General features: G+C 38.6%; 9 protein-coding genes across 21 annotated transcripts; 8 read left to right on the top strand and 1 right to left on the bottom strand.

The window, feature by feature from the left end:
• The first annotated feature begins 19,650 nt into the window (after positions 1-19,650).
• On the top strand, positions 19,651-39,746 carry LOC127413216 (transforming growth factor-beta-induced protein ig-h3-like). 2 transcript variants are annotated; one of them, XM_051650156.1, is made up of 19 exons: positions 19,651-19,802; positions 19,977-20,089; positions 26,178-26,328; positions 26,586-26,684; positions 31,098-31,162; positions 31,281-31,438; positions 31,602-31,766; positions 31,983-32,129; positions 32,238-32,379; positions 33,614-33,826; positions 33,922-34,059; positions 34,148-34,293; positions 34,761-34,897; positions 35,647-35,777; positions 35,943-36,067; positions 37,854-37,956; positions 38,039-38,103; positions 38,282-38,306; positions 38,461-39,746. In XM_051650156.1, exons 2-19 carry the CDS (start codon positions 20,002-20,004, stop codon positions 38,520-38,522), a joined length of 2,160 nt encoding a protein of 719 aa, XP_051506116.1. In that variant the 5' UTR covers positions 19,651-19,802; positions 19,977-20,001; the 3' UTR covers positions 38,523-39,746. The 2 variants fall into 2 exon arrangements, with proteins under 2 accessions (XP_051506116.1, XP_051506117.1); XM_051650157.1 differs by lacking the exons at positions 19,651-19,802; positions 19,977-20,089 and adding an exon at positions 23,928-23,999.
• Positions 39,747-53,444: 13,698 nt separating this feature from the next.
• Positions 53,445-82,916, top strand: LOC127413448 (mothers against decapentaplegic homolog 5). Of its 3 annotated transcripts, none has more exons than XM_051650610.1 (7): positions 53,445-53,577; positions 69,491-70,291; positions 71,614-71,871; positions 76,689-76,796; positions 79,484-79,705; positions 81,358-81,614; positions 81,930-82,916. In XM_051650610.1, exons 2-7 carry the CDS (start codon positions 69,889-69,891, stop codon positions 82,071-82,073), a joined length of 1,392 nt encoding a protein of 463 aa, XP_051506570.1. In that variant the 5' UTR covers positions 53,445-53,577; positions 69,491-69,888; the 3' UTR covers positions 82,074-82,916. The 3 variants fall into 3 exon arrangements, with proteins under 3 accessions (XP_051506570.1, XP_051506568.1, XP_051506569.1); XM_051650608.1 differs by having other exon boundaries at positions 76,689-76,799; XM_051650609.1 differs by having other exon boundaries at positions 53,454-53,577; positions 69,494-70,291; positions 76,689-76,799.
• Positions 82,917-86,209: 3,293 nt separating this feature from the next.
• On the top strand, positions 86,210-96,414 carry LOC127413446 (E3 ubiquitin-protein ligase synoviolin). The gene is made up of 16 exons (XM_051650604.1): positions 86,210-86,399; positions 87,014-87,151; positions 87,254-87,346; positions 87,456-87,608; positions 87,715-87,763; positions 88,010-88,113; positions 90,065-90,191; positions 90,290-90,389; positions 90,492-90,557; positions 90,923-91,039; positions 91,140-91,291; positions 91,747-91,899; positions 91,980-92,120; positions 92,207-92,390; positions 92,488-92,600; positions 95,678-96,414. The coding sequence occupies exons 2-16, from the start codon at positions 87,020-87,022 to the stop codon at positions 95,845-95,847; spliced, it is 1,854 nt and encodes a 617-aa protein (XP_051506564.1). The 5' UTR covers positions 86,210-86,399; positions 87,014-87,019; the 3' UTR covers positions 95,848-96,414.
• Positions 96,415-98,191: 1,777 nt separating this feature from the next.
• Positions 98,192-104,503, bottom strand: LOC127413451 (integral membrane protein GPR137-like). 2 transcript variants are annotated; one of them, XM_051650619.1, is made up of 8 exons: positions 104,363-104,503; positions 103,200-103,874; positions 103,027-103,076; positions 102,648-102,888; positions 101,503-101,646; positions 99,963-100,091; positions 99,162-99,280; positions 98,192-99,062 (listed from the first exon to the last, which is right to left on the bottom strand). In XM_051650619.1, the coding sequence occupies exons 2-8, from the start codon at positions 103,542-103,544 to the stop codon at positions 98,969-98,971; spliced, it is 1,122 nt and encodes a 373-aa protein (XP_051506579.1). In that variant the 5' UTR covers positions 103,545-103,874; positions 104,363-104,503; the 3' UTR covers positions 98,192-98,968. The 2 variants fall into 2 exon arrangements, with proteins under 2 accessions (XP_051506579.1, XP_051506580.1); XM_051650620.1 differs by lacking the exon at positions 104,363-104,503 and adding an exon at positions 104,095-104,284.
• A 2,087-nt stretch (positions 104,504-106,590) lies between these two features.
• Positions 106,591-114,824, top strand: LOC127413445 (5'-3' exonuclease PLD3-like). Of its 2 annotated transcripts, none has more exons than XM_051650603.1 (11): positions 106,591-106,857; positions 107,226-108,140; positions 108,905-109,092; positions 109,184-109,367; positions 109,498-109,612; positions 109,763-109,890; positions 110,018-110,221; positions 113,352-113,491; positions 113,652-113,817; positions 113,910-114,109; positions 114,204-114,364. In XM_051650603.1, the coding sequence occupies exons 1-11, from the start codon at positions 106,855-106,857 to the stop codon at positions 114,220-114,222; spliced, it is 2,262 nt and encodes a 753-aa protein (XP_051506563.1). In that variant the 5' UTR covers positions 106,591-106,854; the 3' UTR covers positions 114,223-114,364. The 2 variants fall into 2 exon arrangements, with proteins under 2 accessions (XP_051506563.1, XP_051506562.1); XM_051650602.1 differs by having other exon boundaries at positions 106,597-106,857; positions 113,910-114,009; positions 114,204-114,824.
• A 727-nt stretch (positions 114,825-115,551) lies between these two features.
• LOC127413452 (vesicular integral-membrane protein VIP36-like) lies at positions 115,552-121,857 on the top strand. Of its 2 annotated transcripts, none has more exons than XM_051650622.1 (8): positions 115,552-115,760; positions 116,329-116,447; positions 116,547-116,664; positions 118,831-118,910; positions 119,678-119,839; positions 119,941-120,055; positions 120,141-120,260; positions 120,404-121,857. In XM_051650622.1, exons 1-8 carry the CDS (start codon positions 115,577-115,579, stop codon positions 120,562-120,564), a joined length of 1,059 nt encoding a protein of 352 aa, XP_051506582.1. In that variant the 5' UTR covers positions 115,552-115,576; the 3' UTR covers positions 120,565-121,857. The 2 variants fall into 2 exon arrangements, with proteins under 2 accessions (XP_051506582.1, XP_051506581.1); XM_051650621.1 differs by lacking the exon at positions 118,831-118,910 and adding an exon at positions 118,709-118,791.
• Positions 121,858-123,928: 2,071 nt separating this feature from the next.
• On the top strand, positions 123,929-126,778 carry LOC127413454 (transmembrane emp24 domain-containing protein 9-like). Its single transcript, XM_051650624.1, has 5 exons — positions 123,929-124,227; positions 124,739-124,839; positions 124,931-125,056; positions 125,205-125,351; positions 125,818-126,778. The coding sequence occupies exons 1-5, from the start codon at positions 123,957-123,959 to the stop codon at positions 125,965-125,967; spliced, it is 795 nt and encodes a 264-aa protein (XP_051506584.1). The 5' UTR covers positions 123,929-123,956; the 3' UTR covers positions 125,968-126,778.
• Positions 126,779-132,887: 6,109 nt separating this feature from the next.
• LOC127413449 (beta-1,4-galactosyltransferase 7-like) lies at positions 132,888-145,599 on the top strand. 7 transcript variants are annotated; one of them, XM_051650611.1, is made up of 8 exons: positions 132,989-133,489; positions 134,618-134,710; positions 134,873-134,941; positions 135,539-135,871; positions 140,384-140,609; positions 140,891-140,974; positions 141,339-141,443; positions 144,843-145,599. In XM_051650611.1, exons 1-8 carry the CDS (start codon positions 133,437-133,439, stop codon positions 144,996-144,998), a joined length of 1,119 nt encoding a protein of 372 aa, XP_051506571.1. In that variant the 5' UTR covers positions 132,989-133,436; the 3' UTR covers positions 144,999-145,599. The 7 variants fall into 7 exon arrangements, with proteins under 7 accessions (XP_051506573.1, XP_051506571.1, XP_051506572.1 ...); XM_051650618.1 differs by lacking the exon at positions 134,618-134,710 and adding an exon at positions 135,387-135,418 and having other exon boundaries at positions 133,456-133,489; XM_051650612.1 differs by lacking the exon at positions 134,618-134,710.
• A 16,519-nt stretch (positions 145,600-162,118) lies between these two features.
• Positions 162,119-171,780, top strand: LOC127413455 (homeobox protein EMX1-like). Its single transcript, XM_051650625.1, has 3 exons — positions 162,119-163,101; positions 168,957-169,141; positions 170,534-171,780. The coding sequence occupies exons 1-3, from the start codon at positions 162,753-162,755 to the stop codon at positions 170,699-170,701; spliced, it is 702 nt and encodes a 233-aa protein (XP_051506585.1). The 5' UTR covers positions 162,119-162,752; the 3' UTR covers positions 170,702-171,780.
• The last annotated feature ends 68,985 nt before the right edge of the window (positions 171,781-240,765 follow it).

Genomic DNA, 240,765 nt, shown 5'->3' with positions numbered 1-240,765 from the left:
CCAGCATCTACTGTTTCGTGGCAAGTGTCTGGTCTTATGGGCCGTCACACCGAACGGGTATTTGTGTCCGTCCATACTGTTTTTCAGTTGTTGTCTTGCTGTTTTTTCAGCGTCTCGCAAATTAGCGCCGTGTCAAATTAAAAAGGACTTCGGGTCCATTCACACTGAACTCGTTTTTTCAATAGAGCGCAACAGTCTCGTTCCGGAATTAAAAATCCCATTTTTTTCCATAGACTAATTGATTTTCAACAGTAACTTGTAAACTTTTAAAGACCGTGAGCTCTGAGGTTGTTCATCGATAGTATATGCTTTCATTGAAGCCATCAGTATGTGTATTTCAACTTTGTGTTTTTTTATTTTTTTTATTTTTTTTATTATTATTTATTTTCTTTTTTTTATAGATGAACATTTTTAATTGATTCATATATTAACAAATAAAAGCAAGAACATTTACAAACAGAATCAATATTTAACCCTCTCTATTACTACCCCACACACATAACATCTACATCAACACCTCTCTCTCCACTGTCCCTCCCCGAGAGCCCTCCAAAAATGCCAGATATTTGCCCCACTTTCCCATAAACAAGTCCAAATTACCCAATCCTCTAGATATCCCATCGTCAAAAGCTGCCACCCTTCCCATCTCCGCACACCACTCTGGAAATGATGGCGCTCCCTCCGACTTCCAACCCCTTAAAATGACTTGTCTGCCAATCATAACACTTGTCAGAACCCAATTTTCTATAAATTTGTCCCCCATCGCCCAAAACACAAAGTCTGGGGCAAAATAAAACCCGAGTGCCCAAAACGTCACACAAGTAACTCTGAACCTTCAACCAAAAATCTTGAATTTTAACACACCCCTAAAAGACGAGTTGTGTCTCCAACTTCTGATTGGCAACGCCAGCAGGTGGATGTGTCTTTAAGACCAAGCCTATATAATCTAGAGGGGGTCCAGTAAAATCTATGTAAAATCTTAATTTGCATAAGGCGAAATCTTGCATCTCTAGATACAGACTTGACATTTTTCAGAATCTTAGTCCACACTCCTTCCTCCAATACCAAATTCAAATCTTTCTCCCATAATCTCTTGATAGAAGTTAAAGCTACATCCCCCAGACTCTGAATTAGCAGGGAGTAATACACTGAAGCCTAATGACCTTTTCCAAAAGCAGTAATGACCTCTCCCAAAGCATCTGCTGCCTTAGGGGGGATACAGAGCATGTGGCGTAGCTGTAAATACCTATAAAACTGAGATCTGGGAATCTCAAAATGATGACACAAATTCTCAAAAGATCTCAACACTCCACTCTCATACAGGTTACAGAGTGTAGTAACCCCCCTCACAATCCACTCTGACCAACAGAAAGGGGACTTATTGATACATAATTTGGGGTTCAGCCATATACTTGAGGCAACATTTAAATAAATGTCCGAATTAAATACTGTGGCCACTCTTGTCCAAATCACATGCAAATGTGAAATAACGGGGTGTGACTTAACTTCTCCGGTTAGTTTGATCGAAAGGCTTTGCAGTAGTGAAATAGGGGCAAGGACTCCCTGTTCAATAAGAAACCAGGGAGGGGCTCTCTCAGGTGGAAGCGACCAATGAGCCAAATGTCAAAGACCGAACGCATAATAATAAAACAAAATCTTGGGTAGGCCTAGCCCACCCTTGTCAATCGGCCTATGTAACTTATTGAAATGTAACCTGGGACATTTTCCATTCCAAATAAAGGACTTCGCTATGCTATCAAATTGTTTGAAATAAGAGAGGGAGAAATCTACAGGGAGAGACTGTAGCAGGTAGTTGAATTTTGGAATACAATTCATTATAATAACATTAACCTTCCCAATCATAGATAAATGTAATGAAGCCCACATCGCTCAAAAACCTTTTAATTAAAGGGTCAAAATTAACTCTAACTAAATCACATAAATTAGCTGGGAATAAAATGCCCAAATACTTAATGCCCTGTTTGGGCCAATGAAAGGTGCCCGGTTGAAAAGTCGTTACTGGGCAGTACGCTGTCAAAGCCAAAGCTTTGGATTTAGACCAATTAAGTCTGTATCCCGAAAATTTTGAAAAGGAATTAATAATTCTGTGGAGGCAAGGCATAGATCTAGTAGGGTCTGAGACGAATAATAAAATATCATCTGTGTAAAGCAGAAGCTTATGTGCCACATCTCCTGCCACCACCCCTGGAAAATCACCATCCTTTCTTATCGCGGCTGCTAATGGTTCCAGGGCAAGACAGAACAATAATGGGGAAAGAAGGCAACCCTGCTGGGTGCCCCTATCCAGAGTAAAATAATCTGAAATTAATCCATTTGTTTGTACCGCCGCTACAGGGTGTCTATAAAGTAACTTAATCCATCCAATAAAAGTATTCCCGAACCCATATATTTCCAAAATCTTAAAAAGATAATCCCATTCTACCATATCAAACGCCTTTTCGGCGTGAGATGGCAGTGACCGGAGTCTGATCATTCGCTACTGACCACATGATATTGATTAGACGCCTGATGTTATCAGAAGAGCTGCGCCCCGAATAAACCCCATCTGATCTATATGTATAAGAGATGTCATAACTTAATCGGTTAGCCAGAATTTTTGAAAAAATTTTTACATCTAGCTGGATCATGGAAATTGGACGGTAACTCTTACACTCGCTTGGATCTTTGTCCTTTTTAAGAATCAGACTGATCCGGGCTTGTGTCATGGTCGGGGGAAGCTTTCCATTCTTTAATGATTCTGTATAAACTTCTAGCATAAGTGGAGCCAGTTCTGTAGCATAAGATCTAAAAAATTCAGCGGCAAAGCCATCTGGCCCCGGAGCCTTGCCTGTAGGCCTTAATTACCTCGTCAATCTCCTCCAAGGTTATCTCAGAATCAAGAGAATTCTTCAAGGGAGTTCTAATGGTTCCACAAAGTTCCTAATATCTTCGTCAGTGGATGAAGATGTGTAACTATAGAGATCAAGATAGAATTCTTTAAAAGCATTATTAATATCAGTGGCTGAGTTAAATATTTCACCACCAGCAAATTTAACTGAGGGAATGGTAGAAAAAGACTCTCTCTGCTTTATATATCTAGGCAAAAGTTTTCCTGCTTTGTCCCCCGACTCAAAATATGACTGTCTTGCCCTGAATAACCAAAACTCCACCTTCTGCGAAAAATAGTGTTATATCTGTATTTCAAATGGGTCAGTTCTCTGAGGCCATTAGAAGACATTCGCCGCTTCAGCTCTTCCTCGACACTTTTAATATTCTCTTCCAATTCCACAAGTTCTCGTGCTTTGGATTTTTTGATGAATGAGGCATACTGTATGATCCGACCCCTAAGAACCGCCTTAAGTGCCTCCCAAGCCACGCCTACAGAGGATACTGAGGACCAGTTGGTCTCCATATAGACATTGATTTCAGTCTTTAACATTTGTTGAAAATCAGGATTTTGCAAAAGGGATACATTAAAGTGCCAACTATATGATTACTTGTTCTCCTTATGTGGCAACACCTCTGGGCGTGCTCTGAGACTAAGATATTTCCAATTGAGCAATCAACAACAGATAAAATGAGGGATTTAGATATAAAAAATTAAAAAAAATCTATTCTAGAATATATCTTATGGACTGATGAATAAAATTTATAGTCCCTCCCAGATGGGTTCAAAAGTCTCCAAATATCTGTAAGACCAAGATTTTTACACATTCTGTGAAGTGTCAATGTTGCTCTAGGGGGCTTGCACACTTTTGCTTCACAATGATCATGGACTGAGTCCAACAATAGATTAAAATCTCCTCCCAATATTATATCATGAGGGGTGTCAGCGGCTTGCAACATCCCTTCAAGATCTATAAAAAAGCCCTGATCATCAGTGTTAGGTGCGTAAATATTAGCCAAAATCAAACTTTGCCCCTGAATTTCTGCTAAAACAATAATGACTCTTCCTGATTTATCTTTAATCTGTTTGAGAAATTTGAATTGTAGATGTTTATTTATCAGTCTAATGACCCCCCCGCTCTTACTTGACCCAGCGCTAAAGAAAACATGTCCACCCCATATCTTCCCAAATTTTTCAGCTTCCTGCGGGGAAAGATGTGTTTCTTGAAGAAACACTATATCATATTTCTTACGTTTAAGAAAAGAAATAACCTTCCTTCTTTTTATGGGGTGCCCCAACCCATTGACATTCCATGTGGAGAGAGACAATCCACTCATATTAACATTTGACATTTTGATATAATAGAAAAAATAAATCGTGTGTCAAAAACAAGATTATACAGACCACATTCCAACATTATTACAACAATCAATCCCTGAACTTCCCCCCGAACAAAACAAATAGAAAAAAGAAAAACGTGTGCATTAACCCTGCACACGACAGCGCCAACCGGCGTCAATCCCTCTAAACTCAAAGAGTCCATGTACACATATGAGACCCCCGTGACAACTTTGCCATCAGGTTGCTCAAGTTCGGTGCTTCTGCACAAATTTTGTGAGGCAAAATTACATAACGGAAAATACTTTGTAAAACAGACCCCAGCCAATAGGCAGAATAAACACAAAGAACATGTAGATTCATTCACAGAACTGTCTCAAAGGTGTGTTCCTCCACAAAACAAATTCCAGCTGATATAAAGCTGTTCATTTTCCTTGGACAGATAAACAATTGTTCAGTGAGCCAGCTGTTACGAGTGCAGCAGATGACGTAATCATTTTAATGTCCCTTAAAAATACTCCACAAAAATAAACTCCAGCCAACAGGAGGCATAAGCACAACAAACAAACAGATTCATCCATAACTGCCCCGAAAGAGTGTTATTCCACAAAACAAGCTCCAGCCACCAGGCGGAACCAACACAAAAAAAAAAACGACACAAAAAACAAAACAGATGCCCCGGTTTCTCGAATGGTCATGTATGTATTGAGCGAGTCAAATTCACTCAAAGGCTGCATAAAAAAATAATAATAATAATACACCATGACTTACTCAGTCCGTCAACTTTATAAAAGACATCCTTTGTGTAGGCATTAAGATATTTTGCAGTCATTCTTAGTGTCCATTCTCAATCTGGTCAGGAACTTCAGTGTAAAAGTGATCATCCGTCCATGCAAAAGTTTCTTGAAGCAATAATTCCACAAAACGAACTCCAGCCACTAGACGGAGCCAGAGCAAAAAGAAAAAAAAATGGCACCCAGCTTCCTCAGACAGCCAGAGTAAGTACAGCGAGTTAATCCACTCTGGAGCTACACGAAAAATCCCAAATGGCTCATTCAACCATTGTTTTAATTAAAGACAGTGCTTGCTTTGGACACATGAATACCCTGCAACCATCCTTCGTTTCTATTCTCAGTTTGGCCGGAAACATCAGTGCAAAAGCAAACTTACGTTGATGTAAGAGTTTCTTACATTCCTTGAATCTATCGCGTTTCTCTCGTCGCATTCGCAAAGTCCGGGAACAAGAAAATATTGTGATTCTTCCAAGAAAGCTTTCCTTTGCTCCTTGCCTGGCGCAACACGTGATCTTTATCGGATGATCTCAGAAATTTGGCCAGAATTAATTAGGGCCTGTCTCCCTCAGCAGATCTGCGAGCCGGGGCTCTGTGAGCTCGCTCGATTTCCAGTTTATGGCCTATTATGTCGAGCAGACTCGGGAAGAGCTCCTCCAAGAATTTCACCATATCTCTGCCTTCTTCATGCTCAGGAATCAGATAACTGCAGCCAATAAGGCCCACGAAAGCAGCCTAGCAGTGATCGCCCACATCAGTGATGCACTGTGAATGTCAGTCTCCCTTAACCCTTAAACTACTTTTATTTGTACATATCGGAATATTTTGCAAAAAACATATTAATATATTGTTTATATACTTATAATCAACCACCTAAAATCAATAGCTTTATATATTTCCATCGTTTTTTATTCAATTTTGACTTTCGTAATGCTTCATGGGATTGTAGTTTGTGTCCTTGTGAAAGACGGTAAGTACACGGTCTTGTTCCTTTGTCTTTTTGTCCGATTTCCAAATACTTTTTTGCCTCAAAACAATGTTTTTAATGTTGTCATTCACCTCGGAGCTGGTTGGTTTGGTTCATGGCTTAAGTCTTTTATGGAGGACTTGAGACACCTATGCAAAAAAATAGTGGGAAAAATACATCCGAAACCCAGACGGCTGAAAAAGTGGACGGGCACTGTTGCGCTCCATTATTTTCTGTGTAAACGTGCTAAACTAACGTGTTTGTCTCGCTGTTTTTTCAGAGTCTCGTGCAGGAGCACCACGTTCATTGTGTAAAGTGAAAAAGAACTTAAAAGTTTCTTGATACACAGCGTTCTGTTCTATTCGTTGTGCTGTGTCTCGATTTTTCAGTCACATGAACGTGTTCGGTCTGAACGGCCCCTTCAACTGTTAAAAACGCATCTCGAGCACTGATATCAGTGGTATCGAGTTCCCTACAATTTGTTTTATTCTTTGATCTTCATCTTGCTTTTTTAGCGCAAGGACACGTTCGGTGTGAACGGCCTCTATCAGTTTATCACCTTCCCTCAGCCTCATTCCTTCCTTTCATATGGTGCTGTTGGGTAAAATTAAAACTCTGCTTTGTAGACATTAGTTGAGGGTTTGAAACAACATGAATCAAATGAGGTCTCAGCTATTTTTGTGTTCTTTGGAAAGCTGATTCCTTTCCAATCCTGTAAAAATGCTTTGTCAGCTATCTGGGAGCCCAGAAACTTAATCGTAAAGCAGCCATTGTCTACCACAAATCTCAAGAAATATTGACATTTAGATGTCAGTTCAACTGTAAAAGTCAGCCTGAAACCTCCCTTTGACAAACCAAAATCGATAGAGTGTTGTTTGGGTGTTAAATGAATGTTAATAAAAAATAGGATATATTTTTATTTGAAATTTGGGAATTACCTTTGTGAACTCTTTGTAGAAAATTGCTATTTCAGGCCACCTGAAATAGCAATTTTCTAGCTGCATAATGAAATAAAATGATATATTTGGTGGTTTATCGTCACTTGAGTACTTGAATCATCCTTATGAAGCACCGCTGGACCTCAATTAAAGGAATATTTAGGGTTCAATAAAGGTTAAGCTAAATCTACAGCATTTTGGCTTGTCCCTCCATTTCTTTAAAAAAATTAAATAAAAATATACCTGGGTTAAAAGGAGGCACTTACAATGGAAGTAAATGGGGGCCTGTAATGAACTGGCCATGGAGACCATGTGCTGGAAGTTTATTATGAACACAAGCTAAAAATCCAAATCGGCAGGCAAATAGAGGTAGTCGTATAGCAAGCGGTATAATCCAATAAACCAAAAAGACAGTCCAACAAGGCAAACAAAACAAAGGGGTATCCAAAAGGCAGTAAATCCAGGAAAACAGGCAATGGTCATAACATGAAAACAGTCAGCAAAGGCAATGGAAAAACGCTTGGTAAGGCAGGGTAAACTGACAATACTTTGCAAAATCAGAATGAAACAGCATGGTATTTATATAGTTCAAACAGGAAGTCACCAACGAAGAAACGGTACAGAGTTAGTATTCGGGAGAGGGCTCCCTCTGGTGGTTGGTAGGAGGGGTAACAACCTCGGCTGTTACAGAACCCCCCCACGAACAACTCCTGGTGTTCTACTGGGATGTCCCCTTGGTCATGGTGCTGGACGATTAGGATGGGCATGATGAAATTCTTGGATCAGGGACGGGTCCAATATGTCCTTGGTGGCTACCCACAATCTCTCCTCTGGTCCGTAGCCCTCCCAGTCCACCAAGTATTGCACCTGGCTCCCTCGTCGTCTTGAGTCCATGATCTCTCTGACATAATACGCTGGGGCTCCATCTACCTCCAATGGAGGTGGAGGCTCAGAATCCGTGGTTCCAGAGCCAGACACCGGGTGGACGGGTTTCAGCAAGAACACATGGAAGGAAGGAGAGATGCGGTAATTAGCAGGAAGCTCTAAATGGTAAGTAACTGGGTTTATTTGATGGATAATTCTGAAAGGACCCACATACCTTGGACTAAGCTTCCTGCAGGGTAGCCGCAACTTGAGATCCCTTGTGGACAACCAGACCCTCTGTCCTGGCTGATAGTTGGGATGGGGGCACCTCCGTCAGTCATCCTGGAAGCATTGTGCTCTGACCGCTCGCTGTAGCCGGACATGTGCGCTGTCCCACACCCTCTCGCTTCGCTTAATCCAATTGTCCACTGCTGGCACCGTAGAAGGTTCTCCTGACTAAGGAAACATTGGGGGTTGGTAGCCCAGCATGCATTGGAAGGGGGTTATACCCGTAGAGGTATGAGTGAGGGAATTCTGTGCATATTCGGCCCAGGGCAGGAAATCGCTCCACTTCTCCTGTTCACAGCTACAATAACTCTGAAGATATCTGCCTATCACTTGGTTTAGACGTTCCACCTGTCTGTTGGCCTGTGGGTGGTAACCAGAGGTGAGACTCACATTGATATCCAGTTGTTTGCAGAAAGCCTGCCAAACTCAGGATGTGAACTGTGGACCTCTGTCAGACATGATGTCCTCTGGTATTCCATAGACCCTAAAGACTTGGTGGAACAAAGCATTAACGGTTTCCATGGCAGTGGGTAAACCCTTGAGAGGGACAAGTCTACACGATTTAGAAAATCGCTCTATTATTACCAGAATGGTAGTGTTACCATTGGAGTTTGGCAGGTCTGTGACAAAGTCAATGGACAAGTGGGACCATGGTCTTTGTGGTATTGGCAGTGGTTGAAGAAACCCCGTGGGCAGCTCTCTGGGGGTCTTGGATTGGGCACACACCTGACAAGACTTTACATAGCTAGTTACATCATAAATCAAAGTTGGCCACCAGAAGGAATTATGCACCAGGGTAACAGTTCTTCACATGGAAGTGTGGACCCATTGGATAGTCCTCTGATGTAGAGCTTGGGGTACGTAGTGCTTGGTCGGGGGGCAGTTAGGAGGTGACGGTTCATGCTGTTGTGCTCGTTGCATCTCCTCCATGATGTCCCAACTAATCGGTGCTATGATAACAGATGGTGGCAGAATGGACCCAGGGTGAGGTTGGAGGTGGGGTGGATCATGTCTGCGTGAAAGTGCATCTGCCTTGCTGTTCTTGCTGCCAGGGCAGTAAGTGACTGCAAAATCGAATCTGGTGAAAAACAATGACCATCGGGCTTGACGTGGGTTCAATGCCTTGATATATTCAAGATTTTTGTGATCGGTGATAACCTGGAAAGGGTGGACTGCCCCCTCTAACCGGTGATGCCATTCTTCGAGGGCTGCTTTCATGGAAAGTAATTCCTTATTTCCCACATCATAGTTACATTCTGCAGAGTTACATTTTCTGGAGAAAAAGGCACAAGCGTAAAGCTTGCCTGGTGTTCCGTGACATTGTGACAGGACCGCTGTAATCCCACAATCTGAAGAGTCTACCTCAACGACGAAGGGAAGATTGGGGTCAGGATGTTTCAGTATCAGAGCCGTCATGAAGCTTGACTTGAGGGAGATGAAGGCCTGGTATGCGGCATCATTCCAAGGCAATTTGTTGGGCTTCCCTTGAGCAACGATGTGAGTGGGGCTGCAATGATGCTGTAATTCCTGATGAAACGGCGATAGAAGTTGGCGAAGCCCAGAAACCTCTGTAGTTCCTTGATTTTTGAAGGTCGAGGCCATTCGGTGACTGCTGTTATCTTAGAGACATCCATTTCTACACCTTGATGGCGGATATTGTAGCCTAGGAAAGTGGTACGGGAGGTATGGAACTCACATTTTTCTGCCTTGACAAATAGTTGGTGTTCCTGGAGACATGATAGAACTGTCTTGACCTGCTGGATATGTTGTTCCATGTCTTGTGAGTAGATGAGGATGTCGTCAATGTAAGCCACCACACAATGATTCAGTAAGTCTCTGAATATCTCATTGATAAAAGACTGGAAAACCGAGGGGGCGTTAGCAAGTCCATAAGGCATGACCAAATATTTATAGTGCCCCCTGGTGGTGATGAAAGCAATTTTCCACTCATCCCCTTCTCAGATTCTAACAAGGTTATAAGCACTTCTCAGATCAAGTTTGGTATAGATCTTTGCCTCACGGAGTTGTTCAAGGGCTGAGGGGATAAGCAGTAATGGGTAACGGTACTTTATGGTGACAGAGTTCAGGCCTCGATAGTCAATACAGTAGATTGTTGGGCCTCATGTATTCAGATAGAAGACAAAGGCAGGCCTAACACAGTCATAAAACCTAACTGAGGCCCACACACTCTGTCATTAATCTTACTAATAAAAACTGCGCCAAAATCAAACAAAGGGAGTCCAAAACAGACTACAAATCCCATGAAGCCTTGCTCATTAAAGGATCAAACTCTCAACTCCTACTGGATGAGGCACATGACAGAACGCCCCTCAACCATGACATCATCGAGTAGAAATACCTCTGAGATGCTTCTGGGATTTGCTTCCAGCAACTTTGCATCGCTGCTCTCAGGTATAGCCTCGTGGCACAAGGAAGTAACGTCCGACTTGAAACTGTGGCCATACAATCTCCATCTCGCTGCATGAGTTGAGATTACTCTGTGTTCCACTGAACACTCTAACAGATCTGAAGGAGACCGCTGAGCAATCTGCATCTTCATCCGTTTGCCTGCAGAAGTGAAGAGATAAAAGATTTCTCTTCCATCTTCAATCAAGTCGATGTTGCTGATTTCTCCGCCAGCCCGCCGAGAATCAGCAGCCGTACCGCCCACTGACAGAGCAAGGAAATGGCCTCCTGTCATCACCCGAGCCTTAAAGGACGGATAAACACACATTCGTCTGCGTCCTCATACAATTCAAGTAAGAGGTTTATGTCTGGGCAGAGATAGAATATTATAGTGTGTTGTGTATCAAGGTTATTGCTTGTACAGTTTACAGACCGCCGAGTCTGCTCATTGCTGCTAATAATACTCAAGGTATTACTGTAATGTACTGTTATCATGAATGAGATCTGCTGTGTTGTAGTCCAACCACATTGTGTATTTCCGCCATCGCGGGTGAGACCGGCACACTGAGTTTATCCATTAAATAATCAAAGACCGCGGGACGGTTTACGAGCCGTCCACCACGTCTCTGAGTGATAAACTAACAGCTGCTTTCTCTCCCATGATTGCTAAACCGGCTTTGGTGCCACCACTTTATTTTCTCTCTCTCGTACTAACCACACACACACGCGACCCCTCACAAACAATCTCGCACACACTTTTGGCTAATAGATAGCTTTGTGATAAAGCTCAGCTTTGTCCCTCAGTTATCGTACAAGCGGAGACACGCGGGAAACAGGCAGATGCCATTTACCCCACATTCATATTCTCTGGCCGGAAATCGATATTCTTCGGATGTCAATTTTCCGAAGAGAACAAACTAATATTGAGACTGTTATACTATCTGGTTATTAGTCCCTGATTCCAGGGTGGTGCCCCAGCGATATTAATCCTTATTAATATTCTACTGATTTTTGATAATTGATAATTATCTTTGATGATTGTTGAATTTGAAGGATCAATAAGCTAGTGTTAATTTTAATCAATGTTTCGATGTTAATAATCAGTGATTATCTTTGATTATTGTTGATTTAAAGGATTAAAAAAGCTAACATTGATTCTCATCAATGTTCTGTTGATTTTAATAATTAATAATTATCTTTGATAATTATTAATTATTGCTAATAATCAAACCTGCTCCTGAACGTAGCACACTACATTTACTGGTACCCCGTATGAGGTTTTTAATGAGTTAGATTCTATTATTTAATTTGAATATTAATTAATAACTAAAGAAATAATTATTAATTATTTCTGATAGTAACACTGATCAAAACAACCAGTAAAGCCCTACATAGACCTCCATCATTTCTCTATGAAAAAGAACCCTGCAGCAGCTGGGGAAGTAGAGTGATGGATGTAACCAGAGGCAAGGGCTTCCTCAATGTAATTCTCCATGCTGAGGGTCTCGGGGCATGACAACGCATATGCTTTGCTTCTCGCTGGGGGCTGTATTGGACAGAAGTTCAATGGCGCAGTCCCATGGACGATGAGGAGGAAGTTGTGTAGCTTTGATTTTGCTAAACACTTCACTGAACTCTGCATACTCCTTGGGGATCATGGGCTCCTTCTGTGATTTGGGGCTCTCAATACTGGTGATAAGACGAGGCATGGAAACAGTAACATGGAGACAATGATTATGACAAAAACTTGACCATTGCGTGAGCTCACCTTGGTTCCAAGATATTGATGGGTCATGGATGGCCAGCCAGGGATGACCCAGGATAAGAGCATGCTTGGGTGAGTTGATGACATATAGTGAGACTTTTTTCTACATGAAAGTCCAACCTTGATGGTTATCGGAACAATCTGTTGGGTTATGCCAGTACCAATAGGAGTGTTGTCAACAGTGGTGATGTTAATCATTGGGGCGCATTGAATGGTGGGTATGTTGAGTTCTTGTACAATCTCCTGATTAATGAGATTAACAGCAGCACCAGAATCCACTAAAGCTGTAAAACACTTTACATGATCACCACTGGAGACCTCTACAGGTAACAGAAAATTATGTGAAACGTGTGATACAATGTTTTGCATTGACTCAGGAGAACTTGATTTCTTGTATGGGCATGCAGCGTTGAGATGACCTGGTAAGCCACAATAAAAGCAAAAGGTTTTCATTGCGTCGACGTTCCTCCATGGAAACACGAGCGCAAGCAACTTGCATGGGTTCGGGTGATACAGTGGATGTCTGGGCCTGTACTGAGACTGTAGAATTCGAGGTGAAGCGAAACTGAGGCCGTGAAGCATTCTGAAGCGGGTTATCAATCTTGATGGCCATAGTTATATATTCAGAAAGATTCGTACCTTCACCCTTGCAGGTCAGTTCTGTCCTGAGTTTCAGGTTAAGCCCTCTGCGGAAAACAGTCTTCAGAGCGACATCATTCCACCCACTCTGAGCCGCTAGTGTCCTGAACAGAACTGCATAATCCGCTGCTGATCGATGACCCTGGCATAGATGAAGTAGCTGAACAGAGATATCTTGGCCGCCTGCTGGACACTCGAAGACTTTGTGGATTTGTTGAATGAAGTAATCAAATGAAACCTGGATTTAAGTATCTTTATCCCAAACAGTGGCGGCTCAATCGAGAGCTTTGCCGGTAAGCAGTGACATCAAAAAAGAACATTTCCTGGCATCTTGATCAAATGATTCAGGCTGATTTGAGAAAAATACCTTGCATTGTCGTAAAAACCCCCGGCATTTTTCAGCAGAACCATCAAACTTATCAGGTAGAGCAAAGCTTACCAGTTTAGCATGGGGAGCTGGCAGTGAGTGAATGTATTGTGTCAAACATTTGTTGGCAGCTTGTAGGTTGTTCAGCTGGTTTTGGTAACCCCTTAATACCTCGCACTGGTGCATGAATGCGGCCTGGAGCTGTGAAACTTTCCACTGGATCCATGTTAGGCGAAGTATTCTGTAATGAACTGGCCATGGAGATCCATTGTGTTGGAAGTTTATTATGAACACAAGCTAACAATCCAAATCAGCAGGCAAATAAAGATAGTCGTAAAGCAAGCAGTATAATCCAATAAACCAAAAAGACAGTCCAACAAGGTAAACAAAACAAAGGGGTATCCAAAAGGCAGTAAATCCAGGAAAACAGGCAATGGTCATAACATGAAAACAATCAGCAAAGGCAATGGAAAACTTTCAAAGTAAGGCAGAGTAAACTAGCAATACTTCACAAAATCAAAATGGAATTGCATGGTATTTATATAGTTCAAACAGGAAGTCACCAACGAAGAAACGGTACAGAGTTAGTATTCGGAAGAAGGCTCCCTCTGGTGGTTGGTAGGAGGGGTAACAACATTGGATGTTAAAGGGCCAATCCTAAATGTTAAAATACTCACTTTTACAAAAAAATATAGCCACAAGACTATATATGTTAACATGATTTTAGTGTGATAAAATTGCTTTCTAACCTTTTCTGTGTAAAGTTATATTCAATTTTACAACTTTGTTGCCATGACGACGAAACGATGTAAACCCCAAAACCTTAAAACGACCGTAAAAATGACAATTGAAACAGCTTTACAGCTCAAATAATACACAAGTTTTAACAGAAAATTAATGAAAGTGCTTTTATACATTTATAAATTTCACATTTCAACCTTTAAATCTTCCAAAAATTGGCCTCATTCACTTCCATTGCAGTGCCTCACTGTAACCTCCATTTCTGCCATTTCTTTTTTAATTAAGTTAAAATTAATTTTTGTGGTACATTATGCCACAAATGCTGTTGATTGATCATACTTGTATTGAACCCGGAATTTTCCTTTAACCACATGCAAGTATCAGTCACAAGGGAAAGACCATAGTCAGTCTTTTTTTTTTTTCTCCCCAATTTGGAATGCCCAGTTCCCGATGCGCTCCAAGTCCTCATGGTGGCGTAGTGACTCGCCTCATTCCGGGTGGCGGAGGACAAATCTCAGTTGCCTCCGCATCTGAGACTGTCAGTCCGCGCATCTTATCACGTGGCTTGTTGAGCACGTTACCGCAGAGATGTAGCACCCACACTATTCTCCACGGCATCCATGCACAAATTACCATGCGCCCCACCAAGAGCGAGAACCACACATTATAGCGACCACGAGGAGGTTACCCCATGTGACTCTACCCTCCCTAGCAACCAGGCCAATTTGGTTGCTTAGGAGACCTGGCTGGAGTCACTCAGCACGCCCTGGATTTGAACTCACTACTCCAGGGGTGGTAGTCAGCGTCAATACTCGCTGAGCTACCCAGGCCCCCGACCATAGTCAGTCTTAAAGAATCCCTTGCATGTGCCAAGACAGTATTCTGCTTTTTTGGTCCTCAACTTCAAGGAAAATCCTCCACCCTTATTAATTTGAAAAACACAACAAACTAAATGCATTTCTATAACCATTATAGTGCCTCTGCCATATTTTGTGTTTTTCTATGGTTTACAACAGTGGTTCTCAACTGATTTTACTTCTGGATCCAGATTTTGCATTGGGCATCAAGTTGCACACTAACACAGTACCAAAATTGTTCCATTTAATCATACAAAAAAACAAACATGCCCTCGGTGAAACATAGAAATTTATAACGTTCACAGTTTACAACCTGTCCATTTTGGCATCTGCCTAATTTGGTTAGCTTCTACCAAGTGAGAGAGGATTTTGCACCAAAATACCAAAGAGTTTGATTGTTAGGCCATTGATGTCTACAACAAAAGATATGGGAAGTGATTTCTGCTCTGTTTTAAAAGTGAATAAGCCTTTTAATTTTGCTATACTAACTATGCATGATTACATGGTTAGTTGCATTTTATAATTTACATTAGTTGTTTTTTTTTTCCCCTGCTGTCTGTGACCTTTTCAGAACAGACTTGCGACCCATTTTTGGTTGAGAACTATTGGTTAAGAGCACAGGTAAAAGATGCAGTTGCAGATTGTTTTTTGTTTGTTTGTTTTGTAGTGAACTGTCTGCAGCTCATATATTGCTTAATATTCCTCAATATGGGCCTTAGTGGTTGTTTTGCTTAAATACAAATTTTTTTGATATCAGAACGGCAAGGAGTTACAAACACAAGGAGTGTTCATGTAACCATAACAGGGCACTCATGAACCCCATAGGATAGAAAAATAAAATAAACCTATGTAAAATGCTTTCTGCACCAATGCAAATATTCTAGTGTAGCTGTGCTCTGCACTGCTGTATTTGCATTGAGGTGATGCCACATTAAGGGGGTATTTATACTTGATCAAGCATTTTTGCTGATTGGATAGCTATACGATCATCAAAGACCAAGTGTAAATGCCTGCCAAGACACATTCGAGGCTGATAGCAATCCAATCACTCAAACCTCAGGAGGTAGTGTGAGACACATGCAAGATGCAACCCAACTAACTGTAAATGCATCTGGTTGTTCAGGCCACATACGTAAACTTTACTCCCCTCAAACAAAACTACATCAGTGCATAAAAGTTTGAAAGTATTTTTTATTATTATATTTGCATACACACAGTGATAGTAGATTCGATTAAGATCTTTTTGCAGTCACATTTATGTGGCCAATTGTTAATAACCAGTGGTCACCTCCACATTCATCCCCTTTAGTCTTGTAGTATGTGCTGTCTGTCTAGGACTTAAAGGTTTTGCTGTGTGTGTTGCTGGAATGTCTGAAGGGGCATAAGATCATGCAGTCGCTCCTCATTGCCTGTCCTGTGATGTGGCCTAGCAACACAAGCATTCACTGTAAACTGATTCATACTAATATGGTTAAACCAGGCTGTTCCATGATGTATGCATATGACTCATCTCACACTGGTCTAAACATTGCTGCCACTGCAAATATATTGTGGTTTAAGTTAAAGTGGTTATGAAGTTCATTAAGCAGTGAGAGGCTCCACTGATTTTTTTCTTCTAGTTTTGATATTATGACTCTTTTGAACTTTTCAATACCACTAGTACCAACCCATATTATGGAAATCCTAAGATTGAAGGCCCACAAGAGCACTTTATGTTAACCATTTCCCCCTACAAAAGTGGCACCAACACAGTCACTCAAATTATTTAATTGAGACATTCCATATTTTTTTGTCAGTGATTTTTCCCCCTGCTATAGCTGATGTTTCTAATGTTATGGGATGTTTTGTGGTATTATTTGGTTTGTCTCACTCTAAAACATTCTATTCTGTTCTATACAATTACAGAAATTGGTCTGATATTCTCAAAACTAACATTTTTCCTTTCCATTTTGTAAATAATCAAGTTTGAATTAATAAAGTTAAAGGGATAGTTCCCTAAAAATGAAAATTCTCTCATCATTTACTCACCCTCATGCCATCCCAGATGTGTATGACCTTCTTTCTTCAGCAGAACACAAACTAAGATTTTTAGAAGAATATCTCAACTTTGTAGGTCCATACAATGCAAGTTTATGGTGATCAGGCTGTTGAACCTCTAAAAAGCATATAAAGTCAGCATAAACATAATACATCAGACTCCAGTGTTTTAATCAATGTCTTCCGAAGTGATCCAGTTGGTTCAATAAAACGCAAGATGTACAGTGAAAAAGTAGTTATATTTTGGTCTATTCTCACCCAAAACCAACTAGATCGCTTCAGAAGACATTGACTAAACCACTGGAATCATATGGATTACTATTTATGCTGACCTTATCTCCTTTATGGAGCTTCAAAGGCCTGGCCACAATTCACTTGCACTGTATGGACCAACAGAGCTGAGATATTCTTCTAATAATCTTTGTTTGTGTTCAGCAGAAGAAAGAAAGTCATACACATCCGGGATGGCATGAGGGTAAGTAAATGATAAAATAATTTTCATTTTTGGGTGAACTATCCCTTTAAAGGGAACTTGACCAGAGCATATTTCTGAATGGTATTCCTTAATATAGAAAAACTTCTTTCAGTTACAACAAAGGCATATTCATTTTTTAATTTTTTTTATTTTATTTTTTTAATTACAGAGCAAAAAAAGTACTGCATAACAAGAATGACTCCTGTTTTATACTATGCCCATCACATTTTTATTTTTATAAAGAGTTGAACGGACAGTCCCTCCATCTAAACAAAAGTGAGTAATAATAATGGTATGTGCATTTCTGGAAGTTTTACTCACCAAAAAATTTCCACTTGATGTATTTAGACTTATAATGGATGTGATTAAGAGCCATAGTTCTCCAAAACTGACATAAACACAGACAATGCAGGATGATGCAAACCAAGACAATATGCCACAATAAAATAACTTTTGCTTGAGGACATTGGGGCACAAACTAATGTATTGTTTGAATAACTGTATCCGATTTCTGACCAGCTGACTTCTTCAGGCAATTAATCGACTGGACCGGAAGGATCCTCTTAGGTTGTATATTGCATGGATTGTACTCAAGTTCTGGGGTAACCATGTGAATTTATTGTTCTACACAAACCTGATCCAGTCACGCAGTGAGTTCATGTCCGTTTCTTGAACATTGCTTAACATTTCATGCCTTTGTCTTTTTATTTTTAGATTATTAAGACATGGGAAAAAACATGTCCCACAACATTACCTGCTATTAGTTTTTAAAATAGCAGCATTTCCACTTGAAATTTAAATTTAAATTTGTTTTGAAAAACTCCGAATTTTTTCTCTTTATTTCAAAGTCTGCCTTCATCCTAATTTCTGTCTTTGACAAGGTCACAATTTTTTGTTTTGTGTAAGGTAATTTAGCTTCTTCTGAGTCACAGCCATAATATGTTAACTACACAAATTATTTGGAATTTTTAGATAATTTCCCTCATTTTAAGTAGGTCATATTAGCAATATTAGAACAAAATGCCTACTGCATTTAATACATGTGTAATACTGTTTTTTCTCAATACTGTAAGCTGTCAGCCCCACAATATTTTCAGTATGATGGTGGTGACAGTCTAATAGATGGAGCTGAAATCAGTTTAAACCATCCTCAATTCATTAATTCATTAAAGTGAATGCCAGCTTTTCAATTTTAATAATAAACTGTAAAAATGTGACATCTTAGTGTTGAGCCATATTGAGTGACTGGCAAGGAAAAACACTGGAAATGGAAGAAGAGGTTGCACTCAAATATAGGTGAGTACCTCTGAACTTTTTCAATTCTGTTGCCAGTTAAGTCCCATGTCAGGAATCAGTGCAGGGTCAACAATGTTTCCTTGCTTAATTGTTTTCTGGCTTCAGTAACCTGAGCGTGGAGGCAGGAAGTAATGTTAAGGAGACCACTGGTACCCCAAGGAGAGTGGAAAAACAGACTTAATTGTTTCCCTTTAAGTTAACCCATTCCCTAATCCCCAAGGCTTGATATGGAAAAGCTGCAGTGATACATGATGCTGCATAGGCATTTCAATCCATTAAAAGACACAGGACTATTGGATTAATAATGGAAATAACTAATAATTCAAAAAGGAAAGTTAAAGTGTGATAAACACAGAAAAATGTGAGTCTTTCAAAGGGGTGGTCTTATGGTTCACACAAAATTAGAAAGGCAGGCTGAAAAACAAAAAGGAATTCATATCAAATGTCTTAATGTGGAATGCAAAAATTCCACTTTCATTCATTGTTGCTTACTGGGCATCAGATGCATTGACAGGCTAAAAAGGTATCAAAATTCAATGGACAAATGGGTTTTCCTTCTCCCTTTGGAGGTTAAAGTGCAAAGGAATGTGCACTTCCCTGACCGTAGCTGAGCTAAACATTAAACACTGGGCCCCATGGCAACTCCTGGACATGGCCGTAAAAAAGTAATAGAAGAAACAGACCTCAGCAAGGGAATGTGCCATATTTCATCTCTGACATGAAATAACAAATAAGATATATTGCATGTGTTAGCAGATTAGATTGTCAATCAGTGCTGAGCCTTGTTTACAGAAGATATCCTTTAGTAGCTAGCCTTTGACATTTGGAGTTTTTTTTTTTTTTTTTTTTTCTTATCGTTTGTGCTGGGAAAATAGAGTGTATTAAACAGACGTTGTTCACTGAATTGAAAATCTATTTACATCAAAGGGAGACTGGATTTTATTCCATACATCAAAACATAAGTGTAAACATATGAAAGATTTACAGTTATTATGTATGAGAAAACAGATTAGCACGTTTATGGGCAAAACGTCAGTTTGACAAATTCAAATGGTTCTCCAGAGAATGTCTATATAATGGAAATTATATTTTTCCCTTTGAACTTGGAATACAGGAACGATTGAGACATACTCGTTGACATACCAGGTAAGCAATTTACATTTTAAACATTTAATTGGAAACACCTGAATCATTACATTATATTAACAGCAAAGCTTCTGTATAATTACTATCTGGAAAAGTACAAAGTGAACTGAAGCTTTTAGGACCAGTGTCCTAAAGCTAGATTTGAAAAATGGTGGTTTTTCTTTGTCCAAACAGTTTTATGTTTGCAAGGCTGTAAGATATGATAATTGACGTGGCAGACGTCTACTTTATAGTGGTCTACTGCAACATACAGTACAGTATCCTGGATCCCTGCTGCTTTATACAAGGTAAGAAAATCAAGATCGGAAAATAACCCCATTAAGGTTTAAGTAACTGAAGTCGATGTTGCTGTTATTCAACAAACTTCAAAAAACAAAGTTGAAATATAAAAGTAAGGCTTTAAGTCACATGCAGTGCAAAAAGGGAAAATCCCTTAACTCAGAAGGAATCACCTCAGGTAAATACCACACAGCTAATAGACCACTGGGGAGGATATGAAGATAAGTCAATAACCACTGCTACTAGATTTATATTGTAACTCCAAAGCTAAACTTAAAGGGAAAGTTCACTCAAAAATTAAAATTCTGTCCTCATTTACAGTATTTGCCCCAGTTTCTTTGTAAGACTTTTTTAGTTCATGTATTAGTTTGCAATAGTGGATTGCAAAATGGGGGCTGTAAAAAACTACACTGCATCCACACTAGATGCTTTAAGTTGTAAAGTACACACTAGAAGCCTTTAAGAAGTAGGTTGTATTATGTATGTGAAATATCAAGAGTTTATCTGATCCAACTGGATTGGAAACTTGAACTCTTTATTGTGCAATTGCTCATTGGAAACACATTTTAAATGAATGCATTGCATGAATGCACACAGCAATGCAATGCAAAATATTTGTCAATTAAATATGATTATGCAATAATTTGCAGGGACAAAAAAGTCCTTATTTTGCTTTTGGATTGCTTTTTGGATTTCATATTGTAAAAAAAAAAAAAAAAAAAAAAAAAAAGACAATTTGATTTGCAAATAAAATTTGAAACTGCAGCTGTGGGGGAGATACTATATGAAAGAAAGTTAAGAGTTATTGATCTGTTAAAGAAATTGAATTGCAATATATAAAAAATAAAGCCTGAAAATGTCCCAAACAATCTGTTGCATGCACATACCTCAAGCAAAACTGATAACTGCTTTATTCTTTTGAGAGTAATGGAGTGGTTGTCCCAGATATTTTGACAAAGGGACATTTTTGACTGAAAGGATTTTGGTGTTCCAAGAATATGATGAAGCATGTTGGAAGACATTTGCTGAGGTTGATCAGGAAGCATTGCAGTCATTTATCACATAATAAAATAAATGTACTGCTCAGTATGCTGACAACACATAGCTGGGAAGGTAATTGCTCTGCAGTGTATTTTAGGCATTGATGGAGAGGCACAAGGTCAGTACAGAGCAACAAAATAACAATCTCCCTTAGGACCTTTTTACTTACCATGTGACAGAACTGACCAAACTGCTAACACTTATTTGAAGTATAAAGGATTGTAAAAGATTTCATGACACTCATGACTAATTCATCACTGAGCTCCACTAGAATAATTTGTGGTGATCCTTGAGCTTGTAATTCACTGCACTGTACATGAAACATTTAACAACATAAGTGCATTTGCGCATAGACTGTTTGCATTTGAAGTATGACAAAGAGCACTGAAAATCAATCTGATGAAACAAAAAATAAAAGATACTAAAAACACATGCATGTGTATACAGTATGTCTGTATGTGTCTGTGCTTGTGACTATGTGCACATGCATGTACAGTGTAAGTTAGTTTGCATGTGTACAATCTGTGGGCATACATGGCCTTTTCTGTTTATGTTTTACTATGGTTTTAGGATGAAGGTCCAAAATTTGAACTTTTTAACAAAGTTACATTCTGATCTTGACTACAATATGAATATAATTTTGAGATTATTGTTGATTGTTCCACAAAACAGTTTGAAAACGATATATATATATATATATATATATATATATATATATATATATATATATATATATATATATATATATATTATTATTATTATTATTATTATTTTTTTTTTTTTTTTTTTTTTTTTTTTTTTTTGCAATTTCATTTGGTGTTGAATGCTACTGGGTACAAATGCATTATGGTAAATTAAGGTATTCTTTTGTATGATGTATATAGTATATAGTGACTTTAAAGGGTTAATTCACTCAACAATAAAATTATGTTGTAATTTATATAGTTGGCGATGTCACTTTGTAAAGAAACAGCAAAGAATGTAAAGCATTCTTCCACAGAGCGATGAATACAAACAATGAAGATGCGATCGCTGGTTGTAGTAGCAGTAAATCTACACTTCGCTGGAGAAGTGTCAATAAACTCAAAATCTTGAGCAGCACAAACACAGTCCTGTAGTCCGCCATTGTAGTTTTGAATGTCTCGCGCGTTGTTTTGAAGTACTCGCGCGCATGCCTATAGACTGAACTCTCAAGATTATTCAATAAACTCTGCTCATTTTTACCATCTCCTGACTCTTCTGTATTCCCCCTGCTGACTCTTGGGCTGGTAGGAGAGTAAGTTAACATAAAGCTGTTGATGTTGACTGGTTTTGGATATCAGACAGAACTCTGATATATGGATATCTTCTGACAGAGAGAGAGGTCTTGTGTACACTGGATCTAACATGCATTTTCACTGCCTCATGTTTTCATATTCTAAACATATCACTGAATATGGTACATGGCATCACATCTCTGTCTATAGGCTATATAAGCGGCGAATGAATGAATTGCAGGGTAAAGGTACATCAAATTAAATTAAGTAAATAAATAAAATTTAAAATACAAATACATTTTCCCCATCTGAATCCATACATTTATTTCAAGATTTTCAAATTGCAGGTTCTGCCTACTGTACAATGTTCACACTCCATACAAAACACTCCAAATGAATAAATTGTTGATTATTGTTATTTGCACAATATTGTATTCATATTGATAATTATACATCTCAAATTGATGCCTATCAATCCATAATTCTTTATATAACACGTAATACGCGTGCGCATGACGGCATCGTTTTCAAAAACTTGCATTCTGTAACCCGTTTTCAAAAGTTTGCGTTTTCAGGCCCCAAAACGCCGTTGTCGTGTAAATGAACAGCTAAAACGCACAAAAAGATTTCCGTTTTTAGTTGAAAAAGTTGTCGTGCAAACGGCCTCTCAGTCACCATTCAGTTTCATTGCATCTTTTTTCCATACAGTGAAAGTGAATAGTGATCCATCTGGATATGAATATCAGTTTTCAATAAATATACGAGAAATGAAAAATATCATAAAAGGCTTACTAGTTACAATCACATTACAGATATCTGAAATTAACAGATTGCCACTAGTGAAAACCAAATAACAGATATAAAAAAAATGTGCATTTGCAACTGTTGGAATGGACATTTGCATTAGTAACAATGTAATCAGGTATCATTTTACTAGTAGCCTACGTTGTCACAACAAAACCTCCCTGCAATGTTCTGGGAAGGTTCGTTTATGGTTTTTAAAAATAAAACCTAAAATAACAATTAGGGGACGTTCTGAGTATGTACTTATTAAGCCTGGTTTATATTTTGGAAGAAGCCGAACTTTTTTCTCCTAGACGAACAAAGCTGCCATTTATACTATGCGCGACGTTGTTTTAAAATGAGTTCATTGAGGGTGATGTCACTGTGTTTAACGTAGTGTTCCAGCCACAAGTAAAGCCAGTAATGTAGGGTTTTCTCTCCGTGGACTGCTGCTTTTAGTGCTGTGCCGCTTCTTTGTTTATTAAACTTGTAACGGCCCATTTCACTTTTAAAAACTCAAATCTCTCTCCACTAATTTGTCGTGGCCATGCTGTCTTTGTAGAGTTTGTGTTTCAAATCATGTAAAAAAGTATACTTCCATACAATCTCGGGTCGGTCTTCAAAGTATTCAATTTTAACAACAGTAGGTAACAACTCCTCAACTGGCACATACGTTTGTAAATAAAAAGCGTCACGTAAACCACACCCACGAATAGTTTTAACCAATCATCAACGCTCTTCGACCAGCCGAGTTCTCTTGGGTCAAGAAGTGTGCAAACAGGAGAAATCTCAACAAACGAGCAGCTTGGCAGAACAAAAACGTCAGCCTTTTCGCCAAGTAAGTATAAATGAGCCTTTAGGTTGTCCCTTAAACGTTCTGGGAATGTTAGTTTATGGTTACAAAAAACAGAACCTAAAGCGAATGTTCCTAGAACGTTAGAAATTGGTTCCCAAAAAAATAAACAAACAGGAACCAAATGCTAACGTTAAGAGAACGTTGGAGTTGGAGACACTGTAGGGTAGGCTATGTTCTGAAGGGGCATGTTTGCATATAGTAGCAATAGCATTTTTCTTTGCATGCCCTGTTTAGAACACTTGATTTATATAATCAAAATATACATTGAAGTGAGGGTAAAAATATCAATGAATATGGTCAATGTTGAAATGGGGTGGCACAGTGGCTCAGTGGTTAGTAATGTCTCATAGCAAGAAGGTCCTGGGTTCAAGTCCCAGCTCAGCTGGGCCCAAATGTGTGGAGTTTGCATGTTCTCCCTGTTTTTGCATGGGTTTCCTCCATGTGCTCCAGTTTCCCCCACAAGTCCAAAAACATGCAAGTTAAGTGAACTGGAGATTCTAGAATTGCCATGTGAGTAAGAGTCCCCCAGCCACTGGGGATTGCATCAAGAAGGGCATCCAGCATAAAACCTGTGCCAATTCAAATATGTGGCTCATGGATTGTCTGCTGTGGCAACCTCTAAGAGGAGCAGCCAGAAGAAGAAGATGGTCAGTGATGAAAGATACAACAGCTACCCATAAGGATTCAGTGATTGGTATTTCATCAGAGGTCATTGTAGAACCAAGCCATTTTAACTGTAGAATCCTGTGGAGAAATAAAAATTAAAGGTGCACTCAGTAATTTTTTCCTCATTAAAAAAGTTTCCTGAAGACATGAATTGAAATTTTGCAATATATGTAGGAACTCATGACCACTCACATTAAAATGAAGATTCCAGTCATGTCAGTAACCTTATAAAAGCTGTTTTAGTCTACATGGAGAGGGTCCACACATGGGGGTTGTCATGTTAGAATCACATGACCAGCCGAATACTACTCACTTAGTTGATTAAAGTAATCATGGCTGACTGTGAATACTACATTTCTACAATGGCATCTGAAACTGAAACCAATTGATTTTAAATGATGTTGCATCCAAGCCGCTAGGTGTCAGTGTAAGTCCAAGGTGACACAAAGACAAAAGTTACTGAGTTCACCTTTAAAACTGTCGGTGTAGATTTTTGCCTATAATGATTTGCAACTATTGGCACGATTAATCGGTAAAACTGATATATTGGTCTACCTCTAATGTAGATATCTATAATTCATATCTTGTACGTGATTAAATGTCAAAAGGGCTTGCACTAGATGACGGAATTTTAATTTTTGGGTGAACTATCCCTTTAAGAACAGGTCATTCAACCTTTTTTTAACACCATTTTTAAAATAAAAGTTTTGGTCACGTTTTACATGGCAGTTTTCATGTTTCTGTACAGCTCTTATAAATAAGCACTGAGTAATATTACTGTATTACATTACTATATTTAATACAGCCTTAATTACACGTTTTTGCTATTTCTAGTAGGCCTACCATGTAATATGTAAAACATGGACACTCTAATGTAGGTCAAAACAAAGTCTTTCTAGCAAGTCAGTCCACTGTCGGCCATCTTTGGAACGCTCTCTGGGGGCTATTTCCAGTCATGTCAGTGCAGCTCCCATCTACTTGAATGGAGAAAGACCATATTTCAAATCAGCAATTAAATCTGACAATACTGGTATCATAAATTGTGATTCTTTACCTCATATTATGCTAAAAACTAAATTTTCCTCGCTTGTATAGCTAATACACATACATGCTCTAGAGTTGATTGACAGGTGATGTCTGTATCTAAAAGGTGATTGGCTCTTTTAACTGTAAGGTGGGACTTCCTTTCTACATCCGTTGAAAGTTGGGTGCTGGATCTTCTTGGTTGGGCATTCCAATTTCTCCCATTCATTTTAATAGAAGTGGCCCATCTCTGCTAAATAATCTCTGGTCTAAAGTGTTACCAAATGTTTTTACAATGAGCCATTCTATTGAGGGTTATAATCCAATAGCATGCATCAGTGGTTTATCAGGGTATAAACAGCTACTTTTATGATCTTTATTCACCAAAGTGTCATGTTGCTGGCCCTCCCAAGCCCCTCCCAGACCAAAAGGGATCTGCTCAGTATTTAACCCAGGCTTTGCTGCATGCAGCCCCGGTGTGTGGAGTGTGCTTGGAGGGGCTCGAGATGAAACGCTCAACTTTGTTTGCTCTGGCCATCACTTTAATCACGACAGTTTTCGCCACGAAATCCCCGTACCAAGCCGTTCTTCAGCACAGCAGAATAAGAGGAAGACCTCATGGGTAAGGACTATTGATTCCTACACTTGGGTCATTCATTCTTTTTTAATTTTCTGGGATTGGAGCATAAACATAAATTTTCTGCTAAATTGTATGCAGTTCTCCCTGATTATTTGAGCTTATTTGATTGTATTTTACAAACATGAACCCTCACTGAAAAGTTTTACTTTTTCTTTAGTCATGCAGAATGCAGTAAGTCCAAAAATGTGAATTTATGGGACATTAAAATGTGGATGTTTACATTGATTTTTGTGTTACAGCCCAAATGTTTGTGCTATGCAGAAGATTCGAGGCACGGATAAGAAGTACTTCACCAACTGCAAGCAATGGTATCACCGCAAAATATGTGGCAAACCAACGTGAGTTATTCAGACACATTAATGCATTCTTAACTTCAATGCTATCTATCTATCTGTCTATCTATCTATCTATCTGTCTGTCTGTCTGTCTGTCTGTCTGTCTATCTATCTATCTATCTATCTATCTATCTATTTATGTCTGGTGTGTCACTGTAGATGGCATCGGTTAAGTATTTTCGAAATAACAGCCTTTTGGAGAGCTGAAAATGTGTAGTTAAAGTGTTAATGAGCTTAAGCTAGAGTGTTTCTAAAAACTTAGGCATGTTTTCCACTGTAGAAAACCTTCACATTTTTATTTATATAGCTACCACCAGCTGTGTGGCTTGCAAAGTTATGTTTTACAGACTTGCATTCAAAATTGAACAGAATTGACACATGAAGCAGTCAGAGGCAAAAACCGTACTTTTATAAATGCAAGTCGACAACATATAAAGACTAACTTTTGCCTTGCAAACTAGTTTATCTGCAATCTGTGCACCTGGATAGTGATATTTTAGTTTCAATAACAAATTTGAAACTTTTGGACATTTATTATAAAGACTGCTTTTCTTCAACAGCTATGTAATACAACAGCTAAAAAGGTATTTGAGTTCAACTTGACAGTAGATATAGAAGAACATTGTGTAGTAATGGCTACCATATGTCTCTTTGTAATTGCCTTCAGTCTTCGTGGGGTTAAATTGCCTAACATCCTGAGCAGTGCATTAATGGTAGGCTGACAAATCTGATTGCCTTTCTGATTGAAAGTTCTCCAATGCGCCTGGGAAACACAATGACAAATTGTATAGAGGTGCTTTTTGACTGACATACACTTAATGCTCCCACAAGGGGAAAAAAATTCCAATGGTTACTTGAACATTCCATGGACAAATAAGTTGAGGAGGAACCGCATGTTCAGGATTTAGAATATGGGATTCAAATGAAACTTTTATGGTTATAATTAATATAAATCACAGATTGAAAAACGGGATTTGTGAAGTTGCCATTTTGGGACTATAAACCCCAAAGAGATTGTAAAATGGTAATAAACCAAATATTTATAGAAGGCTAAGTGTATGATTTAAGCACCACCAGTATCACCAAACAGAACTGCAAAAATATCCTTAACACTTCCCCGTCTTCCATTTGACGGCCAAAACAGATGGTCCTGCACCACTGGTTGAGCCAATGTTGTTTTTGTCAGGCTGGTCAGGATGCTGAAACAAACAGAACAATGTTTTGATAGTTGCACAGAGCCACAATGTGTTCACTCTTTTGGAGGAAATCAACCTTACTTATAATTACTTATAATCTTCCCTGCATATTAAAAATATAACAGAACAGAATAGAATAGAATAGAATAGATGTTTAAGTCCCTTTACAAGGAATCTGATATCTCGGAGGTCAAAGATGGTCATGGTGTATAATGATAGAGTCTGCAGTCTGGAATCTGGAATTGTGTCTAGAATGGTTCTGAGAAATGGTTGTGTCAAAAACAGACAAATGTTTAAAAAAATGTTTTTTTTACAGATTTAGGTTGCTTACATAAGGTGTCCAGGTAGGCAGGTTGGTAGACCAAGCTAAGCAACATCAAAGGTGTTTAAAGGAGTGTTTAATGTGCAGAAGATTTTAAATAACTCCATTTGAAAAGCTACATCCTGTGTTGACGATTAGTGGATAATGCTATGCTGATCTGGTTCTATGTTAGTATTACACATTGCGTTTACTACGCTAGGTTTCAGGCATATATACAGTACACCCAGTAATCAGTGTTAAGAGAAGCCTTTTTCTGATTTTGTAATTGTAAGGGTGTAAGCATAGATAAAGCAGATATAAATAAAGACGTATATAAATATTGGATTTCTATTTTTTAGGAGTTAGGTTGTACATTATTTGTCATTTTTGATTTATTCATCTACTTAATGTATTGAACATACAGTATGTTTTGAATGAAAACATTTTCTTGGTTCAGTTTTCAAATGCTATAAAGGTGTCATTTGGGAAACTAATCAGGAATGAGATCTATATTGAAAGTGTAGAGTAAAGCAATATCTTGAAACAGAGAAGAACTTGTTTTATTCATCTTTCAATTTTTAAACAGTGTTTCTTTCATAGCAATTTTCAAGAAAGCAAGTAGGAAGTGAGTGTTGCACTGGGTGCTTGGATGTTTTTGGGAAATTACTTCAATCAGGAGTCCTAGTTGAGGGTCTAATATCCCCAAACACACACAAATCATTCACCAGTTACCAAGGAGTTTTCCATTTGTCCAATGTCTGCAGGAAAAAATCAGTGTATGGATGTAACTTACTCGTGAAATCACAAGTTTGGTTTCTATCAGATTGAAGTTGTCTTGATTTACAGAAATTTTCTTTGGGGTTTCAAAGTTTGGGGTCGGAGGAATTTTGTGGGAACAGTTGCACTCTTTGTATGGTTGGTTCATAAAGGTCAGTGCAGTGGAACAGGGTGTTTCCAGGTCACTTAAGGAGAGACCAATAACTCCCTAGTTATTATTAAATTGTCAGTGGAGATGAATGCTCTCTTCTGTTGGTGAATTTATTTCCTGTTTAAGAAATTATATGTAAATGTCTTCACAGGAATTATGATGCCTTTTTTGACATCCTGTATATTTTGTGAAGTGAGTTTTCTGAAGACGCTAAATTATGAATACGTTTTTATCATAGTGTCGGTTAATACAACTTTCACAATACCTCTTGAGGACATCTTACCACACCACTTGAAAGTCCAGTGTGCACAATACATAAATTATGCTGCTTAGCTGTTTATTTTGTCAGAAATCCATGGCTACCATCTTTGTTTATGTTGGCAGAGTATAAACAGGAGTTAAGTTACCATCTGTTTTGATAATCAGTTCAGTCTGCTTCAAGTTTCATGTGTTTTACAAGTCTATACCCCATCCCTAAATGTCAGGATTGTTGTCTTTGTTTAGATTTACCTCCTAGATTTTCTTTCACATTGTAAGATGCTGTGGGGTGCTCAAACTAAAATGCAGATTTGTTGGAATATGTATATGAATGACCTTAAAAAAAAGGAATTGTCTAACATCTAAAAGCACATATCATGGAATATATTGTATACAGTATGTATAGTTTATTTGGTCCCACTTTATATTGAACTACATATAACATTAATATTCCTAAATCACAATGTATTTATTGTGTAATTGCATGTTCTTTGGCAAAATTCTCACAAGATTCATGTTTGCTACTACTTGGGTTGAGGTACTGTACAGGTAGGTTTAGGGTTAGGGGTTGGGGTTTAGGGTAAGGGTTAGGGTTATGTTTAGGGATATGGTTAACAGTGTAACTACAGATGAAATTAAATGCAGGTACTTTAAATGTAAGTACTATGTAACAACACGTATGTACATAATAATTACATTGTATCAAATGCTTAAGTGCATAGTAGTTAAAGACACCTAATATAAAGTGGGTCCAGTACATTTCTCTTTTGTAAGCACTTTAGTTACACATTCATATTTTTGTGTGGCATTTTTTTTAAACTGTTTCTTTCTTTAAACAACAACAAAAAACAGATAAGAGACTTTTGCCTTACTTTTTGTTAGTAGCGAGTTGTACCTGCCAAAAAATAATAGCCTATATTATAATGTATAACAAAAATGAAACGTCCAAGTAAAAGCTATGTGTCAATCTCCAGTATCCCAATTATTTCACCTTTGCTTGGTGGTTCCTTGGAATTTCCCATTGTTTATATTGGCAGGACAACTGGTCTTAGAGTTCCCTCTCAGGAGTTTCCTCTGGCCAGTATACTGTGTCTCTGGATTCCTCTGCTGCCAAAGGAAATTAGATTTTATGACCCTCAAAGAGCAACTCAAGCGCATACCCTATTTATAATGGAAATACCTGGCAAGAAATAAAATGAAGAAGTACAGTATAGTTTAAGCAATGCACATTAAAGGCAGTGAGATGTGTGTTGTTCCCACTGCAGCCCACATTACAGTAATAAAGAAATAAATATAGACCTGATTTTCAGCAAATGTTCCTGAAGAACTCCCATTTCCGATGGGATCTTCACAGAATCGTCTGTAGAACAAAATGAAGCATACAGTGAAAGCAATGGGTTTATTTATATTGTTCAGTCTTAAAGAAATAGTTCACCAAAAACAAAAAGTATGTAATCCTCATGTTGTTCCATACCTATATGACATTGTTTCTTCCATGGAACACAACAGGAGATGTGAGGTAGAACGTTAGCCTCAGTCACCATTCACTTTCATTTCATCTTTTTTCTTTATAATGGAAGTGAAGAGTGACTGAAGCAAATATTCCGCCGAACATCTCCTTTTGTGTTCCACGAAAGAAAAAAGTAATATGAGTTTGGAACAACATGTTTAGGAAGTGTAAATGATTAATTATCCCTTTAAAATCTTTTTATTTTAATTTTATTTTTTTATAGGGTGATCAGCTACGAGTGCTGCCCTGGCTATGAGAAGGTTATTGGAGAAAAGGGTTGTCCAGCAGGTAGGAACAATTGAGCTCTACTCTATAAATGTAAGAATGTAGCTGACATTTAATGATGTGATTAAAGGTTTGTCAAATACTAGTAAAACATATTCCAAAACCGAACTTTTTTCCAAAGCTTTACCTTTGGTGAACATCTATAAAACCCTGGGTATGGTTGGAGCCACTACTACTAAGATGTACTCAGAGAGAGCTAATTTACAGGAGGAGATTGAAGGACCTGGCAGCTTCACATTCTTTGCCCCCAGCAATGAGGCTTGGGCTGCACTGCCTGCTGTGAGTTCCCACCAATTCATCTCACAAAAGATCATGCAGAACAAATAAAGAGAGTTTTTCATAATTCTCAGACAAGTTTAAAAAAAAAAAACATTGTGCATTTCCATTTCCTTTACCAAATGAGCTCAATGTGATAAAGTTCAATGTTTAAAATGTTATGTAGGAAATTCTGGATGCCCTGGTGAGCAATGTCAACATTGAACTCCTCAATGCTCTGCACTACCACATGATCAACAAACGATTGACTTCTGATGACCTTAAGCATGGCGCTGCCTTTCCCTCCATGTATCAAGACTTTGATGTTCATATCCACCATTATTCTAATGGAGTAAGTAAACTTTGGTCCATCAGTTTGCTGTGTTAATCAACAAGACACAAGAACTGTCAGCCTTTGTTTAGGTTTTCCCACTGAAATATGTTGTTTAATTTATCTGTGTTAAGTTAGGAGTATTGTGTTGTCTAGTGTTTGTTCCAGATGATTTGTGAAGCAAACGATTTGTTTCCTAATTGGCTGTACGTCATCAAACCATATGTTTTGTTTCAGATTGTGACAGTGAATTGTGCAAGGCTGGTGAAAACAGACCAGCATGCTACCAATGGTATCGTGCATGTCGTTGACAGAGTAATCACTGCCATTACAAACAACGTCAACTCTTTTATTGACACTAATGATGACCTGGAAACTCTACGGGTAGATCTCTTTTCTGTGCTGGGGGAATTGTTGGTTTAATAGGCTTTTAAACTTTTATTCTCCATGTATGGTACAAAGTACCAAAGTACTTCTTCCCTTCTGATTTAGACTGCAGTAGCTGCTGCTGGTCTTACCACTATGTTGGAGAATGAGGGCTCCTACACAATCTTTGCTCCAACCAATGAAGCCTTTGAGAAGATTCCTCCAGAAACACTGAACAGAATTTTGGGAGACCCTGTTGCTCTTAAAGGTACCTTTGCTCATAAAGTAAAAACAAAACGCTTTTTGCAACTAGTTTTACTTCTGTGAAACAGAACGGAAACAGAAAAGATTACTGGGCAGGACTTGGAATTATCCATCAGAAATATATTGCACCATGAAAAGTCTGTGTTAAATACTAAAATGGTGCTAAGAATGAGCAATAAAGGAAAAGTTCACCCCAAAATGATAATTCTTTCATCATTTACTCACCCTCGTGCCGTTTCAAACTCGTATGACTTTCTTCTACAGAACACAAAGATTTTTTTGAGAGAATTATCATTTTTGGGCGAACTATTCCTGGGGACATTCAGACCGAAAATGTTCCTGCACTAAAAAAAAGCCAAGTAGGTATAGCTGCATGCTAGAGATCTCCAAATGGGGGTGAAGTCTCCAATAAAGGGCAGCGTTATTCCAGAAGGGGCGAGGTTACTCCAAAAGGGGGTTGCGCCAACTCCAAAAGGGGCTCACTTCCACTCACAGTTAGGGTTAGGGAAAGGGATAGGTTAGGGGCTTTCACCACTTTTTGGAGCCCTGCCTGCAGCTATATCCTTCTCAAAAAAGTTAAATGCAGCACAACGAATAGAACAGGTGTTTCGAGACGCGTTTTTAAACGTTCTAGTTCTTTTAATTTGAAACTGAGTCAAGGTGCCGAAAAAACAACTAGATGTGGCCCAACGGTCAAAAATGTCTGTGTAGCGCATGTTTACATTAAAAAAAAAAAACATTTTAAAACAGCCATTTTTAAACAGCACCAATTCTACTAGATACACTTGGACACCGTTTTTCTTGGTTGTTGGCAGATAGGATGTTCCAAGCTTCTTGGAGAATTCACCACAGTTCTTCTATCTGTTAAGGCTGTCTCAGTTGCTTCTGTTTCTTCATGTAATCCCAGACTGACTCTATGTTCAGTGGGGGGCTCTGTGGGGGCCACACCATTTGTTGCAGGGCTTCCTGTTCTTCTGTTCTATTCTATTTGCAAAAGGAATGTTTGGGAGTCCAAAATTTATATTTTCACACTATAGCTGAAGATATAAATAACCATCTTAAGACAAATGTTTTTGTGAAACATTTGTGAAAGACTTTTGCACAGTACTGTATATGCTTATTTGTATACTCATATACTTCCACAATAGTTGTTATGCTTCATCTTTCTCAATAGTAAAGTTGTACTGATGTTGTGTATTGAGTTCTGATTATAATTGCACTTACCAAATCCACATTAGATCTGCTGAATTACCACATTCTTAAGAACCTGCACTGCTCTGAGTCCATTGTGGCCGGAACACCTCTGGAGACCTTACAGGGCACCGTGCTGGAAGTTGGCTGTGATGGTGAAGAAATGACCATCAATGGTAAAGCAATCATCAAGGAAAAAGATAAACTTGGAACCAATGGAGTTGTTCACTTCATCAATGAACTTCTCATCCCTGACTCAGGTGCAGTCTTCAAAAGACATATTGTCAAAATGGACAATTAACAATATTTGATCTATGCCATGCTTAATGCTTTAATGTACTTTTTTGTCTTTTAGCCAAGACCCTCCTGGAGCTTGCAGAGGGATCAGTTGTTACTACAGCCACAAAACTTTTTATTGATGCTGGTCTCAGGGATCATCTCACTGGTTCTGAGGCTGTGACTTTGTTAGGCCCCCTAAATGATGCTTTCAAAGGTTGGGTCTCTTCATTTCCATTACTCTAGCAATTGAGGTTTGTGCTGAATTAAGATCCTTATTCTTCTATTGTTTTGTTTGTCTGCAGATAAGAGCATGACCATGACAACTGAAATGAAGAAACTGCTAAGGAACCACATTCTGAAGGGAAAGCTTTCCTCCAAAAGCCTTTACCATGGACAGGAGTTGGAGACACTTGGTGGATTGAAACTTAGAGTGTTTGTGTACAGAAATGTCAGTCTTCAAATATGCATCTGGGAAAAGTTAAACAGAAACTGATAAACCCAGCAGCCATTCCTAAATAAAACATTGCTATCTGTACCAAACAAAATCCTTTAACAATAGAATATAAGTTTCATTTTCATGACAATGGTAAGGGCTATAAATCACTGTTGTCTAGATCTTGCGTCATGAGACTCCTAATTTTCCATTCCAATCTATCAAACACACATAACAGTCACATTTTTATTTCCAACCATGTTATAGCTGGCAGTGAGGTTGGTATAGTTCTTTCTATGCTCTCACATTTCTGCTTTGTAATGGAATTCACAGACCACCGGAAACATCTCCTTTGGATCACTTTACCTTTTTCCACAGCCCACTTTATGCACCATCAGTCTTGTGAGAAAAGACTCTTGAAAAAATTGTGCTGATCTGTACAACCAGTTACCTTAACCATTTCATTTGCCTGGACTTTGCAGAACCTGTGCATTGAAAATGCCTGTATTGCTGCCCATGACAAAAATGGACGCTTTGCAACAATGTTCATCGTTGATAAGCTTCTGACGCCCCCCATGGGAACTGTTATGGATGTCCTGAAGGCAGATAATCGGTTCAGGTGAGAAGAAATAAGCTTAGTCAAATGACAAAAAAACAAAAACATAAATGCATCATAAATGTGTATAAGTCCATACAACCTATCGGTAAATAACGGAATCAGTTTTGGTGTGTTACTCACACAATGCTATCAAATGGATTTAGAAGACTTTGAATATAGTGACAGAATATATAGACAGAATATTATTAAATATAGAATATATTTGAATAATGTATGGACTACTTTGTTACGCTTTCATGATGCATTTTAGTGATTTTAGAGCTTCACAGACCCAAACCCTATTCACTTTCATTATATGGAAAGGTGTGGGCAGGATGTTCTTAAAAAAATTCAAGAGAGAAAGTCATACGGGTTTGAAACGATTAAATCGTTTAGACGATCTTGAGGGAATGAGACAGTACAGAGTATAAAAGAATATTCTGTAATTCCCATTGGTTGTGCTTTACCCAAAATTCCCCATAAAAAACCTAGAAGAAAAATTCCCACCAAAAAGGGTGTAATAGTTTTCACAGACGTATTGAAAGGGAATTTGCAGCTGCTTTGTTTCTCACCCACATTCAAAGACCTCAGTCTCTCAAAACATTTTATTTCATAATGATTGTGCACTCACATGTTCTAACTTGAGGCTGAGAGTTCATCAGATACATTATAATCTTCGTGGAATTTAACCTTTAGTCCAACTGCCTTTTATAGCCTGAGGATATACCCCTAATAACGTGCATTACTGTAATGAACTTTCATCTATACAGCACCTTGGTTGGCGCCATTCAGAGAGCAGGCCTGACAGAGCTCTTGAACAAAAAAGGAACCTACACCTTCTTTGCTCCCACTAATGATGCTTTCAGTGCAATGCCCACCGCCGACCGCACCAAACTCATGAGTACTGTTTTTCAAGTCTTTTCTCCTCTGTCACCATAAATGCATGATTAGGCTCAAACTGGTTGAATTTGTTGCTATAGGAATCGTGTAAACTGGATGCTGTAAACAAGCGTTCCAGAATGTGCAACATATGCTTACATCTGTTGTATCGCTGCAATGTACATAGGAGATCCTAAGGAGCTGGCCAGTGTTCTGAAATACCACATTGGTGACGAGTTTCTGGTCAGCGGTGCAGTTACTTCACATACCAGGATCAAGCCCCTTGCAGGAGAGAAACTGGAGTTAGGCATGGTCAGAACTCAACTCTGGCATCAATCTTGTTTTATTAACAGGCCCACACAATTTTGAACGCCCCTCATCCCCATCCATTGCATTTTCATTAATTTAGCATTTTGGCTAATTTGATAATACTTTTTAGTTTATCAGTAATAAATGTGTAATAATGTTAGTGGTGTTTAACATACTGTATTTTAGCATGTTTAATTTAATTCTACAAAATGTTGCACATTTTCTTCTAAATCAATGCAGAAAATAGAAAACGTCAGCTTATAAGTGAAAAGCATAATTGATAATAAAATAAGCGAAAAAGAAAATGTTAAAATTATGTGCAGCGCGAGACTGCATAGCTTCTAGATCTACATTTTAGAGGTATATGCCCAATAGGAGTTCAATATACACTCATTGAGCACTTTATTAAGGAATCCATGATCTTAATAAACTGCCCGACGTGGTCTTCTGCTGTTCTAGCCCATCCGCCTCAAGGTTCGATGTGTTGTGCATTCTGAGATGCTATTCTGCTCACTTCAATTGTACAGAGTGGTTATCTGAGTTACCTTAGCCTTTCTGTCAGCTCAAACCAGTCTGGCCATTCTCTGTTGACCTCTCTCATCAACAAGGCGTTTCGTCCATAGAACTGCCGCTCACTGGATGTTTTTGTTTTTGGCACCATTCTGAGTAATCTCTAAGGACTGTTGCGCATGAAAATCCCAGTAGATCAGCAGTTACTGATCATGCCACTGTCGAAATCACTGAGATCACATTTTTTCCCCATTTTGATGGTTGATATGAACATGAACTGAAGCTGTTGACCCGTATCTGCATTATTTTATGTATTACACTGCTGCCACACAATTGGCTGATTAAATCATCGCATGAATAAGTAGTTGTACAGGTGTTCCTAATAAAGTGCTTAGTGAGTGTATTTTGCTACCTGGCCTTATAGAATCACATTACTATACCTACATTTTTGCAAAATAATTTTTACGTGGCTCATAGAACTTATCGTGGCAGTTTCCTGGTGAAATAAACACCAGAGCCGTTACAACAAAGATGGCTTGTTTTCACTTTCACACAAATCAAAGAAAAATTACAGATTATCATTTTATAAACTCTTACTTTTCACCCTGATCTAAAACAGTGCTATCCTAGGATATCAAAAGACTTTAACTGTAGTGTCTGACTTACAAGGCAATACATTTGAATGTTTGCATTACATTACCAACTACATTTACAAGCTTGTTTGAGTGCAATCAAATTGCAAGGGTAGCTTAACTGATTCAGCGAAGCACTTGCAATGCAAAGGGCCGGGATGCGACTCCTGAAGAGCACATGATTCGTAAGTATCATAGAATCACCACAAAATGTCATGTTTGCTTTTATGACACTATCAGTCAGGTTTAGGTTTAAGGTTTAGGGTAGGGAGGTCGGTTTTGTTCATTTAAAATGCCATTGAGCATTAACCCCAAAAAAATCTCATCTGTTTTGCATCTCTCATTTGCTTTTAATGACACTGTCAGGTAGCTCTAGGGTTTAGGTTAGGGAAGTAGGTTTGGTTGATTTAAACCTAAACAGAGCATTAACCTATAAAACCTCATCTCATTGGGAGAGCATTTAACTCACAGTGCCACAGAGTGGACATTTTATCTCAAAGCTGCTGCGAGACATGTAATGAACCATGTTATATTATTTTGCAAAAATGTAATTTTCATTAGATCAGGCTGATATTTTAGTATATTTATATGCCCTTGAACCGGCTTCAACTGAATTCTTAAGTTTTTATTTTTTGCCCCACTTTCAGCGCAACTCCACCATTTTCGTGAACAGGGTGCCTGTCGTCGAGGGTGATATGATGGCCACTAATGGAGTTGTACATGCTGTTGATGTCATCATAAAGCCGCTGCGTAAGCCCAATTTTTCTTCACATTTTGCCAATAACAATGGATTATTTTAGAGCTTCATAACAGTGTGATTTTTTCTTTTTAGCTCCTAAAACTGTGAGTGACCAGGCTGAAGGGTCTTTGACAATCAGGCGCACCTCTGCTGTTAGGGTTAGTAATGTGAAAGACAACTTTTTCCTGACAGATCAATGCTAAGATTTAATTTAGCTTGCCTTTATATTGCTATTTTGTTTGTTTCTTCGTTCATATTATTTATTGTTTATTTTATGCATTTGAATTGTCAAACACAGTATAACTAAACAAAGTATAACTTCTGTTTCTATCCTAGGCTGGCTCTGAGATTATGAAAAATGGTACGTATTGTTCATTAAAAGCAAAAAAAAAAAAAAAAAAGGAAAAAAAAGTCTCTAATATTTAGTTTTATCGTTTGCTTTTAATTAAAAAAGAATGCATTTAACTGTTAAAAAAATGAGGCCTAAATCAAAATATTTTTTTTCCACATTACAGATGATCTATTTCAGAAGGTTCTGAGAAGTCAGAGCAGCAGAACAATGTCTCGAATCCAGTAAATGTAGTTCTGTGGAGTAAAACTGTAGTTCATTTTGCGCTCCACCACTTTAAGAGGATGAAAACATACAGTTCATTATCTTATTTTGAGCAGTGGAGAAATAATTAGAAGACTAAGGAAATCCAGTAAAAAAATTAATGCTCAAGATGGAACCAATAAACATTTCAGAATTTTGCAGAAGTTTGCAGCTTTTTCAAATGACAAAGGCCTACATTTGGAATAATGACAGCAGTTTTTTATGGCACTTCATATTTTTGGAATACTCATTCGACAAGGTTTTGGAATTAACAGTGCATTAACGTTTTGGGGGTTTTTTTGTTACATTTTTTGCTTTACATTTTTTTTTATTTTTATTTTTTATTTGATATACCTGTAGCATGTTTTGCATGGTTTAAGCTGGAAAAAATGCTATTTGGCCACATAACAAATGCAGATCAAGTTTATGTCTTCAGTTCCGTTGGTCAAAAATGACTTTTTTTACATACTGTACCAAAACATTTGTGTGAAACCAAAGATCCCGATCTGCACATTTCATAATAAAATGGCCATATTTTTGACACAGAATTATAGTGTACATACACTACTGATCAAAAGTTTTGAAACACTTGACTGAAATGTTTCTCATGATCTTAAAAATCTTTTGATCTGAAGGCGTATGCTTAAATGTTTGAAATTAGTTTTGTAGACAAAAATATAATTGTGCCACCATATTGATTTATTTCATTATAAAACTAAAATTTAATTTAAAAAAAACTTTTTTGAAATTGATGACTTGGACCAAATAATAAAGAAAAGCAGCCAATAAGTGCCCAACATAGATGGGAACTCCTTTAATACTGTTTAAAAATCATCCCAGGGTGATACATCAAGAAGTTGGTTGAGAAAATGTCAAGAGTACATGTCTGCAAATTCTAGGCAAAGGGTGACTACTTTGAAGATGCTAAAATACACAGTTTTGATTTATTTTGGATTTTGTTTGGTCACAACATAATTCCCATAGTTCCATTTATGTTATTCCATAGTTTTGATGACTTTACTATTATTCTAAAATGTGAAGGAAAAAAAAAATATAATAAAGAATAAGTGTTTCAAAACTTTTGAACGGTAGTGTATAACTAATTAGTGCCCTTGAACATAGTTTGCTGATGTTGCAGTGTGGTGGATTGTCATAATGTGGTCATTAATGTGTGGCAATTAAAAGTCTCACCCTGATGATAATTTAAAAGTGTGCTTGCTCAATTACTTTATTACTCATGATTAAATAATTTCTCTACAGTTCATCTTTCTTACTCAAAGACACATTTTATATCAAAACAATAGCCGTAAAAATACCAGCAGTAACTGAATATGGTTTTGGTTTAAAACAAAAGATAATCTTAAATTATATTTGTTGCATTTTATTATTTGTGTAACCGGCCCTGGTCACCCTGCTCCGAACGGAACTCGAACCGGCGTGGGAGGCGGGTGCGCTACCAAGGAGGCTAAAGGCTACTGGCTCTAGCGTCAGTTGCTAGCGCACCTCTTGAGGTCAGGAGAGTGAGGTTTACACACTGCACAGCTATCTACCAGCTGGCTCCCATTACACTCACCCCCCTGAACCTCACTCCCATCCGGGTCACGGCACCATTGTAAGTGGCCCTGGTCACCCTGCTCCGTACGGGACTTGAACCGGCGTGGGAGGCGGGTGCACTAACTAGGAGGCTAAAGGCTACTGCCTCTAGTGTCAGTCGCTAGCGCACCTCTTGAGGTCAGGAGAGAGAGGTTTACACACTGCACAGCTATCTATCAGCTGCCTCCCGTTACACTTGCATTAAGCATTTTTTTCCCCAGACACCTGTGACCCTTTGAACAGATCAATGACCCATTTTTGGGTTGTGATCTGCAAGATGAGAACCACTGATGCTCTAAAAATGGGCCTGCTATTAAGAGCTTCCGTAATGAATTTACATGGAAAGATGCCTGTTGCTTAAACCTGTCATTTCATTTTACTTTGCTCGTTATATTACCGCAGTTACACTGTGGAAACAGTTGAGGATGGTAAATAGAGCTTCTGTATCCTACAGCAGTCCCGGGGGATGGGATGTCTCAAGATGCCACAGTAGAAAACATATGTGCACAGTACCCTTCTCTCAGCTGGCAGTCCAAAAGGAAGACTGAATGAAACATTCCAACAGTGTTTTGCTCCCAGACTAGAGCGAGACACTGGCAGACTATTTTGTGTTGCAGAGGGCAGTGAGGTTAAAAAGTACTACTGGAGCCTGCTGACAGACTGCCAAACACAATCTGTTAGTCTAGTTATTACAGGATACATTATGTAGCAACCAAAGGTAAATGTGCTAGAAGAAATTGAGAATGCCCTCCTCTATGAAACAGAGAATATTTTTTTATCTACAAAGTTAAAGAATCATTAGACTGATGCACTTGTATTTATTATCTTTAGGAGACATTTAAAGATACTTTGTCTGGCTTCATTAAGTATCAAAGCAGGCAGAATAATCACACCTGTATTAATATAAAGAATACACCTGGTTCAAAACAAGTTAAGTTCAGTCTATAGCAAATGTTAATGATCACAAAAATTAACTTCAACAGATCCCATTTCTTCTTTAAAACAAACAAAAACCAAGGTTATAGTGAGGCATTTACAATGGGAGTGAATGGGGCAAATTTTTGGATAGTTTAAAGGCAGAAATGTGAAGCTTACAATAATATAAAAGCATTTAGACATATTATGATTATAATGAATAGGTCTAATTTAAGTGATTACACTAACAATCATAGGTTTGGACATACCTACTCATTCTTTATTACTACTATTTTTCACATTTTAGGATGAAAGTAATCAAAACTATAAAATAAGACAAATGGATGTATGGTGTAATCATAATCCGTTATAAAAATAATTCATTAATTATTTTGTTTTGTAAAAAAATTTATATGTAGACACTTTGTATTTTTCAATAAATGTAATATCAAGCATATGAGCGTATGCTTTTTGTGTTTCCAAACTTAGTGTTTATATTGCATTTTATTAAAAAAGAAGTGTCCAGTACACCTCATGGCTATTCTAAGATATCTTTTTGTGTGAAGCACCTTCTAATGCGAAACACATGTGCAGCCATTAACGACCCAATATAATGTGGGTTTTCACTCTCTATATATCAAAAACCCACAACTGTCATTTTAGTTTATATAGATCTCTAGGAATCACTATCCAACAGAGAGCAGACGCTAAGGAGTAAGTCTGAAGATATGAGACAATGATGAATGTTTGGGAACTTGAATATTGCTTTAAAAATGTGCAATAAAGACAGAGTTTTCATTTGGACATTTACTGAATTTAGGACAGTAATTTCATGCAAGTCATACGGTTCAAATTAAATCTGTATATTGCATGCAGCTGTTCTGTTTTAGCCTGAACCTAAAGGTTTACAGTAACAGAAACCAGCACATAGTCTTAGCTCAAGAAAGTAGTGACATAAATGAGACAAACTGTTCAGATCTGTGAAACAGAAAAGAATAAGTCCTTCTTCTGTCTTTACAGACAGACACAGATGTTTTGGGCTCATGGTGGATGACCTGCTCTACATATGTTGCCCTCTGATTTGGCCTTTTGCTGTGTGGGTTTGACCCACAATAGCTCCCTTATATCACACGCAGGACACCCAGTGAGAACAGATTGTAGAGCCAGGTTTCCAGTATCCATAAACCTCACAGCTTGTGAAATGAGGGCCTGTCATGTGTGGGACAAAAAGACCAAATATTTAATGTAATAATGTTAAATTGCACAAAAGCATTTTGCTTCATTTAAGAAGAGTAATGGTTTAGTTAATGGTACTACCCACTGCAATAAACTAAATGGCCACTGTTACTCTTGTTTGTTGCTTCAAGTGACTTCAGTCTTTCATACAATATTGTCCAAGGTGAAATGCGAAAAACTGTATTTTATCCTGTATGCAATTCTGTTTTCTGTCAAAGCATAGATTTCAGGACATTTTCAGGACAATTATAAGGCTAAACATAAGTTTCATAAATCAAACTTGGATATTTAAAGAGAAAGACTGACCCCTGGTGATTACTTCAGGATGTGCATGCATGTTTCATTCAACCAGAGAAGTTTGCCTTGTAGGAGATCATTGATAATAATGATGAAGGAGTTATGTTGATGGAAGCTAACAGAGGATAGACAGACAGATAGATAGCAATACAGACAGACAGACAGACAGACTGTCACGGTCCTGTCACTCTGTCAGTCCGGGTTTTTGTCTGACAGGACCGTGGCTTTATCATCCCATATACAGGTGCATCTCAATAAATTAGAATGTCATGGAAAAGTTCATTTATTTCAGTAATTCAACTCAAACTGTGAAACTCGTGTATTAAATAAATTCAATGCACACAGACTGAAGTAGTTTAAGTCTTTGGTTCTTTTAATTGTGATGATTTTGGCTCACATTTAACAAAAACCCACCAATTCACTATCTCAAAAAATTAGAATATGGTGACATGCCAATCAGCTAATCAACTCAAAACACCTGCAAAGTTTTCCTGAGCCTTCAAAATGGTCTCTCAGTTTGGTTCACTAGGCTACACAATCATGGGGAAGACTGCTGATCTGACAGTTGTCCAGAAGATAATCATTGACACACTTCACAAGAAGGGTAAGCCACAAACATTCATTGCCAAAGAAGCTGGCTGTTCACAGAGTGCTGTATCCAAGCATGTTAACAGAAAGTTGAGTGGAAGGAAAAAGTGTGGAAGAAAAAGATGCACAACCAACCATGAGAACCGCAGCCTTATGATTGTCAAGCAAAATCGATTCAAGAATTTGGGTGAACTTCACAAGGAATGGACTGAGGCTGGGGTCAAGGCATCAAGAGCCACCACACACAGACATGTCAAGGAATTTGGCTACAGTTGTCGTATTCCTCTTGTTAAGCCACTCCTGAATCACAGACAACGTCAGAGGCGTCTTACCTGGGCTAAGGAGAAGAAGAACTGGACTGTTGCCCAGTGGTCCAAAGTCCTCTTTTCAGATTAGAGCAAGTTTTGTATTTCATTTGGAAACCAAGGTCCTAGAGTCTGGAGGAAGGGTGGAGAAGCTCATAGCCCAAGTTGCTTGAAGTCCAGTGTTAAGTTTCCACAGTCTGTGATGATTTGGGGTGCAATGTCATCTGCTGGTGTTGGTCCATTGTGTTTTTTGAAAACCAAAGTCACTGCACCCGTTTACCAAGAAATTTTGGAGCACTTCAGGCTTCCTTCTGCTGACCAGCTTTTTAAAGATGCTGATTTCATTTTCCAGCAGGATTTGGCACCTGCCCACACTGCCTAAAGCACCAAAAGTTGGTTAAATGATGATGGTGTTGGTGTGCTTGACTGGCCAGCAAACTCACCAGACCTGAACCCCATAGAGAATCTATGGGGTATTGTCAAGAGGAAAATGAGAAACAAGAGACCAAAAAATGCAGATGAGCTGAAGGCCACTGTCAAAGAAACCTGGGCTTCCATACCACCTCAGCAGTGCCACAAACTGATCACCTCCATGCCACGCCGAATTGAGGCAGTAATTAAAGCAAAAGGAGCCCCTACCAAGTATTGTGTACATATACAGTAAATGAACATACTTTCCAGAAGGCCAACAATTCACTAAAAATGTTTTTTTTATTGGTCTTATGATGTATTCTAATTTTTTGAGATAGTGAATTGGTGAGTTTTTGTTAAATGTGAGCCAAAATCATCACAATTAAAAGAACCAAAGACTTAAACTACTTCAGTCTGTGTGCATTGAATTTATTTAATACACGAGTTTCACAATTTGAGTTGAATTACTGAAATAAATGAACTTTTCCACGACATTCTAATTTATTGAGATGCACCTGTATGTCTTCTCTTTCGTTGTCTGTCTTTTTGTGGGTGCACGGTTTTGGTTGTATTCCCTGCCGTGCGCTCTTCGGCCTGTCTTGAGTATTGACTTGACTCGTGTCAATTGTTTATGTCTGTCTCTAATGAACACGGGTGCGCCTGGCGTTGCGCTCAAGTCGCGATCCGTCTTCACGTTGTGCTCGGTCACCTCGGTCTGAGATTTCGGGTTTGTGTGTGGCCGAACTCTTCCACAGGTGTCCTGTCTTGTTTTTGTCGCCCGTTGCATGCATCATGTGGCATTTGCGTTTTCCCCCTTTTATGTTGAGTTTTATGTTGGATTTGTGTTTTTTTATTATTATTATTATTATTATTAAATAAACCTTTATTTTTCACTCTGCATTTGGGTCCTGAGCCTCTTATTCCTGACATTACAAACTGGCCAAAATGGACCCAGCAGAGATTTATTTTTTGACTGGTTCCCCTGCTCGTCAGTGTGCAGAGCATGCCAAGAGGCTGCGCGGGGTAAGGCAGGAGGACAAGTCCGTGTGGGTATATGCCCTAGAATTTTTCACTGTCCTTGGGTCTGGGATACAATCAGACCTGCCTAACTGACATTTTTTGGGCAGGTCTGAATGAACCTAGGCTATGTTCAGACTGCCACTAAAAATCGGACGCTCTGGCTGCTCAAATCGGATTTCAAATGGTCTTTTGCATCACTCTTAACGCGACACACAACGATGATGTCAAAAATCGGTGACTGCAGCACAGAACATCACAATATTTACCAGTCTCCTCCATCGCTGAGTTTTTCTTCTGCGACGGAGGAGTTCTGCACCGTGACTGGACAGGGCGCTTATTTGGAGAGCGAGATGATGCACCTCCATTTTTCCCGCATCTGTTTTGAAAGCATCATCACGTGGGTATGCCTACGTCGTTACCAAAGCAACCCATGCAGATAGGTTGGTTATGTCTGAACGCGCAAATCTGATTTGATCACTTGCAATTAATAGTGCAGACAGTCTGCATGAAAATATCTGATTTGAGAAAAAAATCTGAGTTGCCTGCAGTCTGAATATAGCCCTATTAGATCCTGTGTCCCAGAACGGGTGAGGATGAGTACTTTCTCCAGGCAGTCAGGCAAGCCCTTAAATGGGAGTAATTTATCACAGCCGGTGCCTCGGGAGACTTCCTATCCTCACCCCAACCCAAGAACGAGGGCACTCCCCACACGGAGGTTGATGCCTCGGTCATTGCCCCCGCACCTCAAAGGAGGAAGCGGACAAGGGAGCCCAGCCCATTGGCCGAGTCCACCACTGCTGACCGCCAGGAGGTGGCGGTCGTTACCGCTACTGTCCGCCAGGAGGTGGCGGCTGCTACAGCAACAGTGCTCCTCAGTGCCCGGAAGAGGGGGAGGAGGAGGAGGAGAGGGGCATCTACTCCCCTGCCGCTGCCAGCGTCCACAGCCACGGAGGCCGTTTCCCTACCGCTGCCAGCGTCCACGGCCATGGAGGTCGTTCCCCTGCTGCTGCCAGCGCTCACAGCCACAGAGGCCATTCCCCAGTCGCTGTCAGTGCCCACGGCCACGGAGGCCACACCCCAGTCGCTGCCAGCGCATGGAGGCTGCACCCCAGTTGCTGCCAGCACATAGAGGCGCTGCTTCACAGTCCTCTGACCACTGTCCAGCAGCCACCGCCTAGTCCTCTGACCCCTTTGCCCTGAGGCCGCCTCCCAGATCTTGCCTTTGCCCTGAGGCTGCCTCCCAGGCCGCCAGACCCCACCTCTGCCATTAGGCCTCTTCCCAGGCCTCCAGACCCTGCCTCTGTCCTGAGGCCTCCACCCAGGCTGCCGAACCCCGCCCCTTTCCTTAAGTTCCCTCCCTGGTTTCCCTCCCTCTCTTTTGGGTTTTATGTTTTATGTTAGTGCTCATTTTTGTCTGTCTTGTGTATTGTTTGATGTTCCCGTTTTGGGACGCTGGGATGTGTCCCTTTGGGGGTGGTACTGTCATGGTCCTGTCACTCTGTCAGTCTGGCAGGACCATGGCATTATCGACCCATGTCTGTCTTGTATTTCGTTGTCTGTCTTTGTGTGGGCGCACGGTTTCGGTTGTATTCCCTGCCGTGCGCTCTTCATTCTGTCTTGTTTCATGTCTGGACTGTGGTGTCTGAGTCCTTACTTCCTGTCTGGTTTGGTTTTGGTCTCTGTCGGGATCCGGACACTCGTGCTCCATGTCTGTTTGTTACTGACGTGGGTGCATCACGCTTATGTCATCTTGGGAGCATGCACTCGCGTCAATAGTTTGTCTGTCGCTCTCGAACACGGGTGCGCGTCGCGTTGCGCACGCGTTGCACTGCGCGCCAGTCGCGAGCTGGCTTCACGTTGTGCTGAGGTTTGGTCTGCGTTTGCCTCGTGATGTACGCTCAGGTTTCGTTTTGTGTGAGAATGCGTGGCATCGCTCTTGTTTGTCGGTTGGCATGGGCATATATTGCCTTGTTGTCTTGGCGATGTGCACTCATGCCATTCAGGTGTTTTGTCTTGTGAGAGCATGTGGCTTTGTTTTGTTTCTGTATCACAGTGTGTCTCTCTGTCTTACATCATACCCCGCCTCCTTGCTTGCTTATTTGTTCATTTGTCTCACCTGTCCCCTGTTAACCCGTTTGATTTCTCTCCCTATTTTAATATCCTCGTGTGTGCTGTCCAGTACCAGTAAGTCTTGTTCTCTAGTCGGCCTTGTCTGTATGTTTGTGGTGTTTAATCGGTCCTGTTTCATCACTGTCACTGTTACTGTTCTCGGTCATTTCTGTTCATCGTAACCTCTGCCCCAGCCTGAATTTATTACTTTACGTTTTCTCCTACGGGCAAGTGTTTGTTTTTTTCCCCTTGTGGGAGATTTATGTTGAATTGTTTTGTTTTTGTATTAAAGTAACCTTTATTTTTCACTCTGCATTTGTGTCCTGAGCCTCTTATTCCTGACGAAGACAGACAGACTGACAAATAGATGGCAAGAAAGACAGACAGATTTGTTTCAGACATAGTTAGACAGACAGACAGACAGACAGACAGACATATAGATAAGTTTGGGAACAAAAGACGTTTAAAAGGTCTGAATTTACAGACATGCTCTGGCACACATTTTTGTGAAGGACATGCTTAATGCATTCCTGAGAGGAATTTAAAAAATATATCATTTTCAAAATAAAAGTCCCTAAACATTATTATTATGGCAAGGGACTATTAAGTATATATAGAGTCGGTAAAGGGATGGAATTCCAGACTAAAAACGTATTATATCAGAAAAAAAGGGGTAAGGTTAAAATTAGCCAAAAGTCTTACCAAAATCATTTTAGAACTATATTCTATTAATATCTTTGGTTTAAACCTTTTGGATGTATTGTTCTTTTTTTGTGATTAACATTTATTGCTTCATATATCAAACAAAGAAAAGCAAAGCATATACAAACAGATTCAACCCCACCCCGACCCCCAAGAACACCCAGGTGTTTTGTGTATATATATATATATATTAATCACAGACATAACAACTACACATCTCTTTCCACTGCCCCTCACTGAGAGCCCTCCAAAAACACCAGATATTTGCCCCACTTCCCCACAAACAAGTCCAAATTCCCCAGTCTTCTAGATGACCCTTCTTCAAAAGCCGCCACCCTCCCCATCTCCGAGCACCACTCCTGAAATTGAGGCGCGGTTGTATTGTTCTTAATTTCCAGTAAACCTCCTTTCGCTGTTGGATAAACCACATTCGATTACTTTCTAGTAAGGGTCTCAAAACATCGTGTTTGTCCTGTGACTGCTGAAAATGGGACTTCACAACAGAATTCAATTTCACAGCCATTGGTGAAAATAAACTAATCAATGTAATCAAAGATGTTCCTTATTCATATAATTTCTGTCTACATTAAACTCTCTACAAACCTCCATTTTAATACCCCTCAGAAATCTCTTGCTATAACCTCTAGGTCTGAGGGCTTTAAAAAGAACAAATGTTGCCTCTTCAACATCTGGTTGGGAACATATTCTATGAAATCAGATCAATTGAGATTTAACAATCCCCTTAAACGTATGTTTAGGGTGAAAACTCTTTTTGTGCAGAAGTGCATGTGTCAGTAGACTTATAAAACACCTTACCCAAACCTTTCATTCTCCCAACCCCACCTTTAAAAAAAACCTGGGTGTCTAAAAATCCCAGTCTTTCTTTTTGGAGGTTGTACTTGATAGTGATACTGGGATGATGTGTATTTAAAATTTCTACAAATGTATATAAGTCCCCCTCTGAATGAGTCCAAAGCCCAAATATGTCATTCAAATATCTACAGTACATGACAGGTAAAACAGGGCATTTCTGAAAGACAGTTTGCTCCCAGTCTGCCATATAAATATTCACATAAGCTGGGGCAAATTTCTTTCCCATAGCTGTGCCATGTATTTGTAAATAGTGTTTAGAATTAAATACAAAATCATTTCTAGTTAGACCCATTTCCAGCAGTGACAGAATGATCTCATCACATCTTCTTGGATCCGGATATCTCAAAAATATGTTCTTTATGAGTGTGAGTCCCAAGGCTGTATCAATATTTGTATAGAGGCTATCAATATCAATAGAAAACAAATTTTTTTTTTCAGTAACTACAATATTTCTAAGCCACTGCACAAAATTATATGTATCCGTTATGTAACTGTGATGCATCTGTGATAGAGGATTTTAAAATAATCTATATATTCTGCCACCCGACATGACTCCTAGCAATACTATGGGTCGACCACACGGAACTTCAAAGGGAACTGTCCATGTTGTTGGATCCTTATGTATTTTTGGTAAGAGTTAAAACTGATGCACACACGGATTATATGGGCCTATAAGGTACATAAATTGCTTTTTATTAATATATTTTTTTCTCATACTTGTCTTATGCATTTCTGAGTCTCTACCTTTATTGAAATTGAAAGAGGCATATAATGTTTTACATGACTTAATTGACGATTCGCTAAAAGATATTGGCTACTATCCATAATTACTATGGCTGAACCTTTATCCGCTGGTTTTATAACATAATTCCGGTTTGATTTTAAAAATTTTAAGGCCCTGCGTTGTTTCATCGTTAAGTTATCCATAGAATCCTGATTATTGAAATGTCTAAAAAGAACATTTCTATCTCTTTGAATTATTTTTTTAATAAAAGGAGACACATTTTTTTCTGGTGGTTCCCACATAGATTTTTCAATAAAAGGAACTGAGGAAAATTAATTATTAAAACCAAAATGATCTAAAAGTTTGAGTTTTCTATGATATTGGTATAAGTTCCCTCTGAGTTCCACATAGTCGACAATTTTTTAGCATAGGGACAAATGTAAGACCCCTCTCCAAAAGTTGTTCTTGGTCTCCAGAAAGAATAAAACACTTTGACAAATTTACAATACTTCCAACTCATGGGGTAGTAAATACACTCTTTCCCACTTCGTCCTGGTAACTAATCAGAGAAATTGATAATGGGCACAAACAGCCGAGCATTGGGGAAATACCCGAAGCTACATTCAACAATTGATGCAGTTGCTTGATTGATGTTACTGGTTCTTGTTCCCTCAGAAAATTATTTAAGCCCAAGGAGAGAACCACCCTCTGTACATTATCATGAGGTGTCATTTTTTTCAGAACCCCAGTCATATGATAAAACGTGGCTCCCGGAATGCTATCAATCTGAACTAAAGGGTCGGAAAGATAAGGGATCTGAGATAAGTTGGAATCCCCAGTATACACAATTAGTTTGTTAATCTCCAGATTCCAATCATTTATTTTCCTATTTGAATTTGGATAACGGGTTACAGATAATTGTCTTATCTTAACAGTCCCATTGGAGGGAGATGGATCACTTAGGGGCTTTGGGGGAGATTCAGGATGTGGTTTGGGCTTAGGAAAATTGTCCTTTAAGTCCCCAGTCATCATATTCTCTCCCCCTTGATCCCCCAGTAGGTCAACCACCTCCAGGACCCTTTTTATTTCAGGAGTTTCTTGACAAATTTCTGAATCTTTCAAACCTTCCGGGTCCTGTTCTGTAGGGGTGGGAGAAGAGAAAATTACATCTGGTTGCAATACCACCACACTACTTTTAAAACCTGGTTTAAAAGTGTTAATTCCTAAAATTGTCTTGGGAAGTCCCATTGAACTAGATACCACCTTATATTTTTGTTTGTCTACCCCCATGGGTTCTGTAGTCTGTTTTTTCCTCCTTGTCTGTACCCCTTTGTTTTGTTCCTCTTGCTGTCCCTGTTTTGTGGATGATGTTCTATGAACTTGAACCCAACTCGAATCCAAATTAACTATACTTTATGTGGGAGTAAACTACCCAAAGAGCCTTTTGCCACTATTCCAGCATAAGTGGGATTATCTGGATGTTCTTTTTGCATTTCAGAATTTGAAAAATTCTCAGAAGTTCCAGATAACATTTTGTACAACATCTCCACCATAGAACTTGTTAATTTATGTTTATATCTAGATTTTCCCCACTCCACTGCCTAATCAAATGCTACTTTGTCAAAAGAAGTCACCAAAGTAATAAGATGGGCAATAGTCTGATCATAATGCTCTCTCAGAATTTTCATGTTATTTTCCAACCATTGCATGGTGTTCAACTTTACCTTCTATACGGTCTCTGGACATGGGGATGAGGGTTTAATAAAAGCAGTTAATTTGTCAACATGCTTCACCATGCCTGCTGGAAAAGAATTTTCAGAGTTGGAGCGATTCACAATTTCAGAATGATGAATGGCTTACAAAATTTTAAAGTATTTCTTTGTCAGACGTAGATCAAAAGAAGGGTTCATTCTTCTTGCCACTTGGTGATACTCACTTTGGTCCTGAAGATCAGCCAGAGCTTGAAATCTATTCCTTATTGGAATGAAGGCCATATTATTTTTGGGAAGTTAAGGAGGAGAAATATAAAAAAAAGAGATGATCCCGAGGAAAACCTGGATTGTTCTAATGGGCAATCATTAGTTTATATTACCCCAAGCAAAGAGTTAAGATCCTTGGACTGAAAAGGTATTTTCATGTTGGAATGAGTTGCTCCTAAAACTGTATAGAGTGAAGTATCAAATCCTTAAGGCCCAAACAGAAGGGTTTGGAAAAATTCACAGGTACAAAAACCTCACTGCAAATCGCTCAAAAATGTTCATGTGTGCACAAAAAAGTGAACACACACACTTTTCAGGCAATAAAACTGTCCTTAGTGTATGGTAAAATAACTTCTTTGCAAGGTTGTTCAGCCCTTAATCCTTTTAGGCCTCAGATCCACATTGTAGTATAAAAAACACATTGTAGTTCATGGGAAGTCCATAAAATTCATAAGAAATCCACGGTAGTCCAGTCCTGAAAATAAGTTAAATACTTGGTGTGGTAAATAAAATGATCTTAAAAAAGGTACCTGATATTTCAGCTATTACAGCCTTCATCAGAGGATTGAAAGTGCTAAGTGTAGATAGATAGATAGACAGACAGACAAAAGATAGATAGATAGACAGATAGACAGACAGACAGACAGACAGGAAGAGAGACAGATAGACAGACAATACATACAGACAAAAAGATAGATAGATAGACAGATAAATCATTGTTTTGTTTTATTCTGTGGGCTTTAAACAGCGAACTTTAAATGTCTGTATTGGGCCAATACATATGGGCAAACTAATTAATTTGAAAATGACCTCGAGTGCATGCGCGAATAAGCAAGCACCGCGTAACTCTCTCTCTATTGGTTGCTTGACTACTGAAGTTTTAAAAGCCAGACAGAATGGAGCCAAATTTCGTGACGTCACGTGACCGTAGCACAACTTAAAGACGGCTCAGGCAAAACATAGCAACTATTTGTATCCTTCCGCCTATTTTAGGGTATTCGTTCATTATGACAGCCTGTTTAGACGCTTTATCCAAATTAGGCTGTTTTTTTATTTTTTTATTTTTATAGATAAATTTCACTTCTAAATTACATTTATTGTTGAACTAAGGAACTGTTAGATGCATTGTATTGATGGGAAATGCTAGGAATTCAACACCTCAAAGGTTATGTGTCAGAAATGACTTTATTAATACACAGACCTAATACACAAAATGCAACTATAAAAACGGGGAACTAGATGTAGCCTAGTTAAATCAGATTACACTTTGACCAATTGTATCCTGAAGTATTGTGCTGCATAGGCATTGCAAGTCATTTGGGGTTAATATTCTCATTATTTATGATTAGTTGAGTAATATGTTATAATTTCTGTCTGTTGAAAACATAAAAACCACAGAGGTAATTTTACCGAAATTCTACAATAACTAGAGGCCCCCAACTCCTTTAGATATGCAAAAATGTTCAAATCCCCAGTTTACATATTTCTGATGAGCAGGGCAGTAGCTAGTGGGGTGAAAGGTGGTAAAGATTCTAGGAGCCCAAATGTACAGGGGGCCCCACAAAAAATTCTAAACTGTATTTTTTTTAATAGGAAAGGGGCCCAGAGCAATATACAATCGGAGGCCCAGATTACCTTGCTACAGCCCAGCTGATGAGTACCAGTTATGAGATGTCAAGGGTACAAAATAGTGAAATAGGCAATAGGATATTTAAATGATTGCAATACAGAACCAATAATTATTTGAGGCCCAAATAGCAAGCTGGGATGAATGAGCCCTACTAATACATATGCTAGAACACTTACATAATGCAATTAAATATAATAAGTTATTTTAAAGAGTTAATTGAAACACTTTACAATAACTTTCACCTTCATTAGGGTCATCTGATCTAATTAGAACAGGCATTTTACTCTCACTAAATGTTTTTCAGCATTATCCATCTTACAGCCACTATATGGAAAGTATAATCATTTCAGGCCAACAAAAGCACACAATACCTGTCCTATACTCTATTTATCATTTTACATTTCCTTTTGATCATCTCAAGTGCTTTAGCTGGCACGGAGCTCCTCACACTTGGAGTGCAGCTGGGGAGGAAAAAAAGTGGTAGATTGTCAAATGGGCGGATGGATATGCAATAATGTGCTTCGCCTCCAGTCTGTTTGACGCCAGGACTGGGGACAGAGACGAGGGAAAGAGAGACAGAAAAAAGGAAAAATCTACTTCATGTCGGTGTCTGTAAAACAGGGCAAAGGTGGAGAGACGCTACACCATTTCATGAAAGGTATGCAATCTAATGATAATACACCTTGCCGATAAAAACGATTAAGCGGTCAGTTAACAACTTTATTCCGGCAGGTATGGTGGTTTTTCCGTAAAAAGTGATTGTAAAAGTTTCCTTGCTGTGTTTTTCCTTTTTGTGCAAACGAGTTGAGGAAAACACGTGAAATCTTATCTACATTTGAAAAAATAAGATTTCAAGCGGTTTAAACAGGATACAGTCAGCTATTTGATGTTGTGATTATTATTTGGGTTAAATTGATGTTAAACATCAACAGAAACCCGCAAACTGGTCATCTAAACGGCTAGCTCGTTACGTAGCACTCAGCTACAAAAACACACTCAACAAGTATGCGTATGTATACATAAAAATGATACCTTACGGATTTTTGAAAAGTATACAAACGGGCAATTTTGCCGAAAGTAACAGAACTATTGGGGTTTTAATCGAGTGTTTTCAATCTGAACTCTCCGACTCAGTCCCGCAAAGTTGCGGCTAGTTTAGCTTAGCTTCAGTCGTTTATTGAGCTAATAACGAGATTATTTCACATCAATACTTCTCACAGTTACCACATAACCTCACGAGGACGAAATAAAGCAGGGTGTACTTTTAAAAATAATTCGTGGGCAGTTGAAGTGACGGTTCATTACATTCTTGTGAGGAGAGATGTGCGTGTCGTGGCGTGTCCTACTGGCTCTGTCTCAGTAATACTGCGTGAGCTGCCCACCTAGACAGCATTTTTGGGAATTATTGTCTCAAAAACCTAGTGTACTGTTTTGGTTCAAGCATTCTAAATGCGCAAATTATGCCCTGAAATTTGGTACAGCATACTATGTGAGTCTGTGTAGTCTTCAGTAACATTAATGTAAACTAGAGGTCAACCGATAGTGGATTTTGCCTATAGCGATAACTGAGGTGGTGGGGAAGGCTGGCAACCGATTAATCGCCAATAGCTTTTAGAATTGATCTATATAATGTCAAAGAAAATAGATTCTCTCTTTACTATGACGGGCAAAGACAAAGAGTCCAAAATGAATAAAATCTCAAATGCAGCTTTTTTTTGTTTAACCAAAATCCCATTAACAATCAGAAAATAATGAAGATTTGGGGCATAACACTGGACTTTTAGGTATAAACAAGCCCAAACCACATTTTTATGAAGTGACTGAATGATGAAAAAACTATCTGCAACTATCGCCATAGAATTTTGCGGATAACCGATAGTTCCAAAAAGCAACTGCACCGATTAATTGGTAAAACCGATATATCGGTCTACCTATTTAAACCACTTGAAACCGCAGTCACAGATTTTTGCATATCAGCCATCATTTTCCATCTGAGAGGTACATTTTATGTTTTCACGTCATATCGGACCTCATCATTTCAGATGGTGTCATGAGTTTTTCCTCATCCCTCTTTATGCAGCCTGGAAAATATTCATGGTGACCTGCTCAAAGTTAGTGGGTGAGATGTGAGCACCCTTGAAACAGTTGCAGATGGCTGTGCTTGTAGAAAAGATGTGAAGATGGAAATGTTGGAGATTAGATGGTTTTTGTTTAAATATTGGTCATATGCTCTGAGACTGTTATTTACACTCTTGCTGTTTTTGTAGAGCGTTACTGAAACTTGTAGATGCAGTGCTTCAACACTGTCTTTGTTCTCTGGCCTTCAAGTTGAATATTTAGACAGTTGATGCACTCTAAATCAAATTTTCATAAGTATCATAATGTTGGCACTTTGTAGAAAAAACATTTGATAGCCATCAGCTTGTTTTTTGGCTTTGGGAGAGGGGAGGTTTAGATACAGTCTCTGCTTGTAACATGTTATTGGAGATGGAGAACCTTCAAAAAGCAGCATCACCATGTTATTGGCCTTTAAACTCTTGAATGCAGCATGCACACAAGGATACATTCTGATACGTTCGGTTCAAAAGTAATACTAATTTGTTACAGCTGATAATGCATACTATTTTGTTCATACGGTTCTACTTGTTTGTCAGCAGTTTTATATTGGGTGATTGAAACTGAAATTCCTCTTGCATTGCATATGATTTTTTAGTTTGATGTCCAATACTTACACAGGTAGTGTTTCTTTTAGGCTTGACAAACATGGAACAGTCTGGTGAAAATGTGATTTTTACAAGTCTTAGGTTTCTTACATCTACACTCACTTAGCACTTTATTAGGAACACCTGTACACCTACTTATGATGCCGTTGTCTAATCAGCCAATCGTGTGGCAGCAGTGGAGTGGATAAAATCATGCAGACACTGGTCAGGAGCTTTAGTTAATGTTCACATCAACCATCATAATGGGGAAAATGTGATCTCAGTGATTTTGACTGTGGCATGATTGTTGGTGCCAGATGGGCTGGTTTGAGTATTTCTGTAACTGCTGATCTTCTGGGATTTTCACGCACAACAGTCTCTAGAGTTTACTCAGAATGGTTCCAAAAACAAAAAACATCCAGTGAGCAGCAGTTCTGCGGACGGAAATGCCTTGTTGTTGAGGGAGGTTTAATGGAGAATGGCCAGACTGGTTCGTGCTGACAGAAAGGCTACGGTAACCACGCTGTACAATTGTAGTGAGCAGAATAGCATTTCAGAACGCAAAACACATCGAACCTGAGGCGGATGGGCTACAACAGCAGAAGACCACGTCTGGAACTTTATTTGGACCATAGTGTTCCTAATAAAGTGCAGTGAGCATGTATTGTGTTGGATCTAACTTGGAAATTAGAAGTTGTCTTATAAACACCGGTTTGGGCCAGTTTCTGCTGTCTTTTGACATGTTTCAGGTGTTTTTTTTTAGATAAGTATCAATGTTTTAGGTGGAGCATTGTCTTTTAAAAAAATTGGTTGAAATTTGGCATAAAAAAATCTTTCTTTCTGCAGTGGTTGTTTGGATTGGAACTCTATTCTCTTGCGTACCACCTCCTTTTTGCAATAGCAGAATTTGTTTCTATTGAGAGTCTCTGGATATCCGCCAGTGTATAACATCTGTCACATGCGAGTGTCCACATCTGTTGTCAATCTTGAGCTATGAACTGATCCTGAAAAATATTGATTAAAGTGGGTGTAATGCAGTGATGACACAGTTTGAAACATCGTTTTCTCAGAATTTTTTTTAGTATTTGACTCTGTGAGAACAATGGGGTGGTAATTGTTTATGTGCAGCATAAAGAGGGGCTATCCCTATTTGTGTCTGATGTAAGGCTTCAGGGATGGATAGACTTGATGGTGTCAAGCAATTAAACCGTCCCCCTCTGAACGACTGTACTTTTGTCTTAGATGGGTGTGATGGGTCCCCTCCTTTTGTTTAGGAAAAGATAAATTGTCTTGTTCTGGCTTTGTAGGAAAACAACATTTTGTTGGAAATTTGGTCTGGAAAGGTCTGGAAATTTTGCTCAGCATTTTATGTAGCTATCACTTTTGCTCAGGCAGCTATTGAAATCATCTTCTGAACATGCTTGAGCTGAATAGTAAGGCTATTCTCTTCTTGTTTATTTGCGTCTATCATGCTTCTAAATGTTATCTGTCACTGAAATGTTTGATGGCTCTCTTAGTCTGGCCATTATGCTTATAATTTGATTTCAGAGATAATGCATGGGTTGAAGCTCACTAGTCGCAGTAGTTTGCAACTGCATGACCGTCCTTTTAGTGAATTAATTGATTCAGTAGGGAATAAAAGCACCTCTTCCTTGGAGCTATATTTGTGTCAGTAGTGTGGCTCCATAATGATTTAGCTTATTTCAATGATTTAAAAAGCTTCTGATGAAAATTATTCAAATGACACTGAATGTTTCACATATAATCTTTGCAGTAAAGTAACACGAAGATCTGTGTTTCCTTATAATCTTGTTGTGGTGTAGTGCCTTTACGTTATTTTCTGTATTTGCTATGAAGCAGATTACACTCCGTTTTCGTTTCACTGTCATATTACCCTCACATCAAACAATTTCTCTAGGCACCTATGAAATCTGTTTTGTTTTTCCAAATTGTTTTATTTTTCCCCAATTTCCATGTTTTCTGAATTCTGTGTTTTAAAGTCTAATATAATTTTATCATCAAACAATTTTTAATCAAATTATTTCTTAGAACTTTAATCAAATGAAAAACAGTACAGTTACTTTTTACGTTTAGCATTATTTTTTAATCAAATAAAGTGTTTCTATACAGGGCTTCACAGCAGAATCAAAAACAACACTGGAGCTATTTTTTTTCATTTTTTTTTTTTCAAATAGGCTACAGTGTTGTACATCAGAGCATCACAGTATTGATTAAATCATTAAACTTAGTACAAAAACAAACTCTTGCTTGTTAGATATTGCTAAATATAATGTAATTATTATTATTTTTATTTTTTTTTTATTATTATTATTAGGCTACTGCTTAGAATATACAATTGTACTATATAGTAGTGATATATTTCTGTAGCAGTTTCTTGAATTTAACGCATTTAGGTAAATTGAGCCTTCTTTTTTTTTTTCTTTTCTTTCACCCAATTTGGAATGCCCAATTCCCAGTGCGCTTTTAAGTCCTCGTGGTGGCGTAGTGATTCGCCTCAATCCGGGTGGCGGAGGATGAATCCCAGTTGCCTCCGCGTCTGAGAGCATCAACCCACGCATCTTATCACGTGGCTTGCTGAGCGCGTTGCCACGGAGACATAGCGCGTGTGGAGGCTTCGCGCCATCCACCACGGCATCCGCGCTCCACTCCCCGCGCGTCCCACCGAGAACGAACCACATTATGGCCACCACGAGGAGGTTACCCCACGTGATTCTACCCACCCTAGCAACCGGGCCAATTTGGTTGCTTAGGAGACCTGGCTGGAGTCACTCAGCACACCCTGGGATTCGAACTAGCGAACTCCAGGGGTGGTAGCCAGCTTCTTTTACCACTGAGCTACCCAGGCCCTAAATTGAGCTTTTTAATCTTGGCGGGAGCTTTTATTTTGCCCTTTTGCCCTTTCAGTTTCTGTGTGTTTTTGACAATAGCTTCTCACCTCCTGACAAGCAGTTTGCTGTATGGCTTAATGTGCTTATTAAACCACAAAAGGCTGCGATTTAATTTTATAAATATAAGTCTGCATGTGCTGTGCACTTTAAAGCCCTGTTCACAACGCAAACGACATTGCCGCTTGGTGTCACTAGAGTCTGCGATCTGTGTCGTTGGTGGGCGTTTCTACTGCTGTCTCTTTAATGTTACTGGTGGACTGCACATCTAGCCATAGTAGCTTTGGAATTTCTAAATACTGAATTATACTGCCAGTTCTGTTGCTTCTAAAAATTAACATTTAGCAGGGAAGAGTGTTTTAATATTGTTTTTTATACGGTTGCAGCAGTGCTCAATGCATCATATCAGGAACAAGATGAATGATCTATCAATGAATGAATCAAACTAACTCAGAATGCTGACACAGTTTTCCACACATTTTTATTTGGCCATACAGGGCTCCAGTCTGCAACTAAAATGGTCGCAAATGCGACCAAAAATAATTGATTGCGACGTTAATTTAAAATCTAGTCGCCACTGGCAACAGACAGGTTGTGTGTGTTCATATGCGGTTTCGTCAGATATCGTCTTGTGAGTTACTGAATACATCTTCAGAGCGCGCACCAGTGTGACTCGCATCGCTTATATTTGAATAAATTACGAAAGGGGTGTGAACATTTATGCGATGAAAGGGAATGCAAACTTCTCAACTATATATACTGTTTATCAGAATCAGCTTTATTGCCAAATATGCTTATGCATACAAGGAATTTGTCTTGGTGACAGGAGCTTCCAGTACACAACAATACAAAAACAGCAGCAAGACATGGATAATAATAAAAAAATAAAAAATAATTATACACATACGAACATACACACAGACACACACATACATGCATACATATACACATACGTAGTGCAAATCTAATACAAATCTGTTATGTACAGTGCAAATGTTTTTTATTTATTATTTTTAATTTTTTTATTAATCCTTCGATGAATGGGTGACTTGTTTCTGAACAGCAATCTAAATTGAGAAAATCTGTGATTTGGCTTCTAAAAACAGCCATTTGGCTCCTTAATGTTGCAGTTTAGGAGCCAATGGCTCCTAAGTAGTTTTTTTTTTTTAGTCTGGAGCCCTGCCATATCCATGTTTGTGGTTGCAGACAAATTATATAGAGCAGTGAAATAGAACAGTGAAACAGAAACTTAACTACTCTGAGTTGCCATCACTCGACTCAATGCCTGGAGACAAATTATGTGAGCTCCACTGTCTTCACTCTCAGTGGTAGTCAGATGATCAGAGACTATTTATCCTTAAGGGACTTTGCTCGTGATACAGTGTTATCAGTGTTTGTTTCATTGTGAAGCACCCCAGCATTTAATTAAACACAGCCATTTGTGGTTTAATCATCACAATAGGACATATCTCAATTTTAAATGGATTGTTTTTGCATTCATACATTCATTTTATTCCCAAATGTCAAATTACATGACATTTCGCATGTTATAGTTGATTCCGCTATTCTGTCTGTGTTTTCCGCATTGCGGAAGCTATAAGGCCCTATTTCTCTTCTATTTAAAAACAAATGTCTCCTAGCCATGAAATAAGACCTTTTAGTTCATACTTAGCTATACACAGAGTAAATGCTTTAAATGGGAGGCTTTCTGTGACTCTTAGAAAAATCAATATTGGTAATGCTTTCTCTGCTCTCATTTTCCAAATGGAGTAGCTGAGTATAGAGGCAGGAAGGAGATAGGGAACAGGGAAGTGTGTGTTTGTGTATTGAGCTTCTATATTGCTGATCTGAGTCTTGCACTTCCTATTGTTAAAGCATGGCTAACATCAGTCCCAAAGCAATAAAGGCTGAGTGAGGTTGTTACAAGCTGATTGCTTGTTTCTGCTGATAAGGAAGAATTTTTTTTAATTTTTTTTATTCGAGACCTCTTGTCGCACATACTAGCAGGGAGATTGTGTGAGTTTAAACACTGGTTTGATTTTTATGTTCACAGTCGGTACTTTGCATGTGCATTTATAATAAAGCTACAGCAGGTGTCTAGTATAGTCAAGCTATCTGTCTGTCCAAGTATACAGTTGAAGTCAGAAGTTTACATACACTTAGGTTGAAGGCATGAAAACAAATTTCTTTTAACCATTCCACAGATTTCATATTAGCAATCTATAGTTTTGGCAAATTGTTTAGGACATCAACTTTTTGCATGACACAAGTAATTTTTCCAACAGTTGTTTACAGACAGATTGTTTCACTTTTAATTGACTATATCACAATTCCAGTGGGTCAGAAGTTTACACAAGTTAACTGTGCCTTTAAGCAGCTTGGAAAATTCCAGAAAATTATGTGAAGCCTTTCGGCAGTTAGGCAGTTAGCTTCTGAATTTAAATGTATTTGGCTAAGTTGTATGTAAACCTTCTGTCTTCAACTGTACATGATAAGTGCATAATCAAATGTATATTTGAAGAACATTAAATAGGCATGCTGCATCTTGGAGCAGGAATTTACACAATGCCAAGTAGGGCTGCAGCCAACGATTATTTTGATAATCGACTAATCTAACGATTATTAGAACGATTATTCGACTAGTTGTGCGATTATTGCAACGATTATAGCTCTAATTATTATCATTAGCTCTAAACCGACTATTCAGCTTGTGCCCCGACTTAAAAGGTTGTATTAAACGTGCTTGCTAACAATAAAGAGGACAAAATCATCTTTTCAAAATACCTCTAAATGACATTCACTGAATTAAAGGGAAAAAAATACTTTTTATTATGTTTAATTCAGTACAAATGTCACTACAATATGCACTTATATTCAAGATCTGTTCTCTAAAAGCAAGTCTGAACATCTTATATGCTGCTTCTCAGGTTAATGCATATTTTTTTTTTTAAAGGATTTTTAGATATTTTAAATTATTTGTATTTTTAATATTATATTCAACATTCTCAGAAAAAAAAATATAGCTGCTAAAGTAAATGTACGTTGTTTTAAATGAGTTTTAGATATTTATATTGGAAAACAAGCCAATACAAATAAATAAATGTATTTTTTTGCAGTGTATAATGGGGCGAAGACTACCCTCTCTCACCTTTTTGTTCACTTCAATCCATCTTTAACTCACAAAAAAAAAAAAAACTCCCTCTTATTAATAAGGCTGCGTTTTGCCAATTTTCTTCACGATAAGAAATGCACAGACACATTATGATTCAATAAATTGCCATCGCGTTATTATCTAGCTGCATTAAGCGCGCGCACTCGAGGGATGAGAGTCCCCGTAACAGAGTGTACCTCAGCCGGGTGCAGTTTCAATCTCTCCCCCTTAGATCGGGACATTTCGCGCAACTCCTATAAAAACTACTTTTTAACTTCAAATGTTCGCTTCCGTACATCTCTGTGATGCGTGCTCATGAGAGGGTGACGTAAGGTCACGTGGAGGAGGCAGGAAGCGCGTCATTCTTATTGTTTACAAGAGAAACTTGCACAGACCACAGACCAAGCGCCGTTCACAAACCAAAACAGTCCAAAACAATTTCAAAACAATAAAAAAAAAAAAATTATAATTTCCAAATAATAATAATAATACAAAAAACATTACTGCAGTAAATAACCATCCTTTATTTCGGAGCAATGCCGTTGCGTTATCTACTTGTGCTTTTTCTTTAGCAGAAATATATAGGCTATATGACTGTCAGGAATTCAAGCCATACAAGTTGTAGTTAGTGAAACCAAGTGTGAGAGCATTTACTGAGATTCACAGGATTTACAGGGTTTACACAGTGAGATCAATGGTACAGGTGATATCACACAGAAGAGAAGCTTCACAAAACAGCAGAGTAAGCACTAAACAGATATCGATGAAGATCAAGAGCAAATACAGACAGGTAAATAAACACTGAGTGAGAGCAGCGTAGTCAAATTAGAGTCCTTTGTGTGAGACTTGACAGTGAAGTGACGTGAAGGTGAGTTATTTATGCAGGCAGTGATGAGTGAGTGAACTGAGTGCAGGTGCGGTGAATTAGAAATCGGGTGATGAGAAGCGGAGCACCGAGGGAGGTGCAGAGCCCGAGGGATGCGTGACAATGACAATGTTTTCGCACATACCTGAGTTTGCTGGAAAAACAGCACGGGCACAGCCGATGAATTCAGATATCGACCCTTTGTTTCTTTCGATGGTCTGAAATCCTCGGGTAAAATGTTCACTGCACACCCTCCAAAATTTGAGAGAATGTAGGGGTGTACTGATATCCAGGTTCAGCACGATAAGCCAGAGCTTCAGTCGCTCATGATCATGTATAGGCAATCGATGAAAATTTAATATTTTTCCCGGCATGCATTTTCTTTGGGGTTTCTAAAGGTTGAAGCATCCAGGATACACATGGCAAATGACCATTTTGAACAATACAAATCTACAGCAAAGGCAATTAAACTTTTGTGCAGCGCTCCTTCTCTTGTAAACAATGACGCGCTTCCTGCCTCCTCCTCCACGTGACGCGTGACCTTACCAATGAGCTTATGTCATCCCGCTCATGAGAGCGCATCACAGAGATGTACGGAAGTGAACATTTGTAGTTAAAAAGTATATAAGTATTATTTTGTTTCTAAAAATATTCAATCGTTTGCGTTCAGAAGACCTTTATTTGTCGACTGGAGTCGTGTGGATTATTTTGATGCACCCCAAATATACATTTTGGAGTACATTCACTTGCATTGTTTAAAGGAGGAGGCCTGAAATGGTCTTAATTTCTGTTTTGATGAAGAAAGAAACTCCGATACATTTTGGATGGCCTGAGGGTGAGTAAATTCAGCAAATTTTCATTTTTAGGTGAACTATTCCTTTAAGTAATCCATAAGACTCCAGTGGTTAAATCCATGTCTTCTGAAGTGATATAAGTGTGTGTGTGAGAATCAGATCAGTTTTTAAATCCATTAAACATATGAAACTCATTAATGCATTCGTTATTTTCGGAGCATGCTGAAACGTGGGTGGGAGGTTCTAGATGAAAACATCAGGCAGCTTTGGTTGCTTTTGAGACGACAAGTGTCTGCTACCTGTTGCAGCCAGGGCGGGTTGGTCTGGATGGTGTCTTGACATGCAGATCAAGGTTCATTACGGCAGTACCACAGTCACTTTAGTCTTACAGGATTTGCAAATTGCGTGAGTCATGTCTAGCGACAGCCCGGTTTTAGGAACAAGCCAAAATTCTCCATATTTTAGATTTTAGTTTTGCCGGCGATGGGAAGAGCCTCTCATCCATTTTTCATTAAAACCTTCTCATTTAAAAAAAATACTTGTCATTTAAAAGCTTGGAATATAATAAATCTAGTTCCAACTTTCTGCTAATTTAAGAATTTTATCTAAGTTCCACATCTCAATGAAGTGAGTGAAGTACACTGCTTGGCCAAAAAAAAGTCACATATTCTAATATTTCTTTGGACTGCCTTTAGCTTTGATTACGGCACACATTCGTCATGGCATTGTTTCGACAACCTTATGCAACGTCACATTTATTTCCGTCCAGAGTTGCATTAATTTTTGGCCGATGTCTTGTATTGATGATGTCAGGACTCTGTGGTGACCAATTCATGTGTGAAAATGATTCCTCATGTTCCCTGAACCACTCCCACAATTTGAGCCCAATGAATCTTGGCATTGTTGTCCTGGAATATGCCCGTGCCTTCAGGGAAGAAAAAAATCCATTGATGGGATAACCTGGTCATTCAGTACATTCACGTAGTCAGCTGACTTCATTTTATTGCGGCATAATGTTGCTGAGCCTAGACCTGACCAACTGAAGCAATCCCAGATCATAACACTGCCTCCAGAGGCTTGAACAATGGGCACTATGCATGATGGGTGCATCGCTTCATGCGCTTCCCTTCTTACCCTGACGTCATCAGACCACATGACCTTTATCCATTGCTCCACAGTCCAATCTTTATGCTTCCTCACAAATTGAAGTCGTTTTTTCTGATTAGCCTCACTAACAAGTGGCTTTCTTGTGGCCACACAGCTGTTTAGTCCCAATCCTGTAAGTTCTCGTTGCATTGTGCGTGTGGAAATGCTCTTACTTTCACTGTTAAGCATAGCCGTGAGTTCTTCTGTCGGTTTTTTACGATGTGACTTCAAGCGTTTTAATGATCTCCGATCACAATCATTCATGTTTTTTTTTTCGATCACATTTCTTCCGCCAAGCTGACGGTTCACCACTATCCTTTCAGGTATTAAAATGCATTGGACAGTTCTTAACCAAATTCCAGTGATTTTAGCAAATTCAGTTGTTTTCTTTGCTTGATGCAGGCCAATATTTTGCCCCTTCTGAAACACAATAACATCTTTTCCATGACCATGGGATACATCTTCCGACATGGTTGTTTAAGAAATGAGAAGCTGCACACTGCATCAGTTAGGTTAAAAGACTTGTTGCCAGCTGAAACATATTAATCACTACAATAATGATCCAATCATAGGCTCTTAAGTATCTGCTTATTTAAATCCAAACAGCGACTTTTTTTTTTTTTTGGCCAGGTAGTGTATGCTGTACTCTTTGAGACACTCAACACACTGATGGAGAGCTGTTGGGTTGTAGACATCTTTCTCTCTGAGGGTAAGGGTTAATCAGTGCCATGGTGATAATTAGATTAAACTTATCGATCGTCGATTAATCAGTTTCATCACAAATACGTTCAGTAATCATGCCAGCAGATAGAGAAAAGAATATACAGGCATCTGCCGCTGAGGGCACACTGCCTCTTGTGCGCTGCATGTAACATCTGGTCAGCAACTCAAGCCTCCTTTTCACTGTCTCCGACATTCACATACTACTGTCATATTTTTCCCTTTAGTGGCAGTCTTCATTTTGCTCACAATGGATTTTATTAATTAAGGGAGAAGCTACCAACAGTTTAGTAGTATTTAAAAAAGCTTTTGTGTTATATTTGCAACATAAAAAATAATTTCTGTCTTCTACATTACAGTTGTCCAAAATACAGAAGTAGCAGGTGTTTAAAATAAAGCTTACAACAAAGTCTGTTGATATTTCTCACTTTGTGCTAATAGTTTTTAATGAATACATCTCATCCGCATGCGGTCTAGTTGCACAAGTTGAAATATTTCAATGCAGCTGAAGCTCAAAACGGATTCTAAAATTTCACATTCAGAGACGGTCTGAACTCCACGCAGCCCCTGTGCAACTCTCCATTGGAAATTAATTATTTCCGGCCTGTCGTCTTTTGTTTGTCGGATGCAGTGAAAATGTGGCTTCAGAATAAAAAACACAGACACGTTTCACTTCCTTGCTTATAAAGATGGAGCAGGCTCAATGGAGTGTTTCACTATAGATAAACATTACATTTACTGCATAAACCGTTATAGTGAGTTAAAGTACAACATGACAACAAGGATTGTTGATCCACTGGTCTCCCTGTTTCATCCACACAATCTCATCAGTTCTCATCTGGAAAGCATTCAGGTACATTCACATAATCTCAACGTCACCAGTGTGGAGGTATGTTATTAATTGTATTCACACAGCTTGTTATTATTTGACTTAATTTAAAAAAAAATAGTAAGGTTTGATCGATCTACAATGTAAAGTTTGAACTATCTTCTATACAAGTTTATTATTATTAACAGTAGCCTAATACATTAACAGTAAATTCAACTATTAATTCATTTCAGTTGGTCAATCAAAAATCTAACTTTGTATAATAAAGCTTTGATTAAGGAAAAATATTCGTCTTGTATTTTTTTTAGTTTCAAGCGGTACACCATTTAGTTTATTATTGTTAATGATTAATAGATTTCATTCATTATGTGAACAATCGTCGATTAAAAGAATAGTTCACCCAAAAAGGAAAATTCTCTCATGATTGACTCACCTTTAAGCACATCCCAGATGTGCATGTCTTCAGCAGAACCGAAATGAAGATTGTTATTAGCACATTTCAGCTATGTATATCCATACAATGCAAGTAAATGGGTGCCATCAAGCTGCTGGCTGTTTGATGGTCCAAAAGGCATTTTTAGACAGCATAAAAGTAATCCACACGACTCCAGTCGATCAATTAATGTCTTCTGAAACAATTGATAGGTTTGTGTAAAAAATCTATATCTAAAACTTTAACTTTAAAAAAACCGCTCCCTGCTAGCAGTTGACGTATTACGAAGCTGTCGTGTGACGTCAGCGCGATGGTGCTTTCATGCGAGAACTCGCAAGCACACGCTTTGTTTACAACAGAGTAACGAACGTCATGCGAGAGTTAAATAATTTCAAACAGCATCAAAGCGCTGGCCGGATGTAATAATTTAAATTTAAAAACATTTTATTATTGATTTTTATCAGAAGACATTCAGTGATCGACTGGAGTCGTGTGGATTACTTTTATGCTGTCTAAATATGCCTTTTGGACCGTCAAACAGCCAGCAGCCTGATGGCACCCATTCACTTGCATTGTATGTACAAACATAGCTGAAATGTGCTTATTAAAATCTTCATTTCGGTTCTGCTGAAGAAGGAAAGACATAGCCTATACATCTAAATTTAAAGGTGAGTAAATCATGAGAGAATTTTCATTTTTGGGTGAACTATTACTTTAAGAAAATGTCTTAATTTGCAACCCTATCCAATACACTATACTGATCCAATGATCTCATGTAAAGGATGGAACTGTTTTTGATAGGACAGGCAGCATTGTGGACAGTTAGAGTGGCGAGTGCTTTGAATAGTAACATTGTCCTGAGGCCTGATGTTTGGCAACTGAAGAGGTCAAGGGGAAGGGATGTGGCTACAGGAAGTGGCTCTCGGAGGTCTGATATCCTTTCTGTCCTGGTTATATGTGCAACTTTTTCAACAGCTGTGCTGTGCTCTGCTTGTTCTCGCCCCGGGAGCTCCCTGGGTGGGGCAGTTGGAGGCTGTTGCTTACAGATCCAACACAATGACTCGGTTGTAGTTTGGCATAACACACGGTAGATGGGTACATCCTATCATCTACAAGACCTCAGATGTGCATGTAAGTGTGTGGTTTTTAAAGCTGTCATTGGGGGCTAGGTGTTTTGCACACATCCTTTGGATAAGACTCTTGCCGTCTATTTTTTAGATGCCTGTAATTGTCTTTGCGGTAAAGATGGGCTGATGCGGTAGTCAGGGTTCGTACAAGGTGCTTAAAGTTCTTGAATTATAGAAAATCTTAAAATACGGTGCTTAAATCATTTAATAAATGAAATGTATTTATTTTCGGAAAAACACGACGACAGACCACTAGACCACTGCTGAAGCAGGCAGCGCATAAACGCCGCTGTCATGTGATACCGGTTACTTTTGGCAGTGCTGTGCAGAATGGGCCAATCATGATCAAGTGTTACTGGAGGATTTAAAAAATATAAATTTTATAGATACTGCTGTTGAGGATTTAACAAGTATGAATCCTTGCAACTATCAGTTTTAATTACAATTTACTCTCCAGAGTGAAAACATTATGAGATGTAAAACGTTTTGAATGATTTGAATGCAGATCAATGGAGGATTCAGTTTTGTGAGCCGTCTAGTCCCCTTTCTGTAAAGAAAGCTTTGTGTCTCACAAAATAGGTTATTTCTGACAACATATGGGTCAATATCAAAATATGTTGACAAACATGTCCCTTGTCTTTTTTAGTCATGAAAAAGCTTTAAAATAGCGAGGGGAATTTAAAATTATTTTTTTTTTTTTTTATAACCTAACCTTTAATGATATGAAATGGCTTGACTCTGTTTTGCTAATTATTTTGAAAATATATTTGAAATTGTTTATTGCCTGAAAAAAATCCTTGTTCCCTTCATCTGGTACACCACTTCTATGACATGTAAAGTTATTTGTGTATTTATTTTGTACTTAGTTTTAATAAAAGCATTAGTGCAAGGCTGAACAAGTGTGCAAAAAAGCAAAACAAAATTATTAATAATTTTAATAATTTAAAGAATGTTTGTCCCTTGATTTCATGTTATTGGTTTTATCAATGATAAAACCTTTTTTTTTTTTTTTTTTTAAATACAAAAAGTTTTAAGTTCAGAGGCTGATTAAATATGTATATAGTGATTTTTTTTTTTTTTCAGCATGTTAAAAACGTATTCACATTCACACAAAAATATTTGTTGTACCCCATTGAACCCTCAAAATGTGTTAACTTGCTTCATTCGTGAAACAAAATTAAATAATAAAAGAACAACAACAGCCAAGTTGTCCTTTATGAATAAAAATGAATGTCAGCATGTTACAAAATGTTTACCATCAGTGTTTATAGGCAAAAACTGAACTAAATGGAAAATGTCAACATTTTGTAATTTGGAAAGTCAAAATTTGAGAATGACCTATTTGCAATTTTGGTCAGTTCCTCACATAAATCTGTTGTGTGACTTCAGAAAACATGGAACAAAGCACATGAGTCATATGGACTACTGTTTACGGACCCAGTTATTCACTTTTGTTGGAAAGCGAAGTGCGTTTTAGGGGAGCACACTACAATTGCACATCAATTTCATCATGAATGAACCAAGAATTGTTGCTGTGAGAGTATGTAGTTGAAGATGCTCATTGTTGTACTTGTAATAATTGGTGTTTTATAAAAATAAATTAACTGAATGGTTAAAATATTTGTATTTAAAATTAACAATAATAATTTTTTTTAATGACATCTCGAGCATAGTCCTTGAAAACAAATAAAAATGTGCTTGTCCTTGAACTTAACTTTTGAAGCATCTGTACAAACCCTGGGTAGTTTTAATGTTTTGTTACTCGTTACAAAACTCATAAGTAGACTAATTGTGTCGTCCATCTTAGCCTGTTCTTCATTACTTTAAAAGAATGTATAGAGATTGGTCTAAATGTATTTGATTTGCAAACTTATGTCAGTTTTTCTCTTTTCTTTTAGCAGGTTCTCCTTCAGGAAGTCTCGACCTCTGACTGCAAACTATATCTGGCATGGATTAGTCTCTAACACCTAATAGCTGTCTAATCAGTGTATTTTCAATTCCTAACATTGCTGTAGTTCCTAAATTGCCCTTTACACTAATTTTCGGAGTGGTTGTGACCCAGTTCCACCCCCCCCCCCCCACTCCCCCACCCCCCCACCCCCTTCTCTACAGGCCTTCCTGAGCCCTGAGCACCAGAAGCTGCGTCCTGCTTCGACTTCCTGTCCTTGGTCTTACAAGGCTAATCCTGCCCACTCCTCCCCCCCCCCCACATACATAAACACGCTCATAATCATCTTCCTGGCACACTGCAGTCCGAAAGAGCTTCAGATCCTGCTTCCAGGTGCAGCCCAGCACTATGACCTCCATGTCCAGCCTGTTCTCCTTCACCAGCCCGGCTGTGAAGCGGTTGCTGGGCTGGAAGCAGGGCGACGAGGAGGAAAAATGGGCGGAGAAGGCCGTGGACGCCCTGGTAAAGAAACTGAAAAAGAAGAAGGGTGCCATGGAGGACTTGGAGAAGGCCCTCAGCAGTCCTGGGCAGCCCAGCAAATGTGTGACCATTCCCCGCTCGCTGGACGGACGGCTACAGGTGTCCCACAGGAAGGGCCTACCCCACGTCATCTATTGCCGAGTGTGGCGCTGGCCGGACCTGCAGTCCCATCATGAGCTCAAACCCTTGGAGGTGTGCGAGTATCCGTTTGGTTCCAAACAGAAAGAAGTGTGCATCAACCCCTATCACTACAAGCGTGTTGAAAGTCCAGGTAAGTAATCACTGATTAGTTTGTATTATCAGGACATTTACACACAGTCTATATACACTCACTGAGCACTTTATTTGGAACACTAGGTCCTAATTAAGTGCCAGACGTGGTCTTCTGCTCTTGTAGCCCATCCGCCTCTTGGTTTGACGAGTAGTGCATTCTGAGATGCTATTCTGCTCACTACAATTGTACAGAGTGGATATCTGAGTTACCTTAGCCTTTCTGTCAGCTCGAATTACTCTGGTCATTCTCCGTTGACCTCTCTCATCAACAGGGCGTTTACGTCCGCAGAACTGCTGCTTGCTGGATGTATTTTGTTTTTGGCACCATTCTGAGTAAACTAGATGTGCAGGAAAATCCCAGGAGATCAGCAGTTACAGAAATACTCAAACCAGCCCATCTGGCACCAACAATCATGCCACGGTTGAAATCACCAAGATCACATTTCCCCCCATTCTGATGGTTGTGAACATTAACTGAAGCTCCTGACCCATATCTGCATGATTTTATGCATTGCACTGCTGCCACATGATTGGCTGATTAGATAATTGATTGATTAATTCGGTGTACATGTTTCCCTTAAAGTGCTCAGTGAGTGTAGTGTAAATGTTTTTGATGAACAATAGGGGTGGGTGGTATAATTGTATACTGTGCGATGGCAGAATTGCCGGTCAACTACATAAAACTATAGTTTACCCTGCAAATTGTCTTGAAGATGGGTGCTTTCTGTGTAGACAGGTTCGTTGATTGTAACAGGAGCAGTTTAGTTTTGACCCATCATGCCGCACCGCTTGTGTCGAGTGCAAAGACTGTGTAGTTGTTTGATTACCAAGCAATGTCGCAATTTGGCATAATTAAATGGCCTTTATTGAATGGTTATGTAAAATATTAAATATTTTTAGCAAAAATTATTATATTGTGATATAATGCCACAGTAAATTAGCCAATAAATATATCCCTACAAGGAGATTTGGCTTGTTTTTCCTGTATATTTCCAGTGGAATAGACTGTGTTGACTATCATATATCCTTTGCCTCCAGAGGCCTTCTGATCCCTGTAACCTCATTTGCCCTCTGCTTAGAATGAAATGTGCGCTCTATTGAACCTCTCAAGGGCAGATATCACGTCACTCAGGAGAGACAACACATTTGTGTCAAAGCTAGAAAACTGATCTGTTTTGCATTGGCAATCACCTTGAAGCCAGAGCCAGCCAATCAGTTTACGAATCCCAAAGATGCTAGATGTTTTTTGTTGCCAGATATAAGTAAATCAGTGTCAGAATGATCTGTTTGGATGTCTAAAATATTTTTGTCTTTTCACAGTACTTCCCCCAGTTTTGGTGCCACGACACAGCGAGTTTAACCCTCAACACAGCCTGCTGGTGCAGTTCCGCAATCTGAGTCACAATGAGCCTCACATGCCTCTCAACGCCACTTTCCCAGAATCCTTCCAGCAGCACAGCGGAGGAAGCTCCTTTCCCATCTCTCCAAACTCGCCCTACCCTCCTTCTCCTGCCAGCAGTGGCACCTATCCCAACTCTCCTGCAAGCTCTGGGCCCTCCAGCCCCTTCCAGCTCCCAGGTACATGTATTACAAGTCAAGATATGGACTCTTCGGACTACATCAGAAGTAGGATTGTCATAACAAAATTGCTGTAGTCGATACCAGTACCAGTGATTTTTCACAATTATCAATAACAATTTCAATACCACAACAAATTTAATATGCAATTGAACACACTTTTATTTTTAAAATAAAAGGATATCTCAGCTCTGTAGGTCCATAAAATGGAAGTAAATTGTGGCCAGATCTTTGAAGGTCCAAAAAGCATATAAAGGCAGCATAAAAGTAATCCACATGATTCCAGTGGTTAATTCAATATCTTCAGCAGCAATATGATAGGTGTCGTTGAGAAACGGATCAATATGTAAGTCCTTTTTTACTGTAAATCTCCACTTTCAATCAGTGTTGTTGCAGCTAGCTACAGAAACTTTTGCAATATATTTTGTTATTAAATACATTTATACATATAAATGTTACTAATATGTAATATAAATATAATAAATTAAATCATATAGATAACACATTTCTATAAGAACTATATCAATTATTGGGGGGGTGGGGGGTGTATTGTTGATTTAGTAAATTTTTTTACAACAACTTGTTTTTTTTAATTAATATTGATGATATAATAGACAGTGGTGGGTCTAGTAGGCTGCATATGCACTGTGGGGACTAATGCACAAAACCACATTTAATCAAAATTGCAAACGTGCAAATGCTCATGCAAGCTTTCGAAAGCAGCCACCTCTCATTCAGGCAGCATGAGAGTCAGTACTCTGTACTACCAATGCTCTGTTTTTTTTTTTTTTTGGTGTAAACTTTGTCCCAAAGTAAAAGTAATTTTGACATTCCTATTCAGTATTCAGATTTAAACGTTGCTTGTGTTTTTGGAAGAAAATTGCTAGTAGTGAATTTAAATGTTTTCTTTGCCACTTCAATATGGATTGGTGATGCTAAATGATTTTGATTTCAGTTGTGCAACACCTTTGATGAGAGATTTGATGGTTGTGCATGTGCAGTGTAGATTGCTGTCAGTAAACAATGGAAATGCCAGCTAAGCAGCACACCAAAGCCCAGTGACTTCAGTGTGCTAAATGTCCTGCTAGTGGGTGCCCATCACTTGGCACTGGCCCACACTCCCCCTATTTTGTATCAGTGATTTGCTGATGCCTGCATCGGTAGGGTGGGTGCACTCACGCAGAAGGAAAGCTAATGTTTTATAGCACTGTGGTTTAGAACTAAAGCTTGTTTTATTCATAGAAATTGCTCGATTCATTACAGCATCAACTATGCTTCAATACAAAAATGATAGAAACATATGAAGCTCAGATTTATGTGGCATTGTGAATGTAATTGGTTACACTATGTGAACTTCTTTTTGTGAAAACTACAGTTTTTAGTGGACCAATGACTACAGATTTTATTGTTCTTTAAAAAAGCAAATCAGGTTTTTCTTGTATGAATATGGGAGGTGATAGACGATAGTGCGGACCCAACAGCATCAACTAAACCGTTGCAATATTGTCATTCATTGATAATGAATCATTCAGATTCATAGTCATTTATTTAAAAAAACAAAAAATGTTAAGGCAAAAATCCAAAGAAGCACAATATAGTTGTATTGTTTCCTACATGTTCATATGAGAGCTGCATGATTCTGGATAAATTGAGAATAACAATTTTTTTGCTAAGCATAAAGATCACGATTAAAAAATGCAATAAAGTTGTAAATTAAATATATTAATTTAAAATGTTCTTAGTCCACAAGAGGGCGCAACTAACACATTATAAACCAAACAGCACCTTCTTTTGGCTGCTCCCGTTAGGGGTCGCCACAGCGGACCATCCGTGATTTGCATAATTGACTTGGCACAGGTTTTACGCCGGATCTCACTCACACCTACAGGGCAATGTTAGAGTCTCCAATTCACTTAACCTGCATGTTTTTGGAAACCGGAGCACCCGGAGGAAACCTACGTGAACACATGGAGAACATGCAAACTCCACATAGAAAGGCCCAGTTGAGCTGGGACTTTCATGCTGTGAGGCGACAGTGCTAACCACTGAGCCACTGTGCTGCCCTAACAGCACCTTGTTATTATAAAAAAATTAAACAAGAACAAATTCTGTTAAAAAGTGTATACAATTTCTCACATGGTAAGTAAAAAGCAAAATGAGTGGAAAAAGCTTCATTAACAGTTCTGTTAACTTAGTGTTGCACTGGTAAGCAAATATGCAATTAAACACCATTATTTACAAAAGTTTTATAAAAATGTTTTTTTTTTTAATTAAAAAGCACCTTCAGTGTTTTTTTGTTTTTTTGCAAACATTGCTTCAAGCTTTTAAAGGAATTATTCAAGAGCCAGTAATTAAATATAGAACAGAGTAAACAGTGCTTTGTTTCAGCAACAGTAGCAATTAAACAAAACAAAAAAAATACTATATAAAAACAAAGAAAAAAAAAACATTTAATGCAAAATGAAACTACTTTTTACTATTTGACACTCTTAACTGTGATTAGATTTACATTAATACTGATTTGATGCAGAAGGAATGCCTGAATGCCTATAACAGACAGCATGCAGCTTATATACATTTAGACATCACACAGATCTAAAATTCTTGAAGAATTTGTCCCGTCTGCTTGTACATTTAATGGCTATGTTTGCTTTAGTATCTCGACAAGACAGCGCAGATTTTACCCTATCTGCTTACACTCTCATAATTCAATAACAGCTGTGTTTACATTAATATCACCTAACACTACGTGAAAAACTGGGTCCTAATTATGATTGCCAGACAGATTATTCTAAGGAGTTGGAAGTTGGCTGGAGCGCCCCCATTTCAGGAGAGGTGTTCAGAGGTCGCCAGAGTGGCAGCTCTTGAGGAGGGGATATCCAGAAGACTGGGGAGTCTAGACATGTTTGGGGAGAAATGGGGCAAATATCTGTCTTTTTTGGAGGGCTCTCGGGGAGGGACAGTGGAGAGAGGTGTAGGGGATATGTGTGATTTAGTTTATTTATTTTATTTATTTATTTATATACTACTTTGTTTGTTTGTTGTGTGTCTGTAATTATGTGTCCACTGGGGTGTTGATGGGGGTCGGGTGAGGATTTTGGGGGGTGGGTGGGAGGATAGTTAGGGTAAAATATTGATTCTGTGTGTGTGTGTGTGTGTGTGTGTATATATATATATATATATATATATATATATATATATATATATATATATGTATATATATATATATATATGTATGTATAATGTTATGCTGTTCCTTTTTAATAGGTGAATCAATAAAAATGTTAATCACAAATATCACCTAACACTGACGTGCACAGAAGACTGCTACAGGGATGCAAGCCCCTGCCCCTTTCGTTCACAAATCTAAAGGTGCCCCTTTAAGAGCACGGAGGTGTCTTTACTATAGCATTGTAGTATTGTACAGCAGATTTCTCTTCACACGCTGTCCATGTCCGTTCGCCCCTGCTAAGGTCTGTGCATGTCACTGTCACCTAAAGAGGAGTTTGATTCAAAACAGCGCAGTCTTGTGCAGGAGCGCTGCATTCATCACGAGCGCTGCATTCATCACGAGACACTAGCGCACGGGCAGACACGCATGTGAGCGTTTGAGAGCAGCCGGCTGTAAATAAACCACACACGTGTAGCTAATTTAGTAAGATTTAGGTAATGCCGGTATTTTTATTTTCTTTTTTTGCATCGGTATTAGGTAGCTATTAAAATATTGAACTGAGCAAAGATTTCATCACACTCCTAGCTAATCGTGGCTACGCCCTGCAGTTTGTAAACCACTGTGCTGGACAAACATCTTTGGCGTTGCGTTTTCGTTTATTCAGCTTCTCGTGTAGGAGCATTGTGTTTTGCCTCTGCGTCTGAGACCTTGAGTCCATGCATCTTATCACATGGCTTGTTGAGCGCGTTACCGCAGAGACCTAGCGTGTGTGGAGGCTAATGCTAGTCTCCGCGGCATCCACGCACAACTTGCCACGTACCCCGCCGAGAGTGAGAACCACATTATAGTGACCATGAGGAGGTCAACCCAACGTGACTCTACCCACCCTAGCAACCGGGCCAATTGGTTGCTTAGGAAGCCTGACTGGAGTCACTCAGCACACCCTGGATTCAAACTTGCAACTCCAGGTGTGGTAGTCAGAATCTTGCTGAGCAACCCAGGCCCTCCGAGATCGCAATCTTTTAACGATTAATCATGCAGCTCTAGTTCATATAAAAGACATCATTGCCATTGGTGATCCAGACTTTAAAAGCAGAATCCAGATCCTTGGCTTTATTGTATTTAAACTGGAAAATAGAAATAGTAACTTATTAAACCCTTTTTGCATTAGATAATGTCTTCCATGGATTTCTTAGGAGCCGTTTAGGTGACTTTTTTTCTACTTTTTTCAAAATTTAAATAGTTTGAATATTGAGTTTTAGCTGAACAACTGTTCTGTGGGACATAGCAGTGATCATTAGCATAAAAAAGATCAAATATTTATAAAGCAATATATATTTCCAAATAATAATCGCCCTTGCTATATATTCATATTTGCCCAGATGATAGTGTCAGAAATATGATGTCTGAAAATTGGTGTTTTCAGAGATCGTTAGTTAGTCTTGAACATCTGTAAGATTGACATTGAGGTGGGTGTTTGATGTAAAGGATTTGTGAAATCTGACTCTAAAAGGTTTCCATAAGATGTGAAGCATCTTCCTGTAAAGATTCATCAGAATTCAGGGTCAAATTGCAGTGGAAGCCCATTTGTTTGCTGCAGGCCACCTCACCTAACCACTTTCTTTATATGGTGTCTCTTTACCAGCTGATACCCCGCCTCCTGCCTACATGCCTCCAGATGAGCAGATGGGACAGGATGGGTCTCAGTCCATGGAGACTGGCAGCAGCATGGTGCCCCAGAACATGCCCAGAGGTGGTAAGAAACTTATTGCGTCAATTCAAAAGCAGACTATGTCAATGACTGGCTTTAGTGAGCTTCATATACAGTGGTTTTCACCAATCATGCTTTGAAAAAAATGGCCCATATAGATTGCTAAGCAGACAGTTTTTATAGAGTTGCTATTAAACTTGTATTGTAGCGGTGGTGATTTTGATTAATCTCAGTGACTCGAGTCTTTTGAATCCACTCACCAAAAACAATTTGTTCATTGATTCATTCATTGATTCGTTCATTGATCATTTATGAAAATTACACTTTGCACCTGTAGATGGCACCAAATACCTACGTTTTGAACGAGTGTTTACATTGAACCAAAAGCACAAAGTCGTTCACGATGGGAAAAAGTATGATTATTTTGTATTAAAATTTGCATGTCAACAAACATACTTAGAGACTTCAGCACTGCAGAGTGTTTAAGCATCATAAGTGTTTACCCACAAATGACAATACAGCATATCTATCATACTGTGAACTGCTGAGCACAACTTTTTATCAAGCTATACAAAAAAAAGACAATACTAACCTAAATAATAAATAACATCCATATGTCATTGTAATGTGTGGTCATCATCACTCACTTACAATTATAATTCATTTGGCTTCTTTTCTTGTTGAACGAGACTGACGAACTGAACGACATGCAGCTCCTCCTCTTGTTCAGTCAAACAGCAGATCCTCATTCACGAAGGTGATGACTGATTCATTCAGTCTGTTCATTTAACAAAATGTTGTCATTCAGACTCAAATGACGACTTTAAGTTCAGTGAGGGTTATATTCGTTCAGTTGGTCAAACCAATGATATGCTCCTTAACAGCCCCCTCTCGAATGCTATTGGTGAACGAATGACGTGCCTCTCATTCAGTCGTTCAGCAGATCTTTGTTCATGAATGAGATGAATGAGTCCATTATATTTGCGAAAAACTATGCTATCAGTACATTCAGTTCGTTCATGAACGAGACGTCTCATCTTCAGATTTGAACGACCGACTCGACTGGTTCAGTGAAGGGGCTTTTTCGTTCAGCGGTTGAAACCAATGAAATGCTGCCTCACAGCCTGCACTCGAATGCTATTGGCTCATGCTATAGTCAGTCTTACAGGCATGAAAAGCAGTAGAGCTCATTGGCTTTGAAAGAGAGAGATGTCAGTGAACAAGAAATATGAGTCAGTGTATGGAGGTGAATGAGAACGATTCGTTCACTTAAAAGATTAATTCAAAAAGACTGAATTGTTCACAAATGAAACATCACTAGTCCATTGTTTCAACATTGCAAAATTGCACTGTTCACAGGACACACAATTCCCTATTACCATAGTATGCAAACAATGCTAAACAAGTATCTGACTCTGTTTGAAAAACTTTTTGATTTTTACATGTTAGGCAAGTACAATAACAGTTTATATAGTTTTACTGACTTCACCATGGGCGGTGCTATTGCGGCAAGAAACTTCCTCTTGGATGCTCCACACTTTCGCTTAGTCGTTGTTATCAGCTAGACTAACGTTACTGGTGATGGCGAGCAGCTAGGGGTCTGGATAATTATGCGCTGTTATAGGGTGTATAACAACTACAGGTGGCTTAAAAACTACTGGAAAATGAATGTCACAACAATAAGCCCCTGAAAAGCTGCCAATGCTGAAGCATTCCAAGTCAGACCAGATGTAATATTCAGAGGTTGCATTAAACTAATTCTACGTCACTTGCCTTTTAAAAAAAAAAAAAAAAAAAAAAAACATTGACAGATAATTCCAAATACTGTCTGTCATTTTGGATGATAATAAAGATGAAAAACATTTAAACCAAACCTTTGTTTTATTAATCATCTTTACAAGGTTCATATCTCATGTCTTGCTGTGAGTGTATGTGAATTAGGGAGAGGCCAAGTTGTTCTCGGCAGAGTGCGTGAGAAGGCGGCACTTGTTAATGCAGAAATAATGCAAAGGTGTACGTGCCTCAAATCTGAAGATTTTTAAATTTAACCTATTATGATGGATGTTTCCTTTTTTTTTTTTTTTTTACCTTAAAAGGCGACCAGTCGGGATTTCTAGATTTCCTTAATGTCTGCGATTTGGCTGTTTTCATACTGAACTGCTCAACAAAAAATGTTATTAAATCTAGCACATCATATACTGTACATGAATTCTCTCTCTCTCTGCATGCTGTATGTCTGTCTCTCTTTCACACACACACACACACACACACACACACACATGTAACTTTACCTTGTAAATGTGTGTGATTTGTGTACTTATCTATTCAGGGATTGCCATCGAAACCGAATGTCCACACGTGCCCTTTAGTGAGAGATGGATTTACGTTAAGTAAACGCAGACTGTTTACTCGTTTTTGACTGTTGTTAGTGATATTTCAGTGCTTGGGTAATGGGAATAAGCTGTGAAGTGGAAGTCTGTAGCATTCGCATTGGAAGAGCACGATAAGCATAATGGGTAATTTCGCTGCCTGTGAAAAAGGTAGATACAGTGGCCCAAAAAAAACATACTGGACATACTGGCTATTGTGAAGCTGAATCTGTAGCTAAAAATTAGCCCTCTAATCTCTTTGTTAGCCTGTTTTATCTGGCTGATACTGCAAAGTATCTGGACATGTACAAACAATAGATGGCTTAAGCTCAAGGTCTTGTATTAATTTTCCTCCTTCAGATGTGCAGCCAGTGGAGTATGAGGAGCCCAGTCACTGGTGTTCTATTGTGTACTACGAGCTGAATAATCGTGTGGGAGAGGCTTACCACGCTTCCTCTACCAGCGTGCTAGTTGATGGCTTCACTGACCCATCCAACAACAAGAACCGTTTCTGCCTGGGCCTGCTCTCTAACGTCAATCGCAACTCCACTATTGAAAACACCCGCCGCCATATTGGCAAAGGTATGCACACTGTTCAAGTTGGTATTATATTTTTTTCAAGTACCACAATTTCACTTTCCCCTCTGTCCTGGAAACCTAGTAGAGGTTCTGAAACCTAGTGGGAGGTGACTTAAACCTACAAAGATTCAGCACAGGTTTGTCATCATAGTGATCTAGAATGACAGCCTTTGATGCCTAGAATGATGCCTGTTTGTGGCATAATGTTGATTACCACGAAAATGTTGACTTGTCTAATAAAAAAATAAAAAATTGCAGTTACAGTAAGACAGTGGGGCCAGTTTATAAATGTTAAAATGCACCCTGTTTCAAAAGTATAGCCACAAGACATAAACATTGAGTTTGCATGATTTTTGTGTCACAAAATCAGGAATTTACCGCTGTTGGGGTATTTACTAGATTACTGGGTTTACCGGCATTATAATATTGGATAGAACTTTACACAAATAAGGTTAGTAAGCAATTTTATTACACTAAAATCAAGCTAATCATACTGGAATCGCGCATCACCCCGGTATGTCCATCGAGGGTCAGGCCAACATCACTACAGATTACAGACTTATTACTCTGACAATCATCACATACCGGCCATCTGGTCTTCACGCCGTTGCCCTCCGACTGGTGAAAGTGATATGAAGCGGGGTGTCAATTTTGAGATGATTTTCTGCTCACTACAATTGTACAGAGTGGTTATCCAGTTATCCGAGTAGCCTTTCTGTCAGCTCGAACCAGTCTGGCCAATCATCGTGGACCTCACTCATCAACCAGGCATTTCTGTCCACAGAACTGCCGCTCACTGGTTTTTTGTTTGTTTTTAGCACCATTCTGAGTAACCTCTAGAGACTGTTGTGCGTGAAAATCCTAAGAGATCAGCAGTTACAGAAATACTCAAACCAGCCCATCTGGTACCAAAAATTATGCCATTTTAAGCAGTGCACTGCTGCCACAGGATTGGCTGAATAAGTCGTTTTAAAGGTGTTCCTAATAAAGTGCTCAGTGAATGTATATGTAGCTATATGGTTCAGATTTTAATGTTCATGGACTGGCCCCGTTCACTTCCATTGTAAGTAGCTTACTGTAACTGATTTTTTTTTATTTTTTTTTTATATACCAAATATCTGTGTTAATCAACGTTATGCCAATAATGCTGTCGATTGAGCTTAACTTGTATTAAGTCTGGAACAAGCTGCTATCATTATTTATTTGGTCATAATATCAACTCTCAAATGATGAGGGATGACCTGGTTGAAAAAAAAAAGGAAAAGACAAATGCATGTTTACAGTGATTTTTGGCTAGATGAGACCAACTAAAAGTGAAACAAATGTGTCAAAAGTGAAAGTTTCTGTGAGTGTTTGATTACATTGGCAGTGGATCAAGTACCGTTTTTAGGTTGTGTTGTGATTCACTGTTGAATTCGGTCACAGGAAATTAACCCTACAAGTACACGCCTAAAAAGTTTCTTTTCCAATCTTGTACAAATACAAATGTTTTTATTTAGCAAAAAAAAAAAAAAAAAAAAACAATCTGCAAACACTTATTTAGGCTATGATGTTGAGATTTTAGTTCTTAGTGTTTCCCATTCAATGTAATGGCCTATTTGTAAATACATTTACAGTAAGAGCATATCTCCTATCTCACGTATTTGAACTTGCAGGTGTCCACCTGTATTACGTTGGAGGTGAAGTGTATGCAGAGTGTCTGAGTGACACCAGCATTTTCGTTCAGAGCCGGAATTGCAACTACCATCATGGTTTCCACCCTACAACTGTCTGCAAGATCCCTAGTGGCTGCAGCCTCAAGATCTTCAACAACCAAGAATTTGCTCAGCTGCTTGCTCAGTCTGTCAACCATGGTTTTGAGGCTGTATATGAGCTCACAAAGATGTGCACTATTCGTATGAGCTTTGTAAAGGTAAGTCTGTAAAGTGTCTATGATGCAAATGTTCACCACCATTGGAAAATTTTGCAATAGCTTTTTTCCACTAGGACATTTTTATGGTTGGAAAGCTTGCTCTCCCCTTTTGTCATAGGAGCATTTTAACAGTATAAAAACATAGTAGTAGAGCCATCATTACTTGTCTTTCATCATAACTGTTTGCTGTCAGAATTTTTCTCAGTATTACTTTATTATTCATATTTAAATGCCTATGTGAGTGCTCCATCAATAAATCTACATTTGCATCCAAGAAAAATTTATGTAACGTTGATTTTGTTTCTCTCTTTTTAGGGTTGGGGGGCCGAGTATCACAGACAAGATGTGACAAGCACCCCTTGTTGGATAGAAGTGCATCTCCACGGTCCACTCCAATGGCTTGATAAAGTTCTAACACAAATGGGTTCTCCTCTGAACCCCATCTCTTCTGTCTCGTAATGATGGGCCCCCTCTGGGCTAGGAGGATCGTTTTTTTTATTTTTTATTCACTTTTGAAAGAAAAGGAGGTCTTAAGGGCTGAACTGTTTACACTACCTGAGGAAGGGTTTGCGAATCCTACAGCAGCCAGAAAAATAAGAATGAACTGGGGCTCCAAACACCACCTAGCAGAGGAAAATTCTAGGCAGTGACACAAAATGGACTAACTGCTGCTTTAGCAATTGCCTTTGTTTGTTTGTTGCATAAAATTGTTTTAAAATGATAAACTGATTTTCTCTAACTGTAGGTAATCTAGTAGATGAAATTGACATGCTTTCAAGTATCTCTGCTTCACTTTACACCAGTTGAAAATGGCAGTTTCCTAGTTCTATGAGAATCTTTTTAATTGCTATGTTGTCTAATCCCAGTTATTCGCAAGGCATATTTTCCTTTGTTTACTGTTAGACTCGAAGCTCATTACAAATGTTTCCTTTTTATAGTTTCTGTTGCCTCGAGGCAAAACACAAAGTTACTGCTTTTAAATAAAGTTATTTTATCTGATAAATTCAGTAATTTGACATGTTTTTTCTTTTTTTGACAAATGAAAACTATTACCCTCTTAGCATTCACGAGGACTTGGAGCAGTTTAAACACTGAATCTTGTCTATGCACAAATCATTTAGTGTTTTAATGTTGTATTACTCTGCTTTGTTGACTAGTGCAGTATGCTCTTGCATGTCAAATCAAATCCCTTTATTGTCACTCAAACATATACACAAGTGCAACCGTGGGTGAAAGTCCTGGGTGCAGTTCCAAGCAACATAGCAGTATGACAATTACAATAAACATCTGATTTACACATAACACAGTTTACACATCTTGTTTCACAACACAATATACAGTTGTGCTCAAAAGTTTGCACACCTTGGCAGAAATTGTGACATTTTGGCATTGATTTTGAAAATATGACTGATCATGCAAAAAAACTGTCTTTTATTTAAGGATAGTGATCATATGAAGCCATTTATTATCACATAGTTGTTTGGCTCCTTTTCAAATCATAATGGTAACAGAAATCACCCAAATGGCCCTGATCAGAAGTTTACATACCCTTGAATGTTTGGCCTTGTTACAGACACACAAGGTGACACACACAGGTTTAAATGGCAATTAAAGGTTAATTTCCCACACCTGTGGCTTTTTAAATTGCAATTAGTGTCTGTGTATAAATAGTCAATGAGTTTGTTAGCTCTCACGTGGATGCACTGAGCAGGCTAGATACTGAGCCCAGGGGAGCCGAAAAGAACTGCCAAAAGACCTGCGTAACAAGGTAATGGAACTTTATAAAGATGGAAAAAGATATAAAAAGATATCCAAAGCCTTGAAAATGCCAGTCAGTGTTCAATCACTTATTAAGAAGTGGAAAATTCAGGGATCTCTTGATACCAAGGCAAGGTCAGGTAGACCAAGAAAGATTTCAGCGACAACTGTCAGAAGAATTGTTCGGGATACAAAGAAAAACCCACAGGTAACCTCAGGAGAAATACAGGCTGCTCTGGAAAAAGACAGTGTGGCTGTTTCAAGGAGCACAATATAACGATACTTGAACAAAAATTAGCTGCATGGTTGAATTGCCAGAAAGAAGCCTTTACTGCACCAATGCCACAAAAAAGCCCGGTTACAATGTGCCAGGCAACACCTTGACATGCCTCACAGCTTCTGGCACACTGTAATTTGGAGTGATGAGACCAAAATAGAGCTTTATGGTTTGGAGAGGGGTCAACAAGGCCTATAGTGAAAAGAATACCATCCCCACTGTGAAGCATGGTGGTGGCTCACTGATGTTTTGGGGGGGGTGTGAGCTCTAAAGGCACGGGGAATCTTCTGAAAATTGATGGCAAGATGAATGCAGCATGTTATCAGAAAATACGGGCAGACAATTTGCATTCTTCTGTACGAAAGCTGCGCATGGGACGCTCTTGGACTTTCCAGCACGACAATGACCCTAAGCACAAGGCCAAGTTGACCCTCCAGAGGTTACAGCAGAAAAAGGTGAAGGTTCTGGAGTGGCCATCACAGTCTCCTGACCTTAATATCATCGAGCCACTCTGGGGAGATTTCAAATGTGTGGTTCATGCAAGACGACCAAAGACTTTGCATGACCTGGAGGCATTTTGCCAAGACGAATGGGCAGCTATACCACCTGCAAGAATTTGGGGCCTCATAGACAACTGTTACAAAAGACTGCAAGCTGTCATTGATGCTAAAGGGGACAGTACATGGTATTAAGAACTAAGGGTATGCAGACTTTTGAACAGGGGTCATTTTATTTTTTTCTTTGTTGCCATATTTTATTTTATGATTGTGCCATTCTGTTATAATGTACATTGTACCCCTCTATGTGTGCTTGCTTTTCTGTCTTTTGCAAGCGCAGAGATGGTATAGTTGCCCCAAATATATCATGTACTTGTCATTAGCGTTGAGGGATTGTCTATTATTTTATAAAGCAAACTTCACAATGCACATGGAGACTAAACTGGACCATGTTATCTGTCGTTTGGTTCTCTCTACTGGACAAACAATTATTTTATTTTTTGTACTAATGTATTTTTGGTACAAGGCATTTCATATACAGTCCACATTTGAAAATAAGCATTTATTTTAATTTAGAGACAATGTGTGTTAATGGTATACAACACCCTTAGGGAAAAAAGATTGATGTTACTCAACACCCATACAGTAGATATAGCTGTTTATGATCTAGCATCATACAATAATCACTCATTTGCACGTCCTTATATTTTCACTTGCTGTTTTGTATACCTGGTATGTCTTTGCCTTTACAGATATTTGTATTGAATTAGGCACAGTTCAGGAAGCCTGTAGGCCTTATCACCACCCTGACTTTTGTGGAGTTTAATTGATGTGTAAATATCTTCTAGAAATTTCAGAGAAATATTAAAATCAGTCCAGTATTTATTTTACAAATTATGTCAACACATTTGGAAATTGAAACCATATCAGGAGAGGACTTATCAGAAACAGGCCCTGAACACACCACTTCATTTGGAGACCAGCAAACAGTCAATTGAAAAGGTAGTAAGTCACCATGACCATTAGGCCTTGGATTGCTGTGTTATTTCGAAAAGATATTTATTTATTTGTTTATTTATTCGACAGTACCATTTTGACAAAATATTTTATTATGTATTTATTTTATACGACTGTACAATTTCAATAATTTTTTTTATACGACAACCATTTTGACAATTTTTATTGATGTATTTATTTTATACAACAGTACCATTTCGAAAAAAATATTTGATTTTTATGTATTTTTTTATTTTATACGACTACCATTTCGACAACATTTAATTTTCATTTATGAATTTATTTTATACTACAGTACCATTTTGACAAAATATTTTTTTTTTTATTTATGTATTTATTTTTTGACTACCATTTCGACAACATATTTAATTTTTATTTATTTATATATTTTATACGACAGTACCATTTCGATAACATTGAATTTTTTTATGTATTTATACAACGGTACCATTTCGACAAATTTAATTATGTATTTATTTTATACAATAAAAATAATTTTTAAAATAATTTTTTTTTTTATCTATTTGTTTGTTTGTTTTATACGACAGGACCCTTTTGACAACATTTCATTTGTATTTATGTATTTATTTTATACAACAGTACCATTTTGACAACACACATTTTTTTTAATGTATTTATTTGTTTTATACTACAGTACCTCAACAGTAGTTTTTGATACTTTTTATTTATATGTTCTTAGGGGTTTAGTAAAATATATAATCCATAAACCCTTTGGATTATATAGATACGTATATGCACGTAAAAAAATAAAAAAAAATAAAAATAATAATAATAAAATCACGATAGTAACCGTAGTTCCCGCCAAAATTACGGAGTTACTACTTCATACTGTAATAAGATTTCAGATTTTTTATTTAAAGTTAACACCATTATAATAGTTTTAATGCACTAATTATCATTATTGTAACTACGGAACTTTGCCAGAATCGATATTTAAACGTTTCATGGGGAATCGAATTTCCTGTAGGCGTAACCATAGCAATCGGTTCGCTAATCTCGCGCTGCTGTGCTGTCTTGACTCTACTGGCAGGAACGAATACTCACCGGAAGTGAGGTGGCCTTTCTCAAGAGCAAGCGAAAAATAAACACGTAGCCGTCAAGGGGCTAAGACTACAAGAGGTTGGAAACAGCAATATCGCTTTTAGATGGAAGAATAATAACGAGTCGCAGTTATTTGAAGCTGAACGCATAAAAAGCGGATTCCTGCGACAGTAGGTAAGACAATGCGTGTAATGTCAATCCGGACTACTGTAGCTAATCGGACAATCCACTCCCAACTTGATACTTGTCATCATATGGCTGGGTTATTAAAAACATGCTTTGGCGGATTTAGTTAGTGTTTATTGTCTGTGTTGTATTGTAATTGTCATACTGTCTTCCTTGGCCTTCCTGTAATGCTTAACTTTTCAGCAAATGACTCCTGGTATCAAGAAAAGCCAGAACTCAAGCCCTGAACAAGATATATATAATACATACTTGAATATAAAGCTCATCTTATGTTAGCTCTGCTCTTTGTATTATTATAAATATGTCCAATAGTTTCATTCCTATTCAGCATACACCAATTTAAGCCTTTAGTTACCAACGAAAGCAAGCAGTGTGTACTGGAAATGTTTCTGTCAAACATTATTTAAATGTATTTCAGCATCTGGAAGATGATTAAAATGCTGGTTATACTGGTCTGTCAGCACTGTGCTTATCTGAAATGTTGCTTGCCCATATCAGTGTATTTATCCCACATGGTGCATTCTGAGCTGGTCAGTTTAAACCTCACATCCTTCTTAAGTGCAATTAATCATGATTTGTTTATTGTTTAATCTCCTATATAGTGCAAGATGGTGCGAGACACTCTTGTGACAGCCACCAGTTTGGCACTTACTGGGGCGGTGGTTGCCCATGCTTACTTCCTCAAGAATCAGTTCTACCCAACCGTGGTATACCTTACCAAAAGCAGCCCCAGTATGGCAGTAAGTCATCATCAGTTTATTTAGTGACAAGTCTTATATATGGGAAAGGCAGATGGAAACTGTAAACACTGTAATTTGACTTGATTACAATTCCTCTTGCAGGTTTTATACATTCAGGCTTTCGTGTTAGTATTCCTTCTGGGAAAATTAATGCGCAAGGTCTTTCTCGGGCAACTGAGAGCTGCCGAAATGGAGGTGGGTTTGTAAATTTACAAAATGTGCCAGATGAATAATTCAGAAGTCTATTCTAAACATTAAAATTGTTTATTTTACTCGTTCTGACTGATATATTTGTATACTTTAGCACCTGATTGAGCGCTCCTGGTATGCAGTGACTGAGACCTGTTTGGCCTTTACAGTGTTTAGGGATGATTTTTCCCCTCGATTTGTGGCCCTTTTCACTTTACTGCTTTTCCTCAAGTGCTTCCATTGGCTGGCTGAAGACAGGGTGGACTTTGTGAGTGAACATTGAGATGTAATATTTACATATTTGGAAAAAAAATGTCATTTTTTTACTATTTGGAATAAAAAAATAAATAAAAAAAAATAATAATATTTTTCAGATGGAAAGGAGTCCAAATATCTCATGGGTCTTCCACTTCAGAGTTCTCTGTGAGTAAATATTGCTGAATTATGCTGTTTTCTTTTGAATGTATCTCTTAGTTCCTCTTTTTATGTCCGAAACTACTTTGCAAATTCAAAGTAACTTTTTTTTTTTTTACATGCAAATATTTGAGCTGCACCTGTGTCTGGAATTACCAGACATTTAAAGTTAGACTACTTTATTTGGAACCACTTTTGTGGTATTGCATCATGTTTTGTGGGAGTGTCACTAATGTTCTTTTTCCCCTGGTACAGCTCTGATGTTGTTGCTGGGAGTGTTTGACTTTCTATTTGTCAATCATGCCTGTCATAGCATTATAACAAGAGGAGCATCAGTACAGTTGGTGTTTGGTTTTGAGGTGAGCATTGCTTACATATATAATATCTTAACTGGAGATCCAGTGAGAGAAAATTGCATTACTAATACAGGGTTAGTTTAAAAAAAAAAAAAAAAAAAAAATATATATATATATATATATCTTTAAGGGGTAGTTCACCCAAAAATGAACATTCTCTAATCGTGCACTCACCCTCATGCCATCCCAGATGTTTATGTCTTTCTTCTGTAGAATACAAATTAAGATTTTTAGAAGTATATTTTCAGCTCTGTAGGTCCACACAATGCAAGTGAATGGTTGTCAGACCTTTGAAGCTCTAAAAATGCACATAAAGGCAACATAAATGTAATCCATATGACTCCAGCGGTTAAATCTATGTCTTTAGACGCAAGATGATGCGTGTAAGTGAGAAACAGTTCAATATTTAAGTCCTTTTTTACTATAAATCACAACTTTCACATTCTGAAAGTGAAAGTGGAGATTTATAGTAAAAAAGGACTTAAATATCGATTTGTTTCTCACCCAAAGCGATTACATCGCTTCAAAGGATATATACACCGATCAGCCACAACATTAAAACCACCTGCCTAATATTGTGTAGGTCCCCCTCTTGCCACCAAAACAGCGCCAACCCACATCTCAGAATAGCATTCTGAAATGCTATTCTTCTCACCACAATTGTACAGAGCGGTTATCGGAGTTACCGTAGACTTTGTCAAACTTTGATGAGAGAGGTCAACAGAGAATGGCCAGACTGGTTTGAACGGACAAAGTCCATGGTAACTCAGATAACCGCTCTGTACAATTGTGGTGAGAAGAATAGCATCTCAGAATGCTATTCTGAGATGCGGGGTGGCACGATGGGGACATACACAATATTAGGCAGGTGGTTTTTAATGTTGTGGCTGATCAGTTTATTAAAACACTGGAGTTGTATGGATTACTTTTATGCTGCCTTTATGTGCATTTTGGAGCTTCAAAGTTCAAGCCACCATTCACTTGCATTGTATGGACCTACAGAGCTAAAAATATACTTCTAAAAATTTTCGTTTGTGGTCAGCAGAAGAAAGAAAGTCATACACATCTGGGATGGCATGTATGTAAATAATGAGAATTTTAATTTTCACTATCCCTTTAAAGAGGCTTTAAATTTGATAATTCATCAACAATAAATCATGACGATGTTTACTTTAAAGTGTTTGTATTGTAATATGTTGTAGATTATTGTAAGAGTGCATATTTTATTTCCTTTATTTGTTTAAATTAGCAGCTGGAGGTAGTGATTCGCAGATATTTCAAAATAAGAGTCCCCGGTGTATTTTTGGTTTGTTTATAGTTTAAAGTCCTGCGTTATGCATCAAATCTTTTTCTGGGTATTATTGGTATTTTGGTTGCACAATAAAATGCATCCGCCCTGTCACAAGAAAGAAAGACTTGGAAGAAAAAAAAAGTAACATTCAGTATAGGTTATCAATTTTGATTAATCTGTTGTTGCTTTTCTTTCAACACATTATTATATTGGCAAAATCCAATATCGGTCGACCTCTAGTTAATAATTATTGATGTAATGAAACATAAGTACATTTAATGTGAGATATATATGTATGGAAAACATGTCTCAAGTATTTTAAACTGGCAGATACCCTGTTTTGCTGATAAGCAGTGTTAAGGCCTTGTTAAGTGTGTGCCCCAGCCTGTTTGAGTAAAACTATTTGTGATACATGATTTATTTTGAATTTGTGGGTTTGTTTTGATCTGAACACACGGTATTAATTTTATTTGTTCAGGTCTTAAATTAGATTTTAAAAACTCTGCAGCAACTCTGTAATAGCAACGAAAGGCACGTTAAAGTTGTTTCATGTGATTTACCGTAATTTAAGTATGCTGCTTGTCAATGTAGAGATCAGGAAGTACTTCAGGCTACTAAAGTTTCAGAACACCTGTGATTGTATGTTTGAATTGCTTCTTTCAGTATGCCATTCTGATGACTATGGTTCTCACCACCTTTATCAAGTACACATTACACACGATTGATCTGCAGAGTGAGAACCCATGGGACAATAAAGCTGTCTACATGCTGTACACTGAGCTCTTTACAGGTATAACTTCAAAGAACCATGGCATGTAAAGGTGAGGTTTCCAAAATAGCCCCACTTATTGACACATACTGATGTTATCTATGCAATCTGTCCTTCAGGTTTCATCAAGGTGCTCTTGTATATGGCGTTCATGACCATAATGATAAAAGTACACACCTTCCCTTTGTTTGCCATTCGACCCATGTACCTTGCAATGAGGTTAGTGAGAGATCATTCTGTTCCTGCTATGGACCAGTGCTCTGTCAACAGTAATGTTTAAATCACTTTTCCCTGTTCTTGCAAAATGTTTGTCTTTATCAGGCAATTCAAGAAGGCAGTAACAGACGCCATCATGTCCCGACGGGCCATTCGTAATATGAATACTCTGTGAGTATCTATCGGAGTTCTGAAATACTGCAAGTATTTTGAAAAAATTTAATATTATTTATGGTAATTTATATTTATAGATCACACTTTTTATTTTTTTATTTTATGTCTTTATCATTATTTTGTTAAAAACCATAGAAATCACTTGACCAGTGCGGTTTTCTGTCATATGTTGGCATTTTCTATTGAAACTGGACAGCATGTAGCATTGTAGTTTGCTTCAGAGCTAACAGATGTGGACTTAAAGCCACAAAACTCCAATGTTGATTTCATGGGGTCTTTATTTTATTTATTTTTTTAATTTTGTACTGTGCAGCATTGACTAATTTAAGGATATATCAAATGACTAATTGCTTTATTCACAGCTATCCAGATGCCACCCCTGAAGACTTGCAAGCCACTGACAATGTGTGCATCATCTGTAGAGAAGAGATGGTGACTGGAGCCAAGAAACTTCCATGCAACCACATCTTTCACTCTAGGTTCATGGCCACTATTTAAAATAAACAAATGGAGGCCATTTCTCCTTTCTTCGCATTGCTTTATAATCATATTCAAAATTCTTTGTCCCTATCACTGTAGTTGCCTTCGCTCATGGTTCCAAAGGCAGCAGACATGTCCTACCTGTCGAATGGATGTTCTGAGAGCCTCCCAGCCAAATCAGACTCCTGCCCCACCTCCTCCACAGGCACCTGCCCCTGCCGCTCCTGCTAATGTACCTCCACTAGTCAACGGTATGATTTAGTGAACCAGATCCTCCAAAACTAGGCTGATTAAGACTAGTGGTAAAACCCATATCGATTGAATGCCACTGCCAGTCTCAATTTTAATGAACATTAGAAGGATAGTTCACCCTAAAATGAAAATTCTGTCATAGTGTACTCACCCTCATGTTGTTCCAAACCCATCTAACTGTCTTCCATGGAACACAAAAAGAAATGTTATGCAGAATGACAGTATCAATCACCACAATGAAAGTGAACAGTTACTGAGGCTGACATACTGCCTTATATCCTTTGTGTTTCATGGTAGGAAGAAAGTCATACAGGTTTGAAACAACATTATTATTATATGTAATAATTTTTGGGGTGAACTATTCTTTTAAACTAATAGCCTGTCAAGGTTGTTTAGCAGAACATGGCTTCTTTGACTGTTAAATCTGACTTCCTTTTACTCATGTTCAATACAGTTGCCCCAGGTATGATGCCTCAGTTTCCTCCAGGATTGTTTCCGTTTTGGGGTCCTTTCCCTGGCGCTCCTCCTCCTCCTGCTGCCCCAGGTGCTCAGGCAACTACTGACACTGCTCAGGCCAGTGCCGATGGAACGCAGACACAGGGAGCAGGTGAGTGCCTTTTATCTCCTTTGGAATACCCATTTGTCTTTCTGATTGAAGTTGATTTATTCTCACCATCTGTCTTGTAGAATTAGGAGCCAGCAGCTCTACTCAGCCTACTGCGGACAGTGCCTCTGCTGCTCCTGGAGCCATTCCTGGATTCCCCTTTTCCATGCCACCGCCTTTCCCATCAGCTCCATGGCTGCCGATGCCTCCACCTCCACCGTTTAGTATGTGTCATATCAAAATGCTTCAGTATTAGATACATTTGTAGCTTTTTTGAATGCCTGAGTAATCTTTTGACTTTGTTTATTAGTGTCATCCATGCCTCCTCCACCATCAACTCTGTCCACCATGTCAGATGCTGAGCTCAGAGAACTGGAACAAGAGGGCAGGCGAGGTTTGGAAGCCAGGCTGCAGTGCCTTCACAACATCCACACGTTGCTGGATGCAGCCATGCTCAACATTCACCACTACCTCAGCACGGTGGCTACATTAAGGTATGCAAACGTTATTTTGTTTTGATAGAAACTGGATGTTCCTGTTTCTACCTCTGAAATCCCCGTATTTTTGTTTTCTTACCTACTTTCTGTTTAGTCCTCCTAGATCAGAAACCAACACTGGTGAGACGAGTGCATCAGCTGATACAGAGTCCTCTCCCACCACGGGCAACATGGAAAACCCCAGTCAGGAGAATGAGGCTCAAACCAGTAAGTAGAAAACAAATGATTGATTCCACAATTTCTTAGGATGTCAGGATTGTTCGACACTTAGAATTGAACTGTGAATGCCTTGTAGATTCTAATAATTACTGAATTTTAATCGCATTTGAATGAATAGAATGCAAAAGTAGAATTATAATGAAAAGAAATTCAAAGAAATTCACATAACTGCTGTAAAATAATTTTTATAAGATATTCCATTGTTGGAGTGAATTAGCCATAAACATTATTGTTCACACAATATATGGGGTATTTCCAGATAAATATATTTAATTATATACAGGTGCATCTCAATAAATTAGAATGTCGTGGAAAAGTTCATTTATTTCAGTAATTCAACTCAAATTGTGAAACTCGTGTATTAAATAAATTCAGTGCACACAGACTGAAGTAGTTTAAGTCTTTGGTTCTTTTAATTGTGATGATTTTGGCTCACATTTAACAAAAACCCACCAATTCACTATCTCAAAAAATTAGAATACATCGTAAGACCAATAAAAAAAAAAGCATTTTTAATGAATTGTTGGCCTTCAGGAAAGTATGTTCATTTACTGTATATGTACTCAATACTTGGTAGGGGCTCCTTTTGCTTTAATTACTGCCTCAATTCGGCGTGGCATGGAGGTGATCAGTTTGTGGCACTGCTGAGGTGGTATGGAAGCCCAGGTTTCATTGACAGTGGCCTTCAGCTCATCTGCATTTTTTGGTCTCTTGTTTCTCATTTTCCTCTTGACAATACCCCATAGATTCTCTATGGGGTTCAGGTCTGGTGAGTTTGCTGGCCAGTCAAGCACACCAACACCATGGTCATTTAACCAACTTTTGGTGCTTTTGGCAGTGTGGGCAGGTGGCAAATCCTGCTGGAAAATGAAATCAGCATCTTTAAAAAGCTGGTCAGCAGAAGGAAGCATGAAGTGCTCCATAATTTCTTGGTAAACGGGTGCAGTGACTTTGGTTTTCAAAAAACACAATGGACCAACACCAGCAGATGACATTGCACCCCAAATCATCACAGACTGTGGAAACTTAACACTGGACTTCAAGCAACTTGGGCTATGAGCTTCTCCACCCTTCCTCCAGACTCTAGGACCTTGGTTTCCAAATGAAATACAAAACTTGCGCTCATCTGAAAAGAGGACTTTGGACCACTGGGCAACAGTCCAGTTCTTCTTCTCCTTAGCCCAGGTAAGATGCCTCTGACGTTGTCTGTGGTTCAGGAGTGGCTTAACAAGAGGAATACGACAACTGTAGCCAAATTCCTTGACACGTCTGTGTGTGGTGGCTCTTGATGCCTTGACCCCAGCCTCAGTCCATTCCTTGTGAAGTTCACCCAAATTCTTGAATCGATTTTGCTTGACAATCATAAGGCTGCGGTCCTCTCGGTTGGTTGTGCATCTTTTTCTTCCACACTTTTTCCTTCCACTCAACTTTCTGTTAACATGCTTGGATACAGCACTCTGTGAACAGCCAGCTTCTTTGGCAATGAATGTTTGTGGCTTACCCTCCTTGTGAAGGGTGTCAATGATTGTCTTCTGAACAACTGTCAGATCAGCAGTCTTCCCCATGATTGTGTAGCCTAGTGAACCAAACTGAGAGACCATTTTGAAGGCTCAGGAAACCTTTGCAGGTGTTTTGAGCTGATTAGCTGATTGGCATGTCACCATATTCTAATTTTTTGAGATAGTGAATTGGTGGGTTTTTGTTAAATGTGAGCCAAAATCATCACAATTAAAAGAACCAAAGACTTAAACTACTTCAGTCTGTGTGCATTGAATTTATTTAATACACGAGTTTCACAATTTGAGTTGAATTACTGAAATAAATGAACTTTTCCACGACATTCTAATTTATTGAGATGCACCTGTATATATATATATATATATATATTTTTTTTTTTTTGGACTATGGTAGAACAACACTTCATTTTCGAAAAAGCTCTAATTTACGTCAATATATTATTCAATCAGCTAAAAAATGTTATGCCATTATTTATTTATTTATTTTAGCTATCTGAAAACAATGCCATGGACATTTTGTGGTGTTGTATAGGGAAATTAAAATCTCTTTAATTAAAGGAATAGTTCACCCAAAAATGAAAATTCTCTCATCGTTTACTCACCCTCATGCAATCCCAGATGTGTATGACTTACTTGCTTCTGCTGACCACAAACATGATTTATAGAAGAATATCTCAGCTCTGTAGTTCCAGACAATGCAAGTGAATGGTAATCAGATCTTTCAAGCTCCAAAAAGGAGATAAAGGCAGCATAAAAATAATTGTCTCCTGAAGTGATCCAGTGTATTTAGGGTTGAGAACAGACCAAAATATAACTCCTTTTTCACTGTACATCTTGACATCAGCAGTCTCCTTGGCAATCATGATTTCAAGCTCGATTACACTTCCTAATGCTTGACGCATGCACAGAGTGCTAGACGGAGCAATAGGACGTGTAATCGAGCTTAAAATCATGATCGGCAAGGAGACTGCTGATGTTAATTGAAAATGGAGTCATATTTTGGTCTGTTCTCACCCAAAACCAACTGGATCACTTCAGAAGACATTAACCACTGGAGTCGGATGAATTACTTTTATACTGCCTTTATCTCCTTTTTGGAGCTTCAAAAGCCTGGTCACCATCCACTTGCATTGGGAGGACCTACAGAGCTGAAATATTCTTCTAAAAATCTTTGTGTTCTACAGAAGAAAGTCATACACATCTTAAATGGCATGAGGGTGAGTAAATGTTGAGAATTTTCATTGTTGGATTAACTATCCCTTTAAATGTTGTGTTTAATTGTTTTAATCATATTGAATTTGGTAGGACAAATTTCTAATCAGTTGAAAAAAAAAAAAAAAAGTATTCTACACATCAAGGAATAGGCATAATTAGCCTAAATTAATTATCAAAATGAATGATTTAATTTTTGCAAAATAGTTTTTTGCAACTAACAATTTATTTTTGTCAGTAAATTGCCCTTGTCATTCCAATTTAATTTACGGTGGGGTGTGGCCAATTAAAATGATCAATTGAAAGCAAACACATTGTGTTCTCTCTTGTTCATAGCTGGATCTGTAAATGGAGCTACAGGCTTTTCTCAGCCAGACTCAACCACAGAAGGGAACAAAGAAAGGAAGGAAGAGGAGTGTGACGAAGACGACAGCGAGCCGGGTGCTGCGGAGTTGAGGAGGCGTCGCCTCCGCAAGCTGGAGACGACGCAACCTCCTGACCACTAATGACATGATCCATTAAAACATGCAATTGTGAATTAAATTCAGACAGTAGCAATGCTTCTCACTGATTTTTTTTGGCACCTGGCATGCTTAGATGTCAAATTATCCGAGAAACGCTCGTGTTCTTAGTTATTTAAGTGCGGCACATCAAGACACTTTGCTGTACAATGGATTTGTCAAGTGTATGGAAGATACTCAGGTAGAGAACTGGTTTCTGGTTAATGATGCGTGAAGAAAGGATCCTCACAAGTCAGTTATCACATTTGAATCAAGTATTGCATCTGGTCAGACTTTTCAGTGTGATTTGTATCAGAGGACGAGTGTTCAAAGAAGAAAGAGGTCTTTGGAATTTTTTTTTTGTGCCCTTAAAATTTTATGTTTCTTCCTCTTTGTGCATTTTCATTATTTCTAGTTCAACATAAGTTATATTTTTCCCCCTTAGGTTTAATTTGGCTATGGGTGAGATATGACCATGAACCAAACATTGGTGTAAAATAACTTACTGTACATAATGTATAAAGTGTTTTAATAGGATTTGTACATACTGCACAATAAACTGTTCAAGACAGATATTCATGTCCAGTGAGTACATAAAGTATACATTAAATAAAAATGTATGTAGTTTAATGAAAAGGAATTCCCGCATTCGGAGTTCTAATAATGAGCATTAGTCAAAGATCATGTTGATCACAGCAGTGAACAGTAATTTTGAAATCATGCTGTGCTAATGTGGCATTGAAATGACTGTACAGTGCATCCGGAAAGTATTCACAGTGCTTCACTTTTCACATTTTGATATGTTACAGCCTTATTCCAAAATGGATTAAATTCACTATTTTCCTCAATTCTACAAAACAATACCCCATAATGACAACGTGAAAGTTTCTTTGAAATCTTTGCAAATTTATTTAATAAAAAAAAAAAAAAAAAAAAAAAAAAAAAAAAAACCACACACACACACACACACACACACACACAACACACGTACATAAGTACTCACAGCCTTTGCTCAATACTTTGTTGAAGCACCTTTGGCACCAATTACAGCCTCAAGTCTTTTTGAGTATGATGCTACAAGCTTGGCACACCTATTTTTGGGCAGTTTCTCCCATTCTTCTTTGCAGGACCTCTCAAGCTCCATCAGGTTGGATGGGGAGCGTCGGTGCACAGCCATTTTCAGATCTCTCCAGAGATGTTCAATCGGGTTCAAGTCTGGGCTCTGGCTGGGCCACTCAAGGACATTCACCGAGTTGTCCCGTAGCCACTCCTTTGTTATCTTGGCTGTGTGCTTAGGGTCATTGTCCTGTTGGAAGATGAACCTTCACCCCAGTCTGAGGTCCAGAGTGCTCTGGAGCAGGTTTTCCATCAAGGATGTCTCTGTACATTGCTGCATTCATCTTTCCCTCGATCCTGACTAGTCTCCCAGTTCCTGCCACTGAAAAACATCCCCACAGCATGATGCTGCCACCACCATGCTTCACTGTAGGGATGGTATTGGCCAGGTGATGAGCGGTGCCTGGTTTCCTCCAGACATGACACTTGCCATTCAGGCCAAAGAGTTCAATCTTTGTTTCTCATGGTCTGAAAGTCCTTCAGGTGCCTTTTGGCAAACTCCAGGTGGGCTGTCATGTGCCTTTTACTGAGGAGTGGCTTCCGTCTGGCCACTCTACCATACAGGCCTGATTGGTGGAGTGCTGCAGAGATGGTTGTTCTTCTGGAAGGTTCTCCTCTCTCCACAGAGAAATGCTGGAGCTCTGTCAGAGTGACCATCAGGTTCTTGGTCACCTCTCTGACTAAGGCCCTACTCCCCCAATTGCTCAGTTTGGCCGGGCAGCCAGCTCTAAGAAGAGTCCTGATGGTTCCAAACTTCTTCCATTTACGGATGATGGAGGCCACTGTGCTCATTGGGACCTTCAATGCTGCAGAAATTTTTCTGTACCCTTCCCCAGATCTGTGCCTCAATACCATCCTGTCTCGGAGGTCTACAGACAATTCCTTGGACTTCATGACTTGGTTTGTGCTCTGACATGCACTGTTAACTGTGGGACCTTATATAGACAGGTGTGTGCCTTTCCAAATCATGTCCAATCAACTGAATTTACCACAGGTGGACTCCAATCAAGTTGTAGAAACGTCTCAAGGATGATCAGTGGAAACAGGATGCACCTGAGCTCAATTTTGAGTGTCATGGCAAAGGCTGTGAATACTTATGTACATGTGATTTTTTTTTTTTTTTCATTTTTTATTTTTAATAAATTTGCAAAGATTTCAAACAAACTTCTTTCACATTGTAATTATGGGGTATTGTTTGTAGAATTTTGAAGAAATTAATGAATTTAATCAATTTTGTAATAAGGCTGTAACATAACAAAATGTGGAAAAAGTAAAGCGCTGTGAATACTTTCCGGATGCACTGTAATTATGAGATGGCAACTTGGGAGTCTGTTAGCATCCTTGGACTCAATGGCAACACTCATGACACCAAAATGGACATCAGCTATAATAAAATGACAATCTCTCTTGAAAGTCACTTCATGAAGAAGTTGCCATTTTGGTTGTATTAATATGATGTCACAATGGAAAACTGGGAGAAGTAGGAGCTTCCACGAAATTCTGAGTAAAGTCAAAGACGTTACCGGTTTATAATACTGGGAAAATTGAATGGCAATTCCGACATGATGTAAACACACAGTAAAAATTTATTATTTTGATTAATTTATTATTAAAATAAATTCACAAATATCAGATTATCAAATTCAAGGTTAATACCAAACTGTTGTTCCCTTTTACATCATATAAAGTGAAATGTCAGTATCCCAAAAAATATATTATCTGAAAATAAACATTTTATAGATACTCTTCCAGATGATAAAAAAAATAGATGTAATAACTCATTCTTTAATCCTTACCTATACAGAAAAATCATTAGCTGGTCCCTTATATAAGAAGCGTCTTGTCTAAAATTGTGGTCAGCTTTACGAAGTCAAGGTGGAATTTTAGAAGTTCAGGTGCTTCTGATGCATATTAGTGCAAAAATACCTATTGAGCTACTCAACAGGAAGAGGTATTGCTGTTCTATTGCCTGAGAAGGTTAGAGGAACATCTCTGTAGCTTTGAACAGTGTTCAGGTCTGTGGAGTTGAGTAGAGTATGTGATGTTGGCTGCTCTGGTCAGTCCCATTGAAGAGGAGTGGAGTTGTCTCATTGGACCCAAACCAACTGTCGATGTAGAGAGATGGTTTTAATCACTATCTAAATGGATCCATATTGTTTTGTTTAATGTGCTAAAATATTGGAATCGTAACATTTAAAAAAGACCTGCTATGGGGATTTATGCAATGACTCCAGAGAGAATCCGAATCACCATCCATTCCACGAGGATCATCAAAGAAATACGACCGTGAGCTTTGTTTGTTGCACATGGCTGGGCTGCAGTTCTGAAATAAAATCAAATACAAAGCAGGCACAGTAAATGGGTCAGTTTGAAATGTCTGAGTCACTAAAATGTGGACCAAGTTCTATGAATTGTAATCTTTGTTTTCATGCTGATTTCATACATTTTTCCAATACATGTGAGTGTACTGAACTTAATGATTATTTCAAAAAACATTCTTTAAAGATTTTTGAGTCATGATAATCAAGGGTTATCATGATAACCCAGGGTTACTTCATTTGACCAGAACAAAACATGCCCGAAAAAAAGCTATATATATATATATATATATATATATATATATATATATATATATATATATATATATATATATATATATATATAAAATTAAATGACCTTTAGAAACAATCAAATATATAACCACTAATGAAACTATTTATGCCAACATTTCCTTTCTCGGGAATCTCTTTCTTTTTAAGAATTTTTTCTTACAATCTCCTGACAGTTACACCACTTATACATTTTTTTACTTTAAGCCCCAGCCCCACACATTTTTTTTTTAAATTACATTTAATTTAGAAACTGAAAACATGTTCATAATAGGTGCATTAATTACTCATTTTCTGTATGGATGATAGATAAAGACAAAAAATGTGTGTCACCTCATTGACCCAAATACAGCAAAACAAACAAAACAAACACAGAAAAACAGCTAATCTACAAACCCTTTCTTGAGGAGGCTGGCGAACTCTGAAGATAAGAATGAGCAAACTGGTCGGTAGCAGCTCCCAAATGAAGAGAACAGCTCCAAAAATCATGTAACCTCTTTCTCCAAGTTCACTGCGAAGGTCAGCCTATGAGAAGAACAACACTGAACATCACAAACTGACCAGAGAGAGAAGTACATTTATATTCATTAAAGGTATAGTTCACCCAAAAATGATCATTCTCACATCATTTACCCATCCTTATGCCGTCTCAAATTTGTTTTACTTTCTTTCATCTGCGGAACACAAACAAAGATTTTTGCGCAAGTAGACATGCTGTACACTTGAACTGCATATGCGTCAGGCGGAGTAAGTATAATCTAATCATTTATCATGAATGTGGCAAGAAGACTGCAGGTGTCCAGATTTTTTTACCCAAAACCTATCGTATCACTTCAGAAGGCATGTGTTAAACCAGTCGGGTCATATGGATTACTTTTATCCTTTTTGGAGCTTGAAAGTTTTGGACCCCATCATGTATTCTTCAAAAAATCTTTGTGTTCCGCAAAAGAAAGAAAGTCATACGAGTTTGAGATGGCATAAGGGTGAGTATATTAGGGATGTGAAAACTACCAATTTTCATATTGGACTAGTCGGTCAATTGTTTGAACAACAAGTCGGTGTTACAGATAATAATGTTTAATATAGTTAATGGTCACATGACCCCAATCAGATGCATTTCAAAAGGATATATGAATGATAAGCGCAGCATTTCAACATGGTAACAAAAAATTATGCAACATATAAATAGGCTAAATAACTATCTTATAACTATAATCTTATTGCACAAAACTATCATTTAAAAAAAGTACAAAAATAACAAAGGCTTCAATACAGAGCAGCACAAAAATGTTTACGTGCATCCTAAATGCAAAATGAGGAGCTTCAATGTAAACAGAGAGCTTAGGAGTCTCGAGGCGATCCACGCCGCGCACTTAAAAGCGCAAAACTGCAAGATAACGCGGGTACACATCTAGTTCATGACATCAAGCAGTTTAAACATATTTTACTGCAACTATTTATTTAAGCAGTTTCAGACAAAATCAGCAAAAGACTTTAATCTCTCCAAAGCACCTCAAATACGGAAATATTACTCACAGCAGAGGATTTAACGTCTGACAGTGATCGCCTTGTAATACACTGTTAATACTTTGATGGCTCTGACAGCAGTGGTGCAAAAATGGAATAAACTTCAAGCAATTAAAGAGACGAAAGTTCTTGCAGAGGGTTTTACTGTGCTGACTACAAATTACATTTAAGCACAGCAAACTATAATCATGCAAAAAAGCTCTCCAAGAAGTTGCGTCTCTCAATTAATGAGACTTGCGTCTCCCAATAAAACCACCACCACTAAAATATCAATGTTATTAGTTGACCCCGCTAATCGACTAGTAAGTTGTTGGACATCTAGTCGACCACCGTGGCATGACCCTAGAGTAAATGATGAGGAGTTAACATTTTTGGGTGAACTATCCCTTTTAGTGTGAGTACAGCACACCTGATCAGAGATGTTATACCAGTCATAATCAAAGGCCTCCACTTTTTGATTCAGAGACAAAAACAGCACCGCAAGGTTGTAGCAGGCCCTACTGGAGAAAAGTAAGATTACGCCTGCTCCCAGGACTGCAGTCCGACAAAGACCCTAGAAAGCAAAAACAAAATGAATAGCTGTAAGTATCTTTTTGATGTTTATTGTTTTTGTCCAAAAATAGGAAATGATTCAGTATAGGATTCTATTCAATAGGACAGGGGTTTTCCAACTTTTTAATGTCAAGGACCCCCAAATATGACAATCACCTTGCAAGGGACCCCCTCCTAAAATATATAAAGGTTGCTATCTATTTTTGTGTATAAAGACCAGAGAGAAATTAAGAAAAATGTGAATTATGATATTATAAAGACAATTACAATTATTTGCTTTTATATTGTTATTGCACTACATCCAAAAGAATTTATAAAAATATTAGCTGTAGGAATGCACCGATGTATTCACCAAATTAAAACCATCGGCTTTAACTATTGATATATATACCCTGGTTTTTCATTAAAACTTTCATACATTTATTGCGTTATATTAATTTTATAATCATTTTTCTGTAATATAAAGAAATACCTAACAAAATAAAGAAACTAGAAAGCATGTTGAATTTAATAATTCATAATATACATTTGTAATGTTCTATCATAATATGCTAAATATGTGTTAAATTGTTCAGAAATGAAAAAACAAGTGTAAAAAAAAATATTTTAAAGTGCAAAATAACCTCTTTCCCCCTCCCACATAAATTGACATGTTATATATATATTTTAATCTTTTTATCTTGAGTCTATCTTTCATTGCGGTTCTCTTAAAATTTTGGCCTGTCATGTGTTCAACAGATCCAATCTACCTTCAATGGAAAATATTTATTGTTAGAACAATAATATAGGTTACATTTTTAAAGCATAATTCCTAAGCAAAACAGTGATCTGATGAAAAGTAAGGTACATGAGTGGCAAAATATTGTTTTTGGTTTACCATTAAATGTCCTTTTTCCACACGGATCAGTTGCGTTAGTAAAATGGGTTGCGAACAGCTTTGCTGGGTTGTTTCGATTTGACTTTCAATTACTTTGGGTGAAGCTCCCGCAAAGTACGCATTACCTTACTGTGTAGATAAGGGGTGGTGGGGGAAGAGAATCGAGTCAACAGGAGCAGAGATGTGGCCAGGCACATGGCTTCCAGAATAAAGAGTAGGTCATTGACCAGCACCCGAACTAGAACCAGCCTCCACGTTTTATCACCAGCTCCACCAGATCCTCTATGCTCTCCAAGGCTCGCGCAAACTATGTTGACACACAGGAAGAGTGCACTCATGGCTGCATACCCACAGCGAGCCAACCATCTGAAAGTCAAATGTTTATACATAAACACACAATTCTCAATAAAAGTGTTACATTTCGCCACTGTACTAACCACTTTTAAAACCAGCTATCCAGTAATATGTGACATATATACAGTATATGTATGGAAATGCACTCACAGTCCTTTGTTGGGCTCAACGTTGAACAAACTTCGAACTTTGAGTAATTCCTGTCAAAATGAGATATTGTTATAAGGGAGTGGACCCATTTCTCAACCAAGCAAACACAGCATAGTACATTTTAAACTATAGCATAAGTCTTACTCAAACTAAGTAAATCTTCATTGTCTTACCTGAGTGAAGTAAAGGTTGAAGAGACTGAGGGTGAAAAACTGCAAACAAACAGGGAAACAATAGAGGAGCCAGTAAATCGGGATGGGCAGATGGTTGGCGGCAACGGCGTCACGAAAATAAAATGAAAAGAGTGTTGTGCGAAGGGCTGCCCAAAACAGGCAAAGAAAGAGAAAAACGCTCTGGTAGCTCCATCGTTTGTGCCGGTAGAGTGACAATAACCAGAGCTGAATTAATACAACAAAAAACAGACCACCGTAAAGACAGGTGTAAAGAACGGTGACACCCAGCTGTACTGATGGGGCCACCGCTGGTCTGATGGGGGAAGGTGGAACTGGAGCCTGCATTATTATGTGCGAAAATATGGATATAAAAAGGAATCAAAAATGTATAATAAAATGAGCCTTTAAAATCAAAAATAAAATAAAACAAAACTGATATAAAACAAAGGATCAGGATAAATCATATTATGAAAAATGTCAGGAAAGCAATATTCGCCTCTAAAATATCACATTAATTCTGGGTTAGAATTATTTATTACATAAATATTCTGTCACTTTGACACTGCGTCCAGGCTCATTCTACACGACGAAAAAAAAAAAAAAAAAAAAAAAAATAACACACAAAAAAATGTCCTTTATCAGAAGACGTCCCCTTGATCTCTCTGTGATCTGCAACTGCAAAGTGAAAATGAAAATGTACAATCTTAATAAATGTCACAGGAAAGTTTTCCGTCGCAACCAACCAAACATTACTTCAACAGTAAATACCAAGTTCCTCATCAGCCCAATCGCAAAAAAAAAAAAAAAAAAAAAGTGACAAAACGGAAACTAGCAAAAAAGCAAAGCGAAATATTATACAACACATACATCTGCTTAGATTTGTGACTTCCTGTACCTGAATATGACCTTTGTTTTGACGGTTGTTTACCAGTCATGTGACAGTCTGACTTCATTTATTCGTTAAAAAAATCATCTGGTCATCATTTGTATTAAAATGACTTTATACTTATGTAAAATGGCTAACTGTAGCTAGCGTTGCTAAATTGAGTTCAAAAACGATCTTCATTGTAGTTTACAAACAGGATCGGTTTTATTTTAAATATGCGGTACACATTAAAACAAAAAGATTATGTAAATATTAAAAATAATCAGACCAACAATACCTTACAAATTACTATGTGCATGAAGTCGACATTAGAAGTGACAAATCCGATAATTCCGCTCCCTCATCAGTGAGCTCCGCCGCCCAGTGTTTATGTTCTGCATTTTCAAAGGATACAGCGCTGTTGTCGGCGACATCTAGCGGCACAGGATGGTATTGTAAAAAGTGAACAGAGGAAGCGAGACTGCTTTAAACCACTCCCACTACAAGTTACACATACAAACCACGACCACTTGAGAAACCCCTAGAAATACACAGAAACTGTTCTCCATTTATTTTGGTCATGCCATTGCACTCAACAGCTGTGGATGTGTTTATTGCAAATAACATCTTGCAATATTAGTTATTTTATTTTTTTATTTTGTAAGTTATTTTCTAAGCAAATTTTACATTCATAAACGTACGTTTTCGAACAGTAAACCTTTTTTATATTTTCTTAAAAGAAATGAAACTCTATTTGAATATGATATCACTCTCTCATTGATAACAAATACAATTTGCTCTGCTTTTAAACTCTTTACTGTAGTTGATGTATAAATTACTATATTTTGTTTTTTATCTTAGCTTACTTTGGTTTATATTGTTACTCATCTGGCATCTGTTATCCACATGTACTGTGACAATTGTTCTATGTTAAGAATAAAATTAAAATGAAAAAACCTTGTCTGTGAACAATAAACGTATATTATTTATAGGGCTGTTAAAGCGTTTTCTTATTAGATTAATGACATTTTTGCATAGCAGAATTACACTGTTATCAAATCTCAGCAAATATGACATAACACCTACAATGTGAGTTCAACAAACAATCAGTAGTAGCTTATTATATAGTATTTAGAGGTACTAAACCTATTCCCAAACCCTTAACTTAACGCTGTTCAAACTCCTTCGATGAAGGAAGACATTTAAGATAATTTTAAAGTGATATAATTTTTTTCAATGTTAAAATATTTTCTTCTATCCCATCTTAATGTGTAGAGACAAAAGTTATATTAATTTACATTTTATCTATATATTTTTACATGGTTAATTTAAGTATTTCATTGGTGCTACATTGTTTAACATTAATGTGATAGATTTTTATAAAAAAAAAAAAAAAAAAAAAAAAGATTTAATGGTATGATTTGTTGATTTTAGTCGATCAGTTGTGTTTTGTGATGCTATTGACACCAACTTTGAAAATTCATCTTTTTAAGAGAATTTGTCACGGTGTTATCGTCACTGGTGTTTTAACCCTTGTTTCATTTGTGGGAAAAAATAGAATAAAATAATGAAATAAAGCACAACAGTCAAGTTGTCCTTTAGGAATGAAACTTAATTTAAAAAAATCAAAAAGTACTCTCAGATTTAATGGGCGAAAACTGAACTGAAAATATCTATATTTTGTAAATCAGAAAGTCAAGATTTTTTCAGAATTACCCAATTATAAATAAGCAATTCGAAGGTTGATTTCCATGAAAAGTGTAAAACGGAGTTTTGAGGCCCTTTCCAAAACTGCCTTATTTGTTAAAGAGACCTGTCCATCTTGACACAGCTACATCGGCTAAACCAATGGCGTGAGATTAGGGCGGGACGATCTGCTTTTTCAACCAATGGCAGACGAAGGGTGTATTCGGAAAAAACTTTTTTTTTTTTTTTTTTTGTAATTTCGTTTGGTGACATTAGTGGTGCAGAAATTACACATTTCAGCTTTAAATAAAAGGCTTGTTGAAGGAACATTATACATAATAAATTACATTATTTGACGTTAGCGTTCAATAATAAGAAGCACTGAAGAGTTAATAATCAAAATGCCTGTCGGGGGAGCACTCAGTCATTCGTTTAGGAAACGGCGGTTAGTTCAATTTTAGCCATCAATAACCGTCATTTAAACTGTCATTTTTGCAGCCGGCGTCATCGTTTAGGCCTGTATTACATTACTTGAAATAAAATAGTGTGAATTTAGATCCTATTTTAAAGAACAAGATTATATGTGTTCAAGACAAGTTATATACTCTATTTATAACTTTATACATTTTATCCTGTATTATGTCAGTCGATTTGATGATTGTTCGCAGGAGCGGTCTGTACAGATTCAGAAGCTGTGAGTCAGAGGTGGGGAGGTACTAATAATAATACATGAACTCATTATTGTGTAAGTAGGCGAGGTTTTTCTTCTTCTTCACTTTTTCCTCTCTCTCTCTCTCTCTCTCTCTCTCTCTCTCTCTCTCTCTCTCTCTCAATCTCTCTTTCTCTCGCTCTCTCTCTCTCTCGCGCGCTCATTCTTTTCTTCACTGTACCGCACTGTGCAGCCACGTCGCAGACACAGACAGCATCGCATTTAAAACCTCTTACTCTTTTCTCGAGCCGCCCAACTGGACCGACAACACCGATAGCAAGTTTATATCCTCGTACAAATAGTCAGATATTTGTTTTGGAAATACTTATTTTATAACCTTTAAAACTAGTTAAGGAGAAGTTGAGTTGGGTTCTTCTCGACTGACGGCTGTGGTCATGGTGAGTAGCTTTCGTGCTAACCCAGGGCTCAAAATTGCTCTATACGTTTTTTTTTTTTTTAAAGGTTACAAATTGCATTTATGTTTGTTGTACTCTGGTACACGCACCCTCCCGATCTTTTTAAGGATGTGCATTCAAAAATGTTTGTTGCATTAGTCGTTTGTTACAGGTTAATAGAGATCAAGTGAGAGACACTATATAACATATTACTATGTTATTACCATTAAAAAAAAGGATACAGATTGTACACACTCAACAATATACAAAACAATACTACATTTATTTTATATACACTTAGACAATACATACAATATTGATGTATACACTCAAGCAATATATTATGCGTTTGTATTCTAATTATGTTATAGGAACCTGAGGATGTAAATATTAGGTCAGCTGAATATTGGTTAGGCGAGGAAGACAATGAGAAGGCAACATTTGAGAGAAAAGAGGATGGGGAAGAATCGCGTAAAGCAGGGAGACCCACAATCTCCCGCATTCCTACCTTCCAAAGCTCCCTGACCCGCAAGCGAGTCACCGTCCAGACTGCAGAGTCATCCACCACACCGAAGATGGATGGATCCAGTCAACAAGGCCAAAAAGAGAGAGCTGACTTTGTAGAAGCTGGAAAAGCGAAAATGAGAGAAAAAGCGCTGCCCATCCCATCAGCTCGTTTGCCCACAAGCAGTGCTGATGATATCTCAGATCACACCTTCAGTTCTTTAGCTCCGAAAAGAGATCATTCCCTTGATCAAACACCTGAGATTACAAAGGACTCTGATCAGGCTGAAGTCCCATTGCAAAGGCCTTCAATCAGGAACATCCATGAGGCCGCTGTAACCACTGATCTCATCGTAGATCTGGTTTCTGAATTTGAAACTGCAAGTGAGAAGACCCCTTCAGAAGATGAACAGATATCGGCACAGGATGCAGTTGTAGAGGAGCTGAGCTCATGCTCCTCTGTTGATCAACATCAGTCCTCTGATCAAATTTGTGAAGATACTTTGGTAAAAGACTTTGAAAAAGGAAGTGTGAAAGAGACAGTATACCCATCACAAATGGTAGAAGAAATTTGTGTAACAGAGAATGATGTCAAACAGTGCTCTGTTCCAGATAAGGTTGATGGATGGACACATAGAGGTCAAGATGAAACTGCTAAGACGATGAAAGCTTCAGCTAGTAAAGACACTTTAAAATGCTTTAAAGAAACAGGACAGAAAACCAAGACTGCTGATACTACTCACACAACATACAGAAAGACCAGAATAAGCACACCTTCAAAGGTAGGGTGTATTGTACTTCATAACATGCAGCATACATAATTAGTGTAATTAGGCTCATGCATCTAGTTAGTAATACTCATTGGAATGGCTTCTTGTTGCCCTTGAAATGTCTTTCCCAGGACTAATTTTAAAGGTATTAAAGGCCATTTTAGACATGTATGGCTTTCTTTCTTCAACAGAAAACAAAGATTTTTAGAAGAATATCTCAGCTCTGTTGGTCTTTTCAGTGCAAGTGAATGGTGGCCAGAAATATGAAGGTCCAAAAAGCAGATAAAAGCAGCAGGAAGATGTGTATTTAACCCCTGGAGTCTTATGGATTACTTTTATGCTGCTTTTAAATGCTTTTTGGACCTTTAGATTTCTGGCCACCATTCACCTGCATTGAAAGGACGAACAGAGCTGAGATATTCTTCTAAAAATCTTTGTTTGTGTTCTGCAGAAGAAAGAAAGTCATACACATCTGGGATGGCCTGAGGGTGAGTAAATGATGAGAGAATTTTCATTTTGGGATGAACTATCCCTTTAAGTATTCAAGTGTACTTGCATAGATGCATTTGTTTAGCCATTAAACAAATCTTATATTTCAACAGAAGGGGATGTTAGAAATTAAACAGCCACAAATCAGTCATTTCATCACTATCTGAGGTCTAAGTACTGTATGTCATGTTTGGCAGGGAAGATGTTTGATGATGTTCTTCAGTTTCATACTATACGTTTTTAAGTAAACAGTAACTCTTTTAATCATTAGTTTTATATGGTTTTAGCAAAGAAAAGGAGGGAGCTTCGCTCTTTTCTTTCTCTTGCCCTCCACACTCCTCCTTTTGGGTGGATTTGGACTGCACATCTGGGAGTATGGAATCCCTAAATCTGTGTCACACCTAATGTCACAACTGGAGCTGCACTGGCTGGAAAGTTTCTGGCTGCCTCAGGAGACATGCATCTCTGACTGTAGGTGAGAAAGAAGTTTATCTTCATAAGCAGTCTTGAAACGGCAACTTTGAAATGTAAAGGTTTTAAACATGTTTCTAATTGTCACTTAACAGGCTTACTCTTGTCGAAAGTGTCCCTGAAGGCCTATACTTCCGCTCTGGCTCACCACACCTACCCAGCATCTCTGAGACTTGGACTAACCTTCTAAACAGAGCAAACAGCTCTGTCCACATTGCTGCTTTCTATTTCACACTCCGAGACTCAGACCTTGGCCTTACAGAGCCTTCGTCTGTGCTGGTATGTTGGGTCGTGGACATTGCATGACCTATTTTGCATTTAAATTGGGTGTTGCTAACTTTGATAATGCGTTCTGCACACCACTGATTCTGTTATACGGGAAGGCAATTCAGTTCAGTCTTTTCTACAGGGCAAAAAAGTGTTCAACCAACTGAAGCAGCTGGAACCAAAAGGAGTGAAGTTGAAGATTGCTGTGAACGCCCCTCAGCCATACATTGCAAACACTGATGAACTGGTAGCAACAGGTACAACAGGGTTTCACATTTGCATACAGCATGTTAAAACATATATATCGATATTGCTAAAGGATTGACTGATGAACTCACATGTGTCAGATTTGGAATGTAACCTTTCTTCTCTTTCTTTCTGCTCTCTTGCTTTATGTTTTCTCTCAGGGGCTGAGGTCAGGGGGGTTGACCTACAGAGTATCACTGGGGGCATTTTGCACACCAAATTATGGGTTGTGGATAAGAAACACATGTACATAGGAAGTGCAAACATGGACTGGCGTTCCCTTACTCAGGTACTTCTAAAACTATTGACATTGTGCATCCTTGAAAAGTTAAAGGAATAGCTTGCTCAAAACAAAGGTTCAAACTTCAAATGTGTGCAGTGAATACGCTGACCTTTATAATGAATATTTCTGACAGGTGAAAGAGGTTGGAGTGTCTGTAGAAGACTGCAGCTGTCTAGCACAGGATGCTTCACGGATATTTGACATTTACTGGGAGATTGGAGCTCAGAAGAATGGATCTCTACCTCCTTTCTGGCCTGGCCGGTTCTCTGCCCTCTCTAGTTCTAAGTACCCATTAGCTGTTAAATTCAACGGTGTCCCTGCACGTGTCTATTTGTCTGTGAGTTGTGATTCTCTCACAAGTTGACTTTGTTTGTTTAAAGGGATAGTTCACACAAAAATGAAAATTATGTCAATATCCTTCCAAACCTGAGTTACCTTTTCTATGAAACACAAAAGGAGATATTAGGCAGAATGTATAGGTGCTATAAGCGATTTTAGCCATTCTGGAACTTTAACCAGATTTTGCAGTTGATTATCCACCACCCTCTTTCCAAAACCCAGCTCTCCAAAGACACGTGCACACATTGGGGCATATGGATGGGGAAGCATCCCATTACCGTTTCGCAGCCCGACCCTAAGCGTTTCATGGTAGTAGGACACAGTACCAGCACTTAATACAAGCATGTATGGGCTGCCCTGTGAATGCGCACAGTGACTGACAGGCAGAAGGCTTTCTCATTGGTTAAACAAACAATCTGACTGCGGCCCGCTGTTTACTGAGCATAGGGCTGTTACAGAGACAGGTGTGTTATTTCATGGCACCTATTGCAAAGCCAAGTTAAAGGGACAGTTCACCCAAAAATGAAAATTCTCTCATCATTTACTCACCCTCATGCCATCCCAGATGTTTATGACTTTCTTTCTTTTGCTGAACACAAGCAAAAGAAACATATCTTAGCTCTGTATGTTCATTTAATGCAAGTCGATGGTAGCCAGAAATTTGAAGGTCCAAAAAGCACATAAAGGCAGCATAAAAGTAATCCACATGACTCCAGTGGTTAAATCCTTGTCTTCAGAAGCGATATGATAGGTGCGGGTGATAAACAGATCAATATTTAAGTCCTTTTTTACTATAAATTCTCCTCCCTTCCAAGGTTATTATAGTTAACTGAAACTAAAACTGAAATGAAATTCCAAAAAATAACCCAGAAAAACAAAACTAAAACTAAACTGAAACTATCATGCATTGCTTCAAAACTAACTAAAATGAAATAGAAATGATCATCTGTTGCATTGCAAGCATGCCATCTGGCCATGAGTTTCATGTGCATGTGCCCACATTTGGTTATGTGCTCAACGTTTCGAGATAAAGGACTAGTTTGTTTAATCACATCACCCATTGCTGTTCAAAAAATAAAGGGAGATATACACTCACTTACCACTTTATTAGGAACACCTGTATGCCTAGATATGTTAATATGCAGATACGGGTCAGGAGCTTCAGTTAATGGTTTGAATATTTCTGTAGTTGAATGTTGCTGACCCTTGCTCTAGAGTTTACTCCAAATGGTGCCAAAAACAAAAAACATCCAGTAAGTGGCAGTTCTGCGGATGGAAATGCCTTGTTGATGAGAGATGTCAACGGAGAAGGGCCAGACTGGCTGACAGAAAGACTACAGTAACTCAGATAACCACTCTGTACAACTGTAGTGAGCAGAATAGCATATCTGAATGCACAACATGTCAAACCATGAGGTGAATGGGCTACAACAGCAGAAGACCATGTCGGGTTCCACTTCTGTCAGCCAAGAACAGAAAGCTGAGTCATCTGTTCAACCCGACGTGGTCTTCCGCTGTTGTAGCCCATTCGCCTCTAGTGTTTTGCATTCCGCAGAACTGTAGCTGCTAAAATCCCAGGAGACCAGAAGCTACAAAATTACTCAAACCAGCCCGTATGGCACCAACCATCATGCCACAGTCGAAATCACTGAGATCACGTTTTCCCCCATTCTGATGGTTGATGTGAATATTATCTGAAGCTCCTGTCTCATATCTGTATGATTTTATGCATTGCAATGCTGCCACATGATTGGCTGATTAGGTAATCGCATGAATAAGTAGGTGTACAGGTGATCCTAATAAAGTGGTGGTTGAGTATATCTCCACATTTGTAAGTCTTTCTTTCATTAGGTGGCGATATGCACAAAGAGTGTGAATCGCCTAACAAAAGAGAAAGAATGTGAAAGTGGAGATTTATAGTAAAAAGACTTAAATATTTATCTGTTTTTTACCCACATCTATCATATCGCTTTTGAAGATATGGATTACTTTTATGCTGCCCTTATATACTTTTTGGACCTTAAAAGTTCTGGCCACCATTTGCATTGTATGCATTGTCTGAACCTACAGAGCTGATATATTCTTCTAAAATCTTTGTTTTGTGTTCAGCAAAAGAAAGAAAGTCATACTCATCTGGGATGGCATGGGGGTGAGTAAATGATGAGACAATTTTCATTTTTGAGTGTCCCTATCCCTTAAGGCTGCTCTGCTCCTACTCAAAGTCTTGTGTTAAGATGCCTAGACACAAAAGCAAGACTAAATTATGCCTGCTCTGACCCACCTCATCCCCTAGTATCATAGGCAGTTCTGATGCTGCTTTGGTTCTGTGTAAATGAAATGCAGCTTCGGAGCAGCCTTAAACTTTATTGTTGACATGATAGAACATATATTTCATAATTTAGTTTCATATTTAAAAGTATAATTTCATATTTTAATTCGTTGCATATTTTTATATTATTAATTTTATATTTAAAATATTAATCTCATTACATTATTTATACAATTGTAATTGCTGAGTAAATGCATTTATGCCACCTCTGAGCAGCACTAAACAGTCTGTGTAAATACACCTAAATTTCACTTCAGATGCAGCTTCTAATTAACTTTGTAGTATAATGATGGCTTTAGTCACTATTCACTTTCACTGTATGGGAAAGAGCAGTGTCTCAACATTCTTCAAAGGTTCTTATGTATTCCACAGAAAAAAGAAATGAGTGTAAGTAAATGACAACAGAGTTTTTATTTTTGGTTGAACAATCACTTTAACTGTCTTATGTTCACTATAATCATCAGTAATAGATGTTTTGCCATTGCATGTCTTTTGTACAATTTTATCCAAACCCATCCCAACCTGTTCACAAGTTCACTCATTTTCTGCTATCTTGCACATCTCTTGATTTTCTTGAGTTTCATACTATATGTTTTTTGATGGTTGTCTTTTTATTTCAGAGAATCAGAGTACAGTACATTGTCTGTTTTGTGAATATAGTGCATGGACAGTATATGTGGCCTACATTTTTCCAGTTTGATTCATTTCTGAACATGAAACAAGCATTTTCAGTGTATGCAGACCAATTCAGTGTTATTGACAAAAATGTTATATGAAAATATTTGGCTTATTTTTATAGAGTTCTCCTCCTCCTTTATCATCAAGTGGACGTTCTGACGACCTCTCAAGCATCTTATCTGTAATCGCTGATGCTGAGCAATTTATATATGTGTCTGTGATGGACTACCTTCCCATGTCACAGTTCACAGAGCCTGTCCGGTAATCTTTACCTCTTGATATTTCAGTGGGGATACAATAATTCTTTCATTTGAATTAAATTTGTGTGTGGGACAATTTGCATGTACAGTATATGGTGCATAATAGATTACTATGGTGTTTTTCATGCTTTATTCATGAGAATGACTGTTATGTTGTTTAGGTTCTGGCCTGCCATCGACTCTGCACTCCGTGAGGCTGCTTGTGCAAGAGGTGTTGAGGTGAAACTGTTGGTCAGTTGTTGGAGTCACTCTCCTGGTGCCATGTTTTTCTTCCTACAGTCTCTATCAGTCCTCAACAAGCCTCCTCTGAGCTGCAACATTCATACTGTATGTTTCTGTATGTTCTTAACGCTTTCCAAATGTACTTTTTAAATTGGTAATGACTGGTGATTTAATGGCTAAAACCTTTTATTTCACAGAAAATTTTTGAAGTGCCCTCAACACGAGAGGAGAAGAGGATTCCGTTTGCACGTGTCAACCATGCCAAGTACATGGTGACTGATCATGTTGTTTACATTGGTATGCTCAAATTTCACAGTATGATCTCACTTGCATGCTTTTTCAAAGGATCAGAAAGTGCTTGCCAACAGTTACACTCCTACATGTTTAGCTGTAAAATGTAAGCTTTGTGAACATGAGCTTTAAAATAGAGTGAATGTCACATTCATAGTCTTGCTCTTATGATTAATTGTTATTTATTTCATGCTATTCAGGCACATCGAACTGGTCTGAGAACTATTTCACCCAGACAGCAGGGGTTGGGCTTGTGGTGAATCAGACAGGCGCTGCAGTAGGGCTGGGCCAGCAAACCGTTCAAAGCCAATTACATAAGATTTTCCAAAGGGACTGGGATTCAGAATATGCCCAGACCCTCACAGATGATCATGTAGAACATTGCAGTGGTAAAAAGCTTACATAATATACCATTCTCTTTATTTGTTATGTTGCTAAGCCATCTTGTTCAAATAATGAAAACATCAACAACCAGGAACCCATTCAAGCACCCTTACCTGCGGCATTTGTGCCTACTGATAAATTATTCATACTGTACATATTTGGGAAATGACACGGATGCTGTGCATTTTTAATGTTTGTTAAGATACAGTTTTTTTTTTTTTTTGCATCAAGTGGATTTTCTGTGCTTTTATTGTATATTTGCATTATGTGACATTTGCCAGAATAAGGAAAAGGTCCTTGAGCAAGCACTGATTTATGATGTTAATGATGCTGAATTTGACACGTGCATGTAAATGAAATATTGTTATTAAGCCACCTTAATAGGTGCTTTGGCTGTAAAACTGTGTATTAGAAATAAAACTGTACTTTTGAGTAAATAGTTACTTACTTTCTATTTTTTCTTTTATGTTTTATGTTTTTGTTAATACACCTTTGTCTTACATTTTTACTAATCTTCTAAGATTACAAGCATAAGAATGAAAGAATTGAAGAAATAAAATGAAGTATAAGAAATGAAGTTTGCATATATGCAAATATATAGAACTTTAGTAATAAACAATAATGTTGGATGCTAACACATCTTTAAAATAATTTAAAATGTGTTTCCCCATATGTCTGTTCAAATAAATAAAATTATTTCACCAGTAAAAAATTGTTTAGACATTCTGTCCAGCAAGCTTCCTGTTATAAAGTGAACGTAGCGTTCACTGCTCAGAAATGTCACTTCTCTAATTTTTAAAATTTATTTATTTGGTGATAAGTTAACACAAAATATGCACATATGAACATAAAGCATGGCATTATACATTTCAAACATAAAAATATATCGTTAAATATTGAGATAAAAGCAGAGGACTTGTACGTCAATGGTTGCGTCTCAAAACCTAGTCTGACAAACAAATTGACTCAAAATGAACCCATGATGCCCAAATATGCTGGAAAACAAAAACAACAACTAATAATAATTAACAATTCAAGTTATTTTATGACTTGACCCTGTGTCTTTCTTGCAGTAAGAAAGTTCGGTGTCAACGGCCCCTAGAAAGGCACCTCACTAGGTTTTGAGACACCGCCCGGCGTCTTCTTCACACAGGAAGTGGGGGCGTGGAGAAAGGAAGACGTTGAAAAAATGGCACGGGAAAGAAGCCCGTCAGCTTTATGGCTTGTCTCTCAACCAAGTGTAACTCGAAAAATGTGTCACAGAATATTCTTACTTTTATGGTTACTTCATTTTTCTTCGGTATATTCAGACATAACCGACGGCAATGCGGAGCACTTAAAGCGCGAGCACTCGCTCATTAAGCCATATCAGGGTGAGTAGCTGCCTGCTAGTGTTACAATGTATGTTAATGCACCTAATGTGTGTTATTGTCGTAATTTAGCCACAGTCACTGATGTATTTTAAGTTCTAACTCCACTATCTACAGTAGAATGGCAACTATGTTAATCTTTGATGTCATTATGTATTTTAATGGGGAAGTGTAATCAGGGATAGAAGTACGCCACTGCAGAGAGTTGCTGAGTGAAGTTACATGATCGTACAGTGAGTCAGTGAACTGTCTTACAGGAACACAACTCAGTGCAAATAAAACTATACAGGAAGCTCCTTTATTTGAACAGGTGAAGGCAGTTTAAAATTGATCAAGCTTGTAAGCTGTAAAGGAATCTACTTTTCCCCTCTGGAGCATGCAAATTGCAAAGATAATATATAACTGAAGGAAAAGATCTTGCATGGCTTGGAAAGTTTGATAACACTTTTTATTGTATTATATCTTGTATTTTCTCTACATTGCACATGTAAATGCTTGTGGCTAACATTAAATACATTGTGAATATATCATGCATAAATCATATGACCATGCATACATATTTGATGTTTAGGTGTTGGAACAAGTCCCTCAAGTCAGTGGGACTTTTGGGGAAATACTTTAGTAACCAGCCAGTATGTGCGCCTAACTTCTGATGAGCGGAGCAAACAAGGCTCTATCTGGAATACAGTGGTGAGTAATATGACCATACAGAGTTATAAAGCTTGATAAAGTAACGAAAAACTGTAAGGCAAATTTTGTGATTTAAATGTTAATGTTCTCCTTGTGCAGCCATGCTATTTGAAGGATTGGGAGATGCATGTGCAATTTAAAGTGCATGGTTCAGGAAAGAAGAATCTCCATGGAGATGGCTTTGCTGTCTGGTACACAAAAGAGAAACTACATCCTGGTAAGTTAGACGGCTACCACACTGTGAAGTAGTGTTGTTACCAAAATTTCTGTAGTCGTTACCGATTCCAGTGAAATTTCACGGTTCTCTGTACTAATTTCGGTTCCACAGCATAAATATGCTAATATGACAGTGTGCTATTGAACACACCTGTTTAGCCATACTTTAATTTCATCATCAAAATGATGTCTAATCAAGTCATTCTTAAATCTTTTAACAAGTGAAAATAGAACTTTCAACATGTCATCACTGCATTTCTTTTTTTTTTTTTTGCCAAACTTTTATTCAACAGCAGTCTTGCTTGTGATATGTTGCTTTATTATTATCATTACAGTGAATATTACATTTTGCTGTACATTTAAAATATATTTCTGTCACAAGTTCTTCAATTTCAGGGCTGAAATCTCATCTCTTTCCACTGGCCTTTCAGTCTGACAAATGAAATGTAGGATGCAGTTTTCGAGTGTTTGTATTTTAGATTACTGGTGTTTGTGTATGTGGTAATTTTGAAATGTTATGTTTTAAATTGTATTACTGTGAAGCACTTTGGTTGGTCAACTCTGTTGTTTTAAATGCGATATAAATAAAGCTGAGCTGAGATTAAAGCGCAAATTCTGTGATTTAATTATATAAATGTATAGTTAACGTGCTGCATGGTTCACAGTAGATCAGTGCTCTGCTCTGTCATCTGATACAACATGTGAATGATTCTCAATATGTTTGAGCGGTAGGATTTATACATAAATTCAAAGTACGCAGCTCTTCCACACTAAGATTGCAGCCTTAAGCGGTTTAATAAATCACAATAGGACATGTCACGATTTTAATTTGTTTAATTGTCCATTTCAGTGTAAGGAGTAACAGAGCAGGCGTTCAAAATGTGCATTTAAAGCAGTTGTGTGTCAGTCATATTGCGCGCTGGATTGAGTCAGTGCTCGGTACTGCAGAAACACTTTTGACAACACTACTGTGAAGACATCGCAGGTTTAGATACCATTCTAAGGACTTTCAATGACCACTGCCATTGTGGACAACTTTCATATAAAAGATACATGCAGAGCAAACATATTCATGTGCCATGCTTTGAATTGTAATATGTAAGAGTTAAAGGAATATTCTGAGTTTAATACAAGGTAAGCTCACTCGACAGCATTTGTGGCATAATGCTGATTACAACTAAAACAAACCACAGCTCATCCCTCTTGAAAAAAAGTTGTAAAATTGGATATAACTTTACACAGAAATGGTTAGAAAGCAATTGGTAGCTCAGTGGTAAATACCACCCCTGGAGTTCGCTAGTACAAATCACAGGGTGTGCTGAGTGACTCCAGCCAGGTCTCCTAAGCAACCAAATTGGCCCGGTTGCTAGGGAGGGTAGAGTCACATGAGGTAACCTCCTCGTGATCGCTATAATGTGGTTTGTTCTCGGTAGGGCGCGTGGTGAGTTGAGCGTGGTTGCCACGGTGGATGGTGTGAAGCCTCCACACGCGCTATGTCTCCGTGGCAACACGCTCAACAAGCCACGTGATAAGATGCGCGGGTTGACGATCTCAGAAGCGGAGGCAACTGGGATTCGTCTTCCGCCACCCAGACTGAGGCGAATCAATACACAACCACGAGGACTTAAAAGCACATTGGGAATTGGGCATTCCAAATTGGGAGAAAAAGAAAAAAAAAAGAAAGCAATTTTATCACACTAAAAGCATGATAACACATATTGTTTACGTCTTGTGGCTATACTTTTGAAACAGTGAGTATTTTAATGTATACAGATTGGCCCCATTCACTTCCATTGTACTGTATGTGCTTCATTGGAACCCCGATTTTTGCTTTTTTTGAAGAAAAGGTGGGGCAAGTCAAAAGTAATGTTTGTGGTAATCAAGATTATGCCACAAATGCTGTAGATTGATCTTAACTTGTATTGAACCCGGAATATTTCTTTAAAATGCAGTGTACACAATTTACAGGTCTGTGCTTCATCTGCAAGTGGCATGGTTTGCACTTCCTTCTTCCCAATAGTTGATTGTTTCATACTTTCATTTAGGGCCAGTCTTTGGAAACCAAGACCATTTTGTAGGCCTGGCTATTTTTGTGGATACCTTCCGTAATGACCTCCAAGGAATGGATGTAAGTGCACCTTACTCACGGGTCCTTCTTTCTCTGCAGGCCCCGTGTTTGGCAGTAGTGCCAATTTCCATGGGTTGGCCATTTTTATTGACACATTCGCTAACGATGAGGCTCCAGATGTGAGTTGAGAGATGTAAAATACTTGTGTTTTTGTACCTTCATTTGAATGAAAGCTTTGCTTTTTTTATTATCTCCAATCTAGCACATAGGTTTGGGGCTTTTAGAATAGTGGAATTCCATTCCTTCAACATGTCCGGTTTCTCTCTGGTCTATCCAAGCTTGGTTCTCACTAGGAAACAGAGGACATATTAAAGGGATACTTTTCATATTTGAACTATTATTTGCCAGGTGTTTTCTGTCAGATGTTGAACAAACTTTCATACTTTTAACTATCCCTTTACTATCCTGTTTCACTGTATATTCTGGGATGATCTTTCAGCTATTTTTTCAGACCCTACAAATAAGCAATGCTTTCTCTATGTTTTGCCTGCGTCATGTGGTCTGTGTCATATATATATATATTTTTTTACTTTCATCATTCATTATTTGTTGCTCTACATGTAATGAAGCATTATTTATATATATATATAAAATAAGATCATATTTGTTGACCTACATGTCTTTATATTTACAGTATGTTAGTGAACTTTTTTTATATATGAATACAGAGTAAGCATTTAATTCCAGGTTCAATACAAGTTATTCTCAATCGACATCATTTGTGGCATAATGCTGTCGATTGACCTTAACTTGAATTGAACCCTTAATATTCCTTTAAGCTTGTTCAAAATAATGCACCATAATTTAGTAATTTACATTACATTTTAGTGTCAACTTTATAAACCAAAAATAGTTTGATACATTTGATCCTTTTTTTTTTTTTTAGCGCTCTTTTCCCTATATTTCTGCAATGGTGAATAATGGCTCCCTTCCATATGACCATGGGAAAGATGGCCGGTCCACTGAATTAGGAGGTTGCTCTGCAGAAGTCAGAAACAAAGACCATGACACCTACCTGGCTATTCGATACTCCAAAGGTAGACTCACGGTAAGAAGCTCAATAAATGTAAATGTGTTCGCAATTATGCAGATGTAACTGATGGTATAATATCTTGAGAAATATCTCACTGCAGTGTTCTGTTTTCACAGATTATGGTGGATGTGGACGACAGGAATGATTGGAAAGAATGTATTGATATTGGGGGCGTCCGCCTCCCTACAGGCTACTATTTTGGGGCTTCTGCAGCTACAGGAGATCTCTCTGGTAAGCTATGCTTAGATATCGCTCTTAAATGTCCATGATAATCTCTATGCCTGTAGCCCAGCTTTACTGTGTTTCTTCTCCGCAGACAACCATGACATCATCTCTATGAAGATGTACCAGCTGATGGTAGAACATACTCCTGATGAGGACAACCAGGATTGGACGAAGATTGAGCCCAGTGTCAGTCTCCTCAAGTCCCCTAAAGGTAACACAGCTGAACAATCATACATGTTCAAAATGCTCACAGCATAAGGGATTTTTCATTTAATTATTTTTCATGTTTATTTAAAAAATTATTCCCACTTTTTTCTTCTCCACTGTTCTCTGTTATCTTCTCCCACGGAACAGACAATATTGATGATCCAACTGGAAATTTCCGAAGCACACCCCTCACTGGCTGGAAAGTCTTTCTACTTCTACTATGTGCCCTGCTTGGAATTGTGGTTTGTGCAGTTGTAGGTGCAGTGGTCTTTCAGAAACGTCAGGAAAGAAACAAGAGGTTCTACTAAAACACTCCAACATGATTTCAAAGAACTTTGGAGATCATAGGTGGAAAACGTAAATGTGATTTTTTTTTTTTTAAACAACTGTATAAATGTTTATATTATTGAAGTGCTTGATTGGAAGGAAAGCTGGTTTGCATCTAAAGAGTAGGATGCGTGGCTTCAAAGAATTTCTTCTATGTTGGCCTGTCTGATTTTGGGTCTTGCAAGATTGATGCTTGTGAGCTGAAGTATAGTAAATTACACATTTTGGTAACACTTTACAATAAGGTTCCATTCGTTAAAACTAGATAATTCATTAGGTATCATGAACTAACAATAAACAATATCTTTTTTTTTTACAGCATTTATTGATTGTTGTTAATGTTAGTTAATAAAAATGCAATTGTTCAGTGTTAATGTTAGTTTATAGTACATTAACTAATGTAAACATATACAACTTTTGATTTTAAAAATGTGTTACTATATGTTTAAATTAACATGAACCAAGATTAGTAAATGCTGTAAACGTTGTGTTCATTGTAAGTGTTCATCAAATGGAACCTTATTGTTAAGCGTTACCCACATTTTCAGTGCAGTTTTGCGTAGAACATCTTTATTTTGTGTATGACCTGTATACAACTTGATTTAGTTCCGTTTATACTTTCATATGTTTCCGGTGATTTTATTTTTATTGCATTGTTTTGAAAACTTTATCTGCTTTGCCATCTACGCATTATGGTTTTGTTCTGCTCGGGAGTACCATTTTATAAACTGTGTAATTTACTTTTAAAGAGGATTTTAATGGACTGCACAAGAAATCAAACTGATGAAAATGTGTTCTCAAATTGATCAAATCAATTTCAATGCTATTTCTTATTTTCAATAAGGTAATGTCCCATTTTTCCCAAGGTCTCCACAGCAAAGTGTATTGAATTTTATTCCCAGTGTTATAATTTTTTTACTGAACATACACCAAAATGTGGTGGGTATTCACTTATGCAAGGACAAGAATTCACTTGATGACCTTTAAAAGAGTTTACAAAAAAAAGATTTTGGAATTTATATTTTATCACTGCAGGATATCAGTAATTCTGCCTGGGAGTTTTCACCTACATCTCTTAAATAAAATTTTCAAATTTTATATTTTTTATTTTTATTTTTTATTTTTTACCTCTGCATGGAGTAATTGCAATGCACTGATTTAAAATTGCTTCCAAGTTTCCATAAGAAGTACATTTTCTGTTAAAGAGCAAGCAGGCAATGACTTTAAAGTGATTCTTTTGGTGAGAAAATAAAGCAGTTCTACCTGTGGACTTGGTTAATGTTTGTTGATTTCACTTTTTGGTTTCTTGGCCCTGTAGTAATAATAATAAATATAGTAATTCATTGATTTAAAATACATTCTAAATTAAAGCTTAATTATGTCATTTCTGCACCACCAAATGGAATTGCAAAAATAAACTTTATTTTGCAGAACAGCTTTCTTCTGAATACGCCCCCATTTGCCATTGGTCAAACAAAGAGATAGTCCCGCCCCCAACTCACGCTATTGGTTGAGCAAAGTTGTTGGGGCGGGTCTAAGCGGGTCTCTCAAAACAAACAGCGATTTTCATAGCGCCACAGAGACTGTGTTTATAGTTTCAGAGAAAATTAAAATGGCTTACTAAAGGTTGCTGGGATAGGAGAAAGAATTTTAACAGAGAGAATATAAATATATTGTCTCTATTGGATTTAATAATTCTCCAAAGAGCTATAGTATGATTAACCTTGCCTTAAATCTATCAAGGCACTACTTAAATGGACTTCATATTTGGCTAAATGTTTTACACATAAATAAATTATTTGCATTTTTGAAAAGCATGTTGACATGACGAAAAGTGCATTTCTACATTGTTGCATCGTTAATCAGGAACTTTTGATTTTGCATGTTATATCGCTGCCACTAGGTGTCAGAATGACAACCAGAGCAACATCAACAATAAAAGCTGACCAACAGGTCAACAAGAGTGCACCTTAAAGGGATATTCCAGGTTCAATAAAAGTTAAACTCAACAGCATTTGAGGTATAATGTTGATTACCACAAAAAATAATTTCAAATTTTTGGAGGGTTTAAAGACAGAAATGTGAAGCTTATAATTTTATAAAAGCACTTACATTAATTCTGTCAAAACGTGTGTATTAATGAGCTGTAAAGTTGTTTAAATCATCGTTTTTACAGTCGTTTTAGGGTTTGTTGGCATTACATTGTCATAGCAATGAAGTTGAAAAATTGGCTATAACTTTTCACAAAAAAGGTTAGAAAGTGATTTTATCAAACTAAAATCATGTTAACACACATATTATGTCTTGTGGCTATACTTTGAAAGTATTTTAGTATTTTAAAATACTCACTATACTTAGTACTTTAATGTTTACGGACTGGCCCCATTCACTTCTATTGTAGGTGCCTCACTGGAACCCAGATTTTTTCCCCCAATTTGGAATGCCCAATGCCCAATGCAATCTAAATCCTCGTGGTGGCGTAGTGACGCCTCAATCCGGGTGGCGGAGGAAGAATCTCAGTTACCTCCGTGTCCGAGACAGTCAATCTGCACATCTTATCACATGGCTTGTTGAGCGCGTTACTGCGGAGATGTAGTGCATGTGGAGGCTCACACTATTCTCCGCAGCATCCATGCACAACTCACCACGCTCCACTGAGATTGAGAATCACATTATAGCACCACGAGGAGGTTAACCCAACGTGACTCTACCCAAACCAATTGGTTGCTTAGGAAGCCTGACTGGAGTCACTCAGCATGCCTTGGATTCGAACTTGCGACTCCAGGTGTGGTAGTCAGCGTCTTTACTTGCTGAGCTACCCAGGCCCCGATTTGTGCTTTTTTTAAAGAAATGAGAGGCAAGTCTAAATAATTTTTGTGATAATCAATATAATGCCACAAATGCTGTCGATTTAGCTTAACTTGTGTTGAACAGGAAATATTTCTTTAAGAATGTGTAAAATGCTAGTTGCATCTATAATAACAGTATGTAAATCTAAATGTTTCTATTATCTATGCGACTTGAAATGCACGTTACATTTTTGGTAATTCCTATTTTCCCACACAGTTTACTTCTATTAATGTTAAATTAAACAAACACAGAGTACGATAGCCTATATTCACTCTTTTGTTTTCCAAATCTCCCGCCTAATGAAGGAAGAACGCTAAATGAAACTTTAATGACAGTTTCAAGGGTCATTTTAAGTTTCCAAGCGTAATTAAACTGTCATTTTCGGTTATTTCTCAAATCTATTACAAATATAAGTTACAGACGCCTCTTATAAAGTCGACAATCTATGAATATGACAAGAACTGATTGAAGAAACGAGTGCAGATATCAAGATTTGACAGTACCGTCAGAGTCAAAAACTACAATGATCATGAGCAATCACGCGATTGCTGGAAAAGCGCTTGTGATTGGACAACGGCGGACGATGGGTTACGTGGCACTGGGGCTTCTGCGCAGGCGCAGTGCACTTTTCACCTGCAGTGTCAAGATGGTGGCAATCAGAAAGCAGTTTACACCTTACTTGGTGCTGTTTTTAAACATTTACACCAGTTTTGTGTCTTCCTTGTACTTTCATATCGGCGAGACTGAAAAGAAATGCTTCATAGAAGAAATACCGGACGAAACCATGATAATAGGTATGTAGAAGAAGCAGGAAATGTCAGCCAAGTTTGCAGTGCACGCTAGTGCTTATCCCAATGCTAACAAGCAGGCTTGTCAAGTTAAGTTGATTCGTTGGCAACCAGCTGGACTTCATGGGAAAAATAACGTGTAGAATAGAATCTGTCCGATATTCCACGATGGCCAAAATGAATGAAAACAAACAGAAAACTAAGCTTATGTGGGTGGGATTGCAACATTAGTGGATTTTTAAGGTTGAGTAGCATTGTATAAAGTTGTTAAGTCAAAGTCATATTTATCCATTATATTGTTACTTCACTAAGTTATGCGAGGATCTGATATTGTGAAATATCCTGAATACGTAAGTGACACATTGCAATATCATGTGAATATGACATAACTCCCCACTCTAAGAACATGCATTTGGCCTACATTTTTGGTGTATTTTGGTCCATGGGTCATTCTGGTGTTTTCTGCTATAATGAGACATTTACCTCTTTTACAACTATGTAATTCTGTATTACCCAGGGAACTACCGGACACAGCTGTATGACAAGCAGAAAGAAGAGTATTTGCCTGCTACTCAAGGACTTGGCATGTTCGTGGAAGTGAAAGATCCTGATGAGAAGGTCAGCTTGATTGGAGGTTTTGTAAGAAATATCTAAAGTCCAGTACTGTAATTCATCATGTTCTCATTTGCTTATCTTTTCTGGGTTTCAGGTAATCCTGTCTCGTCAGTATGGATCAGAGGGCAGGTTCACCTTCACTTCCCACACGCCAGGAGAGCATCAAATCTGCCTGCACTCCAATTCTTCCAAATTTGCTCTGTTTGCTGGGGGAATGCTTGTGAGTTTAATTTATACACCTTACACATGCATCATATTTTCACCTTATACTGTATTCATAGATAGGATGTCTTTTGTTTCCATGGTAGAATGACATCTAATTGTCTAGTAGACACTTATTCATTGAACTTTTTGTATTTTTAATACAGCGTGTTCACCTGGATATCCAAGTTGGTGAGCATACAAACAACTATGCAGAAATTGCTGCAAAAGACAAGCTCAGTGAGCTACAACTGAGAGCGCGACAGCTGATGGAGCAGGTGGATCAGGTCCAAAAAGAGCAGAACTATCAGAGGGTAAGAGTCCTGCACTGCTTGGAATAAAAAAATCCATTACAAATAAAATACTGTCACTGAATGGTTTGCTAACAGTTCTGGAATGTCTAAGCTCTTTCACCAATGTGAAGAGAACACCATAGTAAAATATGCAGTATATTCTAGTGGCTGTTCAGTAGAATCAATAAAAAAGCACCTCAAGCACCTAATTCATTGTTTCTCACTCTTAAAACATTTGTGTAAATGCACCATTTATTGATATGCATTCCACTTCTGTGCTGTCGTTGCTGTGGAAAGATTCCCTTACACTATTTGTTTCACATTCAAATATCTGTTGACTGAAATCTGTTGTACATTCTTCTTTTTTTAATTTTTTTATCATTATTATAATTTTTTTGTATAAAATGCTAAACTCCTTTGCCTGTATCTTATCTTCTGTACCTTATCTGAATGTTATTGATGTGATTCTTATTTTTTTTAATTGCAGTATCGTGAGGAACGCTTCAGACAGACAAGTGAGAGCACCAATCAGAGGGTTCTGTGGTGGTCTATCATCCAGACACTGATTCTGGTGGCCATTGGTTTTTGGCAAATGAGACATCTCAAGAGCTTCTTTGAGGCCAAGAAATTAGTATAGAACTGTTTGGATTTTTTCTTATAATTGTGATGTCAGTTGATACAGTACACAGAAATTTGAAGACTAACTGCTTCATGTGTGGTCAAGACTGCTGAAAACTCAACATGCGCTCGGTTCAGTTCCCACCCTAAATTTTTTTTGTTGAGTACTGCTTTGAGATTTGTTTCACACTGTTTGTTCCAGTGCCACACCCAAATGTAATGTGAATCTAGTTTCTGTTCAGGTATACATTACAGTTTGTTCTAGGCTGTTTAAAGGTAAAAGCCAAGTAATTTACTGCAGTTAAACGCAATTGCATAGTTTTGACTTTCTCTTTCTTTTCTTTTCTTTTATCGCTCCCCAACTTGTTACAATAACATTTTGACATTTTTTGGGAAAAACTGATGAAGAAAATAACCATTAACTGTATCAAGGGCTGTTAGTGTAATGTTTTCTACATGGAATATTTGCTTAAACATTTACAAGACAAAAATAAGTTTATCCTGGTGGCAGGTGTGTATGTCTTCTGTTGTTTTGTTATGCAGTAATTAGTACAATATTTAAAGTATATTTTCTCAAAGTGAATGTTTGTTTTCTTTTATACATTTGGTCAATCAGTGTTTTGTCTACCCCCACCTCCCAGATTAGATTAGTATTATGCTGCCTTCTCTTTTGATAGATACAGTTTGCTGAACTGTTTGAACATGCGTGTGTTAAATGCATGTATCCAAATAAATGGCAAATTGTAGTTATCAAAAGTTAAAAGGTTTAAGTATGTGTACATAAGCAGAGTGAATACCTGGAACATCAAAATAAAAACTCCTGGGATATATATTTTTTTCTTCATATTTTCTTAAATTTGCCATTAACTATTATTTGTCTAACAGAATGTAGACATAAAATTTAATTTAATAAGTTTTCCTCAACAATGATGTGTGAGAACTATATAACATCTTGCACATACACTGGCAGCCAAAAGTTTGGGATAATGTATAGATTTTGCTCTTATGGGAAGAAATTGGTACTTTTATACATCAAAGTGGCATTCAACTGATCACAATGTATAGTCAGTATATTAATAACATGAAAAATTACTATTACAATTTGAAAAAAAAAAACTAAGAGTTCTAATTAAAAAATCCTCTATGTGCAGCAAAGAAAGCTTTGCAGATCCTTGGCATTCTAGCTGTCAGTTTATCCAGATACTCAGGTGACATTTCACCCCACACTTCCTGTAGCACTTGCCAAAGATGTGGCTGTCTTGTCTGGCAATTCTCACGCACCTTACAGTCTAGCTGATCCCACAAAAGCTCAATGAGGTTAATATCCATAACACTCTTTTCCACTTATCTGTTGTCCAATGTCTATGATTCTTTGCCCACTCTAACCTTTTCTTTTTGATTTCTGTTTCAAAAGTGGCTTTTTCTTTGCAATTCTTCCCATAAGGCCTGCACCCCTGAGTCTTCTCTTTACTGTTGTACATAAAACTGGTGTTGAGCATGTAGAATTCAATGAAGCTGTCAGCTGAGGACATGTGAGGCGTCTATTTCTCAAACTAGAGACTCTGATGTACTCATCCTCTTGTTTAGTTGTACATCTGGGCCTTCCACATCTCTTTCTGTCCTTGTTAGAGCCAGTTGTCCTTTGTCTTTGAAGACTGTAGTGTACACCTTTGTATGAAATCTTCAGTTTTCTGGCAATTTCAAGCATTGCATAGCCTTAAATCCTCAAAACAATGATTGACTGATGAGTTTCTAGAGAAAGCTGTTTCTTTTTTTGCCATTTTTGACCTAATATTGACCTTAAGACATGCCAGTCTATTGCATACTGTGGCAACTCAAAAACAAACACAAACACAATGTTAAGCTTCATTTAACGAACCAAATGGCTTTCAACTGTGTTTGATATAATGGCAAGTGATTTTCTAGTACCAAATTAGCAATTTAGCATGATTACTCAAGCGTAAGGTGTTGGAGTGATGGCTGCTGGAAATGGGGCCTGTCTCGATTTGATCAAAAATGACTTTTTTCAAATAGTGATGGTGCTGTTTTTTACATCAGTAATGTCCTGACTATACTTTGTGATCAGTTGACCGGGGGTGGATGAAACAAGCTACCCAGAATACACTTACATTTTTAAGTTAGTTGTGATTTGTTTCCTTTCTGCATAGCTGGAACTTTTGTTCAATGTATATGTTATATTTTCTTTTTAAAACTTGATTGCATGGTTTTTAAGTGTTTTGCTCACTGAATTCCTTTGCTCTCATATTTGTACATTATAAAGGTTTAACAGTGTTTTTTGTTTTGTTTAATTTTTAATCATTTTAGTTAAGCAGCAGCCACAGGGAAATGTGTTTATCTTTCCAAGTAGAGACAGGGGAGGGAAAATGTTAGTTGGTGAGAAATGTACACCATATTGCACATAGAAATAAAGTTTCCCACTCCCCCCACTATTGACTTATCTTTTAAAGTCCTCTTTATATTCACTTGGGTTAGGTGGCCTTTGTAAGTTATTGGTACTTTGAAGAATTAATATAATAGAGTATTATACTATGACCAGTTTGGCCACTGGGCATATTGACTTATTGAATATTCATTACAATACACACGTGGCCAAATTTTTACTAACGCCATGTTCATCATCACACCTTGGACATGTCCTCAGAATAAAAAAAAAAAACAAACAAAAAAAAAAAAATATATATATATATATATATATATATATATATATATATATATATATATATATATATATTAGAACTTTCTGAAACAAATTCAAGGTTTGAAGGATTTACTCTGTACTCTTTGAGATTTACTCTTTCTTGTTAGCTATTACCCCCCCCCCCCCAAGTAATTTAGTTTAGTTACAATCTGTGGAAAATGTGTCAGCCAAATTCGTGAAGAGGGAAAAAAAGACCTACCTGGCAGGTATGAGGCCCAATTTGACACATGAAACCTCATTTAAACCTGGCTACCTGTTCAAAAACAGGTAGCACATGAAACAATTTAGCCACAAATGACAGTTTTTGCCTCATTACCCCATAAGAATATAATAAACCTTTAAATTTGCAACACGGACTTTAAAGGTGTACTCAGTTTTTGTGTAATTTTTGTGTTTATGCCACAAAAGCGTTACAGAGTAGGCATTTACGTAGAAAATTGCTGCTCAGCATGCCCGGGAGAGTTACAAAGTGGACTGACTTGCCTTGAAAGGGACTTTGTTAACGCCCAATGGACCCTTTTCACAGACTGTGACTTGTTTCTGGCCTTCTTTAGCAGTGTAAATTTAGCAACATTTTTTCATTTGCAACTTTTTAATTATTTAGTGTAAATTTACAGTATACTTTGTATTACTGGAATTGGTTTAAAAAAAAAAAAAAAATAAATAAATAAAAGGTTCCCACAGCTACAGGGAGGTTTCTAATACAGCTGCTGGGAGATTGACCAGAATGTGTCCTCTTTCTCTCTTCTGACTGCTGTAATCCAGCGCTCTCTATTTTTTAACTTCTTTTGGAAAGCTGTGAAAACATAATAGTGGATTTCTTACATTTATATTCATTTATTTATTTTTTGCTGTCGGAGCAAACAGGTAAACAAAAAATATATTTGCTGTGGTCTCCCATTCACCGCTATACAAGTTTGCCCTGCTATCGTTTATTTCCACATTTCAAACCCGGATATGTGAAATGGGTCCATTTGGCCAATAAGGAAGTCCCACCTTACATGTAAAAGAGCCAATCACCTTTAGACACAAACTTCGCTTGTCAGTCAACTCAAGAATGCGCATGTGCATTAGCTAGACCAGAAAAATAGTGTTTTTTAAGTGTAATATGAGTTAAAGCAGCACAATTTATGATAACATTGTTGTCAGATTTTACTGCTTATGTGAAATATGTTCTTTGATCGTAATCTTAACCAACCATTTCAATTTCAATCTTTCCCCATTTAAGTAGATAGGAGCTGCACTTGTATGCCGCTTGTAGGCTATCCATTGAAAATAGCTGCCTGTGAGAGTTCCAAATATGGCTGCCGAGTGAACTGACTTGCCTTAAAAGGAACTTTGGTAGTATTCGGCTGGTCATTAAAGGAATATTCCGGGTTCAATTCAAGTTAAGCTTAATCGACAGCATTTATGGCATAATGTTGATTACCACAAAATTAATTTTAACTTGTCCAACTTTTTCTTTAAAAAAAAGCAAAAATCTGGGTTCCAGTGAGACACTTACTATGGAAGTGAATGGGGCCAGTCCGTAAAAGCTAAAATACCCACCATTTCAAAAGTATAGCCAAGTGATTTTTGATACAATCAAAAATCACTTGCTTAAATGACTGGCGTCCTGTTGCTCTGACCCCCATCATCAGCAAATGCTTTGAGAGACTAATCAGAGATTACATCTGCTCTGTGCTGCCTCTCTCTCTAGACCCACTGCAGTTTGCTTATCGCAACAACCGCTCCACTGATGATGCCATTGCATCTACAATACACACTGCTCTCTCCCACCTGGAAAAAAAGAACATGTTCTTATGTGAGAATGCTGTTTGTAGACTACAGCTCAGCATTCAACACCATAGTGCTCTCCAAGCTTGATGAGAAACTCCGGGCTCTGGGCTTAAACAGCTCGCTGTGCAGCTGGATCCTGGACTTCCTGTCAAGCAGACGCCAGGTGGTTAGAATAGGCAGCAACATCTCCTCATCACTGACCCTCAACACTGGAGCCCCGCAGGGCTGTGTTCTCAGCCCACTCTTGTATTCCTTGTACACACATGACTGTGTGGTAACACATAGCTCCAATGCCATCATTAAGTTTGCTGATGACACGACGGTGGTAGGTCTGATCACTGACAATGATAAAACAACCTACAGAGAGGAGGTGCACACTCTGACACACTGGTGTCAGGAGCACAACCTCTCCCTCAATGTCAGTAAGACAAAGGAGCTTGTGGTGGACTTCAGAAGAAAAGACAGAGAACACAGTCCCATCACCATCAATGGAGCACCAGTGGAGAGAGTCAGCAGCTTCAAGTTCCTGGGTGTCCACATCACTGAGGAACTAACATGGTCCATCCACACTGAAGCCGTTGTGAAGAAGGCTCATCAGCGCCTCTTCTTCCTGAGATGGCTGAGGAAGTTTGGAATGAACTGCCACATCCTCACATGGTTCTACACCTGCACCGTAGAGAGCATCCTGACTGGCTGCATCTCCGCCTGGTACGGCAAATCACAGCCCACAACCGCAAAGCCCTGCAAAGGGTGGTACGAACTGCCAGACACATCATCGGAGGTGAGCTTCCCTCCCTCCAGGAAATATATACCAGGCGGTGTGTGAAAAAAGCTCGGAGGATCATCAGAGACTCCAGCCACCCGAGCCATGGGTTGTTCTCACTACTACCATCAGGCAGGTGGTATCGCAGCATCAGGACCCGCACCAGCCGACTTCATGATAGCTTCTTCCCCCAAGCGATCAGACTTTTGAACTCTTGATCTCCCACGATCAATATACATCAGCACTGCACTTTATTAATCTTAATATCTCACACTGGACTGTCTTAAATTATATTATTATCATATTATATTCTCTCTTAACAACTTATTATCAACCGGCAGCCTGAATATCAATACAGTACAATACTGTACATTCTGTATATACTATATATACTTTTTTAAAAAAAATTTTTATTTATTTTTATTGAATAATGTGTATCTATATTGTGTGTATTGTATACTGTACAGTGTATGTTATTATTTGTATATTGTGTTGTGTGTAATTATGTGTATATTAGACTTTAAATTGTGTTGTGTAAATTTTATGTTTATTGTAAATTAGTATATGTCTCATCACTGTCACGACTGCTATGTTGACCAGAGCTGCACCCAAGAATTTCACACACCATTGCACTTGTGTATATGGCTGCGTGACAATAAAAGTGATTTGATTTGATTTTGATTTTGAGACGTAAACAATTTCCATGTTAACATGATTTTAGCATGATAAAATCACTTTCTAACAATTTCTGTGGAAAGATATTTACAATTTTACAACTTGCCATGACGATGTAATGTTAACAAGCCCGAAAACGGTAAAACGACTGTAAAAATGGTGATTTAAAAAATTTACAGCTAAAAAAATACACAAGTTTTAACAGAAGAATTAATTTAAGTGCTTTTGTAAAATGATAAGCTTCCCATTTCTTCCTTTGAACCCTCCAAAATTGGCCACATTTACTTCCCTTGTAAGTGCCTCAGTATAACCTTGATTTTTGCTGCTGCTGCTTCTTCTTTTTTTCTTTTTCTTTTTTTTTAAAGAAAAGGAGGAACGATTCGAAATAATTTCTTGTGGCACATTATGCCACAAATGCTGTCGATTGAGCAACTTGTATTGAACACCAAATATTCCTTTAACCATCCTAAAATGGCGGCCCCCATAAGGGGACCCTCTCCATGTAGAATAAAACTAGGGTTGCCAACTGTCCCGTATTAGCCGGGACGTCCCGTATTTCGACAGAAATTATGTCCCATACGGGAAGACTATTGTCCTGTATTTCAGCAGGAAGATGCTTGAGCAGACCCGGATCAGATGGCAAAATGTCCCATATTGAATCAACAGTATGTTCAAAGAGGCTCAAGCGTCCTGTATTCGTGTGACAAAAAGTTGGCAACCCTAAATAAAACAGCCTTTATAAAGTTACTAATATGAGTCTTCATCTCATGTGAGTGGTCATGATTTTATAAATATGTTTTAAAATTACATTTCATTTCTTTGCTCTTTGTTGTTTACGCTTTATATATCTAAAAATGTTTTTTTTTTTTTTTTTTTTTTTTTTTTTTTAGCTATATGTGTTAGTGATTGATGTTGCTTTCAATCCTAGCACAAAATGCTCAGAAAAGCTTAGGAACTCAATGTCGTTCACTGTTTCAGGGGAAATGGTTTACGGACGGACTAAGCGAAACCAGCCAGTGTATATATATATATATATATATATATTTTTTTCTTTTGACACAGTTCTGCATTAAGTTTTCAAACGTTTATCGGCAATGACAGCACGTATAAAATAAGCGGAAAGAAGATATATGTTTGTGTATTGTAACACACGCGAAAGTAATTCAGATAGTTGTTTTGCCTTTAAGTCGCAACACGACTGCGAGCTCGAGCCGTGCGCTTGTTATTCATCGCACCGTTATGTGTGAGTTATGAGACTATAATCAAACCTCAAAATACATAAACAAGCATGAATTAGGTTTAGAGCTCACTTTAGGGTTTAAAGACTGTGTGTTGTACCGACTATGAAAGAGAGCATTCAAGACGGCAACTTGAAGAATGTGATTTGAAGTTGCAGATATTTTATGATGAAGAGAAACAAAGATGTTAACATGAGATTTTAACATGTAGATGAAATCATCCTAAAATAAAGCCCGTATCGGTGAATTATACTTGAATAGATTACAGTCTGTCTGCTTCAGCGTGGTACATTGTTGCACTGAAAGGCACAAAGATGATGTACTCTTCACGCAGAAAACCAGTGCTGTATTTTAAAGATGACAGAAGGTATGCACATTTAAACATGCAACCACTTTAATGGATTCTTATTTCAGTGCACTTAAATGCCATCTATTTCTGTACTGATCTGTTGTAATAATTTGGAAAGAGTGCTCTATGGGTTTGTACAACCCTATGTGTGAATTGAGAAAAATGTAATCTCAGTTTGCAAGTGGTTGATTTATGTATTTAATTATTTCAAGAAATGAAAGTAAAAGGGTGCATCACGATGGAGATGTTCAAGTGAGTATGTGGCGTTATTTAGGAGTGTGAAGAGTTTTAAGTGTCATTGGGCAAAGCCAGTTGTGCACAGATGCATGGGCTCCGCAACAAACCTGGTTTGTCACACAGTTTGTCTAATTGCTGCTGTTGATCTATGCATTATCCGATTCTTCGCTGCAATTGAGAATTATTTAGCGAAACATTAAACGTTTAACTTTGTTCTAACCATGTTAATCTTAACATGCTTGTTAAATGTGACTGATACTGCATCCAAATAACTGAAGTTTTAAGCACTGACTTTGTTTGCAGAGACTGTTGTCAACATGTATTCTATTTAAAGGGATAGTTTACCCAAAAAAGAAAATTCTCTCATCATTTACTCACCCTCATGCCATCCCAGATGTGTATGACATCTTTTCTTCTGCAGAACACAAACGAAGATTCTGTTGGTCCATACAGTGCAAGTGAATGGTGACCAAAACTTTGAAGCTTCAAAAAGCACATAAAGGCAGCATGAAAGTAAACCACATTACTCCAGTGATTTAATCCATGTCTTCTGAAGTGATTCAATTGATGTTGGGTGAGAACAGACCAAAATGTAATACATTTTCTACTGTACATCTTGCCATTACTGTTTCTAGGCACGGTCATGATTTTTAGCTCTATTACACTTCCTAGTGCTTGACGCATGCACATAGCGCTAGATGGTGCTAGGAAGTGTAATCAAGCTTGAAATCATGATCGCCAAGGATACTGCTGATGATTTATAGTGAAAATTGAGTTCCATTTTGGTATGTTCTTACCCAAAACCGATTGGATTGCTCTAGAAAACATTAGCCGCGTTTCCACTATCGGGCCAAATGAGGACATGCTAGTGTGTGCCAGGGTCATTTGCATTCCCACTGTCACTTCCAGGGCTTCACTGTGCCTCCTCTGGGCTTTCTCGGGGCCAGTGGCCTTTGGCCTTCCGATTACCCTTGGGTCAAACAAGGCCAACAGGAGATTTAGGTGGGTTCAATGTCAAAGGCCGAACGTCCCGTTTTGCGTATCCAGCGCACAATGGTACAGGTTCGGGAAAAAAATGCGGGTACGGTACAAATCCATTAAAATGCCCAATGGACAAACGGTGCACAAAGAAATGACTTTCCATGGTTTGGTGGACTTTCATAGATGGTGTGCTGGGACATCGTCCTGCTGTCAGTGGAGAGACCACTCAGGACAACATGGCAGTTACAGTCGGTGAGTTGTCAAAGCTAACTTATCTTACTGTTTACATTTGATATATACTCAATAATCTAGATGACTAGACAACATGATACCTCAGCTTGAGCTTCCTTCTTGCTTGTGAAATGGGTGGGGCGTGTGACGTTTGCACCGCAGCGGTGTATTAAGAGTGGGTTTTTGGGCAACGCTGTGGCCCGATGGTGGGAACGCAGATCGATTTTGGTCTTGCGGCTCGAGGTCCAAGGCTATTGTTCCCGGCTGGCCAGTCCGAAGCCCTGGCTCGCATTGGCCCGATAGTGGAAAAGTGGCTATTGATTAAACCGCTGGAGTCATATTGATTAAATGTATGCTGTCTTTATATGCTTTTTGGAGCTTGAAATTGTTTGACCCTATTAATTTGCATTGTATAGACCTACAGAGCTGACATATTCTTATACAAATGTTTGTTTTTGATCTGCAGAAGAAAGTCATACACATCTAGGATGGCATGAGGGGGAGTAAATCTTTGGTTTAACTATCCCTTTAATAATGCTTGAAAAGCCATTTTGTATGTCACATTTCATGTTGATCTTTGTTATTATTATAGTTAACACTTTGCATTTATGTTTTCAGTTTTCTTTCCAGGAAATGCACCGTCTGGAAGCTTTTTGGATTCTGCATGATGTTTGTTCTGGGGTCCCTTCTTTGGGTGCAGCTGACTTGTTCAGGAGACATAAGCCAGACTGCTGTTGGGTACAGCCACTTTCCTCACCAGCCCTGTCCTATAGAGAAACAAGAGTCTTCTGTTGATGACCCATCATGGGGCACTCACAAAATGGCCCTCATCGTTCCATTCAGAGAGCGCTTTGAAGAACTTCTTGTATTTGTCCCATATATGCACGCTTTTCTCAACAAAAAGAAAATACGGCATAAAATATTTATTATCAACCAAGTGGATCGATTTCGGTGAGTAGCTTTTAAATTTTTGTATTTGTTGATTGCCCAAGTTGGGTTATGTGTGGCGTTTAACGTAATCTTTGTTCATTATATTCTTGGTTCAACAATACAATTTTTGCTAGTCCAGTCAGGCCAGAAGTTCAGATTTTATGTTAGTAGTAGTTGAGTTTTTTACAATCAAATCAAATCAAATCAAATCACTTTGTCACACAGACATATACACAAGTGCAATGGTGTGTGAAATTCTTGGGTGCAGTTCCGATCAACATAGCAGTTGTGACAGTGATGAGACATATACCAATCTACAATAACATCAAATTAACATAGCACAATTAAAACATCTGATATACACATAATTACACACAACAATGTACAAATAATAACATACACTGTACAGTATACAATACGCACAATATAGATACACATTATTCAATAAAAATAAAAAATATATAAAAAAGTATATATATAGTAGTATATATAGTTGTTAAGAGAGAATATAATATAATAATAATATAATTTATGACAGTCCAGTGTGAGATATAAGAGTAAGAGTAGTAATAATAATAAAGTGCAGTGCTGATGTATTTTGATCGTGGGAGATCAAGAGTTCAAAAGTCTGATTGCTTGGGGGAAGAAGCTGTCATGGAGATGGCTGGTGCAGGTCCTGATGCTGCAATACCGCCAGCCTGATGGTAGCAGTGAGAACAGCCCATGGCTCGGGTGGCTGGAGTCTCTGATGATCCTCCGAGCTTTTTTCACACACCGCCTGGTATATATTTCCTGGATGGAGGGAAGCTCACCTCCGATGATGTGTCTGGCAGTTCGCACCACCCATTGCAGTGCTTGCGGTTGTGGGCGGTGCTATTGCCGTACCAGGCGGAGATGCAGCCAGTCAGGATGCTCTCTACAGTGCAGGTGTAGAACCGTATGAGGATGTGGTGGTTCATTCCAAACTTCCTCAGCCATCTCAGGAAGAAGAGGTGCTGATGAGCCTTCCTCACAACGGCTTCAGTGTGGATGGTCCATGTGAGTTCCTCAGTGATGTGGACACCCAGGAACTTGAAGCTGCTGACTCTCTCCACTGGTGCTCCATTGATGGTGATGGGACTGTGTTCTCTATCTCTTCTCCTGAAGTCCACCACAAGCTCCTTTGTCTTACTGACGTTGAGGGAGAGGTTGTGCTCCTGACACCAGTGTGTCAGAGTGTGCACCTCCTCTCTGTAGGCTGTTTCATCATTGTCAGTGATCAGACCTCCCACCGTCGTGTCATCAGCGAACTTAATGATGGCATTGGAGCTGTGTGTTGCCACACAGTCATGTGTGTACAAGGAATACAAGAGTGGGCTGAGAACACAGCCCTGCGGGGCTCCAGTGTTGAGGGTCAGTGATGAGGAGATGTTGCTGCCTATTCTAACCACCTGGCGTCTGTTTGACAGGAAGTCCAGGATCTGGCTGCACAGCGAGCTGTTTAAGCCCAGAGCCCGGAGTTTCTCATCTAGCTTGGAGGGCACTATGGTGTTCAATGCTGAGCTGTAGTCTACAAACAGCATTCTCACATAAGTGTTCTTTTTTTCCAGGTGGGAGAGAGCAGTGTGTATTGTAGATGCAATGGCATCATCAGTGGAGCAGTTGTTGCGGTAAGCAAACTGCAGTGGGTCTAGAGAGAGAGGCAGCACAGAGCAGATGTAATCTCTGATTAGTCTCTCAAAGCATTTGCTGATGATGGGGGTCAGAGCAACAGGACGCCAGTCATTTAAGCAAGTGATTTTTGATTGCTTTGGAACAGGCACAATGGTGGATGTTTTAAAGCATGTGGGGACTACAGACAAAGAGAGGGAAAGGTTGAAAATGTCTGTAAAAACACCAGCCAGCTGGTTCGCGCACGCTCTGATGACGTGGCCTGGAATGCTGTCTGGGCCTGCGGCTTTGCGGATATTCACCCGTCGGAAGGATCGGGTTACATCCGCTACAGAGACGGAGAGTGAACTAACCTCTGTAGCTTTGGCCGCGAGAGCTCTCTCCACGAGGGTGGTGTTATTTCCCTCAAAACGAGCATAAAAAGTATTTAGCTTATCCAGGAGAGAGGCAGCGGTGTTCATGGCAGAGTTTTTATTCCCTTTAAAGTCCGTGATGATGTTAATTCCCTGCCACATGCTTCTACAGTTGGTGGTGTTAAACTATCCTTCAATCTTGCTCCTGTACTGACGTTTTGCTGTTCTGCTGTTTTTCGGAGGGCATAACTGGCTTGTTTATGCTCCTCCGAGTTCCCGGAATTAAAAGCGGAAGTCCGCACATTAAGTGCTGTGCAAACATCGCTATTTATCCATGGTTTCTGGTTCGGATAGATCCGTATTGTTCTGGTCGGAACCACGTCCTCCACGCACTTTTTGATGAAACACATTACACTATCAGCGTAAAGCTCGATGTCGTCATCAGAGGCGGACCGGAACATCTCCCAGTCCGTGTGATCAAAACTTGCTTTGCCAACATTTTCACTGGCCCCACCACAAAAATTATATTTTAGAAATGTGCCAGGAAAGCAATATTTACTTTAAAACACTACTCTTCTTTAATACACTACACTTTTTTTTAATTTGCAGTAAACAATGCAAATAGCTGACAATTATACAGCTACTGTATAATGCAACTCCATTACAACTGTACATTTATAAACACACTTTTGCTGGAAATTATGGCATAAAACACAAAACATTACTGATTAGTTTGTAATGTTCAACTCATGCTCACTTTCACAAGTCAAATTTCCTATTTTGAAAACTCAATCATTACATGTTTAAGTTGGCTATTCATAAAAACACAGATGTTAGATTTAGTGCTGGCCAACCAGCTGAAACACTCTCACACTGGCCAATGGCCATCCTTACTGTTGAGCAGTGATATTGAATGTGTTATTTCTTAGGATCACAAGTGTACAGTTGAAATTTTGGCATTGATTTTGAAAATATGACTGATCATGCAAATTTTATTTAAGGATAGTGATCATATGAAGCCATTTATTATCACATAGTTGTTTGGCTCCTTTTTAAATCATAATGACCCAAATGGCCCTGATCAAAAGTTTACATACCCTTGAATGTTTGGCCTTGTTACAGACACACAAGGTGACACACACAGGTTTAAATGGCAATTAAAGGTTAATGTCCCACACTTTTGGCTTTTTAAATTGCAATTAGTGTCTGTGTATAATTAGTCAATGAGTTTGTTAGATCTCACGTGGATGCACTGAGCAGACTAGATACTGAGCCATGGGGAGCCGAAAAGAACTGTCAAAAGACCTGCGTTCCAATGTAATGGAACTTTATAAAGATGGAAAAGGATATAAAAAGATATACAAAGCCTTGACAATGCCAGTCAGTACTGTTTAATCGCTTATTAAGAAGTGGAACATTTGGGGATCTCTTGATACCAAACCAAGGTCAGATAGACCAAGAAAGATTTCAACCACAACTGCCAGAAGAATTGTTCGGGATACAAATAAAAACCCACAGGGAACCTCAGGAGAAATACAGGCTGCTCTGGAAAAAGATGGTGTGGTTGTTTCAAGGAGCACAATACAACAATACTTGAACAAAAATTAGCTGCATGGTCGAGTTGCCAGAAAGAAGCCTTTACTGCACCAATGCCACAAAAAAGCCCGGCTACAATATGCCCAACAACACCTTGACACGCCTCACAGTTTCTGGCACACTGTAATTTGGAGTGACGAGACCAAAATAGAGCTTTATGGTCACAACCATAAGCGCTATGTTTGGAGAGTGGTCAACAAGGCCTATAGTGAAAAGAATACCATCCCCACTATGAAGCATGGTGGTGGCTCACTGATGTTTTGGGGGTGTGTGAGCTCTAAAGGCACGGGGAATCTTGTGAGAATTTATGGCAAGATGAATGCAGCATGTTATCAGAAAATACTGGCAGACAATTTGCGTTCTTCTGCACGAAAGCTGCGCATGAGATGCTCTTGGACTTTCCAGCATGACAATGACCCTAAGCACAAGGCCAAGTTGACCCTCCAGTGGTTAAAGCAGAAAAAGGTGAAGGTTCTGGAGTGGCCATCACAGTCTCCTGACCTTAATATCATCGAGCCACTCTGGGGAGATCTCAAACGTGCAGTTCATGCAAGATGACTAAAGACTTTGCATGACCTGGAGGCATTTTGCCAAATGCAAGAATTTGGGGCCTCATAGACAACTATTACAAAAGACTGCACGCTGTCATTGATGCTAAAGGGGGCAATACACAGTATTAAGAACTAAGGGTATGCAGAATTTTTTTCTTTGTTGCCATATTTTGTTTTATGATTGTACCATTCTGTTATAACCTACAGTTGAATATGAATCCCATAAGAAATAAAAGAAATGTGTTTTGCCTGCTCACTCATGTTTTCTTTAAAATGGTACATATATTACCAATTCTCCACAGGTATGCAAACTTTTGTGCACAACTGTAATTTTGGATGACACAAATAAGGATTTTTATTTGAATGCACTTAATGTCTTTCAGATTCAATCGAGCCTCACTTATTAATGTTGGCTATTTGGAGAGTGGTAATGACACAGACTACATTGCGATGCATGATGTAGACTTGTTGCCTCAAAATGAGGATCTAAACTATGGATTCCCAGAGGAGGGACCCTTTCATGTGGCTTCACCAGAGCTTCATCCCTTATATCATTATAAGACTTATGTGGGTGGGATCCTGTTGCTCGCGAAGAAACATTATCAGATGGTAAGATCAATAAAGAAATAACGGTAACACTTTACAGTAAGGTTCCATTTGTTAATGCATTAGATATCATGAACTAACAATGAACAATATATTTTTTACAGCATTTATTAATCTTTGTAAATACTATTTAATAAAAATACAATTGTTCATTGTTAGTTCAAATTAGTTCACAGTGCACTAATGTTTACTAAAAAAACAAATTACAAAAATAATTTAAATGAGTATATAAAACATATAGAACTTGTCTGCAATTCAGTGTGATTTTTAATTTCTACCTAAAGTGCAATGGAATGTCAAATCGCTTTTGGGGATGGGGAAGAGAAGATGATGAATTCTTCAGAAGACTGCGAACTACTAAACTTCAGGTACAAAAGAACTGAAAGATAGACACCTTTGCTTTATAATTGTGGCTCAGCGGTTAAGGCTCTGGGTTACTGATCAGAAGGTCAGGGGTTCAAGCCCCAGCACCACCAAGATGCCACTGTTGGGCCCTTGAGCAAGGCCCTTGACCCTATCTGCTCCAGGGGCGCCGTATCATGGCTGACCCTGCACTCTGACCCCAGCCTAGCTGGGATATGTGAAAAAGAAGAATTTCACTGTATATGTGCAAATGTATAATGTGTGATAAATAAAGAAGATTATTATTATTATTGCTTTGACCTATAAAGATTGTTTAAAATATGATATATTTCTGATTTGGTATGATTCTAACAATTCAAATCTCTGCAGCTTTTTAGGCCAAAGGGTATTACTACAGGAACTAAAACATTCAGACATATCCACGATCCAGCTTGGAGGAAGACAGATCAGAAGCAGATTGCTGCACAAAAGCAGGTAGAAAAGATAAAAAATGAATATGAAACAAGTTAGATGTAGAAAGTAAAGTCTTGTTAAAGGTGCAATCAGTAATATTTTCCTCATTAAAAAAGTTTTACTACTAAAGAAATTAAGGATATTTTTGAAACATATGTATAATACAATGACCACTCATATGAGATTAGAACTGCAATCATATCAGTAACCAAATAAAAGCTATTTTATTCAATATGTAGAATCGCATGACCAGTCAAAAACTACTTGTATTGGAAACTTTCTCTTTTTGATTAAATCAATCATGGCTGACTAAATAGTGAATTTATACAATGGCATCTGTAACTGAAAACTATTGATTTCGAATGATGCTGCATCCACTCCGCTAGGTGTCAGTGTAAGTCTAAGATGACAAAAAAAGTTACTGAGTGCACCTTTAAAACTTTTTTTTTTCTCCCACTCTCAATAGTTACATTTTTTAACTATCAGTGTTCAACAGATTACATGCATCACAGGAGATTTGTGTAAATTTTTTTTTTATGTCATAATAATTCCCAACACATTGTCATTTTTAGACTAATTTCATAGCTAACTAACATTTTATGTATCCTAAATGTACACAGTTAAATAATATTTTTACACTTTTTGCATAATTTGGCAAAAATACAGCTTAAGATAAATCATATTTATTCCTTAAAATTTATGTAACTGATGTGTAGTACCTGGAGTAGGAAATTCAAGAACAGCTGCTACCTTAGCTGTAACAGGCTTTATAGAACCCTGACCCACAGTTTTAGCAAACTCACACTTGGCCAAATTAAGGGTTAGTCGAGCAAGTTCCAAACAGGTAAACAGACTCTCTAGGCTATGGATGTGGTCTTTCCATTCACTTGAATAGACCACGACGTCATCTAATTAAGCTTCATAGTTAGGCAACCCTGACAAAACTTTCTGCATGAGCCGCTGGAACATTATTGTGACACCTAGGTGTCCAAAAGGAACATTTTCATGGGCTAATTTTAGAATTTGGGAATGATAACTTGAGGGTAAAATGATCTGATACACTGTTTGCCAGTCATCTCCTTCTGAACATTGTGGTGCCCATTTGCACATCAGAATTCCTTCATCCCAAAAATATCCTACTTTAGCCTTTAGGAAATCACTTCGGTCAACTGCAGCACTTATGCAGTTCGCTAACGTAGGGTCTGACTTCTGAACAGCAACTAAATGTTCCTAACCCATCTTGGAAGGAAGTTAAGTTGTGAGCTTGGAGTCATTGCCAGGGTTTATTTCAGTTCCAACAAATAACTTGCATTCTACTGGTTTAGGTTGCATAGTCAGGAACGAATCAGAGAGATCAACAACATCTCTGAACTTTTTTGACTGAGAACGAGCCACAGCACATGCTGGAAAAGCTAAGGGAAACTTACCAGAAAGATCAGATTGTTTGCACACAACAGGTTTCCTTAAGACAATTGGTCTGGGAAGACATTACCACCTGCAAGGTCATTTCCCAGTATGTGGCTGATGTTGTCTATGGGTAACTTTTTGCATACACCCAACTGTACTGAGCCCATAACAAGGTTCAAATTAACCATGTGTAATGGAACACTGACACAGCCCATCTCAATACCACGTACTAAGACATTCTCCCCAGTATACAAAACATCAGAGAAGGGTAAAATGTCCTCCAGAATGAAAGACTGAGCTGAGGCAGTATCTCTTAATATGTGTTCTCGTTCAACATTCCAGTCGGCAAAAAGAGATACATAACCCGTCAGGAGAAATAGGTTATACGATGAAGTGTCAGCAGCAATCAAATCAGGTACAGACTGTAAAAGCACAACGCTTTTAGGTTTCACAGTCACGGATTTCTGCTTTCAAGCCTTACAATCAGAGATTATATGGCTAGGATATTTTTCTCCCTGTGCTTTTTGAGACAGCTTTACTTTCATTATTAGGTTTACCAACATAAAACCGGTGCATGTCTTTGCTTATAAACTCACCAGTTGAGAAAGTTTTAGTTTGATACTCAGAAGAAAAGACCGTTGGGTAAGCACAAATTCATCAGCTAGAACAGCCACGTCAGAAGGCTTTGATGATTTTTGTTCATTTAAACGAACATAAAAAGTTTTCCAGTGCGCAACGTTTCATATCTTCCAGTAAGACTAGCTCTTGCTAGCCTGCTCAAGCAGGCTCTTCACTAACATTTTTGTTGACTTGATTAAGGGGATAGTTCACCCAAAAATGAAAATTCTATAATCATTTACTCACCCTAATGCCATCCCAGATGTGTATAACTTTCTTTCTTCTGCTGAACACAAACTAAGATATTTAAAAGAATATCTCAGTTCTGTTGGTCCATTCAATGCATGTGAATGGTGACCAGAACTTTAATGCTCCAAAAGTCACATAAAGGCAGCATAAAAGTAATCTAAAAGACTCCAGTGGTTAAATCCATATCTTCAAAAGTGATATGAGAGGTGTGGGTAAGAAACAGATCAATATTTAAGTTTTTTTTTTTTTTTTTTTTTTTGAAAGTTGAGATTTATAGTAAAAAAGGACTTAAATACTGATCTGTTTCTCACCCACACCTATAATACGCATCACTTCTGAAGATATGGATTTAACGACTGGAGTCCTATGGATTACTTTTATGCTGCCTTTGTGATTTTTGGAGCTTCGGATTTCTGGTCACCATTAACTTGCATTGTATGGACCAACAGAGCGGAGATGTTTTTCTAAAAATCTTCATTTGTGTTCAGCAGAAGAAAGAAAGTCATACCCATTTTTGGGTGAACTCTCCCTTTAAGAAGTACACTAACTTTTGAAAAAAATTTATTTGAATTAAACTTGTTTGGTGTAGTGGAAGTGACCCCACAACTGTAGGACTGTCATAATTTTTGAAAAATTGAAAAATTATTTTTATATAATATAATATAATATTTATAAATATAAACATTGCCTATGTTTACTTCACTCTTTGTTTAGGTTGTCATAATATTAACGTTTGTATTATGGATTTTCATAGTTTAATATTGATAAGCCTGGAACATGGCAAAAACAGTAAAATCTGTACATAAAAGGCATTTGCAAAGTACCAAAAATAAATGATGAAAGCCTGGTCAGTTTTAATGAGACCTTTGTATAACCAAAAGAAAAAAAGTTTAAATGTGTTAAATTTAATAAAATCAACCCCAGGGAAATGAAAGCGCCCGAAATTGAAGAAACACCCATATACGTATGTTTGTAAATATAACCAATAAAGAAAATTTTTCAACGTGAAGCAAGTTGTTACATTTTTGTAAATGATTAAGAATACAAGTTAGGATATATCTTTGTCATAGCAGCAATGTCATTCTGCAGGCCCAGCCTTTAAATCAGTTATAATCATTTGGTTTTATTTTTGTGTGCTTTTGGCAGGAGCAATTTAAGGTGGACCCAGAGGGTGGCCTAATTAACCTCCGCTACAAGGTGGAGTCCAGACAGGAACTGACCATCAGTGGAGCTCCATGTACTGTCATCAGCACGTCTCTGGATTGTGACCTCAGCCAGACTCCATGGTGTCAATTCAGCTAATATGCTTCAGCAGGACCTGTAAAGCCAGAATGGTACCAATTCTCCCTCTGTGATGGCAGGAAAGCTTTCACAGATTAATAGTGTCAGTCACACATGAAAAATCACCCTGATCGTCTAACCAAAAGGACTTGAGCTGGTGATTATGTTAGGGAAAATGACACAGACACTCTTTGAGGTTGTATTTTTATAGGTTAGTGTTATTTTCTTCGTCCATGATGAAGCACTGCCTGTATAGCTGCCTCAACTGAACTATGGACCAATTTCAGGTACTGCACAGAGTTTGCATCAGCAAAATTGCCTGTATGAGCATCCAAATGTCAGTCTTTTAATGATGGGTTTTATAATATTTTATTAGTAGTGACCTGTTTTGGACAGTTTCTCATAGTGCAGTTGTGGTCTTGAAAGAATTCAAGGTTCTTTTTGCTTTAATTGAAATCTACAAAATTGCTCTTTGAAGGTAAATCAGTAGCAAAACTCGAGAGCTAGCATATTTGGATTTGAGAACTTGTACAGTAAATATTTGTATTTGTAAGTTGAAATTTACACTCACAGCACCAATGTGAAAACTTGTAAAATAAAAATTTGAAGTTGAATGTTGCAATCTGCGCTCACAGACAATAATTCAAAGCTTGTGTTCTGAATTCACAATTGCAGACAAGTAGTCACAAATGTGTAAAATGACATTCACATAAATACAACTACAGACACAAACTTGTATTGCACATTAACTTTTGTACTTTCATTCATTTTCACAGTACAACCACAAATTGGTACTTACAACCTCTCAAATCTGGCACTGCAACTTCAAATATTCACGCCTTGACTTTTGCAACTACATTTGCGAAAAACCTGTAGCAAAACTCACTTGTGTACTTGTAAATACTGATGTGAGAGAGCAAGACCAGTGTTTGGTGGGGGAGGGGACAATGAAGTTGTTTTATTAGTTGATGCCTAGCCAATGAAATGAGACGTTTTTGTATGTGATTATGTCACGCCACAGTGCCAGCCCACACCTGTTTGTAATGGCAAAGTGAAGGAGTTTCTTTACTGAGTAAAACCTGTAAAAAAAAATATATATAATTATTCGTCAACTACTACACTCACGAAATTCTATTTCCCCATGAGGAAAATTACTCTGGAACTCTATTATTAATAACATAAATTGGAGGAAAGCATGGTTGTTACCTTTATAAATATTGCATGACTAATAAGATCAAAGAAGTGCATTTTAAAATCGTGCTCAAAATTTACCCTTGTAACCTACTTGTACCTAAGTATTCTGATGTAAATAACTCATTTACCTTTTGTGGGAACAATAGTGAAAGTCTTAATCATATGTCTTTCTTTTGTGGTCATGTATGGCATGATCTGAGTCTTTATTGTTTTTCCAAGTTAAAGTTAAAGCTAGGGTGTGTAATCCAGAGAGGCTAGCAGTTAGCAAGCTAGCTTTGAAAGCATAGAGCCCGCCCTCGCTTCAGAAGTGTCTCCAAAGCCATGCCTCTTCTATCACACATGAACACACACACGCTCTTGATACAACGAAAAAAGTTTGGAGAAGTTTCTAACACGGTCTTTCTTGTTTCCTTTTACTGGTGGTTCAGGAGGAACTTAAGGTAGCTGCGGTTCGCCTTCCATTCTCGTGCTCGCTCTGCACAGCGTCAAGGAACCCGCGCTGATGACGTGTGATTGTCTACGCGAACAAGTTGCGCGGCGATATGCAAATATAGATTGACAGACAGGAAGGACATCCTATCTTTTTTTTTTTTTTTTTTTTTTTTACATTTAGACCACTTAAATTATTGATTGCTATCAGGATGTGAAGAGCCTTTCAATCAGTATAACAAAAAATGTTTCTGGAAAAGATTGCACACCCTAGCTTTAAAAAATGTTTTTTTATTTTTTTTTTTGTCAAAGACATTGTTTTATTTTGAAAACGAAAACAGATCTCTGGAAAACACTGTCAGTTTTTATTGTGGTTATATACACAAACAGAAATGTCTTAAAAAACAACCTATATTTGCAGAATTTATGCTGGAAATCAATTGCTTAATAAATGTTAAGAGAGATATTAGCGATTAAAAAAAATTTCTTGATTGTTTTGATGAGATCTTTTCTGCCTCCAGAGTGATGTGAATTTTTTTTCTTATCCTTTTTATTTCCTTTTTTCCTTTATTTTTTGTGTACAAGTGATGCAAGTGTACAAGTGATGTACATTATTTTGCTACAAATATGCAAGTCTTGATTGATACTCCTTTATTGCATTTTTTCATTGTAATCTTTTTTTCTTCAATAAAAAAAAAGATTGACCGGCTGACTGTACATTTTCCCTTAAATATTGATCATCATCAGCGAACTTGCTTCAGCTAAAAGAATAATGAATTATGTTGGTTATTTAGACATCACACTAATGGACAACTACCTGTACAATTGTTAGATCCCTCCATCGCGTTGACCGGCTCTGCTTTGCCATAACAAAAAGGCACGGGATGGCGCTGAGGTGTGACCCATTTCGAACCAGTCAGGCCATTCTTTGTTGACCTCTCACATCAACAAGTCATTTCCATCCACAGAACTGCCCATCACTGGATGTTTTTTGCTTTTGGCACCATTCAGAGTAAATTCTAGAGACTGTTGTGTGTGAAAATCGCAGGAGATCAGCAGTTACAGAAATACTCAAACCAGCCCATCTGGCACCAACCATCATGCCACGGTCCAAAGAGATCAATTTTTTCCCTCATTCTGATGGTTGATGTGAACATTAGCTGAAGCTCCTGACCTGTATCTGCATGATTTTATGCCCTGCACTGCTGCCACACGATTGGTTGATTAGATAATCACATGGATGATTGTTGGTGCCAGACGGGATAGTTTGAGTATTTCTGTAACTGCTGATCTAGAGTTTACTCCGAATGGTGCCAAAAACAAAAACTGGTTCAAACTGACAAAGTCTACGGTAACTCAGATAACCGCTCTGTACAATTGTGGTGAGAAGAATATCATCTCAGAATGCTGTTCTGAGATGCGGCTTGGCGCTGTTTTGGCAGCACGAGGGGAACCTACACAATATTAGGCAGGTGGTTTTTAATGTTGTGGCTGATCGGTGTATATATGTAATATTCCATCCAAGTGACGTGAAACACTCATATAAAGAGCCGCTTGTGTGTACGCGTCACATCGCTCTGTCACACCAATATGAGAGCTGCGTCATGACATGAGTCTCAAGAAGCTCCGCTCTAGGGTCGCCCTCGTTCTTAGGGACGATTCTGCCTCCCGCGCCCTCCCAACCACTTCCTCTGTGTTAAGTCTCGAGGGACCACATGAGGAAACATGGCGGGGCTGCGAGGTAGAGATGGCAGAACCCGAGGAGGATCTCACGCCGCCGCAAGCCCCACAAGCCCCTCAAACTTCCCAGGCAGTGTCCTCACCAGTGCAGTATGCACATGAAGACCTCCGGCCCTCTATGGATGAGCACGGTGTTGTTGTATTCGGTGGGTCTGATGGTGATAAGGATGCCGTGTCCCTTGCAGCCTCAGACATGGGAGAATGGTCCATGGAGGATGTTGCAGCCCCTTCCCCCAGCAAGAGGGAGGAGCATGCACAGGCCACTGACAGAGAGCTCCTTCGCATCCTCACACGGGCAGTTGAGGATCTCCAGTGGTCCCCTCCAGAGGAACCGGTAAAGTCTCGCCTGGACGAGTGGTCCCTGCTGGCTGGCCGTAGCCCGGAAAACTGCACCGTTCTTCCCCGAAGTCCACGATGAGCTCACGAAGACCTGGTGCGTGCCCTATTCATCTCGCGTCCAGATCAGAGGAGCTGCGGTCCTCACAAAGGTGGACCACATGGAGGAAAAGGGATATGCTAAGCGTCCCCCTATTGAAGAGGCGTTTGCAGCACATCTCTGTCCTTCTACCGCTATGGGATGGAAATCCCGCACTGCCCACCCTTCCAAGCCATGCTGACTGAGGTCCACACTGGCTGGAAGAGCTTATACAGCGGTGGGCCAGGATGGCTCGGCGCTCCATAGTATGGCAGTGCTTCAAGTGTTTTAGGGCAAGCTCCTCAAAGATGTAGATGAGCAAGGCCCGAATCCTGACGTGTTCATAGAGCTCCGCACTGCCACAGATCTGGCGCTGTGTGCTACTAATGTTATCGTGCAGGCCATCAGAAAAGCGATGAGTCATCTGGTGGTTTTGTACCGGCATGTCTGGTTAATGCTCAAGGAGATGCGTGACACCAAGAAAGCCGCACCGCTGAGCCATCGGTGAGACCACGTAAACCGTGGCCCAAACGGAAGCCTTGGCCACTTAGCACCGAAGGAAACCCCCCGGGCAGCAGGCGTATTCATGACTGGCGCAACGCCGTGAAGAGGAATCTGGAGCCCACCGTTTTTCTTTGCCCAGGTCCAAAGAAAGCCCAGCATGACACATACTTTTCCACTTCCCACCGAAGTTCACCGGGTCCGGGATGTTGTGCAAATTGTTGTTCATGTGTGATGTTTGCCAATAAAGAATATATTAAAAATGAAAAAAATAGCATTTGTTGCGACTGCACGAGACACTCATTCATTCTCAGATTAACATTTTTTATTGATTCATATATTAACAAATAAAAGCAAGAACATTCACAAACAGAATCAATATTTAACCCCCTCTATTACTACCCCCCCCAATCCCCAACCCCACCCACAAGAACACCCCAGAGGTCCCACATGATTATAGACACACAAAAACAAATATTAAAAAATAAAATAAAGTATGATAATCACACACATAACATCTACATCTACACCTCTCTCTCCACTGTCCCTCCCCGAAAGCCCTCCAAAAATGCCAGATATTTGCCCCACTTTCCCATAAACAAGTCCAAATTACCCAATCCTCTAGATATCCCTTCTTTAAAAGCTGCCATCCTTCCCATCTCCGCACACCACTCTGGAAATGATGGCGCTCCCTCCAACTTCCAACCCCTTAAAATTACTTGTCTGCCAGTCATAACACTTGTCAGAACACAATTTTCTATAAATTTGTCCCCAAAATGTATGACCGCCCCATCACCCAAAACATAAAGTCTGGGGCAAAGTAAAACCCGAGTGCCTAAAACGTCACACAAATAACTCTGAACCCTCAACCAAAAATCTTGAATCTTAACACACCCCCAAAAGACATGAGTTGTGTCTCCAACATCTGATTGGCAATGCCAGCAGGTGGGTGTGTCTTTAAGACCAAGCCTATATAATCTAGAGGGGGTCCTGTAAAATCTTAAATTGCATAATGTGAACCCTTGCATCTCTAGATGCAGACTTGACATTTTTTAGAATCCTAGTCCATACTCCTTCCTCCAATACCAAATTCAAATTTTTCTCCCATAATCTCTTGATAGAAGTTAATACACTGATGCCTCATGACCTTTTCCAAAAGCAGTAATCACCTCTCCCAAAGCATCTGCCACCTTAGGGGGGTGTGTGCTACTCCCAAAAACCGTACAGGGCATGTGGCGTAGCTATAAATACCTATAAAACTGAGATCTGGGAATCCCAAAATGATGACCCAAATTCTCAAAAGATCTCAACACTCCACTCTCATACAGGTCGCCAAGTGTAGTAACCCACCTCACAATCCACTCTGACCAACAGAAAGGGGACTTATTGATACATGATTTGGGGTTCAGCCATATACTTGAGGCAACATTTAAATAAATGTCCAAATTAAATACTGTGGCCACTCTTGTCCAAATCACATGCAAATTTGAAATAACGGGGTGTGACTTAACTTCTCTGGTTAGTTTGATCGAATTGCAATGGTGAAATAGGGGCAAGAACTTCCTGTTCAATAAGAAACCAGGGAGGGGCTCTCTCAGGTGGAAGCGTCCAGTGAGCCAAATGTCTAAGACCGAACGCATAATAATAAAGCAAAATCTTGGGTAGGCCTAGCCCACCCTTGTCAATCCGCCTATGTAACTTATTGAAATGTAACCTGGGACGTTTTCCATTCCAAATAAAAGACTTCACTATGCTATCAAATTGTTTGAAATAAGAGAGGGGGACATCTACAGGGAGAGACTGTAGCAGGTAATTGAATTTTGGAATACAATTCATCTTAGTAACATTAACCTTCACAATCATAGATAAATGTAATGAAGCCCACCTGCCCACATCACTTGAAAACCTTTTAATTAAAGGGTCAAAATTAACTCTAACTAAATCACATAAATTTGCTGGGAATAAAATGCCCAAATACTTAATGCCCTGTTTGGGCCAATGAAAGGTGCCCAGTTGAAAAGCCATTACTGGGCAGTATGCTGTCAGCGCCAAAGCTTCGGATTTAGACCAATTAACTCTGTATCCCAAAATTTAGGAAAGGAATTAATAATTCTGTGGAGGCAAGGCATAGATCTAGTAGGGTCGGAGACGTATAATAAAATATAATCTGCGTAAAGCAGAAGCTTATGTGCCACACCTCCTGCCACCACCCCTGGAAAATCACCATCCTTTCTTATCGTGGCTGCTAATGGTTCCAGGGCAAGACAGAACAATAATGGGGAAAGAGGGCAACCCTGCCGGGTGCCCCTATCCAGAGTAAAATAATCTGAAATTAATCCATTTGTCTGTACCTCTGCTACAGGGTGTCTATAAAGTAACTTAATCCATCCAATAAAAGTATTCCCGAACCCATATATTTCCAAAATCTTAAAAAGATAATCCCATTCTACCATATCAAACGCCTTTTCGGCGTCAAGTGAGATGGCAGCGACCGAATGGTCAAGTGTGTATTGAGCGAGTCAAATTCACTCGGAGGCTGCATAAAAATAATAATAATAATAATACACCATGATTTACTCAGTCCGTCAACTTTATAAAAGACATTCTTTGTGTAGGCATGAAGATATTTTGCAGTTATTCTTAGTGTCCATTCTCAATCTGGCCGGGAACTTCGTAAAAGCGATCATCCGTCCATGCAAATGTTTCTTGGAGTCATTCCACAAAACTCCAGCCGCTTGACGGAGCCAGAGTAAATACAGTGAGTTAATCCATTCTGGAGCTACATGAAAAATCCCAAATGGCTTACCCACCCATTGTTTTAATAAAAGACAGTATTTGCTTTGGACACGTAAATACCCTGCGACCATCCTTCGTTTCTATTCTCTATTTGAAAATCTTAAAAGCAATCTTCCGTCGATGTAAGAGTTTCTTACATTCCTTGAATCGATCGCATTTCTCTCGTCACATTTGCAAAGTCAGAGAACAAGAAAATATTGTGATTCTTCCAAGAAAGCTTTCCTTTGCTCCTCGCCTCGCACAACACAAGATCTTTATCAGATGATCTCAGAAATTTGGTCAGGATTGATCGGGGCCTGTCTCCCTCAGCAGATGTGTGAGCTGGGACTCTGAGCTCGCTCGATTTCCAGTTTATGGCCTGTTATGTCGAGCAGACTCGGGAAGATCTCGTCCAGGAATTTCACCATATCTCTGCCTTCTTCATGCTCAGGAATTCCAACAATTCGTATGTTATTCCTTTGGCTCCTATTTTCCAAATCGTCATGTTTTTCCCCAAAATTTTCCACGACTATTTTGGACGCGGGCGGATTAGCGGATAATTCCCTTTCCGAAGACTCCAGATAATCGATTTGTTTCTCAACTTCTGTCACTCTTGTGACCTCAGAGAATTTTGTTTCCATCGCTGTAATCGATCGACGTATTACAGCGAGATCCTCCAAGTCAGCAACAACCTTTGTCAGCATCACCAAGATGTTGGACAGTTGACGCTGGATTTCATCTCCCGACGTGCCGCCCAAATCGAGTCCCCGGTCTGCAGGCCCAGAGGATTCATCTTGAGCATGTAAGTGTCTTTTAATGTCTCCAGAGCCTGAGGATTTTGACTTCTTTGCCATGTTTACCTCAAAGAACAAATATGTACTGGGTGTATTGAATCTCACCAGATTATAACATGAAAATAATTTTTTTTAAAAACAACAAAGTGCGCAGAGCTCTTGATTCACACAACTGCTTCTCGCATGGCGTCACGTGATCCCCGACGCTCATACATTCTCAAAAAGAGGGTTCAATTTCTCTTCACATTACTCACACCCCACATATTATGCTCAACCGCTTCCCTATGGTGAGCGGCACTCTATCTCCTATAAAGAGCGGATTGATGCACCCACTGTCTCACCATGCAGATGCGTGATGAGCTCTCGTTGATGTGTCAGACTGGGCGCAAAAGCACGGTTATATGCTCCAAGTTACGCACTGGCTGGCTCGATTCAATGGCATTATACTGTCCATGGTTCTGTCACGTGACACACTGCTTTTACAGGCAGAAATTCACAATCTCCTTGTGAAAGATGCGACAGAGATTGTTCCAGACTGCCAAACTCACAAAGGGTTTTACAGCCGCTATTTTCTCATTCCAAAAAAAGACAGCAGGCTTCAGCCAATCCTAGATCTGAGACGCTTGAATCGCATGCTTGCAAAACGCCCATTCAAAATGTTAACTCAGAAACAGATCTTATTGCACATCTGCCCACAGGACTGGTTTGTGTTAATAGATCTAAAGGACGTGTACTTTAATGTCTGAATTGTACTGCATCATAGGCTGTTCTCGAAATTCGTATTTGAGGGAACGACATCAATTCAAAGTCCTCCCCTTCGGATTGTCTCTGGCCCTGCACACGTTCACGAAATGTGTCGATGCGGCGCTCGCCCCTTTGAAGATGAACGGCGTGCACATTCTGGATTATCTCAACAATTGACTGTTTCTGGCCTGATCAGAGGCTCTGCTATGTGAGCACAGGGACTTGATACTTCACTATATGAACAGCCTAGGTCTCAATGTCAACTGGGCGAAAAGCACACTTTCTCCCAGCCAACAAATCTCCTTTTTGGGGGTTCAAATCAACTCCGTGAGCATGTTTGCACACCTCACGAGCGAGCGCATTCGGACCATTCATCAGTGTCTGTCTCAGTTCAAACTGGGGAAAGCATTTCCACTGAAGTCATTTCAGAAAATGCTGGGTTTTAGGGTGGCAGCATCCACCGTCATACCATTAGGTCTTTTACACATGAGACCTCTCCAGTGCTGGCTCAAGCATCATGTACCGCATCACGCCTGGTGCCGGGGGCACGTGTGCATCACTGTGACTTGCCGCTGTCTGGCAGCTCTAGCACCATGGACAGCTCCAAACATTTATCAGCAGGGTGTTATGCTGGCTCAGGTTTTCAGATGGAAAGTGATGACCACGGATGTGTCCAACATGAGTTGGGGTGCGCTGTGCGATATACACCCAGCTTTCGGCACTTGGACAGGTGCGAAACGGGCGTGGCACATCAACTGCTTGGAAATGCTAGCCATCTTCTTAGCTGTGAAGGCTTTCCATTCCGACATAGTGAATCATCACGTTCTGATTCGGTCAGACAGTCAGTGGTAGCATACATAAATCGCCAGGGTGGCACTCGATCACTACCATTGATGAGCCTGGCGCAACGCCGCCTCGTGTGGAGCACGCGCCATCTCCTCTCCTTGTGCGCGACATATGTTCCAGGCCGTCTGAACAGCGGAGCGAACATGCTGTCGCGCCAGCGACCGATGGCAGGAGAATGGAGACTTCATCCCCAGATGGTTCTGAGGATTTGGGAAATGTCCGGCAAAGTGTAAATCGACCTATTTGCCTCGGTGGAGACAGCCCACTGTCCTCTTTGGTACTCCATGTCCCAAGCCCCACTGGGGGTGGATGCCTTGGCCCACAAGTGGCCGACGAAACACAAATATGCATTTCCCCTGGTATGTCTCCTTCACTCTGTCATCAGCAAAGTCCGAGAGGACAAGGAAACGGTTCTGTTGGTTGCACCAAAATGGGCCATCCAGCCATGGAAGTGTTTATACCCCAGTGCATCTTAGGGTATTACATTATGTAGTGCGGTGTGATGGGACTCCGTTCCCCAAAAGTGTTTCACCGCAATGTCGAGTGAACTGAATCGATCCAGTTACACATGTAACCTCGGATCCCTGAGATGTTCCAATAAGATTGGCATTATGATACAAGGGCTTTCAACTAGGTGGTCGGAGAAGGAATTCCCCAAAAGCGTTTCACCGCAATGTCTCGTTCCCTTCATCTCAGGGAACCGCGTTTACACGTGTAACTGGAGATGTTTTGCTACAGGTTTTTTGTAAAAGTAGTTGTGATAGTCAAAGCGTGAAGATTTAAAGTTGCAGTGCCAGATTTAAGAGGTTGTAAATGCTGATTTGTTGTTGTACTGCGAAAATGAATTAAAGTACAAAAGTGAATGTGCAATACAAGTTTGTGTCTGTAGTTGTAGTTATATGAATGTCATTTTACACATTTGTTACTATTTGTCTGCAATTGTGAATTCAGAACACAAGCTTTGAATTATTGTCTGTGAGTGCAGATTGCGACATTCAACATCAGTGCTGTGAGTGTAAATTTCAACTTAGGTGTACAAATATTTATTGTACAAGTTCTCAAATCCAAATATGCAAGCTCTCGAGTTTTGCTACTGATTTACCTTCATACCTGAACCACTCTTTCACAATTTGAGCCCGATGAATCTTAGCATTGTCTTCCTGGAATATGCCCGTGCTGTCAAGAAAGAAAAAATCCATTGATGGGATAACCTGGTCATTCAATACATTCAGGTAGTCAGCTGACTTCATTTTATTGCCGTATAATGTTGCTGAGTCTAGACCTGACCAACTGAAGCAACCCCAGATCATAACACTGCCTCCAGAGGCTTGTACAATGGGCATTATGCATGATGGGTGCATCGCTTCATGTGCTTCCCTTCTTACCCTGACGCGCCCTTCGCTTTGGAATAGGGTAAATCTGGACTCATCAGACCACATGACCTTTTTCCATTGCTCCACAGTCCAATCTTTATACTTCCTTGCAAACTGAAGTTGTTTTTTTTCCAATTAGCCTCACTAACAAGTGGCTTTCTTATGGCCAAACAGTTGTTTTGTCCCAGTCCTGTAAATTTTCGTTGCATTGTGCGTGTGGAAATGCTCTTACTTTCACTATTAAACATAGCCGTAAGCTTTACTGTCGATTTTTTACGATGTGACTTCAAGCATTTTAGTGATCTCCGATCACTCAAGATTTTTTTCTGACCATGTTTCTTCCACGAAGCTGACGTTCACCACTATCCTTCCAGGTTTATATAATGCGTTGGACAGTTCTTAACCCAATTCCAGTGATTTCAGCAAATTCAGTTGTTTTCTTTGCTTGATGCAGGCCAATATTTTGCCCCTTCTGAAACACAGTAACATATTTTCCATGACCACGGGATACATCTTCCGACATGGTTGTTTAAGAAATGAGAAGCTGCACACTGCATCAGTTAGGGTTAAAAGACTTGTTGCCAGCTGAAACATATTAATCACTGCAAAAATGATCCAATCATAGTATCTTAAGTATCTGCTAATTTAAATCCAAACAGTGACGATAAAATTAATAGGCCTCTTGAATGTGCACAACAAAATGGAGAAGTGTCAGAAACTGGAAGATGTTTTAAATAAAATTCACTATATGACAGAAATAAAATCCACTTACTTCAGAACTCTGGTGACCAAGTAATCGATTTAAAGACTATGAATTTGAATGAATATATAGCAGCCTTTTCATTAACCTATTTAATTATTTTTTAAGAGGTGTCCATAAAGAGTTAAACTTTGCCACATTGCCACAGTTTTCATTCCATCTTAGTTCTGGAGTTGTTGTACTTTTTTATATGGCATGTAATTGATAAATAAGATGTTGGCGTGACAAAGTCTGCCCTAAAAGTAGATTTTTTTCTTTTTAAAAGCATAGATAGATAGATAGATAGATAAAACCCAAATAAGTTGACTCAATTGAGTAATGGCATCTCCAAAACTTGTGAACTTAACTATTTGAGTTAAGGTAACTAGATGAAAGTAGACTAAACTTAGATTTGCTATTTAAATGTTGTTTCAACTAAATTTTAATTGAATGGACTCAAATTTAGGTCATGCAGTAACACTGCTTAAATAATGAAGATTAAAACTTATTCTAAGTAAAAATGTATTTCTCCACAGAAATGCATATATGCCTGTACTTCAGTTGCACATGCACAAGGAGAACTGAGCTAATGTTAACAGGGTCCAACTTAACCAAAGGGGACAGAGATCATCCTAATGGTGACATCAGGGCCGTACCAGGGTATTCTGGGCCCCCTGACTCTGTTGCTCTGGGCCCATTTCCTATTAAAAAATATTGTTTAGAATTTGTTGTGGGGCTCCCTGGATCTGTGGGCCCCTAGAATCATTACCACATTTCACCCCACTAGCTACGGCCCTGCATGGGTGACATCACAAGAAACAACTATTTGCAACAACAACATAAATAATACTACAGAAAAGCCAAAACCTCTATACATTTTTAATAACAGCTATCTGAATGCCCCCATATGTTCCCTTTGACTAAGGAAACATGAAATAATTCAATGCCAAGGGATTGTGGGTATTCCCCATAGCCTCAATTTTGTATTCAATAATTTTAGTTATTAAAGGTGCTGTAAGCGATTTTAGCCGTTCTGGAATTTCCAAAAATTGAATTGTTTGATTAGCCACGACCCCTCTTTCAAGAAACCCTGCACTCTAAAGATACCAAATGAGCTTTATTGAGGCTGACACTGAGCAAAAGCAGTTGTCAAAAACAGCAGCAGCAAAATAGCGCTGTTATGGACAACATGGCATAAAAATGGCATTAAGCCTCGATAATAAGCTGAAACTACAATACTATGAGAACTCACAAAATGATTGATAGGCAGAAAGCGTCAGAGACTGCACACGGACACATTTTTGTTTGCAGTTTAAAGAGTCAAGTGTTGTCACAGAAACCAGTAAGATATCTCAACACACTTATTTCATTAATATCTTTCATACCTTTCCATGAAAAAAAAAAAAAAAAAAATCGCTTAGCACATTTAACACATAAAATCTTAAATCTATGGATTTATTTTTAGAAAAATAAGTTCAAGGAACTTAGATATTTGAATTATGAGCACAAAACTTGATATTTGAAGGAATGTTTAATTAAGACAACTTGATTTTTCCAGTAATTACAACATTGGGGTTTACAGTGTAGACAGGGTTGGGAGGGTTACTTTTGAAATGTATTCCACTACAGATTACAGAATACATGCTGTAAAATGTCATTTGTAACATATTTCGTTAGATTACTCAAGGTCAGTAATGTATTCTAAATACTTTGGATTACTTCTTCAGCACTGACTATAAAAACTCTGCCAGTACTGTAAGACAAAATACACATGCTAAAAGTATATTCTCTGAAAATATCTTATGCAGTGTTGTTTCTAAAACAACTTTTTAGATATTTTTACAGGAAAAAAATACAAGAATTATTATCAAGAATAAGATTTTTGCCCTGATATCAAAGGTCGTACTAGAAAAAAAATAAATTATGATCCAATGTGAATTTTCTTGATAAAAAAATGTGATCGTGCCTGGTAACATGTGCATGTAAAATGGCTAGAAATAGCATTTTAGCTTAGCGTAAACTGACACAAGGTTTATTTATATTTCTTCTGCTCCAAACTTCAAACTTACTTCTCTGTCTGCTCGTATGAATGTAACACATTATAAGAAAGTGTTTCACCGCTGTTCAAATGCACTTTGGATCGCATCATTTATATGTATAAATGTTTTCCATCTGAAAGGACTAAATATTAAATGAAACAAATGACAATAAAATGCAAAGTAATCTATTCAGTAATCAAAATACTTTTTGAATGTAACTGTATTCTAAATACCAATGATTAAAATTGTAACTGTAGTGGAATACAGTTACTTATATTTTGTATTTTAAATACGTATTCCCGTTACATGTATTTCATTACTCCCCAACCCTGAGTGCAGATAGATACATAGACAGGCAAGAGTAATGGCTTTGAGCATGATTGTTTACTTTTGAAATTCTTGACAGCTGGAGTTAGAAAAGTCTTGACCATTTGATCATTCCATCAATGTAAAATAAATATAGCACATATTTGGTCTTTATTTAGGGATCTTTGATAAAACTCACATTTGCCCAACCTGCTTTTCTTAATTTTTTCTTTTAGTCAAACTGTTTAGGACATTACATGCAACTGGCTTCAGGGCTCTGTTTACATCCTTTAAACGAATTCACATTTATTGATGCATTTTGTTGAGGTTGTTTTGTGGCTGTACGGATTAGTACACTAGAGGGCGTTGTTTGTAAAGGATGAATCTGGGTCCACCACTAATGTGTTAAGTCTAAATTGTTTTTGCCCATGGTCATTTTCGTCACTGAGTGAAGACTGTAACAAATCATTGTGAAGTCTGAATCAAATCCTTAAAAAGTGCCTCAGCATCCATGACCTGAAAACAAACAAACAAACAAACAAACAAACAAACAAACAAACAAACAAAAAAGCTTCTTATTCTGTAGAACCTATTGGACTGAAATAGATATTACTAATTATTTTCTCCAGTGCAATAGTGGACAGTGAATGTGTTTAAACCACTGTATCTTTGCTTTCGAAAGGGATTCAGGTGTTCAGTACATATGAAGCAAACGTTATTGAATGTTTTCAGTCTTACTGTGTTTTTATTACCCTAAACCCTAAAGTTATTTTACAAACTCTATAGTTCAAGTTCAAGTGGTTTTTTATTGTCGTTCATCCATATACAGTTAGTACAGTACACAGCGAAACAAGACAATGTTCCTCCAGGACCATGGTGCTACAAAAAACAACATAGGATAAACACAGAACCACATGAGACTACACAGGCTACACATTCCTACATAAAGTGCACGTGCAAACATGTGCAAAAAGTACAGGACAGTACAATAATTACTAAAAAGGAAACAGGACAATTGGCACAGTAAGAGACAGTGAGAGACAGTGCAGCGCCAACCAGTACACATTTCTAATCTGAGTAGTCCAAAAAGATGACACTTTCTAAAAACGCCAAATGTAAACATAACATACTATGAAATAGTGTTCTATGGACATAGCAGTTATTGAGGTAGCAGCCAGGTATAAAGTGACAAGTGCTCATCATCATCATCATCATCATCATCATCGTGTAAAACGTATGTGTGAATATAAATTTGATTTCAGTTTTTTAGTCCCAAATAACACCAAATTAAGTTAAATTATTCTAAAATATTTTACTTTCTATTTAAAAAGAACACATTTAAATTGCAATTATTCACAACTCTAAATGGATTTCATTGTAGCTGTTATTTAACACTACTAATAGAACTTTGTTCTATTCATTATTTAAGAAAATTTAAAACTGGACAAACTGATTTAGCCTTTTTGTAATGTGTCTTTGTCTTGCTAAATATTTTTTTTTATTATGAATAGGTATTAATGAACATTACATTTTTTCACCATGTTTCTAATTTCTAGGCATTGATGGTCATCCATTTCATTTACCCTCTCTGAGCCAACTAATGTCTAGTAAAATAACCAATCTTGGCTTCTCCGTGTTCAAAGAGGGTTTAACACCAGTTAGTTTCAGGCAGGGGAACAATAATCACATTTTAACTCGCCTTCACACCCAGAGTGCTTACAAAAACTCCAACTGTTCTAGCTTTTCAGCTGTGCACAATCTGCAATCAATTGCCAGAGGCAAAATTAATAGATGTTAATGGCCATTTGTATTTGAGGCAAAGGGGACAAAATTGGCCAGAGAAAGCTATTAATTATATGCAGAGGGACTGAGAAGGCAGCCACAAGAGGGCTGGAGACGGGCTGCTTTGGGGCTCAATGGGGTCTGTGCCCTGTGTGGTTCACATGGGTTTCCGCTGTGTGGATTGTGAAAGGCCTGAGCAGGGGGGCTTTTGTGTGGTTCCTGAGCCACGATTGTTCCTTCTGAAAAGGGTGACATCTGTCCGGGGTTTCTGAGACTCTGATCCACCCCATTAGCCTCCATCCTCTCTCAACAACTTATTACGTTTGTAACTGACAAATGAGACAAGGAGAGGCACTCGAGACATGTCAAGCCGAGAGATCAATGCCCTGTTCCCTTGATCTATGTCTTCTTCATTAAGACACCTTCATAAACTCCTTAACTAAGCTGAGATTCCGGAGTTCTTCTGCCATGATGACATTCCATAAAATAAAAATCCCAGCACTGCACGAGTGCTGAATGTGTTATGATGTATTAAGTATTAAGTTCTTTACTCTCACCCAGTTTAACCTTAACCAAATGCATTTAAAAAAATCATCTGGATCTCAGTTATCTTTTCTATAAGGAATATCTGTTGATGAGCTTTATTTAGTGTTTTTTCATCAAACATCAGCAGCAACAACAACAATAATGGTATAGAAATTGTTATAAAATAATAGGCTAATAATGATGAAAATAATATTAAATTCAATAAAATAAAATACAATATTATTACTACAACTATTACTAATGATGAGGATGATGATGAAATGAAAGTGGTGGTGACAGCTAATTTAATGGCATGTCTTAGGCTATTAGCCTATTAGGCGGATGTTGTTGTTGTTGTTAAAATTATTATTATTAGTCCCCCTATTAGTTCAGTTAAACTGCGTATTTGTAGACTTGTAGACTAAATGGTCGTAGGCTAACATAGCGTTTTGATTACAGGCTAATATATAATAAATAAATGAATGAATAAATAAATAAATACAAATATAGGCTGCGTAAAAGAAGCACTTTCACAACATTTTCACATTTCACCTATTTATTTTTAAAAAACCGAGCCACTTCGCAATATTTGAAGGATAATAAAAAAATGAACAATTCCTTTAAAAAGCCATAGGCCTACTTTTCAGAATTAAGATGATAAAAAAAATAGGCTAATAAAAAATTAATAGGCTATCTAGACGAATTATGTGCCCATTAATTTACAGCCAACTGATTAATAAAAAGCATGAAAGTTCAACAAGAGCAACATTTATGAAACCTTTTAGTAAATTCACTTCAGTTCTATAGGCTACTACTAGCCATTACTATACTGTAAACACCTTTGACTTTTCACCTGTCACCATTTTAATTTAACAAATCATTTAGCCTATAGCCTATTTTTTTTCTTCTTAAATGTGGGTCTAATCTCATAGATATATTTTGACATTTCAGGTAAACCTGCACGTGTTGTTGAACTCTTGCTAATCAATCCAGAATTACTTAACACAGCACAAAATGGCTGTAATTTACTGTAAGCGCCACGCTCATCCTTCTGCGCATGCGCACCACACCTCTCTAGAGAAGGAGATCCGCGCGCAGGTACTAAGTTGGCTCTTGAGAAGCGCTCGCGCAAAAGCTGACGGATCATCGATCATAAAAGCTCACAGCGATGTACACCGGAGGAGCTGATGCCCGCATCACATCAAACGGACCAATGAGACAGCTGACAGCTCATTAGTTTTGCTCTAATAAGGACATGTATGAGATGAGATCTGAATTATTCGCTCGTGAGTGCTGTAAACTGACATAATAAGAGCTCACGCCTCAATTTCCAGCTTTTGAGAGAATACTGTAAGACACGAAATTCAAGGAGCAAAGGAAACATATGAAGTTATGGATTGTAGATGGACTATGGCAATGTAAAAAAAAAAAACAAACACTTTTTTGAGAATTTTGTTTTAAACGTGGTTTAACTTCAGACTGAATTCCCAGGTTACCTGTATACGCTTCTGTTATTTATTTATTTTTGTCATTTAATTCATTATTATATATATATATTTTGCTGATCATCACAATGTTCCAGCACAATAAGAAGTGCTTCACCATCGAATCTCTTGTGGGCAAAGACTCGAATTCCTCCAGTGCTGCTGCGGATGAGCCCATCAGACCCACAGCTCTGAGATTTACTGAATCCATGCATCCATCTCCCTTTGGGAGCTGCTTCCAGAACTCAGGCAGGACACTGTACAGCAGCAGCCCAGAGATGATGTTCACAGATCCGGCTACTCATTCCACCAACACTGGCCTGGCTCTGCGTCACCTTCAGATCCCAACTCAGCCCTTCTTCAGTCCGCATCAGAGGGACACCTTGAACTTCTACCCATGGGTGCTGAGGAACAGATATCTGGGACACCGGTTCCAAGGTAAAAAGCGGGTCGAAATACGGTTTTCAGTAATGTTGACATTTACCATAGAATGAAATAAAAAATTGGTTTGAACTTTTCATATTTAACTAAATTCGATTTAAATACAAAAAGAATTAGGCCCTGATTGATTTAGCCAAGGATGAGCTAGGCTAGTCAATGGTTTGTTAATTTCATGGGCTAATATTGTTTTCAACAATATTTGATTTTAACTTTCATTTACCTGTTTTATACGATTGATGCGCACCGATCCGTTCATCTTTCGTGATATAAATAAAATTTCCCTCAATTTTGTCTCTCAATTGAAATATTTTATCTTTTTCGAAATATTTGATCTTTTTCGATTGTTTATTTATTTTTTTATTTTTTATTTTTTTTAAAGTGTTATAACAACCATCGGCAAATTCTGCTTTGCAAGAGAATATTTTTGTGTTATGTAAAAAAAGCGTGTTGACCAAGTTAGCTGAAGAGTTCATTTTGGCTTCATCAACCAATTAACCAATTGTACAAATAATTGTATAGTAAATAAATAATTAATGAAGGCTCATTTATTTTGACCACATGTTTATAAACTTTTAGCGGTAAGGAACGTTGTTCTAACGCTGTAATTGTAGTATTCAGACGAAATTAAATACATTTCGTGTTTGTTTGAAACTGTTCTAAATTCTCATCATACAGTATAGGCCTATAGGTGATTCATTATGAAATAATTACGATAAATAATGTGTTCAAGTATAAACTGATAACAAAGACAAATTTACCGCCTCTTGCTCTAGTCAGTTGTACTATTTTACTTTAATTCATCTGAAGTCAACCTTTTAGGATGTTGCTTATTTGTTTAGTGAAAAATGCTAAAATTGAAATTTAACATTATTAAATTTCAAGCACTTTATTTTACTGTTATTTGACGATAACTTGTTTTAGCTATTGAATTATTTATTTAGGCTATGTATCTTTATTTCTGCAGTTTACCCAATACACCGTAAATTATATTACACTATTACATGTGTTATAGATGGACAATAATAATTACAAGTACACATGTGGATATTTGAGGTGCTCAATGTGCTATACAGGCAACTAGTAATCTAGTGTCTTGATGTTTGAGATTCTTTCACATACATAATATTTGTACGTGTTATGATATGGCTCGCAAACGTATAAAGCTCTTAAAAATACGATAAAATTCGTATTTAATATATAAATATAATATAATAATAATAATAAACGTTTATAATATGTAGTAACGGCCTATTTTAGTTTTTGAAACTTTACGATGTTAATAGAATTCTGCAGTTATAATTACTAAAATAAAAAAATGCGTGTTTGCGAGTCAAACACGCATTTTTTTTTAATGAATTTAATTTAATTTAATTTACATTTTGTTAATTGAATCACCACAACCATAATGCGATTAATGTTTCTACAAATTCTGTCAAACTTTTTTAGGCTATATAAAAATAAAAATATGAAATATTATTATTTTATTTTTTTTACGTGAAGATGATCTGATGATGCAGTTTGCAGAGTACTTTAAAAAAGCGTAATTGATACCCAGTGGCCCTGTTTACCAGGCAATTTGTTAAAGCAGCTATCAGTGACTCTGGCCAGTCTTACTTATTAACTGGGTTGTGATGGGAAGCCCAGCCACATTAGGTGTGCTGTTAGGGTGCTGAGCTGCAACACAGTCCTCAGGGGAATTGCTCAGGTAATTGGTGGAAGTCAGAGGTTGTTGTCACTATTACTCAGATCCGGGGCTCAGATAGAGCCTCTTTGTTTACACACAGAGCAGATCCACTCACTGATGGTGTCCAATAACCTCAAAAACTAATGTTTAGACAAGACTAAATACGGCGGAGGGATTGGGTGGGAAAGGATCACCTATCGTGGAGATTGTCACTTTTTTGTCAGCACTAATGTGTGCATGGGTTTTAACTCTGCCACTTTCTGAATGGGAAAAGATATGTGCTCATGTCCTCGGATTCGTCATGCGGGACAAGGTAAACAGGATCCCAGACTGGCCTGCTGTTGTACATGAACAGGGTTCTGTGTCGTGGGTGTGTTTCACAGACTAGTGTGTGTGTATATATGGCACTGATAGCAACAGGAAGAGGTCAGACAGTCTTATCCAAAAAGCATCTGGACTTATCATCGTCATTGTGCAGATTTTTTTGTGCACTATCAGGTGAGGTTCTGGATGCATGAACAATATCATCAGACTCTTTACCCAGCTGTTTTTTCTTTTAAAGAGGACCCATTCCAAAGCACCCTGTTGCTAAAATAATAGTAATAGCAGTTAAGTCTTCAAAAATGAACTTATGTAAAGCTATTTTTTGGGTTAAGTAAATATAGAAATTCTGATCCAATTTCAGAGGAACCATGACAGGGAATTCTGTAGGAGCGACCAAACGGTACAGTCTCTTTATTTCCCACTACAGGCCACCCTTCTCCCTGCCTTTAATGAGAACAGAGCTGACAAGACCAAGCTTGTTTGTGCCAAGGGAATGGTAGTAAAGCTGATCTGGGTGCCATCTGGTTCCCTTTTCCCCATGATGGGGGCTTTCTTGCCATAAATAAGCCAGTGTGTGTTTGAGTTCAAACCCCCGAAGGGTCTCCCAGCTCTTCGGGAGGCTCGAGTCACTGTCAGTGTTCTGGCCTGCTAGTCTGATCCACCACCTCTCGAGAGAGACATGGAGGTGATGCGACACATGGTGATGATGCCAGACCTAGAGTACGAGTGCAAACTGAGTGCACAAGAATACGATTTAAAATTCTCTTAGTTGGATATACAGTGGAGTTCAAAAGTTTGAGTCCACTTGTGAAAATACTTTTTTAAAAATATATATTTTAAATATTATTTATTATTATTTAAATTACAAATTATGTTATAAGCATAACAATTTGAGTGGAAAGTTGATTCCAAAAAAATTAACTAATAACTAATTTATTGCTTCTTAGTATTTAAGTCCCCCATGTGCTTTAATGATGGCATGCTCTTGAGCTGGACTCCACAAATTTGTGCAAAATCTGATGATCCATGTTATCCCAGAATGTTTTTAAATAGCAATAGCAGACCTTTTTTTAAATACAAGTTAAGCTCAATCGACAGCATTTGTGGCATAATGTTGATTAGCCCAAAAAATATACTTTGTTTCCTTCCTATTCCAGTGAGGCACTTTTAATGGAAGTGAATGGAGCCAATCCATAAACATTAAAATACTCACTGTTTCAAAAGTATAGCCACAAGACGTAAACAGTATGCATGTTAACATGATTTTAGTGTGATAAAATTGCTTTTCTATGCAAAGTTATATCCAATTTTACAACCTCGTTGCCATGACAATGTAACGGCGTAAACCCTAAAACCTTAAAACAACCGTAAAAGTGGCAATTTAAACAACTTTACAGTTACAATACGCAAGTTTTAGCAGAACTATTTATGTAAGTGCTTTTATAAAGTTATAAGCTTCACATTTCTGCCTTTAAACCCTTCAAAAATTGGTCCCAAGCTTTTTTTTTCTTTTTTTTTTCTTTTTTCTTTTTTTAAGAAAAGGAGGCATGAGTCAAAATGATTATTTGTGGCAATCAAATCAAATCTATTGAGCTTAACTTGTATTGAACCCGGAATATACCATTAACATGGCAAATGTCACAAATTTCCCCGATTCGTGACCTAGAGAAGCAGAATCTTAAATATTTTTTTCCATTTTACATGGACTCAGACAATTGATTCCCACTGTATCTTTTAAATAAATGGCAAGGTAAAGTTTTGAAAAGTTAGCCACTAATCTATGGGTCATTTTTGGTTGATTGGCTTAGTGCACCTTGAGGACAGTTTAAGGAGTGTTTTTCAATACCTTCAAGCCACGTAGAACTCATTATTTACATTCTTCTGCCCTGCCAGAGCCCTGCTCCTCTCATTTTTTCAAGGAGATGTCTTCACTGTTTTTGCCTCTGGTGTTCAAAGCATTTTCAGCACGCCAGCTGAAAGCAGTTGTCAATGACAGTCCTGTGACAGAAAATATGCACCTTTTACTAAAATGGAAGTAAAGTGCATACATTATTACAACCTTCACAAAGTCTCTGTTATTGAAACCTTTTACGAGAGCAACCGATATGAACTAGTCAGTCTGTGCAAGGAAACAAATACCGTGAATTTTGTAACTGTTCTGCACTGGGATTCGGGAAGCCTAGAAATGTGTGTTATTAAGCAGATTAGAGGAGCTGCGGTGTGAGTTGAAGTTGCTTCTCTATGATGGCCTAATGCTCCTTTGAAAGGAGTCAGTTCAACGCTATTGTCTACAGATCAAGGGTTGGTTTCTGAGTTTTTAAAGAGACTTTAAGTCCGAGTGGCCTCATTCTAATCCTCTTTTCAGCTTTTGGTGATGCCATTAGTGATCTTTTCTGTTGAGAATTGGTACATTATTGTGCTTTCTTTGATGATCAGTGTTAAAATTTGAATGAGTTCTTGGTTAACTAAAAATCTTATTATGAAAAATGTGGATTTTAAAGTTAGTGAATGTGTGGTTAGAGGATTTAGTTGTTCAGTTTTATTGTCAGGCATCCATTTGCTCTGTGAAAGCATTTCTGGATGACTAAATATATATTACCATTGTATCCATTGCAATTGCAACCATTGCAATTGACAGTTTAAACACCTTTATGGCTTGAGTTAGAGCATGGGCTAACCAAATGCAGAAGTGGTTGATGTCGTTATTGAGACAAACATCTTTTTGAGACGTTTGCATGTTAAAGATGTACGTTTGCGGTTGCACACCTGATGCGAACGTTGACACATTATGGTTACTTTTTCATTGACAATAGCTCATGGTCTGTCACTTCTGTGCACTATACAATCCTCTCTGTAACCGCTCTGGAAGAATATTTTGTTTATACGTGATTGCGGTCATCTTCTTTCTGAATATTCTTTTAAGCAAAGCTCACCAAACACTAAAGTGGTCACGTAAATTACACATCCATTTGTTTATGAAAAATGTTTTTCTCTTTCTGTGTGTTCGCAATAAACGACAAATGGGTTATGCTGTCCAGATGTTGCTTGTGGTCAAGTGAAGATCACGCTTGCATGAAACCGATAAAGGCAAAATTTTACTATAGCCCCATGTTGAATTAAATCCGAGTAAACGTAAGGGAATTAGATTTGCTTAACTGACGATTAATATAGCCATCTCAATTGATTTTGCATCTTTTTAACGTTGAATGTTGATCTATGATTCAGCATCATGACTTAAAGCCCTGCATTTGTATGAAAATCAGGGTAATGCCATATTATGAGGCCCAAAGGTTAGAGACTTCTTTTTGAATGCGTAGAGAAAGCTTCCTTAGTGCTGAGAATTTCAGTTGGTATGAATGATGCGGTGTGAACACACTTCACATCACTCATGTCTGGAACCGACCTGGAATTATTCAAATCAACTTAAGTGTGGCTCAATTAAGACATGCAATCCTGCTTTTAATGTCTGCATTGATATGACTATGTAAGACATATTTTGGATAAAAGCATCTGCTGAATGTCAATTTAAACATTACTATAAAATAAAATTAACCTAATATTATTTTTAAACATAGAATGGCATTAAATGTACATCACTTACAAATATCCCTAACAGATATTTATATATCTAGGCCTATATTCCTTATTTTAGACATATGGAATTTAAACAAAAACATGGTTGTCAAGTGACATTGCTCCATCATCATCATTTTCACTGAACTTTTTCACATAGCATATAAAAAAAAAATGTAAAATCATTTTCAAATTTGTTTTTGTCTCACTCTAAACTTGCCTACTGCCATATTAACATTTCCTTGTCTTTTCCTCTGATTGTCCTATACAGGTGAAGACAGTAGCCCAGAAAACCTGATGCTACACGGGCCTTTCTCCCGCAAGCCCAAGCGCATCCGCACTGCCTTCTCCCCGTCGCAGCTGCTACGGCTGGAACGTGCCTTTGAGAAGAACCATTACGTGGTGGGAGCCGAGCGGAAACAGCTAGCCAACGGGCTGTGCTTGACAGAGACACAGGTAAGGGGGCAGAAGTGTCAGGGTCGCTCCCTGCAGCACACACGGCTGCATTCCACCACACTGAACTCGCAAACACCGCAGGATGTGAACACATGTTTACTCATCTAGGCCTCTGACATAATTTCCACACAGGATGAAGTAATTCATCATTCATTGCCTTGGGATAGGCCAGATCAATGCCAAAGCATGCATTTAACATGCGTCTATGGTCTAATTTCACAATCGGCTTCGCATACATGCTTGTTTAGTATTAGGCTTGAGCAATATCTGTTGTGACATATGTTAAACAGCTACTGCAGTTATAAGATGGCTCTATCTTTTAATTAAATCATTTTGTTTTTAGAGCTACTTTTATTTTGGATTTTCTTTTAATAAACATTAAGTTCACATAGTAAGAATACACTGCCATTCAAATGTTTGCACATTACTAGTAAAGTAACATCAAAACTATTAAATAATACAAAGAAAAGTATAGGAATAAATGAATATAGGATAAATAAATAACGTTTTTATTATTAAAATAACTTTATATAGTAACTTTACTATAAGGTTGGTAAATGCATTAGGTATCATTAACTAACAATAATTTTTTTTTATTTTATTTTATTTATTTTTTTACAGCATTTATTAATCTAGGTTAATGGTCATTTATAAAAACACAATTGTTTATTGTTAGTTCATAGTCCATTAACTAATGTTAACATATACAACTTTTTATGTTAAAAATGTATTACTATGTGTTGAAATTAACATTGCTGAAAAAGTACCCATTGCTAGTTCATGTTAACTAATGTAGTAAACTATTGTTAATGAATACAACCTTATTGTAAAGTGTTACCAGAAATTTGTACATAGGTATAATTTATATTTGCCTAAAAAACTAATTTCAAGCAGTTAAACATAACCCTTTACATAAAAGGTTTTTAGAATATTGAAAATTATAAATTCAGGTAAGTGTGTCCAAACTTCTGAGGCAGTGTTGAGGTAGAGTGCAGAAGAGTTTATTTAAAAAATGCATGATTTTGTCGGCAGATTGAGAGATTACATAAACAAACATATTTAATATTTTCATATTTCTTTAGAACGCACAAATGTTTTTCAATCTGGCAAAAAACTCTTTTTAAGAGCAAAGACACTACAAGGAGAGATGTTACCACAGCATTACGATTTTTATTTCTTTCAAAGAACAAAAATGTTGTAATTTTATTACTTTGAATAATTAAACTTTGTTTTTCTTCTCAGTTTTTAACATTTTCATATTTTAAATCAAAATAAATATAACAAAACAATATAAAGATGAATTATCTTGAAATATATCTTGAAATATATGTTTTGTGCATGGCTAGATAAGCTTATAAATTGAAATGGCCTCTCTTTCTCGCTCTTGTTAAGGTGAAAGTCTGGTTCCAGAACAGAAGGACTAAGCACAAGAGACAGAAGCTGGAGGAAGAGTCACCGGAGTCCCAGCAGAAGAGGAAAGGCAGCCAGCATGTGAGCCGCTGGAGGGTAGCCACTCAACAGGGCAGCCCTGAAGACATTGACGTAATTTCAGAAGACTGATATCATACGGCTGTGTTATCTAGAGTAATAAACCGTCAGTCATGTTGACGGATCTCTGCCACTCACAACAAAAAAGAAATACATTTTTCAGACATTGCCACGAATTTAAGTGGCTTGTAAACTACGGAACTGAGTCACAGCTATGTAGTCGGCTAAATATGACTTCTGATCATACACAATAGAACAAAGGATGACGACAGATGAACTGTAAGACTTCTGTATGCAATACACATGGACCTCTTCGTTTTGGATCGCGTTCCATCTCAGAGCAATGAAGACTTTTTTTGTACCTTCTTTTTTTAAGTTTTCACTCCTCTCATGCTCCTTTGTTATCAGTCAGAACATTTCCATCATACTGTAGTATGTTGAATGACAAAGATAATAAGTAAAAGCAACACTTCAGTAGATTGATAAATGTTTTGTAATGTTTAATTGTTCACAGTCAAACAACAATCCAGTGCATAAATGAATCACCAATAGTTGTACCTCCTTAAATGATGTTGTGATACATTTGAACCGGATGTCTGCATTTCACAAAATCGTACCAACCAATCAAACAGCAGTTTCTTGAAATTACAAGTGGTGAAATAACTCCTCACAGTCAGATATGTTTGGTAATCTTTCTTAAATACCACTAGTGCAGTTTCATTTGAAATGGTTCTATTTATTCAGAATAACCATACTTTTCTATGCATATGAGCTCCAACCCTAAAATTGTTATTTTGTGTTTTACATTTGGGTTAAAGCTTACTGAAGACTTGTATTGTGTGAAAATTATTTTTCTTTGATTTTTTCTTTGATTTTTGGGACCACGATGGCTCTTGAACTGATCTCAAATATAAGTGAACTAGAGAAGCTTAGAAATGTTTGAATTTCTTTCTACACTCATACAATTAAAAGGAGAAAAAAATAAAAATAAAAAAATACTACAGTTAAACCTCCAAGACCCAGAATGGTTTGTAGCACTTCATAGCAGATTGTTTCTTTTTGGGTTTTCTTTAAGGTGATAAGCACTGTAATAATGTCATCTGTTTGTCTTCACTGTTCAAAGTTTTTTGTTGTGTGTTTAGCTTTTTTCTGCAGACTATTAGATAATAAAAACTTTAACTTAAGGATTCTTTGGAAATGATTTATCCTTTGTTCTTTGCTCATAATAATTACTCCATTATATTGAATGTTTTAGCATAAGCAACAATAATGTGATTTTATTGAGTGCATGTGCCTTATTGAGAAGTGATTTGTTTTCAAGACAAGATGCTTTTGCATTCCTGAAGAACCACAACTTAATTAGTTCAGTTACATAAAAAGAAAGGGATCATTAGCCGGAAGACTTTTCAATAATTGTATACTTACATGCTCATGGAGCATATAAGTGCTTGAAATAAAACACAAACATCTCCACTTCTGGATTTACTTGTGCAAACAGAGTCAACCAAAACCGGGGCAAAAATTAGTCATATTCAGAAACAAAACAGTATCACCCTTATTTGTAGCTGTCTAAAATACTTAGGAATATGATGCCAGAGTCTACTGTTTAAATGCTAGCTCTGCCGTTTCATTCAAATCAAATGTATCTATAGGCCTATATGTATATATATATATATATATATATATATATACACACACACACAGTATATCAGTCTGTTGGTTTCAGGCTGTAACAATTGAAAAATGAATCCATGTCACCTTTATGTATTGTAATTTACACCTACTAATACATAAGGCCCATAGCGACAGGAATGTATTAAATTTACACATCTACATCACCTTAAGACAAACAGACATTAATATATAGCCTCATTATCAGTTGATATGCATATAAACTGTGAAAGCAAATGGAAGAACAAAACTATTTGTATTCTCTTTAATTGAAGGAAAGAATTCCCAGGAAACAACACTTCTGAAATGCACAGGAATATAACCCACAACACAGAGATTTAATAGGCTTAATTTAGACTGAAACAATCACTACATAAAAACATAACTCTCTCACAGAATCTCTTTAAGTGTGAACAAAAATGCTGTTTCTATTGTACAAATGTGTTTCAGACAGGCAGGTATTTAAGTGGACTTTTACCTGTACACTGGACAGAATATTTTTAACTCCACATGCTTGTAACATATAACATTATGTTTACCATAAAGCAACACGGTGTCCTGTGCAAAAGTATTACGATTGTGAACCACCTCTCTCAATTTTGTGTGCATAGCCAAACTTCTCCATGCAATATAACTACTGAAGTTGCTGTGTTTGCGAATGCAAAATAACCACACTCTCTGCCTGTATGAATAATGACAGTATAGATCTGATGTCTAAGCTAAACACATGATGATAAATTGTAGGTTGAAATTCATTTGAAGCTAAAAGAATGGTGATTTCATGTTGTTACAAAACAGATTTGATGCAACATTTATGAATTACTAACAACAACATTGCCCTACAAAGTGCACTCTTTGATAAAAAATGAAGCAAGTGAATTTTGTTTTTAGATTGAGTGATTGCTTCTTAGGTACTTAATAAGTTGGAGTCACAGTATAATATCTTACCCCCAAATCACTGGTTCTATCTCAGATTATCCCTGTGCACATTTCTTTAAACAAATGCTCATTAATCTTTTGAGGGCCATGTTACTTACAAATATTTCCGACTAGCTACCTGCCCCCATGTTGTTGCCATGGATATGAAGAGGTGTAAACAAAAGAACAGATGGTTGAAAGCATGTAGGTGTAGAGAGCAGTCTGTGATGTTTCCCGACTATGTTAAGTGAAATAATTCATCTAACTTGCAGTAATTTGATCTGGATCAGTGCCAAATGCAGAGTGGGACACTGATTTAGGTTCTTGTTTCAGGATAATCAAAACTAGTGCTTTGCTTTTTATTTATCCCCAAACCGAGTGTGTCTATGATCATTCTGACAAAGTAAACTCAAAACAAAGTAAACTCTTTTTCTAGGAAATGTTGCCATGGTTCCATCAAGCAGTATTGTTTTAGATTCAGCAAGCTGTTCTCCCTATAGATCTTAAAAAAGTAATTGGTTGGTGCAAAAAAATAAAATAATAATATTAGGAAGTAATATATAACAAGCCTTGTGAATTTGCAGTGCTTGATTTAAAGGAATATTCTGGGTTCAATACAAGATAAGCTCAATCACAGCATTTGTGACATAATGTTGATTACCACAAAAAATAACTTCGACTCATCCCTCCTTTTCTTTAAAAAAGAAGAAAAAAATCAAAGTTGCAGTGAGGCAATTACAATGGAAGTTAATGGGGCCAATATTTGGAGGGTTTAAAGACAGAAATGTGAAGCTTATCATTTTATAAAAGCACTTGAATTAATTCTTCTGTTAAAACACATGGATTATTTGTGCTGTATAGTTGTTTAAATTGTCATGTTTACAGTCAATTTAGGGTTTGCTGACATTACATCGTCATGGCAACAAAGTTGTAAAATTGTTTATAACTTTAAACAGAAAAGGTTGGTAAGCGATTTTATCACACTAAAATCATGTTAACACATATTGTTTACATCTTGTGGCTATACTTTTGAAACAGTGAGCATTTTAATGTCTACATATTGGCCCCATTCACTTCCATTGTGTCTCACTGGAATCCAGATTTTTGCTTTTTTTAAAGAAAAGGAGGGGCAAGTCAAATTTAATTTTCATGGTAATTAATATTATGCCACAAATGCTGTAGATTGAGCTTAAGTTGTTGAACATGGAATATTCCTGTAATATAATTTTTATGGTGCTAAAGTTTAGGGCAAATTAACTTTATAAAATATGTAAATAGCATATGTATATATATATATTGCTGTTTTCATATTTGATTCAGTATATATAGGATAAAGCACTGCAAAGGGTGGTGCGAACTGCCAGACACATCATCGGAGGTGAGCTTCCCTCCCTCCAGGACATATATACCAAGCGGTGTGTGAAAAAAGCTCGGAGGATCATCAGAGACTCCAGCCACCCGAGCCATGGGCTGTTCTCACTGCTACCATCAAGCAGGCGGTATCGCAGCATCAGGACACGCACCAGCCGACTTCATGACAGCTTCTTCCCCCAAGCAATCAGACTTTTGAACTCTTGATCTCCCAAGATCAAAATACATCAGCACTGCACTTTATTACTCTTACTCTTATCTCACACCGGACTGTCATGAATTATATTATTACTATATTATATTCTCTCTTAACAACTGACTATCAACCGACAGCCTGAATGTCAATACAGTACAATACAACCTACTGTACATTCTACATATTCTATATATACTTTTTTTATTGAATAATGTGTATTTATATTGTGTGTATTGTATACTGTACAGTGTATGTTATTATTTGTATATATTATTATATTGTATTGTGTGTAATTATGTGTATATTAGACTTTAAATTGTGTTGTGTTAATTTGATGTTATTGTAGATTGGTATATGTCTCATCACTGTCACGACTGCTATGTTGATCGGAGCTGCACCCAAGAATTTCACACACCATTGCACTTGTGTATATGGCTGTGTGACAATAAAAGTGATTTGATTTGATTTGATTATTTTTTTTTATATACATGTGTTCTGTAAATACAGTATATATTTACACCCACAATTTTGCAATTAATTACATATCACTCTTTTTAGGAATTATTTGTGCATTTTATTAAAAAAAAAAAAAAAAAAAAAAAAAATTAAAATATATATATATATATATATATATATATATAAATATTTTTGGAAGATATGTTTAGACAATCATTTAATAATTCATATTGTTATCAAAACTATTAATTATGATGTTTATTTTGGTGTTTGGTTGGTGGAGATTATGGGAAGGATGATCTCTGTGTGGGTAAAAAAAGAAAGCTATCAGTTGTCTCTATCAGTGAATCATTTGTCTTATTTGTGGCTTTATCAACTGCAGCTGAGCAATTACCATGTGTTTAGAGGGTGTGAACATACAGTACCTCAGTGAGGCTATAAACAGTGTCACTGTTCAATGGTGTGCATGTTTTAATTACAAGCATTCATAAAATTATCTGTATAACTGCAAAAACAACATGTTGCTATAAGTATATGTGTTGTCATAATCCAATGTACAAACAAAAACACAGAAGGTGGATTTACCACATATATTTAGTAGGGATGGAACGATACCATTTTTTCTCTTCCGTTCTGATTCCGATACCTGAACTATCAGTATCGGCCAATACTGATCCCGATTCAGTACCAGTGTTGTTTTTTTCTTAATGAGTTTAGGACATGTATAATTCACTGTGTGGAACTGATTGGGAGTACTCTTTGTGTAAAGAAACAAAAACCTCTAACAATACATTATTTCATTATAAAACAGGAAAACAAAAAACAATTACATAAGAACATGTGCATAACATTATTGTTAACTAGTTTGCAGGATGCAGCAGCAAAAATAACAGTAATTCCAGTGAAAGTCTTCTGTAGAAAAGAAGTTTTCTTTACACATTTTAACTTGTATCTGGACTTGTAAATGGTTTCAGATCTCTCTCTCTCTCTCTCTCTCTCTCTCTCTCTCTCTCTCTCTCTCTCTGTTATTTATTTATTTATTTCATTTTAGTTTTATTAGTATATCAACCCACTTTTCAATCTCACAGTCATTTTTGGAACCCAATTTGTTTTTATTGTAATTTCTTATAATAATAATAATAATAATAATAATAATAATAATAATAATTTTACGATACATTGGTAATACATTTCAGTTGTAATTTCTTAAGGCTTTTATTTTGAAAGTCCGGCGTTGATCGCTCCAGGAAGTCTGTGTTTGAGTGTTTGTTTGTAGGCTAGCTCACAGTAGTGTAATATGCTTCTCATTCAACATCTGGTAAAATGCTTGTCCAGTGCCATTCTCAATGTATGTTATAGGCGGACGAACTTTTGATCATCTCAAATCAAATCAAATCAAATCAAATCAAATCAAATCACTTTATTGTCACACAGCCATATACACAAGTGCAATGGTGTGTGAAATTCTTGGGTGCAGTTCCGATCAACATAGCAGTTGTGACAGTGATGAGACATATACCAATTTACAGTAACATCAAATTAACACAACACAATTTAAACATCTGTTATACACATAATTACACTCAACAATATACAAATAATAACATACACTGTACAGTATACAATACGCTGTTTTTATTTTTTTATTTTTTTACTATATAGATACACATTATTCAATAAAAATTAAAAATAAAAATATATATAAAAAAAGTATATATATATAGAATGTACAGTATTGTACTGTATTGACATTCAGGCTGTCGGTTGATAGTCAGTTGTTAAGAGAGAACATAATATAATAATAATAATATAATTTATGACAGATATAAGAGTAAGGGTAATAAAGTGCAGTGCTGATGTATTTTGATCGTGGGAGATCAAGAGTTCAGAAGTCTGATTGCTTGGGGGAAGAAGCTATCATGGAGTCGGCTGGTGCGGGTCCTGATGCTCCGATACCGCCTACCTGATGGTAGCAGTGAGAACAGCCCATGGCTTGGGTGGCTGGAGTCTCTGATGATCCTCCGATCTTTTTTCACACACCGCCTTGTATATATTTCCTGGAGGGAGGGAAGCTCACCTCCGATGATGTGTCTGGCAGTTCGCACCACCTTTTGCAGTGCTTGCGGTTGTGGGCGGTGCTATTGCCGTACCAGGCGGAGATGCAGCCAGTCAGGATGCTCTCCACAGTGCAGGTGTAGAACCGTGTGAGGATGTGGCGGTTCATTCCAAACTTCCTCAGCCGTCTCAGGAAGAAGAGGCGCTGATGAGCCTCCTTCACAACGGCTTCAGTGTGGATGGACCTCAGTGATGTGGACACCCAGGAACTTGAAGCTGCTGACTCTCTCCACTGGTGCTCCATTGATGGTGATGGGACTGTGTTCTCTGTCTTTTCTTCTGAAGTCCACCACAAGCTCCTTTGTCTTACTGACATTGAGGGAGAGGTTGTGCTCCTGACACCAGTGTGTCAGAGTGTGCACCTCCTCTCTGTAGGCTGTTTCATCATTGTCAGTGATCAGACCTACCACCGTCGTGTCATCAGCAAACTTAATGATGGCATTGGAGCTATGTGCTGCCACACAGTCATGTGTGTACAAGGAATACAGTAGTGGGCTGAGAACACAGCCCTGCGTGGCTCCAGTGTTGAGGGTTAGTGATGAGGAGATGTTGCTGCCTATTCTAACCACCTGGCGTCTGCTTGACAGGAAGTCCAGGATCCAGCTGCACACCGAGCTGTTTAAGCCCAGAGCCCGGAGTTTCTCATCTAGCTCATCTACATCTGAGATGCAGTTTGTGTGGAGTGACCACATATTGCGCTGAGCAGCGCATCACGAGCGTGTTTATGTGTGTGTGTCGGCAGAGCGGCGCTCGTTCAGTAAAGTGTGGTGCCCGAGCCTACCTAGCTGTGCATGCTGACTGTATATTTATTATTAAACACAGCCTTTTGCAATTCACAAAGCTTTTGGATGACTGTAAGAGCCTGAATAAAATGGACGAGTTATATGGACTACTTTAATGGTGATTTGAGGGCTATTTATGTCATTATTTGAGCTTGACAGTAATGTCAATGACCAACATGCAGTATCGGATTTGGATCGGGCTCGTCAGACCGATAACCGATCCGAGTAAAAACATCAGTATCGGACCCGTTACTGATACAGGTATCATATCGGTGCCATCTGGTGGGATTTATTTAGCAAATCTAACAATGATGTATTTGGCAAAATCCTATAGTTTTGAGATTTATTACTAATCCAAGGCAGAATTATTTGGGATATGATGGACAAAAGGCATAAAAATGTTGTAAATCCTTGCTGATGTGCCTACATTTGTTGACAGGATAATAATTTGGTATGTGGGTGGGGAGGCTGGAACTGGGGATGTTTGGACTTGAGAAGGGGGAAGTACATAAAGTAGTGGCATCTGAGTCTATTGTGCAATGTAGGCCTACAGTAGGTAGGGCTTTTTCTTATGCCTATGGGACAATGTCTCACAAATGTGGTGATTTATGAACTGCTTCCACCCCAACTTTTTCAATTAAATTCACCATTTGATTGTAATAGCTCGATATAAAAATGGTGATAATCCAGTACATTGCAAAATTTAATCAGGCTCCTTTATTCATCCTAGAAATGATTGTGGAAAATGCCCAAAATGTATTTTTTTTTGGGTGGGGGGGAGGGAGGGGGGATTTACCGCATGAAATTGCTGCATCTGATGATACCATGACAAGAAGCAGTATGATTTACAACACAAATGATATGATAATTGCAGGCTGGCAACTTTCAGGAGCTAGTTAGCCAGTTTTATGGACTGGAAGAGCTTGTTTCCTCTGTTGCCACCTGTTTGGTTTGCACTGATTGGCTGCAGGGCACTTGAGAAAAGGAAAGCAGCCACCCAATTATAGGGTACTGCCAGTCTAGAAGTCTAGAAAATTAATTGATTGGTTTTTGTGAATCAGTGTTAGGAGCTCTAATTAATGCACAATGACTATTGCCGATCCAAAATCCATGGGCTAAATCAAACATTCAGTGGTTACATCGATCTTTTTGAAAGTAAATTGCTTCTGACGTTGCATGACAATGCGCTTTCAGAAAATATTTTGATTGGCGAGGTTTTGTTGTGTACCCAAAAACAGTCAGTGAGTTTTCTGTTTTGATTATAAATATTTCAATTATTGCAGACATGTGGATTTGCTGTGTTGAAAACATACCAGTTTTGTTTGTGAGTGTTTGTAAAACACACTGGCAGAGTAATTACACAGAAACATCAGTTAATAGCATGTTGAGTGAACTAGGACAGTGAGGAAGTCAAAAGAAATCATAACAATAATACATTTGCAATGTGTCTTCAGAGATATAAATCTTGTCTATGACATGTCAGAGCTGATGAAATATGCAGCAGAGAACAGACAAAAGCTCTCAATGATAATTACTGTTTTCATTCATATGTCCACCTACATGATTTGTTTCATATGTTTACTTCCTTTGCATTCAAATGTTATTGGAATTTCATTGTGTTTAATCTGTTTTTCGGTACACATGACAGGATCAACGTGACTGTCATATTTCTGCCATTCCATAATGAAACCAGATAAAATAGGTCTGCGATAACCACCTTCATTTGAAATATTAGTTGCAAAGAATATTCACAGCATTATACTGTTATGTCTCTTTTCCCTCTCCCCATTGTCTTACATTTTTAGGATTGTGCATGGATACACAGTGCCAGTGGGTAATTGTGGCTTTGGGGGCTTCCAAAATTCAAAATGTGGGGGCAAAAAAAAAAAAAAACAAACAAAAAAAAAAAAGCCTCTATAATGAATTCATCTGTTTTGTTTGTATCATCTGATTTTTTTTCTAGGCTTAGTTAATATATTTGAATTATAGTTGATGTTGATTTAATTTTACAGGTAACAAGCTAATTACTCAAATTGAAAATATATTTTAATGAATTGATTAAAAGTGTTTTACTTGAAAGAATGAAACACAGTATGAGAGATTTAAAAAAAAAAAATTTTTTTTACAACCATATAAAACACAGAGGTAAAAATAAAAAAAATCCTTGACAATCAATTCCAGGGCGCAAATATTTCCCCTTTATAAAAAAGTCAATTTCTAACACTGCAGTGGATTTGTGTTAATGTGGTTTTGCCTGCACGGTCAACACAAGTATAACCTATAAGCAGAAAAATGGCTTAATAAACATACTTTATTTCTTAATGAAAATCTAAATATGCATAAAGGTTTGTGTTAGGGTTAGCTGTATGTGAATGTGCTTTCTGACATAGGTATGAGTTGTCCTTTGTTCTTGTGGTTCAACTAGAAAATTCTATGCATGATTCCATGCAAACAGCTTGAGACACTCAGATGTGTGCATGCTAAAAACGTAGAAAAGCAGGCCCAGCAGATGACTTTGACACAGCTGTCGGAGTGACTCTTATGGCTTTTTGCTTATCTTTTGCAGTTTTGCATGGCTTTCATGCAGACCTGTGACTAATAAATTAAGTTAATAGCCTTGTAGCCAAAGACGCATTGTGCATGCTCAACGTGTGTAAAAATACCACAATTCCACAGTATCATACCTGCGATGATTAATAAACATTGATGAGAGCATTTCTTTGCCTGCCAACGCCTCTCCTCCCGGCTCAGCAATAAAACTGAAGCGCATCCCCATTGGCACTAGGCAGACAGCGTGAATCAACACCCGACAGCAGGTTTTCTCCAATGTGATCACGCATTTCCTATTTGTGTTCTAGCACATTACTATTTAAGGGGCTCGGTCTGGTTCTGGGTGCAGAACTATGATGAAAATCACTTTATCATCATCAAGGATATCCGGTTGCTGGGACTATATTTATCAACAGTAAGGTGACTGACGACTGACAATCATATCAGACAGAGCAATTTTTTTTCTTCCATTTTCTCCCCAATTTGGAATGCCCAATTCCCAATGCGCTCTAAGTCCTTGTGGTGGCATTGTGACTCACCTCAGTCTGGATGTTGGAGGATGAATCTCAGTTGCCTCCGCATCTGAGAAGTCAATGCTTGCATCTTATCACGTGGCTTGTTGAGTGTGTTACCGCGGAGACTTAGCGAGTGTGGAGGCTTCACACAATTCTCCGTGGCATCCACGCACAACTCACCACGCGCCCCACCGAGAGCGAGAACCACATTATGGCGACCATGAGGAGGTTAACCCAACGTGACTCTACCCACCCTAGCAACTGGGCCAATTGGTTGCTTAGGAAGCCTGAATGGAGTCACTCAGCATGCCCTGGATTCGAACTTGCGACTCCAGGTGTGATAGTCAGCGTATTTACTTGCTGAGCTACCCAGGCCCCCAAGCTTAGAGGTTTAAGCTGCATCAACAGCTCACACTAAGCCATACAACTGATTTGGTTTAGGCCAACATAGTGCAGGATGCTGAAGTGACTTTTAGCCATAGGCTAAATGCCCTGCTAAATTTATAGCTTTGTATTTATAGTCATAGATTGCAAAAGAAGTGTAAAACGTGCGGCCCCTCCAAGACAAAGTGGATGTCAGGCATTAGCCTCAAGAGGGTATTCAAAGTGTTAAACTCAGAGTTATCGTGTGAGAGACTTTTGAGTATCTAACACTTGTTTCACAACGCTCCTTAATTGCTGCTTTAAGCAGCACAGAAGAACGTTTTAATATCAGGCCTCAGGTTAAGACTATGTTCCACTACACATCATGAAAAGACATGGTATTTCCCTATTATCTGCTCCGTCTTGAATGTCGCTGAAACATTCCACCACATACGTTTTAATAAGCAGCAGTTAGCTTGTGTTGTCTGGTGAAAATAGGGCTTAAACATGATCATCCAGGAGGGAAAATTTAAGACAGGCAGTGTGAGGGGGGTCACGTGACATCATGTAAAAAGCAGACGTGTGAGCGACGAGCTCTGCGCACTTTGCTAAATTATTTATTATTTTCATGTTATAATCTGTTGAAATTTGATACACCCAGTTACACATTTGCTCTTTGAGGCAAAACATGGCAAAGAAGTCAAACTCCTCGGACTCTGGAGACATTAAAAGACACTTACGTGTTCAGGATGAAAGCCCTGACAGGCCTACAGAACGGGGACTCGATTTGGATGGCGCGGCGGGAGAGGTGATCCAGAGTCAGTTGTCCAACATGTCGGTGATGCTGACAAAGGTTCTTGCTGACTTGGAGGATCTTGCTGTAATATGTCGATCGATTATGGAAATAAAATTCTCTGATTTAGTTACAAGAGTGTCTGATGTTGAGAGACGAATCGATTGTCTGGAATCTTCGGAGTGGGAATTAACCGCTAATCCGCCTGAGACCAAAGTTGATTTAGAACATCTCCTTGAAAAGCTTGAAGATCTTGAGAATAGAAGCCGCAGGAATAACGTTCGAATTGTTGGAATTCCTGAGCATGAGGAGGGCAGAGATATGATGAAATTCCTAGACAAGCTTTTCCCGAGTCTGCTCGACATAACAGGCCACAAGCTGGAAATCGAGAGAGCTCACAGAGTCCCAGCTCACAGATTTGCTGAGGGAGAAAGGCCCCGATCGATTCTGGCCAGATTTCTGAGATCATCCGATAAAGATCTTGTGTTGCGCCAGGCGAGGAGCAAAGGGAAGCTTTCTTGGAAGAACCATAATATTTTCTTGTTCCCAGACTTTGCGAGTTCGACAAGAGAGAAATGCGATCGGTTCAAGGAATGTAAGAAACTCTTACATCAGCGAAAGGTCACTTTTGCTCTGATGTTTCCGGAAACTGAGAACAGAAACGAAGGATGGTCGCAAAGTATTTACATGTCCAAATCAGGCAATGTCTTTTATTGAATCAATGGGTGAGTAAACCATTGGGTGTTTCTCATGTGAGTGGGTCGACTCACTGTACTTACTCTGGCTTTTGAGGAAGCTGGGCATCATTTTGGTTTCTTTTTTCTTTTGCGTTGGCTCCGCTGAGCGGCTGGAGTTTGTTTTGTGAATAACGCTTTTCCTTAAAGAAACTTTTGTATTGACGAAAGATTACTTTTGCATTGAAGTTCCTGGCCAGTTTGAGAGTGGACACTACAGATGACTGCAAAATATCTACATGCTCACACAAAGGATGTCTTTTATAAAGTTGACGGACTGTGTAAGTCATGGTATGTACTTTTATGCGGCATCCGAGTGAATTGACTCGACCATCCGGGGAACCGGGATGCCGGTTTTGTTTCTTTTTGTGTTGGTTCTGCCTAGCGGTTGGAGCTTGTTCTATTGAATAACACTCCTTTGGAACAGCTGTGGATTAACCTGTACGTTCTTCGTGCTTATTCCTCCTGCTGGCTGGAGTTTGTTTTGTTGAGTATTTTTACGGGACATTGGAATGATTACGTCATCTGCTGAACTCATAACAGTAGGCTCACTGAACATTCGTTTGTCTGTCCGAGGAATCTGAACGGTTTTATGTCAGATGGAATTTGTTTTGTGGAAGATCACACCTTTGAGACAGTTCTGTGAATGAATCTACACATTCTTTGTGTTCTTTCTATTGGCTGGGGTTTATTTTACAAAGTTTTTTGTTACGTAATTTTGCCTTTTTGAGCAATCCGATGACAAATTTGTCATGGGGGTTCATGGGCATTCATGGACCTTTTGAGTTTGGAGGGATTGTCGCTGGTTGGCTCTGTCGTGCATGGGGTTAATGCGCACGTTTTTCTTTTTTCTGTTTGTTTTGTTCGGGGGGAAGTTCGGGGTTTGATTGGTTCACTAATGGGGAATGTGGTCTGTATAATTTTGTTTTTGACACACAATTTATTTTTTCTACTATATCAAAATGTCAAATGCTAATATGAGTGTACTATCTCTCTCCACATGGAATGTAAATGGGTTGGGGCACCCCATAAAAAGAAGGAAGGTTATTACTTTTCTTAAACAAAAGAAATATGATATAGTGTTTCTTCAAGAAACACATATCTCCCCACAGGAAGCTGAAATATTTGGGAAGATATGGGGTGGACATTTTTTTTAGTGCTGGCTCAAGTAAGAGCAAGGGAGTCATTATATTGATTAATAAACATCTACAAGTCAAATGTCTCAAACAGACTAAAGATAAATTAGGGAGAGTCATTATTGTTTTAGCTGAAATTCAAGGGCAAAGGTTGATTTTGGCTAATATTTACGCACCTAACGCTGATGATCAGGGCTTTTTTATAGATCTTGAAGGGATGCTGCAAACTGCTGGCACCCCTCATGTTATAATATTGGGAGGAGACTTTAATCTTTTGATGGACTCAGTCCTTGATCACAGTGAAGCAAAAGTGTGTAAACCCCCTAGAGCAACATTGACGTTTCACAGGATGTGTAAAAATCTTGGTCTTACGGATATTTGAAGACTTTTGAACCCATTTGGTAGGGACTATACATTTTTTTCATTTATACATTTTCTATCTATACATTTCATCTGTTGTTGATTGCTCAATTGGAAATATCTTAGTCTCAGATCATGCCCTGGTGAGTTTAGAGGTGTTGCCATATACAGAGAAAAAGAAATCATATAGTTGGCATCTTAATGAGTCCCTTTTGCAAAATCCTGATTTCCAACAAATGTTAAAGACTGAAATCAGTGTTTATATGGAGACCAACTGGTCCTCAGTATCCTCTGTGGGCATGGCTTGGGAGGCACTTAAGGTGGTTCTTAGGGGTCAGATCATACAGTATGCCTCATTCATCAAAAAATCCAAAGCACGAGAACTCGTGGAGTTGGAAGGAAACATTAAAAGTGCCGAGGCAAAGCTGAAGCGCCTTATGTCATCTGATGGCCTTAGAGAATTGACCCGATTGAAATATAAATATAATACTATTTTGTCACGGAAAGTGGAGTTTTGGTTATTCAGGGCAAGACAGTCATACATTGAGTCAGGGGACAAAGAAGGAAAACTTTTGGCTAGATATATAAAGCAGAGAGAATATTTTTCTACCATGCCCTCAGTGAAATCTGCTGGTGGTGAAATTTTTACCTCAGGCATTGATATTAATAATAAAGAATTCTATTTTGATCTCTATAGTTTCACGTCTTCGTCTACTGATGAAGATATTAGGAACTTTGTGGAACCATTAGATCTCCCTAAACTGACGACTGAACAAAAAAATTATCTTGATTCTGAGATAACCTTGGAGGAGCTTGATGAGGTAACTAAGTCCCTACCTACAGGCAAGTCTCCAGGGCCTGATGGCTTTTTCTCTGAGTTTTTCAAATGTTATGCTACAGAACTGGCTCCACTTTTATAAGAAGTTTATACTGAATCATTAAAGAATAGAAAGCTTCCTCCAACCATTACGCGAGCCCCGATCAGTCTAATTCTTAAAAAGGACAAAGATCCAAGCGAGTGTAAAAGTTACCGCCCAATTTCCCTGATCCAGTTAGATGTAAAAATTTTTTCCAAAATTCTGGCTAATTGATTAAGTAAAGTTATGACATCTCTTATACATATAGATCAGGTGGGGTTTATTCGAGGCCGTAGCTCTTCTGATAATATTAGGTGTCTCATATATCATGTGGTCAGTAGCAAATGATGAATCTCCGGTCTCTGCCATCTCACTTGACACCGAAAAGGCATTTGATATGGTAGAATGGGATTATCTTAGACAGCGTAATTTGTCTGATTTAGTCAGTTAATTTTGATCTCTTAATAAAAAGGTTTTCGAATGATGTGGACAGGTGGGCTTCATTACACTTATCGATGATTGGGAAGGTTAATGTTATTAAAATGAATTGTATTCCAAAATTCAACTACCTGCTACAATCTCTCACTGTAGATGTCCCCCTCTCTTATTTCAAGCAGTTTGACAGCATAGCAAAGTCCTTCATTTGGAATGGTAAGCGTCCCAGGTTCAATTTCAATAAGTTACATAGGCCGATTGACAAAGGTGGGTTAGGCCTACCCAAGATTTTGTTTTATTATTATGCATTCAGTCTCAGACATTTGGCTCATTGGTCACTTCCACCTGAGAGAGCCCCTCCCTGGTTTTGTATTGAAAAGGAAGTTCTTGCCCCTATCTCGCCACTGCAAAGCCTTTCGATTAAACTAGCCGGAGAGGTTAAGTCGCACTCCGTTATATTGCATTTGCACTCGATATGGACAAAAGTGTCCAGAGTGATTAATTCTGATGTTTATTTAAACGTAGCCTCGAGCATATGCCTGAACCCTAAACTATGTATTAATAAGTCTCCTTTCTGTTGGTCAGATTGGATTGTGAGGGGGGTTAATACACTTGGTGACCTATATGAGAGTGGAGTATTGAGATCTTTTGAAAATGTTATTCAACATTTTGGGATTCCCAGATCTCAATTTTACAGTGCATCTGGAAAGTATTCACAGCGCTTCACTTTTTCCACATTTTGTTATGTTACAGCCTTATTCCAAAATGGATTAAATTCATTATTTTCCTCAAAATTCTACAAACAATACTCCATAATGACAACATGAAAGAAGTTTGTTTGAAATCTTTGCAAATTTATTAAAAATAAAAAACGAAAAAAAAATCACATGTACATAAGTATTCACAGCCTTTGCCATGCCACTCAAAATTGAGCTCAGGTGCATCCTGTTTCCACTGATCATCCTTGAGATGTTTCTACAACTTGATTGGTGTCCACCTGTGGTAAATTCAGTTGATTGGACATGATTTGGAAAGGCACACACCTGTCTATATAAGGTCCCACAGTTAACAGTGCATGTCAGAGCACAAACCAAGCCATGAAGTCCAAGGAATTGTCTGTAGACCTCCGAGACTGTATCAAAGCTCAGATCTGGGGAAGGGTACAGAAAAATTTCTGCAGCATTGAAGGTCCCAATGAGCACAGTGGCCTCCATCATCCGTAAATGGAAGAAGTTTGGAACCACCAGGACTCTTCCTAGAGCTGGCCGCCTGGCCAAACTGAGCGATCGGGGGAGAAGGGCCTTAGTCAGGGAGGTGACCAAGAACCCGATGGTCACTCTGACAGAGCTCCAGCATTTTTCTGTGGAGAGAGGAGAACCTTCCAGAAGAACATCCATCTCTGCAGCACTCCACCAATCAGGCCTGTATGGTAGAGTGGCCAGACGGAAGCCACTCCTCAGTAAAAAGCACATGACAGCCCGCCTGGAGTTTGCCAAAAGGCACCTGGAGGAAACCAGGCACCGCTCATCACCTGGCCAATACCATCCCTACAGTGAAGCATGGTGGTGGCAGCGTCATGCTGTGGGGATATTTTTCAGTGGCAGGAACTGGGAGACTAGTCAGGATCGAGGGAAAGATGAATGCAGCAATGTACAGAGACATCCTTGATGAAAACCTGCTCCAGAGCGCTCTGGACCTCAGACTGGGGCGAAGGTTCATCTTCCAACAGTACAATGACCCTAAGCACACAGCCAAGATAACAAAGGAGTGGCTCCGGGACAACTCTGTGAATGTCCTTGAGTGGCCCATCCAGAGCTCAGACTTGAACCCGATTGAACATCTCTGGAGAGATCTGAAAATGGCTGTGCGCCAACGCTCCCCATCCAACCTGATGGAGCTTGAGAGGTCCTGCAAAGTAGAATGGGAGAAACTGCCCAAAAATAGGTGTGCCAAGCTTGTTGCATCATACTCAAAAAGACTTGATTCTGTAATTGGTGCCAAAGGTGCTTCAACAAAGTATTGAGCAAAGGCTGTGAATACTTATGTACATGTGATTTTTGTTCGTTTTTTATTTTTAATAAATTTGCAAAGATTTCAAACAAACTTCTTTCACGTTGTCATTATGGGGTATTGTTTGTAGAATTTTGAGGAAAATAATGAATTTAATCCATTTTGGAATAAGGCTGTAACATAATAAAATGTGGAAAAAGTGAAGCGCTGTGAATACTTTCCGGATGCACTGTATAAGTATTTACAGCTGTGCCACCTGCTCTGCACTGTTTTTGGGAGTAGCACGCACCCCCCCTAGAGCGGCAGATACTCTGGGAGTGGTGATTACTGCTTTTGGGAAGGGTCATGAGGCATCAGTGTATTATTCCTTGCTAATTCAGAGTCTGGGGGATGGAGCTTTAAATTTTCTCAAAAGATTATGGGAGGAAGATTTAAATTTGTTATTGGAAGAGGGAGTGTGGGCTAGGATTCTAAAAACATTAAGTCTGCATATAGAGATGCAAGGGTTCGCCTTATGCAATTTAAGATTTTACATAGATTTTATTGGACCCCCCCTAGATTGTATAGGCTTGGCCTTAAGGACACACCCGTCTGCTGGCGATGCCATTCTGAAGATGGAGACACCACCCATGTTTTTTGGGGGTATCGTAAGATCCAAGAATTTTGGCTGAAGGTGCAAAGTTTTGTGTGTGATGTGTTGGGCACTCAGGTCTTTTTCTGCCCCAGACTCTGTATTTTGGGAGATGGGGAGGTCATGGATGGAGGACTGGGTTTTGACCAGTGTGATGATTGGTAGGCAGGTTATTTTGAGGAGTTGGAAGTCGGATGGAGCACCCTCGTTCCCGGAGTGTTGCGCGGAGATGGGGAGGGTGGCTGCCTTCGAGGAGGGGTCGAGCATAAGGATGGGAGTTACAGATTCTTACAATAAGAAATGGGGAAATTACTTAGCATTTTTGGGGGAATCTCGAGGAGAGGCGGTGGAGGGAGTAATTTAGTATTTTTTTTTTTTTTATTATACTTGATTATTGTATTTTATTTTTTGTTGTTGTTTTAGTTTTGTGTTTTTTTTCTGTGTGTGTGTCTATATTCTATTGACCACAGGGGTGTTCGTGGGGGGGTCAGGGTGGGGTGGGAGTTTGGTAGGGGGAGGGGATATAGTGGGGGTTTAATGTTTAAAGTGATTGATTCAATATATATATGTTGTTGTATTTTTTGTGTTAATTTATGAATCAATAAAAATGTTAATAACAAATAAACACTTTTCAAAAAAAAAAAAAAAAAAAAAAAAAAGACAGGCGGGGTGAGCATCAAGTAAATTTACCCTCAAATGGAGACTAAACATGAAGAGGGAAAGTGAATGATCCAAAGTTTTTTTTTTTATATTTTTTTTTTTATAAATAACACCTTTCTAAACTCATCTTAATGGCTACCAGGGCCTGTGAGTTATCCAGGCTGTAAGGCAAGGAATAAATTTGAATGCTAATTTTTACTCTTCCCTGCCTTATTCCTTTGTGTGATTCTGAAACAATCAGAAAATTTCATTTTGCAGTTTAAAACAAATGTAATACTATACAGGGGATAGACTGTAGATATAGGGAATCATATAATGTAGCACTTGTGACTAATTACTCCAAAAGTGAAAGTTTCATTTGTTTTCATTACACTCAAAGTTTTTGTTACACTCAAATTTATAAAAAAAATAAATACAGTTCTTGTTGCACTCTAATCTCTGTCTTGGCTAGTACTTTTCTAATGCAATTGAAACTTTGTAATACAGCACTTTTTGTGTTACTGTCTCCTTAAGATGAATTGCTTATGTTGTATCCTTCCTTATTTTGTATGTCACTTTGTATAAGTGTCTGCCGAATGAATACATGTAATATGTAAATGTCTGGAGTTTGAGTGGATCCGGCTTCAAATCCTGACCTAACACGTTTAAAAAAAATAGTCAACTAACATAACTTATAAAAACATATCAAAAAAAGATAAAAGGGCTCTAAATGGGAGAAACAGAAGAAACCACATTTAAAATATTAATTGTAAATATGAATTTTCAGCAATCAAGTATTTCCTTTCGGCTGTCAGAATCAGAACTACAGTATGTCCGACTTATGAATAATTCACTCTTTTGAATTGGTTGTATAATGAATTTGTCAAGAGTCGAAACGGTCTGAATCAGTTCGCAGTTCAGTTTAAATAATTTGCACAGTGGGGGACTGGGTAGCTCAGCAAGTAAAGACGCTGACTACCACACCTGGACTCACAAGTTCAAATCTGGGGCGTGCTGAGTGACTCCAGTCAGGCTTCCTAAGCCCGGTTGCTAGGGTGGGTAGAGTCACATTGGGTTAACCTCCTCGTGGTTGCTATAATGTGGTTCTTGCTCTCGGTGTTGTGCGTGGATGCTGCAGAGAATAGCGTGAAGCCTCCACACGTGCTAGGTCTACACGGTAATGTGCTCAACAAGCCACGTGATAAGATGTGCAGATTGACGTCTCAGACGCAGAGGCAACTGAGATTCATCCTCCGTCACCTGGATTGAAGCAAGTCACTACGCCACCACAAGGACTTAGAGTGCATTTGCACAGCTTCCTTTGGCTCGGAATCATTTGGAGTGGTTTCTCTTCATTAAACAATGGGATACTTTGGAGCACAGAGACAGTTGCTAGATGAACAAACAGAGCGCTGGATGAAGTGGAATATTTACCTTCAAACTATTGAAATCAACCCTGTAATTTATCACTTGTCATTGACGAAGAAAGTCTTTATATAGTTCAACACCTGCATGTACATCTTGTGAATGACTCCTTTTGCATGAACACATTTCCGCCCAAAAGAGTATCAAAACAGTACATGAAAAAGTGCAATGATTTTACCATGTCTTGACATTCCATGTACAGTGGTTCTATTATGCTTTCTTTAAATAAGTTGGAGTACCATGGAAATTTTAAGCTGAATTATGTAATATCTGCACCACTGAATGTAATTGCAAAAATAAACAATGTTTTCAGCTTTCTGAATATGCCCCTCATCTGCCACTGATAGAAACGAACAAATAGCCCCACCACCAACTCACGCCACTGGTTAAGTAATGTTGTTGGGGCGGTCTAAACGGTCGCTCAAAAGAAACAGGAATTTTTATAGCACCACAGAGTTACAGTGTTTACAGTTTTCAAGAAAAATAACCTATGAATGGCTTACTTATAGTTGTCTCTGCATATTAAGCAGGGATAGAAGAAAGTATTTTAACACTGAAAAAGTTACATACTTCAGTTTAATAAATGAATATGGCTTTAGTTCAGTACGAAGCTATAAATCAAAGCACCATGGTATTACCATCTGATATCATCACTCATAGAAACACCATATTAGGCTACTTTTTTGAAACAGGATTTTGAGAAACTTCAGTAGAACTCTGAATAACACACATAGCAACTAAAATATTTTATTGTACTTCTTTTTTCAGATGTTTTTGCTTTCTAATAAACACGTATTAGATGAAATTGCAGATGAATATTTTTTATATTGTATATTTATAAATACTATGAAGTAGTTTATGGATTTTGCCATGTAGCTTGTAGTGTACCAAGCTACTTTCTCTAAATTTTAGATTACAGCTTAGCTGACCTTTTTTTCTGTAGCTAAATTTTTAAGTAGCTTGCAAAACACTGCATAGATGCCCGTAGGCCCTATATTTTATTTTTAAACAGTCGTGAAAACATAAAACATGACTGGTTAGTGTATTAGACAGCCTGTAATGTCTGTTATTGTATCTCAAACTGAAAAAGTTGGGTGGGCTTCAGATGCTGGCTCGGCGATTTACCGAACATTGTTTTATTTTACATTCTAATTGTCATTATCCTGTATACTTTAATTTAAAAACTTTTTTTACTTAATTGTGATAGGCCTGTTGTGATAACATTTTTATGTGTGTTAACATGATTTTAGTGTGATAAAATCACTTACTACACTTACTTTTCTGTGTAAATATCTAATTTTAAAATGTTGTTGCCATGACGACATGATTTAAATGACTTTACAGCTCAAAAAATACACAAGTTTAACAGAAGAATTAATGTAAGTGCTTTTATAAAATTATACACTTCACATTTCTGCATTTAAACCCTCCAGAAATTGGCCCCATTGACTTTCATTGTAAGTGCCTCAGTGGAACCTAGATTTTTGCTTTTTTTAAAGAAAAGGAGGCATGAGTCTAAATTATTTATTGTGGTAATCAACATTATGCCACAAATGCTGTTGATTGATCTTAATTTGTATTAAACCAGGAATATCTTTAAGACATATGCTTGGGACATGAAAATGCACTGCATAGTAGGAATGACCCACTAGAACTCATGTGACAACATTTCATTGCCACATGAAAAAATGTCTTAAGTAAATAACCTCTCTAATGTATCTGATAACACAATAATTAATAAGCATTAAAAAACTTTACTTAATAGAGTATCATAAGGCAGGAGCAAATTCGTCATCAATGGGAAATTTGCATTATGGTATAATTTCCCCATCTCTGTTCAAAGGTGTCAACATTTACTTCAGTGTTGCTAATTAATTTTATCCCAAACAGGATGGTTTTATTCAAATGAGCCAGTCCCTTCATTAGCACACCTGTGCTCTGCTCCCTCATTAAAACTGGAATCCTGTAAATTTTTGCATCCGCAGACAGTGGCTCTGCTACCAAATATTGAGCAAGGTAGCACTGTGTTAATTAATCTTATAACGATTCGGTGAGTCAACGAGGACTGATTTGCATAACCTGTACAAAAACAAAACCTGCGATGAGTATTTGCCCTCTGCGATTGTCGGAGGTCTCTTCATAAAATTCATCGTATTGTGTTATTTTCTACCCTCCGGCCCTCTAACACACTTACTGACACCATGTACAGCAGGAAATATCAAAGAAACAATGGTTCATTAAAATGCAATTCATAAGTCACACATTATCAGAGACAAACTGATATGATGAACTCTTTTTTTGAGCTGTATCTATGTTCCAACATATTGAGTATGATATGCTACGTAATTTCCATGCAGCAATCCAATAATGACAGGGGTATGTCGGTAGTGAAGTGCCTCTGAATCACCCTTCGGTAATCAAAATAACTCGCTATTCTTCAACACTCAGGAATAATTTATTCTAATTGGTCAGTCGCAGCATTCTGCGATCAAATATTTTTGTGTAATGACCGCTAAAGTGTATATTTGACTGTTGTTCCTGGCAACTGATCTCCTACACTGTGCTATTTTCATGTCTCGTATCACTCAGTGATCTCTTTCTTTTCACATAATACAATAATTTCAACTCAAGTCATAATTTCTTGTCCATTTTTTATTTTTTTGGAAAGTAGCAATATATGGGATAATGTACAGTCAGCCGTTCAGTACCACAGAATAAACCCCTTCAGGATGATACAAGACCCCTCTGCTTCATGTCATCAGGGTTTATTACCAGCTGACTGTACATGATCCCTTATGAATTATTAACAAGAGTGAGCATGCTCCCATTATGATTTTGTTGAGCTTTCTCGAAAATCTTCAGTTACAACTACATCACAGATTCACGTGGCAATCAGGCGCTCTGTGTCCATTGTTCACTCTAAATTGGCCTCAAACCAATGGGTACTGGCACTGTCTAAATTGGCCATTTGGACATGGGCTATTTATTGGTTATTTGTTTAAAATGGACTGTGGGCAAAGAACAGGCTTGTTCCTTTCCCTTAAATTGTCTTTTGTGTAAAGTCTTATGGGTGCATTCTGCACTCATGCATGCCAAGTGAGGAGTGGTACCCACATTCTGCAAATTAGCAGGCCTATTTCCATCCAAAAGTTTGGACAGTTCAGACCAAGCGTTACACACAGGAAGACCATAACCATTGTGGTTGGTCCAGAGGCTGTTCTCCCAATTCAAAACAGTTGACTTAGTTATTACAACTACGGATTACCCAAATAATTTTACCATGCTCTTTTAAGTTTGGCTCATGTAACATGAGGTCAAGATTGGCTATGGGAAGGTTTGTTTATTTAACGTGTGTTGTGCTTGCACAGAGGTTTGTTAAGGTGTGCGAAGAATCCTGATTGTTTTCACTGCCGTTGACAGAGTGGAGCATAAGGTTTGACAACTGCATTAGTAAAGAAAGCACATATATCATTACAGTGACCTTGTCAAACCATCAAAGTAAAAACACTAAACAGAAAGCACTCGCTGTATATATCTGATGACGAGTTTTTAAAAAACACTTTTGGCAGGGAATACTTCATCATATGTTTCTGTTAATGAGAAAGTACGAATCGGCGAGGCTCTCTGCCCAAGAAGTTGGTTGCACAGAATCTTGGCACAAAACTGCCGGTGTGTGATAGAGTTAAACAAATGCACTTAAAGTCGTAATCATAAGCATATGCACCACAGTCTGTTGTGTTATTTTCCAGTACGCTAATCACCAAAAATCAAATTTAGTGCATCCTGACTGTTAAGATTCTGGAAAGACTTCACAGTTAATAATTCATAAGCACTTGCTAATCTCACTGTAGGAGTCTAATTAACGCATCATTAAAAGCATAATTCTGATAATTATAATTTCTCACTTTTTAAATGGGAGCACCACAGAACCGAGCGGAGCGAGGAAGGGTGTCTGTACAGCCAATTTACTCAGTGAACCAGATGCCAGAAATGGGAGCGGGGTGTAGGAGAAAGGAGCCCCGAGTTAGGGTGGAAATGAAAGCTGGTACACCCCGTCTAGCTATCATAATTTATTTGCCTCTGTTTAAGTGATAATCTTACTAAACACATTGTTGACTTGTGTTATTTGGTGTTTAGTGTAATCTGATAATTAAAGGTGATTTAAATAATATATTTGAAGATCTGATTACCAGAGTCACACCACAACTGTAAAGAAAAGGCTAATTCATTTCATCAGGGAATATTTTTAAAATGTATATGGAACGTGCATGTATTTACAAAGAAATATTGGTGTAAATGACTGTGCCTCGTAGTTCATCCTTCTTTTATTGTCATCAGAGGGTGTGCTGGTGTGAGAAAGACCCCAGATGTTCCCGGCACGGCTGCCGTCCAAATCAATTATTCCACTCTCAGCATGAATTCAATTCTCCTGCACTCAGCAGAGGTGTGAATAGGTAAACATCACTCTATTCTCTTTTTCCCTCATGATGCAGCGCCGCATAACATTTGGCGCAGGGGTTGTGCGAGCAGAGCTGTGGCTTGTATATATAGAGGTTAGTGTTGCTGCCTTCCCATCACACCAAACGGGGTTAAATACGGCACTGATTTCCCAAATGGAATGACACAAATTCACAAGCCTGTTACAGATGTGTACCCTTGTTGATGCTCTCTGGAAGTGAATGATTCTATTCTTCTTCCACATGCTGTTTTATGGAGTGTTTAGCTAAAATATCCACCTTCTCAAGTGTCTGATGATCTGAAATTCTGTTGAACCTGTGCACCTGTGTTGGGGTTGATGAGACTTCACGTGATTAGTCCTGGAAGACTCTTTTTGAATAATGTTCCATTGTATTTGCTTTCACACCTGCATGCAATCTGGAGGTGAGAGATTCACCACCTCAGGTGTGGAAATGATGTCGACTTTCTTATATATGTGAATGTGTGTGTTTTTTGTGTGTGTTGATATGGCTTTGTTTCTTGCATGTTTGTGGCACTTTCCATTTTGACTTAGAAGTGTTTTACAAGTCAATTGTTAAAAGACGAAAAAACAGACTTTGAACATTTTTTGAGGCCTAACTAATTTCTTGAGATGTGCCTTTAAGGGAAAAGGGCATTCATGGTTTTTAAGGGGTCATATCATACATTATTTTAGTAAACGTTTTCCCTGAGATCAAATAAAATATCATTTTTTTTTTGTTTTTTTTAAATCCTTTTACAGACTTCTAGAATTTAATGGTTTGTTTTTTTGCTGAACCTGTAACAAACGCCCCCTTCACATGTGCAACAGCACTTTCTCCAGCTCTGCTCACACACCAGCTGTGGGTTTGCTGTTGTGTCCAATGTAATTTTTAACTGCCCCGTCCTTTAATAACAGCCTCTTTGCAAAGCCTGTATTACATTGTGACAAGTTCACAAAACAATCCATGCTGAAATGCACACAACATACTGTTAATATCAGAATTAAATGAGCAGAGATCTTTTTTCAAATAAACCTATGCTTAAGTTCAGAGTCTTTTGGAAGGATTTGCAGAGTGGCAGATATAACACACACGCCCTGTTTACACCTGCTATTAAGATGCATTTTGGGCAATGTGATAAGTTAACAAGCAAGATACATTACCATTTACATCTGGTCATAAAACGTGTGTTCACATGTAGGGGTGGGCAATATGACCAAAATCTTATATCACAATATAATTAATTTTATATCATGATAACGATATATATCACGATATAGTAAAAGTAAAAAAAAAATTATTGACGAAAATAAAAAACAATCGGTTTATATATTAAATAACTCTATTGTAATGCATATTTTTGGAACTCCAGACAGTGAATTAAATACTTCATAAATTAAAACTACTTCCTCTTTATTTGGAACAAGACAAACAATGTCAAAGTAAATAAATAAATAAAAATCAACTTGTTTTTAAAAATCAACCTTACCCAAATGGTAAGTATGCCACATTTCAGTTTAAAATGTAATTGACCAATATTATTATTATTATAAACTTTGCTCAAGAAAGTTAAGATGTGACAAAAAAAATAAATAAAACATAAGTAAAAAAATATATAGAACCAAAATAAACACTTTTTTTTTTTTTTATCCCCTTTTCTCCCAATTTGGCATGCCCAATTCCCACTACTTAGTAGGTCCTTGTGGTGGCGCGGTTACTCACTTCAATCTGGGTGGCAGAGGACAAGTTTCAGTTGCCTCCGCTTCTGAAACTCTCAATCCACGCATCTTATCATGTGGCTCGTTGTGCATGACATCGCGGAGACTCCGCATGTGGAGGCTCATGCTACTCTCCGCGATCCATGAACAACTAACCACGAGCCCCATTGAGAGCAAGAACCACTAATTGCGACCAAGAGGAGGTTACCCCATCTGACTCTGCCCTCCCTAGCAACCGGGCCAATTTGGTTGCTTAGGAGACCTGGCTGGAGTCACTCAGCACACCCTGGATTCGAACTAGCAACTCCAGGAGTGGTAGTCAGCGTCAATACTCACTGAGCTACCTAGGCCCAAAATAAACACTTCTTGAAGAAAATAAATATGAAAATTTTTAACTTTTTGCAAAATAAAAAGTGCACAGATAAATGTTCAGTGCTGAAAAAACCCTGTCCATGTTTCTTAAATTCTCTCAGTCACAAGTGAAGCCCTGCCCACAGATAGAGAAGCCCACGCTGCGCACATGGATATTTACAATTCGCAATATACACGATATAGCAAAATCTCTATCGACTGGCACTTTATATCGTCGCCATGATATTTATCGTCATATTGCCCAGCCCTATTCACATGTGTAGGAGTTATACACAGACTAGTTGACTATTCAACTACAATTAACGTAGTCGACACCGTCAGCCTGAAGTCGACAAGTCCCTTATGACGTGATTTATAAAATGCATCTATAGGAAAAATAGTGGATTGGTGAAAATTGGTGGAAAATTGGTGGCTCTGCACTGAAAAGGCGGAGTGGCTCAAATAAAAGATGTGATGTTCGGTCAGACTCACATTAAAATACGCACACACAGAATGCACTTCAGAACTGGTGTTTGTTTACTGTGTAGCTCTTCACAACAACGCAACGCATCAATGTATCAACAACAATCTTACACATTCTTCATAGCTGTATTGCACATGCACATAGCATTCCATCAACAAATGCATCGGTAACCTGCAATATATTCAAATTGGCACACTGCCAATTATGCAAATATAAGCTGAAAGCATAGTGTTATGCTGACCTGGATGCTGTTTGTTGCTTAAACAACACAATCTGGCAACAGTAAAACAAGTGCTTAAAGTTGAAGTCTGATGTCCTGATGCAATACATCCCGACTGTCGACTTTGTGTGTTGGGACATCTGACTTAGATGCTGTTCACTAGTATCGCTACTTCAAGAATGCGATTCGGCGACAGTAGAAAAGTGCTTCAAGTTTGAGTCCCCTAACATGATGGAATGCACCTGTTGTGGCACACTTCTAATAAAAATATTCTAAATAAAACGTTTATTTAATCCGATCCGATCTGTTCACATACAAAACAACATTCAGACCGTCGGTCATTATAGAGCACAACAGTGACTGCCCAATTTTCAGCCATCTGGGTTCTGGAAGTATTTTCCCCATTCATTTCTTCCATAGACTTTTAATAATATCCTTCATAAAAGAGTTGTGAGCCATGAACCAAACCAACCAGTTCTGAGGTGAATCACAACATTGCAAACTTTGTTTTGAGGCAAAAAATTATTTGAAAATTGGACATAAAGACAAAGGTACAAGGCTGTGTACTTATTGTGTTTCATGAGGGCATGGACTACAATCCCATGAAGCACTGTGAAATTTGCAAATGATGTCACTGAATAAAAAACAATGGGAATATATAAAACTATTGATTTTAGGTTGTTGATTATAACAATAGAAGCAATATATTTTAAGTTTAATGCAAAATATCCCGATATGTTCAAATATGTAAGTAGTTAATTGGTGAAGGGGGACCGACTTGATTACGTCATTCACAGTGCGTCATAGGAGTGGGTGGTCGCGCCGAAGCACGTTTCATGGGTTTCGTTGGACACGGTTCTCTGATTGGTGGATTTTTCTCTGCTGTACCATGGGTAATGTAGTCGTTTCCGCTATCAAACACGATGTTTAAACAATGAAGTTGAGATAACACAGACAGTTGGCTTCAACAGAAGCATATACAGTACCATCGATCAACAACCTCGGAGCCCATGATAGGTCTGTCTTTAAAGGTTTATAAGTTATTGTTGAAAATCAATTAGTCTATGGGATAAATTCATGGGATTTTTACTTCTGGAATCAGACTGTTGCACTCTATTTACCCCAAAAGTGTCAAACTGCTACATGTGTTTCCATGGCAACATATAGGACCCCAGGCACAGTCTAGCTAGCTATTTAATGCCTGACGACATATAGCTTCTTTAATATTTTTGTAAAGACATTTAATTAGCTAAATCCCATTACATTGTAGCAACATTGTAGCGAAGCATCGTAGCATCTATCTATTGTGTACTGTAGGATTGTATGTAGTCTATTTATCTATTGTGTACTGAATGACATCACGACGAGTCGCATTCGGCTCGACTAATGGCATTACTAGTCGACTATTAAAAATCAGTAGTCGTGCAACCCCTATAACGTGTTTTCAATGACTTTTGACCACCAACGAATGTGGCTTAAGTGGACAAATCTCAAAACTTTTTTGGACCCCGTATATAGCTGTCTTTAGCGTTGTCCGTTTAAAATGGAAAGCCCAAAATGCATCTCAATACCAGGTGTAAGCAAGACCCCTGTCAGGAACAGTACAAATCTGAAGGTCTTTGAGGAGCAGACTTTAGAAGCTTTAGCAGGTGTTTCTCTCACCTGAGCTGTGATTTAATGCACTTTCCTTTTAGCTGGAAGACCCTGAGGGGAAAGGTGGGGAAAGTAAAGGAGGTCTGAGTTGCTATGGTAACAACTGTAGACTTGTTACTGAAAACATAGTCTTCAGATTAACAATTTTTTATTGATTCACATAAATGAACACAGAAAAACAAAACATATATACATAGAATCAACATTAACCCTCACTATTACCCTTCCCCCTCCCAATCCCCAATCCCACCCTGGCCCCATCAACATCCCAGTGGTCATAAATGATATAGACACGCACACACACACACAAAAATAAAAAAAATAAAAAATAAATAAACAAATAACAAATATAATAATAATAATCACACATCCACAAATGACATATACCCACCCCAACTATACTTCCCCATTCTTCTAAATGACCCCTCTTCAAATGCAGCCACCCTTCCCAACTCCGAGCACCACTCCTGAAAAGAGGATGCTCCAGCCAACCTCCAGCCCCTTAAAATTATCTGCCTGGTGGTCATGACACTGGTTAAGGCCCAACTCTTTATGTGTCTATTTTCAATATCGATGACCACCCCATCGCACAAAATACAGAGTCTGGGGCAAAATGATACCGAGTGCCCAATACATCGCACACCAAACTCTGAACCTTCAACCAAAACTCCTGGATCTAAACACACCCCCAAAAGACATGGGTTGGGACATCCTCTGATTGGCATCGCCAGCAGGTGGATGTGTCTTTAAGACCAAACCTATACAATCTAGAGGAGGTCCAGCAGAACCGATGTAAAATCTTGAATTGCATAAGGCGCACCCTTGCATCTCTTGATGCAGACTTGATGTTTTTTAGAATCCTAGCCCACTCTCCCTTAATTACTTCGTCAAGCTCCTCTAAGTATATCTCAGAATCAAGATAATTTTTCCACAAAGTTTCTAATATCTTCATCGGTAGACAAAGACGTGGAACTATAGAGATCACGATAGAACTCTTTAAAAGCATTATTAATATCAATGGCTGAGGTAAATATTTCACCACCAGCAGATTTCACTGAGGGAATGGTATAAAAAGACTCTCTCTGCTTTATATATCTAGCCAAATGCTTTCCTGCTTTGTCCCCCGACTCAGACCGTCTTGCCCTGAATAACCAAAACTACAGCGACAAATTAGTATTATATCTGTATTTCAATCGGGTCAATTCTCTGAGACAATCAGATGACATTCGGCGCTTCAGCTCTGCCTTGGCACTTTTAATATTCCCTTCCAACTCCACGAGTTCTCGTGCTTTGGATTTTTTGATGAATGAGGCATAATGTATCATCCGACCCCTAAGAACCACCATAAGTACCTCCAAGCCACACCCACAGAAGATACTGAGGACCAGTTGGTCTCCATATAGACACTGATTTCAGCCTTTAACACTTGTTGGAAATCAGGAATTTGCAAAAGGGATACATTTTTTTTTTTTTTGTAATTAACATTTTTTATTAAATCTTATAACAACACACACACACACACACACACACACACACACATATATATATATATATATATATATATATATATATATATATATATATATATATATATATATATATATACAGGTGCATCTCAATAAATTAGAATGTCGTGGAAAAGTTCATTTATTTCAGTAATTCAACTCAAATTGTGAAACTGGTGTATTAAATAAATTCAATGCACACAGACTGAAGTAGTTGAAGTCTTTGGTTCTTTTAATTGTGATGATTTTGGCTCACATTTAACAAAAACCCACCAATTCACTATCTCAAAAAATTAGAATATGGTGACATGCCAATCAGCTAATCAACTCAAAACACCTGCAAAGATTTCCTGAGCCTTCAAAATGGTCTCTCAGTTTGGTTCACTAGGCTACACAATCATGGGGAAGACTGCTGATCTGACAGTTGTCCAGAAGACAATCATTGACACCCTTCACAAGGAGGGTAAGCCACAAACATTCATTGCCAAAGAAGCTGGCTGTTCACAGAGTGCTGTATCCAAGCATGTTAACAGAAAGTTGAGTGGAAGGAAAAAGTGTGGAAGAAAAAGATGCACAACCAACCGAGAGGACCGCAGCCTTATGATTGTCAAGCAAAATCGATTCAAGAATTTGGGTGAACTTCACAAGGAATAGACTGAGGCTGGGGTCAAGGCATCAAGAGCCACCACACACAGACGTGTCAAGGAATTTGGCTGCAGTTGTCGTATTCCTCTTGTTAAGCCACTCCTGAACCACAGACAACGTCAGAGGCGTCTTACCTGGGCTAAGGAGAAGAAGAACTGGACTGTTGCCCAGTGTTCCAAAGTCCTCTTTTCAGATGAGAGCAAGTTTTGTATTTCATTTGGAAACCAAGGTCCTAGAGTCTGGAGGAAGGGAGGAGAAGCTCATAGCCCAAGTCCAGTGTTAAGTTTCCACAGTCTGTGATGATTTGGGGTGCAATGTCATCTGCTGGTGTTGGTCCATTGTGTTTTTTGAAAACCAAAGTCACTGCACCCGTTTACCAAGAAATTTTGGAGCACTTCAGGCTTCCTTCTGCTGACCAGCTTTTTAAAGATGCTGATTTCATTTTCCAGCAGGATTTGGCACATGCCCACACTGCCAAAAGCACCAAAAGTTGGTTAAATGACCATGGTGTTGGTGTGCTTGACTGGCCAGCAAACTCACCAGACCTAGACCAGGAATCTATGGGGTATTGTCAAGAGGAAAATAAGAAACAAGAGACCAAAAAATGCATATGAGCTGAAGGCCACTGTCAAAGAAACCTGGGCTTCCATACCACCTCAGCAGTGCCACAAACTGATCACCTCCATGCCACGCCGAATTGAGGCAGTAATTAAAGCAAAAGGAGCCCCTACCAAGTATTGAGTACATATACAGTAAATGAACATACTTTCCAGAAGGCCAACAATTCACTAAAAATGTTTTTTTTTATTGGTCTTATGATGTATTCTAATTTTTTGAGATAGTGAATTGGTGGGTTTTTGTTAAATGTGAGCCAAAATCATCACAATTAAAAGAACCAAAGACTTAAACTACTTCAGTCTGTATGCATTGAATTTATTTAATACACGAGTTTCACAATTTGAGTTGAATTACTGAAATAAATGAACTTTTCCACGACATTCTAATTTATTGAGATGCACCTGTATATACATACACACATCAATTAAACCCCATAACCACCCTCTCCCCAACCCCCAACCCTGCCTCCCCAAAAAACAATCCTGTGGTCACACATAAGTACATATATACATACACATACACATACACACACATACATATATATATACAGTGCATCTGGAAAGTATTCACAGCGCTTCACTTTTTCCACATTTTGTTATGTTACAGCCTTATTCCAAAATGGATTAAATTCATTATTTTCCTCAAAATTCTACAAACAATACTCCATAATGACAACATGAAAGAAGTTTGTTTGAAATCTTTGCAAATTTATTAAAAATAAAAAATGAAAAAAATCAGATGTACATAAGTATTCACAGCCTTTGCCATGACACTCAAAACTGAGCTCAGGTGTATCCTGTTTCCACTGATCATCCTTGAGATGTTTCTACAACTTGATTGGAGTCCACCTGTGGTAAATTCAGTTGATTGGACATGATTTGGAAAGGCACACACCTGCCTATACAAGGTCCCACAGTTAACAGTGCATGTCAGAGCACAAACCAAGCCATGAAGTCCAAGGAATTGTCTGTAGACCTCCGAGACAGGATTGTATCGAGGCACAGATCTGGGGAAGGGTACAGAAAAATTTCTGCAGCATTGAAGGTCCCAATGAGCACCATCATCCATAAATGGAAGAAGTTTGGAACCACTAGCCTGGCCAAATTGAACGATCGTGGGAGAAGGGCCTTAGTCAGGGAGGTGACCAAGAACCCGATGGTCACTCTGACAGAGCTCCAGCATTTTTCTGTGGAGAGAGGAGAACCTTCCAGAAGAACAACCATCTCTGCAGCACTCCACCAATCAGTCCTGTATGGTAGAGTGGCCAGACGAAAGCCACTCCTCAGTAAAAGGCACATGACAGCCCACCTGGAGTTTGCCAAAAGGCACCTGAAGGACTCTCAGACCATGAGAAACAAAGATTGAACTCTTTGGCCTGAATGGCAAGCATCATGTCTGGAGGAAACCAGGCACCGCTCATCACCTGGCCAATACCATCCCTACAGTGAAGCATGGTGGTGGCAGCATCATGCTGTGGGAATGTTTTTCAGCAGCAGGAACTGGGAGACTAGTCAGGATCGAGGGAAAGATGAATGCATCAATGTACAGAGACATCCTTGATGAAAACCTGCTCCAGAGCGCTCTGGACCTCAGACTGGGGCGAAGGTTCATCTTCCAACAGGACTACGACCCTAAGCACACAGCCAAGATAACAAAGGAGTGGCTCCGGGACAACTCTGTGAATGTCCTTGAGTGGCCCATCCAGATCCCAGACTTGAACCCGATTGAACATCTCTAGAAAGATCTGAAAATGGCTGTGCACCGACGCTCCCCACCCAACCTGATGGAGCTTTAGAGGTCCTGCAAAGAAGAATGGGAGAAACTGCCCAAAAATAGGTGTGCCAAGCTTGTAGCATCATACTCAAAAAGACTTGAGGCTGTAATTGGTGCCAAAGGTGCTTCAACAAAGTATTGAGCAAAGGCCGTGAATACTTATGTACGTGTGTTTTTTTTCATTTTTTATTTTTAATAAATTTGCAAAGATTTCAGACAAACTTCTTTCACGTTGTCATTATGGGGTATTGTTTGTAGAATTTTGAGGAAAATAATGAATTTAATCCATTCTGGAATAAGGCTGTAACATAACAAAATGTGGAAAAAGTGAAGCGCTGTGAATACTTTCCGGATGCACTGTATATACATACATACATACATACACATACCTATACACACATAATAATCATACTCACTTAAAAACTATACTACAATACTCTCTCCACACCCCACCCGAGAGCCCCCCAAAAATTCCATATACCTTCCCCATTTCTGGACAAACAAATCTGATTCACCCCGTCTTCCCAATGACACTTCCTCGTAAGCCACTACCCTCCCCATCTCCGTGCACCATTCCGGATATGGGGGTGCACCAGCTGACCTCCAACCCATCAAAATAACCTGCCTGGTGATCATCACACAGGTCAGAACCCAGTTCTCAATATGGCCATCCCCCACACCGATGACCGCCCATCGCCCAGAACACAAAGTCTGGGGCAAAACGAAACCTGAGTGCCCACCACGTCGCACACAAAATTCGGAAACTTTGACCAGAATTTCTGGATCTCGACACACCACCAAAAAACATGGGCCATGTCTCCATCCTCCAACTGGCATCTCCAGCAGGTGGGTGTGTCTTTAAGACCAAGCCTATACAGTCTAGAGGGGGTCCAATAAAATCTATGCAAAATTTTAAATTGTATAAGACGCACCCTTGCATCTCTAGATGCAGACTTAACGTTTTTAAGAATTTTAGCCCACACTCCTTCCTCCAATGCCAAGTTGAAATCTTTCTCCCATACTCTCTTGAGAGAAGTTAAGGCTCCATCCCCCAGACCCTGAATTAACAGAGAGTAGTACACTGATGCCTCATGACCTTTTCCAAAAGCTGCAATCACCTCTCCCAAAGCATCTGCCTCCTAAGGGGGGTGTGTGCTACTCCCAAAAGTAGTACAAAGCAGGTGGCGCAGTTGTAAATACCTATAAAACTGTGGTCTGGGGATCCCAAAATGTTGGACCAAGTTTTCAAATGATCTCAACGCTCCACTTTCATATAGGTCACCGAGTGTAGCAACCCCCCTCACAATCCACTCTAGCCAGCAGAAAGGGGACTTGCCAATACACAATCTTGGGTTCTGCCATATGCTCGAGGCAACATTTAAATAAGTGTCCAATTTAAACTATCTGGACACTTTAGTCCATACCGAGTGTAAATGCGAAATAACGGGGTGTAACTTAACTTATCCGATTAGTTTGATAGAGATAATTTGTAATGGCAAAATAGGGGCAAGTACTGCCTGTTCAATAACAAACCAGGGAGGGGCTCTCTCAGGTGGAAGTGACCAATGAGCCAAATGTCTGAGACTGAATGCATGGTAATAAAACAAAATCTTGGGTAGGCCTAGCCCACCTTTGTCTATCAGCCTATGTAACTTATTAAAATGCAATCTGGGACGTTTACCATTCCAAATGAAGGACTTCGCTATGCTATCAAATTGCTTGAAATAAGAGAGGGGGACATCTACAGGGAGAGATTGTAGCAGGTAGTTAAATTTTGGAATACAATTCATTTTAATAACATTAACCTTTCCAATCATCAATAAATTTAATGAAGCCCACCTGCCCACATCGCTCGAAAACCTTTTTATTAAAGGGTCAAAATTAACACTAACTAAATCAGACAAATTTGCTGAGAATAAAATCCCCAAATACTTAATGCCCTGTTTGGGCCACTGGAAGGCGCCCAGCTGGAAAGCTGTTACTGGACAGTACGCTGTCAGAGCCAAAGCTTCGGATTTAGACCAACTGACTTTGTATCCTGAGAACTTGGAAAAGGAATTAATAATTCTGTGGAGGCAAGGCATAGATCTAGTAGGTTCAGAGACAAATAATAAAATATCCTCTGCGTAAAGCAGAAGCTTATGTGACACACCTCCTGCCACCACCCCTGGAAAATCATCCTCCTTTCTTATCGCAGCTGCTAATGGTTCCAGGGCAAGACAGAACAATAATGGGTAAAGAGGGCAACCCTGCCGAGTGCCCCTATCCAGAGTAAAATAATCTGAAATTAATCCATTTGTTTGTACCGCTGCTACAGGGTGTCTATAAAGTAACTTAATCCAACCAATAAATGTACTCCCGAACCCATATATTTCCAAAATCTTAAAAAAGATAATCCCATTCTATATGTATAAGAGATGTCATAACTTAATCGATTAGCCAAAATTTTTTACAAAATTTTTACATCTAGTTGGATCAGGGAGATTGGACGGTAACTTTTACACTCGCTTTGATCTTTGTCCTTTTTAAGAATCAGACTGATCCGGGCTTGTGTCATGGTTGGAGGAAGCTTTCCATTCTTTAATGATTCAGTATAAACTTCTAACAAAAGTGGAGCCAGTTCTGTAGCATAGGATCTAAAAAATTCTGCGGCAAAACCATCTGGCCCTGGAGCCTTGCCAGTAGGTAGGGACTTAATTACCTCATTAAGCTCTTCCAAGGTTATCTCAGAATCAAGAGAATTTTTTTTGCTCAATCATCAGTTTAAGAACATCTAATGGTTCCACAAAGTTTCTAATATCTTCATCAGTAGACGAAGACGTGGAACTATAAAGATCAAGATAGAATTCTTTAAAGGCATTATTAATATCAATGGCTGAGGTAAAAATTTCACCACCAGCAGATTTCACTGAGGGAATCATAGAAAGAGACTCTCTCTGCTTTATATATTTAGTCGAAAGCTTCCCTGCTTTGTCACCCGACTCAAAGTATGACTGTCTTGCCCTGAATAACCAAAACTCCACTTTCCGCGACAAAATAGTATTATATCTATATTTCAATCGGGTCAATTCTCTGAGGTCATCAGCTCACATATGGCGCTTCAGCTCTGCCTCTGCACTTTTAATATTTCCTTCCAACTCCACGAGTTCTCGTGCTTTGGATTTTTTGATGAATGAGGCATACTGTATGATCCGACCCCTAAGAACCGCCTTAAGTGCCTCCCAAGCCACACCCACAGAGGATACTGAGGACCAGTTGGTCTCCATATAAACACTGATTTCAGTCTTTAACATTTGTTGGAAATCAGGATTTTACAAAAGGGACACATTAAGGCGCCAACTATATGATTTCTTTTTCTCTGTATATGGTAACATCTCTAAACTCACCAGGGCAAGATCTGAGACTAAGATGTTTCCAACCGAACAATCAACAACAGATGAAATGAGGGATTTGGATATATAAATAAAAATCTATTCTAGAATAAATCTTATGGACTGATGCAAAAAATGTATAGTCCCTACCAGATGGGTTCAAAAGTCTCCAAATATCTGTAAGAGCAAGATTTTTACACATCCTGTGAAGCGTCAATGTTGCTCTAGGGGGTTTACACACTTTTGCTTCACTGTGATCAAGGACTGAGTCCATCAAAAGATTAAAGTCTCCTCCCAATATTATATCATGAGGGGTGCCAGCGGTTTGCAGCATCCCTTCAAGATCTATAAAAAAGCCCAGATCATCAGCATTAGGTGCGTAAATATTAGCCAAAATCAACCTTTGCCCTTGAATTTCAGCTAAAACAATAATGACTCTCCCTAATTTATCTTTAGTCTATTTGAGACATTTGAATTGTAGATGTTTATTAATCAATATAATGACTCCCTTGCTCTTACTTGAGCCAGCACTAAAAAAAAATGTCCACCCCATATCTTCCCAAATTTTTCAGCTTCCTGCAGGGAGAGATGTGTTTCTTCAAGAAAGACTATATCATATTTCTTACGTTTGAGAAAAGTAATAACCTTCCTTCTTTTTATGGGGTGCCCCAACCCATTTACATTCCATGTGGAGAGAGATAGTACACTCCTATTAACATTTGACATTTTGATATAGTTGAAAAAATATATTGTGTGTCAAAAACAAAATTATACAGACCACATTCCCCATTAGTGCAACAATCAAACCCCGAACTTTCCCCTGAACAAAACAAACAGAAAAAAGAAAAACGTGCACATTAACCCCACGCACGAAAGCGCCAACCGGCGACAATCCCTCTAAACTCAAAAGGTCCATGAACGACCACGAGCCCCCACAACAACTTTGCCATCGGGTTGCTCAATTTTGCCTCACAAATTTGTGAGGCAAAATGACATAACAGAAAATATTTAGTAAAATAAACCCCAACAAAAAGGAAGAATGAACACAAAGAACGTGTAGATTTATTCACAGAACTGTCTCAAAGGTGTGATCTTCCACAAAACAAATTCCAGCTGATATAAAACCATTCAGATATGTTCAGTGAGCCGGCTGTTATGAGTTCAATGGATGATGTAATCATTCCAGTGTCCCGTAAAAATACTCAACAAAACAAACTCCAGCCAGCAGGAGGAATAAGCACTAAGAACGAACAGATTAATCCACAGCTGTTCCAAAGGAGTGTTATTCAATAGAACAAGCTCTAGCCACTAGGCAGAACCAATACAAAAAGAAACAAAACTGGCATCCCGGTTCCCCGGATGGTCGAGTCAATTTACTCGGATGCCGCATAAAAGTATATACCATGACTTAAACAATCCGTCAACTTTATAAAAGACATCCTTTGTGTAAGCATGTAGATATTTTGCAGTCATCCGTAGTGTCCACTCTCAAACTGGCCGGGAACTTCAATGCAAAAGTAATCTTTTGTCAATGCAAAAGTTTCTTTAAGGAAAAGTGTCATTCACAAAACAAGCTTCAGCCGCTCGATGGAGCCAACGCAAAAAGAAAAAAGAAACAAAAATGATGCCCAGCTTCCTCAAAAGCCAGAGTAAGTACAGTGAGTCGACCCACTCACATGAGAAACACCCAATGGTTTACTCACCCATTGATTCAATAAAAGACATTGCCTGATTGGGACATGTAAATACTTTGTGACCGTCCTTTGTTTCTATTCTCAGTTTGGCCGGAAACATCGGAGCAAAAGTGATCTTTCGCTGAGGTAAGAGTTTCTTACATTCCTTGAACTGATCGTGTTTCTCTCGTCAAACTCGCAAAGTCTGGGAACAAGAAAATATTATGGTTCTTGCAAGAAAGCTTCCCTTTGCTCCTCGCCTGGCACAACACAAGATCTTTGTCGGATAATCTCAGAAATCTGGCCAGAATCGATCGGGGCCTGTCTCCCTCAGCAAATCTGTGAGCTGGGACTCTGTGAGCTCGCTGGATTTCCAGTTTATGGCCTGTTATGTCGAGCAGACTCGGGGAAAAGCTTGTCTAGGAATTTCACCATATCTCTGCCCTCCTCATGCTCAGGAATTCCAACAATTCGAACATTATTCCTGCGGCTTCTATTCTCAAGATATTCAAGCTTTTCAAGGAGATGTTCCAAATCAACCTTGGTCGCGGGCGGATTAGTGGTTAATTCCTTCTCCGAAGATTCCAGAAAATCGATTCGACGTATTACAGCGAGATCCTCCAAGTCAGCAAGAACCTTCGTTAACATCACCGACATGTTGGACAATTGACGCTGGATCACCTCTCCCGCCGCGCCATCCAAATTGAGTCCCCGGTCTGTAGGCCTGTCGGGGCTTTCATCCTGAACACGTAAGTGTCTTTTAATGTCTCCAGAGCCCGAGGATGTTTTGCCTCAAAGAGCAAATGTGTAACTGGGTGTATCAAATTTCACCAGATTATAACATGAAAATAATAAAAAATTTAGCAAAGTGCGCAGAGCTCGTCGCTCACACGTCTGCTTCTTGCATGGCATCACAATGGGATACATTAAAGCGCCAACTATATGATTTATTTTTCTCCATATGTGGCAACATCTCCAAACTCACCAGGGTGTGATCTGAGACTAAGATGTTTGAGCAATCAACAACAGATGAAATGAGGGACTTGGATATAAAAAAAAAAAATCTATTCTAGAACAAATTTTATGGACTGATGAAAAAAATGAATAGTCCCTAGCAGATGTGTTCAAAAGTCTCAAAATATCTGCAAGACCAAGATTTTACACATCCTGAGAAGCGTCAATGTTGCTCTAGGGGGCTTACACACTTTTGCTTCACTATGATCAAGGACTGAGTCCATCAATATATTAAATTCTCCTCCCAATATTATATCATGAGGGGTGCCAGCGGCTTGCAACATCCCTTTAAGATCTATAAAAAAGCCCTGATCATCAGCATTAGGTGCGTAAATATTAGCCAAAATCAACCTTTGCCCCTGAATTTCTGCTAAAACAATAATGACTTCCTAATTTATCTTTAATCTGTTTGAGATATTTGAATTGTAGATGCTTACTTATCAGTGTAATGACTCCCCTGCACTTAATTGAGCCAACACTAAAGAAAAAATGCCCACTCCATATCTTCCCAAATTTTTCAGCTTCCTGAAGGGAAAGATGCATTTCTTGAAGAAACACTATATCATATTTATTACGTTTAAGAATAGAAATAACCTTCCTTCTTTTTATGGGGTGCCCCAACCCATTCACATTCCACGTGGAGAGAGACTCATATTAACATTTGACATTTTGACATATTAGAAAAAATAGATTGTGTGTCAAAAACAAGATCATAAAGACCACATTCCAACATTAGTGCAATAAACCCCGAACCAAACAAACAGAAAAAAGAAAAACGTGCGCATTAACCCTGCGCAAAACAGCGCCAACCAGCGTCCATCCCTCTAAACTCAAACAGTCCATATACACCTACGAGAGCCCCCGTGACAACTTTGCCGTCGGATTACTCAAGTCTGGTGTTCTATACAAATTTTGTGAGGCAAAATTACATAACAGAAAATACTCTGTAAAACAAACTCCAGCCAACAGGCAGAATAAACACAAAGAACATGTAGATTCATTCACAAAACTGTCCCGAAGGTGTGTTCCTCCACAAAACAAGCTCCAGCCTCTAGAGGAACCAGCACACACACAAAAAAATTAAAATAAAATAAAGCCGTTCAGTTTCCTTGGGCAGTCAAATGAATGTTCTGTTAGCCGGCTGTTCATGAGTGCAGCAGATGACCTAATCCTTCCAATGACCTGCAAAAAATACTCCACAAAACAAACTCCAGCCAATAGGAGGCATAAAAACAAGGAACATGCAGATTCATCCACAACTGTCCCGAAGGAGTGTTATTCCTTGCATTCCTTGAATCGATCACATTTCTCTCTTGTCGAATTTGCAAAGTCTGAGAACAAGAAAATGCTGTGATTCTTCCTTAATTTCTTGCCTCACGTAACACAAGATCTTTATCGGATGATCTCAGAAATTTGGCCAGAATTGATCGGGGCCTATCTCCCTCATCGGATCTCTGAGCCAGGACTCTGTGAGCTCGCTCGATTTCCAGCTTATGGCCTGTTATGTCGAGCAGACTCAGGAATTGCTCGTCTAGGAATTTCACCATATCACAGCCTTCCTCATGCTCAGGACAGTTGCCGTTGAATTTCTCCCGCCGCACCATCCAAACTGATTTCCTGGTCTGCGGCCCTGTCTGGGGTATCAGCTTGAGCACATAAGTGTCTTTTAATATCTCCAGAACCCAAGGATTTTGAATTCTTTGACATGTTGACTTCTTAGAACTGTTATTTAGCAGGGTGTATTGAATCTCACCGGTTTATAAAACAAAAATAATTAAAAGCTAGCAAAGTGCGCAGAGCTCGCCGTTCACAAGTCCGCTCCTCGCATGGTGCCACGCGACCCAAAAACATAGTCTTGATCACTTGAGTCATTTCGGTTGCCCCATTTCAGATGACTGTTCACTGACCATATGATGCACATTGCACACAAAAACAACAAACTCCAATCTGATTAAGCCTGGTGCACACTACACAACTCAAACTCGTCACCTTTGATGTTTTGAGTCAGCGACTGGGGCTGGTTGCATAAAACAGTTTTAGACTAGCCTTAATAGTTAGTTGTCTAAAATGTTGGTCTTAATTTTTTCAGTCAGTTGCATAAAAACTTAAATCAGTCTAATTTAAAACTAAAATCTAAGACTGCAGACTTCTAGGCTAACTTTTGTTAACATGTTGCCGTGGAAAATAACTTTCCAGTGGGGGCTTCAGTTAAGGGCTGAAAGGGGCTTGAGTTGAGACTTTGTAGAAGTCTTTGACTTCAACGATGGTAACAAAATGTCATGTGTTTTTTATTATTTGGGTTAAAATCACTAAATTTGTTCATTAGAATCAATTTTGAAGCACTGTAGTCCTCTAATAAGCAGATATTTTCAGTGAATGAAAACTGTATTCAGTGTCTACTATCAGCCATTTTTTAAAAGCTGTTCAGTGTCTTACTTTTCCCTCAATGCAATGCAAATTAGACTGTCTAACTAAAGACAACTGTGAGCTTGTTTTATGCAACAGGCTTTCTATGGTGTCTTTAGCTAGTCAAACTAATTGTTAGATGCAGTCTTAAGTTAGTGGCTATGTTTATGCAACTGGCCCCTGCGACTAGATGTCTTAGATCACACAACTGACCGCCGGTGTGCGCAGGGCATTGACTGTAAGTCATGTAGTGTGCACTAGGCTTTAGCTGGCTTTACGTAGTTCCCAGGAGTCAAGATGCAGAGGATTTTTATCAGTCCACTGGGAAACAAAGTTGTGTTTACAAAGTACTGGGCCTCTACATTTAATGATTTAAAGTCATATCTAATTGCTGAATTTGACAAAGTTTGCAATGTTCATGCCATCAAATCTTTGAAAGATGTTCCAAGTTTTGTCTGAGACACCAAAGTCTTTCTTTCAAGTCAGTCCACTTGGCGGCCATCTTTGGAACGGTCTCTGGCAGTTATTTTTCTATGTAAAGAAGCGGCATACAAGGGCAGCTCCTATCTACTTGAATGGGGAAATACTGAAATTTATAAAACGGTTGGCCAAGATTATGATTAAAGAACATTTTTCAAATCAGCAGTAAAATCTGACAAGTCTGGAATCATAAATTGTGCTTCTTTACCTCAGATAAAAAAAAATAAAAATAAAAAAAAGTATAGCTAATGTGCATGTGCGTTCTCAAGTTGATTGACAGGCGATGTCTGTATCTAAAAGGTGATTGGCTGTAAGGCTTACCAATTTCTCTCATTCATTTTAATAGAAGTGGCTGTTTAGTCTCTGCTAAACAGTCTCTGGAGAAACTTAAGCCGGGCTCTCACTACCCGACTGTCAGATTACATGAATCGCAGTACTGCTCACATTACATATCAAGGCTTGTTGTTATCTGTCATCTTCTTGCCTTAGCAGTGCTCATACTACACAACAAAACATAGACAAGGTGCACAAACGACAATATCTTTGACAAAGAGGCAACCCCGACCAACAGCAAAACATCAGTTCCTCACATAAATTAATGCAAGAAATTAGAGTGATCATGAGATTTATCCAGGAATAGAGGGTCACGATCAGCTTGCTGTCCAAAAGTTGTCTGTGCACTTATTTAGTCAGAAAAACAAAGAAGAGACAAAAAAGAAAATATGGCAGCAACAATGAAAGACACGGGTAGGCCTTCTGTGTCTGTTTAGGGAAAAAAATCAGAGGCGATTAAAACAGCACAATGTCAAGTAGAGTGTGCAGACCATATATTTATTTGTTAAAAATTCTTACTTGTTAGTTTATTACAATAAAACATAATTATGATCAAATTGTGGCTTTTCATTCTTGTACATAAAGATGTATGATAAAATGTGATTGGTTGGAGCAGTTCGCATTTGTCCCTGCATCGTTCACACTACAAGATCATTTGGAGATAATATCAAGCGTTGCCTGTAAATATCCCAGCATCTGTGTCTGCTCAAGACTGGCTCAGATTAAGATTATGAACTGCTCATACTTAACGAGCATGGCTGACCATAGCGAACACCGATTTGGCGGCGATCCGGCATTCTTTTCACAGACCTCGGAAATATGTCTGCGACAGCAAAATCCGGCCAAAAATCATGTAGTGAGGGCCCGGCTTTAGTAGCAAGTAGATGAAATATCCTTGAACACAATTAAATATTTTTCTTTTTTCTAATTTTGTTAGGTCATTTTGCATGTTAATTATACAGTCGTTCCTGTCTAAAGGCTAGGGTATACTTTGTTTTTCCACATGCTGTTATATCTCGTGCACGGTAAAGCGCTCTAGCCTTTTAAAGTATAATATTTTGATCACGAGCCTATACGTACACGTTCAACGCATGTGCACTATGACTTCTTTGTGTGATACTCTTTAGTACAGTTAACGTCAGATGCATGTGCTTACGATGTGAAAAACTGGGCTGCATGCGGACAGTACACATGTACTGTGCTGATGACGAAATTTGCGTTGCGTGCATGTGGAAAACCAAAGCTTTGGCCTTCAGGCCCTAAACATAATGTTTACAAGTAAATGAATGCACATGCAAGAGCAGAAGGAATTTAATTGTTTTCTAAAACAAATGTCCCTTAGTATTTAATAGTTGGTTGCATTTTGAGCCCCTTGATGACACTTCCAGTGCAGTGAAATATGAGGATTTCCATAACTATTAACAACACTTAATATGCAGGTGATAATCACTGACTACATAATGAGCTCCTTCCCAGTTCCTCTTTTGCACTTAAGATAAATAATTTACACTCATTAAATCTTTTGAAGTAATTGATGTCACCCCCTTAAAAGTTCATGCTCCATTAGTGGGTGATAGTGTACAACAGAAAGGGGGGAGATATCTCAACTGTTCTTTATAAACCCGTCAGTATAAGGGCTGCTGCTGACACAATGTGGGCTGGCTGCACACTCATGCATTGCCACCGCTACAGATGGGAAAAGCTTGTCCAGTCCTGAATTCTCTATACAAGATGGCTGGATTGGCTCACATCTCTCCATCGCCGTCTGCACACATTAAAGATGGCCAGCTACTAAGCACATCAACAAGCATCAAACAAATGGAGCCCACGTAAAACTGGTATCTTTGATGTGTAGTGTCACTATAGTGCATCAGCATTCATTTTTAATTCTTCGGATTTAAGTGCTGGAGGCACTCTTCTGGCATGAGCAAAGTCTGTATTGAGACAGGAGGCCCACAGCTTTATGTGACTGACAGACAATGATGATGTCAGTGAGTGTGAAAGACTCTGACCTGAACAGAAGAAGGAGGCTGGTGCTTGCAACTCGCCCAGCTGATGTGCCTGCCGGTGCAGATGGACAGAGACTGGGTGTGGGTCTCTGTGTGGGAGAGAAGAGAGCTACTTCAATCTTCCCTCCCCTCTTAAGCATTTCTGTAGCTCTGACTGAAGATGAAACCACCTGTTTTAAAAACAGTTGCAAAACATAACAGGCCCTGAGAATGATTTAACGTAACTGGGTTGAATGGTTGTAGCACAAAACATGTTTGCAAAGAGAAATGTCATGTTTTTTTTTTTTTTAGTCATAATGTGTTAATTATTACTAGGCACACCACAACCATACTTTTTGCGATATATTCAAATTATAAGTATGAATTCCAAACTTACTGTGATGGGATTTAAATGTGACAATTTAAGATCATGTATCTATAAATACCAATTGGTCATGTATTTATTGATTTAAAAATTTTACTGCAGAATTTTCAAGAAATCATATTTTTCCACCTCAGGACCAATGTAGAAGGGCCATAACCACCACAGACATTGGGAAACCCCCATATACAGATTAGTGGTAAACCAATATGGGTTTGTCCAATGCCTGATCCATAAACAATTACCCATAATCCTAAATATGTGGTCAGCCTTGCAAAGTAACAATAGTTATTTATCGCTACTAATGCTAGAGTTCTACATTATTACAGCCACATCACAGAATGTTTGGAATTCAAATCTGAACAGATAAGTCTGGTAGAATAACTCAGGCCATCTACGCTAATACGCTTTCACTTGAAAATGCATGTATTTTTCTAAGTTTACACGCATCATCCACAATAGAACGCCATTTTTTCTGCGTTTATGTATGCGGTAATGCTCTCCATAATCGCATACTTTTAAATATAATAACGTAAGGAAACATGGCATCAGTTTACATATGTCTTGTATGAAATCAAACATAAAAAAAAAAAATAAAAAAAAGAATCAATAAAGTTTCTTTTTCAAAACATGTTTTGTGCATTTGGAAAACAACCATACTAGCAAATATCATGGCATCATGCCACAGTACTCACAGTCAATATTTTTGTACTTTGTGCCAAGAAAAGAAAACTGATTAATATGGTTTTTCCACAGCAGTTAAAATCCCATTACAAGTTAAAATGGCTAATACATTCACTGAGAACTTTATTAGGAACACCTATACACCTACTTATTCATGCGATTATCTAATCAGCCAATCGTGTGGCAGCAGTGCAGTGCATCAAATCATGCAGATATGGGTCAGGAGCTTCAGTTAATTTTCACATCAACCATCAGAATGGGGAAAAAATGTGATCTCAGTGATTTCGACTGTGGCATGATTGTTGGTGCCAGACAGGCTGGTTTGAGTATTTCTGTAACTGCAGTTTTCTTGGGATTTTCATGAATAACAGTTCCCTATCTGTCACTCACTTGACGTTGTGTCGATGTAGTGACACTAGGGATCACTCTTGGGAGCCCTAAACACCTCTGATCTTTGAAAAAAGGCCAATGGGATTTGGCGAGTGGAATTTGCATGCCACTCCCCCAGACATACGGGTATAAAAGGAGCTGGTATGCAACCACTCATTCAGATTTTCTCTTCGGAGCCGAGTGGTTCTATTCATTGAAGCTGAATTCATCCGCGGGTTCATTCACCTCATCTGCTGGATTTTACGGTGCATTTCAGCAGCTCCTCCCCCTCTGCACCCGTGGAATAACAAGTCTTCAGTAGAATAACAAAAAGAGAATATTTTCATTCTAAAAGAGCGGCACACACGGAACGTCTTTTTAAAGATGCCTTTCCTTTTGTGTGTTATTCCTGGTTGCGGTCGTTATCTCTCCACTTCTGACAGCTACGATCGCTGTCTTACGTGTCTGGGCACTGCCCACGCGGAGACATCGTTCGTGGATGGGTCTTGTCCTCATTGCGAGAACATGACCATGGCAATGTTGCGGTCGTGGCTTACATTCGTAAGAAAGCAAGCCACCCCAGTGGCTCCCCGCCTCGGTCCTTCTACCTACGGGTATGAGGCCATGCCGGTTAGCACTGGGGATGATTTGGGGACCTCAATGGGAGCACCTCCGCTGGGTAAACCCCCACGGACCTCCCATTCCCCAGCACACTCGCTTGCCCCGGTCGGGCTCTCGGATGAGTCCGCTGGCTCATCTCACGGCGAGTTCGACCTCTTATTCGGAGCCCGGGAAGACGATGAGATAGCGAGCGCAGCATCGGAGAGCCGGCTCGTCCTTGGGGAAGCACGACCTGATCATCAGGTTCCTGAGAGGCACTAGGAGGTTGAATCCCTCCAGACTGCGTCTCATCCCCTCATGGGACCTCTCTGTAGTCCTTCGGGGTCTACGGGGAGCCCCCTTCGAGCCCCTGGAGTCAGCTGAGCTTAAGGCACTCTCTTTGAAGACTGCCCTCCTGACTGCGCTCACTTCCATCAAGAGGGTAGGGGACCTTCAGGCGTTCTCTGTCAGCGAAATGTGCCTGGAGTTCGGTCCGGGCTACTCTCATGTGATCCTGAGACCCTGACTGGGCTATGTGCCCAAGGTTCCCACGACCCCATTTAGGGATCAGGTGGTGAACCTGCAAGCGCTGCCCCAGGAGGAGGCAGACCCAGCTTTGGCGTTGCTGTGTCCGGTGCGTGCTTCACGCATCTATTTGGATCACACGCAGAGCTTTAGAAGTTCCGAGCAGCTCTTTGTCTGCTTTGGTGGACAGCGGAAAGGAAGCACTGTCTCCAAACAGAGGATCACCCACTGGGTCATTGACGCCATCGTGATGGCATATCACGCTCAGGATGTGCCGCCCCCCGTGGCGCTACGAGCCCACTCTACTAGGAATGTAGCGGCCTCCTGGGCCCTGACCAGTGCCGCCTCTTTGGCAGACATCTGCAGAGCAGTGGGCTGGGTGACACCCAACAACTTTGCAAGGTTCTATAATCTCCAGGTTGAGCCGGTTTCGTCCCGTGTGTTGTCAGGCCTGAACAGGTAAGTTCCGGGACAGCTGGCCAGGTGTACTGCTTGCGTATAGCGCCTTTCCCCTCCCATGAGGTGAAGACGTGTGCCTTTGACTCCCAGTCGTGTTAACAAGTTGTGATCCCTGGATGATTTTCCTCAGCCCTGTGGCAGACGAGTTTGCAGAGAAACTCGCTGTTGGCCCAGTACATGTGCTAACTAAGCCCTGTACTGGGGTAGGTGCTCCACATGCGCTGGTTCCCCATATGTGACCCTATGTGATATATCTTCCGCTAAATCGTTTCCCTGTCAGAAAACTGCGTCTTCCTTGGGCAGAGGCCCCTCTAATCCCAGTCACCATGCTTGTAGAAACTACTCCCCCCTCGGATAGGACCTACAAGGCGACTTCTCCACGTGACATACTTCCGACAAGACTCGGTAAGACCATGTGACTTATTTCCACTCAAAATACCCCCCCCCTTCTCTGGGCAGGGTGTGGTCTCCGTGGTGTCTTCTCCTTGGGAGTGACACCCCCCCGACGTAGACATTTATGGCCCCCAGTCGGTTAACAAATTCCACTCTTTTTGGGGAGAAAAAAGAGGAAAAGAGGCTACGGCTGGGCTAGCCTGTCCCTATTTGTTGGGCAGTTGACTTATTCCCGAAGGACTGTTCGACGCTCATAAGAGCATTGGGGGAGGTTACGTGATGGCCTGGTGCGCTGGCTACAAGGCACACAGAGGTCTGCCTGTCTCGCACCGCTAGTCCACGTAACACAGTTCAGTAGTTGTGGCATTTTGTATAGGGACCCCTAGTGTCACTACATCGACACAACGTCGAGTGAGTGACAGATAGGGAATGTCCTGGTTACTTTCGTAACCTCCGTTCTCTGATGGAGAGAATGAGACGTTGTGTCCCTCTTGCCACAACGCTGAACTACCCGCTGAAATGGCCGGGACCTTGTCTCGGCTCCTCAGCACAAAACTTGAATGAGTGGTTGCATACCAGTTCCTTTTATACCCGTATGTCCAGGGGAGTGGCATGCAAATTCCACTCGCCAATTCCCATTGGCCTTTTTTCAAAGATCAGAGGTGTTTAGGGCTCCCAAGAGTGACCCCTAGCGTCACTACATCGACACAACCTCTCGTTCCCTCCATCAGGGAACGGAGGTTACGAAAGTAACCAGGACGTTTCTAGAATGGTGCCAAAAACAAAAAACATCAAGTGAGCAGCAGTTCTGCGGACGGAAACACCTTGTTGATAAGAGAAGTCAATGAAGACAGACTGGTTCGAGTTGACAGAAATGCTACGGTAACTCAGATAACCACTCTGTACAATTGCAGTGAGCAGAATAGCATCTCAGAATGCACAACTTGTCAAACCTTGAGGCAGATGGGCTACAAAGACAGAGGAACATACTGTTCCTAATAAAGTGCTCAGTGAGTGTATATGTAAACATAATGAAATATTGGTAAAGATAGATGTTTAACCAGGAGCGGGGTTATGATTTCCGAGGCCCCATGCAACTGTCCAACTGGGAGCACCCGGTGCAGGGCGATATGGCTCAACATATTATATCTTGATATTTTTCAGGCTGTTGATGATATTTGAAACCATTGTAGCCAAGAAGATTCAAAATGTTTAAAGAAATAAAAATCTAGTTTTTCACTTAATGAACACAATAATTCCATTTATAATATAATACATATAATTTGTATGCACCAATACAACAATACAGTAATAAAAACGCAATGTTTACCTACATATATTTTTACAAAACAATTTTGTCAGTGAACAGGGTATGCAAAAACTACAACTTTACTCACTTATATTTTAGAACCTTGCTGAATATTATTTATTATTGTCCAGCCACGTTTATTATTATAATTTTATGCTATTATTATTATTTTGATGGCTTGTTTTATACATTAGTAATATATTTATGTTGTATTGATTTCACCTTCACCTGGAGCTTTTATTTTGAAGGAACAATTATATAATTGCACTGCAGTGTCAGTATGTGTTTCACAGTTTACATAGTTCCTCATTACAAATCTGGTAAAACTCTGTCGAATCCTTCATTTCTGTGATACTGCGTCATGTTTTTAGATTTGTATAATAACTTTAAGCAGCTTCAAATGTTTGGAATTGCATGAATGGGTGAACCTGCAGCACTTACCTTTGCAACCTCTGAAAACTGTGTATTTGCGTGTGAACACAGAACTGCGCGTCACCTCTTGAGTGTTTTGCCGTCCAACGTCCGGGGTCCCACGCAATTGCGTGGTTTGCGTGGTGGTTAACACCGCTACTGTGTTTAACCATATGACAATAGGACAAAAGTGAAGAACATACTGTATAACAACATCCATCAAAATAAAATAACACTACACTCTGAGATTTCATTCATGAGCCTTTTTTGATAGAACATAAATTACAATTTTTATTCTGGCACCTGATGCCTCTAAAGTCCTTTCCAAGGTATGTGGTGAGAACCATTGAGCCATGCTTACATTACAGTGATGATGTTGCAATGATTTAATGATGACAATTAATATCACAGTTCTAAAGCTATGTGTGGTAACCATACCCTATTCCTTTGATTGTCATAAAAATAACAGCAAATATACTAGCAGTATCTTGCTGTGCAGCAATTACAAATTTGAGCTATACAGAACAATAACAGCCATTGCCTCTGATGAGTGATACACGAGTTTTAGTAATTATTTTAATGACTTCAACACTTCATGTGTTTTTCATTGAAAGTGAGATTTCATATCTTATTTTTTGGTCTCCCAAAACAGGAGACATTAACCACAAAATCTAACACACACACACACACACACACACACACAAACACAAAGAACAAGGAAGTGCTTTGGCACAACACAAAGGAAAATCTAACACTATCTTTTGGTTTACAAAAGTAGTAGTGATAACTACTCATCTAAGAAACAATATAGATTGCATTCAAGATTACACTTTTTTTTTTTTTTTTTGTTACATATACGCATTTGGCAGACGTTTTGATCCCAACTGACTTTTAGGACTTTCAAGGTATAGATTTTTTCAGAATATGTGTTGCCTGGGAATAAAGCCTATGACATTATTGTTGCAGTGCCATGCTTTACCATTTGAGCTACAGTACAGGGACTTACAAATCTGTAAATTCTGTCATAAATCAGTAAGAGCTCCTCAGATGTTTTAAAGGTATAGTTCACCCAAAAATGAAAATTCTCTCATAATTTACTCACCTTCATGCCATCCCAGATGGCACATTCTTTCACATTTTGAAAGTGAAAGTGGAAATGTATAGTAAAAAAGTAAAAAAGCCCAGGTAAGCCCGTGCATTAATGTGGCCCTGCTTATGGACTACTTTTATGCTGCCTTTATGTGATTTTTGGAGCTTCAAAGGTCTGGTCACATGCATTGTAAGGACCAACACAGCTGAGATATTCTTCTAAAATTCTTTGTTTGTGTTCTGCAGAAGAAAGAAAGTCACACATCTGGGATGGCATGAAGGTGAGTAAATGATGAGAGAATTTTCATTTTTGGATGAACTATACCTTTAACGGTGATCAATGAAGGTTGTTGCATGGTTAATAAAATAAAATAATCCCCTTCTGAAACAAGAACTATTTGCTGAAATGCCAATACTCGTGCTTTATCTTTTGATACAATTTTCATGTCAATGGAAGTGCTGTGTTGTCCTGGAAGATATGAGTGATTCTTTCAAGTTGGAGCAAAAATCTGAGTCTGGAACAACGTTGTTGTAGTGGATGATGCACAAATTTATGGGAGACAGAAAAGCAAAATGAGCGTTTAGCCGCGAGTGTGAATTGCCTTTCGCACCAGACAGATTTTCTGATCCCATTATGGCTCCAGATAGCGTTTTTAGTGCAAATTTCTCAGTGCTTGTGTGGATTGCACATGCTCCCGATGCCTAATGAGGGAGCATTAGCCAAGGGAGAAGCAGTAATTAGAGCAAGCGTCAGAGCTGAGGACAGATGGCATGCAAAGACAAGTCTTTTCCTTCAGACTTATTGTCCCTCTCCTATGAGGGATGTCAAGACACGCAGCTTTGATTCCATCTCGTAATACTTTTGATACACTAATTACTAAACAGTTTGCTTTGAGAAGCTAACTGGGTTTACCACAGTTCTTCTAAAACTAATGGAATGTTTAATCTTTATTTATTTATTTCATCATAAGCACAGGAAGTTTGATTTATAGAGTATATTTCCTGAACTCACATAAAATAATAGACAGAGACAAGACATTTTTATTAGAAATAAAACCATTTTAAAAAGTGGCCAAAAAGTGGATCTATTTCTAATTGATCTAACCGATAAAAATGGCTTTTGTTGGAGAAACCTAATTTGTCAGGTGATTTAGTCATACTACATAACATTTCTTACTTAATAATAATGGTTACTTTAAATGTTACCACACTGAAGACATTTTTGTTACAGACATAAACACCTCTACTGATTAACATTTGGAATTAATTTGAGTGCATCTGACTTGTATACAGTATGTGTTCAGTAAACTACCTTGTTAGTTAGGGTAGTCGTAATTTATATATTAATTTATAAATAAATTTATTCAGATTTAAAAAGATTGACGTGATTATTTAGTTTTGACTACATAATTAGCTTGGGAATATGGCATAATTTAATGTGTTTTATTAGTGTATTGTTTATGGTAATTTATTGTTCTTGTACTCAAATATTGCGAGACGTTCTGCATTTGTCAATGGCACATTTAGGTCTCTAATTAGCTTACATGGAGTTGCGAAGAAAATTGTGCGAAGATGATGACAAGCCTATCAACATATCTCTGAGGTTTATGAGTAACTTACTGTGTGAGAATGTGACTTGGATGACAAACACAATGTGATGTGCCCTGTTTATGCATCTCAGCGTGTATTAACAGTCATCCACGTGCTGCTTTTGCAAGCTGTTTTTATGGCAGTGAAGATGCAATACGCATTCACACAATCACTCGCACAAAAATGACAAGTAGCATGACTGTCAAGAGGCTCTGTTTGTATCAAAACTAAAAAGTAATTTGCAACATGTATTTATTACACATTAAAATCAATATTCTCGCTATGCACGTAGAGTTTCTCTTAAAATGATTTCTGCTTATTCTCTGCCTTTTTTGCACTCTCACTCCTCTCCCTATAGGGTTCAGATGCCAGTTCAGGTGCTGCATGTATAGGTGTTATATGGGCTGTGCAAAACTGGGCACATTAGTCAAGGAGGCCCAGCCCTTTCGCACCAGATGCCATGCTTTAGGGAATTCTTTCTTATTCACACATATTCCCTCAAGCATCAAGCACTCTGCCTCTATCTCTCACTCTGTCTGAAGTCACTGAATCGGCACTATGTGGATTTAAAGGGCCCTTGCTTTTCAAAAGGGCCTGACAGCCTTGGCTTTCGTAGTGTTTTAATGTGACATTCTTGCGTTGTATTTTGTTTATTTTTTCTTCTTTTATGTTGGTACTCCCCTGGCGCTGTCGGTCCAGCTTACACACCTGCACTGCCCCAGGGAAAGTCCATGGCAAAGACCCCACACCCCTGACACTCTGTCTATACATACAGGAAATGCTAAATACTTGCACCTAAGGAAACTTTCAGAGGGATCACAGAGTCTGGAGTTATTACCCAGCCGTAACAAAACACTGTCGCTGCAGTTCCGGCACTTCACCTAAATGCCAACCATAAATGTCAGCAATAATAAAATACGACTAACCATATAATCATACCTAGTTAGGATACAAATTAAATAGAGCTATCAATTTTAAAAAGGGAGAAGAAAAGGTTTCCCATATCTTTCGTTGTTGGTAATGCGTACAAACAAACTTTACGTAATACTGGCTCAAATCTGGCACTTTGTAGAAACTAGACAAATTAGGCAGATACCAACAAGGACAGGCTGTGTAACTTACCCTCATCGTCGAAAACCATCAAAACTTTGTAAGGTAAAATAAAATATGACCAGACTACCTTAAATATGGGCTCACTTGCAATAAAGATGAACATGATTGTGTGCATTGAAAAATTGGCTGCTGAGAGCATGAAAGCCTTAAATTGCAAAAAAACATTTGATGGTCAGGCATTTAGAAACCAATAATAAACCATACATTTCTATGTTTGATTTTTAAAGCTGAAGTATGTCATTTTTGCGACACTAGTGCCACAGAATGAAATTGCTAAAATAATGTATTCGAAATATTCGAGCTTTCTGAATATGCCCCTAGTTTGCAGTTGCTCAAACTGTCAGATAGTACCCCCACCCCAACTCCATTGTATGAATAACATTGTTGGAGTGAGTCTAAGTGGTTCGCTCAAAACAAGCACATTAATTTTTATAGCACCACAGAGACACAGTGTTTAGTTTTCGAGAAAATTAACCTATGAATAGCTTACTTATAGTTGTCTCTGCATATTAAGCTAGGATAGAAGAAAGTATTTCAACACTGAAAAAGTTACATAAGCTTTAATGACATATTTGTTTACTTTTGTAATATACATTTTGGTACTGTGTTGGGTTGCCACCCAATTTTAAATCTGGGTCCTGAAGCAAAGCCAGTTCAAAAAAGCATCGAGTACATTTACATGCACATTCTACACCAATTATGCTTAATAAGCCAGCAATGTGCAAGGTCATATAAATGCCTTAAACAGCTTTCCTTTATTGGTGTGAGGTCATTAACAATTTAAGCAAAAACCTATCAACACAGGTAGATTTGTCAAGTACCCCGATTTCTCATTACCACACTTTTACTGGGTTATCCAGTGTGCTCAATTGTGTGCATGCCTGTTTACATTTTGACATCAAAAGCAAAGAATATTCAGATGATTTCCAATCTCTTTGTTGTTTGTTGATTTTTTCAAAGTAACCAGCATACTGCTCTTTGGTCATGTTCGTATCAAATGAGGTTGAAGGTTGTATGGGCAAAAGTCATTGTTTTTGTAATAACAGTATCTGTAGCTTTGTGTTGTCTGCCTATGTGCATGTGGGTCTGTTTGTGTATGTGTGTACATGTGTATGAGTGCAATAACTTTGCATGTGAGTTTTTGTGTACGCATGTGTGATCAGCAGCACATGGGACATCAGGCACACCAGGAACGGTCCTTTTCCCAGAGTGCCGAGCAGCAATGCCCGCCTAGCTTTGGCACCTCAGCTGTCAGCCTGTTCTGCTGATGAGGAGAAAGTGTGGGGCGATGAAGTCGATAATGAAGGTACCGTCTTGTTATCACGACAGATTGTTTGCTCTGGGCTTTCCGAGGTGCCGGTAAGCTCCACCAAACTCCACGCCCCCTCTGCCTCAGGGCTTGGCACCTCTGCCGGGGAGAGGAATGTATTTTTACCCAGCGTGCAACTTTCCGCACTCCTGCCCAGAGCAGCCATGTTATCTCAGAACGATAATATTTTGCATAATGACTCTCTATTTGGTAGGTGTGCATGCATTTTTTTTTTTTCTGTCTCAGTGATAATTAACAGTAAGCAGGCACACAAAATATTTTTATAAAGGTTTTTCTTTTTCTTTTAAGGTTTATAATCATATAAGGATATCTCTAAATATAAAAAAATCTGCTTGCTACACAGAGATTTAGAATTACTCTGTAAAGTGCACAAACGTCTTTATGTAGGGGCTTCCACTCTTTCTAAAGAGCTTTAGAACTTAAGATTCTGAATGGCAGTATTTGAGTGAGCAAAGACATCAAAAAAGGGTGCTTTGTGAAATCTGTCAAGGATTTGCCTCTAATGAGAGTTTGTCCACTTGATGAGGGACGCCCACTTCCTCTGCACTAAATGCTATATTCATTACCTTCTTGTCTCTGATATTGTATTCTTTGTCTCTGACTTTTTGTATTCTTCTTTATCTGCCTTTCCAGATCAAAGTAATCTGATGTGATCTAACTAACTAACAACTAACTAACAGTTATCTGGTCTTTATGCTCTATAAACACATACTGTAAGGACACTGACAGATGGGTAGAAACAGGAAAAAAATAACTACTAGTAGATATCTGATTTTTATGCTTGATAAACACATGGGAACCATTTCAGCAGGGTAGAAACAAAAGAAAAACCAACCAACCAACCACCCACCCACCAACCAACCAACTTTTTGTCAAAACAAATTGTTTGCTGTGGGCATTTCGAGGATCTGATCTTTATGCTCACTGTACACATCAGGACTCTGAAATAAGGGTAGAATCAAGAAAAAACTATCTGATCTTTATGCTTGATAAACACATGGGAACCCTTTCATAAGGGTAGAGACAGAGGAAAAGCCAACTAACTAACTAGCTAACTAACATTTATCTGGTCTTTATGCTCTATACAAATTATCGATAAGGTTATGACTGTAACCATGGTTCCCTGAAATGAGGGAATGAATGCTGCGTCATAGCTGACGCTATGGGTTTATCCCCGCAGGTGTAGCAATCTCTGAAATTCTTTAAAATCTCGCCAATTTTAGATAGCGCTTTGTGCTCCACCCCCTCACATGCATAGTGGGCGTATATATATATGCATAGTGCTATCTCTTCATAATATTCGACTGAAGGGTGCAAGCGATACTTGACCCTTGAAGCGAAGATTCAGTAGCACGGCCAGCTTACGCAGCATTCATTCCTTCATTTCAGGGAACCGTGGTTACAGTCGTAACCTTATCGTTCCCTATCAATTCAGACAATGAATGCTGCATCATAGCTGACGCTATGGGTTGATATCGATAAGAGATGTTTCTCGCACCAGATGAGAAGCTGGCGCGCCAGGTTCATCAATAGTCATGATCGAACTCCCCTTTGGTGATTTATGTAAGCCATGACCACCGTGATGTTGGTTCTGATCAGAACATGAATCCCCTGGATGGCTGGTCGGAATGTCATTAATGCTAGAAATACAGTGAGAAGTTCCAAAAAATTTACACTACCAGTAAAAAGTTTTGAAACACTTGACTGAAATGGTTCTCATGTTCTTAAAAATCTTTTGATCTGAAGGCGTACGCTTAAATGTTTTAAATTAGTTTTGTAGACAAAAATATAATTGTGCCACCATATTAATTTACTTCATTATAAAACTAAAATTTAATAAAAAATAAAAAAAAATTTTTGAAATTGATGACTTGGACCAAATAATAAAGAAAAGCAGCCTATAAGTGCCCAACATAGATGGGAACTCCTTCAATACTGTTTAAAAATCATCCCAGGGTGATACCTCAAGAAGCTGGTTGAGAAAATGTCAAGAGTACATGTCTGCAAATTCTAGGCAAAGGGTGACTACTATGAAGATGCTAAAATAAAACACATTTTTGATTTATTTTGGATTTTGTTTAGTCACAACATAATTCCCATAGTTCCATTTATGTTATTCCATAGTTTTAATGACTTTACTATTATTCTAAAATGTGAAAAAACTTTTGACCGGTAGTGTATGTGCCAGGTCACTTGAGCACCTGTCCAAATGCCAAAGGCTTGGTGTACGTCACACAGGGCTTCCCAGCCCGTGTTCGACGCATCCGTCATGACCACTTTGCGTCTGGACACTTGACCGAGTGCCATGCCTGTTTAATAGAATGTGGGTGTTTTCCAAATGGCTAGACAGCGCCGTGTCACCAAAAGATGTAAGTGGCCGTGTCGCCATGAATGATGTGGTCTCATCCGCAGTAGTGGGTTGACCGCTGTTGCAGAGGCCATGAGGCCCATGGCTCGTTGAAAAAGTTTCAATGGAAACGTTTTTCTCTGCTTGAAAATTTTCAAACACCGGTGAATGGAATGAACGAGTTCTTCCGATGGGCACGCCATCATAGATACTGAGTTGAGATTCATACCGAGGAATGAAATCTGACGGCTGGGCGTTAACATGCTCTTCGACCAGTTGACTTTCAGTCCCAAACACTGCAAATGTGCAAGTAACAGGTCTCTGTGTTTGCAAGCTTGTTCCTCTGACTGTGCTAAGAGCAACAATCGTAAAGGTAATTCATAATGCGAATGCCGCCCAGCTGTAGCATCGACACATTTCGAGAATGTGCGAAGAGCCAGGGATAAGCCGAAAGGCAGAACTTTGAACTGGTAAGCAGTCCCCTTGAAGGTGAATCTCAAGAATGGCCTGTGATGAGAGGCTATGTATATGTGAAAATAAATGTCTTTCAGGTTGATCGATACAAACCAGTCCATAGGACGAACGTGAGACAGAATTTGTTTCTGAGTAACATTTTGAACGGAAACCTTGCGAGTGCTCGGTTCAGGCGTCACAGATCCACAATGAGGCATAATCCTCCGTCCTTTTTGGTGACTACAAAAGAGCGGCTGTAGAATCTGCTGTGGGCATTGTCTGCTGATATCATCTCAATTGCGTCTTTTGCGAGATTTAATATCTCTGAGTGGAGAATCAACGCGTCCCGCACCGTTACGGTGGAGGAAATAACGCACACATACCCTTGTTCTATTGTCCTCAGCATCCAGATGGAAATGCCTGGAAGATGGCGCCACACGTCCACGTAATGGGCCAGATGACACAGGAACCTCTACTGTTGTGCCCTCAGGGAGCAGCAGCGATGTGTACTGATGCATGAATTGAAAAGAGCTCTTTATTGTGAATATGTTTGTGCCCCGAGCAATCACATCAGGGCTTGCATTCTTTATTGGTTCGTGACACACTCTTGGCACAAAGCCAACAACATTGGAAACATAAACACAATTTTCTTGTTGGTCCTGGGAACCATCTGGAAGAACGACTAAAGCGTTGCAGGAATCGGCTGGACGATCCTTGTCCTCTTGGAGGACGGAACGAACACGTCCGTGGGCTCTGGTCCCAGTTTCATGCCAGTAACGTCAGGAACGCTGCTCCAGTACGAGGGTACCTCGGGGCTGAGATCTTGCACTTGGGCCAGCGGCGTTGGGACCTCACTGGGGGCTCCGTCTCTGTTTTCCATGGTGACGGTGCAGCAGGCGCAGTGAATTTGTGGGGCCGTTGACCCGAGGAGGAGCGTGAGCAAGTCTGAGGCACTACGGAGCCCCCCCACCTCGGCAGGAGGTGCTTATTGGCCTATGACTGATTCTGCACCGCCTGAAACCTTTTGGTGTTAATGCAGTCACCAAACAGGCCCTTTTGAGACACTGGGGCATCTAACAGCACAGCTTTGTCCTTGTCCCACATCTCTGACAAATTAAGCCAGAGATTGCTCTCAGTGGACACCAAGCTACCCATGGATCTGCTAATGGCTTATGCGGTGATCTTGGTAGCCATGTCAGTTGCATGCTGCAGCTCTGTGAAGGACTCTGGATCTGGCCTGCTCGTATCCATCTCTCTCAGTAAATCAATCTGGTAGGCTTGCAGCACCACCATGGTGTGCAAAGCCAATTCAGCCTGACCCACCAACCTGTAGGCCTTGCCCAGCAGAGTGGATGTCGTCCTACAGGGCCTGGATGGGTGTGCGGGCCTGTATTTCCATGCCGGGGTCGAGGAGGGGCACAGGTGGGCTGCTACTGCCTCTTCAACCGGGGCTCCCGAGATGAGCGTTCACGCCGAGCATAGCGAACGTCATGTCTTCATGAGCTCTTCATGCAGCTCGGGGAAGAACGGCACCGGGGGGCAGGACACGGATTCGCGCCAGCTCAGATAGAACCGATCGTCTAGTCGAGAATGCACAGGTGCACTAGGAGTGGGCCAATCCAAGCAACTGAAACAGTTCGGTTTCAGAAACTCTAGCGCAGTCTTCCTCTCCTCGGAGAGAAGTCCCGGCAAGCTCATTCAACAACTGTGTCCAGGGCTCACCTTCTGACACCAATATCGTCCTTATCCACAGAGTGAGTGCCGAACGTAATGGAGCCCTGCGCCCCGATAATGAGACACAGGTCATCACGGGCAAATCTACAGGCGAAAATGCTTGCAGTTGAGCCGAGGAGACACTCGAGGCTTGCGCCGGCAAAATCTCCTCCTCAAACTCATCCAGCTAATCCCGCCCTCGCATGTCTCCCTCATTTGGTCCTTCAGGAGCCACAGAAAGAGCATGGTTGGACGGGAAGGGACCAGACTCATCCCTCAGAAAGAGGGAGAGCCGAGAGAGCAGGGTTTTGAGTCTCATGCACTTGCAATCTGCAATCTGACCCACTGAGTGCCACCTCTGCGTGAGCCTGACCCGGGCAGAGGACACAGCACTCGTGCCCATTGGATAAGGGGATATATCATTCACACGGCGGAAAACATTTACGAAACGGCATCTTTAAAAAGACGTTGTTAAGTAAACAGCTCTTTTAGATTGTGCACCGTATACAGATACACACAAACACAATCAGGCTGTAGCGCTTGTGTTACACGCTTACAGAAAACGATCCAATACATTCAAATAAATGAATAATCCAAAGGATTCTTTACGTTGAGGCCCACTGGCCATAGAATAATCCCAGCGCTGTGATGCGGTGAAAGAGGTGGAGATGTCTGGTCCGCCCTCTGTCCACAGGAAGAAAAATTCCAACACTGCTGTTCAGCGGTGAAGGTTAGTATCTCCTATAGCTGGAGCACCACAGGGGGTAGAAGAAAACTCCGATCCACCCATGGTGAGAGCTGCAAATCTTGATGGCAATTCTTAGAAGAAAACAAAATTTTCTGTGCAGAGTACAAGAGAGAGATTATCGGCCCCCTGAAGTAGAAAATTCTGAAGTGATAGTGCAATGTACCGCCTCTATAAACGCCCGCTACGCACAAGGGAGGCGGAGCACAAAGCGCTATCTGCCAATTAAAATTAAACTAACTAACTAACTAACTAACTAACAGTTATCTGGTCTTTATGCTCTATAAACACATCAGAACCCTGACAGAAGGGTAGAATCAGGAAAAAACTAACTAACTAATAACTATCTGATCTTTATGCTTGATATAACCTCTGTCCCAATGTTATGTGTAAGACCCAAAGAATCAGACTTAGGTAACAAGGGAGGGGGGCCCTGGGTATACACAGGAATATTTTGGTGCCAATTCTGCTGTTAGAGGTCATTTAGCAAACTACTGCTGATTTTTGGACATGTATGAATTGCTTTATTTATTGGGCAGTGCCTCCACTTAGTAGTATATCTATTTGAATTTACCTACTAAGAATAGTTTACATTTACCCCTCAGCATATTAATGTATTATAAATGTAACTTGAGTACTAAATGGAAAATTAGGCTGAAGTCAATTATATATAATAAGAGGTTTCTGCATTTAATTTACAAAGAGAAAAAGAATAATATATGAAATAAAAAAATTACAGTAATGAACAATGAATTAGCATGAAGTCAACCAACAATTTACCTTTTCCTTCCAATTAGTTCAGTAAAAAATTTAAATAAAATAAAATAAAAGTTCTTTCAATAAAGAAAAAGTTTAATCAAATCTTGTATGTTGGTTCAAATCAGCGTTTCAACTCCAAAAACCCACTGGCTACTAATACTTAGAATCTCTCAATATAAAACAGATATATGGGCCCAAACACACACACTTTGCCTCACACACATACACAGTCTTTGTGAAACCCAACGTTGCAAGCCTGTGTCGTTGCTTGAGTGTGGTGAGGCCAGAAATGTTTTTAACTGGCCTCTTCAATTATAAAGCAAACAACTTAAAGGTGGTGCACATGCATTTAATGTACCTGAGATATGGAAGTTTGATTATGGTAAGGGTGTTGGAAGACAAGCAGATTGCTAACAGTTCACTCACAAAGCACAGAAGTCGAAGCACCATTGAAGAAACACATGGAGTACACAAGAGAAATGTCCTTTCTCACAGCTTCAAGAGATTATCTTGGTAATTAAACTCTCAACCAAGAAACAACTGTCCATTTTCCTGTGTAAGAAGTTATAATTACTATTACACCCAATATATAACACCAATCTCACATATTAAACACAGATAACATGAAATATGACAGTATTTCACAAATATAAAGGGTGTACATAAAGTAGCATTTTTTACGTTTTTACACTGTATTGATTTAACACAGTGACAACACTACATTACAATGAAACAGAAATATAATACCTTTTTAGAGAACATAAGACAACCCAGAAGCAGCACAAGAGCCAGTTGTCCTCAAACTCTGGTTTATTTCATGTTAAAACTGTATAGAAATGTGCGGGCTCTCATTGAACTCTCTTCTTCTCCGCTCTGACTATCTCCGGTGAAAGCTGCAGCGCACTGCAATCCCTTCCACCGGCGAGATTGATGGATAAATGACCAACAAAAAATAATAGAGCAGAACTTATCTGTATTAGTAAGTTAGTGTGTCTCGAGCACATGTAAACTGAAGTACAATGCATCCAAACGTTTTAACCCTTTATAGTCTGTAACTTTTTAAGTTATATATTTAAACTATATCAAAGTTAATTAAATTTTGGTCTGGGCTACATTGATAAACACATGGGAACCCTTTCATAAGGGTAGAAACAGAGGAAAAGCAAACTAACCAACTAACTAACCAACCATTATCTTGTCTTTATGCTCTATAAACACATCAGGAACTGACATAAAAGTTAGACATAAAACTAACTAACAACTAATTATATAATCTTTATGCTTGATAAACACATGGGAACCCTTTCAGAAGAGTAGAAACAGATGAAAAGCCAACTAACTAACCAACCAACCGACCAACTAACAGTTATCTGGTCTTTATTCTCTATAAACACATTAGGACCCTGAAAGATGGGAAGAAACAAGAAATAACTAACTACTAGTTATCTGATTTTTATGCTTGATAAACCATTTCAGAAGGGTAGACACAGAGGAAAAGCTAACTAACTACTAGTTATCTGACCTATATGCTCCATAAAAGGACCCTTTCGGAAGGGTAGAAACAGAGGACTAAAACTAACTAAAACAAACTAAATCCTATTAACTAGTTAGGGCATCAATCCAATTAATGAACTGAATCATTTGAAGAAAACCATATGTACAAGCATCTGCTTTCTCTGACTCTTAACTTGCTGAAAAGTCCAAACTATCTCCAGAGTCTCTTGTAGCACACCAAACACTCTTTTCAAATGGAAGGGCCATCTGTCCTCCACTCTTCCCTTGCGGGGGCTTTTCTTGGCACACAGGGATGCTCTACCTCTACCGCCGACACTCTGAAATAACTCTCTCCAGACAACTCCCTAAAGCGGTGGGATATGGACTGTGATTGGACGTTCTTTGTGTGTGAATCCACTGCAAGTATTTGGAGAAGCGTAGATCTCACACTAAATGTCACACAAAGTGAACTACCAACATATGACTTGAAGTAAATATTTTCTCAGGCATAAATTCATGTGACCAATTAACTCCCAATCTGTTTCAGCTTTGATGCAAAAAAAGTTCTAATAATATCTTCTAAAACATCTACATTTCCTGAATCCTTTATGTCCATTCTACTAAAGTGAATCATTAAAGACCTGGGGAGGGGGGTTTTGAGGAAGACAAGCTTATGTAGGAACAACTAAAGGAAAGCTTTAATCTGTGTTCTTTTCAGGCCCTGAATGGTTGAGTGCTAGAGGCCCGTGGCAATAGGAATGCGTGAATGAGATTGGATTGGACTGCCAAGAACTGGCCTAGTGAGTAACAGCTAGCTAGCTAGATACATTAGATAGATAGATAGATAGATAGATACCTACCTACCTACCATTGGTTACCAATGACATTGAAGAAATGAACCATTCGTAGTCTACCATGAACACTTTTTTCAGTAAGTAAAAATATCCCATAATTGGGGGTTACTGAGATAAAGTGATCTCAACATAGGGGACTCAGGTCCATTTAAAATAAATCAGCTTTTATTAGGCTACTGATATGACTTTATCATATCTCTTGTCAGTGTACATGATTTTTAACATTTTATCCCCAAAATATTATACATTTCTTTGTGGGAAACTTTTAATTAGGAAAAAATTACTGAATGCACCTTTAACTAGCCTTTAAGGCATGTTTTCATGTCACACCACATGCCATGAAATTGATGACCAGATGAAAGGCCACGGAAACACTGGAATGCCCACTTACCACAGAGCTGACGGCTAGGAAGTGATCGTGTGCAGTGCATTAATCACTTGTGATAATACCAGGAGCTCCAGTCCTGCCTCTCGTAATGAGGGACTTGTTTTGGGAACCTGGGATGACGGCAGCTCCTGCAGGTGTCTATTGTGTTCACTCTCCATGAGAGGTTTAAGAGTGGGAGGAGTGACGGCTAGTTTGAAAACGACCACTAGAAAAGGACCAGGCATGGATTAGCTTGTTCCCAGCAGTATGGGGCTATTTTGGAGGTAACGTCATTAGATGGCATTAAAGCGATTCACTTTTTTCCCCTTTATTTCAGAGTCTTTCCACAATGAGGAGAGGATTAGTGTAAAAGCAGCTTTAATTGACAAACCACAGTCATTATTGATTTTCCTTCAAAATAACGTTATTCTTCACCACTCAATGATACCCTATAAACAATTTTAGTATTCGATCTATCCCTGAAGAAAGCAAAAAAAAAAAAAAAAAAAAAAAAAAAAACTATATTAAAGAAAAATAAAAGTGTGTTCTGCACTTTGTAACCTAAATTTGGTAAACTGCTTCATGTGGTAACATTTAAATCAGGGGTGTTTAAACTTTTCTAGGCCAAGATATGATGATACCCTTCCAAGGGACCCCCTTTCTAATATATAAAAGCAGCTTTATATTTTCAGATAGAAAGACCCAATTTTACTGTGTGAGAAACAATAGTAGGTGTGATATTATAAAGATAACATGTTAGTGAAATTAAATAACTGGCTTTTCTATTGTAATTGTACTAAAGCCAAAATAAATTATTAAACTAATCTGTCAAATTTTATCTCCAAAAATATGTATTTTGTATTGAGTTTACAGTGTATTATTTTCTTATCATCTTATTTTCACTAAAGCTAAACAGAAACATTTTCAGTTAAATTCAAATACTAATACCCTAACCCTACCCTAACCCTAACCCCAACCCCAACTCTTTTGCTCACAATACTGTACCAACTGTAGACACACACATACCTTCACTTAACCTGCTTCAACAATAAATATTGTTTCAAAGCAGCTTCACTGAGAATATAGTCTTACAACCCCCAGTGAGCCAGCTGAAGGGGACAGCTAAAGTTTCAGGAAATATATTTTTTTAATCACAAACCTATATTCAGTTTTTTTTAAACGGTAAAAAAATCAAAATAAAATAAAAAAATGTCTGTCAACAGAATAAGATAATAATGACTAATCTCTTTATTTCTAACCAGTCTTTAGAAAACAGTAATAATGTCAAAATCTGTAATATCAAACTTAGTTTTTCTACATTTTTAGAAATGTAAACGTTTTTTTTTTACATTTTCCACTGATCCTTGTGGCCACAAACCCCTGTTCTAAATTACCAGGCCAAAAATATGATATAATATGACCTAATCAAACTGTCTACATTAGTTAACACCAACAAAAGTCATTTTTAAGGTTTAAATCGAGTAGAAATAGAAACTTAAGGTAACAACTGTAGGTTACCACTTATTACAGTATGTATTATATTGATTAAACTACTGATTTATTATTAATTTATTAAATAACCAGACTTGTGTTTAGTAAATGCTGTGCTGAAATTAGTTCAACAATCAAAGTGAAAATGTTGGATTGTTTTGTCTAATGGCTCATACTTATGAATTTATTACCTGACTGAAAAATTAAGATTAGCAAATTACAGCCATTAGAAGAAAACTATTTCACTCAAGTGAGCCAACTTTTACCATTCGCTTCATAGCGGGAACAAGCAGTGCTGCACTAATGTAGTCCTTTATCTCTCTAGAGCTGCGCTGTAATTAAAGCATGATTAAGAGGCTGGGCCTGATGAATGTGTTTCTAAGTGCATCATGCTGTGCTGCTGTTGGGCCCAGCATGGCCATTTTAATTGATTCGGGCTAATCAGTGAGTGGAATTAAAACAGTCACAGTTGTTTGGAAGAACAAGAGAGCAGGTCTGGGCACCAGGATGAGTGAAACCAGCAGAAGGCCTGATCCACACTGGAACAGCTTTCAGCCCTGCATAAATTACAGTGGTGAGGCACACAATTGCGCCTGGCAGTTTGGTGAGACAAATGATACTGCTATTGTTTATTATCCACAGAAATATTCACCACAGACACTGTTCTGCCTTATCTCAATTCTCAGTAATGGAAAATATGTTTTTTATATATTTGATCTACTCACTATTTTTTGTACATTTTTTAATTATACAACTAAATAGTCAGGAATACAATGGAAGTCAATTGTTATTATGATCACTGCAGGAGAATTTAATTATTTGCATGATTGCTTTGGAAGCGCAAAGAATACTGTATGTCCTGTTGAGTCAGTTATAAAATTTCTTATGATTGCAGGGGTTGTGTAGTTTCAAGCAGATTTCAAGCAGTCTATAAGCTCCAACCTGACAAGCTGAGTAGTCTTTAGTTGGTCTTACCCCCCTGTTGAGGCTTTAGTGTTTGCAGGGGTCCCTTCTGCTCAAAAAGAGGAAGTCCTGATAATGTCCATGACAGCAGCCCTCGGGGCCTGGAATAGAGCCAGATAGTCACTAATGCTACACACTAAGATGGACCACTGTCTTCACAGTGCTTCAATTACAAACTTAAATCACTGAAAGGGTTAACTGTGTAGGGACAATGCAACAGAATGCTACAGCTATACGGGCCTACTGAATGCAATGATTTATTAATTGATGAGACTCCTTTTTTTTTGTCTTCCCTTTTCTCCCCAATTTGGTATGCCCAATTCCCAATGCGCTCTAGGTCCTTGTGGTGGTGTAGTGACTCGCCTCAATCTGGGTGGCGGATGACGAATCTCAGTTGCCTCTGCATCTGAGACAGTCAATCTGCACCTCTTATCATGTGGCTTGTTGAGCGTGTTATTACGGAGACCTAGCACATGTGGAGGCTCACGCTATTCTCTGCGGCATCCACGCACAACTCACCACGCACCCCACCGAAAGCGAGAACCACATTATAGTGACCATGAAGAGGTTAACCCAACGTGACTCTACCCACCCTAGCAAACGAGCCAATTGGTTGCTTAGGAAGCCTGACTGGAGTCACTCAGCATGCCCTGGATTTGAACTTGCAACTCCAGGTGTGGTAGTCAGCGTCTTTACTTGCTGAGCTACCCAGGCCCCAATGAGACTCCTTTAATGTACTTTCAAGTAAAAAGAATTTCAACATTTGTAAGAGTACTCCCATATCGAAAAGCAACTTGGACTCATAAAATCATGTTACAATACCTACATTTTCGCTAAATTATTTTATGTAGCTCGTTGTATGTATCGCTGGTGAGATAAACACTTGAAGCTCTATAACAACAATACATTGTATTCCCTTTCACACAAATCATGGGTAAAATGATCAGTTCATAAACACTTACTTTTTGCCCTGTTCCTCACATAATGCTATCTTATGACATCAGAACACTTTTGCAATAGTGCATGACTTGTAAGGCGATACATTTCAAAGTCTGCATTACATAACCAATCAGTGTGTTCAGGCTGCGCGGTAGCTCAACTGATAGAGTGTTGCACTTCAAATGCTAGGGTATGAGTCCAGAAGAGCACGCAAGTTGACACGTGAGCCAAAAGTGTCATAGAAACACCACAAATTGATGTGGTTGCTTAAGCAATTGCATTTTTCATCTCACATTTGCTTTTATGACATTATCGGTTAGGTTTAAGGTTTAGGTTAGGAAGGTCAATTTTGTCGATTTAAAACCAATTTAAAAACTTAAAAACATTTCAACTATGAACTGCCACGATTCTTGTAATGTACCATTTAATGTAATTTTGCTAAACTTTTGCCACAGTCACGTAATTTTCATGAGATCAGGCTGTCGGAAACTGTTAACAAAAAGACAGGTCGTTGGTGGCAAAAATATAACAACAATTGACTTATATAATTTATTATTGGTGAAATTACTCCATTTGTGTCTAAAGAGTATGAGCTTTTGAAAAGACAGATGTTTTGGTTGTGAACATGTCATCCGCAATAGATAATGGTGATCTAATGAGAGAAGCCAAGCTGGCTGTACAGATGGCAGTCTTGAGGTGGCTGTAACATCCAGTAAAAAAGATGTCATAAGATCTGCCTCTAAGGTCCCTATTAGAAGAATCATACAATTAAACGCCTTTTAGAAATGTACTGGTACCTATGAATAAGCAGTGTGACAGTTACATGCCAGTAAATTAGGTAATGTTATAACATAATTTATTTCACGCCTCTCTGGAACACTTGATTGGCCACGCGGCATTTCGTGGTCAAATATTTTTGTATAACGACTACTAATCTGTGTAACTGACCGTTATCCTAGGCTCCCAATTCCATGCACTGTGTTAGTTTCATGTCTCTCATCACTTTTTTTCAGCTCAAATCAATATTTCATATCCACTTATTAATTTAATAGGTAAGTAGCCATGTAAAAAAACAGATAATGTACAGTCAGCCAGTCATTATCAAAACTAAACCCATTCGGGACCATGCAATATCCCCTGCTTCGCGTCTTGATCACCCTGTCAGGGTTTGTTTTGTTATAATGACCTAAACACTGCAAATATACTGAATAATTAGCATGTTCAGAATGTGTAGTGATAATTAAAATGGGTATGTTTTCTGCACAGAAGTTAAAATACTGATTTGACCTTTTTTTTTTTTTTACATTTAAAAATCAATTCAAATATGTCCCAAAAGACCAGTCGGTTTCTTAGTGGAAACCCACTGTAAAAGGCGCTCTAATTTAATCATCCAGAGAATCTCTTCCTGAACCACTTTAAAGCAATCAATGCATTTTACTTATTGTGAAGTACAACCACATAATTTCGAACAGATTAATAATGATCAAGACATTAATGCCAGGCTTCTTTCTTGTTGCAAAAAAGTAAATATACTACCCCCAATGAACATACATACACATTCATGCACTCCTCACCTCCCCAGTAGGTCTGTGCACTGTAACAGGCACACCTGGAGACGCTCGAGTGCTCCTTGTGTGAAGCCTGTATAATGCTAATTGTGACCCACGGGCACTGTGTGAAGGCTTGGTATAATTATCCGTGTAATTGTCTCGTATTTTGCAAAGTGCCAGATCGTTTAATTCAGGATTAACATTTCTTTACCTCCAACGGCCAAGGCTTTACGTTAACTCAGTCCCCCCTGTAGGGAACTTCATACGTCTGATTTTCACACTCCATCTCATTCTTTCTTTCTCTCAGGTGCACAAATGTATTTTTGGTCCCTGGAGAACAAGGGAGATATTGGTCCTCTATGTGCACTGCACTATGTGAACAGCAGATTTTGACATCTACTTTTGTAGAGGGAGATGACAGAATGGCTTTAATTTATGGCAGCATTAGTTTTCACATGCTTGATGCCTTCAACGGTTTGCCCATGTGGCCGTTTAGCGTGGGTTACCTCTAGCTAAACTAAACAGAGCCACTGTTTCCAGCATGGCCAGTGCAGCAACCACAAATTAGTGTTATTATCAGCCACCATATCTCACCATTGTTGTGGCCTGTTATGAAAGCTAGCTGCTGTGATAATAATGTATATTTCCCCTCCCTATGCCAGCAGCACTTGTTGGCTTTTATTGATTTTAGCTTTAAAGAAATAGTTCACCACAAAATTAAAAATTATGTCATCATTTACTCACCCTTATATTTCAAACGCATGCTATTTTTTCTCTCTTTTTTGAAGAACACAGACTGATCTTACAATGAATTCGGAAACAGTAGGTTGACATTTCTTCAGCTAAGCTCAGTCTGTCAAAATGCTGAAATTCAAAGCACAGCTCCCAGTGGCTGATGCTGGAAGTGTTTTGGAATGTAAAGGCATGTGTGAGCTGCAGTTTCCAAGTGAAATGCCCACAGAGGGGTGCCAAAAGCAAGCTATAAAGTGAGTGGGTTTTAGGTGTGAAGAATGTAATACAGTGCATATTTTATTAACTCTATATCCCCAAACCCAACCCTAAACCTAAATGTCAGTAGAATATAAATGTAATCTTAGAATCACGCTCATCACTTATTATGTGAATGCGATTACTTCCTAGTTTAAATGCGGAATGAGAACCCGAGTGTCCCCCGCTGCTAAAGCAATACGCTCTTGGTCACCCAACAACAAAAGTACAGTTAAACTGATGCAAAAATGTCTGATGGAAGATGCCGCTTGTCAGTAACTATGTTGGAACATTTGGCAGCAACATGCTGACTTCCCATGTGATCATGTTGACACAAAAGGAGAAATTTTGAATAATGCACTGGTTTGTCTTTTCCATACAATTACAATGAATCGGGACTCAAGCTTTCAAGCTTCAAAAAGGACACAAAAACGGGGGGGGGGGGGGGGGTCCATCCTTTTGACACTTGAAAGCTCCAGTCCTAACTCATTGTAATTGCATGGAATTAGCAACAAGTGCATTATCAGAATTTCTCCTATTGTGTTCCACAGAAGAAGAAAAAAGTCAGAGGTTT

This window comes from Myxocyprinus asiaticus, chromosome 22 (assembly GCF_019703515.2).
Source record: "Myxocyprinus asiaticus isolate MX2 ecotype Aquarium Trade chromosome 22, UBuf_Myxa_2, whole genome shotgun sequence".
In the NCBI taxonomy this organism is placed as follows: Eukaryota; Metazoa; Chordata; class Actinopteri; order Cypriniformes; family Catostomidae; genus Myxocyprinus; species Myxocyprinus asiaticus.
Note: the sequence above shows the minus strand (reverse complement) of the source record. Positions and strands in the feature narration are given on the sequence as shown.

Coding starts and splice junctions, on each gene's coding strand:
- LOC127413216 (XM_051650156.1), top strand. CDS start 20,002: ATGATAATTGACGTGGCAGACGTCTACTTTATAGTGGTCTACTGCAAC. Junction 33,827..33,921: donor ACTTCTCATCCCTGACTCAG/GTGCAGTCTTCA, acceptor TTTGTCTTTTAG/CCAAGACCCTCCTGGAGCTT. Junction 35,778..35,942: donor CGACCGCACCAAACTCATGA/GTACTGTTTTTC, acceptor CAATGTACATAG/GAGATCCTAAGGAGCTGGCC.
- LOC127413448 (XM_051650608.1), top strand. CDS start 69,889: ATGACCTCCATGTCCAGCCTGTTCTCCTTCACCAGCCCGGCTGTGAAG. Junction 71,872..76,688: donor CAGCCCCTTCCAGCTCCCAG/GTACATGTATTA, acceptor TCTCTTTACCAG/CTGATACCCCGCCTCCTGCC. Junction 79,706..81,357: donor CCGCCGCCATATTGGCAAAG/GTATGCACACTG, acceptor TTGAACTTGCAG/GTGTCCACCTGTATTACGTT.
- LOC127413446 (XM_051650604.1), top strand. CDS start 87,020: ATGGTGCGAGACACTCTTGTGACAGCCACCAGTTTGGCACTTACTGGG. Junction 88,114..90,064: donor AGTTGGTGTTTGGTTTTGAG/GTGAGCATTGCT, acceptor TGCTTCTTTCAG/TATGCCATTCTGATGACTAT. Junction 90,390..90,491: donor CCCATGTACCTTGCAATGAG/GTTAGTGAGAGA, acceptor TGTCTTTATCAG/GCAATTCAAGAAGGCAGTAA.
- LOC127413451 (XM_051650619.1), bottom strand. CDS start 103,544: ATGCAGGCTCCAGTTCCACCTTCCCCCATCAGACCAGCGGTGGCCCCA. Junction 100,092..101,502: donor GGTATAACATCTCTGATCAG/GTGTGCTGTACT, acceptor TTCTTCTCATAG/GCTGACCTTCGCAGTGAACT. Junction 99,281..99,962: donor GCCAGCCTCCTCAAGAAAGG/GTTTGTAGATTA, acceptor ATTTTATTTCAG/AACTGCAGCCCAGCCATGTG.
- LOC127413445 (XM_051650602.1), top strand. Junction 113,492..113,651: donor CAGTTCACAGAGCCTGTCCG/GTAATCTTTACC, acceptor TATGTTGTTTAG/GTTCTGGCCTGCCATCGACT. Junction 114,010..114,203: donor TGATCATGTTGTTTACATTG/GTATGCTCAAAT, acceptor CATGCTATTCAG/GCACATCGAACTGGTCTGAG.
- LOC127413452 (XM_051650621.1), top strand. CDS start 115,577: ATGGCACGGGAAAGAAGCCCGTCAGCTTTATGGCTTGTCTCTCAACCA. Junction 116,448..116,546: donor GCTCTATCTGGAATACAGTG/GTGAGTAATATG, acceptor CTCCTTGTGCAG/CCATGCTATTTGAAGGATTG. Junction 119,840..119,940: donor ACTCCAAAGGTAGACTCACG/GTAAGAAGCTCA, acceptor CTGTTTTCACAG/ATTATGGTGGATGTGGACGA.
- LOC127413454 (XM_051650624.1), top strand. CDS start 123,957: ATGATCATGAGCAATCACGCGATTGCTGGAAAAGCGCTTGTGATTGGA. Junction 124,228..124,738: donor GGACGAAACCATGATAATAG/GTATGTAGAAGA, acceptor TGTATTACCCAG/GGAACTACCGGACACAGCTG. Junction 124,840..124,930: donor TGAAAGATCCTGATGAGAAG/GTCAGCTTGATT, acceptor TCTGGGTTTCAG/GTAATCCTGTCTCGTCAGTA.
- LOC127413449 (XM_051650611.1), top strand. CDS start 133,437: ATGATGTACTCTTCACGCAGAAAACCAGTGCTGTATTTTAAAGATGAC. Junction 135,872..140,383: donor AACCAAGTGGATCGATTTCG/GTGAGTAGCTTT, acceptor AATGTCTTTCAG/ATTCAATCGAGCCTCACTTA. Junction 140,610..140,890: donor CGAAGAAACATTATCAGATG/GTAAGATCAATA, acceptor TTCTACCTAAAG/TGCAATGGAATGTCAAATCG.
- LOC127413455 (XM_051650625.1), top strand. CDS start 162,753: ATGTTCCAGCACAATAAGAAGTGCTTCACCATCGAATCTCTTGTGGGC. Junction 163,102..168,956: donor TCTGGGACACCGGTTCCAAG/GTAAAAAGCGGG, acceptor TGTCCTATACAG/GTGAAGACAGTAGCCCAGAA. Junction 169,142..170,533: donor TGTGCTTGACAGAGACACAG/GTAAGGGGGCAG, acceptor GCTCTTGTTAAG/GTGAAAGTCTGGTTCCAGAA.